This window comes from Phalacrocorax carbo, chromosome 4 (assembly GCF_963921805.1).
Source record: "Phalacrocorax carbo chromosome 4, bPhaCar2.1, whole genome shotgun sequence".
Lineage (NCBI taxonomy): Eukaryota > Metazoa > Chordata > Aves > Suliformes > Phalacrocoracidae > Phalacrocorax > Phalacrocorax carbo.
The window spans coordinates 40,206,496-40,494,853 of NC_087516.1; the positions used below are offsets into that span (position 1 = coordinate 40,206,496).

Genomic DNA, 288,358 nt, shown 5'->3' on the forward strand with positions numbered 1-288,358 from the left:
CACGTGTATCATTATAGGACTTCCAAAGGTTCCTTATGGTCTGTATAATGCACTTAGTAGCAGTTGTGAAAGAATATTAAAATCAGTGAGGAAGAAAACTAATTGCTAGTTTTGGTTCTTACATATTTGAAGTAGCCAAAAGAGATTGATGTTCAATATTGTAAGTTTACAATCCATTGGATGGATGTAAGAGAAAAGGAACAGAAAATAACTCTGGATTGACTTGGCCAAGCAGAGTTGGAAAGCAGATATTGAATACAGGGTGTCAAAAGCATAGCAATTGAGTCATTGATCTGCTTGGGAAAAGTCAGAGGACAGAGACCAGAATTAGCTTTGAGTATTTGGTAGGTTTTGGAGTGTGGGCGGGGTGGGGTGTTTTGTTATTTTCTTAATGTTAGGTGGGAGGAATGAGGAATGTCCTATCCAGAGAATGCTACAATTTGATGATGAGGATGCGTCATTAAAGCTGTATTTGAATTGCCTCATGCAGAAAAAGCAAGTGAATTTACATCTTATATTTCACAGGTGAGTGTTCTTGGATTGTACTTTGGTGTAAAATATGGGTTTTTTCCTTCTCCATCTGTATTTGCTACAGAATAATTATCTCCAATTATTGAAAAAAAAGCACTTGGCATTTACCCTCATTCTGACACCTACTTTAATGCAGGTATGCCAGGAAAGGGATGGATTGTTATATATTTTGTTTTTCTTAAGTCTTCCTCTTGGTTATGCCTAGGCAACTGATTGGTGTGCAAGGTGTTTCTTATATCCTTTAAAATGTCTAGCTTTGTCCCTGTCATAGGTTTCTAACTTTCAGATTTGGGACTAAACAGCTAAAACTTAAAATGAAGGGTAACCTGTAGATGCCTGTGTCTTTTATTACATATAATTCTTATGAAAGTATTGAAAAGATCTGAAAACACACATGAGAATTTAGCTGCATGGTGATCTCAAATCAGCAAGAAGTAAGAGACATGGGACTTGTGTAAATAGTTTTTTCTTATTCTAGTGCTGTTCTCTGGGAATCTATTCAAGCCTCAAAGAAAGAACTCTTTAATAAGAATCCTTTGGCTGCAACTGCCAGTGAGCACTCACACATCCATGAATTAACTTAGTAACTAGGCCAATTTTTCCTTTCCCTCTTTTTTTTAATAGAAATATATCTATCAGATATATTTAGCTATTATGATATGATGTTGAATAAGTCCTGGAAAATCAATCCTCATCTATTACATCTGTTAGAACTAGATGCATAAGATCTATTTGATCCTCAACCAATTGTTAGTGATTTTAATTGCTGTTGTGTCCCTTGCTTGGACTGGCAAATGTGGAACTTGCTTCTGAGTCATTCCTGCATAGAGCATACAAAGACTATCATGCTGAACACACACCAGCCATCTGACTAAGAAGTCTGATATATGATTTATCTTGAATCATACCTTGCTTTTTTTTCTTGGAACAAACAAGATATATTTGCAACAGCTAGGAGCATGGCAAACCTCATTGGTTTTCTAAATATTTTGAGACAGACATTGCAGTAAGCTCTTTAAGAGTAGAAAAGTTAAAGCTTATCCTAGCTTATACAGATTTAGACTGTATTCCCAGTCCTATTTTCTGTCTTTTACTTTATATGCATGGAGAACTTAGCCTCCTTGCTTGTTTCACACACATTTTCTTTGCTAGATATGTCTGTTCTTTTGACTGCATAATCCAGATATTGCTTATGTATTAGGTGATCTGTGAGTCTGAGAATCAAAAGATGCAAAGTCATCGCAGTCTTATGGTACAAAGCCTGCCTTGGGTTACAGAGGCAGGATATTTTTAAGTTTTTTTTTCCCTCCCCTAACCTCTGGGAAAGACTAGATCCTGAACTTCACTGTCTTTGTAGGCAAGTTCTGGGGTGTTCCCTGGGTTAACTGGGATACTGTCCAGAGTGTGTAGTTCTGCCTTGCCTTAAGAAAGGGGCTTAGGTACGTTAAAGGGGAGAACAGTCTGTAGTTATTATTATAAATATTTAACAGTTAAAGTCTGTAGCAACAGCTGTCAGGTGACTTTAAAAGTCTTTGCAGAGATGTTTTCTGGTTTGTTTGCTTGGTGTTTTTTATTATTATTTAAAGGCTAACAATGTTTGTAGAATCCGAAGTGCTTCAATCTTTAAATAGAGGTTTTTTAAAATTAATATTCCTGTCACTAAAACAGCACTGTAAACAGAAAGTGGACATACTGCCAAGCGACTGTGAATGCAAGAGTTGCTTTTGGACCTGAATGGAGTTCTTTAGGTGTAGTTTATACCATGAATGTTTTTAAATGTTACGTACTTTTCCACGCTATATAAATGGAAATAAGATTATGACAAAATATAGAGCTTTAAAATAAGCATGTTTACTTGCAGATTTTGCTTTGTATGCCCCAACGTGCAAAGATTATTTTCTTTCCGTAGTGAAATTCAATAAGTGTTGAACTGGAATTGTATTTATAGTAGAAAATTCATTTCAGAAACTACTTTCCTTGAAAGAACGAGCATGTTAATTTTAACTAGTCACAGTCAGCTAAGTTTATTCCAAAAGTAAAATAGAAATTTTTGTTTATTAATGTACCATCTTCTGCCTTCCAGGCAAACTAAAATAATTTTGTTCCTTCCCAGTACATCTATTTTGGAATTGCCACTACCATTGCATTCTGAATCATAAGAAAGTCTACAAAGAGATTTACTGTAAGACCAATTCATCCACTACTTGAAAATATTGAGATATATATATGCTATTTTAAGAAAGGAAGATGAAATGGTGTTAGCGTGCAGTGGTTCATACTATGATATCTGCATATATGTTATAGCTTCATCTGTAATGAATTAAAAGATTAATGGATGTATTTGATTGGAAATATGCAACAGTTATGATTTGCTTTTTAAATACATAGCTGGACAAATTCTTTGGAGCAGGTAGGCTGATGTAGATACTAGCAAATGCTTATTCTCCTTTTTTTGTGTGTGCTAATAGCAAGATTATGTTTGGTATTTCTATCTGATCCACGCTGGCAAAGCTGTTTTTTTAAAAATGTCAATTTTGTTCAAGTATTTCTTTCCATCTTTCCATTGCCTATAGAATTGTTAGCAGCAGAATGCAGTATACACTGATAGTTTTAATTCACTCTCCAGTGGATACCTGAGAGAAAAAGGTAGGCCAACATCAGTCATATCACAGATGCTGATGTGGTGACTGCAATTAATCTGAAAATGTAAAGTTTTACTACTCTGAAGTTTAACAAAAGCATGTCTCTTTATTCTCCCTTGAATAGTGCACACCTTAGAAGCATCTTAAATTGCATGTTGCAGTGCTTCTCCCAGTTATTTTTTTTCTTTTAAACATTAAAAACTAGACACACTGTTTCCATTTAAATTGGAATTTCTTATATACCTAAATGAGAGCAGAATTAGTTTGTCAGGTGTGTGGACATCAGGAATTTTCTGTGGCCTTCCTATTGAGTGATAACACATGAAGGACTGTTGTGTATCTTAATAAAGCTGTAGACTAAGTTTCAGTTATTTGTGTGTTCTGGTAAGTTGTTTCTGCCCTGAGGGAGATCTTTTTCAAGTATAGTACCTATTTAGAAATCTAAATTCAATTATTTATTTAATCTTACTACTATAGCTATGCTTTAAGTGGTCATATGGATGGTCTGAGAATTAGAAATCTGTCAGGAGTCCAGCTGGACACATGGCCTGAGTGTCAAATGCCCAGATATCAGAATTCGATGGAATATACAGCCCTGACAGTCTGTTGTTGGAAGGTGCAACTTTTCACTGTCATTACTGGCTGTACATGATAAGGACAGCTTAAAATAGGCACTAGATTAATTGACTTTCATAAAAATGTTTTTCAAGAGTGGTATGGAGAAGGTACTGTGTGCTGGTGGGCATTCAATAGTGGTGGTGGTGATTAACAAAGGGGAGCAGGTAAAGCACCATGATCTGCTGTGTCTTCTCAGTACAGATGTTCTCATGAGTTTTGACAATACTGTTAGGCAAAACCTGTCCTTACTTCAAGCTGGATGTCTAATAATGATTTCAGCAAAAAGTAGCAGCCATGTCACTGAGTTTGGTTTTGGTTTTTTTTGTCCTGATTATTTTTTTTATTCCCCTTGCATGAATAGTTTGCTTTTATTTTTCAGCATGAGGCAGGGTACCTCACTTTCTTGTATGAAATCTCTTAACTCCTAGCTGTATGCTATAGTATCATAACATCCCTAAGGCTATTGCATATCAATGTTATTAACTTTCTCATAAACCTGAGATACAAATAGCTACCAGAGCAAGAAAGCAAAGTTATATTCTACTTTAGATATCTTTTACATATAAATATTGATTAAAAATCACAAGCAAAACCCTGACCGCCTCCAAACCCCTTCTGCTGAGAAAAGCTCCTTTTTAACATATCACAGGCTAACTTTTTGTCTTCATTGCTTGACTAGAGTTCTGGCACCTGTATCATTGGCCTGAAGGCCGTATCCTTTCCAGGATCAGTCTTCAGACTATAGCTGCTTTATGTAGCCGGTTTAGGATGAAACAGATAACTGGTTGCAAAAGAGAATATAGAAATACATAGAAATATTCTAAATGCTCTACTGCTTCTCATCTTGTTTAATACAAGGTCATTTCGTGATTTTTCTTATCCAAATCCTTGCTGAAGATGAAAATGTGCTGTGGGTTGTAAAACTCTTAACTCCCCACCCTTAAAGGTCTGATGAAAGATTGAATAATCCTCATGGAAGTTAGAACATTAGCATGAAGTCCACAGAGGCAGAAGGAAACCAGAAAAGCCTAAAAAAGAAAGATCAACAACTTCCAATTAAACTACATGTTATTTTAATTCTGTCTTGACTTAGTGAGTTCAAATCAGTGGGTTTCAAATAAAATCTCTGCTACACAGTTCACGTAGCGTATGTCTGATGCAAGTTGGTATTCGGCATAGAGGTTTATTGTCCCAGGAAACTGTTTACTAGTTTGGGGTGACCCAGCTTTGTTGATCCTTAAGGGACAGAGTTCTTACTTTGAAGACCTTTGTGCTCAATTGATTAGGTAGATTTTTAAAGAAGTAGCTCATGAATTGCTTAGTTTGAAAAGTTATTTCTGCCTGTGGTCCAGGGTGTTTTCCAGTATAACCATGAAGGATGCAGAACTTTGTAGTCTGATAGTGTTTTCTTTTTTCACTTTTCCTCTGATTATCATCTCCTGTTTTATCCCTGGGCCTTCTGAACTGTTTTTATTTTAAAATATTAGTCTGATGGATTATTTGCATGCTAGATTATCAGTTCAAAAGGTGAGTCAGTAGGAGACTGATGAACCAAGTGCTGCACTGAATACAGTAAAATACATTTTCTACATAGTAATACTTATTCCTGATTATCAGGTAGTGTGCTTAGCATCTCATTTTCTAAGATCTGTGCATCTCCTGATATATTCATCTGAGAATACTTTGTGGTCTGTGGTGTTCCACAATATCAGTATTTTGTTTTGAAGACTGTGGTACTTGCATTAGCAGTTTATATTGGACAGATTTCTACCATTCCATGGAAAATGAGGCAAAATGAGGAACTTTCTCTGCGGATGATTTCACTTGGTTTTGAGAGTCACCTGGCTCTCAAATTTGAATTCTGTATTTGAAATTGAAGGTGGTGAATATTGATATTTTGCTCTGTGGCCCAGGGAATAAAATGAAAAGGTTGGGTATTATCTGACTTCCTCCAGGTCAGTCATGACTAGCACTACTGAAATCGATGAGGTTAGAGTAGTGTAAAATCAGTGCTGAGTGTGTGTCAGGGTAAAGTTCAATGCTATTTAGAACTGAACATTATCAGTGTTATTTCTATAGCCTAGTATTTTATCTTTTACTATCACCTGGAGCATCACTGTAGGCTCTGCAAAGCCCTCTGTAAGACCTCTATGCTTTGCTAAATACTAACTAAATCATTTTGAGAAGTAATTGTCAGAAGGCCTTGTTCATAACCCCTATCCCAGTGTGCTATAACCAAAGCTATAAATAACCCGCCTCCTCTCTGTCTGCCTGATGGAATGTTTGCAGAAGTAGACTTTCCCTTTCTTTTTCTTAACTAGCATAATTTTTTTAATGTAGTGTTGATAATGAAGCCAAGACTATTAAATTTTATTTGAAATAATTGTTGTTAGTTAAATTTTAACTGTTTCAGACTTCCATAATGGTTTAAACTTGATAAAATTTCTCTTAAACTGCAGATAAGTGGTGGTGCTGCTCCAAAATCTTTTATTTTGCTTAGAAACAAATATTTCTAAGACAAGATCTGTCATCTAACAGCTATGTTGCCTGCAAGAGCGCCTCAAAAGGCCTTGCCAAGATTGTGTTTTAATACTTTATTTATTTATTTAATCTATTTATTTATTTATTTTCTTGTGATCCTAGAAATTACAAAGCAGAATTTACAGGGAGATCTTTGAGGCCTCAACTGGTAGATTAAATGCCTGCCTAGGCAATGCTTTCTGAGGAGTCTGAAGGAGTCATCAAATCATGTCTTTTGCTTTTGTGAGACTGCTGTTTGGGTTTATGGCTTCATTGGTCTAATACTGCTCTAGAATATAACTATCCTGTTTAACAGAGAAAAAAAAGCCACTTTCTCAGAACCTGTGGCTAATTTTCTGGTTGCAAAATATTTATTCCACTTGATGATCTGCTACATGGCAGTTTGAAGATTTTGAATGTTAAAAGAACTGGTTCTTTCTTGGGACTGAATTTTTGAAAATGTGTCAATAAATATGTGGCCTTTAGCAAAAAATCTAAAGTCAACCCTTCCTGACTTAATTTTTGTATAATTGCTAATATTGGAGGTTAACATGTGTACCCATTCTGAAAGAACTCAAAATTAACTCAAGCAACATTCGCAACATCAATGTCCTAGTGCTTTGATGGCGTATAATGAAGGAAGGGAGACTAATTACTTCAGTTTGTTGAGAAGGTTGTTCTTAAAGACAAGAAAAACATTAAATTTCTGACTTGTCAAACACCCCGTTTTCTATCACAGTGTTTTCATTATGAAAATATCTTTTAGATGTTCCACAAAAAGAAAATGATTCTAAGGACCTTGGGAAATATAGTCCAGTCTTTTATTTTTAATACTGTGATCAAGTAGGTGCTGTTGTTTCCAACTGAAATTTGTGAGACTGGGTTTTAAATAAAGAAGTTGCCCCTAGTGAGGCAGAGATAGAGATGCTTGTGCCCATCAGTAGAGCTCCTGGGATGTTAGAGGACATAGGCTATAATTCCACTGAATGAAAGGACAAGGGAATTTTCTGGCAATCCCTAAATGGAAGTTCCTGCCCAAAGATGTGTTAAATTGCAATGTATGCTTTGGAGATGAGAATCCTTACTGGTATATAACTCTTTCAGGCATATCTGTGTATTCACAGAGTTGCTATAGGAACATGATTTTAGATAGAGTGAAGTAGAGAATAAACTGAGAACTTAATGTACAGTACTTTCTGATGAATGAGATGTCCTTTAATGCCTCACATCTTGATGCAATCTGGACTATAGTTCATTATTATTCCACTATGTCATATAGGGTTCTTCTAAAATATACTTTTAATTGTGCTTCAGCAATAAATGCTGAGTACAATGAACTATAGGAGTGCTGAAGGAACTGCAACTCTCCAGGGGTGGGTCATTCACAACAATAAGTAGAAGGCTTAATAACAGATCTCTCCATTTCCTTTTACATATGTTAAAAACATGCCTGTAAAAATCCCTGAGCATACATACAATTTGCATAAAACTTCAAATAACAATTCTGGGAATTGACTGTACCAAATTCTATTTTAAGCATAATAGTCTTTTTAATTTAGGCTTCCCATGGAAGATGGTGCCTGACTGCAGTGTGCTTTCAAAGTTAATGAATATTTCCTTTGGTTATATTGACTGAGAAATAAATGGCAGCACTGACTGTAGTACCTGGTGTTCAAATGGTGTTCCTGGTGTTCAAATATAAGGGTTGATACTGAGAAATGCCCAACTAGTTAGTCATCAAGAGGATGATTAGGGGTGACATATTTAGATGTTTAAAATAGAGGAAAAACCAGACAAAATAGAAGTCTACATCAGTGAAAGGTGTATGGTGAGGGTAATGCAATGGTAGATGTAATGAACTGAGAATTTAATAGGCTTTAGAAAAGCACAGTGAAAACTTAGAAGTGAAATGCATCAAAATATTTCTTTTGTTACAAAGAAACATTCTCTAGGTGATACAGATTGCTACCAAAGCTTCCTATTAGTTTCCTCTAAACACCATTTTCCCTATTCTCAGTCCTATGGATGTCCAATGTGACCTGAAACTTGGTAGCTTCAAGAGAGAATCTGTGGTCCCTGCTGGCTGCTGGAACCCCACTGCATTCTCATTGCAATCTCTCTCTCTCTTTTTTTTTTTTTATTAGGGACAAGCAATGTTAGATATCAGACGAACTGTAAACTCTGTCATACCTTTTGTCTGACACCTACACTTTTAGATTTTGAGTATGTGTATGTGTTGCAGATTCATTCTGCATAAAATATCCAGAGACTCAATCTTCCCTTTTCATCCACGCAACATAAACTTTCATGCTGAGTTTCATTATTTTGAGATATAATAGAGATATAAGTCTTTTAAGTTAGAGGAAGTTTATTTAAACTGTAATTTCTCATTTTATGGTATTATGGGATTTTTTATTTTAGCTTTGTTTCTTTGATTTTTAAGAAGTCTCTTGTAGCATCAGTTCCCCTTCTCATTGTAAATAATGACATGATGAAGTAGAACAAAGACATTAAAGTGAGTTTTCATTAACTAGGAGCAAGGATTTTTATATGTATGTGAGGGTGTATGTATTACAGACGTGACAGATGGGAAAAATCTTTCTGCATAAATCTGTGGAAGTTCTGACTGAACAAGGATGTTGATCCTTATTAGATAATATTCTTGATTTGCTGAGTTTGTGGACCCACGTAGCCCCACTGAGGGCACTCCAGAGTGCTAACTTGTGGGAAAAGGATGTATTAGTGGAAACTCTTTAGTTGCATTACAGAGGGGTTTGGATATAAAGGACAAGGAAACACAAGGAAGTTGCCATTGGGGGGTTTCTAGATAGTCTGGAAAGACTACAGTGCTGGAATTGAAGAAAGGAAAACTGGTTCACAGGAAGGATGGCTTCTGGTACCAAGAGTGTGCTACCTCCTTCTGCCAGCCATGTTATATCTGACAAGCATGGCGAGCATATGTCATATTTCCAAAATCTATAAGAATATGGGAGTTTGGAGAAGAAAGGGTCACATATAATAGAAAGTGGCAAGCTTCTCTACACCCCCCCCCCCCCCCCCCCCCCCCAATAAAGAAATCAATTTTAAGAGTCTTTGACTTGTCATCCTGGGAGATGGACTGCTTGACTGGCATCAAAATCTCAGACCTAATGGCAAAGTGATTCTCAAAGGCTATGGAGGTGCTAAGAGACAATAAGTATCTCTTGGTGAAATTTTACTCAAATAATGGGAGGATCCAGAGGATTGACTTGAGGTTTATAGGGGATGTACCTAGCATATCTGTAGGAAATCTGTTGTTCCTAAGTGAGAAATTAGTAATGGGAATAGCTTAGATTTGACTCTGACTAGTAGAAAGGATGATTTTCTTAAACTGAAAAACTGAGTGAGAATTTAGGTTAAAATGAACACAAGTCAATTTCATGATTTATAAAAAGAGGATGAATGCATTTCAAAAAGTAGAGTTAAGCAAACTTGAGGAACTTACAGGAAGGCCATCTGCAGGAAAACAATAATGCAGAAGTTTTGGCTGCTAATAAATGAAATTGTGAACTGCAACTAACCTGACGTGGACAAATGGCATGAAAATAATGATAGATCAGTAAGACTGGAACAGAAACCCCAAAAGATCTTGAGGAACAAAGACAAAGAGTATTCAAAGAGTATGAAGCTACAGGAAAAACAGGAAAAGGGTAGGGCTGAAAAGGTCAAGGTACCAAATGAATTACAACTGAGGAGCAGAAAATGTTTACTAAAAAGAAAATAATATCTTATTGCATGTCTGACTGATGTGGAGAAGGCATTTAAAGCTTCAGCCTTCTCAAACAAGGTTATTTATTGGTTGCTTATTTTTAAAAAGCAACTGGCAAAAAAGTCTAGTACAGGGGAGCTCGCATTGAAAACATTCAACTCTGCAGGGCAGTAGAACAATTACTGTGCAAACAGATGCACTCTCCAAACAAATGGATAGTTTGAGAAGGATGGTTGAAGTCCCACAATAGGAAAAACACAGTATGCATTTCTGAAATGTCAGGTCTGTCTGTAGACATGACATTATATTAGGCTTCTAATAACAAAAGAGAACCTAGTGAAATATAGGATTTATTCTACTTATTAATGGAATAGTATTTAATTAAACATTTTACACCTCCTTTATAATAAAAATCCATATTCTTATTTATGATTTGAAAATATTTTTAGACGCTTTATTATGGACAGAAAGGATGCAACATCTTTTATGCAGCCTTATTTGCAGTTCTTTGAATAAATTTCTTTTGTATTCTGTGGGGAGAAAACTTGCATAAGAAGTGCAGCTTGAAGTGTAAGAGTAGAGAGTATTATTACCTGACTTGTTTTCAATATGAATTATTAACAGAGTCTGACTTACTTCTGTGTGGCAGTGCCTATTCAGCAATGTTTGAATATATGCTATTGATGGAGCACTCATAAGTTTTCAAATGGCCATCAGCTGCTTGTTTAAGAGTTTCAGATCTTGCCTATAATACTTGTTTGATACTACATAGATGTGGTGCCATGATACCTTATATTGGATATGCTATTATGACAGGAACCTGAGTTTTCCAGAATGATCAAGTGCATTTGTCTAAATATTCTTCTATAGTGTGTCTCCAGAGAAGTAAAGCTTTTTTTTTCCTAACCCACAAAAGCCAGGATCTATAAGAATAAAACTAGACTAATTATCTTCTTAAATATAGAAAACTGAAAGTGATTGTGTCAGGGAGAGCAGAAATAAAAAGGGGGCTTGTAAACACCGCCCACAGTGCCCTGGCATGTGGGGTCTTACTTAAGTTAGTTCAGTGACTTTCTGATGTACAGGAAATTCTGTGCCCTCTTCTCTGGTATGTGGGATGTTTTTTCTCTGAGACTTGGTTGTCTGCTTCACATGATGCTCAGCAGTAATCTTATTCTCCTTGCTTAAACTGCATCTTGAAGCTCTTTGGTGCCACTATCTTACCTCCTCCTTTGCCTGCTAACCTCTTCGAAGTAACTCCACCATAAGCATGCTTAGCTGCTCCTTGGGGAAAGAGCCGTCTTCCCCTGCCAGCCATTCCCATTTTTTTCCTAAGGGTCTTAACTGAGCTAGATAGTCTGTTAAAGGCACATAGCATGAATGAAGAACAAACCAATAAACCACTATCTGTTACATATAAGCATATTCTTTTAATTTCAGTGTTTTTAAAGACTATTATATGAGTCATATCAGTAAACAGAATAACAACCTTCTGCTTCAGTTCCTTAGGGACTTTACTGTAGCATAATAAAACAAGTGTCATGAAAAACCTTTTAGCTATAATGAAACCCAAATAATTGTTTAAACTTTTATGAAGTAAGCTGATCTCTAACTGAAATAATCTGAACGGGTGTTCTAGCTACATCTGGTTATGTAATAAAAGCATTAGACCAGACATACTTCCCCCTGGTATAAGAAGGGTAATACGAGTGGGGAATTTTTGTTTATAAAAGCTGTCTTTCCTAAGTTTCCTTCAAGTCTGTTGGTCTGCTATTTCTCCTTTCATTTGCTTCTCTGATTCATTGTTCTTTTCACCCTTTTCTTTGAGCTCTTCTTTTACAGAAGGAATTACAGAAGAGATTGCCTGAAGCTGTTTCACAGGAACATGTTTGACTTATTTTGGGATGTTTCTCACTCCTCATTTTATTCACTTTCTCAGCTAGTCTGGCTTGTACAGCCACTCTTTCTTTCTTGGTGGCTTTTTATCACATAGTCTGCAGTTAATTCTGTCCACTTTGGCTAGAGAGGCAGCTAAAGCAGCTATTACTTAGCCAAACTGTGAAATAAGGATTAGATCTTAATCCTTGCATGACAGTCAGGGTTAAAGCCAGTCCAGTCTTTTGATGAGAGAGGCTGAGATTTGCATTTTAAAGATCTTACTAAACTAGGAGTTTTAAATGCACTCTGCACTGACCTGGTTAATATTTAATGCTTCTTTTTTATTTTTCCTATGGACTTCATGAAATTTCCTTAGTGTAATGTTAGTGATAACTTTCTAGGTGTAGGGGATGATCCCGAAAAGGCAGTGCTTTTCATGGCCTTTTTCTCATGGTAATGCAGAAGACAATAAGTCTTCTGCATTCCAGTGCTCTTCTAAATCTAATTTCTGCAAATGCGAAATTCCCCTTTAGAGCTGCTTTCTTTTACTACCTATCCAGTATGGGCAGAAGACTGGTGGTGGAAGAGAGTAGTGCCAGTCTGGATCGCTATAGGTAAGTATGTAGCTGGAGGAAACAAGAGTTGCTCCCTGGTAGGTCTGTGTTGCTGGGGAGATAAGGTGCTTTGACAAACATCTAGGTATGTTCACCCAGCTGTATTGCACAAGGGCAAACTAAGTGATCTCTGAAGACCTGAGAATAGCTTCACTTTTATTGCAAGTTTGAATCTGGCAAGCTAAGAATATGTAGCTACACTCTGACCTAAAACCTAGATACAGCCTCTGGGTATGCCACAGAAGTTGAATCCAGAGCAAAAGAGACTGATTGTGCTGTATGTGCCAGATATAAAAGCAAATGTCGTACATCTGAAGAAATAAAATACCCCTGTCTTTCTAATACCGTCCCCAGCCAAAGTCATTTGCAATACCTAAAAACTTAAGCCACTGGATGTGTGATCTGGTAGTTTTATGTTAATGTGGCTTAGTTCAACACTAACACAAATGAAAAAATCACAGATCTGTTATGCAAATATAATCCCATGTGTTATAATATGGAGCATCCTGAAATGTGCTGTAATTCATTTTGCTTTCTGAAAATGGATAGGCACTAGCTGCATTATCAATACTTAAGGCACACCCTATTGTGTAAGATAGGATACTTTGCCATAGATTCATGCATCTGAATAATTACTGCATGCACCTTGGCTTGTACTTTTTTTTTTTTTTTACATTTAGTCAGGTGGCAGGCTGAATGAAGATTAGTTGAATGACATTAGTTATATGAATAACATTCACCTAGTTATTAATAAACCTTGAAAATATTTCTGGCTTCTGGAACCATTCAGCTATTTTCTTTGGCAGAGAATGTCTTAATGATAATTAAAATCAGAAAAAGTATGCTTCTGTTCTTACTCAGTTCCTTTAGTGCTTTCTGAAAGCTGTGTTTGTGGTTCCAAGAACTGCTTTACTGTTTCCTCTTTATTATATTTCTGGGCTTACTTATAAGTGATATTTCCATTAAAAGAACTGACATTACCTGTGTGTGCACCTGTTTGCATGATGTATGCACATTTGTGTATGTATGTGTATAATAGATATACGTAAAACCAATCCCATTCATTTGAATAAAATAATCTATTTTTCAATATTTTATTTTAAAATATCTTATTTGGCTTGCTACATCTAATCTTTACAATTCTGTTTCCCATTTTTAATATGATACTTCTATTGCTATCTTCTTTTCCAGTTACTGTGTCTTAGCTTCTGGGTAATTACAGTAACACAGTTGATTGTTTTAGGCCTAGAGGTTGATGTCCTTGATGTACTCTCTGCTGATAACCATAGTATAACAGCACGGATAAACACATAGCCATTATAGTGTTTCACTCTTATCCTTCACCCAATAGCATAGTAGGTGGCTAGGATGAATTTTATTTTGTTTTTAACAAAGCTAATAAATAAGATCTCAGTACTAGTGAATCATGGGCTTTGTTAACTGCTGGTCACTTTCAGAAGAAATCTAGAAACTGGAATGACTACCCAGTTGGAAACTGAAGACTTGAAGAGGCATCAAGATGCATACATAAATGGTGTCATAATTCGAGGTAGTGGTTCAGACTGACATCATAATTTAAGGTCTTTGTTCCGTATCTTACACGTGTTAAAGTCACTGAATATTGCAAAAATGAGTATGCCTTGAGATCCCAGGAGTTGCCATAAATTTGCCAGAAATTTGCACCTGGTAACTTCTGGATTGGTAAGTGGCAGTCATTAATGACATAGTCTTAAAACACAGCAAGACTGTTACTGTGGATTAAAAGCAACTCCTTCCTTTGGCTTCCGGAATGTGGTGATATAATGGATATAACTGAGGTTGGAATGTGAGCTGATTGCTTTTCTCAGTACTGATAAACAGCAATCAAAGTGGATCAGTAGATAGACACTTAAGTTAAAGCATCTAACTTAAATTGGAGATAAACGATAAAATGCTATTTTCAGGTATTCACCAAAACAAGATTTACTACACTAATAATCTCATAAACTGTCCAAATAACAGGTGAATTAAAATAACAATCAACATAAACACAACTAATGTTGCAAAACGGATGGAAACGGTTCATAATAGCTTTTGCTGTGCCAACTAAAATATACTAATTCAGTAATAACTTCATCATCATTGATGCAGCTAACACAATAGTCCACACTGAATTACGAGGGATAATTTTTTGCTGCAATAATAAGTAAACAAAGATGTGGCTACTTAGGGTTCAGACTGGTTGTTGGAAAGATAACAACATCTTTTTTTGTATTATGGATTTCTTTGACTTTTCCAAGAGATTTTTTTTTGGTTTTGTACTTAAGCTTACCAAAGGCATGAAGTGGAAAAGGAATTATCAAGCTGCAAAAAGCTACAATTCATACCGCAGACATAATTTGTCTTGATTCATTGCTTTATAGTCTCTTTAGGTCAGAATTTGCAGGAGCCTATAGAAAGAGTAAGATAGAAATCCTCATTAGAAAGATGATGTAAATTAATCTGCCTTCTACATTGTGGCTCACTGACATCTACCTCGAATATGATTTATTTTCAGTGTGAAGTTTAGTTTCACTGATGATATCTCTAGATCTTGATTTGTTTGATTCTTTGGCTTTTGTAATGGTCATAGGTCAAGTAGATGGTCTTTTCAAGTTTAAGAAATATGGAAAAACTTGCAGTTGCTGAAAGAGTGTTCAACACATGAGAATTCTTGTTCCAAAATGGTTGTGATTTTTAGAAATGTTGAAACCTAACCATATACATTTTGTAGAAAACTACATATTTTTGCACACTTGGCTTATGGAACGGCTTATGGAAATTTTAGGGGTAGAAGAGTGAGAGAGATGTCCAAATGTTTGAATCTTGGTAGGTTTTCTGTAATAGCACTAAGGGTTTCTGTACATCACAACATTAACACAAAAATGTTGTGTTAATGCAGATGTGGTCCAACTCTCTCCATCACTGGAGTGTGATTTTGATTCCAGCTGAAATTTTTTGACTGCAACTTGTTAGTGCAAATTATCATACATCAATATAACCATTCAATATTACGGACATATCACTTATGAGAGGCAATAGAATGACAAATATATATTCAGGTGACATATAATTCTTGCCATAATTTATGAGGAGAAAATTCCTCAGATAGTTCTACTTAGTATACAGATATAAGGAGGTATGGGTTGTGAGCCTGTAATTTCAGTGTTGTTTTTGCACTAGCTAGCCTAGCTAGTCACCTAGTCACAAATGACCGTAGCTTGAGGTGTAACAACTCCAATTAACACCACAGCAGGTGTTTAAGTCCAGATAATTTCCTTCATGCTTACAGAAGGTGTGGAAGATGAGAAGTGAGGATTTGGACAGGCAGTAATTCTTAAGTGATTAGGTGCAGTAATTTATCTTGAAAACAGAGATGCAAATAAAGTAACAAAAATGGCTGAGATTTGGTCTTGCACTGAGTTTTGTGTCATAGTGCCAATATGTTCTGAAGTCTAAGATCTCACCACGTGGCTATCATATTAAGATTATAAATATCAAAACTCTGCCCCTGATCCTCAGACATTTTTCTAATCCTTCTGCCCTTCTTACCCCTCTCTTGCACTGAACCACCCCCTCGCCCTGCCCCCCACTTAGATTTTTATTTGTAAGACCATTTCAGGGGATGTGTAAATGGCTTGCCATTTTGCTCCTTTTTCATGATAGAGGATTTGGTTTAATAGTTGAAGTAAAAGTTCATGGGGGCATGGCCCACATCTCTGATTTTCTCTTTTCACAGTGCATGGCACTGCAGGTCTGTGTTAATTCACTGAATTTCGAGGTAGTACCACAGTATTCCTAGAAAAACATTGTGGTTCACTTCCACTTTTCATGTACTCAACATTCCTGGTTGAATAGGAATTTAGCAATATTGTATACTTCTTCAAATGCTGTATAAGGACTTTCAGGAAAAAGGTCAGATAAATAATATGGTAGCTCTATCAATATTTATTATAGAAAGTTGTACATATGCTCGAGTACATATGTTACATATGTACATATGTTACATATACTGAAAGTGGCATCATCAGGTTCTGCTAATTAGTAGACAAGATGCTGCTCACATTACAGTTTCATGAAAATGAAAATTTTGAGTTTCTTTTTTTCACAGGTTATGCCATCTGGCTTCATTTTTATTCGGTGCATAATTAGCATTAACTTCTACTTATTTTCATGTACAAACTGCCTAAAATGTACAAACTGCTTAAATTAACTCCTTTATTTCCTATGTCTTCTAAATTTTTAGCTTAATTAAGAGCTCAGATAGCAGAATACTGCATATTAATCACATGGCCTCTTTTAATAACATGTTAATTTATTAGGATAAAATAACACTGTAGCACTTCAAGAAATGAAACTTCCATAATGTTTCTTTCCATAATATCTGGATTTTCAGAATTATCAGCATACCATCACCCAGTGTTCTTACTGAGTTAAATATGTGGCATCAGTGCTCAGTAATGGAAATTTAATTTTCTTCATGGTAATATTACTTTCAATCTCTCTTATTTGAGGAAGTGTCAGTTGCATAATATTAAGTTGGACCTCCTTCAGACAGAGGACTTTCTGTTACTCTGTTGTTTAGTATGTCATTTTACTTGCAAAAATATGAGATAGTGTATATGTGCTTTTGAAGTTTAATTCCAAACCCCAAAAGTGTCTCAGGTTTGTAAGAGCAATCATCTACAAAAATAATTTCTTTCTGATGTCTGTATTGTTTAGTTAGAGTTTACTACTACAGATAATACTGGAAGTGCATGATTTAATAAAAAAAAAAGTCATTGTCAAGAACAACATTAATTGCATTATTAATTTTGTAGAATGGTCACAGAAAGTCTGTCTTTCTATCCATTGTGTCTCCAACTCAGTAAGATAATGTGATTGTGTGAATTGACTGGTTCCACCAGAAACAATTGACCTGACTGTACACTTGGACATGTAGATATGCTATAAATGCCTTTATTTCAAGACTAATTTGTAGGTATTGAACTTAAGTTGTCAGGAAAGCTGAGTAATTGCATGGAGTGAACCGGTCATGAAACATAATACTACTTCTGAATGATGGGGTAAATCCTAAGAGTTTGTAAATCTTGTTTGGCAGCAGGGTTGGTATCACACTTTATGCTATATTTTATTTAGATATCTCTGAAAGCCCAACATTTGCCTTCAAACTATTTCATATACTAGCAAAAATGTATCTTTTAGCTGATGTTTGAGTAGCCTCAGCAAAAGATGGGATTTTTCCAAGCTGTATTAATAAATTTCAGGTTTTACGGATTCATTCTATGATTCTAGTCTTATTCTCTACGCTTGGAAAAGGCAATGCTTAGAGACCCTCCTAACTGTTAAAACACATATCCTATTTATCTGCCTTTTCTCATTTCTCTCTTATCCTGAAGAGATAAAAAAGCAGCCCACTTTTAGTGCTAAGAACCAGCTTTGTTAGGTTTCCTTAAAAACACTTGTAAAACAGAAGAAGTAGCTCCTGAAAATTGGCATAACAATGCCAATACTGGGAAAGGATGGGGTGAAAAAAATAAGTATATCTATTCTTACTAGTATGATGCTGATCCCAGGCAAGAGATTAAATGTTTCTTATGAGATGGTTAATCAGAAGCTGAAGGAATATAATATAATTAATGCAGGCTCCCAAATTAATTCTAAAGGGGAACAGGCACCTGTGTGCTGTAATTGAAGTGGGACCCTAAAAGGATTGATTATAAACTGTTTGTTTAACATATTTTGTTTCAGATCCCTGAAAAAAAAATCAATGGATGTAATGAAACACTCGGAAAATGCAGTGCATCATTTAGCTAAAGAGAAGAGGTTCTGAGATGGTCACATGCTGAATTATGATATGATAAACAAAAATTTGACACTAGAAAGCTATTTCATCTAGTCAATAAAACATAGTAGACCCAAGTGCTGAGAATGGAAAATGTTTTTCAGACCAATATTTGACTTGGTAGAACTTTACTGGTGCAGATAGTCTTGTGTTGGAACAACTTCCTAGTGACTGTTGTGCTAGTTCTCTGACCTTGCAGTGATGCAGCCCTCATGGATGGGTATTACACACAAGAAAGTCTGATACTTTACAGTTCTTAAAAAAGTTGAGGCTTGTCAACATTTTATTAGCATGCTGTGCATATATGCTGTAGAGCTGATATCAGTTGAAAATCTAGTTGACATGACTAATATACTGGAATCCTTTCTTTCAGGATTTTGTCAGAGCCATGACTTTACTTTCTCTTACCACATCTAGTGTGGCCTAAAATATTTGCAAAGAAAAGAAATACTTTTCTTACACAATCTTTCCCTCTTTCCCCCTTATAATGCTCTTTCATTTTCTAAATATAACACACTCTTACACATATATCCTAAAACTGAAAACTCTGAGGAATGGAAAGTTCTAGGAGTCTTTGGCATTTGGACTATTATTCCCATTTTATATACTTTTCAAGCTATTCATTGCATTTAATAACTTTCATTGCAGCTATTCATTGCAGCTAAGACCAAAGAATTAAATGTAAATTTTCAAGTAACTCATAGCATCAGTTACAATGCTTGCTGAATTCTGAATGCCTTGTGCACACATAGTTAAACAGCTTTGATATACCAAGGACCATGAGGTTGATCTAGTCTCTTTTATAGGCTATCTAGGTTTATAGGCTATCTATGCACAATTTATGTTAGATAGTTTGGTTAGTCCTCTTTCTTTCTTTTTTTTTTTCCTTTTTTCCCCCCCCTCTTTCCTTCTGTACTACATTTAGCAGGAATTCCAGAGTTTATTGTAACTGCTGAGGGAAAAATGCATATATTTTCAGAAATGCCTTTACTGGTATTTTTCCATTGTAATTCCTGTCAGAGAAAGACCTTAATATTTACCACAATAAGGATTAGCATTTCCAGACTATGGAACAAGTTTTCAGTTTATTTTGCTGATTTCGCATGCAACATCATCTTGATACATCAGAACTAATGATATCTGATGCTCCATTGACATTATTGACTTAAGGCCCTTTACTGCTTATGGGGAAGAGAGAAAAGACAGAAAATTCATTATTATTCTACAGCACATATGCTTTATGGTTTCAGTTATATGCTATTAATAACAGAAACACCTCACTGCAAGTCAAAACCTTGTTTTATGATAAACCGATGGGTTAAAAAATGAGGTGAACAAGGGTGTTTTAGACTCACTTTAAAGCATCAAGATTGGTTCTGATTTAAGACACTAATTTTGCTCTTAGAAAATCCCCTTGTCTTCAGTTAATGCTAATTTGCAGCAGCATTTTGTGAGTCTGGACCACTAACAGTTCTCATAGCAATTCAGTCCATTAAACTCTAAGTTACATCTGATTTATAAATAGATGTAAGTAGGGAAGAGAGAGACTAAGTCTTTTACTTCTCTAGCCACATTTCCAATAGGTGCACGAATGCACTTACCTAAATAGTTTTGTCTTTTTGAGTTCCATGTAATGAAAAAGCTACATTCTCATTCTGTAAAATGCTGCCAAATAGATTACAGCTATCATGTAGCTAGTCAGATTGTCCATGCTTGATGGAACTCAGACTTGGGAAAATCAAAATCCTGCAGGATGGGAGTATTACTCCATCATTATTGTCATATCACTGTAGAAGCAGCTATCAGCATTTAATTAGTGACAGTGAGGGTATTATGAGTCCTGCTACTCAAGGAAGTGATTTTTATTCTTTTCAGTCTTTGGACAGGAACACTGTATTCTCTACAGTTGCTTTAAAACAGTTTCAGTCTCCACTAGAGAGACTAGGAATTAGTAGGAGAAAAAATGACAGGAAAGGTATGTGGCAGATAAACCTGCAACTGAGACAAACATATAACACAGAAACTCTAGAGAATAAATTGAATGTCTTCAGCCCAAACTATTCAATGCTGTTTGTTGCTGGGTTTGGGTTTGTTTGTTGTTTTTTTTTTTTCTTCAGTTTGTCTGATATTAGTTACCTGGAAAGTAAACACTGAGTGAGATACAGTTAAAGAATAGGTACTGTGCTGGGCATTAAGCAGCTTATTTTGAAGAAATTTGAATTTGAGATCTGATCTCCTCTGAGAGTTTTGGGGATGTTACCATGGCTGGTAAGACATCTAGACTAGGAATGCAAGCTATAAGTTATGTAGGTGAGTTGCATGAGATGGAGAGTGCTCTGCATGTATGGCTGAAAATCTGAGAACTCAAGAGGTGAGGCTTTAAAGCATAAGCTATCCAGTGTTTGAGCCTCTACAGCACCCTTATCACTGGGCAATCCCAGCCATCTGTGTTTTTTCTTTTAATAGTTTTGTCTGCAATAAAAGCATACTGATAGCAAGAATGGTACTGTCTTTGGATGCATTGTTCTGCCAATGTTCGGTAGCCATTGAAAAGAGACTCTACGGAAATTAAAATGTTTCAGAGATATTCCTCAAATGTGATTTGTCCCTTGTTTCATCTGTTACCCATTATCCTTCTCCCCATTGCACAAGAATTATACCACCATAGAATACCACCAGAAAAAGTTTGGAAATCCTTAGAAATGTTGCCCTTGTAATGATGCCTCTCTTGTTCCTCCAGAAGGACCATTTTTGTCACCAGTTTCCCAGCTGTAGTGAGGAAGGGTCTTGAGACCTATCTTGTTCTGAGACCAATGAGGACACAATGATTTTCTGTTTATTTTAAGGGCTCTGAAGCAGTGTGTGAGAGTCGCCTAGATGGTATTTTAAAAACCTTACCTCTTACTGTCTGGATTGGTAACAATATTCTTCTCCAAAAGCTAATTCAGGAAAATTATACCAGATAAAATATGAGGTGTAAATTTCTGTTGGAAGAATTAACCTGAGATCTGACGTTTATGCTAAACTGGGGAAGGGTATAGATAAATAATATCTGTGTGATTTTACAACTGAAAAGGCAATGAAAAAATCAGATTTAGAAACAGATAAACACACAGCTAATTGATACTGTAGAATTAAATTGGTGGTTATATCAATTAAATATCCAAGCCAATGAAACATCTATAGAAAGCAATTTTCCCACTTGGTGGAAGGTTGCGTTCCTTTTCTTTGTGATCTACATATTACAGCATCTCAACAACCAGCATTTATACATTAAAGTTAATATTCATAATTTCCTTAAGGTCATACAAATATAATATGTGTTAAATGCAGTTTACTTTGGGGACTTTCCCCCTTTTTTTTTTAGCTTATTGTCTTGCACTACTACATGCCCAAGTAAATAGTTGTGTAGTTTGGTTCAGGAAGCCAGAATGAGGCCTAGTAATTCTGCCTTTAAAAGAGTTAGATGGAGGGTTATTCTGACTTCGAAGCAAGAGTTATGTGTCCATTATACATAACACTAGTGAAGAACAGGATAGCTGTCAGTCCGGATTAGAATCCAGAGACGTTTCTACAGAGCTCTTCACATTAGTGTGTGACCTCTGTCGACTTCCCTTTCTTATTTCTACTTGATGTCAGTGGGAAGGAGTGAAAGGATGTTTATTCATTTCTCACAGCAATGCTCCCAAACACAGGTCTTCAGGGTTGCATTTCTTTTTAAAGTAGCAATTGACAAAGCTTCAGCAGTTATTTCTCCGTGTATTTTCAAGCTTTTACACTGCATTTAGTGACATTTTTCCCTTCATGGTGGAAGTATAACAATAACTGTTACGATCATACTGTAAGACATTAGTGAAAGGAAATAATTAGCAGGGCAATGACAGGGCTGTGGCAGATGGTCATCCACCCTAGCAGTCCTTTCAGAAGATGATCAGTTAGGAGAAAAAGTGTTGATGGAACAAAAATTTAATTTGTAATTTTATTTTGTCACAGGTTAAGCCTCTTGGTTTTTGTGTATGATCTGCTATTCCTTTTAATGTCAACTTTAAGAAAAACAATTGTGGGAGGACATCAAGTTTCCATCCTGCCTTAGCCAAATGTCTTGGTTTTGACCCTGTTGCAATTTGTAGTACTGCTGCATTTGCTGTTGCTTTTTTCTTTTTGTCAGGTAGAAAAAAAGATGTGGTATTAAGCTATTAGTAGTAGAATTGCTCCCGAATATGGTAAATCATTATAATTTATGAATTGGAATAATTCTTATATATCATATTTGAAAGGTTCATTTTTTGTTTGATACTTAGTAAGAAAACCAAACAGAAATATTTGCCTTGCAAAACATTTCTTCCACAATTGTATTTGCTTTTTTTTTTCCCCCAACTGCCCCATTCCCTTTCCCACTTGTTGTGGGTAGATGTGTGTGAATTTCAGGCATTACCTGAATGTGGGAGGCTGTGAGACCTTTGGGCTGCTTGTTTCAGTTTTGTTTGTTTGACAGGACTCTGTCAGAACATCACTTCCTTAAAGTGTGTACACCAAACAATTTTATGAATTTAAAGATACACAAAAGCTAAACTAGGGTTGCTTTTGAAACAGAAATTCAGATCCCTTGGGTATTAAATGTTAAAGTGATGGATCTTTCTCCTCTTCACTTTCTAGTCCAACATCTTTCACTGGAATTCTCGGTTGCAGTAAGCAATGCAGTCCCTGCTGGGTTCCCTGGGCAAAGTTTGTGTGGTTTTGGTGTGTGGTGCATGCCGTTTCTTTTTTCATCTTTATTTCTTCTTTTTTTGTTTCTTTTTTTCTCCCTGGTCACCTCTAAGGTCTGTTTGGGAGTATTCTCCTTTCTCCTTTTCAGGGTCTCCCACTATACATCCCTGCAGGTTCCCTGCCTGCCTTCTGTAAGTTTTTGCCAAATGAAGGTGAGGAGTTGCTCTCCAAAACAATCTTTTTGCCCTCCAAAAGCCTGTATTTGTCCCCATTAGCATCAGCAAATGCAAGACAAATAGACAGCCCTTCCTTTGCAGCTCCGCCATATTCATAAAATGCAGCTTACAGATAATAAGTGGTACACAAATTGTGTCTTAAACAGGACAGAAGTCTCAGGAACAGTTTGTCATTTGGTCCAATACAAGGTTATTGGGAACGAACAGGTGCTTAAAAACAGCAGAACTCTGGATGTTGAGTATGTAGCAAGAGGCCTGCTTTGCTGGATTCCAATGCTCAAGAACCTAGCCAGTCTGGACAGCTAGGCAAGGATTTTGCCACTAAAATTATACTGCTATGAACATTTCACAAAATACTGCATTAGAAAGAGACTTTTCAGAGTCACCAGATTATATCTTGTTTTGACAATTGTTCAGTAAAGATAGCTGTAGGCACTGTGCTAGTCAGTCAAGTAAAATGGGACTGTGTTTTGGGTTTGTTTTTTTAAAAAAGGGAAGCAGATATTGAACTGTCCATACAAATGTGAAGCAGAAAAAATACCCTGAAGATTCTCTCATAACTCACTCACACAAAAACTTTAAATAAGGGAGAATAAAGAAGGAGGTTTGTAGGCTCGGTTTATAACTAGTCTGGTGGCAAATGCGTAACAAAAAATAATCACATAAAAGTAAAATAAAAGAATGTCATAAAAAGTAGAATTAGTGAAGTAACTAATTAAAATAAAGAAATCTACATAGAGCTTTGCAAAGTTTATAAAAATATTGAAACAGTTACAAAGTCCTTGCATATATCTGTATGTCAGATTAGCTCCAGAAGTAATTTTCATACAATAAATTCTAGCTGATGTGCTATAAGATGCTCAATTTTTCTGGTTGAGGATCCAATTCCTCAGCAACCCCACATCTTTAGGTTGTCTTTATGGAATCTTATGTGGATTTGAACATGTCATCCTTTTATTATGTGCCAGAATGATTTTAGCTTAATAATCAGTTTCAAACATTCTCTTCTTTCTGTTCCCGTCCCTTCTCTTCAACTCTTTCTGTCTGCAACTCTTAAATTATAATTTAGTTAGGAACTATTTAACTTCATTTTACTGTAGCATTGCTTATCCTCCTCTGCTCAGAATCCATTTGAAAAAATGAGGTATGACTTTTGTCTAATAAGGTAGAAAAAGTAGTCAGCTAAAAAGTATTCAACTAGTGATTTTGATGCTTTGATAGGGCCTGAGCAGAGTTTGTCCTTTTTCAGAGAAAAATTACCTTCCCCACACATAACAGTATTCAGATCTCTGAATGAAGTAATTTTGTACATTATCTATTCAATTTTTAATGCAGACCTATAACTCGTTAATGATAAATAAAACTATATGCAAAGTTAACACCCTACAATGGGTAGCTTAGTAAGTTACTTTTTAAATTTTGGATAGTCTTTTTGCTTCTTAATTATCTATGTATAAGGATAAGAGTTTTGTATGGTACACAGAGATAATATTTAAATTCATTAACATGTAAACAAGAATATTACAGAAGTAACTCAGCAGTGGTAGGGTCCCAATACTTGGCCTGTCAACAGTTATTCCTCTATAAATTCATACCCAAATATAAGAGCATGCAGTTCTTTCTGTGTAAGGCAGTTCTCTTGTGACTTCAGGTTCTAAGACGATTTCACATATGTCTTTGTGGTAAAGTTTAATATGTTTACTCTTTCAAAAAGAAGAGTGTTCTGAACTTGTGTAGCAAAGATCAGAATTACAGGTCACTCAACATACATTTTGTACTCCAGAACTGTTGCTGTTGTTTCTGGCCTGTATCCATGTTATTGAATAGATTTAATAACATAATAGGAAATATAGAAGTGGAATTTATATTTACCGTCTTGCCTGTCCTATGTTTTTTACACATTCTAAGGATGTATGACAAAATTCAAGACACAAACAAGCTGTTCCATGAGAACAGAGGATATTTAAGGAGGTATTTTGCTGAGGTTATTGCCCTGTGAGAAGGGTGCCTCAATTTACCATTCAAATGCCTCCATTCATTGGAAAAAAAAAAAAAAGTATATTATTTTAAGTTATTCTTGTACAAATATCAAAGTGAAGCTTTAAGGGAGAGGAGATGATGAAGAGGTAAAACTTTGAACATCACACTTTAGCATTTGTTAACACAATGAAGTACATCACTTTTGTGCTCAACTCTAGTAGACAAAGAAGGCTTGGATCCTATTCTATTGCATGTTAGGTTGCTGACGTTGCTGGTCCTGCTGAGTCACTCAATCTCCTTTTCCAATCTGAAGAAAAATCTTATTCCTTCTGTGCAGGTTAAGTACTTTTGTACTACTAGTGTACATGATATAGCACGAAATGATACAAGGAATACCTTGGACTTTGACTACATTTGCTGAGTGCTTCACTCACATGTTCTCACTCTCATCGCTGAAGTTGAGATTATTCTGTATACTTTAGGACTGCAAAGTGAGTGGTAGTACAGTGGGTTTCAATTCCTTTAGCATTTAAGCTAGTAGGTTGGTAGCTTACTTAAAGTCAGATTTCATTGAATTATTATTTTATTAAATGTACTAACCCTAAATATTCATAACATTCCCATGGAGAGTATAAACAAAACATATCCAAAGTTCTCTTTGCCTTAAAAGCTGGTAGGTCATTAGATTCCAGTCAAGTGTGTGATGTTTTATACAGTCTGGCAAGGAATTTTGAAGGAAGTCCATCCATATCAGGTAGTACTTTAGGTAAATCTGAGTGGCCAATTTGCTATAGGGAAATAGAAGTTAGGGGGGTCTAAGAGAGCTCATGAATATTCAAGAACCACTTCCTCCGAGCTCAAGATCAGTGCATCTCTAGGAGGAACAAGTCAGCAGAGGAGCCAGGAGACCTGCATGGATGACCAAAGAGCTTCTAGGGAAACTCAAATGGAAGAAGGAGGTTCACAGTATGTGGAAAAAAGGACTGGCCAATTGGGAGGAATAAAGGAACGTTGTCAGGGTATGCAGAGATACGACTAGGAAGGCCAAGGCCCACTTGGAACTCAGTCTGCCAAAGGATGTCAAGGATAAAAAGAAGGGCTTCTTTAAATACATCAGCAGTAAAAGGAAGACTGCGGATACAGTGGGCCTGCTGCTGAACAAGGTAGGGGCCCTGGTGACACAGGATGCAGAGAAGGCGGAGTTACTGAATGTCTTCTTTACCTTGGTCTTTACTGCTAAGGCTGACCCTCAGGCATCACAGTCCCCAGAGGAGAGAGAGAAAATCTGGAGAAAGGAAGACTTCCCCTTGTTGAGGAGGTTTGGGTTAGAGATCATTTAGGCAAACTAGATCCTCACAAATCCATGGACCCTGATGGGATGCACCCACGAATGCTGAGGGAGCTGGCAGATGTTCTTGCCAATCTGCTCTCTATCATCTTTGAAAGGTCGTGGAGGACAGGAGGAAAGCAAATTTCATTCCACTCTTCAAGAAGAGCAAGAAGGAGGACCTGGAAAACTATAGGCCAGTCAGCCTCACCTCCATCCCCGGAAAGGTGATGGAGCAGTTCATCCTGATGGTCATCTCCAGGCATGTAGAGGACAAGAAGGTTATCAGAAGTAGTCAACATGGATTCACCAAGAGGGCATCATGACTGACCAACCTGATAGCCTTCTATGATGGTGGGACTGGCTGGGTGGATGAAGGGAGAGCAGTGGATGTTGCTTACCTCAACTTCAGCAAGGCTTTTGGCACCGTCTCACGTACATCCTCATAGGTAAGCTTAGGAAGTGTGGATTAGATGAGTGGACAGTGAGGTGTATAGAGGACTGGCTGAATGGCAGAGCATAGAGGGTTGTGATCAACGGGGCATAGTCTGCTTGGAGGCCCATAACTAGTGGTGTTCCCCAGGGGTCTGTACTGGGTCCCGTCCTGTTCAATATATTAATCAATAACCTGGACGAAGGGACAGAGTGTACCCTCAGCAAGTTTGCTGATGATACCAAGCCGGGAGGGTGGCTGATACACCAGGAGGCTGTGCTGCCATCCAGCGAGACCTGGACAGGCTGGAGAGCTGGGCTGAGGGGAACCTGATTAAATTCAACAAAAGCAAGTGCAAGGTCCTGCACCTGGGGAGGAACAACCCCATGCACCAGTACAGGCTGGGGGCTGAACTACTGGAAAGTGGCTCTGTTGAGAAGGACCTGGGAGTGCTGGTAGACAGCAAGCTGACCATGAGACAGCAATGTGCCCTTGTGGCCAAGGTCACATGGTCCTGGGGTGCATTAAAAGGAGTGTGGCCAGCAGGTCAAGGGAGGTTATCCTCCCCCTCTAGTGCACCCTAGTGAGACCACTTGTGGAGTACTGTGTCCAGTTTGGGGCCCCTCGTTTTAAGAAAGACAGGGAACTCCTCAAGCAAGTCCAGTGGAGAGCTGCGAAGATGATCAGGGGACTGGAGCATCTCCCTTATGATGAAAGGCTGAGAGACCTGGTGGGTTCAGCCTGGAGAAGAGAAGACTGAGAGGGGGGATCTTATCAATGGTTATAAATATCTAAAGGGTGGGTGTCAAGAGGATGGGGCCAGACTCTTTTTGGTGGTGCCCAATGACAGGACAAGGGGCAATGGGCACAAGCTGGAACACAGGAAGTTCCACCTCAATATGAGAAAAAACATTCTTTCCTGTGAGGGTGACAGAGCAGTGGAACAGGCTGCCCAGGGAGGTTGTGGAGTCCCTTCCCTGGAGATATTCAAAACCCACCTGGTTGTGTTCCTGTGCCCCCTACTCTAGGTGCGCCTGCTCAAGCAGGGGGGTTGGACAAGATGATCTCCAGAGGTGCCTTCCAACCCCCACCATTCTGTGATTCTGTGATTGTTAAAACTAGCACACTTTTTTAAGAAGATCATATAATCTACTTTGTGCATTCTCAGGACATGTACACTGCCAAACAGGTGAAAAACCCACCACTGAAAGGACAGAATGTACCAACTGTTTGTTATCCGAAGTTACACACCTCTATTTCATTTAAATAAGGTTTGAACAGCATTTCAGTCCTGGTGTTTTCCAGCTAGGTCTGATTTCAGTATTTCTTCTTATTGCTGAAACAGTTTATGTGGACCAGAGATGTATCTGATGCCCTTCCCATATCCCAGAAGAGCTTAGATAGTCATCCTAGTAGATGTTAGTCATTCTCCATCATTATAGTTAACACAATCAATGAAATACATGTATTATCATCCATTGCAAGGATACAAATCAAGGTTTAGAAACTTCTGCTGTTTTACAGTGGGTAGCTTCTTTTTAAGTTACGTGTATGTGTGGTCAGTTTGTCTGTCTTTGTTTAAACATTGACATTTGCCATTGCACTAAACATAGCACTATTACTTCTTCATGAAGTTTGTAGTGTAAGTAAGTGACAAACAGTAGTGTTAGTCAATCTGACTGCTGATGATCACGGCATTTTTAATGTAATAACATAACAATATGTTATAAGGATATAACGACAAGATGATTTGTTTCTGAAAGTTGTCCTGTAGTCATTGATTATCTATTCAAGTGGAGCATGATAACAACTCTGACGTAGAGTACACCTTTTTTCAAGTTTAGCAGCACACTTTCCCAGCATTTTTAAAAATGCCTGCATTTTATGATCAGCTATCAGTATTTTAGAGTAGTTGAAGTAGTAAATTTTGTTTTTGAAAATAGGACAAAATCAAAGAAGGGGGAAAAGATTTAAAGTGGTCACCTCACACAACAGAGATAGAAATGAATTCCAGAAATATTAGTTGATACGCTAGAATGTGGAAGAGCAAGAAATGAAAAAGATATGATGTAAGATGAGATTTTTCGGGGGATGACATTGGTAAGATGAAAAGAGGTACTGGCAATGGTGAAGTTGAACAGGGTCCTGAAATGTTGGTACTAGCGAGATACAGCAGAAAACTTGGGTCCACTAAATGATGTTGTCCAGCTAATGAACCCGATATATAGCTGAATTTCTGGAATTTTGTTAGGCTGGAGGAAACTGGGGAGAATAACAAGGTGGAAATAGCTTTACAAAGAAGGTGGTTTGTATGGATTTGTTTTGTTTTTTTTTAACAGTGTAAAGAAAGGCATTATGCGTTTCATAACTAAAGCTAAAATGATAATTTTTGTTCAGAACAGGGATCTCCATAAAGGGACAGTGTAGATACAGTTATAATGATATAAGAAGGCTGGTATACTTGCCTCATTAAGAAAGACTGATTCTCTTTCTCTGTCTTTACAGCTTAAATGTGTACTTAAATAAATGTGTTAAGCATGGGACTGCTGTGAAAAGATGGTGGCTGCTTATGTATAATGAACAAAGAGGAAGGAAATTTATATATCTATAAATAACAATGTAGAACAGTCTTAATAGCAAAACTGTATGGACTTGTTTTTTAAATGAACTTCATAAAACCACCTAGAATGGGTGTGTGAGAATTTTGTATCATTTTATAGTTTTATAACTAATCCGTGGGCTTACTTCTGAAAGAGAAATGTATTCATCATTGTTCACGATAACCGTATTTCTTTCCTTTAAATACTGTGCAGTGAGGTTTTCTTGCTTACATATGGAAGGAAACCGTTTGTCTTATGTTCTTTTATCAGTTTGTTTATGGGAAGACTCCAGAAGAAGAGCTTTTTCTGTTTTAAAAAATAATAAAATAAAAATGCAGTTAGTGTACTCTCTGTTAGCGAAAATGAATTCTTCTGAAGTATACTAGCCCTTAATGAAATGTTTCTGTTGTCATGGAAATGAGGTTTTTTTTCAAGTAGGCTTATTTGTTCTACTTCTGCTTTTTGTAGTCCTCCCTTCATAAGTTTAGTTTTGTACTGGCAGTGTTGTGCTTCATGAACGAACAGCCATACTTCTTTTATCATCCTTTTACTTCTCTTTTATGTCCATTAGAATTTGACAGATAAAAGGCTTAGGAAGAAACAAACATTAGCAGATATGAAGATACCAGATGTGAAGATACTATATAGAAACAGCCTCAGTCTGGCAGGAAAAAGAAGGCATCATTGTAATGAAGCATGTATTAAAAAAATTAAAATTGCATTGGACCAAATAATAGCTATTGCTAGCACTTTTTTATGGTTTAGCTCCAGTCAGCACCTAAGCACCACACAGCCACTTGCTCATTCCGCCCATCCCAGTAAGAAAACTCATGGCTTGAGATAAGAACAGTTAAATAAAACAGTAACAGTAATAGTAATAACAATAATAACATAATGAAAAGGAAAATAATGAGAGAGAGGAGATAGAGAGGTGAAACCTTGGGAGGGGGGAAAAAACCAAGCAAGAGATGCAACTGCTCACCACCCGCTGACTGATGCAGCTGGTCCCTAGCTGCAATAGCTGCTTCCCCCAGCCAACTCCCCCCTGTTAATATACTGGGCATGACGTCATATGACATGGAATATCCCTTTGGCCAGTTTGGAACAGCTCTCTTGGCTGTGCCCCCTCCCCTCCCAGCTTCTTGTGCACCCAGCAGAGCATGGGAAGCTGGAAAAGTCCTTGACTAGCATAAGCACTACCCAGCAACAACTAAAACATCAGTGTGTTATCAATACTATTCCCATACTAAGTCCAAACACAGCACTATACCAGCTACAGTGAAGAAAATTAACTCTATCCCAGCTAAAACTATAACATGCTTCTCTTTTAATACACATGTAAATTGCAGAGTTAGGTTACTGATGGAGGCCATGAAAACATCCAATTCTTATTGTGTCTGTTTTCTGTCATTGACTGAGCAGGAGATTTGCTGCTAAAATAGTTTTGTGCTTAAAAACAGTTTCAGGTAGTTTACTGTTCTTTAATACTTGCTTTTTATTCTGGATCTTGGTGACAAAAATGACTCAAACTTATATGTGGTTAAATGCTATTTACTGAATAATTAGAAAATGGAAGTAATGACTTAATCCTATGCCACTTCTGATGCCGGGAACCCCTGAGGCGTGTCAGCATCAGACAGACTTGTGCATGGTGTCCATGACACACTGCACAGAATTCCCATCAATGGTGATGTTCAACATACCTCACCACCTGTCATACTTTTATAGTCTTCTTCCTTGCCATTAAATTTTTCTATTAAATACGGGCTATTTCCTCACCATAAAACCATTACTTTGTTATCTGAAGAGTATGAAATGTCTGTGAAGGACAGGTCATACATGTTAGAACATCAGACAGGACCATCTGTATGTCCTCCTGTAAGATCTGTACATGCTGCTGTAACACCTGCAAGCTAACATGACAGGACATAGTGTATGGTCATTCAGCAGCCACTTAGGCTAACATATGGGTACTAGCTAGGGAGGCTTAGCTGGGTCAGAATATACTTTAGGATCACTAATTCCTCATTATGTCTTCAGACATGGTTCCTACTGTAACAGTTTTTCTGTACATATATGTTAAAATGAGCTGAAGCTTTGTAAGCATGTGACATCTGTAAAAATAAGCAAATAAACATTTTTGAGCTGATTCAGAGAGAGTCAGACTGTGCATAATTTGAACCTCTGCTCTGAAGGTATGTGTTACTTCTGAAAAAAGGAGGGAAAGGTTAAAATAGATCATACTTTAGAAGCAAGCTATAGAATGACTCTTCTTTCATGGGAGGCTCTTCCTACTGCATCTACCATTGGTTTTTCTCTGATATGATATTTCATCCTGCCTTCCAAAGGTCATATTATAATGAAATATGTATGTAGTGAACGACAGCTGCAGCTGAGTTCCTGAGCAGTATATCTTGCACACTTGAAATCCTAAGTTATGATAGCCTGTTTAGAGGATGAAAAACATGCAGAAAAATATCTGCTAGTCATAGCAAATCCCATGTTATCCATGCCACCTTCCACTCTTTCCCAAATTTTTATATTAGGTCCATGCTGTGATTCCAGTATAATGAATTTCAGGAGTCTTTATGCTTTCTGTGAGGATTTAATTTTTTTAGCTATCCTGTTTGTTTCTTTTTAACAGGTTTCCTTATTTTTACACACTTCCCCATTTGAACTCTAGTAAAACAATTGTTGATATTCTCTGCTCTTTATTTCTGTCTTGTCATAGCTTTTCCTGTGTGTTGCTGTATATTTGGAAATCTAGTACTACAGTGTCTCACTGATTGTTGTCCTTCCATACTGATGTGCTTAGTTTATCAATGTCTTCACTCAGGGCAAAACTATATTTACATTTGGATATGTGTATATTGCTCTTTCTCTTTAAAAATAAACAAAACACTCAAAGGTACAATATTTTGATCCCTATAATTATTACAGGTATCATAAATAATTGTTCAAGAAATGGATAAATTATCTTGTTAGTGCAGTGTAATTAAAAAAGCCACACTATAAAGTTAGTATTTTATTAAACTTGTCCTTTAAAAAAAGTTTATACAGGTGATTATTTCACACCTGAACATCTCAGATTACTTTCTTTAGGTACTGTACAATAAGTATAGAAAATATTTTTTTAATGGTTAGAATATAGTTTTTGAAGTAGATCTGTATTCTTATGATCTACAATGTTAGCAGATAGATCCAGAACTACATAAAGAATCTTTGTGTCTATAGTGCATTGCACAGTTAAGGAAAGAGTGTTCAAGTTACTGTGACCCACACCTAAATTCTTAATAGTAAAACAAAAACCCCATTTCTTTTGTGCCAGTAGGATAAGTGTCATGAACATAATACCACCAAAAAACTTCTGATTTTGTTCAGCCAGAGTTTTTCATTATAATTATGCTTTGGACCATAGTTCGAGAGACAAACCAGTAAAATTCTTTAGAATCTCTTATCAGAGTAAGTGTTGGCTTTATAATTATTACATTTATCCAAAGATTAGTGGAAAAAATATTTTGTGATACTTTTATTTGGTGAAACTTCTAGAGTGCAACTTTGTAGAGTGCAATTCCTCCCTTGTTAAAACACTAGATTTTAACAGGTGCAAAGAAGACATAGAGGTTTCTGATGTCTAAAACACAAATCAGTTTGCCTATGCTAGAGGTAAGGTGATAATTTAGGAAATGTGGTTTTGTTTGCTGTGTATTTTGATCAACAGCTTTTACTCTCCTTTTTTGTTTTTTTTTTTTTGGGTCATCTGAAAACTGATCTGCAATCCATTTATCTGATTTAGTTTTCCAGATTAGGAAGATCATCTAATCATGTTGTATTAAAAGATTGCAATTAGAGTCTTTAAAGAATCTCAGTTTGAATGCCACCCAAAATGTGCCGCTTAACTTTTTTGTTTTGTTTTGTTTGTTAATCTTTATTTCGCCCAACCTTTCCTGTTACAATGTTGCTATGTAATAAGGACATTGTATGATACTTTGATCCTTTCCAAGGCACTAAATATATAACAGAGATTAAAAAAGGGATTACAGGAGCCAGGGAGTTTGCTGAACCAGCATCATTAAACCAGTGCTCATGCAAGATATTTATAAACTGTTCTTTTGTAGCCTCTAATTGGACAGTCAATTTCAGTTATGGTTTTTAAATCTTTTTCTCTGATTTTCTAGGAATGATAAGGAGGTGGAGTGAGGGATGCAGTGCAGCCCTTAGTGTATGTTCTGTTAGGACATGATTTAAACACCTTTTGTTGCTGGGCATGCATATTGCAGAAAGGTTTCATTTGTTGAATATTTTGCAACTGAATAGAACTGCATAGGACTAAGTACGTGTACATGTGTGTCTGTGTGTTCTATATGTATACATCTACACTACATATATACATATATACTTACATAAAGCACACATGCGCATATATATATGTATAGATGCACTTCACCTCTACAACTTTTCTCTCTAACAGAGTTAGAAGTATGCAAACTGTATTTTCCTACTGTTTTGGTTGGGTTTTTTTTCTGAAGAAGTTTTGTGGTCTTTTGTTTTGTTTTGTTTTTGTCATGACAGTTACTCTGAGAGAATGCCGATGATGTCTGTTTTAGTTTCCTTACATTTGTCACATGTAGGCCGTCAGACAGTGGTGCATTGCTCATTAGGGGATATACTAAGGAGTAAAAAGCTTGCTTATAAATTGTTTTAAGCACAGTTTAACTTTCATTATTTTACAAATTGAATATTTCTAATCTCTCCAGTTTTAACAAATAAACACAGGCAACTAAACCTGACCTTAAAATAAACATTAAACACCTATGATTCCGTCAGCTTCAGAATTCTCCACAAGCCTTGAGCTTTCTGTGCCAGGGGGAGGATCCACCCAGCAGTCTTTTGTTTGTTTCTCTTTTTTTGTCTACTGCTAATCTCCCTTTTTTGGCTTGTTTTTAGTTCCTTATCCCCTTCAGACCTTGGATGAAATGGATAGAGTTGGAGAAAAGGCCAGGGGCAGCAAAACTGTAACTGGCATCTACACAAAGAAGCTACTGTAGCTGCTCCCTAACCAGACCTTGCAGAAGAGTCTGCAGTGGGGCGTCTGAACCCGTCAGCAACCAAATATTTACTGCCATTATAAGGACATCTTGTTTGTTCTATTATTTTTTCTTTATCTAACTTTTTATATTCCATAAAGCTCAGCTGAATCTTCCATAATACTCTACCTTAGCTGGCATGAAAATTCTTTGAAGCAAAATGACCTCCTCAGCACCCTGCCTGTGCCTCCCATGCATTTTATGATGTGCGGACAGTCTTAGATGCATAATTTTCATTAATGTTTCCATGCAGTTAGCGAGAACACACAATGTTCTGCTCTTCTCATGAGAAAATCATTACTATAAATTATACAGTCTTAAAATTGATTGTATTCTTTCTTTTGAAATGTATATAGTAATTTATTAATTTTTCAGTTCTAAAAAGCAACAGTTTAAAAAGTCAGAACGCTTTTCATGACTGTGTTTTCTGAGTTTCTACTAAGGTTCTACATCTATAATTCATACAGTTATATTTTGCATTCATTTTATTTCACATGACTTTTTACTCCATCGTGTGGAAAGCCAGGCATTAGTAATTCCTGATTATCATTCTTATGTCTTGTGATGCCCAAAAGTCTTAACTGCAAAGACTATTCTGTGTCAAATAATGTGCGAACAAAGACAATGTCTAAACTACAACTTGTAGTATAATAGGAAGAGAACTTTTAATTAACCGGCTTGGGTACTGCAGGTAGTCTGTTGGGTAGCTTACTCTACTGTGGTTTGTGCGCTACACGTGTGCAATAACTCCGCTATTTCTTCTGTGTTGCAATTCATGTAGAGAAACTGTAGAACCTGAAGTGGAAAGCAGAAGAAATGGATGAGTTTATAGAGATGCCTCATCACCAAGCATAAATCAACTTCATTTGCATTTTGTAGGCAGGATGTGGGTAACAAATAGTGAACCCTGAGGTAGGATTTAAAGGATAATTGTGTTTTAGTGCTGCCTTGAATTTTGTTACTTACACTTGCACACACTGCACTGTGACAGAAGTGAGTGAGCAGTTCAGTTGTAAAAATGTGATGATTTCCTTCCCTGTGAAGCAGCGTCTCATATGGGAAGCTGCTGTTTGCCAATGGGAATTGTCAAACTCTTTTTTTCTCTCTGATAAGTAGAAGCAAGATATGACTGATAGTGAGAACCATTTTGAAAAAAAAAAAAGTGCATTTTTATCTTTCCCCCTCCCCCCCCATTCCTTCCATACTGTTATATTTGTTCTTGTTAATTTAATTGTATGGTGTGTGTGTTACATTTTCTTCTGTGTCCACCTGCCTTCCTAGCTCTTAACTTAGAGGTAAATGCAGTCCTTGTCAAGACAAAGGGTTAGAACAAGTACAAACTTTTGAAATAATCAAAAGGGACTTTCAGAAATTTCTCAGACTTTGAAGACAAGAGAGAGACTTTACAGAGCCAAAGAGAAACTCAAATGCTTTAATAGACTGGTACTACTAATGGAACAGAGGCACACAGGGAGATTCACATACTGTTGTTCTTTGTGGGGAAAAGAACTTCTTTAATCACAGTATGTCAGCAACTTGCTCCAAAAGAGTGGTGGGAAGGGAAGAAAAAGCAAAGGTGTTGGCTGTGACTAAATCTTACATGTATCAGACCTCTAAATTTTGAAGATATTTGAATGAACACTTTGGTGTACAAAGACCACGGAAGTCAAGGGAATCTCAGAGCACATTAAGATATGAAATCTGTCAGCAAACTTAATTACAGCTTCAATTAATTGATTAAAAAACCAGAAGGGACTAGTATGGTCATCCAGTCCAAAGTCCTGCATAATACAGCAATTAATCAGAGAATTCCTATGACCTAATTAAACTAACATATAACTAGGAAAATATCAGATCTTGATTTAAATTTTTTTTGTGTGTTTGTGTGTTCAAGAATCTGATCTTGCAAAATTTCTCTAGTGTTTTGAAGAAAATTTTGAATATAGTTTCTGTTCTGAATATGTCCTGTTTCAAATTCCAGGAATATTGACTTAACTTGAACAGTTTTCAATTAGATCTGTTCTCTTGTAGATACATTGGTGTAATGTAGATGCTCCTTAACTTTTTTATTAAATTTACCAAAATAATCACATTGAGTTTTTAAATTGAAACTATATTTTCCTTAACCATGTCTATAGCCATTTTTTTAAGTGCCTTTGGTTTTCAGCAGCATCTTTGCATTGATGTCATCAAAACCTATGTAGAATATTTCAATAACAGTTACACCAGTAGGAAATCTTAGAATACAGTTATGGTGTGGTTGGGGTTGGAGAAGACCACTGGAGATAGTGTACTGTAAGTCCCCTGATAAAAGCAGGGTCGTCTAGAACTGTGTGTGGTGTATATGCTACCCTGTGAAACGTTATTTTTTTATCAGTACTTCCAATACACAAATGGAGAATCTAGCCATACAATTTAGGTACTTGGGATCCCCGTGAATTTTACTGTCTGGCATTCATGTTCAGCTAACTGTCCTCCATTATTCCCTCCACCGTCAGCATCTTTTTACAGTTACAACTTACCAGATGAGTAACAGTACCCTTTGGGAAGGCAGCCAACTACTTTTCTTCCCAAAGGTATAAATTCACACTTGGCCTGTTGAAAAAGGAATAATTTTCTTATTTTTAGTTATCATAATGATTCAAGTTCTTCAGAATTTTAGGGGAATAGTATTGGCAATGTTAACTCTTTTTAATCTTGAAAATTTTACTTATTCTCAAAAGTTAGTCTTTACTGATAATAATCATGGAACATATCCAGTCAGACTGAAGGTTTTAAGTTATAAATAGTACTTACAGTAGCTACAGATAATAGTCTGGAAGTATATCAAGATTGATATTCTGAATCAGAGGTCCTATTAGTTTATTATCTTCTCCACTTGATTGATAAGTGTATATGAAATATGTATTTAAGAACTGAGAGGAACAAATTCTTATCTGTTGTGTTTTAAGGCTGGATATCATATGCAGTGGTGAAAGATTTTCTCAGTGAAGAAATTTTTTAACCAGATGACAATTTTGCAAAGGGGTTAATTTTATGAATATGATAATGAGGTTAGTGGTTATTTGTATAGAAGATAATGAGGCTATATACAACGAGGTCCCCTTCACACTCTCCTCTTCAATAAAATCTCTTTCTAGAAGTGTTATATTGTAGAAGGATATAGAAAGGAATGAGAATAAATTAAGTTCATTACAGAAAGGATGTCTATTACACTTCTGTCAAAATTAACATCCAGACTTGAGCACAAATAGAATTGCAATAACCTCTCAAACCTCTTTTTAGTATTCTGTGTTTGTATATTGCTACTTCTTTTTTTCTCTGTTTAGCAAACAATGATTTATATTATTAGTCAGAATGCATCTATTTCTTTTAAGTAGTAACAGACTCACTTGTATCAGGTAAAGGCCTGTTCTGAAATGTCTTTAGGTTATGTGACTGTCCTGCTATTTCTTTGATAACTGCCTGTTTTAAACTGGTACGTTGTTCCTCCAGAAGAATGTGATTTCCTCAGAAAAATAATTTTGGGGAATTACTAGAAACATACAAAATCCCAACATTGGGGTGGGCAACAATTTTCTACCAGTGATACATTTTACATTCTGCTTCCTTCCTTCCTCTCTTAACATTCAATTTCCCCGCTAATTCTGATAATTTTTCATGCCTTTAAGCTTTTCCCCTTTCCCTGGACACATGTGTGAATGTCTGGCATGAGTTAAACTCTGGGATGGACAATGTGATGTTTGTTTATTTTCATAAGTATCCTGTGAAGCTGTAAATAAGAAATACACATCCCAGAACAGGCAATTAGACACATTCGGAAGTCTTAAAACTTCTCAATGCTTCCTCTAACCTTACTCTTTTGGGATATTCTGAAGATGAAATATCTTGTGCTGTTATTTTATAGTTATATTTCTATTTGGAATATAAAATATAAATATTAATTGTGGAGCACTCTAAATATTAAGTTTCATAATCCAAGTTTCATAAGCCTTTCACAGATTTCCATAATCTCTGTTGCCTAATTTTCATAGAATAAGTACAACCTGTGTATCTATGCTAGTGTTTTGGTGAGTTCAGGAGTGTGCTTTTGAAGTGAGTGTCCCAGTTTTCCCCACCTACTGTGTTTTGGTTTGCATCAAAGAATATTGCCTAAGAACATAAATTGGTTTTCGTATAATGAAACCAGAACATGCTTTCCACCCCAATCCCTAAAGGACAGCCTGTCTGTGGGACCTGGCTGGCATTAGTCCAAAGTAAATTTCCCCAAAACATGAAGAACAGGTATTGCTTCACTCCCCAGTTTGTTCATGCAGTCCTAGGCAAAGTGTTGCACCATAGCTGAGCTAATTTGAGCTGGCTTTTGGTTTTGCTTGCTCGGTTATTGAGGTAGTAGTATTAGCAACATAAACAACATTGTGATTTTAAACTATGTTTTAATGTGTTGATCAAGACATCATTGCACCACAACATTATCATTATTATGTATTTGAAAATCAATAGGATTGAAGGATGGAGTGGTAAACTGATTTGAAGGCCATACAAAACTGGGAGTAAAAGTCAGGTGTCCTGTCATGCTGTTTAAAGCTGTAAGTGCTCAACTACATTTCATAACATCATAATGGATACCAGGGGATCTGTTAATGTCATCAGCTTCCACTTATTCTCTTGATTAATCTCTTGATTATTTAGTCTCATTATACAGTTGGATGTTCTGTCTTGCCTTGCCATTTACAATTGGCATGGTTGTCCCGTGATCACTTGCACCAATAATCTCATCCCACATTAAGAGGGAATTTTAGACAGTTGTATGTAGTTTCTACTAAAATAGTTTCCTTCTGTGCCAGAGGCATGCCCAGAAAAAGAAGGTAGTTTCTGGGTATGGCTTTAAAGTAGCTTGTATATCACTGGTGGTAAACATGTTTCACAGTGTGCTGAAGAAAGAAAGCCTCTATGGTTGCTGCTTAGAAAACCACGTAAAGTTGGCATTTTCTGGTTTTGTTTCTTACTCTTAACGCTTGCAAAGCTTTTCTGCTGTTTGATTTTAGGATTAACATCTATTCATAATTTCATTTTGAAAGGTCCTCGGAACAGTTTTTAAAGAAACATCTAGGAGGCATATGTCTATTTCAACATTAATATTTTAATAAAATGCAACTAAATGGGAAGGAAACTGACATAAAATCTCTTTCACATTCTCTCTCGCACACGCACACACACACAACTTGTGAATGGTGCCAGTTGATAGCACCTGAAACTAATCAGAGTCATCTTAAGAATGAGCTCTGACACTTGTGTAGTTTGGAGGAGTTGAAGTTTAACAGGAGGAGCTATTAGTACCTTTACGATAATATCTACACAGAATAATAGATTATTGCAAGGGATGGGAGGAAAGCTCAAAGCCATTGTTTGGCAACGGCAACAGTTACTGTGATTTCATCTCAACCTCTGACATATGAGTGTTGGCTTTTTAGGAAGTTAAAAATCCTATTGTTAAAATTAAGGGGGAGTGGTCTGTGTATGAACCTGATATGAAAATGACCACAGTGGTGGACTAGATCAAGGATTCCCTCAGCCCAACATCTCATATGTTTGTGTCCAAAAGCAGACCGCTTTCAAAGTAGTATAAGAAAAAGATAAAACTTTTCCACAAAATATTGCTCTACCCTCCAGTAATTTGCGGCTTGGGGGTCTCCTATTCCAGAGGTGTATCTTCAGATCCATGAATCTTTGTGATTCAGAGTCTCCTTGCTTTTTTGTTGTTTTTTTTTTTTTTTTTTTTCTCCAACAAGTTCCTCGGCTTAACTGCACGTTGTCTACTATGCTTTTGTTTTCTTCTGAGCCTACTTTCTCTGCAGTCCTCTCCCTTTATTGGACAGGTTGTTTCTTATTCGCCTTTTCTTTGTCAGTCATGGTTGTACAATCTTTATTGTATCCTCTCCCAGTTATCTCATTTCAGCCTTTTTTTTTTTTTTTCTGTTTTTTTTTTTTACATTTGAAACAAAGTATGCATGATTGTTTCAAGGAAAAAGGTCATTTGGTTTCATAAGCTACCTATCGATTCCTTTGTTGCAAAACTCACTGTTAGAGGTTAGTTATCTCAAATATTTGGTGCTATCAAGAAACAAAGCTTAGAAGCAATTGCCACCCTAAGTAAAATATTTACCAGACACTTTTTTAAAATATGAAGATTTATTAGCACTTATGTAAGAAAATTCTTGGAAAAGAAAGTATAGCAGGGGAGACCTACACAGGAGATCATCTGTTTTAAAGGAAATATGACTTTTTTATTTTTTTAATCTGACTGAAGGAATAATTCCTAGAAAGATGGAAGATACTTAGATTCTATGATGTCACAGCACTTCCGTGTGTATAGGTAGTCTCAATGTGTTGATTTTGAAATGATCAATTAGATCTGAGAACTAAAACAACTGATTGCTTTTCTTCAAATATTCCGGAACACAGAGCCCTAGAAGGGTGAATTAAAAAGGAAAAAAAGGGTAGAAAATGCATGGGTTAACTAAATAAATATGCATTCAGCTATTTAATTATATATTAAAATGTAACTTCATATATAAAAATTATTATGGTATGAACCAGGTTTGAACAGATTTATACACAGTGTTTCAAAACAATCAACCAACAAAACCACAAAACAAACAAACAAAACCCCTAAAACCGAAACAAAACCAGCAAAATTAAATTAAACAAAAGAAACCAACTTTACCAACTTTTTTTGGTGACTTAGAGGGCAGCACTAGGTCAATCTATTTAGACAGCATAAAGTAAATGGATGAGATATTTATAATTTATAGGTAAATGTGAATTTTCAGCCATAGTATTTTTTATTTTTATGTAAGTTTTAGTCACTTTTTTCCCCAGAAGGCTGAGAAGTGAAAACTGTAAAGAAAAATTGGACTTGTGTTCTAATTGCACTTTTGGTGAAATATTGAATGTCCTAAAATGATGTTACATTACTCTGTAGGCTAAGGTACAAAAATGCTAATTTATTGCTAGACTGCAGCGCCCAATTTGCATTCCAAATCAGACTGCAGAGCTCCCCAAATGAGTAGGTGCCCTCACTGTGTATTTAACCTATGCTTTTCCTGAGTAAATTCATAACAGTATGTGTGTTTGTATGTGCTTCCTCACATATATACCCACATGTGGTGCTTCACCATTTTTAAAAGGTTCAGTTTTTTTAATAGGGACTTGAGGTGTACAGCTAATTTTGGATATTAGCAATCAGAAAAAGAATTGATGCAAGTACTGTTATAAATCTCTGAACTGCCCTTAAATTCCTGTTTACTGTGACACTGACAGATAATGTGTAGGGTGCGTATAATTCGCAGCGATTGATGTAATGTATTAAATTGTGCTTGTGTGTGTGTATAAACACACCATTGCATACAAAATTGTACTGTTATAAAGATGTTTTCTGGAATATTATAAAGGTAATTGTGTGTATTTGTTGTTATTTCCAGATGATACAGGTATATGAGAAGGAAGGAAATGAAAAGTCATATTATTCTTAAATGTGCTGATACAGGAGGAGGGGGGAGGGGGAGAGGGAGCGAGAGAGAGAGAGAAAGGCAAGTAATACAGCATAAAGAACCCACAGGCATCTGGGCTTTCCCACTTTAGTGGCAAATAGGGGGAATTATGGGTTGGTGGTCTGCTTCCCGTTAGGAGGACACCCCTCCATCTGTTTTCAGTACAGCCTGTTTCCAATTTAAAACACAGATTTCAATACAAACCTCAATATCTTTTCTCCATTTTATATGCAAAGTGAGGCTTATGAATCGGTGTCACTGCCATAAGGGGCTCAGACCAAATTTCCCCCCAAAATTCACAGGCTGTTCACTTGAATACCTGCTTACAGTGGTACACAATGGGCAGCTTTGAGAAGAAAAATTGATAATCTTCACGGAAGAGTAATTTGAATGAAATTACACTTGACAGCCTGTTTCCAAGCAAACAAGGAGAGTGAGGGAGCCTTAGCTAAGCTCTGAGGACTTGCCTAAGCCTCTGCTGTTGGAGCTTCCCAGGGAAAAAACATCCACACTTTTTCCTACATCTGACTGAAGCTTTTGATTAATTCTCTGTAGCTGTTTCTAGTGAAGAAAGGTAGCCATGGAAGAGAATATGGAAGAGGGACAAACACAAAAAGGTATTGTGATAAAATTGCATTCTCTTTGCAAGGTGATAATTATTTTGCTGTTTCTTATTTGCTTTAGCAGCATGCTGTAAGGTTAGTGAATATCCTTATGTGGCAGATGGGGAAAGATTTTTTTTTTTCTACCGTTTACTTCACTTGTCCCCTGCAATACCACCTAGCATAATGTAGCGATTGTCATCTGATATCTACTATTAAAAGAATCTAAATAGCTAATTTTACATCTATACTAACAATATTGCAAGCATTTAATGCAGCCTGCTTCCCAAACCAGTCTTTGTTAACCTTCATTTATTTCATGTTTTCACGCTTGTCTAGCTGGGTCAAGGGAGTCTAGTGTGAACTATGAGAGAGCTACTCACACAATATTTGGAGCCAGTTGCAGTCGGATATCTAACAATGTAACCAGTATTTACACCTTGAATGAGAGTCCAGACTGAACAAAGACAGGGGGTATATTTTGTATATATTTAGGCAGTATTGAGATTTCTGTCTGGGTTTTTTCCACTTTTGCTTTGCGGTGTGTTTAAGCAGCCTTGCTGTAGTTCTTATATTTGCATTGTAGAGGTTTGCATTTTGCTGAAATTCATTTTGCATGTTGCAGCTAAAATTGCTTTAGCAAGATGTATACAGCATGTTCAAAGCATTTCTGTTGCACTGTTTCTGGTCAAGTTGAAAACAACTAGTGAATATTTGCCACATTAAATCATGTACACTGTTCATTTTGCATTTATATTGAATTCATTTCCATTTTTGAGGAGTACTTAGGAACTCGCCAAATCATTTAATATAAATTGCCTGTAAAGGCATATTTTTCTGCAGTAATACGATATTCTGTTTTTCTGCTCCCTGATCAATCTGCTTTCTATGTGTAAATGTCATGCCTTCTCATTATAAGTGACCCATTTAGACAGAATGCAGCTTTGAATGGTTTATAGTCTTGACTTGATCTAGATGCACAGTAGGTAGTCATGAGAAGACTAAAGGAGGATATATGTGCCCCCTCTGCGTGTATACATACTTTACGTTTATAGATAAATAGATTAGTGTCTGGTTGGTGATTTCAGCAGTTTCTTCAGTTGAATTTTATTGTTTGCAAATGGCAGAAATAAAGGAAAGTACGAGACAGTTCAGTTTTGTATTTTTTTTCCTAAAGGTAAAATCAATACTTTTATTGTATGGTTCATATTATTTAATGTGTGCTTTACATTTAGAAATTTAAGACATGCTTTTTTAATGCCTGAAATGTATTTTTTTGCCTTCTTAAAACAAGTGGATTGAACTGTTTGACCAATGAATCAAAATACTTCATTGTTACGGAATGATATTGCCTGAAGAGACTGTGAAATTCAAAATCCCTGAATTCTTATTAAAGAGAAAAAAATAAGAGAAAAAAAAAAGAATAATTTTGTATATTAAAAGAATACGTTTTTATTGATAAACTCTCTCCTCATTGTTCATATGATAAGCAGCTGAATGACCAATAGCCACTCAAAATGGTGTGATTAGTAGTGTGATTACAACAGCTAACACTACTTGCCCCCCACCCCCACTTACAATGCCATGTGTTCAGCCTTTTTTCCCTTTAGTGGTACCCAGCTGTCATCAAAGACAATGACAGAAGAATGTTAAGAGCTTACAAATTATATGTATTTTGTCTTATTTTTGTGGAAGGGGATGCTGCTTAGTTGCTGTGACCATACCTGCAAACCTGTCATGTCACGCTGTCGTGTTCCCACTTCAGAGTACGACAACTTTTAACATGTAAAGTTTGAAGAAAATTTGCAATTCAGGTGGAAAATGAAAAACTATTTTAATTTTTGAATTTTTCAGGGTGTTTGAATGCAGATGTTGGAATTATAGTGAAATATAGGGATGATTATGAAATCATGGATCTCCAAGGTTTACAGTTGACAAATACTATTGACTGTTATTAGTATGACTTGATACTTCTCTTTCATAAGTCCTTCCTGGGGCTTTTTTTTTTTTTTCTTTTATTTAGCATGATCTATCTACTATGTGTTTAATTAATATCCATAGTGTAGTTCCAGGTCATCTGGACTAGGTTTTTCTAGCTGTAGTGTCCCAGTAACTTCAACTGTAATTCATATATTCTAATTTTTGTCCTCCTGTCCTCCTTGCGTGAAACTGTTTCTTTCCTTCTCCTCTGCTTTCCACAAAATCAATGGAGTATAAATTGTCACAGCTTCTCAGCTCCTGTGCTCTTCACAGCAGATGCCTTGAACCTCCCACTGAACAGCATTACGTCTTGCTAGCAGCCATGATGGAAGTGAATAGTTTCATATTGATGCATTTCATAAATACGATAAAGATAGTTCTAATAAGAGGCTTGTAGATTTGGAAGTCTTGTTATTTTATATAAATTTATGCAATAAGATATTGATAAGTGCAAACATAATTCTTACCGTAGTGGTTCCTAATAATGACCTTCTGCCTTACACAATCTCTGTACATTCTAGTCTTTATCACTTATGATTTTTTTATGGCCGTATCTTGGAAAATTATCAGTAGGGAAATATATTACGTATGTTTTCTGAAAATAAGGAATTTCTAGAAACTGTATAGTTCAGAGTAACAATTGGAAAACAGAAAAGGACATTTCCTCCCCCCCCTTTTCTTCCTATTGGCCTTAGAAAGCATCGTTTCTTCTTGGCATCAGTACCCTTAATATGGTAAATTGAGATAATGCTGTTGTTCAGCAGCTTTCATATGTAAAGTTGTAAAAATTGAAACCAAGAATAATATGTATTCATTAATTTTCTGCTTTAAAGTATTAGAAGGCTTGGTTTCCCCTACGTCCCCCCCTACCCTTTTTTTCCTTGATACCACATTTTCTTTGCTTGCAAGCCAGTACAGGTTGGGGAGGATATTTCAAAGGTGTTTGCTACAGAGCTGTCTGTAGCTGTCCAAGAGCTGAAAGTGTCTAGAAAGTCTGGCTGAAATATAAGCTATATGTGAACATTAAAAATATTCTAACAAAGTAGAAAGTCATAACATCTCAGAAATATCAACTTGTTCACAATTTCTATAATACTGACATTACGCTTCATGCCTAGAACTGTAATATACTAAGAGCCTTGATTGTAAATTTGCTGTCTGGAAAACCCTGGATAACGAAAGCCTGTAATTTATTTGACTGGTTCATTTTTCAGAAATGATCAGCTCCACTTAGAAGCAGAAGTTTCACTGATGTCTTTAGGGATGCATGCTAATTTTGAAAACCTCATGCATAAATTTGCATGTGTCAGTGGTAGGTCTCAACTGCCAGTGTTTGAAAGACAATGACGTCAAACTGTTAGCTTTGCTATGTAGAAAAAGGTATCGGTCCAATTCCTGCAGAACAGGTCTTCCTTTTGAGAAAGCACTAAGATTGCAGTGATGTTCCTAGCCCCAGCCATTCGTCCCAATAGAAAACTTTTCAGGGGGCAAGGACTGTAATGTTTTGCATTGTGTGAGACTTGGTACAGTGGAGTTTAGGATTATTTTAACCACATATCTATTTCAGGAAAAAAGAAGCATTCTGTAGCACAGCAAGGCATACCACTTTCACTATATTGAAGATAAATGTGCCTTTTTTATGGTTCATCCATAACTTCACATTGTAGTCTGAATTCCTTTATAAAATAAGCTCTTGGGAATGGATGGAACATCTGTGTTTATACAGCAGCAAACGTAAGAAAAATCTAATTTTACTTAAGCTCTCTTGGCTGTAGTATACCTAACAAACACAGGTAAGGATCCACTGGCAGGACAGCAAAAAAAATTATAATATTGTTGTGACAGGAAATGGTTGAATACTAGAAAATAAATAATGAGTTAGTATTTGGTCTCCATTAGTGACTTAAGTGCATCTCCAGTCTATTATAAAAGCTTTTTCATTTGTTCCACACCATGCCACTAAAGCAGAGCTTTAAGCAGAGCTTTAGAAGAAGTCATAAGGAGTCTAGTATGCTCTCAGTAATATGTACACACAGCCTCTGCTTCTTCAGCCATGAAGGGTTGAATTGCTTCCTCTAACTTCAGTACTTTTTGGAAAATGGCAGACTCTGAGTTAGCAGGGTACTATAGACTAGATGGAAGTGATGATTTTTATTTCATATTAAGAAATAAACTAACAGCTAAATAGTCAAAATGCTGCTGGTATCCCTTGTAAGTCTAAATCTTCTAGATCTTTCTAAATATTTTTATTTACCTCTAAAAGGGAACAGTTGTCCAGTTTCTCACTTGACTATTTTTAGGAAGTTGGTTAAAATAAAAAAGAGCAAATGTCAATGTTTTGCACTTTGATTTTGGTGAGTAACTATACTTGTAAATAAAGCCGAGGAGTTATTTTCTGTTCTTTGATGTAAATGCCCAACTAAGTGTGAGCCATGTTTGTATCTTCAGTTAGTTTAGATCCTTTTTATGTTGTTAGTACTCTGTCTAGTCTTTTAGGACCCCTGAAGGACAGTCAGTTTTGTGGGTAATTTGGAAACAGTTTTTAAATTTGGCCTTATGAGTAGGAAGTAGAAGACATTTGCTGGCTGTTATACTTCATATAAAACCTGGATTTGCAATGCCTAATTCTTAAAGAAACCATAATGGGCATAGGTCAATCTCTATTTCCTTTGGGAATATATTTTCAATTCTACTCTTAGTTCCCAGGCTTGTGTTCAGATTGGATTTTTACAAGTTTTTTCAGACTAGAATGGTCTTAACTTTCATCACATATATTGTTATCTGTTCTTAAAAGTGTGTGCCTGTATAGTAAGAATGTCAGGTAAAATACTCACTCACTTGACAATAACAAAGTCACTAAGAGTAAATAATTGCCCTTCTTAATCTGTGTTAAATATGGAGGTAAATTTTAGCATCTGGCAAAGTATCTCACCACATTTCCTGCTTAATACTCCTTAGTAGTTAATCAATAAGGTTTATTAAAGAAAAATGCAATAACACTCAATATGAATTTGAATTTAATAGTTTCAGAGTCATAAGAGTTATTCTCCTTTACGTAGTAACTACAGACTAGCTTACTTAATATTCTTACATTAGAAGCAGTGAGTTCCATAGCTGTAATTTGAATATATGTTATTATCCAATACATTAGGCTTTTATTCACAGATAATGATGTAAATAAATTTAGTCTTGCTTCCTTATTTAATCTTTAACATTGAAATGTCTCTGTTAATAGTAGAAAACTTTGTATTACAGGCTTAACATCATACTAGTCATAGGCATGAAAATCCAGCATTAATAGGACCTAATTATACTTTTAGATATATATTCTTACAGGGCAAAAAGCATTCCAACTACCCTAAGGCAGATGGAATCCTCAATTCAATGTGTGAGAATTTAAGTCTTCATGGTAATTTTGACACTTGTATGTCAATTTCATAATTAAGCTATTTTAGAAATAAGATATTTCATAAGTAGGAAATGTAAATGCTTAGAAAAGGGTGTTGAATGTATTTAAAATGTTTGATTTATACTAATTCTTGGAAAAAATTCTGTATCAAAACAGCAATATAAATTTATAAAAATAGTTTTCTACAGTTTGTGAAAGTAAAGGCTTACTTTGGAGGGAAAAGGGGTATTTTGGGTTTCTGATTCCCATGAAAAAATAAGCATTTTGTAATGAAAAACAATACTGCAGATATAGCAAAACCAAATTTGATCCAGCTTAGTGCTTAGGCTCCTTGTGGAGAAGAATTGAGGGACTGATATACCTAATATCTAAAAATTATTCATTTTATGTTGTAACTATGCATTCATTTCTGACAAGCACCTTAAACAATTTTGGCAATGCAAGTTTTAGCCTGTTTGAATTGCCTGCCACTGCACTAAGATTCAAGATGGAAGGATGGATGGAATGCTGCTGGCCTCACATAATGACAATGTTTGCTTTCTCGAGACGATAGTTTTGAACTGTTAATTCTCCCTACAGAAACAGGTGGGCATATGCTTTCCTCCTAATAGTTTTATATGGAGGACTAAATAAAAACTAAGAAAAAATATTCCACATTTTTGGGCTGTTCTGCTTCAGATTGTAGACACTGTATGATTTAATAAAAACCATAAAGCACATAAAGACCTGATGGCTGTTGAAAAACAGAATGTAAGAAAGGTGAAGGTGAATATTGAACTTTTCAAGTATTTTGTCAGTTAATATTCCACTTGACAATTCTATTTGAGAAAAATTTTCAGTCTATTCATGCAACTAAAATGCATAATTCCTGCCGATATCTTATCACATGATTGATTTCTGAGACAGGCCAGCAAGTCCCACATCGATATGTTGTCACAAATCTTTTGCTTGAGGGGGTGGGGAATTACAGAGACTTCAGTTCCAACATGTAAGGAATGAGAAACAAGTCTCGTCATTTCCTCAGCTGCAGAGAGATCAAACTCAGAATTATGAGGGTCAAAGATAAACACCAAATAGGGATTAACTGTAAGAGCTGTGAAATTATGTACACATATGCTTTAGGGCCTTATGAAAGAAGGCCAGTGACAAAACAGGTATTCTGTTAGCATGTTCATGCCAACTCTCATACTACAATACACTAGTCTCAAGAAGACTAAACTTTCTCTTTTTCTTTCTCTTTTTCCTTCACCTCCTCCAATTTAGTCTCCTTCTTACTAGTCATCACGTAGGACTTCAGCAGTGCTCCCAAAATTTATACAGCAGCCATCCAGGACAACATTGTTCCAAATAACAGTTGCTAAAATATCACCAACTACTATTAAGTGCAAGGATTACTCTTTTTTTTATATATATTTATAATACCCCTGATATTAGCACTTGGATAGTTTCTGAAGAATTTTTATTTGGTTCAAATAGCGAAAGTTTCATTTATTTTTCCAGTAGTGCTAGCAATACAACTGAACAGCAAATGAATATCACAATAAATTTAATATCAATTTGCACAAAAATCTGTCTTTTAATAGTAGTGTGAGGGGAGCAGTGCACTTACTGCAGTTGAGGTATAAAACTAGACTTCAGTAAAAGGTGCATTTGCTGCACTTTTGGTACATGAGCTTTGCAGGAAATTGTTACTGCCAGCGTGTAAATAACTCATAAATTATAGTATTTGCCATTCCAGGAAGCATTCCTCACTTCTCAGTATGTTCCATTTGTACCCCAAGAGTGTAAAAAAAAGGTAGCTCTTTGTGACTGCTGTCCTGGTTTTCCTGATTTTCAATTTTCTGTGGAATCACTTTCTTCTTAGCATCTGGAAGGCAAGGAAATGAAATTCCACATAATTTTTTAATTTCTTCTGGGAATATGTAATATAAGATGACAAGTGATGCATGCTTATTAATTAAGTCATAGCTGGTCACATCCTACTTCTCAATCTGCATCAGGATGATTTTAATATAGGTGAAATTGGACATTAAGGATGAATTTGAAGGAAGACAGTATAATAGCATAGTGAAGTGATTAAGCAGGGATTGCTTTGCGTTAAGGCACAATGGGAAAAAAGTGAGGATGATTGTGCTGATAGTGGTTGGAAAGAGGCAATATGATGAACAGAAAAAAAGGAATAAGCAGTATAACTTGAAAGACCTTCAGGGGGTTTAAGAAGTTTGAAATTGATATGGAAATAGAGGAAGACAATATTAGAGGTAAAAGAATGAAAGATGCTAATATTTAGTCTTTCAGACAAGACCTATAGAGGGCCTTGATGGAAATTTTAGGCGTTTCTTTAGAAATAAAAGGTCTGTTTTGAGATAGAGTGTTTTTAAATGGCTTCCAGATCTTTACATTTTAGTCTCTCAAGGAAAAAAAAAAAATCTCTTCTGGTCTTGATAAATTGATATATGGCTGAGGGGAAGAGGGAGAGGAAGTTTCATTTTATCTTAAAGGGACGAGAGATTCTCTTAGTTGGAAAAGGAAAGTATATCACTCATATTCATGGAAAAGTTATCACAGTTGACCCAATGGCCTAGTTTCTTTGGCGAGAAAGCTGGTACTGCATACCCTTGCCTAGCAAGGTGATGTAGCCAGTGTGGGAGGCTCCACATTGTAGTGGCACCCTCTACTACTGGTGAATCAGCTTAGCTTTCTTTATGTAATCCATCAAAGCTTGCCACCCCCTGATTTCCCACCAAATCTTCTCTTACTCTATTAAGCTATATGCAATAATAAGCAGCTGACATAATTTTGAATTACTTTAAAAGCCTTTAGAAAACAGCCATGGGAAGACCTTGGGATATCTCTTTGCAGCTCTCAAGTGAAGACACATTTCACCATAGCTAAGAGCTTGCGTATTTTTATACAGGAGTAAATCCTGAGCTTCTGGTGTCATGGTTTTGATTGGCATCTCAGGAGGTAGATGAGGAAACCTGTCCAAGCCAGGTACTCATCCCTATGCTTGGATGGCATAGAGTTCTGATCCTTGCCTCACCAGAAGAAAGCCACTACCTACATCCTGTCATGTTCTACTTCCATTGACCATGTTGTTAGCTCCCCATCTCTTTTACCCTTCTATTACACATCTCACTTCAAAGAACCCTTGACCTTCAAAAGATCTGCTCTGATATACTGCAGGTTACTAACAGTACCTTGAATGCTTTAGGAATTCTTAATACTTGCAGGCTAGAATCTGCATACAGAATTTGACACTGTGATATGTTTCTCTAGTATGACAAGGAGAATCTGGACTGTGGTGAGCAAGAGACTGTGCCAGCTTCTAAGGGTGAATCTTCTAAGTCTGCACTAGAGGTGGAAGGCCATGGAAAAATTAGCACTGTTGCTAGTTCTATTGTTCCTGTTCTATCAGTAAATAAGCCTTAGGTCTTAAGACTGTTCTTTAGCATTTTATATCAGTAAACATTTGCAGTTCCGGGTGTTTTTCTTTCTGATATCTTTTGAAACTCCCCCCCCCCGCCACCCCCCTCCACCCCCAAAAAAAAGTCTAGACTCTAGGTATTATGGTGGCATATAAAGCCCTGAAGAAACTTGAAGACAGTCTCTTTGTTAGCTTATAGAAGTACACTGCAGACCATATTTCAGGGTTTTACCTGGTCATCTCCTTGGTCTTTTGGGAAAGTTCAAGTCATACATTTTGACCCATAAAGCCCAAATGGCCTGAGAATGTCATGTGGGAATTTATGGAACACCTTGAATTTCATGGTGTTCTAGGCATGCTGGCAAAGACATCTGTACATAGCCTACTGATAGAGCCCTCTCTGAATAATTTGTATATGCTGTGGTTCGTGATAAGCCCTCGGTAATACTACCAGGAACTGCAAATTCTGAGGCGTTCCTATTGGATAAGGAGAAGTAAATACACAGTTCAAGTAATAGAAAACAGAGCATTTACCCTCCCCTACAAAGTACAGGAGAATTTACATTTACTTGTTAGAGAGGTAGAAGGACTTTTGTTCCAGAAGGAGGCATATTCTTGATCTTACTCGAGGGAGTGTTTGTGGGTTACCTAACTAACTGTGAAGTCATTCAGTGGAGGATTGCATTCCCTGTTAGCAAATGGCAATATACAAGCCAAAGTTGCCTTAACCTTTTCAGTAAATTAATCCTTGCCCTTTACCAGTTAGACACCATATTGCATCCTCATGTCATATGTACAAATTGATTTATACTCAGCAACTTCTAGCTTGTTCTGTGACCTCTATGGTGAAGATTATATTTCCAACTACATTTTTCTGCATAATTTATTTACCATGTTCATGGCACAACTTGGAGGCTGGACCTGGTCTCTGGGATGCTTACATTTGATATGCTCACTTTTCAACCAAGGAGGTGGGGAACAACTGAGCAGAAGGTGCTGTTGTCGTCTGGAGCAGGCAAATGCTTCTGTGCCCTACCTGAGTACAGTGTTAAACAGGTCAGATAGCTGCAGTAGAAGCAAGGGGGAGCAGTAGCTGCTATTGGGTGCAGTGAGCCCAGATTCAACCTCTCTGGCTGTGGATTAGTCCATTGTGAAAAATCTTAACTGAGCAGATGTCCATGAACAGATTTTTATTTTTACTGATAATGATAATGGTAAAATCAATAACAATCTGAACTCTGCATATGGCTCAAAAGCACTTATAAACTTTAAGAGGATAGTGTTTTTCATAACAGTGATCTACCGATAAAAAGCATGTACTTGAACTTATGGAGGTAGTAGGTTGGTTAATCATTGTAAATAGTAACTCAATATGCATAACTGAAGATGAAAGTAAATGTCTGAAATTGCCTTGAGAAAGGGACCATTGACTACTGGCCACTGTGTTGTTCGTAAAGGTATTCAATTGTATTATTGAACATTGTATTATTGATTTTTAAACTGAGTAGCTTTAGCGTGAAATGCTTCCCACTTAACATGGTTTGCCTTGGTTCATGACTTGTTGATAAACCACTCCTATATAGAAAAGGAACTTACATTTCTAGCTGAATGACATAAATACAGTGATTTACTTTCTCATTAAATAGTCTGAATATGTTAGATAAATTCAATGTTTTTCCTATTTGTTGGGATGCTTCAATATAGCAGTACAATTGACCTCGGAGACTTTCTCACTGAGAGGTTGACCACTACTTCTGATCAACATACACTTTTAACATTATAAATAAGCATAACCTTGCTTTCCCCTCTGCCTTTCCTCTTTGTATTAGGTTGCAGTTCCTTATAAACACCTGCAGATTCTCTTTGTAGTTCTCACGCTATTCAGAAGAAACTTATTGCCATGTTACTTAACTAGATGGCTGAACTAGATCAAAATGAAACATTATCTTGTTTTCCAAGTGTTCATAACTAGCTTGAGATCTACTCCTCTGAGCCATAAAACTTTTATTCTATTTAGTCTTGACTATATTTGCTACATCATACTTCCCTTTTGCTGGAAAATTCATAGTCCTAGTAGAGTATTAAGGACCACTTTCATTCACACTACCCACCAATGTTGTAGAAATGAGTAGGTTTTTCTTGTAAATGCACATATTTTCCTTGATTTTAGGGTAATGCTTCTGAAATTATAGACAAAATTAACTTCAAAATCTGGAAAATCAATGACCGAGGCTCTGACCATGCAAAGGCTTCATGTACATATCTGATGTCATGCACTGTGACTAATCCCATTGGTTGTATACCAGTTATTCACATAAGCAAAAAGGAAGCATATGCGCAGTCTTTATGATTAAGATCTAACAATGCCATGGAGTAATTTGCATGTAGCCATTAGGTTTTTGACAGGAAATCTGTGAGAGGATATGATGATGCAATTTAATAGACTCTGAGAGGAGACTGGAAGGAAGGTTGAATGGAGTTTATTAGCTGGAGTTTTTTTGTTTGTTTTGCATGGTATTACAGTTGATTAGCGTGCTTTGCGGTCTCCCGTGGCTGTCTGTAGTTTCCAAGAAATTATTATTCTTTTCTTCTTGGCTGTTTTAATTTTTAAGGGTTTTTGTTTGTGTTTTTCCTTCGAATTACTAGATTATGGATTCACTTTTGGACAGAGTATACTGGACCTTCTAGTGATATTGAAATACTTTGCTAGTGTGTCTTGTTCACATGCTTAAGCCAAGCCGATCATCAAATTTGCTGTGCAGATGGAATTTTCCCCAAGGCAGGCTACTAGTGACCTTCTTACCTTTTCTCTGCAACATGGTCATAGTCTGCTTTCTAAGATTATCTGGGAGTTTAACTTCATTAAATTCCTGCTGCTAGTGCAGGGACAAACACTGGTGTTATCCTTCTCGCTGTCCCCTTGTAACAAACTACAGGTAAGACCTTTGGTCTTCTAATGCAGGTCTGAAGCAGTGTATTGGTTAGTTGCCTGTATTTTGTGGGCTAGAGTGGAGCAGATGTTTGATAAATCCTTCTGAGCAGAGGGCCTATTACAGGGCTTTCTGCTATTACAGGGTTCTGGACTCTGACAACGTCTAGTGTGAACACAGAAAATGGGCATTTGTTTCTGAGATTTTTGCCATATAAACACTGCTGTTTAAAATCTTAAAAGGAAAAATGATACTATTGTCAGCTGTGTGTAGAGTTTGCAGGAGTAGCTTCTATCATACACTATAACCATTCTTCACACAAATAAAATTAACCAAAAAAGGTACTTATCACTGTGAATGTCCTGAGTTTAGTAAAACATATATGCTACAACACCACCCATGGCATGTGGCATAAAGGCCAGAAAATAAAAACTAAATTTATTTCAGCTGTTCAATGGCATAGGGAAGCTACCATTTCTCCAAGTTGTCATCTTTCAGAATTATTCTATATTTATGAGCAGTGTTCACTAGTGAAAACACTGGAGTAATTATAACCTAGAAGTGAGTAGGTTTTTTAGGTCAGCTGTGTTTCTGCTAATGGTTCAGACAGGATATTTTTCTCCCCCTCCCCATCTGGAACAGTCATTAAATATTGAAGACACAGGGGAGCCTGTTAGGGACATTTGGGGTCTTTTATCAGCTTTATGGATATGTTTGCATATGGAGGACTTCTGCTGTTAGTATTTTCTTCATGCCCATACCATCAGTATTACCTGTGCTTCCAGCAGATATCCTTCCATTATTACCTGTCATATCCCCTTCTAGAAGATGAAAATATGTACTTTATTGCGTATTTATTGAGATCCTTAACTTCTAAAATCCAGTTCAGGCACCTCTGCATTTCTTGACTGTAATTGCAATACACAGATTTCAAAATTTTAAAGGACCTGTAGCTAGCTGTTGGGTGTGCTTTGTGAATATTAAACACAACCAAAGAGCTGAAATATACTGTTCTTTCATGATAGAAAAGTACAGTTATGTCCACGCCTGGGAAGTTACCTTCTAACGCACAGTTATTCCTGCTTGTCTGTCTTCATTTAATTCTCATATTGTTTTATTTTTATTATTATCTTTTAAGGTAGTCTCTAGATTTGATGCAACTGCTGCAGTTGCTAAATCTTGTGGTATCCTCAGGGATCTCATTTTTCTCTTCTGGTTGTTCTTGCCCTCATAATTCCTGATCTTTTTTTCTGAGTGCGTACAAACTGTACCTCAAGCTGGAAAGATGGACTGTCTACTAGTAGATATCTGAAAGTACTGCCACTCGGGAATCGCTGATCTGTAATCATTACTCTAATCTCATGTCCTGACAAGGCGATAGACTTCAACATTGCTACAGAATGTGGTTGTTTTTTGAAAAGGATAATTTTACTAGGCTTTTTGTAGTCCTTCAGGGACAATGAATTACACAATGGCCCAGATGTAACAAGCAATATAAGAATAGCAGTCATTAAATTATTGCAGTCATCCTTACTGTCCTTAATCTGTTACATTTTTTCCATAACAACCTCAGTGTGATAAACTGTATAATTTAAAGCTTCTCTACAGAAATGTGATGAGGAATAATTTGATGAGGGGTAGTAGTGGGTAATAATGCTGGACAGTTTTTTCAGGTAGGCATGGTCATAAATTCTGTAATAAATTAAGCTAGTAAGTACTAAATTATAGAATACTTGCATGGTTGCATGGAATGAATGCAATGAGACAAATTTGCTCTTTGGAAGCGGGGAAGCATGTTAGAAACCTCCACAGGAATTCATTCACTATTTTCAGAATATGAAAAAACTTTCTATATTTTTCATTTTAATGATGTTATGCAAAAAGAGGGTAATTATTGGCATTTGCTTTATGCAATTTCTTTGACTGTTTTTATTCTTTGTCCATTATGACTCATTTTATGAAATTGTTTGGTTTTCCTTTTTTAAGAAAAATTGTTTGGTTTTCCTTTTTAAAGAAAAATTAAGGAAACACTAGCCTCTTTTCTAAGCGTCTTTATGGTTGTTGGGTTAGAATAGCAGTCGCTCCGTCAGTGTCACAGTGTTTATTTTAATCTCTGAATTAATTTTCTTGGTTGCTAGGCAATTCTACTCCATAGTTTTAATGGAAATGACTAATTCAGGGTGGTCTCATTTCAGAATATGCAATTGTTTGCTTTAAAACTGAAAGTATATTTCTCTGTGACATAATGCTTGACAAATACTCATGTCAGTCCACAATTTTATGACTGTAGCTAATAAAATAACCACATTTCTGTTATCCAGTACTCTATTTTTTGTACATCCCAACAAAGCCATTGTAAATGTAAGGTATTCTGTACAGGCAGAATTGGGCTTTTATTTATATGTAGAGGATAAATATCTGCTCTGACGTCTGACATTTTAGAAATTTTTACAGGCAGTTTATGGAGCTGGTTATGTAGTATGTATTTGGAGCTGGTATTAGTTAAGTCATTTTACATCCTCAGTGGCAATGGTGTAATAAGTGCTATGTATCTGAGTTACTCAGCTTGCAGATGTATTCAGCAGGTTTTGCTTATTAGCAGTGCAGGGAAGTTCAAAAATATGTACGTATATTCAAAGTAGTGATAACCATCTTGTTAAAGAAAACCTCTTAAGAGCCTGTAGTTCTGGAGCTGTTTTTCATATGGGAAAAATATAATGCCTCAAGACCGTTTCAATACTATTCTTATTCAAGGACAAATACAAAGGAAAAAGAACTTTAAATGAAGCTTCAGAGGTTCCTCAGTATCAAGGTAGTTGCAGGAGCATAGGCCTTGTTTGTTTTGTTGCTAGCAGCTATGCTTTCATTTCTTCTGAGCTATCAGCTAGTGAAATACTGTCTTTCGGTTGTTATCTCCATTCCACTCTTATGTTTCCGTGCTGGTGAACTGCACAGCTTAGAAATGAATGAAATCCACGCTGCTTCTCTGTAGAAGGAGGAAAGCATCCTGTGGGCCAGAATGCCAATGACGTATCCTAGAAGGCTCTGTGCTCCTGCCATTGGTTCAAGGTTTATCAGCTCAGTTTCTCTAGCCTGCAGCATCATTCTGCATGCTTAATTGCTCTTTATTATCCTTCTCCCTAGTTTATAGTAAACTTGTCTTCCTGATAGTGACCACCTTTTTGGAAGATAGTGCACTGATGAGCACAGCTGATTTGGTTTATCTGAATAACTTGTTGACATCAAAAAGCTAAATGATGAGTCTAATTTTGTCCAGTTCAAAGACATAGTATGTTATCAAGACAGAGGAGACTGGGAATCCTATATATTTTAATCGTTTTGTATTAAGTATACAGTCTTTGCAGTATCTATTAATACAACTAGCCTCTGGCAATATCTTCCAGTTGCTGTCGTCCAACTTTAATTACAGCTGATGATGGTGTTAGGTAAGCAATAATACTGTGTTATTTTGGAGATTTCTTGTTGGATTTGAGAGAAAACAAACTTCAAAAATCATACCATTGTAAGTATTTTCAAGACTTTTTCAAAAAGATATAGGGGAAAAAAAAGATCATTTAGCTGTACTGCTCATGGAACAATGTGCTTTTATCCAGATGTTTCTTATATATGAGCTAATAAGTTGGGTAAATAGCCAGAGTGTTTGCAATGGTAATGATAATGTACAATAACAGTAAGAAGTTGGTTCATTTGTATTCAATATATACTTGGTAGACCTTCTCACTTTTTGAAAATGAGAGGTGGAATATGCAGCCAAAATTCATAAGACACTTCATTTTAGTGAGCTCTCCCAGCTCACCTTAACCTGTTTTACCACTTAAAGAAAGCAGTATTGAGGTGATAGTTTTCTGTGAAGCTGGGTTATGAAACTCCTGCAGCAGAAGCTTAAAAATGTTAGTGTGGATGAAAGTGAACCTGTAGGGGATATGAAATAAAATTCTTAATGAACATATGCCATACCCCTGGTTCTGTGAGGTAGAACATTTGTATAAACTGGTTGTAAAAACAACTGCTTTATTGTAATAACATTACTAGGTATCAACAATTGCCTTTAAACAAATAGGGTAAAAAGAACAAAACAAAAATCCCATCAAAGGATATAATCTGAAACTGATTATCTATATAATTTATATTTTTCAATTTGACCTACAGAAATTCCTACAAAATTGTTTGTGCCCTTGAAACATCTTATTGTAACTCACTGTGTCTTGGTTTGCCATATGTGAAAAGCCATATAGCACATATATAAGCTTTCATTTCTTCCACCCATTCTATGACTTCTTTATTGCTTTAGTAGATTATATTCTACATTTCTACAATGGGAGTCTTATCTTAACTGAGACCTCTAGATACTAAAGAAAGATGAAACATCCCAGGGAATGCTTAGTGATTTGTAAATAAATAAATAAATAAATTGCAGCAATTAAAAGTTCTTTACATTAAAGGTGGAATACACGGTAATTGAAGTATCTTGTCTATCCCACTTCAGTTTCTAACCAAATATTTTATTTAAATGAGCAAAACTAAAGAAGATGCAATCATTATGCATATGGCATATGTGTTGTTAAAACAAAGAGTGACAGACCTTTGATATTTAGCAGTGACATAATCTAAGGCAGAATGCTGTGCTATACATATGGTGGATGTCTGTGCAGTGTGCCAAAGGAAGGAACAGTTCAGAAAGTTAACTGCAGCCCTTTCAAACGAACTGGTTTTCTTAGTGATAGTAGACATGTAATATGAAAAGTTCAGGACAGATATGATTCTACTAGGGATCAGTGTCTCTTTTTACTCCTTTTACACAAGTGATACCCAAGAGTGACTAATTGGCCTGTGTTTGCACACCTGTTTGTTTTTAAAAAAGTATGCATTTCCTTGAAATGAATGGCTGTTTTTCCTTAGGAAGGTGACTGCAACATTTTCAGCTAATGAAATGATGATGAACTTTGTTCTGTCTTTAGCAGCAGCAAACATGGACTTTGTATTAACAGCACTTGATGGAATATAACCCCAAATACAAAGAAAATTTAAGGCTGACATCTGGAAGGAGATTAGCAGGCCTAACTCTTAATAGAAATGTACTCAAGAGACTGTTTCTTAAATGTATCCACTTTCTCTGAATACATTTGTTGTACTGCCTGCAAAAAGAGAGACTCTGAGTATCTTCTTCAGTGGTGAACGGGATGTGGTCCCTTTGTGTCACCGTGCATCCAGTCTCTACTCAGAAGCATAAGCATCACCACCATTTAATTTATCTTAGTGGAAGGAGTATGCTGTGTTGAGCTCTGTACTGCTGTAACAACATTTATTTTTGTTACTTAAGCTATCTTGTTTAAATCTGTTTTTAGATCTTTCTCTAACGCTGCTTTCTGCTAACAAGATGTACACTTAGATTAATTGTTGAAACAGGCAGCTTTCTGCATATCCACCACTTTGTTGCAAGTTTGAAGTCCTCTTATATAGCAGCTCCTGAAATCATGTGATATGAACAAAATCTTTGTAGCTGCATTAGAAAAGTAATTTCTGGCCTTTATGATTTCAAAGAAAAAGTTATTCTTAAAATCATATATGTAACATATTCTATCAATCGGATATGGGTTACATGGAGGCTATGGTGGTGCGGCTAAGGTTTTTGCATGCATATGCCCTATCCTCATTTTCATTTGCATTCTTCCAAATAACTTGAAATGTTGTGCATGGTTTTGTGGTGGGTTTTGATTTTTTTTTTCCTCCTTTGGCTTTGGTATTTTATTTTTAGGGTGAAATCACATGAAAGGCAAAGTTAGCCTTTGCTGCTGACATGCTGAATAATAATGAAGAGCAGTTCTGCCCTCCTTGGGGTCTGACTGCAGACAACAAGTGTCAACACTAGAATGACCGAAAACAACATCAAACTGTTATAAGCTTCCCTAGATATAAAAATAAGAGGGAAGGATTTATTGCAAATGAAACAGATGAAGTGCAAGACATAAAGGTCTCTGAAGTTAGTCTGTCTAGTACGTGGGTTGAGGAAAAGTGGATGAAACTTTATCTTCAACATCCAGTCAAGAATTGTAACAGCAGGGTAAACTCACTAGGGAAGATTAATGATAATGCTAAGAAGTCAGTCCAGTGAAACACTGACCCATGTACCACATTCCTGAGGAAACATGGTTTTCACATTGTATACGTGAGTGCTGTCACAACTCCTATTATTTCCTTATGCTTTGGAGAACAAAAAAACCTGCTTCTCAAAGGTGTGCCTCAGGGGTGGTGGAGGGGGGGAAAGCTTTGTTTCTGGGGCTAAGTTATTAGTCTTAAACAGTGTCCTTGGGAATTGTCTTCCCCATCCCTTAAGTGAAGGAATTGAAAATTCTCTCCTACTGCTGTATTATGAGGACTGCAAATTTTCTTTGTTTAGTCTTTTTTTTTTTTATTTAGACCATAAGCATTTATTTCTTTGTATGATGGCCAGAAAAAAAAAAAAAAAGAAACCTCACCCCAGGCTCAGTTTTTTTATAATCTAATATCTGAATGTAGATTAGTCCTAATATATCAGTGTATATGTCACCGCTTGTAATGATTATCTGAAATTTGATCCAATCTCTTGGATAAGCTCTTTGAGTTAGTACCTTGATGAAGGATCAGGCCTGTTTAAATCCTGTACATAGCCAGAAAGTGCTAAGTTGTTGCTGTGACTCAAATGTAGATTACCAAAAGCAAGCAAAAAGGTGCCATTGCTGTGAACTTGGAATGGTTCATTGCTCATGAACAGTGGAGCCACATATAAGTTAAAGGTCATACTAGATGACTTTTAGTAATGAAGTTATATTCATCAACCAGTTATATTATGTATGTCACATCCACTATACAAAAAGGAATGCTTTACTGACATTTTTGGGGATTTTTCTATTTATTGGGACTGTTTTCCTGCAAAAGAAGCTCTAGCTCTACAAAGTCAGCTTTCTTTTTCTTTTTTTTTTTAACAACACTTATTTTTGGCCACATATTCAATGTCCTGGAGTGTAGAGATAATGTAAATATTTTGTTAAAGTGGCCAATATAGTTTTCATACTCAGAGATTGCAATGGCTTTTAAATGTCAGTATCCTGAAATGTTGTACAACTGAGCACTTGACTCTGCTTGAAATGGTGTGAAGGAGGTAAAGGGAGTGGGAGAGGAAGAACGAAAGGGGAAATTGCATCTTTCCAATTGTTTTCATTTTTTTTTCCAAGTGAGTAGTATTCAAAGGAAAGCTTTGCATTAATTTTGCACAAATTTGGTACAAACCTATGAAACTGCATTTATTAATTCAAAAATTTTGGAAAAAAGATTATTCTTCTCAAAATTTTATCTAATTTTATGGCAGTCTCTTGGGAAAGCTGAAAGCTTCATTCTTTTTTGCTTGATTTTTTTCCATACATAAGTGTAGTGCTTTCTTTATATTGTGACATGCATAGAAAACTATTTGTCCATAAGTAAACACTGCTGTTCCTGGGAGACAGATATATTGCTGAAAGAAGGAGTAAATATATGGCAGATTTGTTTAGTTGTGAAAAGTGCTTTTCTAAGCCCTGAGTAGAGGCAGGTGAGGTAGTAGTAAAAGGTGCTCAGAAGACAAATGTAATGTGTGAGCTTGCAGTCTTGGACTATAGTATGTGGTGGGTTGTACTAGCTGTGCAATAATGATTGTACTTTCTGAATATAACTCTACTGTAGTTGCCAGAAAAGCATATGCATAACATTTTGCAGAACAGTTTGGTTTTCTCAGTTTTGTGGAAGAAACTAAGTCCTATAAATGATGATGAACAGAGCTTCAAGAAAATATTTTGAGGGAAAAATGCATTTTGTAGAATATATGCCTTTGTTGTGCAGCAAGCATTAGGCCATCATATTTGAGTCATGATATAAAACAGACCAGTAAGACTTCCTGTGCTAGCAGCATGGGAAAGCACAGTTGTATGTTGGCATGCCTCGCCAAGTGAAATTAGGAGAGAGGAAAATGGAAAGTGATTGCAGCTTTCTCATGCTCCACTGTTCAGCAAAGCCAAGTAGATCTGGGGGTGAGCTAGTCTGGAAGAAATAACTGATTACCATTATTCATTGTCACTGCAGAACAAAAGAACAACAAAACAGTGAAGAGGACTTTCATCATGAGGGAATTTTGAGTAGCTATGTAGTACATTAGGTGGCTGCTGCCTGGAGCTGTATGGCATGTCTGCTTATGCTTTCAAAATTTCCAAGGACTAAGTAATAAGGATTAAATGATAATATTAGTCTTAATGTCATAAATGTATGAAACATCTTGAAAATGTGAAGTGGTTGCTTTCTGAAGGCTCAGGAACAAGAAAATCAGTGAAAGAATGCAAGCACCTTTAAAAAAACAAAACACCACCCCCACTCCCCCCAAAAAACCCCAACCCAACCAAACCAAAACAAAAAACCCCAAACTTGTTTTTAGTGGCATATGGGGACCTGATTTTCCTGTCTCTACAGTTTATGCAATTAATGGACTCTTACACAATTAATTATTTTACGTTAACAAGTCTTGTGACCCCACTGCAGCTGCTGCTTGGGTGCGAGCTGTCCCTTTCACTTGAGTCATGGACTTTCTGGCTCCTAAAGCAAGTAATAACAGGGCTTTCCAAAATATGTAGTCAAAGGCTCTGTGTCAAGGGATGTTGTAAAATGCAGTGGGTGGATACAGACTGAGTTTATAATGTTAGGTCATTATATCAGTTCAATGAAGACCTGCGCTTGCAGCAGCTGGATAGTGAAGTGTCTCTGATGTGTCAGAGACCGTCAGGGCTGTATGGTATTACATGAGCTGCTGGAGTTGCCAGTGGCTGGCAAATGAGGTAAGTAGATGGACTGCTAGTGTTTAGTGTAGAAAGGGAGCTGTTAGGACATGAGGTTCTCCACCTTTTATTCTGTGTCTAGGGGATGTGATATGATATCTACATGATATTTTACTCTTGCTATTTGCTATTGAACAAGAAGCTCAGAGAAGAAAACCAGAATCACTTTTCAGCTAGAAGATATTTCTGTAGTAGTTATGCTGGATCTGTGCAAAGCTGTGTTGGGGGTGGCATTGGCACTGAGACTTTAGCCAGAGAGGAAGCCTTGAGGACTTTTGCATTTTCCCCAGGCAACAACACAAAAGAGACAGAAAATGCTATGTCTGCTAGTTGAAGAGTTCCTGTGAACTCTTAGCCCTGTACCTCTAGTTATCTTGCAGTGCTGCATAGGATGTCCCTGTTAATTTTTATAAAAACATTGCTTGGAGTATAGTCCAGTGCTAAAGTTGTTCTTTGGTGATACTTGCCAAAAGCTGAGTGCAGCATGTGCAATCAATCATAAAATGTTCCTCTAGTACAAAAGAGTGAATTATCTCATTTTTACTGCCTCAGTCTTTGGCTTTGGGAAGTGCAGCACAGTGTCAGGAAGCATTTGCTACTGTTGTCAGTATTTTGCTGCTGTTTGTCATGGAGATAGGAGGCATTGGACTGGGATCCACTGGGTGTTTTCCCTAAGCTGCTAACTAGGAAGAGAGACCAGGCTTGGGTAGGGGAAGGGAGGGTTACCTAACAGTGAAAGCAGATAGTAGAGTCTGATTTTTCCCTTCCAGAAGTGGTTTGAGAAGTGGATAGAAAGCTGAAGTAGTACTTTCTTCCCTTCCAAAGTGCTCCTGTGGACATTGATGCCAAATGATATTTGGAAAGCTCCACTTCCATGGAGGCAAAAATCCTGAAATCATTCTCTCACAATGATTCTCAATTAAGGATGTGTTGAAGAGAAACTGAGATGCCTTTTAGTCACTGGTAGATGTAAAGCAGATGATCTTGCTGGGGGTGGAGGGGAGGGAAGGGGAAGCAAATCTCCACTGAGTGAGTGTGCATGTGTGTACCACAAATTTCATGGATCAAGAGGGAATTTTTAGGAATGCTTTAAAGGGCACATCTCTGTGTCTACACCTGTCCCGTTGCCATTTTCAAGTCTACAGGAGTGTAAAGCCTAAAAGAGATCTTAAAGTTGTTCAAAGTAAAGCTTGCTAGATTTCCCAACCCTGAGGGCAAATTAATTTATTTTCTTTTAACTTCACTCTTTGGAATAGTGGGAGGTTTTTTGGCTGTAACTTTAAAGATTGCAGCCTAGAGGGATACCATGCATAGCCAATTTCATGCTTAATAATTGGTTTTGAAAAATTAGTAAATAAAACTGTGGTTTAAATTGGAAAATATTAGCATAATAATGGAAGTCCCTGTGTCTGAGAGAAGTTGAGTGTAAGGAAGAGGGCAAAAGAGTGGAAACAGCAAATCAACACAGGTGTGTATCTGTGTTACTGGTGTCTAATATCTGTGAAGAATGAGAGATTATGGATTTGATAAAATATGTATTTTGGCAAATATTAGTAACATGGTTTTATAATATTCTGATATTTTGAACAGCAAATATAGAGATGAATTTGCTGTGTAAGGAACAAGGCAAGGTTATAAACAAAGATAATCCTCCTGGGAGATAGAAAGGAGAGCCACTATGTTACTTTTGCATGGCATATTAGCATGGGCTTAGGGAGCACTTTGAAAATATGGCAGATTTGGGATTTAATTTGGGGAAAAAAAAGAAACTAGAAGAGCCCAGAGGAAGGACTGAGTGCTGAGTAGTGTGGGATATAAAGAATGTGCATGGGAAAGGTGGCTGGGAGTGAAAGGGTTGTGTGTGGTTCACCATCTCTATAAGCTAGCTGAACCATTAGACAATACTGCAGGGATATTCTATATAACCTAGAATTGCAATTCTTACCACTTACTGACGCTGACTTGTCTAGAATAAAGTTTTTACCTTTAAGTTTGTGTGGTGTCTGTGATCTCAGGCAAGGATAAGGAGTGTTTGCATTCGCACCTGCCTCCTGACAATAAGTTAAAAAAAACTAAAACAAGAGTATGTTATATGGACACTATTTATGTCTGCAAGCCACATCAGGTTTGGAAACATCAGTTTCAAGATGTGAAGTGATACCCACTCTTAGGTGTTAATCAGAAAGATATTTGTGCTGGAGGGCAGGTAGTGGAGAAACAGTCCCAGAATTTTGGTAATATCAAATAGATGCAGTATGGGTTCTTATAGCCAGGAAACTAATACATGTATACAAAATAGTAGAAGTAAACATAAATAAACCCACAGTGATTTAAAAAATAGCCTGTTCTACAGATGCTGCAGAAGGCTGCAGCTATTTTCTGCTCTCTGCATGGTTCCTCAGATAATTCCATTTGGTAACTGGTGACACATGCCGTTAAAATTAATTGTTGACTTTCATTTAAAGTGACAAGGTAATATTGCTAAGAAACAAAAGAATGTACATAAATATATGTTAAATATGTATTTTTACATTTGGTACTATGCCATTATGTATATTTAGTTCTCGTGATAGTTGCCAGTCTCTTCAAGCAAATTATTTATATTGGAATAATCTATTTGCAGACAATGAAAAGAACAGAGGGAAACTGGGAAACAAAGTAGGGGGAAGCTTTTTTGAGCATGCCTGTGATAACATATTTGTGAAAGGGCAGAACAGCATGGAAAACCTGTAACTAACCTGCACACAGTTCATTTTTAAACATAAATCTATGATGTAACTGTCTCACAGAAATCACAGGGTTTTAAAATTATTTTCTCCTATGATGGCCACCTGTACAAATACATTCTGAAATAACCATTACAATTCTTATAGCTTGGGAGAACATTTTAGTGTTTTAATTCTGCCCAGTTCTAGCCAAGAATGGAACATACAAAACATATTTGATTCCCATTACTCTTACAGCAATATTGACTTAGGTTTGTGAAAGTAGTTAAAAATATAAATACACAAACAAAGAATGCAGGTTGTTATGGTAGAAATTTCTCCTTTAAAGCAACAAATACATTGGAGGATTAAAACATTAAAACATATTACAGCTAACTCTGTTTATAGTGTTCTGGCCTTTCAAACTGAACTAAGATTTTGTTCCAGACATCTTTGTAGTTCAGTCTCTGGGATTTAATCTCTGTAATGTGTTACACTCGCTATTGTCCCAGTGAATTTGTTGACAGACAGTAATTGGGTCACTGCATTGAAATGCCCGATGTAAGCCCTGAGTTCTCCCTGCTCGTTGGCAAGGCAACCACAGTGGTCCAGGAAACATGCGCAGAGTGGGCTCCCGGCCTGCCGCTCTCAAATGGTGTCACTGGAGGGCAGGGAGGAAAAATTGCTTGGGTGCTGAAACCAGCAGCAGATTCTTCCCTGTTTATTTAATGTGTGGATTGTCTTTCAGTGGTGGTGGTGGGGATAGAAATGCAAACTTACAAATAAAATGAAGCAATGCACAGCAATTGATGCTATACATTATGGCTTTGTTCTTAAGTCTTTGGATATTATTTTAGTTTGGGGGGATTGAATGTATTATACATCAGCTGAATCTAGTTGTTCTAATGTATGACAGAAGAAAGATAAATATTTCATAACTGCTTTAGATCTTGCTCTGATTTGCCGTTCTCTTCCCCCCTCTGCCACACCTCTCTATAGAGAAGCAACTGAAGAAGTGCTGTATTCCATGAATCTATAAATAAGCAGAATTCCACATGTTGGAATTCTTATGTATGGTACTAGGCGACACTCTTCATTGACTGTATCTTTGTTTGGAGTGGGGTTTTTTTGGAGGCTTAGTGTTGGGGAGGTGCTAGTGAAGGAGAGAGAACTGCTCTCACTTAAAGGCACAAAAAGGGGAAATAAAATCAATAGACTGTAAGCTTCACTGTCCATCATGTGTTCTTAATTTTTCTGTTTCCTTGGGTTGTTTAAAACAAGCAATTTGGAGATAGTTTCATCTAGAAGCATATCAAATGCTGATGAAGGAAAAAAAGAGAACTTTGGGTTTTTTCCAAGCTAAAAAAACTCTTCTGCTTTTTGTCAGTCTGATCTAGATTGTGACAAATTATTCAATGATGAAAGAAGAAAATTAATGTAATTTCTTGTGCAATCACTGAATTTCTCAAGATTCTTTTATTTAATTTCAAGAGATCTCATTTTAATGGACTTTTTTTTCATAGGTGAAATCATCTCCTCATTGGCTTAAAAATCTTTTGTAAACCTAGTGTTCTAAGTGATGAGAAGATAAGGAACTGAAAAAAAATTAGTCCCGATATTTTAAACTTTTTAGAGTGGATGAAGGTGTTAGAATAGAATAGGATACTATTCTGTACTATAATATGGTATATAGTAATTAGTGCTAGCAATAATATAGTAATAGCAATACTAATAATATAGCTAATATTAATAAGTAGTAATTATAGTATGATATAGTAATACTATAGTATGTTCTCAAGAAGGCATAATGTAGATGCATCCTCTGTAGACATCTTGAAAATTTAATTTATTTCAGTATATGCAGTTCATAGAGAATGGTATTTCAAAATAAAGCTGAAGTGAGTCATACAGTTCGGATTAGTGTCTCATCTTCAGTTTTTGTAGTGGTATATTCTTGCTATCCTTACAGACAGCAGCTAAAACTCCACTGAACTAAAAACCACCTGAGTAAAGTCAGCTTTATTTACAGTCCCTACAAAAGGGACTCTACATGTCTGCAAAATTAATAACCATGAAACTTAAAAGCAAGTGAAGCTATGTATGATTTGTACATAAGTGAAATAAACTTGGAAATAAACTGTACTTACACAAAAATTTCAAACAAGGAAGGAGAAAAACCTTTCTGCCCTATTGAAAAGGAGTTCTGCACTACCCCAACAGCATATTTAAGAGTGTGGGGAAAAAAGTAATGTCAAATTAGCTGGAGGCTTCAAACATATAATTGATAAAATGCTCTGTTTCCATTTTTTTAAATTACAGCTTTGTCATTATTGTCAGAATCTCTTGAACCAATTTTGTTCTGATTTAAACAGGCAGAAAATTAATGGAAATGCTTTTATATTGCATAGTGCAAATGCTTATCTCTCCATGAGCTGCGAAGCTTCACTTGCAAGTAAAGGTGGGAATTAGCAGAGTTTTCCATGGCTGTTTAAGTAACTTTTCTCAAATGGGTAGAAGGTTCCAAACTTTCACAAAGGCATTATAAAGCACTAGCACTTTCTATTCATCTGCTTGAGTTCAATAGTTATTAGCATTTTATTGGTACTGTAAGTTAAATATTTTGATTTAGCCAGAAAAATCTGAAGGTGAAAGAACTGCTATTTTATCCTGATCTTTAATATAGGTTGCTTTAAAACAGGCATCCAACATTCAAAAGACGCTAGTGATATTAAATTCATACCAGTTTCTGAAAAGTAGTCTACACACAGAGGAAACTTGAATTTGAACATCCACAAGTTCATAGTAATTACCGATATCTACAGTTGATGCTGAAGCCTAAATGTTAGCACTAAAATACTTTGCAAAAGAAGGGCTGTCAAGGGAAAACAATGGAAACTTATAATTGCATAGAGATTAAAACCTTTCCCTCAACCAAGTCAAGGCATCAGTGAAAGTCTTGCATCTGGAGGAAACTAAGCTTTGTTAATGACACTGCTCCATGGACTGTGTGTTCATTTGCCTTAGTCGAGTAGCTGACGACTGGAAGAGAAATGATTAGACTGTTATTTTGATGGGCGTTGGTAAAAACATCTATTTTTGTAAAATAAAAGCATTGCAGAGAGCTGAGGTGTATATGCTGTTCTGTAGATATGAAGTTTTTTAAAAAGAAATTAATTCGGGTAGGAATTCCAACAATCAGTTTTCTCATAGCAGCAGCCATAGAATGGGTTACAGTAGCAGCAGCCAGCTCTGTTTTGCCATTCATGCTAACATAGGGAGCCAGGCTTCCCTGTATCTTACACATAAGTCTCAGCTGTTCCAAAAAAAACTAGGAGGGCCAATGTCAAAATGCTGCACATCTGGACCTGATATAGCATGTAAGTCTTGTCACCTTCACAACTGGTATGCTTCCCGTCACCAGCAATTACTTCTGCTGAAGAGTTAAATCATGTTGCATGGTAAACACTTGACACTTCATGTTTTGGGCCTGCAGATATTTCAGAAGTAGCAGAAAAAATACAATCTGGGGACTCTGTTATATATAAACAAAAATTCAAACTACTTGGGGATCTCAGAAAGGTTTTAAAAATATTCCTAAGTATATACACTTATAAATAATGGCACATTGGAAAAATAAGAAGTAGGTAAGCTCCAATTAAAATAGTTGCAAATGGAAGGTGGGCAGGTAATTATAAAAATGAATTAATTTTAAAACTGAGGATAGATGATCTGGTGCAATGCCACATGATACTCTATATAAATTTAGACAAAAGGAGCTAAAAAGTCTTGGTCATCCCAATATTCCTTGTAGGTTATCTTTTTCTTCCCTCCATTTCTCACAAACCAGCCTTGTCTGCCTTGATTCTTGCCCTGCAGAGTTTAAATAAACCAACCATTGAATACAAGAATTAAAAAATTAGTCAGGTACTGTACTACTACTAATAAAAAAGACTTAGGGAGAAGGACAGGAGGTTTTGGTTTTCAAAAAGAAAAAGTAATTAGAGTTTCTGACGTAGTCAAATTGGCTGTTTTAACCTGTCACCTTTATTGGTAATTATTACCTTGACAATTAAATATATCTTTTTAATAAGACAGAAAAGTAAACCCAACCATATTTAAGTGTTTTTAAAAGCCAGCATACGTATATTCGCTAGTCTATTTTTGTTCCTCGTCAAAAGAGCAGAGAAAATTTTCCTTTTCATTCATTTTGTGTTTGAGTTTGGAGAAACTCCATGGCTTTTGAAAGCCTTACTTGTTTCTTGAATAAATGGGAAGTAATCTTGCGTAAATCTTTTTCATCTTTTCACTAGTATTTTTATAAAAGGATTCTCTTTCTTTCTATAAGGAAGTTTTCAGTTTCTTGTAGTTTTTTTCTTCCTTTAATACTTTCTCACTGTTTGTTTCTTTTCTGAGCAAAATAGCTAGCCATACACCCATTCAGTCTGACCCAAGTAGTCCTGTGGTTCTAACTCTTTTGTCCTTGTGGCTAAGGGCTCAGTGTTGCTTTTACAGAAATTAATGATAAAACTGCACAGACTTCACTGCTATATAGTCAGGTTTTAAATTATCTGCCTCTGCAGTACTTCAAATTTCTTCAGGTCCAGGAATAAATACATCATATTTCATTGGAATGTGTTAAAGAATGTGAAGGACAGAGTTGCAAAAAAAACAGGGACAGTGAATAAAATCAGCCACAACTCCAGTCATTCACAGGAGGGACTCAGATTTCTAGAGGCTGTAGGTAAGGAGTTTATTTTCAAGTGGATGCACAAGACAGTGGAGGACAGATGGCATAGTTTTAAATCTCACAATCTCCCCTGCTTTTATTTCCTGTTTGTAGCACTATAACTTTCAGTATGTGTTGCATATTTTCCAAAATGAACTTTTGATTGTCAGAAGACTTGGGAATTTGATTTTGTTCACCTATAGTGATGTCCTTTCCTCCTTTAGACAGCATATTTGGAGATAGCTAGTACCTATAGCAAGGACTATTAAATACTCACTGGATATCTGTTTTAACAGATGGACTGCAGTGAGCATAAATGAAGTTGGTGTCAATTCCTAATCAGCAAAGTGTGTCAGGGATAAGGCTATCTTTAAGAGGTTAAGGAAAAATAACTTTCTCCCACACCAAAAATGCCCAGGTCTCCCAAACCAAATAAGCCTGAAAATCCTACCACTTTGAATTTTGACAAGTGATTTACTACACAGAGCAATAAAACGACATACTAGTTTTTCAGAAAATGCAGAAATGCATTTTAACATTTAAATTATTTTGATTACATATTTTACCTATAGGTCAGGATGAAATGTGTGCTTTTCTTTTCTTGGCCTGGCTGTCATGTCTTTTGAATAGCATACTAGAAGTGAAAGGTAAAACAAGTCCTGTAGAATCGTAGAATCATAGAATAGTTTGAGTTAGAAGGGACCTTTAGAGGTCATCTAGTCCAACCGCCTGCAGTCAGCAGGGACATCTTCAACTAGATCAGGTTGCTCAGAGCCCAGTCCAACCTGACCCTGAATGTTTCCAAGGACGGGGCATCGACCACCTCTCTGGGCAACCTATTCCAGTGTTTCACCACCTTCATAGTAAAAAATTTTTTCCTTATACCCAGTCTAAATCTACCCTCCTTTAGTTTAAAACCATTGCCCTTGTCCTGTCACAACAGGCCTTGCTAAAGAGGTTGCCCCCATCTTTCCTATAGTCCCCATTTAAGTACTGGAAGGCTGCAATGAGGTCTCCCTGCAGCCTTCTCTTCTCCAGGATGAACAACTCAATTCTCTCAGCCTGTCCTCATAGAAGAGGTGCTCCAGCCCTCGGATCATTTTTGTGGCCCTCCTCTGGACCCGCTCCAACAGTTCCATGTCCTTTTTGTGCTGAGGGCTCCAAAGCTGGACGCAGCACTGCAGGTGGGGTCTCACCAGAGCAGAGTAGAGGAGCAGAATCACCTCTCTCAACCTACTCGTCATGCTGCTTTTGATGCAGCACAGGATACAATTGGCCTTACAGGCTGTGAGTGCACATTGCTGGGTCATGTCCAGCCTTTCGTTCACCAGTACCCCCAAGTCCTTCTCCCCAGGGCTGCTCTCATTTCCTTCATCCCCCAGCCTGTATTGCTATCAGGGGTTGCCCTGACCCATGTGCAGGACCTTGCATTTGGCCTTGTTGAATCTCATGAAGTTCTCACAGGCCCAACTCTCCAGTTTGCCTAGGTAAAGAGATGTGGGGAAGATCTTTCTCTTGCCTGAGATCTGGCAAGGCAGGACTTCTTACAGATACCTTTCCAATTATATTTTTTTTGATCTGTGGTTTTGAAAGTGCCAGATCTGACTTCCACTGCATTCTTGGAGAAAAAGCACATAGCCTAATGGCTTTAAACATCACAAAGACTATTTAAATTTTTCTGTATTTTAAGATCTTGCAGAGTTAATGGAATGCGACTAAAACATCTCTCTCCACATTTCCTATTTGCACAGCAGACAGAGTGTTATTGTAACATATCCTGCTGTTGTCTTTTATTTTAAAGTTTCTTTGCAAATTCAAAGATTTTTCTATTTATTTTTTTTTTCCTCATTTATCTTCTTTAGCAGGACAGAATAAAAGCTGAAGTCAAAAAATATGAAGGGAATGGGAGGAAAAGCCGTTGTTCTTATTGTGATAACTTTCTGCAGTAGAAATATTAGGACCTTACCATAATTTTGTCAGAGTTCATACGCAGAATAAAGTATGAATATATTTACACTACTTCAACCTGTATGCAGCCTTAAGCCACAGATATGTTATCTGTACATTTCAACATTTTCTAAGATATTCAACAATCCTCCCTAGAGGTTTGCATCAAATGTTTACATAATGAATTTCCAAAGAGGCTGATTTTAAAGCATATCTACATTTCTTTTTTTTTAAAAAGCTAGCTCTACTCCTCTCAAAAGCAAGTGTGGGGATGCAAACTATCTCATACCAACAAGAAGATCTAAAACCTTCTTATCATGCTATTTGGTTTTGTGCGGGGGGGCAGATTGTGGTGGTTTTTGGTTGTGGCTTTTTTGTTTCTGTTTGTGATTTGTGGTGGGTTTTTTTTTGGTTTCTTTTGTTGTTTTTTTTCCTTCCACCCTCACCAAAATATTTCTAGGTGCTTGTTCCCACAGAGCCTCTTACAACTCGTCTTTGGATTTGAACTGGCAGGGAGGCTTCCTGAAGTCTGTGGCAGTAGTTCCACATAGGCTGTGATGGTCAACAGTACTATATTTTTAGGTTCTCATCCTGAATCTCTTGCAGTTGTCCATATAAAAGAAGTGAAAGATTTAGGAGCCAGCTGAAAGGGAGTTAGAGTTTAGGTATGTGCTTTTTTATCTGATCCTTACTAAACCTGATGAGGTTTTGCCTAATCCTGGTGGTTTCTAAAATCTGTATGTATTAAAATATATAAGTTGCATTAGAGATATCCTGGAAGTGGAGCTACCACTAACTGGCTTAGTGGCTTTCACATCTTTGTGCAGTTCATCTACATGCAGGGTGTTGCTTTGCCTGTGTTCACTTACAGGTTTCATCTTGTGAAGTGTGATCTGAAAAGGCATCAGAGATGGAGACTGCTAAGTTAATGGTTACAGCATGTGCTTGAGGTCAATTCCCTTCTCACCCACATTTCCTATGTCCCTGAGTATATTCTAACAATCAAGCTGTAGGTCAGGTTGAAATGGCTGCCGTTCCACCTCTGCTGAAGCTGTTGGATTTTACTGAAAATAATTGGGTTAAGTAGAATAGAGAGAGGAAGGGGAAAAAAAAAGGAACACTAATGAGAGCAAGATGATGATATGTTTGCATGCATATTTTAAATAAGCTGTCACTAAATAAATTATTGAAATAAGAATTTGAAAGTTTGCTTACTGTGCTATCACACTTTCCTTTCTGACACATGTAATTCTTGCCCTTGCCCTGGACAGGGAAACTGTGCATCTTGCAAAGGATTTTTGTATGCTGCAAAAGAGATAGGATACCAACATTGCTTTGGACTTGTACCTTAGTGTGTGTAAGTCAAGACAGACAAACAAAAAAACCCCTTCAATCTTAATATAAGAATAGTAACCATTATGATAATAAAGGTGTCCTGATTTTTTTAAAATGAAATATAATAAACACAAAGTCCTCTATAAGTACAGCTGATATTTTCAGATGCCCAGCTTCTGTGGTTGTTGGCCCTTTAAAATCTTCAAAGCGTGTTTCGGTTTGGTGCACACACTTGTTTTATCTTTGCTATAACATACATGGGACACTGAACTCAAGATCTTAATGGGTATGTTTTGCATATATTATTAAAGCACTTACATTTATTAGGTTCTAGGCAAACATATTAAGAAAAACTGGACCCTCTTGCCTAAATTGCTTAAATCTTAAATGTTGTAAATAAAATTTGAAAGGTAAAGGTAAAGTATATAGCTTACACGTTCCCATGAAAATATGAGGCATTTTAGAATTTTATATATATTTTTTTCCTTTGAGATATTTGAAAGAAAAATAAAAGTAGTAGTTCATAGTAGTTAGTGGAAGACATTTTAAGATTAACGTGCTGGGGGGGAAACAAAGCTTATAGAATGAGTATGACAGAATAAATGAAACAGTGAAAAGCTTTGTTCTGATGTATTCCAAGTTTGAAGTTGTTTTATTTATATCTTATTAGTAAATGGAGTATTCATTAAAAAGACTTGAATAATTCTATGAAACGTGCTAAAGTTACAAAGTTCTGTAAAGTTTAAATTGTTTTTGTCTGTTCTGTCATTGTCTAGCTAGTTTTTTATGTAAGTGCATTCCAAATCACTTTTTGATAATTTTCAAGTGACAGGTATTAAATAGGATGGGGAGACTAGAAAAAAATGGCTTAGTTAACACCCATAATAACTCATACTGAGCTTAGAAAAGAATAAAATCAACATGGAAGAGGGGAATATCTTAAATGTGGGTTTTTTCATTATTATAATTATACTTATTAGTTTTCTGATGGAATAGATATTCACCTATTTCATTCTAGTATAGTCTTCATCACTTGGGTTCATACCACTGTTTGTGACTTTCTGTGGTCAGAATTCATCTTCTGCCTGACTGGAGTACTTCAGCTACACAGATCCAAATAAATTATTATTTGAACCAGTACTTTTAAAAATATACCCTCATTTTACTGGCAGTGTCTAGAAAACATGAAGTACTTCAATTAAACTGAAGATTCTTAGTTTGCCAGTAAACATATGTGATTAAGATGTCACAAAACATATTTTTCCAAGAGTAGAATGACTTATTTAATGTGTTGAAGGCAAATATCTTAGCCTAACCCCCAGGAACAGTATTAAATCATACTAGTGATCAGTTCTCAGTCTGCCTAACGTTTAATTGTCTAATGTGAATCATAAATGCACAGTATATGCTTGAATGGGATTATGTCCCTTGTGTGGCTGCTGGGCTGTATAGCCAGAAACTGAATTTCTAAACAAGCTGTGTAAAAGCAGTGTCTCTCATGGAGCTGCATTATTAACAATAACTGTGACTGACCTGTATTTCCAAATTTGTTATTTAACTTTTGTTGTTATCAGTATTGCATCTGTCTCTTCTGCAATTCTTCATTGGTCTATACTTCTCTCTTTGTTCTAGCGTTATCTGAGTTTGCTGATGTGAGCATGCTACAAGAAGCAGTTGGCCGCAGTGGACTTTGATAGTTGGAAATAAAGGCTTGACTCTATGAACAGTCTGGGTGTCCTCTGTTATTTCTTACTTGCATCTTTGTAATCCTCAAAAATTTTCACACTGTTTTGGTTTTGCATCATTAAATCATCTTTATAGTGTTTATAGTACAGCTCTAATATAGAATATTACATTATAAAAAATTTGTTGAAATAAAGAAGGCTTTAAAACACCTTTTACCCCTTCAAAAAAAGAGTACGAGTATATATATATTCATATAGGTGTATATGAATATATATATCTCCTTCTTTTGCTTTGCTTCTTGTTTGTGTGTATGATGCCATTATTAGAAGGTTCTCTGTAAATAGAATAGGGCTTAATATAGTCTGCTGAAAAGTTGGCTCTTTAAGCAAACAAAAAACTACTAGCAACCATCAGAACTAGCTGAAGTGGTTATATTACATATAATATATCTTATTTTAGTACACCAAAATTTACAAGAATGAGATAAATACTGATTAGATAATTCAAAATAGTATTTGACTAGTTAGGCACGCTTAGTTTTCAATTGCTTGGGCACAAGTTATACTATCATATGACTACTTTTCAGAAACTGCTAAGCAATTTGTAATTTTAACCCCTTTACTGGTAGATTTGTTCCTCCAGCTTCAGTATTGCACTGGTGTTTTGCTTACTGTCCTATTTTCTTTATTGAGCAGAACTGCAAAAGCAGAGAAGTTTCTCAGGAACTTATTCTGCTCTTATGACAGTGGGCAGGGTTTGTTGGTTTGGAGGGGTTTTCTTTGTCAATTTGAAAATAAATTTCTGAGTTTTGCTTTCTTGCCCTCAGTTATTGAAGCATAGCACTGCTTTGGCACTCAGTTCAGAGTGCTTATTCACCTCTGTTAACTGATCAGAGAAGCTAATGCAGAAAAATATATATTACCCTTCACTGCCTGTACGGTCCATCCTTGCACTCTTGGTTGAATTAATCTCTGCTGCATCAGAGCATTGAAGTCTCAAACCTGTTCCTTAACCCAGTCTATTAGTCCGGTGAGATGTGTGCCATGAGGGAGCCTTGATTTCTGCATGTCCTTACTGACTTAAAAAGCCTCCAGGCAAATAGCCTTAACCTTTGCCACATTATGAAGCTGTGGACATAGACTTAAATCTCTCTGAAGCAGGCTAATAGAGCTATTAGTAACTGATTTGTTTGAAGAGTTTAGGTAAAAATCTGTAGCTTAATGAAGTTTCTTGCTTTTTATTTTTTCAAAATTGTGCAACAAAAATGTGGTAAAAGCCTAGAGCATTTTGTTTCCATTTGTTTCTGGCTATGCAATCATTATGCAAGGACAAACCCAAGTCCATTAACTTTTAATTTTGCCTGTACAGTTAGAAACAGTAAAAACTGGTTTTCTAATCAAAAATACTTTAGCTCAAACTGGTTGTCCCTCTGAAACCTGGACCTGGAGTTCTTTCTCAGACGGATTTATTCTTTAACTGTATTGATATATTTTTTTAATGTTATTTTTTTAGTGTTTGGTGTTCAGTTCTTCTCATTGTTATATATGATCCAACTTCATTTTCTGTAAATGTGCTTGCAGTACAGAGCTGTGATACATATTGACACCTAAATTAACATCACTGAGTGGTGATTGACAGAGAGATGTCATACTGACTTCCAGCTTTTAAATTTTTTTCTAAGAAGTTTTAATTGTCTTTTTGACTACTGCATGTAATGATGACACTGCTGATTTTTACTTACAGAGGAAGAATCAAATGCAGTTGTTTAAGTTGTTTGTTGATACAATCTTCTTCATTAAGAGTACTCTATAACATACATTTGCATCATGCCTGTACAATTATTTATACTGTCACTGATTCTCTCTAGGTCCAAAACTGCTCTAGTTTTGGGATCATGGCCATCAATTTGTTTCCAGTAAAAAAAATGACTAGTTAAATTTTATTGAAGTTTCTTAAGCCACATTTAATGTGAGGATACTCCTTTGTTCTGTAATATAAACATATACTTGTGGAGGATTTAGTCTCACTTTCATCTTGTTATTTTTGTACCTGAGGTAGTTCTGTATTGAAATATCTCAAAATTTGCTATATCTAACTTATTCAGGACTCTTAAAAATATTGATAACATAAGAAAATCATGGAGCTATATGAAAAATCATGAGGTAGAATATGGAACATTGCGTTTCAGCACAGTTCTAGTTTTTGGACAATTTCTACAGTTTCACTTGTGTGTTTGATTCTATGAATATAACAGCTGAATTTATCCTGGTAGCAAAGTTGTGCTGAATCAAATTGGCCAGATGCAAAATAGTGTTTATGAGAACATTAATGTTACAGGTGCCTACACTTGTCTTTCACAATTAACTTCTGTTTATACACCCTTTTCCTCCTGGATATCCTCTAGGTAACACAGCATTGTGAAACATTTAGTGATCAGCCTATCAGCATGCCCTTTTAATCACAATTAAACAGACATTCAACATATGCATACTATTGTTAGGTATGTATTTCAGCTTCTGATGGGGAGACAGCCGGTCAGGCAACCTACTGATCAAGTACTGGTGTTCTGTGGACATTGGTTGATATCATAATCAAATTTTGTTTTCACATGAGTCGTGGGTTAGTAGATATGTGGTAGTTATTTATGGTAGACAGTGGTGTACTTATCACTTTCAAAATGCTTCATACTGAATTTGTAGGTATGCAGCTTTATGCTTATTAAAAACTTCAGAAGTAACACAAAGCTGCACAGCGTGTGCCTGCTAAATTTCTTGATAACTGAAGTGCCTGGCATGATAAATTACTGAATATATTTATCTGGGTTGACTTTTCAGGGCTTACTAGTAAAATGGAATACTTTTTACATGAAAGTGGCTTCACTCCAGGAACTTTTTGAAGGCATTCTGTATGCACAAAGTACTCCACTTAAATCCTGCCTACTTATTTTGACCTGTAAAGTCAAGTACTAGTCTGGTCTTCTCCTGCATTAGTATGTCTGGTATTCTATCTGTATTAGCATATAGTAAAGCTACTATTTTGCATATATTTCAGCTTCATATGGACAGCAGCTCATTCAAGACAAAACCAATTTACATTTATGCCTTATTCTTTAGGAGCTACCTCTTCATGTTCTCTTCATGTCAATAATCTTTACAGTGATACTTCTGAGACCCATGAAGATTACTTGTCTCTGCAAATACTACCCTTTGGTGCTATGCAACTTCAGTCTTGGTTATTTCAGTTTGTTGTGTGCTTGGACAGCTCTTTAAGTAACATTTTGTGGACAGCTGGGAGCGACTTCTTAAAAACACAGTACTCACTGGCAGTTATTTTATAAATATTATATTAGCAAAGCACAGTTGTATCCTGATTGGACGGTGTGGCAATGGTAACTGAGTTATCAGAATAAAGTGTATGGTAAAGCCCCCACCCCCAGCATGAATTTGTCTGTATGTGGAAAACATAGGTCTAAATATATTGTGAGGGGGCTAAAAGTCTACATTTAACTTCCCAGATAAGAGCTGTATATTTCAGCAACTAACTCAGCTGTGATTTCCATGTCATACTAGGACTTTAGATGTTACAGCATATATAGCTCTTATCTAAATGTGAAATCAGCAAATTGCAAAAGATCAGTAGTACTACTCTTGTAGTAGTACTCTTCTAGTAGTACTACTCTGACAGGCATTTCAGAGGTCGCTAGGGTGAAAAGCAATAGGAAGAATAATTAACTTATTCACACTTCACCCTTGAAGGAAAGTCTGTCTGTAGTATAATAGAGCAGACAATTTCTTCAAGGACAGTTCTCTTTTTTTTTTTTTTTTTAACAGCCTATCCTTGTAATGTTTCCAGCATCAGTACCTGAATAAGCTATACACTAAATTAAGGCATCACAGAAATATTTTTCACATCTGACTTTTTCTGGAACCAATCCAAATTTTAGTTTTCTGAACGGTGCCAAATCATGTTATCTATTTTTTTCGACACCATCTGATTCACCTCCTTTGTGTTCCTAACTAGCTGAGTCATTGTTTGTATGCCAAGTGCCATGATAAATACCTAGTTTGTATGAGTTACATGAAAAAGACTTGTGACATGATTTTCTCACTTCTTTTGCATATTACCTTGCACAGTATGGTGTAGCTAATAAAAAAAAATAATTCTGTGTTATATTAAGACAATGAAATATTTAGCCACAGAAAGTAAAAATCCTTTAGCGAATAAAAGAAGTATGTTACTTTATCAAAAGACACACGAATACACCAGGGTACACACAAGGATACCAAGATTTATATGTCTGTTCCAACACTGACATTTAACCTTAAATTTTTTTTAATTTTTAGACTTTTAAAACAAAGACTTAAATACACTTCTTGTTGCTATCAAGGTTAGCTTTGTATAATTTTAAGTTTGAATTTTGCGATTGGATCTATTCAGTGCTTTACTGAAGCTTAAATGTCCACTCTTGAATGAGAAACTATTCGTTTTTATGTCTTATAAGTATGTAAGTTGTTCCTAAATTACACAATAACAGGTGATATGGAATTTTACTGCTTGGTGGGGTACCAGGAGGCAACACTGTGCCTTTCTCTGGATTCTGTTTAGGGAGTACAAATGGCAAAACTTGCTCAGATTTTGCCCCTTCGGAGAGGCTAGAGGCTACCAGCTTTGTGATATCAACAAGTCAAAACTTGTTTTGTCTGAAAACTATGATTTCTTCTGTAAGTGTTTCTGCTTAACTGAATTTGAAATGATATTGCTTCTGAATGATTAACTAACCTGGACATACAAATCCAAGCTATCTGTATCTAAGCATTCACATGCAAAAATACAGAGATCTGTGTTTGTGTGACTACTTCATGTAGGCAACCCCAGTTCATTACCATAAATGCAAATTTCTGATGAAAATTTCAACCTTGGCAAATAAACCCAATATCAGAAAATGCTTCAGAAGCCTGTGATAGTTATTAATATATACTGTGTTTGACTGTGATTTTTTTTATTACTTTAGTATGTTTTAGTGCATTTTATTCATGTTTATGTGTAGTGGTTTGTTTTGTTTTGGTTTTTAGCTGAGCATCCTCATTTATTTGCCTTTGAATTTTGAATGTGTTATGATTAAGTCCATAATTGTTTTTTTCCTTTGGTCAAATGTAAAAAATTAAAAAAATTTTTTTATTTATTTACAATAAAAATAAATATAAATATTACAATAAAAATAAAAATAAAAAATAAATTTATTTACCCTGTGGTTGCAGTGCAAAAATGATTGTTAACAGGTTTGCCAGTGCCGGTTACTCGGTATATTTTTTTTTAACTTTGAAGTTTTCTTTTAATTTGTTTGAAATCTCCACCTCTTCCCTCATTGTCTTCTTACCTTTTCAGCCTAAGATTTGTAATTCTCTCTGTTTTTTTCTTTCCTTGTGACTTGGGTAACAATATTACTTAATTTCACCTTGTCTACTTTATGGTTTTGTTACTGCTGCAGTTTCTTATTTTAGATGGATGTCTATAGCTATTGGAAAACCATCACCTTCTGAGTTACAAAAAATGATCATTGTTACATAACATGCCAGGGAGCCTAAGCTGTGAGAATTTTCTAATGAAGGTTGTGTCTTCAACTCATGTACAACAGTTTCTTTCTGAAATAAAATGTGATAATTATTGAAAAAGGAACTTTTACCAGAACTTAGCAGATGAATAGCATCTATGATGTGGTAGTTTTATACCTTATTTTGAGGGTAGGTTTCAGACTAATTTCTTTTTTCTTCCGAGTAAAAAAGACTCCCTGTACTGGAGGTTTCAATATTTTATATAGTAAGTTGAAATCTTCTAAAGACGCTAATGTCAACATAAAATCCCACTCTAGCAAGCAATAGTATAAGAAGTACTAGTGCATATGTTTGTAAGTCTTATTGTCCAATGTTTCCAATGTCAACTGGAAGTGTAATTTTCAAAAATGTCAAATAATCAAAAAAGTAATAAATTACGTACAGAGAGTTTTTTACTCAACTTCTGCTGAAAATTTTCTCCAAAATAATAAGCTAGATATAAATGTTATTAGATATCAATTTGATGAATTTCAATTGTACAAGAGAGGTGTCTATAAATTGCTATGCAATGTAATATTTTAGTAAGTGTATTTTAATTTATTTTTTTAGTCCAATTTTTTTTTACATTACATTGTAAATAATCTATGGTCACTAACCTGTAATTCTAAAACTTCCCTGAGGCACCTAATTTTTACTGTTTTTTCACTGGTATTACTATTTCTTGTAAAATAAGGCACTACATTACACTTTACCTGGGATATAGTTGATTCTGACTGGCTGACTGCAGCAAAAAACCCATGGCTGATCTTCGTTTGAAGAATGTCGTACAAGATTATACTTATTTAAATATATTTGCTGTTATGAAGCTTATTTTGGTGTCTATTGAAGATATTTAGTGGCTGTGATGTTAACTGCACCGTTTCCTTCCTAGTCCCCTGATGCTATAGCGGAAGTAAAGGGTCTGCCTTTCCAGAGGTAAATGGCTGTAACAGGACATTGGCTTGTAAATAAAAAGAATAGATGTTAATGCAAAGGACAAATAAATGTATGACCAACAAGTCTGTAAATGTCCATTTCAATAACCAGCAATCCTTGTTTTAAAGTAATAAGCTGTTTTAAAAATAGATTGGAAGTCTTTACACGGGTGCTCTTCAAGTTTGATTTATTTTGTACTTAGCTTTCTCTAGCTGCTTCTGAACACAATGTATGTCCCTATCAGGTTAGTTTCTGGAGGGGGAAAAAAAAAGAAAAAAAGTCATTCTATGCTTGCATCTTTGGTTACCAGGATAATGTTCACTCCTCCTAATTGAGGTGCTTTCCTGAACTGACCAGGAAATCTTTAAAGGTTTTGAAGACAAGATCTTTAAAAAATCCATCAGCAGAGTCTTAGGAAGCATCTCAGTACGTACTTAAAAGCTATTGTTTTAGTATGATAAATCCATGTGCTACAAAGAGGTAAAGGCTGATTTATCTTGCTGTTGTGATTTAGCTCCAATGGGCAACTAAACACCATGCAGCCGCTCGCTCACTACCCCCACTCCTGTGGGATGGGGGAGAGAATTGGAAAAGCAGAAGCAAGAAAACTTGTGGGTTAAGAACAGTTTAATGATTCAAATAAAATAGTAATTATAATAATAATGATTATTATAAGAATGATAATATAATATAGAGGAAAATAACAAGAAAGAGAAATGTAGCCTGAAATAAAAATAAGAAACAAAAAAACCACCTCAAAAACACAAGCGATACAACTGCTCACCACCCACTGACTGATGCTGCTGGTCCCTGAGCCACGATCACTGCCTGCCCCTGGCCAGCTCCCCCCAGTTAATATATTGGGCGTGACATCACGTGATGTGGAATATCCCTTTGGCCAGTTTGAATCCGCTCTCTTAGCTGTGCCCCCTCCCCCCCCCGGCTTCTTGTGCACCTGGCAGAGATGGGAAGCTAAAGTAATCCTTGACTAGTACAAGAACTACCCAGCAACAACTAAAACATCTGTGTGTTATCAACATTATTTTCATACTAAATCCAAAGCACAGCACTGTGCCAGCTGCAGTGAAGAAAATTAACTCTGTCCCAGCTAAAACCATGATACTTGCTTTAAGACAAAAGGATGGTTCAAATGGCCTCCTGAAATCTTATCTAGTCCTACTTTCTGTGGTCTTATGGCTACAGCCAGAACACATAAGAGGATCCAACTTTTAAAAGTGTCTTTTCAGAAATGGAAAGCTGCACATTTCTATGTAATTGTTAGAATATTCTATTCCTTTAAGCAACAAATATTAATATAGTGTCTTGGAGGTATATATTCACTAGTTACAGCTCTTAAAGCTCTGTGCTTGTGATATTGATTGTTTAAATAGCCTTTTTGTTGAGGACTTGAGAAAGCAGATACATGGAACTAAAACTGCTATAAGTCTGCTAAAAAGATAGATCTTGGGTGGCACTGGTTGGATAAGGAAGCTTGCTGTATTAGCCTACCAAGCAAAGCATTATTGGATGATTAAGTGTTGAATACTGAAATGAAATTGTTCACTGGCAACTGGGGTTTTTTCTTGTGGTTTTTTTTCTTTTCTTGTTGGATATTGTTTGAAGAATAAATAGTATGGTACTGCTGTTAAATTTAGTACCAAAAAAATAGTCATATCCTTCCTTGGAGGCATTTTGAAAAGTCCATGGCCATTAACTTGGTCATAATTTGAAGTTTAGAAGAACAGCTGTTAGAGACTTTGTGCCCACAGTAAGTAGTATAGCCAGTGCCAGAGGGTCTTTGGCCTGAATGAAATAAGGACATTCATAAAAATAATCTTGAAGAAATAGAATATTTGCTTGCTTTGATTTTTGTGCAAATAAACCAGAATTTTGTGTTTTAAAATATGTGAATAATCCAATCAAATGGCTTCTGGGTGAGAGGATTTATTTCCATTTCTATTTTAATGATTTTAAAATAATCCATAATTGGGGTATAATTAATGTTTATTAAAATTATATGAAAGGCCCAAAATGCTTTAGAAATTAACTGCATAGCAAAAAAAATATTTATTGCTAAGTGATCTAACAAAAGGCTTTTGCCCTTTGAAAAATAATCTTGTCATTTGTCATTTAAGGAAATGAAGTTTATTTCCTTTGAACCATTTTGAATGTACATGATTTCCCACAGAAAATATAATCCGGGCTGTAGTTAAATAGGGTATGCCGTAGTATTTGTGTAGGTAAGAGAGTTAAGATTCAATGAAAAATGCTTATTCTGATATATTACCTAAAAGTGTCATATACCTAGGTGTCAAATGATGTCAGTTTTATGTATTTTTTTTTTTTAATTTGCTGATAATTCTCTTTCCTTGTAAATATTAAAATGAGATTATGGAAAGAGATAATTTCATTGAACTATGTTTTTCAGGTTATTTAATCCTTTCTATATAAACAAAGTCCCTCATAGTATACACTTACCCCATATTTGGCAACAGGAGACTAGGATGTTGAGATTTGTTGTAACACGTTTAGTGCAGTACAGCTCCTTGTTGTATGGTTCTATACTGCCTTGTAGCCGTTAGAGAAGTATTTCCCAAACTTTGTCTTTTGGGACATGTTTTTTGCCTCAGTCACAAGTTGTGGCCCATGATGGATCTCCCTGAGCTGTACAGACCCGCCTGGCAACCAAGACAACAACAGCCTGTTTTAGAAGACACAATTTTAAAACTGCCTACAAGTTTCTAAATGTGTAGCTTTTAGATATGTTCTGGAGTGAATGGCTCATATCTTCCATTGGGTCTTCCCCATAACCTCGCATTTCTAGTACTATTGCCAGTTATGGGCAATTTCTCTTTTCAAAAAATGATTTATTTCATGTTCCCTCATTGAGACATGCTGACCAGGCTTTTTTTCATAATAAGTTTTAATAGTAGACCAAAGGTGCTAAAGCTACTAAACCTCAACCACTTTCATCAAGGTTCTATGTATTGATTCTGAACATAAAATTAATTTCTAAAAATATGCTTATTCTGAATTTAGGGAATGTTTTGTTAAATAATTTCATTTACTATTCCATCAATAACCTTTTCCTTGTGATCTGTGAAAAAATAATCTAAGTCATCACCTAAAACTACTTCAATAATTCATGTTCAATATGTACAGTAGGTATCCTCCCTCATGAGACTCATTTCCTCACATTAACTTCACAGAAACTTAGGGGTAGTTTTTTTCTAATGGGTACCTATTTTTCCATTTTCTGTGCTCTTCACATTCCTAGGAGATACAGTGTTGTGCTGGTTCTGCCTGGGGTAGAGTTCATTTTCTTCACAGTAGCTGGTATGGGGCTGTGTTTTGGATTTGTGCTGAAAACAGTGTGGATAACACAGGGATGTTTTCATTACTGCTGAGCAGTGCTTACACAGAGTCAAGGTCTTTTCTGCTCTTCACCCCACCTCACCAGCAGCTGGGCTGGGGGTGCACAAGAAGCTGGGAGGTGACAGCTGACCCCAGCTGACCAAAGGGGTATCCCACACCATATGAGGTTGTGCTCAGCATATAGAGCTGGGGGAAGGGGAAGAAAGCTGGGGGAACATTTAGAGTGATGGTGTTTGTCTTCCTAAGTAACTGTTACGCGTGATGGAGCCCTGCTTTCCTGCAGATCGCTGAACACCTGCCTGCCCATGGGCAGTAGAGAATGAATTCCTTGTTTTGCTTTGCCCTTATGTGTGGCTTTTGCTTTACCTGTTAGACTGTTCTTACCTCAACCCATGAGTTTTCTCACTGTTACTCTTCCAATTCTCTCCCCTGTCCCAAGCAAGGGGCTGTGTGGTGCTTAGTTGCTGGCTGGGGATAAACCACGACAAGTATATGCACAAATCCTGTCCATTTATCTATAATAATTTATATAATTTGTAATCTAGAAGTTTTGAATACCTTCTTTTAGATGAATTATTGATGATAAAAGCCACTTTTGCTGCCTGCTTTCCATTACCTAAAATAGTGATATGCAAAGCAAACATTGAAGATGTTTGCCTTAAAGAGTTTCTGTATTTCTCTGGAAATTCTTTCATGGGACCTTGGTTGCTGTATAAGAACTCTCCAACTTTTGTATGTTTTAGTTCTGTGTTGTGAGTGTAAGCCATCTTGATAAGAAAGAATGGAATGGTATAAGCTTCACTTAATGGCTTGAGGGAGGTGTCAGTGTTTAGTCTTCCTGTGGGATATAAGCCATTTCTTCAAGGTCATTTGTATGGTGGCCTTGCCTGTTAAATGTTAATGATTTTAGTGTTTCAAGAACAGGGAAGGACTTGATGACTGTACTGAAAGGGTTTACAGAACAGTAGTGAGAGGTGGCCATCTGGGGACTAATAATATCTTCTTGTGAGCACTGAGATCCTATTTGCCATAGGGATCCTACTTCTCCCCCATCCTGTAAGAGAATTCATTGGCTTCTAAGCAAAACCATGTTTATTAATATTCTCCAAAACAGTCTCACGTGCTATGTCACTGCATCCTGGTATAGAGGTTTGACCTATTTTGTAAAGAGGTAAAATTCATGTGTATCTTCAACAAGTGGCACAACTAAATGAGTTCTAAAACTGTTTTTGTCTTAGTAGGAACTTTGTGTTTCTTTGCAGTTGTAAAGTCCCAAAGGAAGTGATGAATTTCTTCTCTTTCTGTGTTTTTTTTTTTTTTAACAGATCTCTAAATCTTTTTAGAGCATTATAGATATCTAAACTAGTAAACCTTTTGAGTGAAGACGTTAGAGTACTGCCACTGTTTAAACAGAATTATTTTTTTTTCCTAGTTAATTATTTAGTTTAGTCTGGTTATTTTAGTTTAGGATTGTACCTTCACTTAGGCTGAAAATATCAACTACATTCCTGCATGTGATGCTGGCATGCTTAGGGGTTTTTCTTCCCCTAATAAAACATGTTGTTGGAAGTGTATTTTTTTAAAGAGTGTTACATAAATATGGGTTAAAAAGGACCACATTTTTTCCCAATGGTGTATATACTTAACGTATGTTTAGTTCATCCCATGAAGAACATGACAGTTCACTTTTAGGATTTTTTTCAGCTTTTGCACTGAAAAACAGGGGTTTGAAATTTTGATAAGTATCTGTGCACAATACATGCATATTCTTTTCAGCCTTATGACAGTTGGTGAATGTGCATTAAGAGATCATCTTCCTGTCCCCCACAGGAGATCACCTCCACACAACATATGCAGCATTTATCTGCCAAAATTCAGAAGTCTTTTGAATCAAGCTTTTTAAAAAAATTCTTCCATCTGGAGCTCTTAGTGTTTTCCAGAGATTCCAGAAATTCTGCTAAAAGAAATTTCAGAATGTTTCAGAAGCTATAGTTAAGCTTAAATATTTTTAAAATAAAAGTTCTTTTGAGCATTGTGAAAGAAGCAGTCCATCATTTTAAAGATCTGTGTGTGTAGTTTTGTGTTTTAATTTACAAAATGCTCTTTATATGCATATAAAAGTCATATATTGCACATACAAGCAAGCAGAAATAAACCGTAGCTTTTTCTTTTTTTTTTTTATTTTTACTTTTTTTCCCCCTGTAGTAAAGAGGTCAGTATACAGGACTAGTGTCACAAAAATGTTATACACTCCTGGGAGACTTCTTGTGATGTTCTCAGCACATCATTCAATACTAATACTGATTGCAGGTTCATAGTATTGGCAAGTGAAAACTTTGTGCTGGTTTTAGATGTGAGAACTTGAAAAAGAGAAGCAAAGATGGACTGACAAAAATAAACGGTAATTACAAAACCTTTATTCTCCTCAAACTGTTCTCTTTGGTTTTTATACATGGGATCTAACTCCCTAGTTGCCTAGACAGGGCAGTGATATTATGAATACTAAACAATCTCTTCAGTTTTCTGGCTGGGGAAATTTTAACCTTTTTTCTGCTAGCTCTGCAGAAGTATGCTTTCAGCTGAGGTGGTCAGACAGTGAAAATGAGTATTAAAGAACTGGAAAGGGGAAAGGGATAGTGGAACTGCTTATAACTTCTATAGACTTTGGGCTATTTATTTTCAGTTTTAATAATTTGGAGAATGGCAATTGTGGACTGTGATAATGGTCAACATTCATAGACCAAATGAGTGCAACTTGCCTTAATTGAAATTATGAGGTAATTTTAGAGTTACATCATATCAGCTGACTTCATTTAGCCAAAGGCTCATTTTATAGAGTACTTGTTTCCTAACAGGTTTTGACAATCTTATTTTATGAAGTGGTTGTCTTGGTAACCCATTCATTTTGCTTACATCTATGAAAACGCAAATAAGAAAAGTGTAGTCTGGCTAGAATTGTTTCTTAAATCTTCCACCATTTACTTGCTTTTATTTTCATGTCAGATAACATACAAACTGGAACCCAAAGTAATATAAATATGTAATATGTAACACTGAATAATGCTGTCTCTCTAGCTCACAGGCAGATATATGTGCTATCCTCACTTACTTGGTATATAATTCACAGGGGTTTTAATTATAAGCTCTTCAAGGCAGTGACCTCATTTTCAAAGACATCTGTAAAGTGCCAAGCATAATAATGGTACTATCTGAATAATAACAGGAAAACTCTGCAAAATATAGTTTGTGAAATAGAAATTGAATTCCTTCTTTGCTTATTAAAAATATATATATGTATATATGTTATGCTTACCTTTATTGCATACTTTCTTAATTGTTATTTTCATCAAAATGCATTTGCATTGAATTATTAGTTTACACAATGTTTCCAACATATGTAGTATGATTGAGTATCTGTAGTATGACTGGGCATTTTTTTCCCTAAAGTACAATATTTTCGCAGGTTTAAATGCCATCGGAAAATTTGGTTACAAAAATATGTAAATAAAAGGAAGGTTATTGAAAATTATCAGAAAATGAACTGTTATGATTTACCTGAACCTGTATGAGATTAGGACATCTAATACCTGTGTTAGCAGCCTTCTTGAATTCAACCTAAAAGCAAGAGCTCTAATAGCATATAGCCACACAGGAATTTTAGAATCTGGGAAAGTAAATTTGAAAGGCATTGAGAAATTTAGTTAGTAAAGTGAAAAATGAGAAAGAGTATTCTGCCAAAATGGAACACAGTTGAGCAGCCTTAAAAAGCACACTGGTTAAGGCATGACTGATCACATCTCCAAGCGAACAGAATGAAAGTAATAGGAAAAAAGCCAAGTGCCTTCATGATAAAGTTAAAGATTTAAGGCTGAGAAAAAAATAACTCCCAAAAGAAAAGGGAAGCAACCAAGTAACAATAAAAATAATGTCAGTGTTAGTTAAACTGGAAAGGAAAAAAAATCAGGAGAGCGTAAAAGGAAAATTCATTCATTTTAGTAAAAAGGTAAGGGGACATATGAAAAGCTTTTGGAAGAGTATGAAGGGATAAAGAGAAAGTAGAACCAGTATTAAGGAAGAAAGGTAAAATGAATGATTTTTTTATTTTTGAGAAAAAAACCTGAGTGTCAAATCCTAAGGTTTTAATAACTTGATTCTTTTATTGTCTTTTTTGTTTTTGAAAACTGAAACAGAAGTGAGTCTTGATTTTTCATTTTCCCCTTTCTCTCTTTTTTTCTTCTCCACTAACTCCCACAGGGATGATAGCTCATAAAAGTTTAAAAAAAGAATGAAAAAAAAAGCCCCAGCCTAGCTTTTGCATGTGAGGGAAAAGATTTGCTTTCTTGCATTTATTGTGGAAGTGTTGGGGTTTCATTTTCCGTAGCTTGTTTCCTGAGATGTTTTTTGGGCAAGTGGCTCTAAAATTTTGTTGCATGAGTTCAGGTTCATCTTTCCTTAAGTTATGTGTGATACCTCACCTCAGCTTTATATGGTGGAATATTTTTATTTAATGGATGAATGTGAGAAATTGCCATGATTTCTCTGTTGTTATGCTAGTATGCACCTTCCAGTTCCAAACCACTGGAAACCAGTAGAAACAGAAAAGGGGAAGGTACTGAAGAAACACACCTTGCACAAAGTTAGTGTATTTGTTGTTGTTGGTTTTATAATTAATTTATAATATGCTTTCTCTTATTCTGAGTATAGCACGCAGACTTCCAGAAGACAAAGCATACATTCTCTAACTCATTGCTGAAGAACCTTTTGTAGTCACATCGTGTGGTTCGACTTGCTGCAGTGGTTTGTGGACCCCTTACTGTTCCATTACCTGCATTCTGTCCCTATGGCACTTGAAATGAAGGATGTATCCCAATGTTTTGCTGAATGCCAGAGTGTCTCAAGCCTTAATCAGCTTGCTTTTGCTTCTCCTGACCCCTGCTGTATCAGCTTTTACCTGGTCTGTGCAGCTCCAGTGAGGACCCGCTTTGTTAACTGCTTGATACAGTGGAGGATGTGCTGGGGATATTGTTAAGGATTCCCAAGGCCATAAAAATTATAAATTCTCCATGCTTTTTTTGTGGGGAATTCCTTGCTATTATCTATTCCCTGAAATAATATTTAATTTGAACAAATTAATGAAAAATGCAAGTAAAAGCATTTATTTATAGCACTTAAATCAGACAGTATGGTTTCAAATTATTATAAGGTGCTTAGGTAAAGAATTGTAATAAAGCTGCTCTTACTATATTGTAGCTGTAGTATGATAAGTTTCTTCCTCTTCTCTCTTCATCTTACTTTATTTCCTTCTTGACCAAATAGTAGCAATAATTTCAGCATTTTTTCATGGCTTTTTATTTTGTTTTTAGATTTTATTGTCAGTCTGCTCTTTCAAGTCTTCTTGGGGATCTTGACTGATTGTATCTTTTTTCCTGAAATTCCTTTGTTTCCTTCAGGAGGACACAATTGTCATTTGGCATGACAACGAGTTTGAATGGCTTTTCCCAAATTCTCCCTTTGGTGCAAACCACATACCTTTAGTGAAAACCTTATTGCCAGTAGCATTGTTGTAGTAGGGAGTTTTCAAAGTCCTCATGCTCATTTCTCTGTGCTGTATACCCACCCTGTTTTGGTATGTCCCCACAAAGCACCAGCAGTCTTTAGATTGCTGTGGGCATACAAGTCATGTGTGAATGCTGTGCAGAGCTGGCTGCGTGCCCAAAGTCTGTGGACTTGCTGAATAGGAGAAATTCCTGGTGCCTGGGCACATGGCTATACATTGCATTACATGGTAGGTAAGATCAACCTTGCCCTCCTAGTTGGCTAGTAACATAAATAGACCTGTAGTTTTGATAACTTCCTCTCTGGTATGTATTTTATGTTCTAGAAGTATTTTTGGCATGGGTCTTTGTAAGCATACACATCTGTAGGTAGTGCTGCTCAGTTAAAAAAAAAATAATTATAATAATTCCATCGCTTTCAGAAGACTAATTATTGCCCTCCAGATACGTAAAGAAATATTCATTTTGTGTGCATGATAGATTCCTAAGTGGACTGATTAAAAGCATCAACAGAAGAATTTCAGGCAGTAGAAATAAAAATGTCACAAACCACTGCTGTTAATATATTTATATTTGATGTTTATTTTTTCTTTAGTTTAGAAGTATTAAAAGACATCTCAAGAATGGGTCTTTCCCTTTACCTTACTTTCCTGCTTGCCATGTAACTCTACAAAAATCATAAGATACTGTATGAATATTTGTCCTCTTTTTTTTCTCTATTTTAAATTCACTTGGCAGTTTATATAAAATAATTTATCTCTGAGAGATATTAATCACTGAATGGGAGGGTCAAAGGTGCCTGTATATTTCTGACACCCCACTAATGTTTTGTGTGTTACATATTGCAGCCTTAAAGATGAGATGAATTTCCATCTGATTCCAATGATTTGTCATGAAGTAACTTGACAGGAACAAACCCAGGTTTAAGTTAGCTGTATATGGATGGTGCAGGAAACCTTCCGTGGCTTTTCTCATGTGTATACCTAATAGCTTAAAATTCCTATATGCTGAAATGCTATTGTAGACTGCTAATGGTTTCAGGTGGTCTTCTAGAAAAAAAAAAAAAAAAAAACAAAACTAAACTGAAACCTCTCGTAACTTACTTTTCTATAAGCTTTATGTAAGGCAAAATTAATTTCCAGTTTATTCCAACCACATGATGCATCACTGTTGGCTCTCTTAATTACATGGCTGTCATCTGTCAAGAACATGGAGTTGGAGCACAGTGTGATTTCTTCTGGATGCATCGACACTCTCCCTTAGCTGCCATACACTTCTCATGCAGGGAGGCCATCAGGGAAGCATCAGGGATAAAACAGTTGCCTTTCTGTAATATCTGTCCTTGAAAATACATACAGAATTGGCTTTCTGGTAACTCAGTTGAAAGTTCTCTCTAAATAGGTCTGTTTTTTTTATTGGATTGGGTGCATTCTCCACCATGCAGATATGTCTGAGAAATCCATGCCACCAGCCTCACAGGGTTGACATAGACAAAGGGGTACCTTGGATCCTTCCCAAAAAGTTTGGGATATCAACCAGCAGATTTGTAGGCAGTCCAAGCTAACTCAGAATGAGATGGAAACCAAATGCCAGCCCCAGGGGTACACACAGAACACAACTAGTTTCTTGAAAAATTCTGGCGGATATGATTCTTTGTATCATCTTATCAATTGGACTGAACCTCAGTGTGAATCCCAGAAATGCAACCTTTGCCTCTGAAAATTTGCCTCTCAGTGCCCTAGAGGTAAATTCATTCCCAATAAGGAAAGGAATGAGTTTGTATATTTTGGAGAGGTTCACAGCATGGAAGAGTTTACCAAAGGCTTTGATTTTTGTGTATGCAGACAAACCTAAACAAAGTTAATGTTGGTCCAGGATTTTATAAACTGGATTTTTACCAAACCCCTATCTGTATGATAAGATGATGTTCATGATCTTTCATAATCTTAAATGGGATGTTTGTCCCATCTAAATCTGCATTTAAAAGATAATTAATCTAGTCTCTAAATACTATGAGAATGTTATTTTAATTCCAGTGCAAGTATCACTCAAATTATATTACAAATCCAACATATCCTGGATTTCACAAATTGTGATGTGATTGTATTGAAAGTGAAAGCCTTTTTTAGGACTGAAGTGGGATTCTTATGACTGCAAGTTTATATAATACTATCCATGATGCAACTCTGGAACTTTATTTAAATCTTGTGTCTTTGCTTTTTAAATTCTGTGTTTGGGCAATACATGTCTCTCTCTCTGGTTTTGGAATGTGATGTGATACTTAGGTTTTTCAAGGAATGCTTTAGAGAGTCAGTTATGCAAGCATCTACAGGTGAGCAGAGTCTTTTGCACATGGGTCTGAGCAGAGATTTTTTGAATGCCCATAATCAACTCTCTTGGAAGTGGTGACTATTGACTGTTGTTGCAGAAAGTGGACAGCCCTACCCTCCCAGTAGCCAGAATCAGTGGAAATAAAAATGTCCTTCCTAACAATGATCTCAGGAAGGCTGTGCTAGTATTTTCCAGAAGGCTCTCAATATATTCTGGCAGGACATTGCAGATTCCTATGCTCTTCTAAGCTCCTGCAGCTGTAAAAATCTGCATGCAAATCAGGAGCAGAAGGGCAGAGCAACAATCCTGATACTTGAGCAGAATCCTGATAAGACTCAGATTTGAAATTTTCCCCAAAGTTCTGTTGTCGCTGTCTTGTTTCATGTAGAAATGTGTACATAATGGGAAAACAGGTATGGAGAAAATTATTACTGCAGTATGGGACTAAAATACAGCTCAATATTTACTTTAATAGAAATCTCTTGTTCTCCCTAAGGCAGAAAAGCCTTAGGGCTTTTTTCCATCATTTGAAAATTCTGGTTATGTCCCTTTGTAATTCACATTGAGAGTAAACGCTTTGTGTGCTTGAAATTACTTGAATTTAAAAAAACATATTCATTTTACTTGAAAGTGATAGATGGAGATACTACTGATACCATAATTATAAAATATATATGATGGCTAAGTTTTTAGGTGCTCTCACAAGTGAGACACTGTGAACAATCCGGAGTTGATTTGTATACCAGGATTTATTTAAGAACCAACTAGACTAGAGCTTTTCCCCTACTTGATTATCTCTCACTCTCATGCACATTGTCCCATTTGTCTCTGTCTCCCCAACACAGCTTTCAGTAGATCACCATTTCCCTGCACAGAGATTGCTGCTGGTCCAGGACATTGGGCAGAAGGTTGTACTGGATCCTGTGCTGCTTGTAGTTACCCATCTTGGGTATCATTAGCCAAGGACCCTGGGTGACCATAACATTCATCTCCATCTAGCTGGCTGGCCTCCTGGATCTTCTCTGACTTCCAGGACCTTCACCACCTTCTCTTCAGGCTCCCTTCTTTTTGTCCTCCCCTTCTTTCCACAAGCCCAAGGCCCCAGACTTTCCCATCTAAGCAGCCAACGTGCAGAAGCACAATGTGTGATCAGCATCCTGTTTGTGGTACTGTCTTATATCTCTAAAAATTGGAAGATTTGGGACATACCATTTTTATACCAGCTGTTATAAAAATTTACAATCAGACTGTACTTGTTGCAGCTGGCAAATAGCAAACTTCTGCCTGACAGTTCAAAAATTCAATTTCTGACTTTCAACCCATCTACACACATACAACCAATTATCTGCCACCTGTTAGTGTTCTCAGCTTAAGCTGGGAGGTATTTTTTTTTTCCCTGTGACAGGTGCTGATACTACTAGGATATCTGCAGTTTTACCTCCTGCAGACTGACCCCAGTCCCATGCTGTTCACTGCATCTCTGCCCTTTCCTAGAGCTGGGTGGTATGGGGTATGGGGTCAGCAGAGGGGAAGACACCTCCTGAAGTTTCTCTGAGCTTCAGCCTAAAGGTGTAATGGTGTTTCAAAAGTAGGTGATGATGTCAGACTTTTTTAATAACCACATATGAAAGATTAAAAAAATTTTTGCCCTCAATGCACTATGCAGAAATTAATTGCCATCAGTAATCTCATTGATAACTGTCTTATCTTGGAACTCTGAAGCACTTTAGGGAAGAAATGCAAACACTCACACACCTCTGGCCTGGAAAGTACAACTAACATAGTTCGCAGTATTATCAAACTATAACTTCAATTTTTTTTACTTCTTTCATCATGTTAAGCAGTAGAAGAAGAAGTGAGGAAACTTTTACGTATTTATGTATTTACGTATTTATATATTATGTGAGGAATATGAATATTTAATAAAACAGTGGTTGTGTGTAAATATTTTTCATTGACTTAGAGTAAGCAATCATCATTTGTATCAGATGCAGTCTTTATATGCTACAGACATCCTTTGTGACTTTTATAACTGCACATGCTTGTGTGTTTGACCATGTGCATTTGTAGATGCTTTGGTGCATTAGAAAGATAGCTGATGTCCAAAGAATTATACAAAAGAGCCCACTGATGTCAAGTGAGTGTATGAGATCGTTGCCAGTATTTTTGGCAGTCAGTACTTCATTAAGAATCTCCTATTTATTCATAAGTCGGTTGTGGGTTTTTTTTTTTGTTTGGTTTTTTTTTTTTTTGGTTTTTTTTTGTTTTTTTTTTTTTTGTTTTTTTTTTGTTTTTTAACCTCTGTACTATCACAGACTACTGAATTCTAAATTTCAAGAAAAGATGCTCTTACAGGAAGAGTTTATACAAGTAAGTTGTGTTAAAGAGAATTAGTATTCTGGTCATATCCCCAGTGACAGCTGAAGTGAACCCAGTCAAATGATTGCAGGCATAAAGCTGTGCTAGTTGCAGCTTGTCTATGAACTTAGTAATTAAGAAATTTTATATAAAGGGTAGTAACTACTGCTTCTGAATTTTTATATATCAAGCATAGCAGGATGATGTATTTGAATAAATGAGCATGAAAAATGAGTAAAAATATATTTTTTTTAACAATGATCCAGAGTTTATCCAAATTATGCTTAGGTTGATGTGCACTGACTGAAAGACTGATGCTTAACTTGCTTTGTCTTCTACCTCTATTGATATGAGTAAGAGAACTTAAATATTTTTTCCATGGAATTTCTATTTCATAAATTAATTACGAAATCAGTATAGTACAGAAATTATCCTGACATTTCTTTCTTTTCATTAACTGTAGGTATAAACCAGGTTATATATTTTCAGGGTTTCCATCATAGTTTGCCATTTGCAAAGGCAGCTGAAGTTAAATGAATATGATCATGAGTAATTTCTATAAGGATCATGATGGTTCACATCTGTTTGTGTGGGGCAATAAAACAACTACCATTACTAGGCAAATTCCTGAATACAAAATAAAACCCAAAATAATCCCTAAATTTGCTAATTGCAATTTTGTTCTTCCTCATTGCCACTATTTGTGGTGGTCCCTCGTGAACACAAGTATTTCTAAACTCTTTGGAAGGTTTATTTTGGTGTGAGGGATTTTCGTTTGTTTTGCTTTACTACAGATTTCGTTGCATGATAAGCCACATGTCAGACAGGCACAAGCAGGAAAGAAGCATATTCAGGGAACTAACTGGTAGTGTTAGAAGTATCTGGGATTATAATCTATATTCTCTGAAGCTTCTTTAAAGCTCTATTTCTATTAAAAAACTTGTTGCAGATGTATAATAATGCCAAATATATGAAGAACTGATGCTGTGAATGAAGCTGAAGGAACTGGCATCAAGTAGCAAAACATTCTGGTTGCATTGGACTTTATACTCTGTTTCTCAGTATTTGGAGAGAGCTTAATCCCATTGTTGCTCTGAGGTTTCTTTCCAACTTGAAAAATTTCTAGGAGAAAATGGCTTTGAGTCACGAGTGTGCAATATGGGGCTCTTTCCAATAGCTAAAATTTTCAGTTGATGGAAGCACATTTTGGCATTCACCAGGCATTCTATCAGTATAAAAAGATTCAAGCAAAATTGGCTTGATCTGATCTGTATCATGTGAGTTTAGGTAGAAATGAATGGGGCAGTAAATGGAGTTTGACGCTAACTGGATAGCTTTTGGAACAAAAGATGCCTCAGAATCCTCAGACTCAAACAGTCCAAATACTACAGCGTTCCTACAGTTGAGGAAATACATAGTGGTTTTTCTGACTGTTCAGGAGCTGTTTTCTTAAGTCCTGCTGTGCAAGGTAGTCTTGTGGTTTATTGTATTTTAGAAAGTGAAACCTGAAACCTTCAGCATCAAGGAGTGTGCCTATGATAACTTTCTTCTAGTATGCATTCCTCCTGCTAAAGAATGTTTTTTTAATACCCAGAAGTACAAATTAGTCTGTACAAACCCACAGTGTTTTCATACTGCTGTGGTTTTGATGAAGTACTAAACCTTCTAGAAAGATCAGTAGATTCTTAAGTTGTGTGTTATTACCAATTTGCAAAACCCAGCCCACGCTCTTCCTTCCTATTGAAGGATTCTGTTTCTTCCTCTTCTATTAAAACAATAGATGCTTAGGTTTTCTCCTCATTCAGCAATTTTCAACACATTTTTGCATTATTCTGCCAGCAGATTTCCCAGTAAAAATGAGAGTACAGCTGGAAAATAATTCTGCTTTGTATTGAAGCCTTTTTCTAGGTTGCAGCTGTAGAGAGAGCTTAATAAAGCAGCTCTTCCATTGGACCATTTCCTTGGACTGTGCAAGTGAAATTTTCTGCACTGTGTGACCTTCTGAAAATTCCTGTGGAAATGATTGTAGGTTCCAGGTCTTGTCTTGCATTTAATGTGTAGTTTTGAAAACAGAGTTATTGCTAAAGTTTCAGTTGTCACATCCTGGGTCTTCCAGGACACATTAGAGGCTATACCACCTTTGATATCTTCTATTATAATACGCCTACCGTAGGACAATAAAGTAATGATTATTTTTTTTTTAATTATTACTTTTTACACCAGCTCTGTATGCTTAAAAGTTCATTGTGAGGACGGCTTTCAGTTCTGACAGGCAAGATATCATTAAGATCTGGAGATTAGAATAAACTAAATTTACCAATAAGATCAGAAAACCACCTGGCTTTTATCTGTGTTACCTCACTGAATAAAATAGATTAATACTGGTATTAATGACTACAGAAATTAGAAGCTTACTATCTGGAAGTGAAGACGGATGCTTTCTTGTCTCTTTCAGTTTATACCTCTAATCTTGTCTTATGAAGCAGCTGATGCAGAAAGAGAGCTTTGACACATCAAGAATCAGGTGTCAGGAAGCTGTTTGTTTATGACACTTCATCTATGGAAAACACAAGCGCTTTCTACTCTCTGGTTCTCTTCAAAGTACTTTCAAGGCTTTTTGCACCAACCATGGGGAGGAACATTTTACCACCTCAAATACCACTCTGCAGTAATTGTATGGAAAACTTTGAGGAAAATAATTTTATGTTTTGATTTATTGTAGCAATGACTTGTGAGTAAAGAATAACAGAAAAGCAATGATCTTTCAAGCATTAGCTTAATTCATGCTCAACTTAGATGAAATCATATTCTTACAGACCATTCTTTAATATTTTAAAATCAGGGAAGGTGTATTGCTGTTCAACTGATTTATTTAACAGGCTGTGTATCTATAAGCATCCAGGAAAATATAACATTATTAATACAAAAATATTTTCCTGAAATTCAAGGAGTATATTTTTGATTAGGCTAGTTACCCAAAATATTGTGGTTTATTGTTGATTTGTCAGGTCTTGGACATCCAATTCTCCACATCAGTGATGTCTTTAGTTAGTGGATGTAGAAATGTTGGCAACTAAGAATATTTGTATACTTACAGAAATGTTTTAAACCTGAAAACTTGTTTAGTGACCCATTTACTCTTAGTAGATGGCTAGTGAGGAAATGATGTATGAAGTGGGAGAACAAGTTTTGTTGTCTCCCTAGCTTTGCTTTTATATTTCTAGGGTGTTTTTCATGCTACACAAGTTTCATATTTCAATTTGTTACTATGTAGTATGTCATATATGTCTTAAATTTCATATATATGATGAAATTATATCGCTTCTGGGGTTTTTTCAGCAGTAAGAGATAGGACAGAGATTGTTACCAAGGTTTTTAAAGTAATTTTCATATTTAACTAGAAATGAGGAATTAAATAATGTAACACATTATTTATAGTATGGTGATAGACCTATATCAAGATCCAGACTCTCAACCAAATATGTACTTCAATGTACTTGCGGACAAATTTAATACTTGGGTCTTTGTTTCTTTTGACTTTTTTTTTTCCTTGAAGACTGGTTTTCCACAAGTGTTCATGGTTTGTTCCTAGAAACTTCCCCACCTGTGAAGACTTTTCCTTTCTACTTTTAACCTCTTGAATTGGAAATGAGAAGAGAGGGTATACCTTTGTTGGCTGTTGGATGAATAGATGAGAATGATGGCTGTTAAATGAGAATGTACTGAAAAGCTAATCCAATTCAACTCCTTTTAAAGGGAGGTAATGGAATATCCATTGGCAAGGGGTTTCATAACCAACCTACCAGAAAGTTGGTATAAGTGTGTTGGATATGACTGGTTTCTCTGTGATGGTAGGAAATGGGCTAGATGGCTCTTGGAGGCCTTTTCTTTCTCATTTTATATCATGTGACAGAAATTAAAATCTCCAAATCTCAAATATGCTATACTCAGTGTAGGTTTTCCAGACTACTCTGCTGTTCCCTTCTGGGTTAAAACAGACAAACAAAAGAATAAAGGTGGGAGGGCAGGGGGCAGAATTCAGCATATATCACTCCTTCTATACTTGCCTCGTGACACCTAGTAGAATATTACAACTCAGTGTCATCAGTAAGCTAGCACTGGAAATAATGCATACCCCAAGATGGCTCGGTAGGTCACTATGTTTCTTTTAATTTCATGAAAAGAAGGAATAATTTAGCACAAAATCTGCTCTTCACAGTTTGTGAAGTGCCAGGAACCTCTTTGCTTTTATAGCTGATACAGCTGGGAAAGAAGGACGGAAAAAAACCCAACCAACCAAACAAAAAAAACCCAACAAATGAACAAACAAACAAAAAACCCCAACCAAACATCTACAGCTGTGTAAGCCATATTATGGACATCAGAACTGTTTTGACCAGTAAACTGTTAAATCCTTTGAAAAAGTAGACAAAGAAAAAAATCTTCAAATCTACAGTTTGATAAAATGGTGACGTAAAGACTATAATTAAATCAGCTACAATTAGAAATCCATACAAGTTGAAAGTTGAGCTAATTGCTCAGTTGTAAACCCTGAAATGTCTTTAGGCTATTATCTTTAAAATCAACATCTGCCCTACTGATCTGTCATGGTTACTGACAAATTTAGTGTTCTACTTCTGTAGTGGAGGACATGCATAACTAATTGCCCAAAAGCAAATAGCATGTCAACCAGACTAGGGGAAGCTTTTACTTAAGATCAATAAACCCTCTGGCGTTTTCTTGCCAAAGTTATCAAGAATAGCATAAAATCTCTCTCAACCTCTATGCTGTTATTTAGGAGCACCATATCTTTTGAGGATAGAGCAGGATATTCTGTAAAGCATCACAGTTGTCCCTAAGAACTTTCTCCTTAGTTGGGGAGTCAGTCACACAGTCCCACTTTTAGCTTCACCTCAGGGCTTTGGCATTTGACATGCAAATAAGGCAAATAAAATAAGCCAATAAACAATAAGGCAAAAGAATTTTATGAAGAATAACATTTCTAATAAACCCCTCTATTTGTAGGAGGAAAAAAATGCACTCTGAAATTATGGAGATAATAAGAATAGAATCTGAATGACAGTATAACTTGTACAAGACTTTGTGCCCTCTTTAAAATCTTGTACAGGCTGTTCCAGTTTTACATGCCAATGATATATCTTACATTCAAATGAACGCTGCAATGATCTGGCTTTACAGTCATCAAGCACACAGATATTTTGTGGAAGAAATAAGTAGAAATCTTATAAGGAGCTGTCTCAGACTCAAACCAATAACAGAGATAATACTTAGAGAAAAGAGAAATTTTGGTGGAATTTTGTTAAAGCTTGAGCATCAGACCATTGGCTGAGGACAATAAATAATGCTCAGCTAAGTAAGCTCATAATTTAGTCTTGAATATGCCAAATGCTGTCATCAAGAAAAAAACCCAATGCTTAATAGTCTTCCATGTTCAGCTAAGAGTGAGCAAAAGTTGTTGCTATCTTTAGAAGAAAGCTATTATTTTATTTAATACTGTCCTTTATAAACAGAAAAGAATAATGCCTATCCTTTTGAAATCTTCAAAACAAAATTTAAGACTCTATCACATTTATGGATGCCAAATAGGTCCTGGAAGATTACACTCTCTGCAAACTTCCAGGACAGCTGCATTTCTGAAAGATGCTGACAGGGAAGACTCTGTCTTTAGACAAGTGCAAAGCCAGAAGAAATTTCATAAATGATCTGAGAACATAACTTCCCCAGAAGCAGAGGATCCTGTTAGCATGGGTCTGTTATACTTGCCTTATGAATTTGCCTTTTCAATCCTTAAAAGTTGCTCAGTAAATTGTTCCTTAGAGATATTTATTTTTGCTCTAGCCGTTCTTAGATTTTCTTTTAGGAATGTTATAATTTATTTTTTTCAGTAAGATATGGAAAAATTACTTCTTTTTTTTTTTTTTTTTTTGTGTGCTGAGATACACATTTATTCTCTGAATAAAGGGAATTTTGTTCTTACATAAAATTTTTAATTTCTTTGACTAAGAGGATCTGTTTGAACTAAGTATCCAAACCTCTGAAAATGAGACTCCCAAACACACACTGCACATGGCTTTGAAGTCAGTGTCTGCTCATAAAACATAGCTTTTGAGAGCTATGAGCTACCTTGTTGACTCAATATATTTCTGCATTAAAAGCTTAAGTTTTTGCTGACAGCCAAAACTGTAATTTAGAAACATCATTCTCAGGAAAGTTGTTAGGCTACTATTTTTCTTTGCAGAAATAGTTTTTGACTTTTAGCATGTATAATTCTTAAGAATTCTGAAGATGTTTATCAGCGCTCTATTAGGAAATGATCATGCATAAGAAGTCGCTTTGTCTGAATGCTTTATTTAAAGCTGATAATTTAGTATTAGTCGGTTCCTTGTGTGCTGACATTCAGATTAAACAAAAATGTTTAACTTCCCTTATATTATTTTTAATTTACAGCTCCTTGAGAGGAAGAAATTCCCTAAATGAATTTATTTACAATGATTTTGTGATGGGCTATATATGTGTTATATTTTGTCATAAGTAAATTACTCCCGAACAAGTGGGGTTTTTTGTTTGTTTCCTTGTGTGGTTTTTGTTGTTGTTGTTGATTTGGGTTTTTTTTGTTTGTTTGGTTGGTTGGGTTTTTTTGTTTGGTTTTTTTTTCCCAGCATTGGAGAATGGCAGTATAATTTTAGGTTACTGCGTCTGAATTTCAGCTTTTTCTTTCTGATACTGAATTTCACTTTTTTCTTTTTCATCTTCTTCTCTAGGTTTTTAGTCCTGTTTGGTAAGATCATGAACTCCTTATTAAAAGGGGAAGGAGCAAACTTATGTAAGGACACAACTAAATCAGGGTACATATGAGAATGACTAGTAAATTCTCCTAAGTTCTATGGACATTTTTATTCAGACCTCAAATATTTTTTTTTACAAAATTTTTTCAAATGTATGTTTTATAAATGTTGGGGTTTTTTTTCCCCACTTTAGCTGGGTTCTACTTCATGCTTGTATTCTAAAGACAAATTATTGACAGCAGTTTTAACCCATGCATCACTGGGAACAAATGCCTTGGTAACTGGTCATTGTAATAGATTTTCTGGGTGACATGCATATTCTATAGTGGTCTTGCCAACGCCTGGCATTTCATATATCTTCCTTTTCAAGAGCAGGTGTTCATTTATTCCACATCATTCTGCAACCTTGGCAGACAAGATAAAATTCAGAACAAATAAAAAAAAAAAAGAGCTCATTGATGCAGCACTATAGAAAAAAAAGTCCTAATGCTTGGAGAAAGAAGTAGAAAATCCAGAAAGAGGAGGAAGGGTGTGAAGTTGCCATCTAGCTGGGTGGGAATAGGGAGGATGGTGGGTTATACCTGATCTTAATACCTCATTATACTTGCCTGGATCCTGCACTTTTCAATGGAATATGACAATACTTTGCCTACACAATTATTTACTATTTAAGTAATTTATGTACTGAATGGGTTTGTCTGGACAGAATTCTTAAGGTATTAACAAAATTCACTTTGCAGCCATTCTTCCATCCTTAGCAACACTGAATAAATAGTGACCATGTGACTGCAATAGTTTTATTCTTTGTTAAACTAAATCTTACTCTCTTCTTTTACTTTGAATGTCTTGACTTTATCAGCATTGTTTTAATTACATGTAATGTAAGCCAGCAGAAATTTGTCATTAGTGCAAAACATAACTTACATGCATGAGATTTGATAGCAAAACTGTGCTTGAGAACGGAATGTGTACTAAAAAACCCCATACCAATAAGGAAAATATTCCTAGCCTGTCCAGTTCCATGGGTATTGTACACTTGAGGGAGGTAAATATTTGACAAGTTCCACACTGTAGTAAACTTTATTTTCCATTTACTTTGATTGCCACTATCTCTGTTCCCTTGCTTATAAAATAGTAGATGTATTTTACCTTTAAAGAATTCCTTCTCCTTTGCATAGACCATCTCAAATTAATCCAACTGCAGCAAACATTTTTGTCTTATGCATTTCTTTATTTATCCCTTGGTCAGTGTAAATGACTAAAACCTGTTTATCAGGCTTCCCTCAAAAAAGTAAACAATTGTGGCTTATTAAGCCTGCTGAGAAAGAAAATAATCTTACCTTTAAAGCTACAGGTTATGCGTATAAACTCAAATTCAATTAAGTTTATACACCTAGCTGACCCACCTGTCTGTGGACCGCAGGCTTTCTGTGGTGATTTAAAATTTTCATGTCACAATGATACAAGATTTAGATGGATGTGTCCAGGGACCTATTGCAAATTGATGGTACTTTTAAAAGGAGGAAGAAATATGACGTTAAAATATGACTGCAGCTCTTGGAGATGCCTCTGATCTTGCTTCATGCATAAAAAAATCCTTAGATTTCTCATCTGTGTACACTGGAAAAAATGTGGGCCAACAACCAAGTGGGTTCTTCATGGGGATTATGGAGCTTGTGTTGCTATGTGATGACACTACTTTGCTGGCTATACCTGAACTTACTGCAGTGTTTATCTGTAGGATTTAGAATTCCAGGAATTACTGTAATACAATAATTTCCAACTATGAACTCTAGCTGCAGATGCTTTACATGGAACACCTTGAATGGTGACTTTTTTAGAAGATCTGAGAAGGGAACAGGCTTTCTACTCTCCAGGATTTGGGACTCCAGAAATTTTTTTATCAAAGTAAAAGTCAAGTTCACAAAAACATGAAAAATTAGCTATAGTTTGTGAGAAGTAAATATCTACCTTCTAAAATAGATTCACATCTCTACCCTGAATGTAACCACAACCATAAGTTCTCTGCATTTCTGTTGTACTTTTGAGCAGATGTTCCAGTCTAGAAATGACAGAAGAAAATTTCATAAAGAAAACTTAATCAAAACAGATATGTTCCTGCAAAATATTTTTTTTTTTCCATAGAAATAGCCTCTTTGGAATATATTTTTAGAGGAAAAATTACTGATCGACCTAACTCTTATTGAAGAAAAATCAGTTACTTTCAGATTATCAGCAAGCATGTAAGCTTTCCTTTAAAGGTTCGAGACAAAAATGTGTAGTTGTAGTTATCAACGTCATGCTAACACTGCCATTGCAGGGACATACTTTTTCTCCTACATTCTGGAATCTTTTTTTCTTGATCTGCTAAGCAGTAGAAAAAGATGCTAAGTTATTATATATTTTGGACTGACTTAATTTGTCTTAGCATGCTGTAGGTTAATGTTGCCTAATTAAAAAAAAATTGCTAAAGCACTCTGGTATCACAGCGAAAAACATGCACATGGACGATGCAGGGGATAGAATACTGTGAAAAAATAATTAATATTAAGTACTCAGAATATGAAAATTATATTTTGGAAAAAAAGATGACTAAAGGATCTCTATTGGGTCTTTAACCTGACTGAATTTAGTGAGAGGCCTTGGTACAAAATTTTTTTAGGGGACAACATGGAATTATGTTTGAAATATTCTAACAGAGTTTTGTACAATACATATTAAAAGTATATGCATTTCTTAGCATTAGGAATATCTTTTCTGAGTCTTACTTTCCATGATTGTTCTTGTGTTTGTCTTCTTGTTAGGACATTTTTCCTTCCTGCGTCTAAACCAAGATATACAAGCTCATGAGGCAGGGTTTAATTTAAAAAAAAAAAAAAAAAGTGGCCTGAGGAGTTTAAAAAAATTTAACTTATATTGTCTTGCTTTTGTCCCTGTTGTCCCACTACATAGCCCTCTCATGTAAGTGACGTTGATTTTCCCTGCATTCCTGGCTGCCTCTTACTTTCTTCATAGCCCATTTACCTTCTTTCCATAGTACATTGGTTCAGGATATATGTAACCCACACAAAACACTTCACAGAATCACAGAATCACAGGTTGGAAGGGACCTCAGGGATCATCTAGTCCAACCTTGACTTGTGTAGCTACGGAAGATAACCAGGGATATTAGAGCAGGTGAGCATTGCAAATCTAGTTAGGAGGGCTCTAGAGAGGAAAGAAGGGGTCCTAGCTGAAAAACATCTGGGGTTAGGAGAAGGTAAAGCGCAGAGTACATATGCTCTGACAACTGGCTGTTATCAATCAAAGAGAAGTATTACTATCTTTATTCTGCTGCAGGCAGGAGAAGCATTGACAAGTAATCCTGCTTTTGGTGATAACATTTTTTTCATAGCTAAATCATGAAGACACGTGTGTTTGCATTTTAATAGGGAAAATCATGGTGACCTATCTAGCCTGTGTTTCTCTTTTAGGATCTTTATCAAGGTAATCTTATCTGCAAGTCTGTTCCTACTGTCATATAAAGTACTAGAGTTTCAGAATAAAACTGAGTATTACTGGAGACTTAAAGCCTAATCTACTAGATCATGCAGCTCCTAGAGACTTTCAGTACTGTACATCTCCTTCTTACCTACAGTTGTCACACAAATGCCTACAGCTAAAACTCAGCGCAGTGAAAGGTAAGACTATAAATTTGAAAATGTAAACTGCAGAATGGAAATAGGTTCTAACATTTGAACTGATTTTGCGAGTTCATATTTTGTGGCCAGTGCTGCTGTAAGTTTGTTTTTCAGTTACTGAAATAAGGATGTTACATGGTTTTTGCTAGAAGATTCTTAAAACCTTTTTTTTTTTCGTACACAAGAGAGCTGGCAGCATGCTAACTTTCTGGTTGCTTTGCTTAGTATTTGAAACCCCTTAAAGGCAGAATTTATTCTGAAACTTTATTTTATATAATAATAATACTGATTCTGCAATTTCAACACTTCTACTCCAAATTGTGACTTAAGACAAGTCAGCTTTGGATTTGGTTCTAGTTGGTGTCATTGTTTTAGTGATCTTGCTTTTACATAACTTTTGCATTAAGATTTGTCTTGTCTTTCTAATGCCAGTGCATTGGTGACTGCAGAAACAGTAGTCTTCTCATGAGGACCTGTAATGTGCTGTTGATGACCTCTAACATATCCAGTCTCTGAAAATAAGAGAATCAGCTGAAGATTTTCTTTATCACTCACAAAACACATTCCTAGAGGTTTCCAGAATACAAACCAGAAATAATATCTATTCGCTTTTTTTTACGACCAGCAGAATAACACTTATGTATATGTTTCTAATGAGGCATTATAATCCTTCTCTTCTTTGCAAAAATTATGTGAGTGAAATTTTGTTTAAAAAACCCAAACAAACAAAACTGGAACATATTTAGTGGTTTTTGAGACCCATCTGGCATTGGACACCAGTCTAATGGCAACGAGAAGCCTTTCGGGCTAGGAGTCTGTATGTGTGACAGCATACCTTAACACTGCACCACAGATGAATATAATCCCAGACTCCCAGGTAATGCACTGGCTGTTTACTTTGACAAAAATTACATATGGAGCAGAACGTGAACAAATGTTTTGGTGATACTTAACTATCCTAACTTTAGGTGTGTGGGAGCAGGCATGATCTAGAAAATGAGCTGTCTTCTTTTTTTAGTGTAATTTTGGAGCCCATTGAGCCAGCACAGCTCTTCAGAAGCCTGCTGGTAAGAGTCTTTGAAACTGTAGTAAGGTTTAAAAACAAAACAAAACAAACAAAAAAAAAAAAAAAACCCACACAAAAAACCTTCCATCAGCAGAGCTGCAAATTGTTCCATGCTGAAATACCATCTGCTCTCCAAAAGAATGGATTTTTACTAGAATGCAGTATGTTTGGCTGAAGATGCACCCTGCCGTGTGTTTTTCAGTTTTCCTTTGTTGTAAGTGTCCTACTGCATTAGATACTTTCTGAAGTCTTTAACTTATTTACTAAATGTTAGTTGAGTGGATCTGAAATGTATACTTGTTGTCTGAAGGTATGCCTAAGGTTTAGAAGGATTCCTAGGTTCCTTATCATCATCATCTAGAGTATTACATTGACCTTTTCATGTCTTTTTAGAGTGGTTTTCCTCAGAAGATACTATTAGAGAAAAACAGAAGAAAGTCTTTTAAGGTCATTCAGATGAGCTCATATAAACATTATTGCCATTTGTGCTTTGTGGAAGTGAACAGTTCTCCATCATTAAGGGAGGTATACTTGCAGATTTTTTTTTTTAACCTAGCTTACTGGAACTTGTTGGCAAAAAGCATTGCCAGCCTCCATGTTTTTGTACTTTCCTAACCTGCAGAAAAGTTCATTTGGTTTGAGGGTCTGATGAAAATCATTATGTTTTGGCCCTGTATTGCTGGCCCTCCCTTGTCAGCATTTTAGGCATATGAAATATAATTTTTTTTCACAAGTAAGCAGAGTAACATGTCCTTTAATTTAGAACTAAATGTTTAGAAAGAAGCAGGAGTCTTCTATACTGACGGCAAATAAAATTTCTGTATTTTATGTTTGGCAATTTATGGAAAATAGAAATTTTTTTGTTTGCTTATCTCTCCAAGAAGAACTTCACTTTAATGGGAAATTAATTTCATAAAGCTATACAATTACATAATGCAAATTGCTTTTTACTATATATTTGTCATTATTCCATGGCTCAGAGTCCAAACACAGGCCAGCTTTCAAAAAATCCAGTTGTGGGCGAGTCTACTGATTCTAATAACAGGTTTCTGGAGGCAGCTTCGTGTGATTGTAGGTAATGTTTAGTTTATTCAGAAGGCCATTGGGCTACTTTCCTTCAGTACTTCATTGAACTGCAGGAATGTAATTCTCTGATTTCAGGAATAGGGTTCTTTCTCCTTTTGCACAGATCATCCTTCCTCTGAGTCCTTTTACAAACACTAATCAAGACAGTTATTTTTATGTTCTGAATTCACAGCCATTAAAGTGTTTATGAAGTTAATGTGTTGGAGGAGCAGCATTTGAGAGCAAAAACTACTAGTAGATGATGCCTTAAAAAAGAAGGAAAAGGTAGCATCCATTTCATCTGTATTGCCTTGGATCTTGTATTAACTGGTTTCTTCATTTACTTAAGGACTCCTTCAGTTTCTGCTTTGGGTGCTGGAATCCTATTCAAACATCTATGTAACTAGTGTGAGATTTGGATTTCACTGAGACTCTGCAATAGTCTATAAAACTGAGTCCCATAGTAGTGGCCTGAATTTTCAGATTTCTAAGTCTGATGGATAAATTTTGGTAGTGTTTCCCATGCAGAAAAGCAAAGAAAAATAAATTTCTTTTTTTTTTAATATATATTTCTGGCTAGGTAAACTTTGTCTTGGTGTATAACATTGGAATAGGGTTAAGTAAAAGCATATGAGAAATTATGTAACTGTAGAAGAAAAATGTTGCCTCTAGCTTCTATATGTGTCTGTGTGCTCAGTATGGAAGCTAGTCAGTAATGTCTGTTTAGAGTCTTTCTTTAGGGTGTTATATCTAAGCTAATCTTGTAGCATTGCTGATACTCTAAATATTTACCCTTTAATATACTCAGTAAGTACACAGCTGTCTCCCTGACCATGGGATGCATCCTGCAGCCACACTGAGATTGGCCCACCAAGAACTGTCTAGCTATTCTAAAAGCAACTCTACTCGCAGTGTTCAGTGAGTTTTGTGAGCTGTGCAAGGGAATCATTCACTGCAAACTGAATTTTTTTTTCCATCATTTCTTTGGATGAATTCTGCTAGGCCAGGAAGCAGATTAAATCCCTGGAGGCATCTGAATTCTTGTTCCCTGTGCCAGTGGCTGTAACCTAGTCTGATTACAATTAACCCATGATTAAAAAGCAATTGGCAAAAAGCTTTCTGAGATTGCATGTAACGTGCTGATGTGCTCCCTGAATTAAAATAGAATTGAATATCCAATTCCATTTTTTAGAATAATGCTGTGGAGTGACTAACAGTGACCCGAGCATAATTTTGGAAATTTCCCATGATATTTATCTGCAGCATGTGGATTAGAGTCAATTATAGTTGTTACAATAGCAGTTAGAGCACTTTTCATGGTGCTCCCTGATGATGTTTGCCTGGAACATATACAGCTCTGAAATTTTCAGGTAGGAAAGAGATCATTGGCTTTGGAGAGAAATTTCATGCATTCTTTCACTCTCAGGTGCTGTTAGATTTGGCTGTGTGTAATGAAAGACTAAAGGATTTCTCTTTAGGAAACTAGGGAAACAGCATTATAAAACCATACCAACAGTTTTGCAATTTTATCAAGTGAAGTATGTATAATTCAAATATTTTTATCATAACGTTTTGTGCATGACTGGTTCGCAGTTTACTCATGTTTCGTATGTCTTAGCAAACAGAATTTTGTAATGTTCCATGTTGTGCAATATCCTGTTCATAAAATGGAAGTTTGCAAATCACCATTGTTTCAAAAAATTAAATAGAAAACTTGTGTCCTGGTCTCTGATGACTTCTGTAACATGTGCTTGCAAACTCTTATGAAAATGTGAACACCATTAAGTTGCATTTTTCTCTTACACATAGTTAATCAGTTAATCTTCAATTTGTTGTTATGCTTTCAGTGTTGTTGGCATCTAATCAGAATAGCTGGAGTTCACTCAAAATTCAATTTACATGCTTTGAATTTTTGGTCTGCAAAGCAGCTCCTTCGAAAACCTTGATTACATCCCTATATGACGTTTAGGGGTCTCTGTTTTTCTCTTTATTACACATTCAGAGAAGAGATAGTCCACATATTTGGAAAGTGAATCAGAATAAGCTGGGATCCAGTTAATACATGTAATTACAAACAAAAAGTTCAGTACTCTTCGAGTACTGCCAGGCAGAACAGGCAATGCAAGAGGCAAAGTGGCAAAGTTTTCTTAATTGTGATACTTTGTTTAGAAGAAGTCATCAGAGAAAGCTGGCAATGGATAATTACATAATGAACCAAAGCCTGTCCTTGTCTTATATTCTCAATGTCTTAAAATACAAGGAGCATGAGTTGGGCACTCTGTATACAACTTTTCTATCCTGAAAGAGATGAAGTTTTGAAATCTCAGTCTCTTTTATAAATTGTTAATTCAGAGAAGTCACTTGGCTTTATCAAATACTACGTGTGTATTTTATTTTAATTTTGGCTTTATTTAAATCTCCTTTAATTTAAAAATTATTTTAAGAGAAAAATAGCTTAAATTCAGACATCCATTTGAAAATCCTAAAACATTTTCAAAACCAAAACCAATATTTGAAAAATCTGTGAAAATCTTCATTTCCCTTCCAATTGTTTGTTTTTAATGAATAACATCTTCTGGAATTCTTGGGGGGTTGTGGTGGTGGTGAAAGCATTGCTGAAACTACCTCTTAAGGTAGTAAAAAATTCCCTCTCGCCGGACTGTATAGCTCTGTGCAACTCCTCCACTACCTCAAAAAGTAGTCTAGTGGCAGTCAAAATAAATGGATTCTCTACCTGCAGTTTGTGTGGATGATATTAGGTCGTAAGAATGGCTGATTCTTCCATTTTCAAAATTTTACCTCTACTGCTATTGCGGGTATCCTGCTTGTGGCTGCTTATCACACCACAGGCAGCTGTTGAGTGCAACACAACTTTATTCTTGTATGTAAGTGAGGCGCTTCCCATGTAAATGTGGGTGAAGGTGTGTGCCTGGAGTAATGATGTTGCAAAGGCATACATGAGATACCAGATGGAAGGACTCAACTTTGCATTCCCAAACCTAGATGTAATTGCCATAGACATAAAAATTAATACAGTATAAAAGAAAAATTATCCAGTTGCTTAAAAAAAAACCCCCAGATTTTAGCCTAAATTAAGTTATATAAATACTTACGGATAAGTATAGACACTTATTTTTTATATTAACAGGTTTTTTCTTCTTCAAATGTGCTTGTCTTTGGTTTGATTTTTTTTCTCTCAAACCTTTCTGTCTGTTGACCTTTTCAATTTTATATTTTCTTATTTCCCAGGTGTAAAATATATCACTCTTAGCACAGTTTTACAATGAAGAGACTGTGCAAGAGATCACTAAAACTTCCTCAGACTGTGACCTTTTTTAAATACTAAAAGGCTTACTTCTGGAGATAACTGTGATAATCTAATTAAATTAGTGCACAAAGGCTGCAAAAGATTAATTCTGACAGCTTCAATTAAAAAAATAATAGTGCTTTGTAACTATTGTGACTTAAATTTTAGTGTAAAGATTTACATTTTTTCCTTTCCTCTTAACAAAAAAAAAAAAAAGGTGGGTTTTCAATGAAGTGAGTGAGACATACTGGTAAGCCGTTTTATCAAATATGAGTTAATGCTATTGAGTCATGTTTACTGGACAAGTAAGGACATTTATAAATTGAAGATAAAAAAATGAAAACAAATTTAATATTCACAAAGTAGTATTTGACCATAATTACCATGGGATTTATAACAGCAATGTTAGGTAAAAATCACTGCTGTAAAAAAGACAAATGTCTGTTATTTGTATGGTAATAACACCTATGTTTTCCTAAAGCAGCTGTTGTCCATTTTCTGTAGTGACCTTACTTTAAGTCACCAGTACATTTGATAAGATAATATATTATATTAAAAAGCTTTTGAGGTCAAAACTTTTGAGGGTATGAGAAAAATCATCTGTATATCAAAGACAGACTGGCACGCTAACTGGAAATTTTCTTTGGTTAACCATAATAAAATAATTTCAAATCTTTTAAATATGGAAAATGCAATGAAAATTTTACATATTTAAAATAGAACTCAAAAGACTTTCTTGTCACTGCCAAAGTCCTAATACTTTTATGAAATTTTCTTTTGAACTTGTTTTATTATATCTATAGTTCTTTCTAAATAGGATATGTTGTCTTCTTGATTTTTTCTTCATTTTCTTTGATTTCTTTTTCTGGAACTGCTTCAGTGAAATAATTTACAGGAAGGTGGATACTTCTGGCTGTGAAATGTGAGGTTAGAGAGCATTCCATCACAGTGGTACAACTGTGAAGAACTACAGAGCTTTCCTGTGGTAGAGCAAACCAGCAGAACAGGAGATATGTGATAAATGAGAGCTAGTCATCATGGATCGTGGCTTCTGTGCAATGCTTTATTTCAGGATTGGCCTGTCGTTTTTTTTTTATTTAATGTATAATGTTTGCTTTCCTTGGTATTTGGAATTTGGGAAAAAGTATAAAAGTTGTAATAATAAAACTTTCTAAAGCCAACAGAAACCGTACTCAACTACTGCAGGCATTTCCCACTTCAGACAAGGGCACTGGAAGAATTAGCTGGTGGAGGATGAAACTAGATCTATTCAGGCTATCAGTATACTGCAGAATTTCATGCAGTCCTGTGACTTCATATTTCGAGCAAATCACCTGTAGATATGTTTCATTCTGAATCATTTGAAATCCATAAATTAAAACTCGGTATCTTTCTAAAAAGCTATTCAACTGTAAGTCACAGCCTTAATGCAATTTTAGGTAAGGGTTAGGTTGTATAGGAGGTATATTGGCTTGCAGTTGGTCTTGCTTAGCCTCATAACTGATGATTAAAAAAATATTTGTAGGTGTCACTATTAGGATAAAAATGTTAATTGGAAGGTTTACATTTATATTTTGGCATGTTTCCCACTTTTTATTGCCTTTGCTCTTTCACAGATCTTTTTTTCTGCCTTTTCATGTGCCTGTCTTAAAAGTAGTTCCCTCACCTTAGGTTTCTGCGAGGAAAAAAAAGCCTGTGATGCATAATAATCGTATTTCACATTCTGTGCTCTTGAGAACTTTTTGCAGTTACCTATTATCTTCTCATCTTTCAGTCTGTCTTAGCTAAAAAAAATACGCCTTGCTTCTAGTTCAAAAGGTTCAACAAAACAGAGGATCAACAAAGAATTCTAATTTTGTGCTGCAATCATCCTTCCAAAGAATTAAAAATTTTTTTATTGAAGAAAGACTTAGTGGCAAAACAACCTACAAAAGGGGAAAAGGGCAAGATATCTAAATAGAAAAGGTATTAAAAGTTATAAGTGACTTTCAGCCTTCTAGCTAGATTGAGTTTTGAATAAACTACAAACTTTAATGAAAATAATTGTATCTACGTATCTTACCTACTATCTTACCTAGTTTTGTGAAACTAGGAAGAAAGCAATCTTGCATGGCAAAGCAGCAGTTGAGTATGAAACATGATTTCATGAGTATGAAACATTATTTTAGTATGAAAAATGATTTCAAAGTCTGTGTTCTTGAAATTGAATTTTCTTGTCTGCCTCATATATTAGTTGTAAATGTCTTTTAGTATTTTACTATAGAATAATAAATGCTTCTTTCTCTTTATTTAGTGAGTGAAAATGAAATCCATGCTTAATGCAGATTGATCTTTCACTAGATTCTAATCTGTCTGGTTGAGAGTTTTCCTTGATACTGTTATTAATTCCTTTGCTCTAAAAATTATCACTTCACTGAATACTTGCTGAGATTTCTGTTCCTGCTGGAGTCAGTAATAAATGCTGTTTAACTCTAGTGGGTGATGGCTCAGGTTTTAAATATGTGGTCTTTTTGAAGCTGATAGAAGTTGGCTACTACAGATGTTTCTGTTAAAAAAAAATGCAACTTGAGATCTTGGTAGAATGAAAGGTAATGACTCAGTTCTAGTAAAAATTTTAGTTTGATGTCATTAAGATTATTAGTTATAGGCCTGAGAAAGTACATAATATACTGGTCCACAGAGATTTGCATATGACCTGTAACTTTAGAGTTTTCATCAATGGGAAAAAGTTAATGTATAAATTTGCACTGACTGATACTTCTAAGTTCTTTATTCTAAGTTCATTAATAAACACTTCTGTTTCTGTTTTATTTATGTCTACAAAACTGCTTATTGATAGGTCCATATCTTTTTGTGTTTAAACGGGATTAAGGGGTTAATTACTATACAGAGAATTCTAAATAGTATGTTTTAAAGTGTTAATCATAGTCACATACATATTTTGAAAAATATTCGAGGAAGCGTTCATTAGTTACATGGAACAGTTTTTCTTATATCTGGTCACGTCATGACTGGATTATTCAGATCATCCTGAAGGCTGACAACTGTTTCCCCCATCATCATCCATTTCTTCATCTATTTTTCTTTCTCAGATGTTGCAATGACAGTGTTATTTTACATAAAGTTATCTAATGCTTCCATTAAAAGATTATGGTTTTATTTCCAGAAGGAAATATTGAGAATATTCAAATTTTCAGAGTGAAAATTTGTATAATTCTTTTTTTCTGCTACTTTACTTGAAATTATTCTACCCTTTTGAGTAGTAAATATATATGACAACCTGTGCGTGTCTGTTCCATTGAGGGGTATCTCAGTGCATTGGGGAGGGCTGAGAAATTAGGTAGCTATAACATGGGTGGGAGAAGAGGGAGGTGACACTGTGTTCCCACTGCTTACCCCCCCAGAGCAGATGAGCTTGCTTTCCCCCAGCTTTGGAGAGAGCGAGCAAGAGTATCTGCTTTGGTTGGTTCTCATGCAAACAGGTGTTCAAGGGAATAAGAGTAACCAGGATGAAGACAGTAAATGAGGCAGATGAAGAGAGAGAATTTTGAGATAAAAGTGGTGTAAACCAGGAGGACATAGGATCAGAAGTTGCATATGATGTAGAATAAAGAGCAAGGACTATGTAATGCTAAGTAAAAGAAAGATTTAATCGCTATCATATCCAACAGCCCAGGATTTTTGAGTTCTAGAATTCCACTGCTGTCAGCTAACAGCTGTACAACCTACACACCCTATCTGCTTCAGTGATGGAAAGATTTGTAAGGCAAAAGAGATCATTTAAGGCAGCTGAATATTTGGTATTTTATTCATATACTTCTTGCAACTATGTCCTACATGGCTGCTGGAAAATTTCCCAAGGTCAAAGTATTCACAGCTTACCTCTAATTGTATTTTTTTTTTCTGAGTGTTAAGTAGACAAAACTGGAAATGACAACAATAAAGTACATTTTGATTACATAAAGAGCTATAGAAATGTAAGTATTCTGAGAAATCATATTAATGTTATTTCGAGTACCAAACTGAAAAGTCACTTGGCAAGTAACCTGTTTGTTCCTTTGTTCCACCACCTGAAAAAAAAAGGACGCTACCTTCTCTCAAATAAGGATGTTTAAAACCATAAATAATGTTTAAATAAGTAAGGGTTTTTTAGAACATTCCAATTAAAAAGATGAGTGCACAGAAGATTCATGGAGGAATGGTCTCTGAGTTTGCAAGATTTGGATAATGCACTAAAAAAAGAAAAAAGGTGTGGCTTAAAGGCCAGGGTAACAGCCTATTTGTGAATGAGAAAAAATTACTGCAGAATTATGTTTCAATACATGCTTCATAGCAGTTGTCCATTTGGGATAAATAGCTTTGTTCAAGGTTGAGGAGGATGATTGAGGGGTTCATTCTATAAACTCCAGGTGAGAGGGATGAAAAGGATACTTATTTTCTAGTTTTATGATCCATGGCATTATCATTCACTTTATAATATTGCAACTAATGTTGCATAGAATTCGTGTTCTTGCAAATTGTTGCTGTTTCCAGTAGATCAAAAACATAATTATAAACATCTATAATAGTTTCAATCATCATCTATGCATTACTGATACATATAGCATGATTATAACCTATTTATTAATAACAATGGATTATTAATTTTAATGTACAAATCTTACTTACACGATATGTAAAGTACAAGTAATGGGCAAACCATTTGAATTAATTGACCAAATTCTTCTTTATTTTATCACATTTGTGCAGCTAGTTTGTTTCATTCCTGTTCCTTTAGCTTTAAGTGATTTTGAAGCTGACAAATGTCTGTGTTAAATCAACCAGCAAGTTTTTTAAGATTACTGAGATTGACTGTGTTGTGCCTGACTAATTTGTATTTCAAGCAGTGACTGCTCTTTGTCAGTAACTTTAATACTTATTAACTGTTAGATTAAGATTTGTCTCCTTAAACTGCAATAAACCTAATGTATTGAAGAGTATATAACAGCTAATCTCATCACAGTTTTCTGTACACTGTCATAGTTGTCAATGTCCCACAAAATATGAGTCTTCATTTGTATTTGTACTTTCTTTCAAAGGTGTGAATGTGTAAGTTTTTGCATGTATATACATAAAATATTTTAATTAATACTTTGTCTGGAAAAGTTGCATTAGTTTACACAGCAAAATATAAAAATACCTGTAAAAAAGAGAGAATCTTCTCAAGCATGTATAGATCCCGCTTCCAGTGTTTTCAATTAATAATCAGTTGCTCTTTCACCAGAAGCATTACCCACCTACACATGGATAAACAAAACCACCATGGGCATTTATAAATATCACATATGTAAAGTCGTTTACGTAAATGTGAAACAGTGAAGGTGTTGTGTCTAAAATTTGGTAAGAAAAGTCCAAGCCAGATTGCATCCACTTTTACAATTGTTCCTTATGTAGCACAGCCAGCTAAGGTCTGATTCGTATTAGGTTTTGCAGCTACTTCTACAATACAGCTGTCAAACAATATAAGCAGGGTTAAGGAACAATGGCAAAGATGGTGGCTATCAGGGATAAAAGGGCAATGAAATGGGAAGTGTTCCATAACGGACTTGACACATAAGGTGGTGGTGGGGAAGATATCAGCCTAAAAACATTCCTAAACTACTACTGTTTCCTCTGTTAGTGGAATTTCAATATTTAAATGCTTTCATAGAAGTTTACCCAAGAAAACAATTAATTCCAGTATAAGGTGAGGCTGTACTATTTGGAAATAATTATGGTGTGATATCACCTAGTTCTGGCTGCCTGCCTCATATTCTGCATATTTTACTGAAGTACAGTGTTAATTTGATTTGAAGTTCATGAGACAAGCCACATGTTTCTAGTCAAGCACATGCTCAGTACCTTCCTAAATGGAGCCTTGTGTAGGCACCTGAATAGTAACTGAGCCAATTTCTTTGACAAGCAGTGAGATGTGCAGCCAGGAGCTTTTGCTTAAATTAGTTCTTTGTTAGAGTTGCAATTGACAAGGTTGGGAAGGGTGACACTGATACATTAAAGGAAGCGTACAACATGCAGAATGATTATTTACCTGTCCATCAATGACAAAGAAGAAAAAAAACTAAAGTGATGAAAAGAAAGGCTAGTTTCCTGTCTGATTGGCAAATAAAATGAGGCTTTTTCCTTCAAAAAAGTAGTTCCAGTCAATCCAAGACAGCTTCCTTGTGTTGTCGAGAGTTACAGAGTAGGAAAGAGATGCAGAGCAGCTCTTTGGGATGTTCTGCAGCCTCTGCCAAAGCCTGGACCTTCACTAAGTGAAATGTAGACCTTTGATCATGACTCATGATGAGACTTTGCTGCAAAGCCACAGATTCTCTGCTGTCACAATAGCTTAGATCTGCGTTAGATCTGCATTCTGCCAAAAAGAAGTAACCAGGTGGATTGCTCCACAGTTCTTTTTTGTTAATGTACAGTGTTTAGCAATTCTCATCATTCATTAGAAAGTTATCCAAGTTCAACAAATACTTTGGCAGATTACTTTGGTGCAACAGAGGAAGGCAAGAAGCTATTTGATCACTGATAAAAGAGTACAGTCCAGTATGACAGAATATGAATTTTTGTACTCCTACCATTGATTATTGCTGAAGTATGACAAATGAAAGATGGGATGAAATTATTGGTTGTGCTTGTTAATTCAGATATACTTTTGTAGATATATTCAATAAATAAATTTTAATCTCATTCCATTCCATGACGGACATTATAATAAAAGTGTGTGTGTATATATATTTTTCTTGTTATGATTATTATTTATTATTTATTTCTTATCCATACGCAGATGTGTTTTGGATGGTGGTTTTTTTTAGATTTCAGTGCAGTTAAAAAGGATGGAAGAAAATGGAAGCATGTTTGTTATCTGTGCAATAAGTACATATATGTGACTCCTAATCTAGGAGAAAGAGAGGACCTCTTGCCTGCTGTTTAAGTTGCTGTTTAACATGCTTTGATGAGAATTAACCCATATTTATTTATGTTAGATATGTCTTTAAATTTAGTTGAAAACTGATTTTTAATATAATTTAGCTCAGATATAAAATACATCTTTAATTTGGCTTTGAAAGTTTTTTATACCAGCTGATGTTAACATAGAAATTATAGATCTCCCTGCCAGGTGGATTTGCTAAATATAGTTGTTTTAATAGCTCACTGTTATTCTATTGTAGGCTTCTTGAAATAATATTTCTTCTCTTTGACTAAGCAGCATATTTCATATTACTACCACAGTGCATTAAAACAGTGAATTATTTGGAACCCATTTAAGCAATCCATTTGAGATTTAATTACCTTGAATAACTGAACAAATGTGTTCAAGGCATATGATGAAAATGTAAATCTAAATTATATTTCTGATATATAAGGTACCATGATGGACTATCACGGTCTTGCTGAATTAAGTTTTTTTTCTCTAGTAAATGCAGTTTTTTAAACATTACAACTTGAACTGGAGTTTTGAGTGCTTAATGAAAACAAGAGACAGTTCTGGGTGAAATTGTAGGTAATTGTACACAGTGTACAAAAATTACAAATTCTGTTGCCCATGTTCAGGTTTAATTGTTATTGTTATCTGTTACTCAGAACAAGAGAGTATCAATATAAGTAAGGGAGGGAAGGATTTTGTTTTGTACTATATTTTATTAAAATGCCCTATAATCTACAGATCCCCGTACTTCAAATGAAAATAATCATGAACAGAAAGAATTTTACAATTTGTTCATGCACTAAGAATAGAGAAGTTATTCATAAATAAATTTGTAGAACAGGTCTTTGATGGTCGTAGTAGTTTTCCCATTGAAAAAAAAAAAATGTTCTACTGTGCAATTTTCTATTTTAACAAATATTAGTGCTGGTACAAGGACATTTTGCAGACTTAAAAGAAAAAACTTGCATTCCAGGAAGTCATTTGAATTGACATTGGACCACTGACCTAAGTTGGTCTTATAATTCTAAAATTTGTAACTACAATTTCTCAAAGTATTGACTTGATTTATAAAAAGGTTTTTTACAACAATGTATCTGTAAGTCTGTACTTTCCTAGTACAAGTGCAGAACAATTTTATATTGATATTGGGTCAAGCAAATAAGCAGTTGATTATTCTGTGAGCCTAGTAAGAAAAAAATACTAAATGGAACTGAGCTGAACTAAGATAGTTACCTTTTGACCACACTCCTCCTTTTGCGTTAATGACTGAAGACAAATTTCCAAATATTTTCTGGAATTCAAATTATGCTTAAGAACCAAATATTTCACCTTTACTACTTCAGTTACAACTTTTTCAGCATTTAGCTGCATAAGAAAACATCAGCTCTTAAAGACGGCAATAAAATTGTGCATCCTTTGTCACTAGAGGACTCCTCACATACACCTTCAGTTTGTGCAGTCTCTCAAGGCTCCATTTTCAGACCACTTTATTGTACTTATGTAGTTGTTATTTTCCTCTTTTTATTTTAAACACATTTTAAGTGTTTTAGAATTTTGTTGTATTGCTGGAAGTTCTGTATGTAGCCTGAAGACAAAATGTAGTAGTAAATATGATTGAAAATTGAGGATTTTTATGCTGTAATACTATCATTATTATTCTTGGCCTCTGTGTGGAGCTTATCTATGTGGGAACTTTCCATGTCCATGGTGAGATAATCCCAATATCATTCAAATAACTTAAGTTGTATTCTTTTGATGACTGGAGCCTTCTATAAATTAGAGAATAAGAGCACAGTCAGTTGGGAAAGGTGTTGCCAAGGTGAATCTTTTGTTCCTTTTTTGTTATTGGATGAGTTGGGTGAAGTTATATTTCTACAGAGGGAGAATTTTGAAGCCTGAGACCTTACAGAGTGGCTTCTGGTTTCAGATTGCTAAGGTGTTGTTCCTTCCCCGGGGTAACAAAGTTATCCTAAACAGTACACTACGGTGGTTTCTGGGATTTTTTTTAATGCAAGATAATACAAAGGCAGCTATCTAATGAAGTGATGGGTTTGTTGGAACTGCCTTGAAGATCCAGCATAACCAGACTGTATAATCTCTGCTTAAAGTTGTCACATGTGTCAGTGGGGTTCTTACTAGCAAACATATTACAGTAATTGTGAACATGCATAATCTCAGGTATTTCAATTTAGTTTGAGAAATTCTGCATCTAAATAAGCAAAAATCTTTTTACAATTTCTCTTAGCCTTAGTCCCATGTTGAGGGCAGTAACAGATGCAATTGTTAACAGCAGAATGACTGTAAAGGCCTAAAAAATAATATTTTGATTTTTGGTCTTAGGTGATTTCTGATGAGCTACACAGTCACACTAAGATAACAAGTCAAAATAGATCCAGTAATGATACAGAATTTAATGTGTAAGAGGATACCTGCATATTTGTTTTGATTTTTCTTGCAGTTAGTTGGCTTTTTTCCTGAAAACCCTTTTGAGATTTTCTGTGGCATTATTCTTACTCTTCTGCATATCATGTTGCTTGTAACAGTTTAATCAAAATACTGTGGGGTGGTTTTTTTTTTTTTTTCACTGTAATCTTAGCAGGCAGGATCTCAGAATTAATTCTGTGGTAAAAGTAATTTTTGTTGCTTTGTACGTAATTCTGTAATAGTAACAGTCTCTTAGAAAGCTAATTTAAAGAAGAAATAATCTGAATGAGACTAGGAAAGGTACTTTAGTTGTTAGTGTTTAATATAGCAAGGTGATAAAGTTTTCTTCTAAATTCCAGTAAATCTTGTATAATGGTAGAGGGTGGGAGCAGAGTGGGAATGTGTCCCATAAATGACCCTGGGACCCAGACGACAATCATGTGGGATGTGTATGCAGCACTTGCACAGGTTTTCTGGATTACAGTACAAGGATGATGTTTGCTGATTAATTCCCAAATGTTGCTTCCACTTGTTTGCACCTTTGTTAAACTACATCTCAAATGTCTTGTCTGTCTTCTGCACTTGCGACAATATCAAGGGAGCTGGATTGCTTCTGCCTGTTGCTCTACTGTGATGCCTTGGAGAACAGTTTCAGATCAGGCAGTCATGTCACAAGTTGCATAGTTCGGAGGGGTTTTTTTGCTACTAGATCTGAGTAAGTTGTGTTGGTTTTGTTTAGTACTATGTGTTTTGATGGATGTATTTATCAATTAAAATTTTACTTAACAGTAGCTTGACTTCATGAGGTTGAGGCTAGCTTAAGAAAATTCAGAACCAAATCTGAACTGATTGGCCATGAAAGCTGTGTGAAAAGTGGTACAAATTTAGATATGAAAAAATGCATGCCTAGCCAGGCATGGAAGGCACAGAAGATTTGCTTATTTTGTTTTCCATTTCAAGTTTAAGTAGTTCTCTTGCATTTTACTTGGGCTCTGCTGTCCTGTCTCCTAATATTAGATAGAAAAATCTTTAGGAAAAATAAGTTAAGAAAAAATGTCACGAAATTGTTATATGATCTTCAGAGGTGCTTGTTCACGTGGGAGATGTAGTTACCTGTGATTAGTCATCCTAGATCTTCTAGCTGAAAATGCATTGTAAAGGAGGAAAAAGGCAAAACCAGAAAATCCTTCTGTATTCTTTATGTTTTGATTTTTTTTTTAAATTTATTTTCTCCATGTTAATTTTTCCATAGAAATCTGGGGTAGAATCTTAACAGCTTATTTAAAACACAGTAGTATAACTGCATTCTGAGTCTTGTTCTGATGTCATTAGTATAAACATCACTTTCACAGACATATGTGACAAAAGATGTGTCCAGAGAAGGGCAACAAGGCTGGTGAAGGGTCTGGAGAGCAAGTCTTATGAGGAAAGGTTGAAGGAACTGGGGTTGTTGAGTGTGGAGAAGAGAATGCTGAGGGTAGACCTTATCGCTCTCTACAACTACCTGAAAAGAGGTTGTAGTAAGGTGGGTGTTGGTCTCTTCTCCTAAGTTACTAGAGATAGCACAAGAGGAAATGGCCCCAAGCTGCATAAGGGGAGGTTTAGATTGGATATTAGGAAAAATTTCTTCACTGAAAGAGTGGTCAGGCATTGGAAGAGGCTGCCCAGAGAGGTGGTGGAGTCACCATCCCTGGAGGTGTTCAAAAAACATGTAGACCTGGCACTTGGGGACATGATTTAGGAGGCCTGTGGGTGTTGGGCTGCTGGTTGGACTTGATAATCCTAGAGGTATTTTCCAACCTTAATGAATCTATGATTCTATGATGTAGGCCCTGAATGTCTTTTTATTATTATTATTAATTTTTAATTTATTTTAAATGCACTGGGCAGAAATGGATTTTATGTTTTATTTGTCAGTTATATGTCCTGATCTGCACTGAGGAGAAAGACTGCACATATCACTAACTCACAAAGAAAGAAATTATTGTGGCCGTGCAATTTGTGTGCATAATTAGCATGTAAATCAAAAGGACAATTTCTGCTTCTGTTCAAGATCTAAATCTTTTGCCTTCTTAATGTAGAGAAGAGATTGTATAAACAGGCAAGGTCAATTTATGTTTGACTGGTGCGCTTGGAAATGTTAGAAGACTTGGACCCACAAAGCAGCATAAACTAGAAGATGTGTGCACAGATTTGACTTTATAAGGAACACTTTACAAACCTTTTAAAGCAGAAGCTTATATACCTGCATCAGGAGTATTTCTGATATTGACAATAATAATTGTACTAAGAGGAGCAGACATAGTTGTCTACAAGATCTTTGCTGACTGGAAAGTATGTAGAGTAATGTTAATGTGCACTATTTTGATAGCTGAATATAGCCAGTATTTTGAGTTTTATTTTATCCCTGTAAAGTAAAATTCCTTATCTTTTCTTCTTCTATGTATTTCAAAATTACATTTTCTCTGTGGAATGATTTATAATAATATTTTAAAAAAAGAACAATACAGTTCTTCTTGTTGAAAGCTCTAAAGAAGCTGTGTTTTGGATTGCTTCCTATGGATTATGAAAAATACATGGTCCCAGCAGATCTAGATTTTTACCTGAGGGAAAATATTGGTAAACATAAGCAAAATGTCAACTGGGAATACCACATGGTTGGGACAAACAGGTCCAGAAGGTTCCTAAACCATCTGGATGACAACTTCTTGGTGCAGGTGCTAAGGGAACCAACCAGGATGTCAGATCAGGGTGCCTTCCTTGACTTGTTGCTTATTAACAGAGAGGGCCTTGTGGGTGAAGTGGAGATCAGGGACCACCTTGACCACAGTGACCATGAAACAGTCAAGTTCAAAATCTATGGTGACAGGAGGAAAGCTGCCAGTAAGACCTCAACTGTGGACATGAGGAGAGCAGACTTCAGGTTGCTCAGGGAACTGCTTAGCAAGGTTCCCTGAGGAAAAGCTTTTGAAGGTGCTGGGGTCTATCAGTGCTGGTGGCTTTTTATGTACCACAACCTAAAAGCACAGCAGCAAGCAATCTCAAAATGTAGGAAGTAAAGTAGGCGAAGCAAAAGGCTGGCTTAACAGACCAGGGATATTCTTCTAGAAATAAGGAGGAAAAAGGAAGTGTATGGCCAGTGGAAGAAAGGTCAGTTGACATGGGAGGACTATAGGGATGCTGTTTGCGACTACAGGGAGGAAATAAGTGTGGTCAAAGCTCACTTAGAGTTGAAGCTGGCCAGTACTGTGAAGGACAATAAGAAGAGCTTCTTAAAATACATTAATGGCAAAAGGCAGGCCAGAAATAACCTCAGAGCCCTGGACTAGAGAACCATGACTGTGGGAATGATAAACTCCTAATAAACCCTGAACTTGCACAGGACTTGCTGCTCCAGCTAGATCCCTGTAAGTTGATGGGGCCTAATAGGAATCATCCAAGGGTACTTAAAGAGCTAGCTGATGTCAATGACCTCTCTCAATGATTTTTCAATGCTCTTGGGAATCTGGAGAGGTTCCAGTTGACTGGAAGCTGGTAAAAGTTGTCCCTGTCTTCAAGCGGCAACAGGGATGACCCTGGTAACTACAGGCCCATCAGTCTCACTTCTGTGCCTGGATAATTATGGAGATTATTCTGGGTGTTACTGAAAAAAACCTGAAAGACAATGCAGTCATTGGTCCCAACTAGCATGGGTTCATGAGGGGAAAGCCCTGCCTAACAAATTTGATTTCCTTCTATGACAAAGTCACCAACCTAGTTGACCAAAGAAAGCCAGTCAATGTGATCTTTTTGGATTTCAGTAAAGCTTTTGATACTGTCTCTCACAGTATCCTCCTGGACAACATGTCCAGCACACAGCTGGATAAACACATAATACAGTGGGTGAGCAATTGGCTGATGGGTCAGGCTCAAAGGGTCATAGTAAATGGGGTTACATCAGGCTGGTGGCCAGTGACTAGCGGGGTTCTGCAGGGATCAATCTTGGGGCCAGTACTCTTTAATGTCTTCATAAATGACTTGGATGCAGGACTTGAAGGAATACTAAAGTTTGCTGATGACACAAAACTGGGAGGAGCTGTTGATACTCTCAAGCGCAGAGAGGCCCTGCAGAGGGACCTGGACAGACCAGAGATCTGGGCAATCACCAACCATATGAAGTTTAACAAGGGCAAGTGCCGGATTTTGCACCTGGAGCACGGCAGCCCTGGATGTACAGACATACTGGGGAATGAGAGGCTGGAGAGCAGCTCTGCAGAGAGGGACCTGGGGGTTCTGGCTGACAGTAAGTTGAACATGAGCCACCAGTGTGCCCTGGCAGCCAAGAGGGCCAACCAAGTCCTGGGGCCATCAAGTACTGCATTGCAGCAGGTTGAGGAGGGGATTGTCCCGCTCTGCACTGCGCTGGTGCAGCCTCACTTCGAGCAGTTTTGGGCACCACAGTGCATTAAGGATATAAAGCTACTAGAGAGTGTCCAGAGGAGGGCCACAAAGTTGGTGAAGGGTTTAGAGGAGAAACCGTATGAGAAGCAGCTAAAGTCACTTGGTTTATTCAGCCTGGAGAAGAGGAGACTGAGGGCAGACCTCACCGCGGTCTGCAGCTTCCTCACAAGGGGAGAAGGAGGGGCAGGCACTGATCTCTTCTCTCTGGTGACCGATGACAGGACCCAAGGGAATGGCAGGAAGATGTGCCAGGGGAGGGTTAGGTTGTATTTTAGGAAAAGGTTCTTCACCCAGAGGGCGGTGGAGCACTGGAACAGGCTCCCCAGGGAGGCAGTCATGGCACTAAGCCTGACGATATTTAAGAAGCGCTTGGACAACACCCTCAGAGACATGGTGTGAATTTTGGGGTTGTCCTTTGCAGGGACAGGAGTTGGACTTGATGATCCTTGTGGGTCCCTTCCAACTCACGACATCCTATGATTCTATGAAAAGGAGAACAGTAAATTCTGAATTATATTGCACAAGGTTGTTGTGCAGGCTTATTGTGCAGAGTGAATGGTTTGAAAAGTACTGAAACTTGTATTTGCAGATGAAAACAAACATCAAAGGAGCATACAATCTTCATCTTTCCTAGTAATTATTTTTGTGTCTGTATGTTTTAGCTGCCTTGTGAAGATGGTGTTCAGATTTCTGAATGACTGCCTGTCTCACAGACGTGTACACACATTGCACAGCTGAGTCACATTCTGTACCAGTGGTTCAATATCATTGTGCAAGTTAAAATAGCATTTCTATTGTTCTGTTATTAAACAGCTTTTTTTCACATTCTGAACAGTTGAAAGAAAAGAATTGGAACAAATGTTACCTACAGCACATTACCCTCTGTGGTGTATGAATGATGTGTGATACCCATTTTAAAATCTTAGCCCAGACTCAGTGATTTTCTTTAGTTTTGAGTTGATTTGACAACACTGAAAAATCTATTTATTAATGAAGCAAGTATTGAGAAAGGTAGTAGAGCTGAATAAATGAGCAAGGCCTTGAGAATATCTGATTATTTGAAAATAATTCTCCACTTCTCCATGGACTTCTCCAACGTGGGTCCTTCCCACAGGCTGCAGTTCTTCACGAACTGCTCCAGCCTGGGCTCCTCTCTCCACGGGGCCACAGGTCCTGCCAGGAGCTTGCTCTAGTGTGAGATTCCCACAGGGTCACAGCCTCCTTCAGGCACATCCACCCTCTCTGGTGTGGGGTCCTCCATGGGCTGCAGGTGGATGGATACCTGCTGCACTGTTAGCCTCCCTGGGCTGCAGGGGGACAGCCTGCCTCACCAGGGTCTTCTCCAGGGGCTGCAGGGGAGTCTTTGCTCCGGTGCCTGGAGCACCTCCTCCCCCTCCTTCTTCACTGACCTTGGTGTCTGCAGGGCTGTTTCTCTCACATTGTCAGCAATTACTGTTGTACAGCAACTTTTCCCCATTCTTAAGTATGTTATCCACGAGGCACTACCACCATCGCTGATGGGCTCATTCATTAAAAGCACACAATGGATGCTTGAACAGACAGAGGAAATTGCTACTTTGATTATCCAGGCTAAAGGAAATTAGAACTTACTAACTTACAGGACAAAATACAAAATTACATGTAGAGGCTACATTTACTTTGAGCAAAGTATGCATACTTTCTTTAAAGAACGGGTTTTTTTGTTCTATATTTTTTTTCTTTTAGTGTACCTCTGGTATTCCAATGACTTAGCATAGCCTAAAGCTTTTGAACATGTTAAAATATATAGACCTACATCTGTTGAATATCTTATAAGGAATTTTTAATTGGTTATTACCTGTATAAGCATTTAAATTTTATAGGCCTCACCTTGCTTTCTATCCAAATCCTTTCTGGCATAAATGGGTAACGCTTAGGAGAAAAAACTTTTGGCTACTGAGTCAATGTATATTTGCTTTCCCTCAGCCAGTGGTTCCTGCCTTTTCTGTCCTTCCAGAAAGTAATAGGCAGGGCTCTACAGGATGTAAAAGTCATTGTGGGAGTGGTAAGATCTGGGAGAGTCAGAGATGTTACATTCATAAAACTACTTGACAAACTAGGCAAGGTAGTGCCAGAAACTTGAGCACCCTTGCTGGGGAAAGGGTTTGTTGTGGAACTGGGCATCAGTTTAGACACTCTGATGGCTGGACAAAAGATTGGTCTTGTATAACTCAAGAGCAATTGCTCTCACTTAAGAAACACTGCACAGGGTAAAATATCTTGAGAGAAAATTCAGCTTCTGTAACTGTTTCTAATTCTGTGCATTTTTAGTGGATATCTTTGCTTATCCTTGTTAGGTATTTGAGTGATGCACAAAGAATTGGTGTTGCAGGCAGTGTTGTCAGCACTGTACAGATAAAAAATGGTATAAACCTATGGTGATGGAAGGAATTGAACTGGATATCCTCTTTCTGTGGTTTTTTTTTTTTTTTTTTCTGTTATTGAGGATCGCCCTAAGTAATCTGATAGGTGAGCAACAGGAATTGTGAATATAGGTATAACCTTGGATTGACATTGTAACCTTCTCTGAATAAAAACATGAAACTGTATAAGGAATTAACTGTTTAATGTTTCATTTTAATCAGCTGGCATGTCTGCATTTAATAGGTCAAATAGCAACTGAGAAAACTGAGAAGTTGAATTAACCTGTGTCCTTTCACAGATTTTTCTGACATGACAGGTAGTTAAACTTGACCTAATCTCTCTTTGGCCTGCAGTCTTCAGTTTTCAGAAGTGTTTCTCAAGACTAAAAGCTTTCATTTTGCTTTCTTGATATAATATATTAACACACATCTTTCTTTTCTTGCAGGGTGCTTCGAGTGTTGCATCAAATGCCTGGGAGGTATTCCCTATGCATCTTTGATTGCTACCATCCTGCTGTATGCTGGAGTTGCGCTGTTCTGTGGTTGTGGACATGAAGCACTTTCAGGAACTGTCAACATTCTGCAAACCTACTTTGAGATGACAAGAGCTGCAGGAGATGTTATTGATGTCTTTACCATGTAAGTTACTAGTTTCTTTTAATTGTTTCCTTTTAAAACTGCTGAAAAATTCCACAGGACGTATAAATTTGTAATGAAAACCATAGAAAGAATGATTTGGATAAGCTCAGCACATTGAGTTTTTCACAGAGCCAATATTTTTACTGTTTACAAGCAATTTGTAATACTATTTAGTATCCCAATTTAGAATTTAATTTATTACTCAACAGTACTTCATATAATGTTGATGAATCTGTTCCTACATGCTTGCTTTTGTCCTTTTTATCCTGTGATAATTTCTTTGCTGAAACGTGTAAAAAAAAGGAAAAACAAACCCAAAAAACCAACCTGAAGAGTTGTGCAGAACCCTGACACCTGAAAGTCAAAACCCTCTTGCCTCTAGTTTTCCTAGAATTCTTCTGTTTTGAAGGTTCCATGCTTTGCTACTCCTGAAAATCTATTTCTGGAAGGCCTTTGTTTTGTTGAGTATCTCCTTCCCTTTGGTAAATTAATTACATTTAACAAAGTAGTTTACTGTAACCTGAAATTAAATGATATATTTTCTAATCTTATTGTCTCTTTACAACAGGATTTTCTTATATATTTGAATTCCAAATTCTTATCTGGCTGCTGATGGTCAACTTCATCTAGAGTTGAAGAAACCTAGCCTCAAATTTGCAAGCCTTTTCTTTCATGAATGTTTTTTTGAGAAGTGAAGTGACTTGATCCTCCATCAAAACATTGATCTTTTATGACAGACAGTTCCATGATAATGGCAGCTCAGTGCTTAGCAGTGGTCAAAAAGCAAACCAAGTACCAAGAACTACTAGGAAAATCACAGAGAAACAGAGAATTTACTTATGCCATTTTATAAATCCATCTTTTATCCATATTGTTAATAGTATGTACAATATTGGTGCCCCAAAGAAGCAAAAAAGGATGACTGAAGTTATAGAACAGGGGCTATATGGTTGAAAATTGAGTATAGTAGGACTCTTCAATCTAGAAAGAGGGTGATTAAGAACTGTTGGGCTAGAGGTCTGTGAATTCTCAGTGTTATGAATAAGGTGTGCAAGGTTAGACTGTCTTTCTCTCCCAGTACAAGAAGTTTGAGGTATCAGAGGAAACTAGTAGGCACCAGGTTCAGAAGGAACAAATGATGGTTCTTCAATTGCTGTATAGCAGAGCTGTGAAGCTAGTTGCATATTATGGGTGCCAAAATCTTATATGCGTTCAAGGGAAGACTGAATAATCTTGGAACACAAATCCATTGATGGTTTCTAGTGGTATACAGACTTACTCACCTCAGGAAGTCCCAGAGGCTAGAATAGTGTTGGGGATTATCCTATCAACTTGCCTGCTCTTACATTTTTATATTCATTTTTTGAAATAGGAAAACGGACAAGGCATATATTTAATCTGACCTGGTACCGCTGTTTTCATGCTGTCTAGAAACAGAATCTTAAATCTCTTAACTTGTGTAATGCTATATTATCAACATCCTTTCCAAAGCTTCTCTGTGAACATTACCTCTATCGTTTGTGGAATTAGAAGCCAAAAGGGAGAATGTACCAACTAAGTGTGTCACTGCTATGCCATACCCAAATTTCTTCTTAGGACAGAGGAATTTAGATGTTCTTATATAATAATATATTGGGTTGATGGGAAATATGTGACTTCTGCTTTGCCTCCTTTGACTTGTCATTTAGAATAATGGGTCTGACTTGACTTGGCGGCTAAGGTTCATTGTAATCCTGAGTGAGAGATCAGTCATTTTATTAGACTCTAACTTATTTTATTAGTCCCTAGGAAGCCATTAGTGCAGAACAGCCACAAATCGATGCTTTCTCTTCATAGCAAGTTTTCCAGCTTCCCTCTGTCAATTACTTAAGTGAAAATATCAGTCAGAAGCTATAGCTCAAATGCATGTAATTCACTGGAAATTATTAAGGTAAAGGTGATTTTTTTTCTTGGCATTTAATTGTTTGGCTTAGCTAGTAACTTTTCTATTTGTTTGGCTTTTGTTTAGTTAAAGATATACTAAAGCCAATTCTTTCCTTGGCAGACCTACTAGAATTGAAATTCCAGTTTATTCAGTTGTGAAAGATGTCTCTAAAGTAATGTCTTAAAGGCAGGAGAACTAAATATTTTGGCTAAACACAGAGAAGCCATTGTTTTTAACTGGATAAACTGTGTGATTCTCAAATAAATTTTCACGTTAATTTTCTACCTGCTTAAGTAGATATTACTCTGCTTTTTAAAGTAATTTTGAAGGGAGAAGAAATGCTTGATATTTTTTCACAACTATTGATTAACAGTTGGCTGTACAAAAACCCTATGGTAATTATATTGCTTTGAAAGGCCAAAAAGCAGAAGAAAGAAAAAATATGTAAGTAGAAACAAAAAGTGCAGTGCTGACATTCTTAGAACTATACATATTGAAATGGAAATAAAACCTAGTTGTTAATTGCTTTAATTAGAAAGAAAAAGAATTAAAAATAATTAAAAGAATGAAAGATTAAAAAGAATGAAAAACGAATTTTAAAAAATCTAGCAATTATAATTTAGTAATTATACTTTTTTAAGGTTATATAAGACGTTTTGGATCTTAATGCTTCTAGTGCTGTGAAGTGTCCGAGGCTGACCTGGAGTCTGTCCTTCTGTGATAAACGTGCTAGGCAGATGCTGCAATGGGGTGAAGTGTGTTAGATTCTCTTTAATCACGCTTATGGTTTCTGTCTATATTTCTATTAGCACAGTGGATTTCAGAAGTCATTCAGAATAAAAATCAATCCCTATCTGAGAGCTGCTTATGTGGATGGTAAGAGATAAGGGCTTTTTTAACTGTGCCCACAATTCTGTTTGTTCTGAATTTAAATAACACAACTCACAAGTCACCCGGTCTCGTTTATCTTTGTCAATACAGCTACTCATTGCAATTTAAAAGAAGCAATAGACCCCTGTAGAGAAAGTAGGGCATAATAAGGGCATAAACAAGATCTGAAACACTCTTTAAGTGTCTAAAATAAAAGCCAAAGTACCTAAATCCAACAAAGCCATTCAGAAAGGTCCCTGAGGGCACCAACAGCCCTGCCTGTCCCTGTCTGGCCTTCTCTGGGGCCTCCCCCTCAACCTGCCCATGGTCCAGGACTTGTTTCAGCCCAGGCTGGGGCTCTCACTCCCTCACCACAGACTCACAGGGCCATGGGGCTGGGGCTGCCCCGGCTGCCCCCTGGCTGCCCTGCTTCCTGGCTGGGGTACTGGCATGGCCCTGGCTGCTGCATAGGGAGCCCTGGTCCCACGTGGTGCCCTGATGCTTGGGGACAGATGAATGAATTAAGAACCTGCAACAGGTCTTGATCTCCCCAGGGGGATTCAGGTAAGAGCAGCAGCCACACGGGACAGAAGAGGTGGTCTGACTGCTGGTCCTGCAGAGTGGATGCGGTCCCTGATTCCAGCTCCCCAGACTCGTACCTGAGTTCAAATAACATATACCAGCTGCAGCTTATATCTGTTTTGGAAATACTAATAAGTAGTAAATATTTATAATTTTAAAAATAAGAAGCAGGTTTTGCAGCTAGTTTTAAAATTCCTTAAATGTCAGGCAGCTAAATACATTATCTGAAATTTATTATTTTCTTTCCAAGTTAAAACATGGAATGATCATGGTCAATAATTCTGAGGTATTAGAGACATTCTGGAGAGATGCTGGGTGGGCTAGAAATAGTGCTTTTATAGCAAAGCTTTACAGTAAAGAATGCTCTTTTGCTTGCTTCTTTTGAGGAGGGAAAAACCAAAATCAAATTTGGCCTGCAATAGGATGCTAAAAGCAATAGCTCATTAAAAAATAAGTCATATTTTTCTAAATGGATTTTGTCTCAAAGTACTGGTTTACAGCCTGACTTGAATTTCTTCAGGGTGATGCATGGTAAAACAGATACTTTAAATTCTTGAAAACTAAAATACTTCAAATGTATTCAGATTCAGGAGAACAGAGACAGGCATTCCTTACGGAGAGAGTATATCTTCAAAAATCACAAAGCTGAATGAGGTGGACTCTTCACTATTTACACAGTCATTTCTAAACCTATGAATCTTTAATAAATTGGAGGGTTATAAAAAACATTTGGGATTATCAGTGAGTGTCCTTTTCATTGGGACTAACTACTAATTATATTGCTTTCCCAATCAGTTTTGTGTAACTTCATTCCCCATAGTCCCAGACTCCTTCACTATCAACGTTATCGCTGCTCTAGCTGTAACTGCCTATTTTTATTTTTTTCCTCCCAAGCGAAGAAGTGCCTGTTTGGGGATTTAATGTACAGAAATCAAAAGCTGTTGTTAAGGATGTGGATTTCTTCCATGGATGTAGAGTAGCTATTTTACTTCCTTGTGATTCAAAGGAATCCTAAGAAAACAAATAACGGTGGTTTACATTATCCTGAAAACTGCCTTTATGATACTTTAACTGTAAGAGGTGAATGGTTTATGTTGCCCACTTTGTCAGTCTAACAGCTCTATAAACTTAACTGAAACTGAGTAATCTGCTTGAGGTAGACGTGGTATTCAGTCATTCTTCTAGTAACTTAATAAACTGCAGTGAACACTATACCTGCAAAGTACTGGGTATAACTAGATTCACTTACTTAATCACTGATTTTGACAAGATTCCAAAGTCAGCAGAAATAGATGTATGCTTATCAAACATGTATTGCATGAGCTGGATTTTTATATTTTTCTGGTGTTTGGAACAAATTCCAGAAGATGTTTTTTAGGAAATCAGCAGCACAGGGTATGTTTGCTGTATCTCCTAACAGCAGCTTTCACAGTTCTTTCTCTTTAGGATGCAAGGCCATTTAGTGCCATCTGTCACATTGTTGTGATATATAGGCCACGAAACAAGGGAATCACATACTCTTAGACTGGAAAATGAATAAATCTTCCTGATAGAAACATTAACAACATTCTCCTACTACAGTCAGAGCTAATTCAGGTTGTAAATTCACTTCCTTTTAAAGGTGTGAAACCAAATAGTAAATTAAATGAAGCTACAATCTGTAAATCTGCTGTCACTATCTTCTCTGCTGGAAGTGCCACAGACACTCTACTGGAGCCACCTTCTTACAGCTACAAATTTCCTTCCTTTCAAAATGTGAATATCTGTGTTTCAGACACGGTTGTGTGCAGGGTTGATGCTTGCTGATTACACTAGCAGAAAGGTTTAGTCACTGTTTATTAAAGGCTATTATTTAGTAATATACATGTGTATGTGCGACTGTTTTCTTTTGAGGAAAAATAAAAGAGCATGTGTACAAGGTTTTATATCCCTCCTCTTAGTGTTTGAAACCAGTGTATTGAGAGGAAAATAAATGGATGTTATTCTGATCTTCTGCTGTTCTTTGGTTTTGGTGGCTTTGCAGCTATCAGAAGTTAAATACTGGCACCACTAAATATATTATTGTTATAATTAATATTATTACAGTAATGTTAGTGGAATACTGCGAAAGGAATTACAATGAGACCTGTAGAAAAGACTAGCTGATATGAAACACACTATTTATAAATATTTACGTTAGACTATGTAATGGTTCTGTTTTAGTCATCTACTTAGTATGCGGTGGTACTAATCCCTGTGTTTTCCCTATACATGTATGGGAAATAGTATGGTTTTCCCTATACATGTTTGCTCTGTTACAAAAACATGGCATTCTTTAAATTTGAACTTAAATTATGTTTTAAACACTATTTATATTATAGGAAGCAAAACATGTAAGGGTCTGTATCAGGACAAGCAATTGCTAATTTATGCAGGGCAGTGTCATAATATATCTGGAAACAGCAACTATCCTAAAGAGCTCCGGCAGATGACCTCAGTGGTTCTGTAAGGAGAAGATTCATCCAGGCATCAACTAAGCTCTCTGAGCCTATGAACAGGAAGAAGAGACAGGAAAGAAGTGGAGATGTACACTGTTTGAATACATCAAACTAGTAGGGTGACTGCCTGTGACTGAAGTCCAGGCTTGTACATTTGTTTGTTTGAGACGTATACTGCCTTTTTGGAGGTATATACTGCCTTTTGCTAAGGATTGTTTTCACGCTCCTGATTATGTAATAGTATCCAAGCAGTTATTTAAGCAATAGTTTGCTTTTTCTTTATATATCAAATTATTATATTTCCTAGGGAGTTTGATCTAAAGTTTTTAGCTTCATATCTGTAAAATTAGCATTAAAAAGTTCTTATAAAATGATGGTTTGATATAAAAATTATTTTTAATGTATGATTTTTTAGAATTATGTTTGGTTTTAGATAATAGATTTTACTGTTGCATTAGGTCAATTCGATACCTCTAAAAGTATCTGAAAAAAATTATAAATATCAGCAAAAATATTTTATTACAAAGTATTTTGCAAATGCAGTGCTTGGAAACTAACCTTAAAATCTCTGAATATTAATACATTAATACATGTGGCCTGTGGTTTCTTCTGTGACAGCAAATAATCTTCAATTAATCTTATTTCACCTAAGTATTGTAGAAATAATAGCTTGATATGTAATACTGTGTGTCTACTGTGGATGCTGCATAGGCTGGTAATCATCTTGCACTATGAAAAATGGACAACAGTGGGCTGAAAACTGCCTTATTCAAACTCTCTTTCGAAATCTATGGAGATTATGCTCTCTGGGTATTTTTGTGATGTAAGCTCTGAAGATGTAGTCCAGAGTTAAGCAGAGGAGTCATATGGCCATTTATACATCAGAAAGCAGTGTTAGCACAACAGAAACTGATTGATAGACCTAAATACTAGGTGCTAATAACTTGTTCATGCAGTATTTATTTCAGGGGCTAATTTTGGACTCAGTGTTGCCTGATACAATGGTCTGAACATCCATTGGCAGCTGGAGTGCAGTAGGAGCACTTGTGGAGCATACTTCCCATTGGCTTAATTGGAAAGGAATCCATGTTCTGCACTCTGAAAAACATGATGCAAACCATATCTCAATGAGTAGGGACAGCTGCAGGACTTGCTTTAAAAAAAATAATCCATTCCTGAGCCAAAACATTAATGGGGTTGTACCCATAATCCTTACTGCTGTAAAGAGAAAGGTTTGTTAACTGAGCTCAGTGTAAAAAGACTTCTAACGAGGTTAATGAGAGTTCCTACTTATAACACTCTTTGAGTTCTTGTACCTGGGTTCTGACTATGTGTAGAAGAATGAACTTATCTCTGCAAGGAAGGCCTAACTTTGGCCTATGTGTCTTGTTTGAGTATTATAATTTGACAGGAACCACAGAAGAGAGCACAGTGCCATTGAAGGATGCATTTTCCATTTTAAAAATGCAGTTTACTTAAGGAGAACAGTGTCTATTTCACTGGAATGGTTCAGTCACACATGAAAAGTAACACTGGACAAATGTAGCATAGTAAAGATTAGATGCAGAACATAGCATTTTAGACCTGGTATCATTCAGTAGACGCACCAAACTGACAAAACAGCACCTGAGAATATGACCTTTGCAAAATCGTACAATGCTGAAAAGTCACATTTACAAACTACTCAGCTGAATTATGTAGCCTAGTGTCCTGTATTCTGTTAAAAGAAAAACCAGCAAGTATCTATGCAAGAAAAACTTAGGATTTGGAGGTACCTGCAAAAATGTGGTCCCCATTTTATGAAACAATTGAATGAGGAAATTCATAGCGGTGTGTGTGAATGTAGCAGAATGATCTTACATAAAGAATTTTTTGGTCTTCATCTGTGCAAATACAGTCCACTACATTTAGGCAGACAGCTGTATTATTTAGTAATGTGTTAAGCAGCTCTCTTTCTTGGTTGTCTGGAATTTTAGGTTGGCTATGATCACCGTGTGCCTGTGACTTGAAGCATTTGCAATAGACCTTTCTCAGCAGGTAGTTTATTTTTGTAGGAAATATCCTTTTCTCTTTTAAGTGCCTTCATTTCCTTTTAGTCTTAGTTTATAAGCAATTAAAATTGAAAGCATATGTTCCTATGTTACACACATATTGCTAAATCTTGCTTCTTGTGCCATGCAAAACTAAGATAACTGGCCTTTCCACAGATCTGAAAAGGGTAGAATTAACTATTACCATCCCAATCTGGAGTTTTAGTGTGCAACACCATCATGTAATTCTGCCAGAAGTCTGCACATTACTGTGCAGTAATTCCAATCTTTTTTTGGCTGCCTTCGGGCAAAGAGGGCTCCAGATTTCTTCTGTAATTAACATCTTTAAAAATGTTTCTAAGAAAGTGGTTTTTCTGGAGGTGAGCAGGCAGAACAAACCTAGATTATCAGAAACTACTCTGAGAAGCAACCTCATCCATATGTCATGGTCAGAATTCTGTGTTTTGGACTCAAACATTTCATGATTATTTAAATTCTTATGTTTGATCCTTTCCTGTTTCAAGAAAGTTACAAGATTCATAGGGCAGACATGTGGCATGCACAGCTATTGCTCCTCCTCTGCTAGCTTGTGAATTCTCTACTGCTTTTCTAGGAGCTCCATGAAACCTAAGCTCAACTGTCCCATTCCTAGGAAGGAAGCAACCATCAAACTTTAAGGGGATGATGATTTTACGTTTGTATTCTGCATACCTGTGGAGAGTTATATGCCACAAATTAATCTGTTAAAATCAATGGGATCTTATGTCACATCAGCCTCTGTTGAGAGTAACATGTCAAAATCTAGCCCTTTCAGGATATGAGTGTAACTTACATATTATAGTATGATGACCTCTTTATATAATCCTAACAATTTGGCTTTGGTTTTGAGCAAATAATTTGCATGATTACATATAAAATTCCTTCCAGAAACATAGATACAGAAGTTTCTGTTTTCTTTTTATTGTGTTTTATTTCTACTTCAATAAAAATACTTTTAAGACTTTGTTGCTCTTATCCTTTGTCTGCTGTTAATACTTTCTCCTTTTATCATTTCCTGACAAACTTTAATTGAGCATTCTGCACTCCAATTTTGTTTTCTTTCCACCTGAAACTTAGAAGTTCAGGCTCTGTATTAACCTGATCTCAGAAAAATCCCTCATGGACCTGCTGGCAGATGTTTCCTTGTGAAATTTGCCTTTGCTTGTCTCCTCCCTTTGTTAATAATTCTATGCTTCATGGTACCAACTATCTTTGCTTAAATCGTTTAAGTGAATAATGACATGAACTTACACCAAGAAATTGTTTCCAGCTGGTTTGTATGAGAGCCTGAACATCTCTTTTAAAATCTTCCATGGGGCATGGCTTCTGCGTACCCTAAACAAACCTTCCTGCTTGCAAACATCCCCTTATATGTTGTCTCTCTTCAAAAAACACATTTCCAAAACTGTTTATACAAGCCTGAGATAGCTGGAGGGGGCAGGCTGCTGTCTCAGTCTCCTAACAACCTCTTAGGATCACTCCCTCAGTGGGGAATAGGATCAGCATGAAGGCCAGCATTTCTGTTTTACAGAGTAACAGAGATTATTGTGCATCCTAGATGTGAACAACTATTCAAAGTTCCTTGAGATTGAAAAAAAAAAAAAAGGAAAAAAAACCCCAAACCCCCAAAACAAGTAAAACTGTTGTACCCCAATGGTAGTGATTACATGCTTTTCTCATCTTTCTAGATTGTCTATGCCAGTTATAAAAAAGGCAATTTTTAATTAGGAATTGTACTACGATAATATAGCTAACTTTTTGCTGCTTTGATAGCCTTGGTATTTTATTTTCCTTATTGTGTTTTCTTAGCTCAGAAATAGGTAGGATTGCCTGAATATACTTGTATTCAGAAAATATAGGTGCAGTTTGCTGGCAATTACGTGCTATTCAGCACCTGCAGTATCTGAATGTCATTATCTATATTTGGAGAAGTTATGTTATAAATTCAGAAAGAGAAATGTGAGGCAGAATTATAAATGCTGGAAAACTAGTTCCACAGTAATACAGTAGTCTGGTGAGATAGGCAACCAAAACCTCTGTAACAGTAGTGTTTTACCTCTTGTTCAGGCTGAAGTGTACACATACTTTATTTGAATACAAAAGTTTTCTGAACAGCATGAGAATCACATGTCACAGGGCAAACTAATGTGGGTGTTTTGGTTGCAGTTGATGGAAAATAAATGTCTGCAATGCATTTCTATATCAACCAAATTAAAGAAGAATACCCCTAGCTACTATGTAGATTGTTCCAAAGCAATATTAAGTAATTTTCATAGAAAATATGTATATTGCTGTGCATTAGCTGAGTACCAACCTTCATCACTGAGGGTAGAAAGTGTACCATGATTAGCCTGAATAGTGTAAATTCTTCAGGGTTCCTACAATGTTATTCCTTTTATGACACATTAAAATCTAAAGCGTCAATGTTAATAGTTCTTCTTGGCATATCCATTGGAGTAGTAAATCCATTTATTATGGTGGAGCAGTACTGATTTGTTCCAGTGAAGCAACTAGTTCCTCAAGCCCAAAACATTATTACTTCTAGTCACAGTTAACAGAAGCTAATTATGACTATTGGAATACTTTTGAAACAGGATGCAATCATTATGAGCTCAGTTGATTGAAGGAGTCTCAACAACAAATTATAACTAATTTGTTATAACACACTTTTCACAAAAACCTGCTACACATAGACATAATCATTCAACAATTAATCTTAAAGCTTGATGATTTTTTTTAAATCCTTGAATTTGCCAAAGCACCATGAAAATACACAGTAGAAAATCTGCAACACTGATCTGACTCACTGAGAATATTTCACTCAATTCTGACTTGTCTCTGCTGGGATAGTCTACTCTGTACTGAGCTACAACCTGTTTGTTTAAGATGTTAGCATTGATGGCTTCCATCAATAACCTCTGTCAAGAGAAAAAATTTTCTCTAGAGCTATTTTAGTATTCATCTTGTTGGACAGAATCCATATTCAGATTAATGAATTAAGAAGTCTGCTTAATATGGAATAATTAATGACCCAGCAGCTGAAATAAGAACTAAAAATTGAAGGATCAGCTTGATTTAAATCACAAATTGAGAAGAGTGATGTTTGTGTTTTTAACATTTCTGAACATATTGTTGTGAGGAAAATCAGATCTGGCACTCATGGAGCCTCTACAAGATTAAGACAGCATGTAAAATGTTTTGGATTATTCCATTAAAAAATGGCTTTTACTATTTTCAAGATCTTTTTCACGATTAATTTATGTTTAGGTAATCATTCAGCTTATTCTACCCAGCAACCTAGGTTAATATGTGAAAACTGCATGATCAATGTGAATCTGTTAAAATCAGGTTTACCTTCATGATCTTCCTTGATTGCCTTTTAATAGAAATGTTTCATTACTTTAATATATATATCATTATAATATATATTCTATATAATACATATATAATACATCATTATATAATATTCAAAGGACTCTTACATTTAGCAAATATGCATTCAAGATTTTTTTTTGTTCTTCTCATGCATTATAGCTTTAATTTTCACCTAATGTATATCCTTCCAATCCCATCAGAAGCACAAAATTTATCATTATAATTTTGTCTCTTCTTCCTTTGCTCCTTACCCACCTCTTTCCTTCCATTCCAGCCTACACAACTGTATGTCCTACTTGTCCTACTCACCTTGCCCATTGGCTCATATTCATCACCCCTTCTGCCATTCTCTTCTGGCTCTCCTCTTTCTCTCGTGCTTTGTCTGCAGCATTTCAGACTTTGCTGAAATGCAGAGGGCAATTAATCTCCCTGAGTTCATCTACAAAGAATGAAATTTTATTTTAAAGAAAAGCAGTCTCCATTTTACAAGGCCTGTATTTTATTATCTATTATAATTTCATTGGAAAATCAAAGTTTATGTGAAATTTATTAGATGCTGCAGAATAATTTAATACCAATGCTATCTTCAAAACTACATGTGTGTATATATATATAAAATGTTACTGTTGTAATACATTTTCTTTAAATACAGCACACACTAAATGTAGTTATATTGCAATACAATTCTATCTGAGTTTTAAAGAGGTAGTAAAATGGTTGTTTCACAATTTTTGATTATATTTGTACACCTTGCATTATACAAGATCCTTTCTCCTAGGATTAAGTCTGGCTATTTCATCTCATGTAGTCTGATCAGTAGAGATTTTACTACTTCTCTCTGTAGAGAGTGTATGAGGAAGAAGATGATTTCTATATTTGGCTAGTGTATAGCTATATATATTTTTTCCTTGTAGAAGGCTTAAGTGAAAGCTATTCCTTTAGTTACACATAAGGCTGAGGAAAAAGGAGTGATCTATTAGTATGCTTTTTGATACAAACGGCTCAGTGGGAGGCTCCGCACAGATGGTTTAAAGGGCTGTTGCAAGGGCTGAAATAGTCTCTGGTCTTCCCAAAAGGTTTAATCTCTTTAGGGCAATGGTAGCTTGTAATTTCTACAGCACAGAGCACACTGGGGTCTGTGAGGAGCTGCTGCTGGCAAAATTCCCACACTTCAGCCACTGGTGAAGGTTACAATTTTATAAGGTGCATAATGCTGGAATTGGAAGAGATCTTGTGCAATAGTCACAAAGTTGCTGTCTGTTTCTCATAAGTTTATTTTCATTGGTAATCATAAGATAGGCTCAAAATATAATTTTCCCAGTAAAACAGTGTTACACTGGCCAATTACTATAAAATTAGGTAAATGGGATTCTTACAATGTAATCAGCAATTATATGCACTAAAATAAGTTTCATCTTTGCATCATCTGTCTATAGTATTAAATTTGTTATACAATTTTGAATAGTTAACGTATCTATTCCATACAGATATCAACCTACCCTAGTTTTCACTTGAATATGAAAGAAAAAGTGATGTAGAAAAAAGGTGAGAGGGCTTTGTTATTGGAATGCTAGGGAAAAACATGCCCTGCCTTGTTCCCACAACCCTTCAGTTATTGCTGCCTGAAAAATGCTACAATAGGTGCCAAAAGCATTCACTTATTATACTTCTCCCACCCCCAATCAGGTCATAAATTTAACTGCATTTTTATTAGGCTAGTGAAAGCTTAAGATACATTCAGTGAAGTTGTAGACACATTCATACACCTGAAATATCAACTATAAACTTGAGCCTGACTTTGAATCTCTTGAAAACCATCCAAACTCAAAGATATTTTAATGGGGTTTTGAGGTTTGTTACTGTATTGTACATGTAAAATGTACTGGGAGTTGTCTTTTGGGTGATGACGAAAAGTGTGATCCTAAAGAAATTTTTCTTTCCCTAACAATAACAGTATTAATCTTTATGTCTTCAGAAACGTCCAGTTTGGATAGTTGTTTGGTACATGTCAAATTTCATCTTGCAGATCCTAATGGGTGTCTAGCTTATTTTTTGTCCTACTTTGTTATGAGTTATTGTTGTCTTGACATGGGCAATATGACTGGAATTTGCTAACATCTTAAAACTGCATATTACCATTTCTAAAGAGTTGCACAACTCCTGCTGTCACATATTGATAAACTGGAAGCTTACTATGGCTAGTTTTTTAGAGAAGTCCAAGCAGGAAACGTTGAAACTTGCTGATCCAAGGCAATGGTCACTAGGAATGTTTCCAAGTTTAGACAAAACACTTAGAAAAGAGAGGTGCTGTCAAACATCTTTTCAGAAACCCTGGTCATGAGTGAATGATTAGGAGTCAGAGTCTCCTTGAGCCACCGTTGAGCTTCTAGATAGTGCTGGGCAGGACAACCACATGACAACCCCGGCAATCTTCTTTATAATAAATTGAGCTTTCTAGGGCTCTGCATGTCACACTGTCAGCCATCCTTGCATTTCTTGAGCTTTGGGTCTGTAAGATGATGTTTTTAAAGCCCTATTATAGACAAATGCCAGATGATGTGACCTTGTTACTTTCATAATAACATGTTTCTGGTTTGAAGTTAGGGATCTCTCTTGATGACTTTATTTTTCTGTGTCACTTTGTCCATTGGAGAATAAGTGGAAAAATACTAATGAGGAGAAGATAACACAGACTGGCATTGGAGCTTGAGAACTACCTGTACATGTAGAAAAGTTTATTGAAGATTGTGACAAAACACATTTCTATAATCTAAGTGCTGGATAAGATGTGTTACTCAGGAGATGTGTCAGATTCTTGTTTCCTTTTTTCTTTGCCACTTTATTTAGAGGAAAAAATAAGATGGAAATTAACTGACTTTTAAATTATTCTGACAAATTGTGCTGTCTTAACCAAACAGATCCATTTTTACATTTTATTAAAGGGCACAGTGTTTCTTATGTCAATGTTGTCTTATTCCAAAGTTCACTACTATACTCAGCTTCAGCTCTCATTATAGCACATCAGCACTTAAGCTGACTCCAGTGTAGAAACTTTGAGGCTTAGTGGGTCTGATTAACTCACCCTGAAATTTGGGAGTCAGCTTTAAATACTTATGTAGATAAATAATTTTTGCTGTTCCTATACAGGATTGACATCTTCAAGTATGTGATATATGGTGTAGCAGCTGCATTCTTTGTATATGGCATTTTGCTGATGGTGGAGGGATTCTTTACAACTGGTGCCATCAAGGATCTCTATGGGGATTTCAAAATCACCACTTGTGGCAGATGTGTCAGTGCCTGGGTAAGTGGTTAAGAAAGCTTTTGTACTTATGACAATTTCAACATGTTTTGTATATTTGCAGTCCCTTGTGATGTTTTTGTTTTGTTTTTCTTCAATATTTTCTGATACTTCAGTTTAGTGGTTAAAAATCATAGCAAAGGAGAACAGAGTGCTAGAAATGTTCTCTGTATTCATTAATCACTTAGGAACAATTAATTCCAGCAGTTGAATGGGAAAGCTTAGTTTCTCAGCACCATAATCTGTTTGGGACAGGACTAAAAGTGTGTAATGACTTCAGCTGTGCTGGGCAAGAAATATTTTTTTACTAGTATTTTCACTGTTATTTTAGAAATCTTGCCTGTTCCTCTTTGGGGCAAGCTGACACCTGTCATTGGGTGTTTTGTTTTTAAATGGCAAACAGCCCATAATTTACTCCTAAGTAATCTCTGGTTTGGAGAGACCATTTGCTTCTGAGTCCAGAAAACCTATATTAAAAAGATTCTGGTTTGTAGTGGGACTTAAATGGAGCTTCTTATACTAAAATTGGTAACTATTTAACTGGGATTATTTTAAGATGTCTGTTCAATATCAGGTAAGTAACTAAGTTTTTTGGTATTTGACATTTCTGCACCTAAGGTAAGAGGCCTGGACACTTGGTAGCTGTTGCAGTTGGATCTTTCTGCCAACACCATCAGTACCAACAAATCATATAAATTATTAAATATAGCCAGGTAGATCTGGGTGTTAAGGTGCACTTAATGTTATACTATATTTACAATAACTCATATATAAAATAATAGCCAGAGGATGGTTTCCCATTGTACCCTCCTACAAATGTCAACATTTATTAAACTGGAATACGACTATGGACAAGTATCAGTAATAGAGAATATCTTCCAGTCACACGAAAGCCTATCAAAAGCAGTATTTTGGATATCTTGACATTTAAGTTTAAGCTGAACACAGATAATCTACACATTGGAAATTGGGGAACATGGCATGTATGCCATCCCTACATAGATGTAGCATGCTCCACAGTAATGCTGCTTTTTCATCTTTTTAAATTTTGTTCCATTGTATGATTTTGACAGTTTGACTAAGAATTGTTTTAAAGCCTTTAAATAAATATAGAAATAAAGACTGGAAATATTTTAAATAAAGAATAATCATTGCTTATACCAAAAATGCTTTCATCTCCTGGAAAGAAATCTCTAATCTATATTCACTGAGAACTTAGTAAGCTGGTTCAAATTCTGTAGAGTAGCAAATATTTCAGAACATTATTTTTTCTTCACAGCTCCCATAAATGCCTGTCCTCAGCATTGCAGCAGAGCAGTTTTGATGCTTTTGCAGTATAAAATGTAATTCTGTAGTATGCGTCTAGAAGAAACGAGCAGTTAAGCATCTATTCTATGGTTAATATCACTGTTGTTATTAATGATTCATTAAATTAATTCCTTCAGCATTTTGCTTTCTTTATCAGTAATTTGTAATGTTTGTGTTTTACTTTAAGAAACCTTGGGTTGATATATATTGTGCAGCTAAAGTTAAGGCTGTACACTGTTTATGATCACAATTAAAATAGGACATCAATAATTTTCAGTTAAATACATTGTTGTTATTCTTGAAATTAGTGGAAGTTTTTTCCCTGGAAAACAAAAAAAAAAAATCTGCAGTTTGATTGCTTGTCTTATTCTGATGATTTACCAGTAAGATCGCTATACAAATGTCTGATGCTATTTTGGGTTATTATTTTGGCTATTGCTTCTGTGCTCTAGAGGTTTGAGAGTAAAACAGTCTATACAGCATTTTTGTCAATTAAAACTTAATATCCTTTTTGACTTGGTTTATTTTGATTATCTCCTATTTAAAATACTTAAGCGACAAATAACAGTTTAAAAAAAAAACACATTTGGAATTAGAAAATATTTCAGTCCAGCATTGATATGTTTATCATTTATTCTTAAATCATTAAATGATATGAAAAATTAGTTTTAAGCACAACAGAAAAATGATTGGAGAGGTAAATCAAACCTAATCAGTACCCTTGTGTGTCAAGCCCAGATTGTTCTATTGCTATGCCAATTTGCTGTAATAGATCTTGTTATGTACAGTTGCCAAAATGAGACAATGCTGTTGAAGAGGATTGACAGATACTATATGTTTCAAGAAAGCTTCCTTGTATAAAATTTTGAGATAGTAATTTTGTAAATATTAAAATCTAAGCTGTCAAAGACTAAATAGTTGGTTTCTTTTACCAATACATTAATACTAACAGAAATGCACACATAGGATATTTGTTGTTTTGAAGAATTAATATGAAAAAAATGGCTCCACAGAAAAAATCCAACTGTGACTATGATTCAAATCAAGTTCGCTACTTTCTTTCTAAATAGCAGTTTAGCATGTTAAAGTCTGAAAATGAAGTCCTTCTGCTTTACCATCATCACCAACTACTTCTCCTTAATATATTGCTTAATATAATAAATATTGGCACATTTATTATGTCTGTGACTAAACCTATTAGGAAAATGGAGGAAAAAATATCAACCAAAAATTTCAAGGAGGAAATACTTTTTATGGACAACCTATATTTCTCACTGGAAGTCTGAAAAGTAACATCTTTGCTTCTTTTTTATCAAAATATTCTTTGAAAAGGAGGTTGTTAAGAACACTGAAAGCCAACATCTAAAGAAACTTTTCATGCACCCTTCCTGACTTCCCTCTTCACTGTGACTAGCTCACTTTCTAGCTCTACATGGGCAGAAGGAATTTTTTTGCCTGAAGTAATGGAGGAAGAAGTAGCTCAACCTAACCTTTGCAGTGGTTGTATAGTTGATTAATCAGCCTGTATGAACATTCAGAGGCTTAGCATCCAAGTCATGCCAGTGCTGCTGTGGAGTGCACCCTCTCAGATCCAAGAGAGGGCCTGTGAAAGTGACGGGGGGGGTCTCACTGGCACTGTTTTCAGAATTAATTCACTGTGAAAAGTGAAATGAAAGCAGTATAACAATGCCAGTCACATTCGAAGAGGGATGGCCGTGTTTTTAGTCTTCATTTTCCAATGCCTGAACATGCTTTTAGAGAATTAAATAAACAGTTATATATAATTGTGCTGCAGCTTGATTAGTGAAGAATGGGCGACAGGCCTGAAGCCAACTGTGACACTGTTTGTATATTTGCGATTTAATACCCTTCCTATTTATATTCAACTAGCTTGATCACGCAGAGCCTCATTAACACCCTATTTTAGAATGTCTGCTTTACAGAGTCAATAATAAAATGAAGAAAGAAACACAAATGAGGCTTTTTTCCTTGAAAAGAATTTCCCTTATGAAAATTTTATGCTATGAAATGGGGAAGCAGTTCTTATTTCATCAGGAAACATTGGATAAAGATTTCATCCTGGCAGTCGTATTTCTGTCTCTTTGTATCTTACCTTTTAAAAGAAACTTGTGAAGGCTATAGAAAAAGATGATTTATATTCTAAGTTGCACCAGCTAATACAACTTCTCTATCATTAGTATCTAGGAACCTTTTATTTTAATGAGTGAAAGGGATTTTTCTGCCTTTTAAAATTATTTTTGCCACCTGAATACCCATGTGCTATTTGACCCATGCTTCTTGAGTACTTAAACTAAAACTTGAACTTTCCAGAATATTTCCAGATATTATTTTGCAAGAAAAATCATGGAAGCTTCGTGAATGTTTTGAAAAACTATCAGCAAGGGATGTGAACTTGTCACTTTATCTTGCCCTTACCAGACCAGTTATTCTGGAGGCAGTGAAACGGCATCATATTGACATTTGATTCTTTGTGTAACAAGAGGAATAGAGTTCAGTGCAGGCTCAGCTGGCTTTCCCACCCAGAACAGATGCACCATTTCTGAATGCTAGAAATGAAGCTCTCGTTTCTCAAAATCAGATACCATATCTGGATATTCTGTTGGCAAAATGCTGAGCTGACAGACAGAGAGGCCTTCCTTCTGATTGAATACAGCTGTGTCTGAGGAATGCGCAATGCTTCATGCCACTGCTTCTTCATTTATGAGAAGTAAAGAGCCTTCTTTCCAAGAGAGCATATATACTTATGGGTCTCGAATCCCTTCATCCAATCTTAAATAAGGAAAGCGTCTAACAAAACTCGTCCCCTTACATGCTAAGCAGTGAATGCTGTAAGTAGTTTCAGACAGACATGGGAAATGGGGAAGGTGAGATTTATATAATGGTCTGACCTTTCAGACTGCACAGTTAAAAACCAGAATCATGAATTATTGCCACAAATGACCCAGAAGCTGATGGAGAAGTTAATTTCAGAGGGAATATATTGTGACACAAATGTATCCCACCTAACTAGGAATGTTGCTAAGGTTGCCAAGAGAAGGGCCTACGCTCCTTCAGTAGTTAAAGGAGAAGGAGGGTTAGAGAGACTTTCTCAGATGAGCTGGATTTTTCTGCAAGTGACTGTCCTATTTTCTGCAAAGAGAATAACCCTGAAGTCTTTTAAGTTAGGTGTTTTGTATTAAGCACTTCAGTCAACTATCTAAATTTAGTAGGATGTATCCTGCTTGGCCTCTCTAATTCCCCTTTAGCTGGAGTTTAGGTGAACAACATTTGCTATCTAAACACTACTGGAGTTAGTAAATAAAATACAACATATTAACAATATTATAGGTTTCTGGAGCTATAGACCAGTGTTGAAATTTTTTAGAGGATTGGGTTTCTTGTAATCTTCTGTGTTTGTTCTTGAAACTGAAAGGAGAAGGCCTAGCAATACTTCAGAAGTCAGCTGAGTGGTTAAAAGAATCTCTCATCTTTATGTCATTACTCTTCCAGCTACATTGTTAATATACATACAGTTTATTTTAAAAAAAAAAAAAAAAGAATGAAAGTTACTACTTTTTTTCCTATTTCTTATACTTTTAGAAATCTTTTGCAGTGAGCTCAGAAGCTATTTTGTTACATATTTCTAGATGCTGACTGGGCATTTGGCCTGTCTTATTTCTGTGATCTGTCCAGGTTGTTTTGTTTTTCTTTATTTTATACTTCCAGATTTTCTCACTCATGGATATATCATTATAAAATCATTTTTTTGTCTGATCATTCCTCTTCTCACTTAACTTACCATGTGTTTTATACACAGACCTTTAGTTGACTGCAGTGTTCACTGCTTCCTTTAATAGAGGAGCGTGCCAGAGATTGTAATACGCCTTGCCAGCAGCTTCTTTTGGTCTTGTTGTTCACTGACAGAAATTTTATTACTGGTGATAAACTGGACAAAATATATTTGCTTCAGATTGTGGTTTAACTGTGTCTTTCACATTGAAGACAGATTTTTCCTTGGCATATAAGCTCAGTCAACAAGTAGTTGTTTTAATGATATTGTTTTCTAAAAATGTGCTGTCATATATTTCCAAAGTGTGCTTGACTGTGGGAGCTATTACACTTTCTATATGGGCTTTACCCTTCTATTCTGAACCATCATAAATTGTTCAGGATAATAGCTTGCTTTATTTAGGTTCAGATAATCCTCCTCAGTTTTAACTTAAATGGTTCATCAGATGATCACAGTTTTCCCTGAACCTTGTTCTCACCTGGCTGCCTTATTCTTTTTTGCTGCATCTAGACATCTTACTGGTTTTATCGTTATTTAAACCTGTGAATGTCAGTGACATTATCATAAATTCACAATCAAAGATGTGTCCTTTATTCACTCCCAATGGTTTCTAGCCTGCTTGATTTTCAGTTTGCCCACTTAAATTTACGATCTCCAAATCCACAGAAACTATCCACAGCTTTTTGTTCTTCATATCAACTGCATCTTCCTATAGATGTCTTATAAATTCATAGTTAACTTTGTCAATATTTTTTGGTATTACTTGTCCTGGAAGAAGGAGGAAAGCTTGTAAATTTATACCTTCACTGCTTTTATCCATTTATTTGTGCATGGCAATTAGCATTCAGCTAAGCTTGTTAGACTTAGCACATCAAAGTATTTTTATCAATACTTCCTTCAGCTGAAGAACTTTAACATATAAGGTCACATTTTTAGAATCCCCTGGCTGATTAAAAGCCATGTTGTTGACTTTCACTGCCTGGCAAGACAGCAAATGAGAAAGGAAGGTCCCTACCCTGTGATTCTCTCATAAGCTTCTCAAGCCCCGTTAAGAATAAATCAGGAAAGAACACAAGTTCTTATTTTTGATAGCCAAGCATTTGCTTTGAGTGACACATCTGTTTAGAGAAGTTATAAGAGTATTATTTCTGCTTTCTGGTTTAAGCTTCACTGTCTTTTTCCCAAGTATAGACTATGCAAACTCCCTGAACAAAAATTGCAGTCTTGGCAATGCAAAAAATGTAAACAATCTATATAGTGCAGCTTTTTTCCCAGCTGGGTGTTATCTTTTCCATGTATAGAATACTTGTCATCACTGAAAGCCATTGGAGTATGGATCACGTTTTTTAGAAATTGATTATCAGCAATTTAGAAGCAAAATACCTGGAAAATTTACTATTAGAACCTGGCTACATTGGCAGGGAGTGGGTCATGATGGAGTTGATTGTTTTTCCTGTTTGCGTCTTTGAATTGAATAGTTATGTGGCATGAACACAGTCTGAAGAATCCATGAAGCAGCAGTATTTAATGAAGATATATATCTACTCCATTTTTTAAAAAAGCATTTTTAAAAACAGATTATTTACCTGTAATCATATAGCTTAGCAATATTTCCAGAGTGTACATCAAAGGATTATAAACACCTCCAAAAAGAAAAACAAAAGGAGAGGAAAACTTTAAGAATGTGAAAATATAAGCATATAATTTTTTTAGAGGAAGTAATTCCTATCTGGAAGGATGTAAAATTGATGAAAACGAAAGATGTAAAATTAAACAGGAAATTCTGCTGCTCTTAAATAGCAGGTAAGATCCAATACTCTCTGTAGAACTTCAGAAGCCTGTTAAACTACAAAAATCATAGTCTTGCCTGAAGGACATATAAAATAACTAACACTAACAACTTTAAGCAGCACAATGCTACAAAACCATCAACATTCTAAAGAAGATTCAGAAATAAAAAAAAAAATCAGTATAATTGGTTTATAAGGAAGTACCAAAAAGAGAAATTATAAAATCTTCAAGGAAAACCTAGTCTTGCACCAGTGTAAAGCCATTTTCTTTGAATTGAATATGTTCTGATAGTTAGTGGTTTTGTTTACAAAGCAAAGTTTCAAAAAAAGAATCAATTTGTTAGAAAACCTTTTAATGTTTCTGATGCAGATGTGGAAATCTTCTGTCCCACTGCTATACCAGTAAATCAATTTACAGTAAATCAGAAAGCAAACCAGCTTTTTATAAGCATCTAAGTAGTTACAAAGCAACGGACATCATGCATAGAATATTTCAACCTTGAAATACACACTTAAAAGACATTTTAGAAAAATGTATGGGCAGATGAAAAGCAGAAAGTAACAGTGAAAATTGCTTTTAATTTTGTCAAAATCAGTTCTTCATCCATATCTAAAATGTCCATAGAGGAATAATGTTTAAAAAAAAAAACAACAGACAAAATGGATGCTTCAAATTGTGAAATTTCAGGGATTTAGTAATTTTCTAGTAATAGTTTTAACAATCTAAGGAATGTCACATTAACTAATATTTATAGTAATTAGTATATGAATGATTTGCAGCTAGGCAAACCTGAGAAGCCTGTCCTGCTATGAACAGAAATTTGGACCATAACTGGCTTTTTTTTTTTTTCCTTCTTGAAGCAGTTGATCTGAATGCAAGCCAAGAAGGATCAACCACATGACAGTAATAGCATAGCATGAAATGTATCCATGTTTCAACAAGAATCTTGGAGCTGTGCCTAGGAATATAATATGTCAGAGAGCGAGATAGTATGAATGTGTTTTGTAGAGGCAATAATAAATGTCCAACAAGTGATTGTTAGCAATGAAAGTGATATTTTAGATCAAGCAGAAAAGACTTTGTAAGTGTATTTTCTGTGATTTATAGTGCATTTAGTGGTAATATCAGAACATCAACCTCTTTCTTCCCACAACATTATATGTAAAATGAGATAGGTTGAAATATTTTTCCTTCATCTCTTCAGGAATGAGGCATGAATGTAAGAGATGTCAGCACAGAAACGAGAATGTTAGAGGAGGCTATTTGGTTGTGAGCTACTTAACAGTCCTTCTTAAATATGTTTAGATTTCATACTGCGTGTAAGAAGAGGCTGTATGAATAGCAAGAGGTTGGCTAGGGTGGCAAAGGATGATCTATAGCATATTAAGCATTGATATATCAATGCGTTTAAAGACATCAGTATAATTGTTTCAATTTCTCATTTGATCGGTTAAGAAAACATTATGATTTATTTAGATTTAAATAAATAAGATTGTCTAGAAACTGGAAATTGCTGCTTCTAGACAACCTAACATTTTTAATTAAGCAGTGAAGATTGCTTTAGTTTCTGAAATGTTAAAATCCTTTCTAGAGGAATTCAGCAAGTTTTCCACTTGCTCTCTCTAGTATTTGCATATGGGGAACTATATATTTAAGATGCTGTTGCAAAAAACATTGGAAAGAGATTGGAGTATTTATGTAGAGATTCTTCTCTAAAAGTGCAAAAACTGTAAAATTCTGTTGGACGAATTCTGAACTTCCCCAAAATAAAAAGAACTGAACACCTGTAATGTAAGAATACAGATTGTGAACAGGAACAAAATGTCTAATATTTACACTGATCTGTGATAGAAGTTGATTGATTAAAGGAGGTTACTGGGTCTGGACTGTAGATGTAAGGTGGTAGGTAGAACCCTGCATTATAGAAAATTGGATGTAAATAAACAGTAGGTCTGAGGTAGGAACACATGTAGTACTTTTAAATCTAAGTTCTTGTAAACGGCAGAAATAACTATGCACTTTGTCACTACAACTTCATCAAGACAAAGTTCAGCATTTGAGAAATTATGTGGCGACTGCAATGAATAATTTAAAAAGAGTATATAAATGTGTTTATGCAGAATGTGCACAGGGTAAAGAGACAGTAGCATTTACTCAGAGGAATTTCTCCTGGGAAAAATGGACAAGACTGAGGTAAAAGGCCTGAAAGCCAAAGGTAATTTATGAATTTAGATCTGGGCAAAGAGCTAAAAGCCAGGAAACTTTTTACTAGTGCTGAAATCAAATCTATAGGCAATTGAATGTGAATGTGACGTTAGAGAGACAGGGCAATTCAGGAAGAAATTTAAAAGATCTTTCTGTTCATGCTTCTGAGTTGCCATTAAATGACACACAGGGCCTTGTGCTGACATGCAGCTGGGAAACTGCCCCCAGAACCAGGACTACACAACACACTGCGGAGGTGAGGTGCCTCGCAGTACTCCAGTTAGAGATAGCCAGGCTAACCCTGAGCTCATTTTCAGGTGGTGTTCTGCAACTGGCTGGGTTTCATAGTGAAGCATAATAGACTTTTGGAAGGATGGAGGTGTGTGATCTCTGTAGATGCAGTTTTGATCTCTGCCAAAACTGTCAAAAAGAATTTCTGAGCCTGTGAAGAGGTTTGGAAGGAACCTCTTAGATCATCAAGCTGAAAGTAAACAATGAAGTTTCGTGTGTGTGTCATAGGAGTACAAATCTAAATGAGATATAAATGCAGCAAGGTATACGTCTTCTTACAGCTTTCTGCTTAAAAGTTTATGTCAGGGAGTTCGTATGAAATAAGTATATGACTAAATTGAGAGGAAGTGTAAGTGTAAGTGCTGAGTGTTTGTTTGGAACAAAGATAAAATTACATGGCAACATGAGGCTTCTGGAATTAAGTTTTATTCAGGCATTTCTGAATTTGTTGCTATGTTTCCATATAATTATTTTGTAGGAAGCAACAGTGCCCTCATACAATAAAATTACTGGAGTTTATTTTGCTTCCATTTCTATCCATCTCTCTTTAGTTTCAGTACCTTTTAGATATGATTTCACTGTCTCTGTCCCTAGGGACACTGAAGGAATCATACAATATTTCTTCAGGGGTATTAAAATATTTATACCAAAACTAAAACAAGAACAGTGTTTGAAATTCAATGAATTTCAATGGGACTAGTATCCATAAATTTTAAAAAGAGAGCAGTAACTGAAATCTTGATCTTATTAAAACAGTAGGATTTGGGTAACATTTTCAGTGGAAACAAGATTTCAACCGGCTATGACCACCATGAAAGCAGTTGTGCTGTATACATACCATTTCAAAACACACTCTGAGATCTCTGCTTCCTGACATTGATCTGTGCAATAGATTTTAGAAAAAAATCTCTCCTGAAGGTTTGATGATTTGCTTACTTTGAGGGTTTATGATTCAGGAAAGCCATTACTGGCAATGAAAATCTTATAAAATCTGGCAAGAGTGTTTTGCCAGCCATGGTGCTGGTACAAGAAATTAACTGCTACAAAGTTTAAAGATTTATTTTGTCTTTCCCAGTGTGAACTGAGAATCGATTAGTTAACTTATATCTTCATGATTTGGTAGATAAAGTTCGCTATCAGTTCCTTTTTGCTTTGGGTTTATGTGTTTGGCTTCTTACAGTGAAAACTGAACTGATCAGAGAAAGCAATTTTCACTACCAAGGTAACACATAGCATACTAAAGAACAAACTGTGGTACCTCTTTAAGATGCTGTACTGCTATTTCATAAATCTTTGGCTTGTCACGTAGCAGAATGCCATTTCAAAGGAGAAAGATCCCTTTGAATCTCAGGAGATAGAGCTCTGAATTTAATTCCTGGAGCGATCAGGCTCCTTAAGCATTTCTTGTAAGGTCTCTAAAGCAAAGAGGGAAGATTGTAATAGCAGAGAAATTTACCTAAAAAAATACTTTAGTCCTTCACCTGTGGTTTAAAAAAATTCACAATTTCATTCCATTATAACAATAATTTATAAGTTAACCCCTGCTATTGCTAGAAACTAATGACTTGTGCAAGGTTATTGCCCAGATTACATTTCTGTGGTATGCTTCACTGATATCAGTGATAGCAGCTTCCAGGGATAACTCACAGCTACCAAGTGATTCAACACAAAGTTTTGCATTTTATTTATTCTTACATGAAACAGGAAATTTCTGTTTCCTGCTGTCTTCTTGGTGTTGTGACATGAATTTGGGCATATCATTGGCCACTGAATCTTCAGCTGAAAGTGTCTGAAAGAGGAAAATTAAAGCCCTTCCTTTTCTAAAGTATATTTTGAAATGAGCGTTTGATGAAATAAGCATTTGAATAACATTTTCTGAGATACTCAACCAAACAGATTCATGTTTTTAAGAGAGAATCCCTTCCATAAGCAAGCAGGCAATTTTAGGAAGGCAGCTCTTGTGACTCCCAGCAGCCATCATCTGACATATTTCTCCTGCTCTTATTCTATGCCCACGGCAGATTTTTTTAGAGGCTAATAAGCTCCATTTTTTTCCCTCTCTGCTATACCACTGCTTTGTATTATCTCAGTACAGATTTTTAAGCAAGCTTCTTAAGCAAGCAAGGCTACAGAGAGTAGCTACAGATCAGAAAAAATCTGTATCTGTAGCTACAGAGCTACAGATCAGAAAAAAAGATATTAAATAGGAATTGTAATTCTTAGAGTAGGGCTGACCTTTTTCCTCCATTTAGTGGTAATCACAGAGTAGGAAGATTCTTGAATCTGTGGGGAGCCCATTCTTAAAAACAGTTACTACTGTTGAGCAATATAACTAATATCAAAGATCTATTTCTCCATTAAATTATTATGCATGTACTACACTGAAAGATGTACTAAATTTATTAAGTATTATTTAGGTCAGAAATTCTAGAATGAGGCTTAAAAATAAGGCCTCAGACTTACCTGTTTTTGGCAAACTCACAGAATATAAGCTAGGAGGCTGGTTTTACCTTTAAAATACTTCTAGAATATAGTAAACTGAGAATTTAAAGGTGGTTCTGAGAACACACAGAGAACCTTCTTTCTTATTTCTTGCTCTTGCTTTAGAAAAATTGAGTACAACCCTTTAGCTTGATAAATTAAGATCAGGCATAGCATTTTAGTTGGGAATTCATAGCCCTGAAGTGAATCTACATTTCCAAGTAATTTTCCAAGTAATTATTTGTCAATGAGTGCCTGGGGTTGAGCCAGATGTTGTCTCATTAACTTTAACACTGTAATATGGAGAGAAAAAAAAGAAAAAGAAAACAATAAAGGAACAGTAATGAGAAACAAATAAGAGTGTGTACAGAACAATATTTACTTGTATAGACTGTTTCCTCTGCAATAGGTGGAATAGAATTTCCATTACATAAAGCAATGGACACACCAAAAAGTCTATGTAACATTTAAAGGTGTATATTTATTACAGACTTTGCTACCACTTTCTCTATTTTATCAGTTGTTTTTTTAGTAAGTGTGTTTTTGGGAAAGGTTGGAGAGGAAGACAACCATTATCTGCATGAATACACTTTCAAAAATCTTTAAACATAAATTTGACACATCTGTTTCCCTTTTAAACTAGTTTGGTGTTGAGGGAGATGTTAAAATGATTCATAACTTACAAACTGGCAGGTAAAGCTGAAGTGTTGAGTACTAAATAAAGAAAATGATAGGAAGCAGATACCAAAAATATTAAACAGAATACGTCTATTCTTTGTTCCACTTTATCTTTTACTTTCCTGCATCCATCCTTCTAATACTTATTTTTAGTGCTCTAAATTCTCCAGCTTTTCAAACTACTGCTGAAAGACTCATCTACCTGGGGACAATATAGGAAAATTAATCTGAATTGAATTTTAAACTGGATTAATTAAACTACATTAAATCCCTATGTAAATACACTTCCTTAAAATTAAAATGGCTTTTATTTAATATTCTTTGGAAGTGAGTTAAAGTAAATCAAATTAATGTGTCTCTAATACTGCTTGAGAATGTCCATCCCATCCCTTCAAAGTAATAAAACTACCTCACCTAAAATTTAAACCTTATATTTTTTTGATTGATTTTCTTGATTAGGTCCACATAGACTAGCCATCCTTCTAATAATTTTTACTAACTTTTGCAACCCTTTTGAGTCTGACCTTATTTGATTTCCATAAATAAAATCTGTGTTTCTATTAGGCTTTAACCTTTATCACCTGATGTGAGAGATCTTACATTAGAAATCAACTAGAAAATGTTTTCCATTTTCCACTTATTTACTCTTTAAGATTTAATTTTAAGCAGAACGTGGACCAGCTTATTCAGCTTTCAAAAATAGCTCTTATTTCTTATTCTCAGAGTCAATGTTTTACTGTGGTAAGCAGCTACAAAAATGTTAGTGTGCTGAAATTTTTTTGTTTCAGTAATGTGTTTAGACACATCAGCATTTCTGAAGCCATCGAATCTTGAGGCTATTTGGATTCAACATTTAGAGGCTGTTTTACGTTCCACATTTAACCATGTAGCATCTTCATATCCTTTCCACAGCATAAAATTAAAAGGTAATCTGTTATTGATTAATGTGTCTGCTAGTTGTCTCAGGTTAGCAGCAGAGTAGTAAAGTAACATGCTTGCATATTTACAGAAGTTGGGTGTGCCAGCATAACTACCAGCCCTGAAGGCAAGTATTGTTCAATGCCTCCTACAAGCAGGTTGCTATACTCTTGAGGCTCATGGATAAAAATACCAAAACATGTAGCCTTTGGAGAATACATGTTACAAAGCATATAATTTAATGAGTAATTTAATATTAATACGGATAAGCACCCTAAGTTGTTCTGAATGATGAATGCCCTTGTACGTAGGCTCCAAATATGGCTCAATGCAGTTTCAAAATGGCAAATATTTTGACTGTTAGTTCAATGCAAAATGGATTTGCCAGTGAGCTTCTGTGGCAGCCACGGATAATGCCTCGTTTTTATTAAGACCCAGATTTTAAAAGCAAAAGCAAGCAAAGCCGATAGTGTTTCATTCTAAATTTTTGCATCATGACTGATAGTGAAAAGAACAGCCATGTTGCCTCTTGTCTTAACTGTGGAGTAGTAGTGATGGGAGAGAGTGAGAGACATACTTCACAAAGTACGCAGCGCTCTGTACTTCTGATGTGGTGCTTTGTATCAATCATAGGCCCAAGAGTGACTGGAATGTGGAGTAAGCTTGCACTTTTGGAAGCATAGATGCTTGTTCTTCAGAAACATCATGTTAGTACTCCATCACACACTTTGACCAGATCATGAACTGATTATCAGACCAAAACTGTAATTTAAATACGGCAGAAACAGACAAAACCAGTCAGAAATGCATTTGTTACTTCTTTGCGGTTCCCTTTTTCCAATGGAGTATAGGTTAAGTTCTGACTTACCACTGGTTTTGTTTTTCCCCTTTCTACTGCAGTTTATTATGCTGACATACATCTTTATGTTGGCCTGGCTTGGCGTTACAGCTTTCACTTCTCTGCCTGTTTACATGTACTTCAATCTGTGGACCATTTGCCGAAATGCCACTGTAGTGGATGGAGCTAATCTCTGCTTGGATCTTCGCCAGTATGGTATGTGAATGAAAAGCACTAAAGATAAAGGAAGATTTCACAAAAGAAAGCATCACGTTGCTTTTTTTCCTTGCTCCTGAAACAAATTGTTTCAGTGTTTCTGAAACAACTGTTAAGCATCTCTTTCTATCCTTTTACCTGCCAGCCAAGGCAGTGGATTAGAGATGCACTGCATTTCCAGGCCTGACAAAATTGAATCAACATTGTTCATTCTCCCAGAGTACGGAAAATTTGGCCTGGGGCTTCTGCTCAGTCTCTTCTGGAATTGCTGGAACTTGTCTAAAATGCTTAATTAGTCAATTATCTGGAGAATAACTCTTTAATCTTGTGGTGAGACACTGATTTGGAGATGGGAGATCCTAGATTAGCATCTGTCTCTGCAAAGCCTAGAGGTGAATTGGGATAGGGCAAGATTCAATGCTTGCAAAAATTTTGATGAAGAGTGACAATACAAATAGTAACACTCTAAGATGCTGGTGGAGAGAGCGGGGCTAAAGCCTGAACTGTAGAGGTTAGGAGAAAATGGGGATATACACGTACATGTGTTTTAGAGAGATGGGAAATTTGGACAAAAAGGGTCTCTGAAATCTTAAAAAGCCTGAGAATTCTTGTGTTGGTGGTGATAATTCAATTCCTTTTTGCCACAAGACTGATTTGAATCCAGATGTTTTGGCCTTACTGGTTTCTCATCCCACAAAGCTTTGGGTAATTATACTCTCATCTGGCAGTTTCCTGAGTCTTACTTTTGCCTTGGCCTAATATAAAACTGCAGTGTATTTCTAATTGTTATTTTGAGACATAAAAAACCTGCTGTACTCTTTGGGAATTAAGCAGTTTGGTTCATATTAAACATTTCACTTAAGCTGAAACAAAATATTTCCATTCTTGTTTTCACGGGGGGGGGGGGGGGAAATTCTTTAATTTATTGATTCCTCCCCACCCCCAGCATGACAGCTAAGTTGAAAAAGCAATTATCTGTACAGATCTCAACAAGAGTATTAATTCTTCTTTCTATTACCTTTTATTTTGCTAATATTTATGCTTAATTTTTATTATTAATTCTATTTAAAATGTGCATAGAATACTAACATATAACATTTGTATTCTGTGAATGTATTTATTTTCTGTAAATTCAGTGTAAAAACTGCTGATTACTAATAGGAAAGAACAGTACCATTTTTCATGATAACTGAATTATAGCAGTTTTCTTCAAGCTAGTCTTTTATTTAGCATCTGGACATTAGCTAAAGGAAACAATATAGCAGACACTAGTTATTCTTGCTGATCGAGAAACTATTCTTACAATAAAGTATACATTTGGATAATGCTTTTTCATAACTTGTGAAAGAAGGTCCGTACCAGATCAACATATCTGAAAACATTATATAGCACATTTCTCCATGTGAGGGTAGAGAATGTTTGCGAACAATATGGTAAGTGTATATACTGGTTGTAAATACTTTTCTGGTGGTTTAATTATTGTGCTGATCAAAATCTGGAATGAATATGCTTTTAAAAATGGCTGAAAAATTATTACCTGCATGTTTCCTAATAGGGCTTTTACTAAATAGATTATGTGTTAGTTTTGTGATGACTGAAATTATCACAAATCATAGACTGGTTTGGGTTGGAAGGGACCTTAAAGATCATCTGGTTCCAACCCTCCTGCCCCAGGCTGGACACCGTCCACTAGACCAGGTTGCTCAAAGGCCCATCCAACCTGGCCTTGAACACTTCCAGGGAGGGGGCATCCACAATTTCTCTGGGCAACCTGTCCCAGTGCCTCACTGCCTTTATGGTAAATAATTTCTTTGTGACATCTAATCTAAATCTACCCTCTTTCAGTTTAAAACTGTTACCCCTTGTTCTATTCCTATACTCCTTGAAAAAGAGTCCTTTCCCCAACTTTCCTGTAGGCCCCTTTTAAGTACTGGAAGGCCACTATAAGGTGTCTCTATAGCCTTCTCTTCTCTAGGCTAAACAACCTCAGCTCTCTCAGCCTGTCCTCATAGAGGAGATGCTCCATCCACCTTGTCATCAACAAAAATTGATTTTGTTGTTAAAAGTGTTCACAAATAAGGCAAGAATTTGTAGTTCTTAGCTTTTCTGGCTCATATGAAGTAAGCTGCCATGTATTAGGAATACTAAATGCTGTGAATATTTATTCTGCTCCAGGTATTGTAACTATTGGAGAGGAAAAGAAGGTTTGCACCACATCAGAAAGTTTCATCAAGATGTGTGACTCTAATGAGGTGAATAAATGTGATAATATTTTTGGAAAATTCATAATATGTGTTATAGCAGAAAGTAACTGATGTGTATTTTCTTATTATTCTTAATGCTCTAATTCTGGCTATGGTGATGAAATAAAACCCCAGTGGAAAATACAGTCAGCGAGAACTTCTTCTAGTCTTTTGCCATGTACCAAATTTTGTCAGTGCAATTTCTGCAGCCATTTGTTTTGTAAATACACTTGTGTTTTTTTTTAAGAATTCCATTGTCATGTATATTTTTACTGAGATGTTTTTGAAAGCTAATGCACTTGCTGAACAATGAATAAGTCTATATAAAAAATCACTCTTTGAAGATCTTATGATTACTATTGTGACAGGAGAGTAAAGATTTCAAATGGGTTTGACCAAATCTTTCAGTGTGTTAGGATAATAACTCCTACTACATTTTTCTTTGTAGTTTTTCCCTTAGGCAAAGGACATCTATTTCAGTGCAGCTGAGGTTTTTGGTTTTGTTTTTAATGATCAGGGATGAAGATAGGAGAAACAAAATTACATCTAAAACAGAGAGGCTAAAATCTTGTTCCCTTTGAAGTCAGAGGGTTCTTTGCTACACGTTTCACTGGTTTGTACTATGTTTGAATAAATCTTCTTAGACTGAAGGTACACAATCTGCCTTTATACCAAAACTATCTAAGAAAATGCAACCCTTGCTGTGCAGTCAACACTCAGGCTGCTGTGTAAACAAGATCACTGAAATTAAAAACTAATGTAATCATTTGGTTTGGGGTGAGGTGAGGAAGACAGTTAACTTGGATTATTTAAGTAACCTGGTGAACAAATTTTATTGGCAAATTTGGAAGTAAATCTATATATGAGGATGGAAATCTACAGCTAATAAGGGAAATGGGGTTTTCTTAGGCTGTCTCTGCCACTGCAGATATTTACAGATCTTGTAAGGTAGTATTGTAACTGTTAAAAAAAAAAAAGTGCTGGACTGTTTATTTTTAAATAATTGGGATTTTAATATTTTAGAATTTAAATACAATATTTTAAAATAGAATTATGCTTTATGCCTGATATGAGTATCATAACAAAACAGGCACAAGCACAATGTCATGTAGTGATGTAAATCTTTTGGGAAAAGTAGTAGTAATCATTGCTTTTGTAGAAGGGTGGTAGCAGCTAGGTAGTTATTTGCTCTACATTATTCAGACTTTTTTGTTCAGTTTCTGCTTAGTGTACTACCTTGAAAGTCCCTTTCTTTGTTCCCCTTTGCAGCTAAACATGACATTCCACTTGTTCATTGTGGCACTTGCTGGAGCTGGAGCGGCAGTCATTGCTATGGTAAGCTACCCAACCCTGTGTACTTCCTTCGTCAATGTGAATTGCTAACACATTCTGGTTGTTACTTAGTATTGGTTATTCAATTTCCATATTATCACTCAATGCTATTACTAAAATATAATTCTGTAATTCAATATTCCCTCATCTTTTTTTAAAACATGTTGATGGATTCCTTTTGAAATATAATATAATGATTACTTTTTTGAATAAAAAAGATGACATTTGAGTATATGCTAAGAATTTTTACTATTCTCGTACTGTGTTCAGACAAGAGTCTGAACTCACATTTGTCTCATGACCATAGTAGTATCCTTTTATGGTCTATGCTTTTCTGGGTATTCACAGGCTTGTCATGCTGCTATTTTAGGAGCAGACTCTTCTTGTTGGTTCTGTGCATATATGTGAATGCATCAGGTTTTTTTGTCAGGACTAATTTTTGCTTTATTTATAAGGAAGGTTACTTTGAATTTGATGACATTTTCCCAATGAGAATGTTCCAATGAAAAAAAAAGTGTATGAACTAGGGCCCTGCTCTTCTGCCTTTTGTCTGCTGAGTCTGCTTAAACATAAAGAAATTTTTGGAGTGAGGATTCTGTACCAGTGTAGGTTTGTATGATACACACTGGAATACAAGATGAAAAATGACTGTTCCTTGGTACTGATGCATTCCATAAGAAAAGTGTTATTGATGGTGATTACTGTTACCATTGCTACTAGTTATTTTTCATTGAATCCTAGGACCATAAATTTTTGTTCTCCTTAGAATTACAGAAAAAAAGGAGAAACAGAGAATATTTGATGAAGCTAGTATTCCTGTTACATTAGTGATTTTTTTTTGTTCTTCTCTGCCATTTTTCCTGTGTTACATGACACCCTGCCAACACAGTAGAGAGAGCTAAATGAAAGATAGGTACTTTCAATGTAAGTTTTGTTTCAAGACCACAAATAATAATAGTAGAATATAATTAATCTTAATAATTTAATTCATTTTCCAAATGGAGACTTTTCTGCTTCCAGCTGAAAAAAATGGTGACCAAATATCAATTATTATAATATATTTATTAGTGTTAGTAAAGTATATCCAAGAGATATAGTTCTCTAGTGCATTATTGTTTTGAAGTATATTCACAGAATCATAGAATCATTAAGGTTGGAAAAAACCTCTAGCATTATCAAGTCCAACCGTCAACCCAACACTACCATGTCTCCTAAACCGTGCCCTGAAGTGCCAGATCTACATGTCTTTCAAATACCTCCAGGGATGGTGACTCCACCACCTCTCTGGGCAGCCCATTCCAATGCCTGACCACTTTTGCAGTGAAGAAATTTTTTCTAATATCCAATCTAAACCTCCCCTGATGCAGCTTTAAGCCATTTCCTCTCTTTCTATCGCTAGTAACCTGGGAGAAGAGACCAGTAATTATCAGCAATTATCAATGGCTAATTTGTTCAGATAACAATTCTGCATTTCAAAGAAGAGTTTTGAAACAAAATAACCACCAAAAGATTTCAGTGAAAACAAACACATCTTCAGTGGAAGCAAATTAAGTAGGTACATTGAGCCACGTAGTTTAAATACATGATACTTTCAACAAAGTTTAAAAAAAACCCTTCAAAGCTCACAGTACCATATCAAAGATGCCATAGATGTGTTACACCAAGCACTAATCCACTAGGAATTCACTTTGATGGCTTACATTTATTCACACATTTTTGAAGGGTTACCCAAACCCCAACTATGCTTTTTATTGGATTTTGTGACTGCACGGAGCAGGCATGATAACACTCCAGCTGTTTCAACAGAAATAAATGTTAGGATCTAAGTGTTAGTAAATTGTTTATTGTCCAAATGCTGGTGAATGTACACTTTATGAAATGTTTGCAACTGTATATCCTATATTTCAATTTTGTAATTAAATTATTTGTTTTTAACCAACCATGGTGATGTTAGGTTCCTGGTTAAGACTAGCACATTCCACTCTGATGGTGGTAATTTTTAAAACCAGCATACCAGACCCTATTTATAGGTTGAGCGATGTGCTTCACACTTGACTGAGTAGCTCAAAGACCAGTGACAAGACTGAGGGAAAGTTCAGAATTTTGTGGTTGGACTAGCAGATATTACAGGTTCTCTTTCTTTAAGGGACATTTGCTTTCCCAAGGGAGAAGTAATTTTGGGAAGGGAAATGAATTTTGGGTCCTAAATATGTCATACAGAAGGAAGAAAGAATCTTTTTTTTCCCCAGAGCCTACACTCAAATTAGAAGAGGGTGGTAAGATATCAGCAATGGGCTAGGGTGAGGAACAAAGTGTGAAGAAGCCATTTAAGTCACTGGAGGACCAGTGCCCTTCCCTATATATGCTTTTGCAAGAATAATCACAAATAGGATTTAATGAAATTAGTCTTTGTATATATCCACAAGAGTAGCAGATCTCCATATTAGTGAAATTTAAAAAGACTTCTTAACAGAAAATGAGATTAAAATACCAGTCCTTTACAAAAGAGAAAGCTTATGAATTTACTGCACTTTTAAAAGATTTCTTGCAAACAGTTACTTTAAACTAGAATAATCTATCTGACTAAAGTAGTAAGTATTTTGTATTTGTTACCAGCCAGTAATAGTAGTGCATCATCAATGAGACTGCTGGTTAACTGAATTGGTAAAATCTGCTCTTTTAGATTACATTTTAAGTCATGACATTGATATACTCCACTATATCATTACTTCTGAATTTGTGAATATTTGCAACAGCCAGATGATTTAATATATGCATATTTCTTTAACTCTTTTAATGTCAATATTTGTCATGAAATTCACCAAAGAAATCAGCTTGTTCAGAAACACTAAGACCACCTGTCACCAGGATACTTTTCATTAATATGTACTTTAAAAAAACATTTTAGAAAAGTGTAGTCATTTTTTGCAAAAACCACAAAAAATTATTTATAAACGCTTGCAAACCCATTTGGTCACAAGTCATAATTTTCCCATATCTACTACTTTAATTTCTCGCTTGGTCTCAGATTTGTATATGAATGTTAGAAATTTTTTTTCACAATTCACTAGCTACCTCTTTAATCTCCAAAGGACAACAGTGTTTTGAGGTTCAGAAAGAAAATTGTCCTACAAGTTAGGATTGATTTATAGAAAAACTTGTGTATTTTTTACAGTATATGTCAGGGAAAACTTTACCTAGTAGAATTATCTAGTAGTACCTAGTAGAATTATTTATGTTGTAGATGCTTTTTGTGAGTCTTGAGCACAGAAAAAAATAGCCAGGATTTTGAATAATACTTAATTTGGATTATGTATGATTCTGAGCGTTACCATTCTTTCTTATGCCTGAATGGTTAATATATTGATACAGAAATAATCATTGACGTAATATATATTAGTTTTACTGTTTTCAGTGTTGTGTCAGATAAAAACAGAAGACACAAAGTTGTTTAAATGTAAACTCTGCTATCCCAAAGGCTAGCAAGCATCCTGCCTGTGCTGTTTTCCCAAAACCACTACAGCAAAACTGAATTACATGATACTGTTTGCCTTCTCAAAAGTTACCAAGTGAGGAGTACTCTTCTGCCTGAACTTCCACAGACGTTATGTCTGGTAAGATGGAGATGCAATCAATTCTCCTGAAAGAAGAACAGGGGAAATGTGTAAGTGGTCTAGTTTCTCTCCCCCAGTAGGATTGTGTTCTTCTGCAGGATACTAGATGCATGTAAAGGAGGAACAAAAGTTATTTAGACTCCCACCCTGCTAAGATAATGACATGTCCCAAAAGGAAAACAAAACCAAAACAAAACTAAATCCCTTCCTAGCCTAGATGCAATTCTACAGTTTTGAAAGACTGAAGCATACTTTCACCATATGAAGAAATCTAAACAGGAATGCTTCACAGAGTATGGAAAGACCCTGCACTCTCTTGCATATGTCTGTAATCGAAACATCCTAAGGCAGACTGTGGCAGCAGCCCTGCTTCGATTTGAGTAAGCCTTGACAGGGCCGCACTGGCTTCAGGCTCTTTGGGCCATGGAAGAGTGAAATGCAATTAGGCAGTCTCTTAGTGATGGCCTTCTTAGTGTGTTATCTAGGAACTTGGTACTAAACAAAAAAAACAAAGGTGGTGGGACTGTTAAACATATATGTCATTATATAATATGGGTATGTATTTGAGTTTATATTAATTTTATAAGCTAAAGTAGCTGCTTCCAGGAAAGTCATCCTACTTGTAGTGAATGTGAACTCCAAGAGTTTTCAACAGTTATGCCAGAGGTTTGGTTCTGTAACTTTTTAAGGAAGAGATGGGTGAAGAATGGGAGTTCAGTGAAGGTCAGACTGTGGCCAATGTACCTTCAGAATAGTTTGTCTATTTTTTTAGCAAAAGAAAAATGTCAAGTGGAACTGCAAGACAATAGATTTATATTTGTCTCTTACTGCGTCATTACCAAATACTTTGTGAGGATAAGGAATGTGCCTATATGGTCCCATTTTCATCACATATTCTTCAGTTGCAAGGTTTTCTGGCAGATGGGTTTTAAAAGGTCAGGAAGATGCAAGTACACTGCTCAAATACCCCCAGTTCTAGGATTCTCATGTCTACAATCTGTTCAAGATTCAGATTTCATTTTCTAATTGAAATCTTACACTCAAAGGACCAGCACTGGTGTTTTCAGTGGATGCAAATTGTAATTGTCTGAGATGACAGAATTATTATGATTACAAACCTCTTTCCTTTGATCTTTCTCAAGAGTTTTACTGTAGAGGAAATTTAAGGCATTTAGTTCAGTGCAATGGCAATTCAGCATTAGTGTCTCATTTGATCGAAATGCCTGATCCAGAGACTACTCATGGTGAAAGCTTTTGGAACAGCTGAGTTAGATACAGAGCGTTTCTTTTTCCTGTGTGCTAAATTATGATGAGAAAGTGTCCCAGAGTAACAGAGTACATGCTGCCATCTCCAGCACTTGCGCTATCATCACAGGTTGTGCTGCTAGTATTGTACTGTAGATATTAAGAAACTCCTTAAGATTTGTAGAAAGACTGCTATCTGTACTCTTTTTTCCTAGAGGAAAGATACTCTGAACACTTCTTCCTGTTTCGTGGCTCCTCAACTCAGACTGTGTTCTTCAGATAGGGCTTAACTGAAAGCTTCCATAAACCACCAGGACAAAAAAGACACCGAAAATGATTGGCCCTTTGAAGGGTTTCAGAATGCTTTCCTTGATTTTAATCATCCAGATTAAGAAATGTACATTAGCCTGCACTAATCGGCAACAATTGCCACTAAACATTTGTGGAAAAAGCCGACACTGGCATTTCCAAAAAAGAAAGAACATATTAAATTGGTTTCGTTCATTTAGTATGAATATAAGATACTCATTTATGTACAGCAGTCCAATACAAACAGGAGAATTTGCTTAATCTCAAGGTGGTTTTAAGATTACTTTATTCCATTTTCCACTAATTGAATCCTAGTTTAGTTTCTTGATTTCCTAGGAGGGGTGGGATTTTTTTTATTTCAGGAAACTAGCTGTGGCTTCTGAGGCTGATTATCATAAGTAGATGTTTTCATCAGAATGTATCGGAAAACCTGCTAGGGGAGGAATAAATGTCCAGAGAGCCCTAGAACAAATACTGTAACTGAACATTTTTATCTTCTGGCTGAAGAGAGAGCCAACAAAGCATGTCCTAAGGTGAGAGGGGAACAAGTTTTGAGAAGGTCAGAGGCTCCCTCCAAGCAGGTCCAGCAGACTGAAGGTAGGACATTTGAGGTCCATCTTCAAAAGGAAAACTTTCAAAGTCTGCCAATGTCTTGAAAGGCCTAGACCTGGGAAGCTGAAGTGGACAGGAGAGCAGTTCTTTGCTCTGACAGGCTGCCAAAGTAGACGGTTGATGGCCACAAGTGTGAAGACTAAGCAAACTAACTCCAAAAGGGACTGAACGCAGATACCATGTGACTGCCTCTGAAGGAAGAGTTTTGAATAAAGTATTTTTGGCAGCAGTTCCTTGGAGGTGTCAGCTTCATTCCTTGTATTGGCATCATGTTAGAATTTATCACTTCTTTGATCATTCATTGCCACTATTCACAAGACTGGACATCTACTGGTGGTTAAGCTCAGTCACTGGTAGCTCTACTGAGTGATTCCTATAATCCACTAAGCTCCCTCTCAAAGTAAATTAGGGTGTTTTACATCCCTTATTTGTAATGGAAAACATTTGCAGGTGTAGTTTTTCTATGTTGGATGCCTTTCAGATTAAATTTATTCAAAGCCACATGAAAAATTTTTGTCCATGCGACAATATTGCCAATATCCTTTAACTGGTGTTTAATCCTCAGATGCATTCAGAGACGTTCTGTCCTCCCCATGTGCTAACATAAATAAACCAAGCTCTTTGGGAGCATCTCATCAGAGCTCATCCAGTGATTTGTGTTGGCTGCAAGTGAGTCAGGTCCCATCTCCAAAACCCACCAATAAGTTGTGTAGTAATCACAGGCTTTGTGTTCTTTTCCCCTTCTTTTCAGATAATATTTTTTTCTTTTGATGGAACACTTGGAAAGCTCTTAATTCTGTTTTTAAATAAATAAATAAATAAACAAATAAATGTATTTTTACATTTGCAGAAATGTACATGGAACACGAGCATTGTTTCTGCTCCATTCAAGATGTATACAGAAGCAGTCTTTCAAAATCATACAAATCACCGTTTCTGTTTTCTATGCATTTTAAAGAATTACATAAATAAGTTGTGGTATCACTAATATAGCAGTGAAATAAAATAACTACATTAAATGGTAACAGGCATGCACCCTTTTAAGACCTCAAGTTTATTTGTAACTATATTTTGTCACATTTTGCCTAGCTGAATGTATTTTTCAATTTTTGACAGATTTTTCCCAAATTAACTGGTTTTGACAAAATGGCTAGAGTTGTAGATGAAAGGAAAAAATCATGACTAAATGGAAATCTAATGCTAACTTTAACAAGAAAGGAAAAGCAAATCTTTCTGTAATCATATTAGATATGTAATTGTAAGACTACAGATGTGTCTATGGCATATTTCTATCTTAAGCACCGCTTTAATAAATAGTGATCCAATGGGGAAAAGTCTACAAGAAATAACCAGAAGGCATTTTTCCACATAGATTTGCAGACTAGCTGACATAGTAAAGCAGGGATGATTTGTTGGTTTTTCATTTCTTTTAATGTTTTTTATAGCCATTGCTAAAAACTGCTAGACACGGTAACAGTAACAGCTGTGAGCTGAGTAATTTGAGTTCAAGCTCAAGCTTGAACTTCACGTCGTATTGCTATACTACTTTTTGACTTAACAATGCTTAGTTCCTTCTGATGAAAACCCAGTCTCTATCCTATAGTTTTTAAGTTTGAACTTGCTCTATTCTGACTAGCTCTATTGGTTTCTAACTCCGTGTTGTCTCTCTTACAGGTCCATTATCTCATGGTCTTGTCTGCCAACTGGGCCTATGTGAAAGATGCTTGCAGAATGCAAAAATATGAGGATATTAAATCAAAGGAGGAGCAAGAGCTTCATGATATTCATTCTACTCGCTCTAAAGAGCGGCTCAATGCTTACACATAAAAGAAACCTTGTCTTACTTTCTAACATGTGAATGCTTTGTTCTTTAACTAAAGGTCATCCAACCATTTTAAAAACAATTGAAAGTGCTTCTCACAAAAGATAGTTTGGGTGACTTACATATCACCCATGTACAATTCTTGGTTGTCTAGCACTTGGTTTCTTAGTTAGTTCTTACTTTGTGTGACCATTCTCTACCACAAAGCTCCTAAATAGCCTTTCCTGACTCCTTTTAAGCTAATTAGTTCTGTTAGATCAAGGTTACTAAACTATTGTCAAATACAAATATGTGTTTGATTTTTTTAATCACTTTGTATGTGTTATGCATAACACCTTTTGCATTGTTTCTTATATGTTTTTGGGAAAAAAAAGTAGCTTTTTATACTTTTTAGTTTTGAGTTCAATAACTACTTTAACTACAGGTATACTTCAAAGGGACCATTGTACATGATGTACAATATATAAAGAAAACACTCTGATGACTTTCCTTTATATTTGGAAAACGTGCCAGATGGACCCTGATCAACTTGAATGAAGGTCCTAAGAACGTTTTAAACAATCAAAGGTGCAATTTCTAAATTTGTAATAGTGGGTAAAAAAAAAAGAAAAAAAAAGAGAAAAAAGAAAAAAAGAAAAAAAAAAAGGAAAAAAAGTGCTTCTTATCTTTGTTAACATTGTATTATTATTGATGTTTTTAAAGGATATTCTCCTGTTCCAAGTTCCATGGGTGATAATTCCTGTTTGTATTGTGAGCATGCAGACCGTGGTGCTAACAATGCATGGCCACTTGCCTTTTGAAGGAATTCAATACCACGGCTACCTGTTAAAGAGTTACAGTATATAGACAATTGTTAATTAAGTGATATAGTTATCCATAGTTTTTTACAGAATGATCTCTCTTTAATTCAATGATGGTTATGCTAAATTGGAGCTGTTCATGTGATGATGTAAGAAATTACTGCTTAGCTACATTTATGAAAGTAATATATCAAAAATACAGTTGACCGTAGGAGTCAGATGTCTTTTTACCTGCTTTAAAAATTTAAATGGATTGCACCTGTCTGAACTGTAAAAGATATATTAAAGGAGACTTCCATAAATGTTATAGCTTGGCTTCTAGCTTTCCTATACATATTGGTTTACCTGTATTACGTTAAAGTAAGGTGAAAGACCGCTACAGAGCTTATTATTTGAAAGTGTAGTAATATATTTGAACCTTTATTTTAATAGGAAAATGTTATCAGAAAGATAGGTCATCTTAATTTGAAAGAATTACCTGTATCAAAAACAAAACAAAAACCCTATTTAAGAAAAGTCAGTATTATTGGACCAAATTTGGTGGAGTTTTCTTTTTTTGCCTATTTCTAATGCTACAAGAATGCTGTAAAGTGTCTCTTAAAGTGATGTAGCCTGACAAGACATTTTTGTCAGTGTTAAAAATCTTAGGTAGTTTTGTGCACTTATTGGACCATTGTGAATTCTCTCTCAGTGTAAGTGCATTTCTAATAAAACTTCTTGAGTAAAACTCTTCTTTGTACTATTACTAGTCATGCATCATCAGTAATTTTTAACAATTCTTGTAGTAAGTAGAGGGTAATACTATAGTTATTTGTGGCATGATAATGCATTAAGTAGTATTAGTTGATTGATTTTTTCTTTTTCTTATGTTTTGCTTGTTTGCTTTTTTGGTTGTGTTTTTGATTTGGGTTTTTTTGGGTTTTTTTTTGCTTTGGAGGGTTTTTTTTACTTTTTGTTTGGTTTTTTTTGGCTTTTTTTTATAACTTAGGCTGTCCTTTGGGGTCAACAGTTTTCTGATAATGTGCAGTACCGGTATTACAGTTCTGCAAAAAGTATTAGGAACCTCTTTTGGATTCTATATTGTAGTGTTTCAGTTTTGTGTCTTAAAACGTTTGTGCTGATTTTTAAAACTATGTCTTTTAAACTCATGTAATGATGTTAATGCTTTTGGCTCTTCTCTGGTATTAGAGTTTGTATTTTCACAAAGAATGCTTTGTAGCAGGCATTACGATTAATCTGTTTTGTACATAAATGTGCCAACAGCTTGATGGTGGCGTTTTTGAAATGTAGAACAAAGTGCTTGCAAAAATGTAATAAACACACTTGTGTACTTTGTGTACTTATTAATTGGTTGTGTTGCGTCGTTTTTTCTTTGCCTATACAGGACAAATCGTTATAACCAGAAATGGAAGAAGCTTTTTCTTTCAATTGTCCGTCCTATTGGAGGACTGTTCTCAATACTATGCATTTTTTGCACAACCTACCCTAAGATATTCAAGGAGATAGTGTTTTTAGCAGAAATTATGAGAACAAAGAGTAACATTTAAAGAATAATAATCTGGAGATGTTATATTAATTATAGAATATGTCTTTGCTAAATCTGTGACAAAAAATTCTTATACAATGAATAATTTAAAAAAAAGTATCCAAACTCTAAGGAGTGGTATTCTTATCCCCTTTCATGACACAGTTTCCTCTGGCTGTATCTTTCCAAATCACACACAGGTAAAAGCACAGTGTGCAGCCTTCCCATGATTAGAAATTGTGCCTCAGTTTTGGGTAGTTTGTTCCACTGAATTAACACTGGTCACTGCCCATGTGCAGATTACTTCAAATATGTCACTTACTTAAACAACAGTTAGTATCAGAAATGATATATCCTAAGAGAGTAAAATAATTTCTAAGAGCAGAATTTCAAAGTCTAGGAAGAGCAAGGTAGCATGAGCCATTCTTGCTATATTTTTAACATATTACTCAAGAGAACAACTGGGCAAGGTTCACATTACTGTGGTGTCATTGGAAAAAGCTCAACAGAAGCTGGTCTGAGGTAAGTTTGAATGCTGCTGAGGATACTGATACTTGGAGTTCATGCTTTAAAACCTTGATAGCAATACTATATTTCTTATGTGCATGTAAAGTAATTTAAATGGTTAAGAGAAATCTATAGCTGTGCCAATTAATGTGATATCACTAAGGAAAATTAATTAAAATACAGTTTCACAATGTGTTTGTTTCTCAGTTAACTAGCTGTTATATACCTCTTTGTGTGCTCTTGATGAGAACACGTGCTGTAATGGCAAACAATTTTTCATCAGCAGCACAAGCCGAGGGAGTAGAGGAGCTTCCCACAACACATCAGTCATAACTGATTCACTTCAACGTTGATGCATATTTGGTTTATTGCAGACTCTTCTCTGTTTGTTGACAGCCTAAGCTGATTTATCCTGAGGTAGGTTGCATGGATCTTGATTTCTACAGACTCTTCTGTGCTTAGCCTGAACCTGTGACAACTGGGCTTTTCAGAAACAAGAAAACTAATTGTGAATCAGTATCTCTGGTGCAGTTTTTTGCTGCACAGAGGGTGTAGTTCAATGAAAATTCCAATGTAAGAATTTTCCCACCCTAGATCCTCAGTTTTGCATTTTCTTCACAATTTACCCTGCCTCATCAATAGTGCTAATATCATGTAACAAAACATACCATGTTTGAGTTAGAAATCCTTCCCACCTGCTTTCCCCTACCCACATCACCTCATTTTTTAGCACAAGGTTGGTTTATCCCTCAGCAGGACCCTATCAGCATTTTCAGCACAACCACACAAACCATTTAATCAGTATGATTCAGGCAATAGTGAAGTGCACTGCAGACGTTGGGATGTGTGCCCACAGCAGGGGAGGAGAGAAAGGGAATTTTTAAGCCAGCCTCGTTCCTGAGGCCAGTGTACCATAGAGTTGGGTGGCATAGTTAAAAGCAGGAGGCACTGAAATGATTTGTTAATTTCATGTGTCTAAATAGTTAATGATAGTAATTTTTTTTTGTCACAGGAGCTAAAATAAAATAAGATTTCTATTATAATTGGAAATATATAAATTAATTGGTTTTAATAATATATGCAACTATTACTCTTGACCTAGTGAGGTTATTTAAATTGTAATATGTATGCACTGATCGTAAATATTTGTTGAACATGACCATGGTTGCAATTCACCTTCAGATGGTAGAGTAGATTTTAGGACACAACATTTCTGTGCTGTACTTCCTATAATAATCAATGGGAAAAGTTTATAGAGTTCTTTCCATCATTAAGATACAATGCATTTTCAATTTTTCAGTTCTGGGCTAACACAAATATTAATATAGCTGCTTTTCTGAAGAACACAGCTCAATTCAGCTAAGCCATAAAAGAGCAAACTATAATGTGTTTCACCTCAGGAGGGGAAAGGTGGTGTTTATACAAGCTCTTTCTTAAAAAAGCAACATTTTATTTCCATTGCATTGCACAGAAACCCTGCAAATAGATATTGCTAGGCAGCAAACTAATTTATGTCTCCAGGCGATATCACATTTCAGCACTGTCTCCATTTTGGGTAGATATCAGTTGAAGAGAACAAGCTTGCAGAACTTAATATATTTACCAGCTCTTTCTGTCCCACGATAATTCTTCTGACGTGTTTTCTACAAGGGAGAAACTCCAGAATTTTGAGATTTTTCAACTATAGTTTCTTCTTCTTTCAGATACCTGCAGAGGACCCCAATGCTTCAGAGGATTCCTCCTGTACGTAACAGTTATTAGCAATGACGGCTACAGGTAAGTGATTGTGCTGGTACAGTGAGAGTTAGTCACTAGTAGACAAGTGGATTATTTTCAGTTTACAGTAGTCTAAGCATCAGCCAGGAGATGTGCAGCTGTTCTGCAGGGAGAAATTTGTCCTGTGAGAATGGTTCTGCTGCTGGGGACTCTTTCCCAATGTCCAGTGAGGTCTGGCCAGATAAATGGGAACCCCAGGGAAGATAATTTTAATTGCTCTTTGAATTGGCAGTTCTGATCTGCCTCTTTTACTTTTGCATTGCTGAACTTCCTATGGCTGAAAGGGGTGCTCTGAGGGCAGGTAAGTCTCCTCTAGAAGTGGTGAGGTAATGTCAAACAGTTGTTCTTTTCACAGCAGCTGCCACAGCTGTAGCAATAACACGGCAACTACTGAAATTTTGCCACTGGATCCCAATCATACTAAAAGAAAGACTTGAAAAAATTAACAAGAGGCTTGCAAGAATATCTTATGGTTCTGCATGTTGAGTTGCTCAAGCCAGAAATGCTGCGTAGGACAGAAAAGTGATGATAAGAGCTTCATTTTCCAAAGTCTCTAAATGTTTTTTTTCTTCTCAGCTGCCCAGAAAAAATGATACTTATGCATGAATCACTTCCTTGCAGCTAATAGAGAATAGTTTAGTCTCTGAGACTAAATCCTGCAATTTTTAGAGAGGTTTGCTCACCTGTATTTCTTCTTAAGGATAAATATTAATTTAAGAATGAATCTCAGTGGGGAACAAATTTATCCTCAACAAGTTCATGTCCCAGTTAACACATGCAAATAAATTCCTGGAATATTATAATTCAGCCAGTTTAGTTTGCATGTGCAATCACACCCTCACAAGTTCTGTCTTTTGGAATAATAAACTAAATCACATGGTTAGACACACAGGCAAATTGCCAGGTTCATCAGCTGGCTGGTTTGAGCTGATTAAGCAGACTGAAACCTTTCTCAAGAAGGCAATACTGAACCCCTCACATCAATGACATCTTTTCAAACATGACATAGCATGTTAGGCAGGAATACCACATTAAGGTATTTAATTCATGTCTGTGTTCTCCTTTCATGATTTGCTTTTTCTCCTTGACATGCTGTTCCTTATGCCATAATTTTAAGTGGAACCGAAGCAACATAAAACTTGCTGCTAGTGAGAAGGGGAGATACCACCAATGCAACTGGGTGTTGTACCACATGGCTGGAAACAGGGATGAGGACAGTGAAAAAGAGCAAGTCAGGGACAAGAAAAAGTAAGATTTTTCCCTTCCCAGTAAGCCCTAGCTTCAAGCTAATAAGTAGGGCTCAGGGCCTGTACCTCAATTAAATAATTTTATAAGGTATGCCTCATAGGACTCATGGGCTCAAGGAGTAGTGAGAGCTTCTGACAAGATACGAAGGGCAAATACTGCCTGGAACGCACTGATTTTGGGCAGTCTGAATCCCTGTTTCTCCTTAAAGGAGCAGATGGCTGAGAGAAACCTGTAGCAACTCACCTTTAATTGTCACAGTAGGACCAAGTTGCTGGTGGTCTGGCCATGTGGTGTCGGTTTCCCTTCCCAGCATGAGTAACATGATGGCAGAGCAGATGTGTCACATATGCAGCTGCATGGAACAATCAGGTAGAATTTGTGTCATTTAAAGCAGCTCAGGAGATGATGCAGAAGAGGACCACTGCTGCAGACGCAATCCTGGCCCCACTGAAGCAAGGTTGTATTTCAATAACAGAAGAGAACAAAGTCAGGACTTGAGGTGTGCTGATTAAACAATCTTCCTGTGAAACCCAGGCGGTTTGTCTCTTGATGACCAGACCCATCAGACCTGTTTGATGTAAGTTCAGTGAAAACCCTAACAGAAGTGAAACCATTACAGAATTAGTATTTTTTTTTTCTGCCCAAGTGACAGAGCTCAGCATTCTAATTACAGCCATGTAAGACACTATTGTGGGTAAATTGAAAGCATGTTGATACTCATGCTTATTCGTTATTACATTTAGAGATCTTTAGGTATTAAAAAAATAAACACAGCACAAGTTGATTATCCATGTAAGGTATTATTTTGTAGCTTTCAACAACAATGAGGAAAATGGTTGAAGGGGAAGACTGTAGACAATTTCGTACTGAAATTTATAGGATAGTGACATCTGGTGGTAAAAATACTTAAAACAGAAAGATGTGGCTAATTGGTCACTTTCAGTAGGATTTTGAATAATCTCTTCCAGTACATTATTCCAATCTGTTTCTTTTCTAGTTCTCTATATTTAGAAATTATTCTGTAACAGAGCTTAAATAACTTTATTATTACCTTTTATTTGATAACTTAAAGTTAACCTTATTATTATTAAAGCTTAAAAGCTTTAATACCTTAAAACCATCCAAAAACTCTGTCTTTATATAAATATATCTGTAAATTCATCCCTGAAATCTTAGACATAATTAGTAAAATGACAGGAAGTGATAAATTAAAGATTTCAGTTGTGAAGCTGGCTTATTGACATTACTTATTATTCTAAAAGGGTTTTTTTTGTTTTTAGCAGTTATTGCTACCTACTTTAGAAATGGCATTTGTATACAATTATTGTTGCAAGATAACCCTCTGATTCCACCCTTCCCCACAGCCCAATTGTACTTATTTGTATAATATGGGGTGCTTTTTTTGTATTACAGGTAGAATTTATAAAAATGCTATTTATGACGCTCTCTTACCTTACCTGGTGGGAAAATAGGGCTGCTAGCCTTATAGAAATAATTTATCACTTTCCAGAATAAACATACATTTAATTAAACTAATGATTGGCAGCAGCAGCTTCCAGCTATATCTAAACTTTACTTGGCATTAAAGCAGCAAGCACAGTTCTAGATTCAGCTGGAGCAGAGCTGTGCTTGGTTCAGAAGCCATGGGATCATGAGATGCCCATGAGACAACTCAACTTGGTAAGGACTGCGCCACGTGCTGTTACCTCTGTAGACATGCAAGTCGCATGTTAAGCTCTCTTGATCACTAGCTAGCCAAGCAGCTGTTCAAAATCAAGTTGTGTTATCACTGCAGCCTAAAATATAAAAGGGGATAGACTGGATGACACTCATGGTCATTTTAGAAGCCTCAGGGTATTCTGGTCTTCAGCTGCTACTCCAGAAGGGGCATCAGACACAATGTCCCGCATCTGTGAAGGGTATCAAACACCCTAACACATGCAAAAGGACACTGAGTTACTAGACTTAGGTGAGTCTTGAGCTCTTGCTCTCCAGTGTTTTGGCTGGGGCTTCTCAGCACAGGAAACCCAGTAAAGGCAACCCTCTGCTGCTGTCTCTGGCTCAGCCCTCCAGTCTGGGCTCCTTGGCAAGAAGACAACACAGGCAAATCCATCTGTGGCTCTTCCGGCTCTCACAGGATCCCAGCTGGAGGAACGTGTGCATACATCACACATGTAGCCCCTGCTCTTGATATAGCATTTCCCCTTACCAGATAATTAAAATATAGGTCTGTTTTAATAAGGAAAATAGGAAGGATTACACCTTAGGGCAGATGAGAACATTAACCCTTCACATTGTGGCGTCTTCGTAAAGCAGACTTGGTGAGTGAAATTAAAAATAATAACTATATTTAATGTTAAGAAAAATATTTTTAAAATACAGTAATTCAATTCAGCTCGGTTTGTTTTTGTTTTTTTTTTAATGAGGGGAACCTTGTCAGGAATTAAGTAATTATCAAAACAAGATGTTAGCAAGAGGAGTGAAACCTTTGAAAATAAAAGAAATGAGGGAAATGTCTTGCCAAACACATAATTTTATTAGTTCTTCCTTAGGTCAATTTAAGAATGAATAGTCCCTTCCCAGGAAGAAACTTCCAGGCTTGCACAAAAATAGTATTCTAAATAAAATTGTTGAAGCATATTGTGATATTTTTAAGTATCACGAATGTGCCTTTGCCACTGCTTAATTTTAGGAGATATACTTAAATTTTCTTGGATATAGCTCTTGTCTAGATGACAATAGCTGGCATAATTACATATTGGTTTCTTGTTTAATTGAACCAATTGTTAAGCTGAACTGGAGATATTCCTCAGAAAAACTTTTCTCCCTTAAAATAACAAGCATAAAGGACTTCCTTGTTGGTCAGAAATATGCATTTATGGCTTCTGGACCCCACTGCATGAAGACTTACCAGATATCCAGAGTAATTTTAATTGAATTTAGGGTATTGTACTTTTGTCTTTAATTAAGTATTCTGTAAAATACTTTAGCTAAGCCCTTGCTTCTCTATGAGTTTTAGGGAAACTATTGCTTCGAAGAGCAATGTTCTTTGCTTTAGTAGGTTTTTTATTTGTTTGTTCTTTTAAGATTCATAAAGAGATGTATTGCACACGATTTATCAACATCCTGAAAGAAAGGTCAGTAACTGTTGTCACAGTTTTTATTCAACCTAGTGTACATGAGAAAAACCTCAATTACCTTTTGCCAGAGATTCTCTGGCAATACTCTGACTGGTATTGAAAAATAATTTCTTTTACTGTAAAGTCTTCCTTTATTTAACAGCAAAGAAAATGCAGAATTTTACATTTTGATTACTTCTAACATTACATTTTCCAGCAAGAGTTAATATGGTAATACAAACTCTTGCTGTACCAATTGTCAAGGTCTAAGAGATTAATTATTGATGAAATTACTATATGAAACTATAGATCATTAATGCAGCAGTGACATAGAATGACCCTACTAAAACTGGTATACTAATATAAAAAGTATAAAATATTGATTTTAAATGAAGCATTAATTGCCTACCTGTCAACAAATGTTTCTTGCCAAAATCAGAAAAGACAACATTCTCTCAGAGATTATTAGGAAGAAGAGGCAATGTCTTCCTTAAAGACTATTCACATTAAAATGATTATTTTGGGAATTGTGGGGATCATTACTGCTTAGGGATCATATACATACAGTAACTGTAAATATGACTGAAAAAGCATAAAGTTATATTTGTTAAAGTTTTTTGAAATAAAGAAACCAACAACTATTCAGTATATTAGTAATTTCAACCACTTTGGAATATAGTTTTACTTCAGAGGAGTGGCTTTGGAAAGTTCCCGTCGGAGACTGACAAACAATAGAATAATTTTTCAGTAGTAACAATTGAAAACAAGTTGCAGTTCTCTATATATTAGCAGGCTGAATGTATGATTTGACTGCTGTGTTCCTGAAAAAGATACAAGATCATTCTCTGACCTACGTGGGGTCACAGATGAGTACTGCCATTGAGTGGGACAACAGAGGGGGATTCAGCTCCGCAAGACTATTCCAAGGAACGGGTGCAGGCAATGAAACTGATGGATGTGCAAAGCAATTGATAGAAAATGGGCAGAAGGGTATTGCTAGTAAGGCAAAGAGGATGTGGTAAGAAAAAGAAGAGGCAAGACAAAACGAGAGATGACAGGGTAACAACAACTGAGGGCCTTAAGGGAATGGGAGTGAATCAGAGCTTGATGCTATGTAGCAGGGAGCCCTGAGAGCAAATACAGAGCACGGATGGGTCACACCCATAAAAAGGGACAGGGTGGGAAACCCACTGAAGGGAGGAGATAATCAACCTGATACGGGACTAGAGGGCAGATTTGAATGAGTGGGAAAGAATTGGAAAAAACCTGCACAAATAGATGTTGAGATATGTAAAACTATTTAGCAGTATCTGGAGATCCTGGACATGAGTCCAGAGAGAAAGTAGTTGTGGAGAATGTACAAACCGTGGGACCTTGAAATGAAAAATAAAGAGCTGTCAAGAGACACTCACATTAAAAGCCTCTTGACAGTAAAACACCTGGGAAAACCTGTAATAAGACTGAAATACAAAGCTAAAAAAAAGATGAAAGATGTCTGAGTCACTGCAAAGTGACTCAGTCATTGAGCCCGAGGAAGATCACATAAGAACAGGGAGCAGAATGAAATTAGAGTATTTCCTTTTGAATTTATTTGTAACATCAGAATTATAGCAAGCAGCGAAAAGATTTGACAGGATTTCTCTGCTGTATTTTAGAAAAGTTTTGTAGAATATTAGGGATTTATACAGCATATAATTACAGGAAATAAAACAAGCACTCCCAAAGGTAATTTCTTTCCATAAAAATGTAAATGTACTTCATACTGCTGTTTACCCAGTCTTCTGTAGTTTGCTTTTTTACTTTACTTTGGAAATGGAAAATATCTTACTATATTGAGACTGTGTCTTCAGATTTCCAAAACCTATCAATGTACCATTGAACACCACAAAGGGATTTATAGCCTGTGTGATTAGGCTGCTACTGCTTCCTGGTAACCTTTTTTTTACTTTAAATTATGAAGACAGTAATAATAATGAAAAAGACAAACCTAACAAAACCAAGGAAAGTAAGTATAAAGCAAATGTCTGCTTTTAGGTTCAGAAGGTGTTACACCTTCATATTTGTGGCAAGATCTATCCTTTATGGAAAGTGCCTGCACTGCTGCCCAGCCAGGAGGAAACGACTGAGCTGGTCCCCCAGGAAGCGCACAGCTCCTCCAGCCCTCAGCCAGGACTGACGCCGAGCTCGTGCTGGAGCTGCCTAGATCCATCTCAGGAGTCTCTCTGATATGAGGTGAAGGACAAGGCAACAGCAATATTTTTCTTCTAATATGTGCTCATTTTTTTATGTAATCATCCCAGTTGTCCTTATCAGCCCCTCTGTTTTGTCCTTTTGTTACTGTATTGGGTGATAAGAATTGCCTGCTGTGCTACTTTTCTTCAGAGTGTTTCATTCAAAGGGGGCTGTTCTCTGGCTCCTGAGAGAGGATGCTGTGCACACAACCCTTCATGTCGGCTAGTGTTATGTCCTAGTTGCCTCTTCTCTGCTGCATCTCCTTTTCTATATGGTTTTCCAGGTCTCAGGAATGCCTTTTTATCCTATGTTTGTCTAGCAAGAAGCACAAAAATCATAGAATTATTAAGGTTGGAAAAAACCTCTAGGATCATCAAGTCAAATGTGCTGGCCTGAGGATGCTATGTGATACAGATGTTAGATACACAACAGATGAAAGCTATGAAGGGCAATCTAGTGCCTTACAAGTGTTTCTGGTAAAAGGCTGTTCAGATTAGCTGGAAGGTACTAAAACAGGCAGAGGGAAGTGGTAGCCAGAAATTAGTGAAATTCAGAAATGTCACTGTTTCAGAATCTGTAAATAGAATGAATAGTTTAAATTTCAAAAATTAAAAAAAAATATGCATCGTCGGCTGCATTGTGTGAACACATCCTTCTGTATTTTTATTGCATTCCATTTCACAAATTCAGAAATGGAAATATTTTATTTGGTTATTAAATTATTTTCCTTTTCCTTGCATGAATGATGATTCAAGCCTGCAGTACCTCCTTGCAGGACTGCCATGGTGCAGTGCAGACTTGGCCATCAGAGCTGGTTGGTCCATAATGCAGGTGTTTACACAGCTTTCAGAGCATTAGGGAGCTCAGCTGGAGAGAGTGTAAAGACTCACGTTACCTCTTCCCCAAAGCGCTATTCCAAGGAAACAGTGTAATGTCTTGGGATTTTTAAAATCAGTTTGAAATGAAACTTGTCAGGTAGCTTTAGGTTAGGCAGAAATAAATCAAACCAAACGAAACCACTTTATTTCAGTTTCAAACAAAAACATTTGGAGAATGTTATTTTCCCAAATAACAGTTTTGTTTGGAGGAAACTGTTTTCATGAGGAGTCACTCCAGTAAAAAGTAACTGGTTACCTACTGTATTAATGCTTTGTAACTATAATTTTTTCTTTCTCTTAAGGCTAAAACCAGATCTTTTGCTGCCATCTGGTGTTGTCACATAGAATGATTGGAATGCTTACCCACAGCACTGAATTAGTTTTGTAACATTGTACAACTAAACAGTCTTTAAACAAGGAGAAAATACTTAGTACATGATACAGTTTTTAAGCAAGTACAGAAGATTTTGTTTGTGTGACTGAAAAAGGGTTCCACACCCTAACTCTCTGACTCATTTAATAATGATGTAAAAATGGCAATGTTGTGCTAATTGTATTGTCCTTTTACTCATGCAAATACTCATATGAGAAAAAAATTCTGGGGGTAGGTGCTATGCCAGAATGTCAGCTGGGGGTCCATTTAGGTCCCTGCTTTCCATATGCTTACATATCTGCCACTCCCAAAATCCCTCGCTTATGTACCCACATAAAAGCATGCACACAGCTGTACTATTAAAAAAAAAATTATTAAGAATGTCAGCTGTCAAAATGCTGCTTTAACAAGACAGAAGATGGCATATTTCCTCAGCCAAGAAGAGACGGGAGCCGGGATCTCTCCCTCCCCCTAGCAGGATATCGAAAGGCTGCAAATCTCTCACAGGGTGAATGAAGAATTAGTAACTGAAAAATAAAAACAAGAGGCTTCTGTATAACTCTGTAAGACAGAGAAGAGTGGCAACAGCATTTCCCTGTCTGCCAAGTGGCAATCACTTGGTGACTGGAATGTGGCTTGCTCCAGATCTCTGGTTCTGGTGGTTTGAGAAAGGCCTCTCAGAGCTCCTTTCAGATTTTCTGCAGATTTAAGCAAATAAGATATGTTTTTAGAGGTTTATCACAGAAAAAAAGGTAAGAAAAACTAGGTGTTCCCTGTTTTATATTAAAAAAACCAAACAAACAAAACAAAAAAAAAAAAAGATCACTGGTATTCGGATACATCAGAGGATTATTACAAGCCTAAGCCCCAAGCTTCTAATGTCCTCTGCCACCAGCCCTGCACCCAACGCGGATGCTTTGTTGAGATCATAGCTGTGCATCGATGAAGTACTTATATTCCATAACTAAAAATCTGAGTACAGTATCCCACAGGAAGCCAGTTTATATGTTTTGCCCTTAAGATTATATTCTGATTAAAGTGAAAGGTGACCTTAAGCACTGAACATCTGGTGTTCATTTTCATAAATTTCTAACTCGGTTTGTCAACTGGCACATTTTCAGACAATACCAAGGTACGGTTCTTGGGATGGTGTGCGCTAGGCAAAATGGATGAGGTTGTGCCAGGTTTGGCCTGTCACTTTACAAAGTCCCTTACCAGTAACCCAGCAAGTTTGTTGCCATTATTTTTCCATGCCTGCAGATGAAGTCTGTAACACCCATCCTCAGTTTCCCATGTAAAAATATTCTGATGGGTCACAATATGTCCTTCATTTTATATTGTTCACTCTGAAATTTAAATAATTAAAGAAGATAGCAGTTATGTTATAGAGCTGTAAAGATACCATATACAGGCTGGAGGAGAGACACGGTCAGGAGCTATGTGGTACGCATGTGGCCGGCCTGTACTACTTAGGCTCACATCGAGGCAATGGTCCCTTGCCTTGTTCTATTTGTTTACATAACCTTCCTTTTGCAGGCATTTATCATATCAGTAATTTGTGTTCTCAATGGTGCTTTTGAAAGGATTGACATTCTTCCATTAAGATATAGCTTGGAGCAGGAGATTTAAAATCTTCTGGAAGGCCTTATACAAGGCATAAAACACCCTCTTTCACTAAAATCAGAAAAAACCCACCCATTTTTTTTTTTCTTATTTGTCCCTAAGTTGAAATGAAAAATAGCATGTAAAGAATAGCAGAAAGTAATATACTGTTTACAAAAATATTAAGACTATTTCAGTCTACTTGGTTGTTTTGTTTAATTGGTTGGGGGTTTTTTACCTCCCTAGCAAAATTGCTTCTCTTTTGTTGACTTGGAAATAAGCAATACTATATTTACTACATATGCTGGATTTGAAATTGCACTAAAGAAAGATTAGGGAAAAAAACATTTAAAATACGGTATTTTATTAGCTGAAAATGAATGTGAAACCCTCTTCTCTCATTCTACTGCTGTTTTTTTCTTTTCTGTCCCACACCAACAAATATGTTTTGCCTATAGAGTAAGGGAAAACAGAAGAATTCAAGAAAACAAATTGATCTCTTCTGAGTATATCAATCGCAGGCAGAGTGGACAGAGTTTCTGCAGAACTGTGATACTGTTGTCATGCTAACTGAGAATAAATCCTTTAATGTGATGTCAGAAGCACCTTGTGTAAGGTCTTAGCTAAAACACTGTGTGTAGTTCAAAGACGTCGACTCTTGCAAAAATGCATGGAAATGTTTCAAAGATGACCAGGGAAATGGAAAAGAGGGCATGAAGAGACTGACACATTCAGCCAAGCAAAGCAAAACCTGTGGGGACATGGTTCTTAACAGAAGACTTGTATGATAGTGAACACTGGGGAAGGAGAAATAGTTATTTAATCTATTAGCCAACACCAGTAAAAAAATAAATAGGTAAAAGGTAACTGTCATGGTTTTCAGCTTGAAATTAAAAAAAAAAATAAAAAATTCCAGAGCTTTAATGTAAAGATATTCTGATAACAACCTTCTAATGGGAAAATAGAAGGAAAAAATTAATATCTTTTTAAACAGAACTTAATAGTGATTTTGAAATAATTCTATGGTGATTTTTATAATAGCAAATAACCAAATGCTGTGATCCCAGGGATCACTCTTTCCATACCAGTAAATGCCAGAGGAAAATGTATTTTCAGTGCCAGAAGAGAAGCAGGAGAAGAGGGCTTCACAGGGGAGCCGTCAGTTAAACAAGGTTTACACTGCAGGGACCTTACCTCCAGATCATGGTAAGAATTTATTTTATTTTAATAATTTCTTCATGTTCCCAGTTTCTTTTTGTATAAATGTGTATAAAAGTGTTTCAGTGAATTGTTTAGAGGACGTTTAGGATTAATGCTCAGAAATAAAGCACTATCTTACGATACCCTACAATATCAATCCAGCTCAGTTCTTACCTTAGTACCTATGTTTCAGGTTCAAGTTTGGATTCAGTAATCTTTGGAACAAAACCTGAATCTGGATATTCAGCTGCTCTGATACTGCAATCTCCTCTTTTCCCTTCTCATCCCCTCTCCTGGTGAATCTGTTAAACAGAATCAGCTCAGGCTCATCTAAATAAAACCTAACTTGGGGGCTATAAACTCCATAACAAGATGAATTTAAAAGGGTCTCTATGGATACGTTACATACTACAGCTATGTTACTGGAATGGTTCAGATCATACCAACAAATTTATTTTTGAACTCGTGTATGCAGAAAATTTCCACAAGGTGGGGATGAAGTGATGCTTCATATCAAGAAGTTTGCCTTGTCCAGGACACAGTTTAGAGCTTGTACTCCTTTACAAAGTTTATGGAATAGAAATTTCATCTTATAAGTCAAGGATTCAAATAAAATATTCATGAAAACACAATAGCTTTTCAGAGTGATGTACGATACAATATAGACTCGCTGTAATAACTTGAACTGTATAATCCTAAGAGTTATTAAGCACTGGTCCTGAGAGAGTTCAATTCCATATTTTTCACTTTGTTTGATTTAAAATTGATCTCATGCTTCATTTGCTTAATGTTTTATTACCCTGGACTTAAACGTCAACATTCTAGTTTTATAATTATGGAAAAATATGCTGGTTTATAAAAGTAAAAGTTCATCTTGTAATGCTGAATCCAAATAAGAATTGTTGTTGCAGCATAATATAAGAGGAAATTAAATGCAAAAAATTGTAATATACATAAACCAGATCTAAGGAAATTATGCATTAAGTATAACAGGAATAAAGGCGTTTACATCTTCATGGTCTTAATGAGTTCTTTTACTAGAACGCTTTGCCTAGTTTGGCTAGGACTCTTATTTCAGAAGAGACACAAATGATTTCAGAGCTTACCCACTACACACTCAAGTTCCAGTCATAAGCAACACCATATGTTTAAATCAGGACATATATATTTGCGTATTTTATTTGGTTTTATTTTTTTTTCCCTATAACATTACAAGTGTTCATATTTGTGATTTGTTTTTAAGCCCATAAACATCCTTTTCAATGGTCTGTTCTGAAGCTGCTTAGAAATTACATGTTCAAGATTGAATCCATAATGTGGCTCTAGTAACTAGTATTCACATTTTTCAGGCCTGTGTATCATTGCTTTATCTTACACGTTTGATTTTAAAAGTATTGCTCTTGATCTTCTGAACCACGGTCTATACTGGACAATTCTATTACTAAAAAGATGCATTAGTATACAGTTTCTGCAATTCTTACTCGTGATGGAAGTTCGTTGTAGACGGCAGAATGCTTTTATTATGAGACAAATACATTGATTGAAGCTCTTTAATTGGATACATCAGTTAATAACACTTTTATTAGCTGTTAGCAATTCCATTAACACTATTGGGTCATTAACTTTGATACCACAGACAAGTGCAATTTTGTTGTAATCAAGAAAGTAATAAAAGGATAGTTTGTGCACCATAGGACAATTTACAATAGCAATAAAGTCTAATGAATTCTATTATTCACTCTTTCCTTTTAAAGGTTGATTTTAGATTATGATATTTAACATCTGGGGAGTGAAGCAGATAAGTGAGGGGGCATTCTGTCCTAATATGCCATTTACAGTTTGCACTCAAGATATTAGAGTGAAGGTATAGAATAATAGACAGATTCCCATGGGTGATGTAGGTGTGATTCTGTGATGACAATATTTCGAGTCTCAGAGGAAACCTGTTCTTCAGCATCGTTGTGAGTCAGCAAGGTTAACTTCAGATAGATTTTACTTTGACTATTGTCACAGCATGAGATTCCACTGCTGGGTTTTTAAGTTTATATGAAGAGGAGTCCAAAAAGGTAACTGGATTTATCCAAGAAGGGCAGACAGCTTTGTTTTCCCTCTGTATGCACTTGCATTAGGCTTGGCACAGGTTCCCTTGTCACAGGAAAAGTTAGTGAGGCCCTGAAATCCCACTGTTCCCGTCATGTTTGCACCCACCCATTCCTTATCACAGTCCTTTTGGAACTTGGTGTGCTGCAGAAGGTTAGATTAACACAAAGTGGTGGGACCTGATTAGGACCTGCATTACAATGAATAGATATAGGACTGCTTTCCAGGGACTTCTCAGATTTAAGGTTGGAGAGAGGCTTTGAATTCTAGAATACAGGGAAGCCTCCTGTGGAGGGTGCAATAATTTTGGAAATATCTTAGAAATATGTATGTTTTGTAAGAAACCTCCTCAAGGGTTGGCAAAGAAACCAAGGTGGCTTGAAGCTGTGATCTGTTTGTAATCTCAAGATTATACATTTTTTTATTTAACTGAAATAAAAAATAAAACCAAAAATCTATCCACAACAGACAAATGTCAGAAATGCCAGAAATGGGCTCTACCTTCTTAGGTACGTGGTGTAGCACTGTATAGCATCATGCCTTACAATGCTCGTATTCTTGGCTACACTCTTGGCTAGATCCAACAGGAAAAGCAGGAAGAATGTGTTACCCTGCAGAAAGCTATATAAATGACCTTGTGGCCAGGACAATCCCATGTTTCCTTTTTCCCTTTCACTCCCTGTTTTCTTTTTTCCCCCTCTTTTTTCCTTCTTCTTATTTTTTTTGTTCTCTTATTCTTTTTCCTTTTTTTTGTGTGTGCAAAGTGAACTTAAGCCTTTCACTCATTAGTGAGGAGAAGGTTGGGTGAGGTATACCCAAATGCAGTTTACCTTGGGGTTTGTGTACATACTCTTTCCTGCCTCCTCGCTCCTGTTATTCATGACTGTAGTGGGACACTGAACCATGCCTTCATCTGAATCTTGCTCCTAATTCTTACCACCCCACCAACGCAGCACTCCCTTGGTCCTATTCCGGTATCCTGGGGGGGAATGCAAGCCCCTGACTGCCTGCGTTCTTTGACCAGACCTTGTAAGTAGCTTGGATGGGAAAGCCAAGAGCTTCTAATGATGTTAGCTGCCGGTCAACGGGCAGTGGCAACCTATCATCTGGCAAACCAAAACAACATATGCACAATTACTGTCAGACAAAACCTCCCTGTGCTTGTGCCTGTTCATGTATGTCAAGAAGCTGGCTGCATGCAGGTGGTTTGAAATCCCTGCATAAGGCTTTTCTGTAAATGGTGACCTTTTTCTTCCTGACCAGGCAATTCCAAACAAATTCCTTTTTGTCTGTCAGTGATATTGGGTCAGTGTCCTTAGGGAACCAAGGTGCAACAATGTTCATTTCCTGAATTTCAAAGTGCCTGAGGCAACTGGATTCCTACCTCTGCCAGGAGAGTGGCACCACCTGGCGTATGCCCTAGTGAAGACTGCCAGCAGATGTCTAATGCATCTCTAAACGTAGAGTTAGACAAATATTGCTCTATCTCAATTCTGGTTTGGATGCCAGTTTAATGAAGAAACAATACTGTAGTTGTAACTTGGAGAAAAACACGTACGACTTTTCATTTATTAACTTGTGAGCTATGAAATTTTGGCAGAAATAGAGTAAATGGAGACATTTAAGTTAACTACAAGGGCAGGGAGACTTTTTTTACTCTGAGGAAACACTGTCAAACACTAGAATAACTTGCCCAGAAAGGCTGTAGAATCTGCACCCTTGGATATATCCTGAGTAACCTGCTTCAGCTTGAGATTCTTTGAGCAGGAGCTTGGACTAGAAGATCTCCAGAGGTTCCTTCCAACATATTTGACCCTGTTTCTATGATTTGCTGCTATTTGCTAGCATTGTTGCATGTGCTACTGATCAGTTCAAGTAAGCAGCTAATGCAAATGAGATTATTCATAACAAATACAGGCAGTTATTTTTTTGCCAAAGAGTTTCAAGCCTGTACTCCGCAGTTTAAAGCATACCAGCGGGCAGTTAATACTGTTGGCAGTGGCAAGTCATTCTTAACACTGGCAATTTCTAGTCCATCAGCTGCATGCTAGTAATAGTTGAAAAACTGCAACTTGTTACCAAGAATGAGGTTCAATTCCATGTTAGAGCTAGAGCTTGAATTTCACTTAAAATAATCTTGGGGGGAAGCTCAGCTGCTGAGGGATCACCATTCTTCCCACTCATTTGTATGTAACAGGTCTATTTCGCCACCTTCATTGGCAATCATTGAAAGACTTGTGTTCTCATCATGCCTCCACTTCTTTTTCTGTTCACTGCTGTACTGCAGCCTTCCAGCAGCCTCCTTTTGCCAAAACCCTTTTTCTGCCTCAGCCTTTGCCTCATACTGTTGTTGATTCTGGATACAACTGATGATCATATCTTCAGTCTGATGTTGACTCCTCCTTCAGTGAGTGTTTTCAGCTACTGGCAAATCTGAGCTCACCAGCTCATATCCATCCTGCCAGCTCCTTCCTTGAATGTCCCATTGTACTCCCGGAAAGGGTATAATGCCATTTCCTACCCCTCAGAAAAAATGATGACTCTTCCAGTGTTCCTTCCAAGCCAAAATGCTGTGTTTTACGTACCCTATACCTCAGCCAAGACTTTGTATAATACCATCTGTGTTCAGTGAAGAGCAGTAAATAAGCATTTCATCAGATTTACCACACATAATATTCAGGAAAATCAAGCACAGCTGTACAAATTTTAGATTTAATGAAGGATGGGCAATGATCTTGTCTTCAATAAATTCCCTGCCAATCCCCCCAGAACATACACTTCAAATGTATATATGGACACATATATGTGCATATATATATAAAAAAGTGTATTTATAGTTCACTGTGACCTAGCTCAAAAGGAAAGGGTTTCAGCACTGGACTACCTTTATGAAATTGTCATGGTAATTTCATGCAGTGGTCTACCAAAAGTAATAAAAAATATATAGAAAATGACCAAAAAAAATCTTTGAAATCAAATAATACAGCAGGTTACGCTGCTGAAAATTCCTTAGTGAGCCACGGAGAAAATTATATATTTTTTTATGAAGGGATATAGCTATGCAAAGTGTGAAATTAGAAAGTTGCTATTCTACCCAAGAGCAGAAAACTGCTTTGCAAATGTGTAAATATCTAAGATCTGAGGAAATATTAAACATTTGCAAAGAAACCTCAGGTTCTATTAGACATTTTCAGTTCAGAAGCTATGAACTAGCAAAGGAGGGGAGGGGACATGGCCACTGTGTTTTTCCAAAATTAATAATTTTGAAAGAAAAGTGATAAGAAAGTGAATATCTAAGGAAAAAAACCCAAAACTGTCACTGAAAGAGTTCACCTGAAATTAAGATGCTAATGAAGAAATAGTCAGAGTCTAAAGTGTGTAAGAAGTCAGAGAAATCTGTAGAGAGATAACATAACAGTCATAGTAACATCAACATTTACTATATAGCTCTAGGTATACGTACATAGCCCGAGAAATTTATTGCAATTGATACTTGCAGAAAGGGAAATGAATGAGAATGGATACCTGGTCAAAATATTTGAGGACTGATGAAAAACTGATGAAATAATTGAAACTAGCCAACCTACATAACAACCATCCACCATATAAAGGGAAGAACAAAACAGAAGAAGAACTTTCTGAGGATTGTGCAAACGGTTTATTTTGGACCTGACTTTGTAAATGACTCTCAGGTTTAGTTTTCATCTTCCTAATGTTGCAGATTTAAACTCATATATCAGCTTTTGGAAGCTTGAAGCCTTTCAGCTGTTGCTTACTCAGTGTGGTGTAGCCACTTTCAGAGATGGCTTACATGAAAAGTAATGAATGAATAAATCTTCCACCGGCAGAAGAATGGAGCAGCTGAATGGTTGCTTGTGAGTTAGAAAGACAAGGCACCGCTGTCAGAGGCAGCCATCTTATACAGACTCTTCACCAAGGTTAGCTTTTCTGTTTATGCAAGAAAGATATCTAGGAAAGTCAGTAGAAATTTTCATGATATTAATCACTGAAAGATCAGCCCAGGGTAGCCACAAGATGTCATTGTGGGCCTACTAAGATAGCCACTGTTAGGGTTGCAAAAATATAAATAAAATAAAAGCATAAATTAGAAACCACAGCTAATTTTCTATTTCATAAATTAATCTCAATAAAAATGCAAAGAACTATTTTATCATATATTAAAAAATATTTTAGAACATTTTCCATGGTTCTTATTTGGTCACTTTGGAATATGGAAAATTTAAATGCGCAGGTTCTTTATATCAGCACTTCAACACAACCAGCCTTCTGGAAGGCATTTGCTGCCAGGGTAAAAACTATTTTAGATGAGATGAAACGTATGCTTATATGAGGTAAAACCAACAAATAAATAAAAAAAACAGAAAAAAAAAAGAAAAAGAAAATCAAAGAAATGCTATGAATGTTTAGGAGTTTTAAAACACTCTTTTCATGCAGTCTTGAATTTTAATTATTCCTTCTGGAAGGATTCCATACATAGAAAATTAAGATCTGTTTTATATTTTCTGCAGTTCTCGAAAGCAAAGATTTACATTCCTCATTAGTTCTTCATGAATATAAGGGTGTAATAAAGACAAATTTTTTGACTGGTATATGATTTTCTCCCAAAATATGAACATTAATAAATATAATGGAGATTACTTTTGGTATAATAAGACAAATTTTTCAGACCTGATTGCTTTTAATAGAGATCCCAACATCAATTTAATAATGAGCCAAAAGGTTTGCAGGGAAGCTTAGACCCTTTGAGGGATATTGAATAGGTCACAATATAATGTGGGTGTTATGATATTTAAATTTAACATTTAGACATCTCACCAGCCAGAAGATTCCCAAGAACTCCATACAGTGACTGGGATGTGAGGTATGTAGGGATTCAGGGATTCACACTAAATGATGAATCACTGAAACACACATAAAATGCTAATAAGAAAGTCTGACTTAATCCTGCACCTTGCAGAGAGTGAAATGTCCAATTCCATGACTCAGAAAGGTACCTTCGCTCTTCTGAAACTCACAGGTCCTATGAGTGTGGGTGACTATTCTCCGAAGTATTATAATGAAGTTCACTATTGAGAAGTGCAATGTAATTTAATACTGTAGGGAAAAAAAACCCACCAACAAAAACCAAAACAAAGCAACAAAACCCCAAACATGTTACAGGCTCTGCATTTAGTATATTTATTTAGAAAAGGAAGGAACCTGGACAACACATTGACCTATAGTCATCTGTGCTTAAAATCCACAACTGGGATGCATAGGGGAATGGACAAGTGTTTGGAGAGGTTGCAATATTGCTTTTCCGAGAATTTTGATTCTATGAAAAATTATGGCATTTTGGAATTTCCTACTCATAAATGACAAATACAACATTTCCTACTCAAAAATGAATGCAGTGTAAAGTTATCTTTTTGTTCTGGTATCACAGACAGTTCTGATCTAATTACTGTACGTGACCTGGATGGATTTGGTGTTTCTCCTAAGTTAGTCCATGTTCCATTAATTAATGACCTAGGCTTCCATTACATCGTAGAGATATTTGCAGTAATTGAATGATCCTCTGATTCTGTGATCTGACTCGCAGTACAACAATTAGGCCTTTTTTTTTCTGATTAAATAATTATACATTTGTTCAGTACCTCTTACTTAAGTAAGTTAAATTCACCTCTTAGACATTTTATGAACTTTAAGCAGAATTAGTTTGGCTATCTGAAAAAGAAATATTATTGTGAAAGGAAAAATGCAACCAATGTGTTTGTTACTTGCGGTAACACAATTTTCTTGGCACTGATAGGATTAAGATATGGTTATTGTTGTTCTTTCCTGAACATAAAAATGCTATCCAGAGAGCGACAAATGGTTTTAGCATTATAATAAGGAATATTTCTGCTTTCACTGTAAGTTGTTTTATGCTTTTTGGACAAATCTTTTGCAACAGCTAATGGTTCTCATGTATGACAGATTTCACTTTTCTTGTTTAATTTATAGTAGTCTGGCAATAAGACAAAAAATAATTAGAAAGAATGTGGATCAAAGCTATAGCCATAGGGCACTTAATAAAGATTTACAGTTAGAATGCAAAAAATGTATATATTTTTATGGTGATGTGTGGAACAAAAAGCAGCCATTGGATATTTTTATTAAATTTTCCCTAGACATCTTTTCGACTCTAGTGGAAACATTGATTCTTAGTCCTTTAGTCTTTTATTTTATTGCTATGCTTATGACTAAATTTATCAACAGAAAGTTTGCATTTCAGTGGGAGCACAGCTGAGGTCTTACAGCCAAATGCTTGTTAAGTTTTGGGCTAGATGATAAGGATTTGTAGACCTATGCAGGTTCAGAATGTAATAGAATAATTAAGCCATGAACAGACAGTAGTGATTTTAGGGAAATTATTTAGTAAAAATATCTGAGAAAACTGTAGGGGGAGGAATATTCAAATAACAGCCTCAAAGGGTCTATTGCTGTGGTAGGAACTCCTGATGCCAAGATGATGAGACATGGGATGGTGGCAGACACGGATGTTGTGCCAGCTGAGATGTTTAAAGCAGTGGTGTTGAGACAGTCGTTGTGACGACAGGCTGTCTCAGCACAACCCTCTCCACTAGAAAAACATGCAGTGAATGAAAAAGGCAGGTAGTGTCTTTGAACTATCTTTCAGTGTGAAGGCAATATATATAAAGCTAGTGATTGCTTAGCAATAATTCATATGAAGGAACCAGGAAAGGGAATTACCAGAAAAGGCTTTCTGAGAAACTGAGCCACTGGTAAAGCAATTAACAGAGATGGGTTTGAGCACCTTGGTTTGATAAGGTGATGCCAAGTGAAAATCTGTACACCAGATAACGTGAAGATCAATAATAGACGAAATAGAACAATAATTTTTTGTGGGAAAAATATGTCAAGTGAATACGACTGGTCATCCATCACATAGCGATATGAATATTAATTGTTGAGGAGGTTTGATAATGACCTTCTGCTACCAAAATGAGAATATTCTTTTGAATGCTGAATGAGGTAAGATTTGGTAGGCCATGAAACAAAACCTATTTTGGGTTACTCCCATTGTGGAAAAGATGAAAGCTTTTGGCTGAGATGCCTGGATTATGGTGAAGCACGAGATAAATTATTTGGGCAAGGTCTTAATGAAATAATAAATAAGGGAAGGGAAGGGGAAGCTAAAGGGTGGAAAAAACATTTGCCTAGTCGCTATGATAATACATAAAACATTGGTCCAGTGCAAGTGTTTGCTAACTTTCTGATGAAAATAAGATGCTTTCTGTTCCTTGGTGGGGATTTCTGTGAGGTACATTTGCATCCACTGCCTGGATCAGTCATCCTCCTCATACTCCCCGTTGCAGAGCTGGGGGGTTGGAAGCTCTGCCTGCTGGACTCCTGGCTCCTCATCTGTCTGCTAAGAGTATGTGAGGAACTGGGAGCCCAGGTATACCCAAGCTCAATTTTATTTGAAAACTTTGCAAATGAAGCTCAGTTATATAAAATGAAATTCCTGATTGCTAGGAAATTTACAACTTTTTTCTTGCTTCAAAACTGAACACTTTCCCCTCCGCCCTTCCCATCAAGTTCCTGCAGAATGGAAATTCTGATATTCTGCCAGGTCTAATCACAAATTGCTGCTTGAGCAAGGAAGAACAGTTTGGATATATTATGCTGCAGCGACCTTGCAAAACAATTTAAATCTGTACCCTTGAACTGTTCATAGAACTTGAGGGAATGATTTAAAAAATTGTTTCAGTTCATCCTCTTTCTGATTTGGTTTGAGTGGATGCAAAAGCATGTATAGGGTGGGGAGCATGATGGGACCTATATGTTAAATCAATGCATTATGTTTTGTTGCTAAGAATTGCTTTGTCATGGGTACTGCTGACATCTAAATTACCATGTTTTGGTTTTCTCTGTCATTTAAGTTAATTAGTATTACATTTATCTGAAACAACTTTCAACCCAGTATGTTTCCTCTTCTTTCCTTTTGTGCAGAAAGTTTTTTTTTCTTCCTGTCCTCAATGTATGAGCTAATAACTTTATTTGAAAAATATATCTATAGTGATATATCTATCGTGCATATATCACTCTATATGCATGTATATGCATATGTCTATGTATATGCATATGCATTATGTATCCAAATAGTGAATTAATTGTTGTCAGTATTTTAACATATGTGGCACTGTTCTCCGTTCTGCTTCAGCTATTTTCAGCTAGGGGTACAGAGCAGTTTGAAGACCCCAGGTTTTTCTCTATATGATTTAGAAAAAATAAAACTGAGTCAGATAAACTTTGACTCAAAAAAACTGAGTCAGAGAACAAACAAGATTTTTCAACTCAGAGCCACTTTTTAACAATTGATCAATTTGTGTCCTGGCTCCTCGCCTTGCTTTTTGGTTGTTTGTTTTTTTTTTTATTTCCCTCCTGCATTAAACTTATCAGTCTCAGCCTTTCTCAGGTTAATGTTCTTTTGTAACAGGAATGATGATTGACTCAAACCAAAATTTTCAGCCTGGTAGCTTTATGTAAGAATACACAAGCAATAGCGGCTCTTCCCTCTGGAGAGATCTTTCCAAAGGAAACCCCACTGCTTACAAATGAAACCTTGTCACTGTTTGTACTTTCTATCAAAGTCACAGCATCTTCCTGAACAGTCTCTTCTGGGTGAGAACATCCGGGATAGTCTCCTGTGATCCGTTGTGTAAACTTAACCTGCGTTGTTGATGAAACGTTCATATGTTTATGTAAAGAGCAGGGATACCCTGTGTTAAATCCCTCTATGTGGAGTGGAAGCACTGTAACAACTGTGGAAAAGATGGATATGAAATGAATAATGTAGCATTTAAGAAAGGATTTTTTCCGTAATTGATCAATTGCAGTAACAATAACAAATAGGAATAGTAATAACATAAAAATACGTTATTTATTATTTGGGATTTACATAGCATGAAAAAAGGTGAAACTGACACACACAAGGGCTATTCTTATAATTAAGTATCAAGGCAATATTTTCAGTTTTCCTTGATTCCAAGGTAGAATTTTATTTTCTTACATTTCATCTGGTGAATAGTCTGGAGTGAGCAACATGGCGGAGAAAGGGACACATCAGTGGAATATGGAAGGAAGGGAGGGCAATCAGTTATGTAAGGACAGAGAGTTTTTGTTGGAAATACAGTAGTTAAGGTTAAATAATTGCCTGTGGAAGTGGTCACTCTCCCTCCTTAACCCATTCCAGAAACACTTAGTGCTCCTTTTCGCCATTCCAGTGCTTTGCTCTTGACTACGCTGTGTCGCTCAGTTAGAAAAGCTAGCGTTGCTAATAGAAATATTATGCTAATCCCTAGTGACATTCAGTATACATGAGTGTCTGTATACTTAATGTGAAAACTTATCCTCTGCAAAATACGAATACTGATCATTGGTCCCAGTTCAAGACCTTCCTTCCCGTCCCATACTCAAAGCTGTAGATAATCCTCCATCTCTATGAATAAAATATAGGTAAAATGAAAGTCTTATATTCTGGTTTTATACCCTCACACCAGTTAGTTAGAATCTGAATTCTTTAACTTAAAAATAAAAAGTTTACTGTACTCGCATTTTGAACTTTTCTCACATCATCTTACTTGTTTTCAATACAGATTACCGTTTTCAATACATATTGTCAAGTGGGCATCATCTGATGCATGTGAAAGAAGGATTGATCGGTTTTCCCCATAAAGCATAATATATCAGCTGGTAGAAAACTATAAGGGAAGCACACAGTAATAGTCTTAACGAGTATAGAAATTTGTTAAGGTACATGTAAAGCAGACTCCTAGAAAGAATGAACTCTAGGAGGCAAGCAGGGGAGAGCGTCAATAAAATATTCTATTTAGACTTCCACTGCATGTGGATGTATGCATGGATACACCACCAAAAAAAGAAAAGAGGAAACTATCATACACAGAGTGACCTACAAGCATTTGATAAATAAAAGTGAAGGTATTTTATTCAGCATTAATAAAGTGAAGAATACATATTTCCTTCAGCATTGCAATATCTGAATTAGCCAGAGATATTGCATTATACATGGAGATTAGACCAGAACTGAATTCTGCAGAAATGGAGAAAGAAACCATAGAATTTTAAGTAGTTCTGTGATACTGCAGCCCATGTGGCTGTTGTGAAGATTTGCTGTCTCTAATGAATAATGCATAGAGTATGATTTCTTTCAAGGGAAAAGTAGGCTATCTAATGAAAACTTTGAAGGGGGTTACAATTTACCTGCCTGAAGTGAACCAAAAAGAAAAAAAAAGGGAAGATACCTTATTATCAAACAAGATAATATCAGCCCTAGCAAAAGCAAAAACCAGCTTATTTGTTCTCTTAGTTTCCAGTTATTCTACCACTTGTTTTCTGTCTGAAGATGCTGCATTCAAAATATAATATTTCCCATGTTAAAAACAAGCAGTGTGCACCTCACTAGATCAATATATGTTTTTCTTTTTATATTGAAGTAAAAAGATAAACGACAAGATGTCATAATATGTCCCTAAAAGATAACTGCAGTATGCTACCCACCAGCAATACAAGGACATGGAGTATTTACTTTGCGCATTTTTTTCCTTTGTCTTTTTTTCTCCATTAACTTTCTAATCAGGAGAGACTTTTCTTGAGTGTATCTATTGTTGCATATTACATTTGACACTTGTAATTTTGTCTGGAATGGATGGATGGCATGCGTTCCTGGCAAAATAACAAAGTGTCAGGAAAATAAAATTAAGAAGAATCAATATGTCTGTTGAGTTTAATGTGAGGAATTCTATTCTTTTGTAATGAGCTGAAGGCTCTTCAGTAACTTCATTGCATATGTGTATCATATAGCAGTAGAGGAAGGAATGCAATCTATAATATCAATAATTTGGTAAAGCTTCCTGGAGATACTGGCATGATTAGTGAACGGTCTAGCAAGCTGAAGGCCTATCTGCTTGAATCTGTCTGCGTGAATTCACAGAACTGGATGTCAGGTACTTCAATATAAAAATTATGACTTGTTTTGGTTTTGTAACTAACATGGTAAGAAGCAGTCATGCAGTGCCTTGGAATGACATCAGAAATCTACACCAAATGAGTGATGAAACAGATCTGTTAAATGCTCAAAAGCCATACCTTACATCCGCTTTTTCTTGTTGTAAGTGTACCGCTTAGTATGATCTAATTCTGCTACCAGTTAGATCAGCGTACAGTGGAAATAAATCCAATGAAATTGCTAGGGATGAGCTCATATTCAGACTTCTAATATTTGAATGAAGAGACAGAGAGAAATCCAGATTATTTCATTTAGAAACACCCTTTCATCTCCAGAGGGCTCAAAAGTAAACACTGCTTTGCAACCCGGTCTCTACACTTCGTCTCTGCACATTTTAAAAAGTTTATTTTGTACTGCAATTGATTTGAGGCTATTTGATGATTGCTCGGCTTGGCAACGCATAGAATATTCTGCCCACAGTAATGGCTTTGCTGAAGTGCCTGGAAAGGAGTCCGGTTCTTATACTTCAGCCACTTTTGTCAGCTCTACAGTCATATAATATCTGTGTTTATTATAAACATTATTGCAGAACCTGGGGTCCAGGAAGTTGCTAAGTTTCTTATTTTACAAGGAAGCATTTCCATGTGAAATTTAGTTAAACTAGCTGCGCAAAACTCCACCTTACCATCCTTCCTTAATTGCATTTACTTTAAGTAAGGAAAATAGTAGTAAATGGTCAGAATCCATTTTCCAAATTATAATTTAAAAAAGGACTATTTTTAATGCAACACAGCCATTCATTTCAAGATTAAAGAAACATTAGCTGCATATGGTTAACAGAAAAATACAGTTATTGTAACTGATTGTAAGAAAGATTCTGTGGCTATGGCATTAAAGGACTGTTCCAGCATTTATCTATGGTCTTCAGTAACAACTTCAGGCAGAATTGGTTCTTCCAGTTGTAGAGCTGTTCAAATAAGTTTAATTGGTTTTGGTTTGAAAATTACCCATTTGCTCTTTGTTAAAAAAATAACTATTCCATGACTAATTTTCTTCTTTAGTAGAAGAAGAAGTGTAGTAGGTACACTATATTGTCCTACTCTGTGGGTAGCACAAGGTATTTACAATACAGAAAACAATGATCAAAGGAAAAGTAAGGCTTAGAAAATATAATGTTTGTCTTCAGCTCTACACCTCTATGCTGGGGACAAATATGGCTTCTACAGATGAAGGGACAGGACACACTCTAACGAAGTACTCAAGCATCAGTTCCTACCTATGCTGGAAGTGGCCCATGTTGCTCCAGAACCATTCAGGGCTTTGTACTTAACTTTCAAAAATGGATAGCCTAACTCAATTTAACCTGTCTTTTATCAAGACAAGGATAAAGACAAGCATTGTCCCTCAGTATGAGCTCTTCAGGCTGTAGTTATCATTTAGAAAATGCTAAAATAATAAGTTGGTATTTACATATATGCCTGTGCAATATGGAGATACAATATTTACTGCATCTATGCATATATGCTTAAAGAGAGGATTAAAATGAAATGTATTTTTTTCTGCATTTACTAGAAAATAGCCAGAGGAAGAAAATCTTGGCTAGCATTGGGAAGACATATATATTCTTCTTTATAGCTGAATAACTTATTTGGTACTTAGAATTCTATAAAGAGAAGTTCTGCTCTATGAGATGTTAAAATGAAAAAGAAGATGTCTGAGGCCAAATCACAATACTATATAATATGTTGGCTTCATATACTTTCTCCTAACAAAATTGATTAGGCATGATTTTCATAAATAACATTTAAACTACCGGTTCCTAAAAGTAGGTCATGAGCCACTGTTCCCCGTGGAAAGCTAAGTGGTTGTCTGGCAAGTGATTAATTATCAACAGAAGACATGAGAAAATTTCATCAGTAGCTTAAAGTTAGAATTGGTTGGTTGATCATATATACCGATACAAATTTTATATTATATTACTTTAATATAGCATAATACATTTTACATAACTTAATAATTATCATACAACAAAACCATTATGATTACATAAGTGGTTTATATATGGACTACGTATGAAATAATATCATATAAGTATATTTATAAGTACTTGTACACATGTATGTGCACTAGTGTTGACACTTCCTTAAGTGATTACTTTCAACAGCATAAAAAGAAGCAGCACAATGTAACTCAGATCGATTTATTAAGAAAAGGTTTACAACATGAGACATTGTGAGGAAAAGATCTTCCTTTAAAGTCTTGCTTTCTGAAAGACTGCAAATGGTCACTAAAGGAATCCTTATGTAAAGGGATGCTAATTCTAAAGTTTTATGTGTTAAAAAGCATAATTAAATGTTGTATATATGTCCTGGCTTCAGCTGGGATAGAGTTAAATTTCTTCATAGTCGCTAGTATGGGTCTATGGTTTGGATTTTTGCTGGAAACAGCGGTGATAATGTGGAGACGTTTTAGTTGCTGCTAAGTAGCGCTTACATTGGTCAAGGACTTTTTCAGCTCCCCGTGCTCTGCTGGGTGCACGAGAAGCTGGGAGGGGGCACAGCCGGGACAGATGGCCCCAGTTCACCAAAGGAATATCCCACACCATATGACGTCATGCTCAGTATACAAAGCTGGGGGAAGAAGGAGGAAGGGGAGGACATTTAGAGTGGTGGCATTTGTCTTCCCAAGTAACTGTTACGTGTGATGGAGCCCTGCTTTCCTGGAGATGGCTGAACACCTGCCTGCCCATGGGAAGCAGTGAATGAATTCCTTGTGTTGCTTTGCTTCCGTGTGCAGCTTTTGCTTTACCTATTAAACCGTCTTTATCTCAACCCATGAGCTGCCTCACTTTTACTCTTCCAATTCTCTCCCCCGTCCCACCAGAGGGGAATAAGCAAGCAGCTGCATGGTGCTTGGTTGCTGACTGGGGCTTAAACACGACAATTCTGAAATTAATTTATAATTATCTCTGAAATCTATGATCTTCCTTGTTTTTTCCTTAATCTTATGGATATTGGACAGTGGATTATTCACAAGACTAAAGCCATGCAATAAGAATGATCTAGAAAAATGTAACTGATAAAGAGTTGCTCATTTTTACCAGATATATGTATTATTATTTGCCCTCAGCTTGTGCTTTTTCATTTGATTTTATGTTTTCTTAAAAGACAGGCTACCATACAAATGTCAAAACTGTTCACTGTCATGGTAACACACTTTTATGTAGGCATATTTTAGCTGGCCTACTGTTACATTTTTCCCTCTATGTGTTAATTAGTGCACATAATCCTGTTCATTTAAGTATATCTTAGTAATTTCTAAGACAGGTATATAAGTTGAACACCTCAGAGGTGCCGGTTCAAGCTGAATTACTAAATGTAGCAATGCAAAACGTAATACAGGCCGACAACTATGAATTTACTGTTATATCCTTTGTCAAGCCATGGTCATTGTCAAGCAAAAGGGCAGGAAAGGTGTTGTTTTGAAAGTATTCATTTGTCACCCAAGAGCCATGGGCTTTCCAGATGTGCTCAGTCTTGATCGCAATAGCCACTGAAACTGCTGGTAGATTTAATGAACTCCAAATGAATTCCGTCTAACATTAGAGAAGTAAAAACACCAGTGTTATCAGTCCTGTAACATCAGGCAACTTGGTGCTTGCCAGACTCTGGCAATAACTGCACCTTATGAAGCATAATCACAGTCTTGGTTCATGGCAAAGACTTGACGAGGTTTATGGTCTTCAAGTTATGTCTCTAACAGACTTCCTTTGATAAGGTGTTAAAGCGTGTGCCTCTAACAAGGCACTAGCACAAAACCATGTCCCATGGGACAATATAAAACTTTTACAGTTTCTGTCTCAGCTTTTAAATAGGGATCAAAAATAATGTTATAGTAAATTACATTTGTATCCCAGCTTTGATGGTCATATTTCATTCCTGTCACAGGGGGCTGGGCCACCTTATAGTCAATGAAAATTTATTTCTTAGTTCTGCAGGGCTGTGCATCCTGTACCATTGCTCTGACTCTGTTAGTCCATTCCTGTGTAGATCATTCATTTATAAATCACAGCTTCTATAGGAACTGCTTTGATGAATATTTTAACAAATACTTATTATGAGGATATATACAGTAATCAATTTCATAGAAAGGTCCCTTTCTTTATTCCCCCTTTTTAGAGGGGACCATCCACTTGTCACCCTGGAAAGTCATGAGGTACAGAAACAAGATGAATCATTGGGACAGAGGCTGTTTTACAACCATCTTTAATGTATTTAATGTCATTAAAGGCCTATTTGTCTGCAGTAGTGCTCTGTACATTCACTCACGTGATGTGTAAGCTGTTGTTATGCAATTGTTTTGTTCCAAATATCACAAATGGGAATATTACCACTGGGACTTACCGCAAGGCAGTCTGTTTGTAAATGGTGAATCATTTTATACGGTCAGTGATAACAAGCTGTAACTGATGTAAACAAATGATAATATCCTTAGTTAAATATATCAATATATTACCAGATGCTTGTACATATAAAGAATTATGAATTTTAAAAGAAATTAATAAAAACATGATAATAAAACCCCACATCTTTGATGCTTACCACCTTTTTCAGCAGTATTAATACTTGTCCAGAGGTTTTTTTGTCTTGGTTACATTACAAGTCCATTGTAATGTCATTTTATCTTTTAGTGCTAAAGGTATGGTGGGAAGTAGGTATCATACTATGTACTTTTGTGTCTAAAACATAATTTTTTAATATTTACTTTATTCTAGTTGCATCTATTCCTATAAATATAAACACAATATATTATCACTAAACACGTATTACAGAAATTTGTATATTGGAAAGAATTAATTTTGCCTACTTTCTAAACCACTCAAAATGGTAAGTCCAAAATTTGTAGTGGATAATCTGAAATTCTTGCTCTTTTAATGTAATACTCTGCACTTACAACAATTTATGTTGTTTCTTGTTTTAGAACTGCTGTGGGGTTTTCTAGCTTTGTGTGGCCTTTCCATGTCCTGTTAATTAATGCGCAATAAAAAATCTGAAAATATGTATCAGTTTAAGCCTGGTCTTGAATAAAGTAGGGCTTCCTCTGCAGCTCTAACCATAGTGCAGATTGCTGTTCTCGCAGCAGTAGCTACAGCAGCAGTTACAGATGTAAGTCTTCTGAACTGTAGCAAATATTTTTTCAATTCAAATATAGCAAAGGTTTGCAGGAGTTTATACAGTGGAAGCAACTTGTCCCTTTTGATTAGCTGAGCTGCTGTCAGCATTCATGTCACGTCCCTTTGAGTTTAAAATTCCATTTAGCAAGCATAACTGGTGTGCGGGACTTCAGAGACAGCAATATTGTTGATGTATAGATTTCTTTAAAAATATTAATGATTGCTTCTCTTCAAAAAGATATTGAAAAACAGTGCACTACAGTGCTTTAAACAATCAAATTGCAAGTATAAAATGTACATAACAGCACAATATCGGGCATATAATTCCAGATCACTAGTCTTGCTTTCAGAATTCCATAATGTATTTTACCTGTCTCTGCCTTTATTGCATTCATTTTATTCAGCTAACAGCTCAGAAACGACTGAGTCTCAAGTCTCTCAACCTGTGGGTCACAGTTTACTGCCTGTGAAATGAGGATATTGTATGGCTTTCCTTATTTAACCTTTCTCTGTGTTTCTTATTTACATTTACTCTTCTTGTTCATGTGTGTTGCACCTGACTTAACCAGACTACATTTTCTCATAGGTGTCTATGTGCTACAATAATAACAAAGGAAGCCATCTCGGCTTTCTAAGAAATTACTCTAACTCCTTATGTCATAAAACCGACATCAGACTATTTTAAAGTTGAGTAACTATGAATGAATGATGTTCAAACTTTAGCTGCAAATACAGAAAAATAAGTCACTTACATAACAGACATAGTCTGTGATGATACCCAATGCCATGTAAGATGTTTTTGTTCAAAACATTAGCCAAAACCTATGTTTTCATGGTGACTAAGGGAATTTGCAAATTTGAGTCGAAATTGTTGAACTTTTTTGGGTGAGCTCTCCCTCCCTTCCTTCCCTAAGGAAAAATATTTATTGAAATGGTATTTTATTTACACGTTTACAAAAGGCAAGATATCAGTTGTCCCTCATGATTTTTTAAAAGAAGAAACAATTCTACATTTAATAAAAAGACATTAAAAAAAACATCAAAAAGCAAAAATATTGTTTTGGATGAAAGGCAACCCTGGCCCATCCCAAACTCGGTTTGTTTTTTGATCTTGGGTTTTTTTGGAGAAGATCAGAGAAGCAATTTTCTTCATTTTGAGTCAATTTTCCACTTGATCTGTGAAATGAACAGTCAGGTTTTTGCATAGTACCCTTTTATGCCAGGTGTCAATTTGCTGGTATGGTACTAACACTGTTTAAACAAAGCTGGTTTTGTTTCATTGCTGGCAGCTGAGCCAGTGAATTGTAATGATGGGAACTGGAATCGGCTGTTCCCTGGAAAATGCAACAGGGTGACTCTGCCGAGGGCCCTAGCTAACTGTGTAAATGCGCCATATTTGCATAATGAAATTTTTTATGTGTAACATTTCAGATAAAAACCCATTATTTCTATGATGCAAGAATAAAAATTTATGGCCAGTTTAACTGTGGTCAGCAAGAAACCGTTCTTCCCTGTATAACAAACAGTAAGAAGTGTGAATACATAATTAAAGGCAGCTTACAGTTATATGACTTTTCTAGAAAAGCAGCCAGACTGGTCTAGGTGCCCGTGCCAAACCATTTTTATTTCATTTAATGAGCTTTTAGATTATGGATCAGGCCCAGCCTTACAAAGCATTGGACTTTGCTAGACATGTTTCTTAATTGTAAAATAAAGACAGAAACTCTGAGACCTCCCTCCCACTTACAGTTTACTAATTAGGTGGTGAGCAACCAAGCAGATGTGATCATGTACTAGTTGCAAAGCATTTTGTGTGCTGAATCAGGGCAATTAAAACTCTATCAAGTTATATACAAAACTACAGCAGTAATTTAGAAAAACACAAGCATGAGAGCACTTCCTCTAGATGAGTTGATGGTGGGAGTGGCTAAGCATCACACACTAAGATTTCTTCCTTTTCAAGCTTCAGATTTGGTATTACATGCAGCTACAGCCAGCTGGTAAATATTTACTTCTGGCAGTGCTTATTTGGGTTAAATGACTTCATATCTGACAACAGCTAATTGAAAACAGCTTGGGATCCCCCAACACACTCTTAACAACTTTCACTTAGATTGTAAAAGTCTGTAACACTCTGCTGTCTGTTATATAGGGCAATTGTAGAGCAAGTAAAAGAAGATTAACAGATGGCTCAGAGGTAGGTGCAGGGAAGAAGGGTCTCAGATGCTTGTACCTTATAAGGTGAGCAGAGCAATCCTCCTGGTGGATGGATTTCACCTGCACACCCAGGGCAGCTTCCAGCTTTCAAGCTGGTATGAATGATAAGAGATATGAGAGACACTTTTGCAACCCTCAGTTTTAATGTGAGGGATAGTCTGGCCTTTCCAACTTGTTATGTAAAATACACAGCCTGTCATTTCCTTACAGACTTTTTATAGTGGTCTGCGTTGGAAGATGAAAGTCATTTCATACCTTTGATTTTTCTTGTAGTCTATTTTCTTCTGCCCCTGTAACATCTTCTCTTGAAATAGGGGACCAACTCTTCACACCCAACACACAATTGCACCATGGATTTATACCTTTGCATGATTTCTTTTTTTTTTTTCTGTTCTGTTTTTTTTCCCTGTGATACCTAAGATTTTATTTTCTTGCTATTTTGATGCTGAAGAAGTGAAACAAATTTCTGTATAGCCTCTTCTCTGCTAATATAAGAAGTTATATCTATTTTATAACCCATTTGAGTTTTGACCATAATGCCAACACTAAAATGGTTTAGCATCACCATATTTTTCAAGTTATATAAAGAGTTGACTGTTGCAGCTCATACTATAGTAAATTGGTTCTGGATGATGTGGGAATATTTTATTTTTGGAATGACAGTGTTTTGATAACTCTGTTTTATTAAACTGTATGTTGCTGTTAACAAGTAATATATTGTTTGTTAGTTGTATTATTTGTGTTATTTATAAAATCTAAATAACACTGAAGCATTTCAGTGGATGCACATACACCAGAAAGCATGCTATTTGGGTGTGTTTATACAAGAAGAAGCTATTATGTCATATTATTTTATTCCCATCAGATTTCCTACTGCTGTAGAATACAACTAGCTTGGACTACTGCATTTTTTAAGAAGCAAACATTTTAAATTTAATATGTAGTGTTTTTTGTGGAATTTATTGCTACAGGAGATTTTCAAGGGAAATATTGTGACTTTTTTTAAAGATTAGAATATACTGTAAACACTTTTTGGATTTGGACTTTTTACTAAAAACAGATAGTGATATGGGTAATGTGTAACATTTCTGCAGTGCAAAAAACTTCTGCATGTGAAGAGTATCACAGGAGAATTGAAGCCATGATATTGGGCTAAGAGTCTGATACTGCTAAATGTAAGATAACAAATTAGGCTAATAAAAAGCTGTGGTATGCCAGCTTCTGTGGGAAAACTAAAGTGTACAGTACTAGTGTATGTCTCTCTCTCTCATCACTAACAGAAGTACATGCTACACTCGTGCAGCATGTTTGCCTGGCTCTGGATTTCAAACATCTTTCTCATTTAGCCACAACTGCAGCTGAAGTCACTGTCTCAGAACAGCATTATGGTATGATTAGTTTTATAAGAGCTCAGGATTGATGCATCCCTTCAGAAAGTTACAGATGTGTTAAATGATGAAAAGTAATTTAATATTTTCTGTTAGAAATCTAGATACGATCATGCTTTTCTGTCAGTGTCTCCTACCTGTGTATCTTTCCTTTCTCCCTCCTTTTCATGGTGTCAATGGTGCTTGCACCTTCTTCCCCAGAATCCAGTCAGTAGGCAGTGCGTCTGTCTAAACCAGTACTTATGACCGAGCTGCTTAATTTCACACCACATGAAATCGAAGCAAACAGAATTACTCCTTTGATCTAAGTCACAACTACAGTCCCAAAACAGATGATGGCTGTTGGTCGCATCACACACTATGTTTTTTCTGAAGCAAATTAGCTATAAGAAGCACCAGGGCTGCTTTCTTAGGTAAAGCCATTGCCACACTCTTTGGTGTTAAGACATTATATTGATGAACAATAAGATAGCTTATATTCCCTGGTGTTCTCTAGGTAAAGTTTGCATTACTTAGAGCTCATGGCAACAAAAAGTGCTTAAAAACAGGTAAGCATTGTCCTTCTGTATCAAAACGTTTTTTTCCCTTTGATTTTTGATCTTTTTTTTTCCTTTAGTTTGCTGTTATGCCTTTAACCCAGGAGACCAATATCCAGCTTGTTCACTGCATTATCCGGCTGCATCCATCAGCTTCTGCAGTCTCAGAAGGTATGACCTCTACCAGGTCATTCAGCCTCATGTTTAGCCATGGGTCTAATGAGGACAACTAGAGTGCTCAGGGTCTCAACTAGCACTATATCTGGATAAAACAGCATACTTTCTCCAAAGGAAAACCTCACTATCTTCCCGTTCCCCCTTTCCCTACATAGAATCAAGAAAGATTCAATGACCTTCCTAACCAGTATTTCTATCCTTTTTGATAGATAATTTCACTTTTAATGCAAATGCTAAGGAATAATAGTTTTTTATAAATATAGGCAGTTTTTAAAAGCAAAATTATAAAGTGTCTTTTCCTCAGAATAGCTGTACCCTATAATGATTTTTTTAAGTGGGGTAGATTTCTGTATTTTTAGTTTGGGCAAGACAGCAGAATTCATGTCTGCTTGGAATGCTTTTGTTGCCATGTGCAAAAGTTCTCTCATATCAAGGCAAGCCTTATAAAAAAAGATGGCTAGCAGATGTATTTGTTTGAAGAAACACGAAATTTACAGAGGGACTTTTAGGAATGTCTCCTAAATAAGTTCTTGTCTTACATGATAATTCCATAATAAAACCATATTTGTCAATAAGCAGTATTTGTTCCTTGTTCCCACTCCTTTTGTAAATAAGTTCTCGAGTTTGGGTGACCAAATCTATTTCACAGGATCCTCCTCCTCTGTACTCTCCAAAATAGCAAAAGGGGAAAAGCAAATCTTTTCCTCTACAGCAATATTTTGCTGGTAAAAGTTAGATCAGTTCCCCAGCCTGATGCCTAGCACAGCCAGGCAAACTTTTGTACTAACATGAGCCAGAACAGCAGCTTGTGGACAGAGGGCTGGGGCAGATAGAAAGTTATGGTTTCCTCATCTGCCCTATTCCCACTTTGTTTGTTATTTAATCCCTGCACATTTTAATTCTCAACTATTTCAAGACTGATTTGCATCTCATCCCCCATATTTTCTTACTTGTATAATAAATTTATTTTGCTAATGCCTTTTCTTGAAGATTACTTTTCATCAATTTGTACTTGTTTTATCATATACAACAAATGGAAATGGCATTAGCATGAAAGGAGTTGCTTCCCATCTATAAAAGTTGTACACTTGTTTGCTTTATTTTGATATTAAATAATATAAACCTGGAAAAAAAAAAGATAGCCTTAAAATGCCCTTGTAGAAATAGATATGCCTTTGCACATTTTGTTTTATTGTTCTTCTTGACCCTTTTGCAAGATTTAAAATTCATTCTGACAGTAACATCAGAATGAAATCAATTACTCTTCCAAAATAATACAGCTATTCTCAATCTGTGAGTTATTTCCAATATCTAAAACCATAGGTATTTCCACACTGGAGCAAATTATGTTCGCTATAGTTTGTTGATCTGCTCCTACAACTGATAGGCTTTTCAGCAGGGTGTGCAACTGAGTCCTGCAATGGCTATTTCTGAAATGTTCTTTGCCACTTCTGATAGAAAGAAGCCCAGGACCATGTTAAGGATTGTACCTTATCCCTTTCTATTACTTCAATTAATATAACTGCACGTGTTCTCTTAATCTTATTTTAATACTACTAAGCACTTAATTTTGGTGGCATCTCCTGGTGGTTAATTCTTCAGGACAGTACTATTTTCCAAAAATAAGAATGATATATTCCCTGATGTGTTTATATCTGTTGTATTCAGAAGGCCCTAAAGCATCTCTGACAGGTCAAACATTGACATTTCATTCACTTTCCTTTTCTCACTTAATATGTTATCAGCCATCAGACAGTCCAAGTCTGACAGCCCCTAATTTTTGTATCCAGATAGCTCAAATTGTATGTTTGGGTGGATCCCCAGGAATGCAGTTTCAGTTATTAGAAAAATTAACTGTTCTGCAATTCAAGGTACTGGTAGGTTGGTGTTTTGAAATAGAGCTTGTTAGGTTTGCAGGTGATGTATAGTAGACTGTATGACTCAAAGTCATTTGCACCTGCTAAAGGTATGGTAGGTGTTTGCTTTTCAGTTTTGAAAGGAAGTTCCTTGGAATTTTTGCAGAAATATGAGTTCTTTTAATGCCATGTTTTGCTACATCTTCATTACCGAAAAGCAATATAGGCTTGTCCTTATTTAAACAAATCACACTAATATGATGTGAGAACTTTTATTCCGATATTGGTAAATGGGCAAAGTCTTGAAAACGTGAAGGAGAGACCCCTCAGAGAGCAATACAGCAACTCCTGTTGCTAGGAAACCATTTTTCTTCGTTTTCCTTCAAAACGACTAAACCATTTTATGCCTGGCTTCAAAGGCAGCTGGGAAGATGGGAGTGGAAGAAAATGCATTTTAAAAGTTTCACCTTTATTCCCCACTTCTTCCCAATATGAGGACAGCAACGAGTTAATACGATTCAGTGTGATTTGGGAGAATATATGAATAAATGATCTTAGAGCAGCAGGGTCTGTGTGCGAGTGCTTTGTGTGACGCAGGGGTGGGTGTTTGGGTGAGCACATAGCAGAGCCACGGCACCTCCCTGACCCCCGTGGGGCATCCTCTCACAGCCCCTCTTGTGCCACCTCCGTGCCACCTGCTCCTTCCCCTGGGGTACTCCAGGTATTTCTAGCAACTCCTTTTCATATGCATTTTGGGGCTCTCTGGGTCTTCCTTTTCCTTTTCAGTCTGCTCTGTCTCCTCAGCCCAATTCCCCTGGAGAGGACGGCTGGGCAGCAGCCATGGTGGCTGTGGGCCCTCACTGGAGGAATGGGTGGGCAGGAGGCAGCGGGGCAGCAGCAGGGATTGCTGCGGGGTGAGGTTTGGGCCTGCCTTTTGGGCAAGTCCCCACTGCCTGCTGAAGGGGAGCGGGATTGCACCAGGTCCTGGTTTAGGCCACAGGGAGAGTGGGGGAAGATGGCTCCCCAGGGGGCAGCCATGGGGGAGCAGGAGGTGGGGAAAGGCCCCATGGCTGCTTGCTCGCTCCCTCACTCATCTGCCTTCTCTACAGAGAACTCCCAGGTCTTCACTCCTCCTTCATGTCAGGATTCTCGACCTGCTTCTACCTTTCTCCTCTCCCCCATTTCCCTCACTGTCTCCCCACATCCCATGTCTCTCCTGGTGTGCTCTGGCCTGGGTTGGACCTTGACTCACAGGTAGTGAAGGGGGGCTTCTCTGGGAGTGGATGGGGAGCTGGGTACTGTTTGGTGCCTGAACTGGAAAAAACTGAGAACCCATGTTGCTTATTAACTCTTAAAGTTATCAAGTACAGCTCCAGTGTCTGTTCTTGTCCAAGGAGGAAAAGCACTGGTATGAGCCTGCGGGGAGTAAAGGGTTTGGCAGCCTCCCCCCATCCCCCCAGTACTTCACACAGAAATGGCCGCTCTCCATGTTCTCTCCTGGCAGGAACCGATGGGCTTTGGGTGGATGGTGAAGCTTTGTGTGAGCTTTGATTTTTCTTCCTCCCATCTACCCACTCACCCAGAAAAGGTACTCTTCTTGTATATTTTGGTCCAGACAATTCCCTCAACTTAAAGACCCTCTGGTGATAACCACTAAGGAGCACACCTGACCCTGGCCATGACTGTTGTAAACAGGCTGGCAAGGCACTGCATGGTGAGTTTGGGTAGCTCAGCATGGATGAGCTGGACGCTGGTGGTGTGAGCAACTGCTCAGGCCCTGAAGGCTGGTGCCACTGCCTCCCTCACCTCCTGGTCCACCAGCTTCAGCCAAGAGTCATTTCACACGTGAGTGGGGCCTTAGTGTGGGTGGTGTCAGGACTAATGTTTTGTATTGTTCTCTGGGCTTTTATGTTTGGGCTGAGCCAGGGGAGGGAGGGTCATGTTCATGGATCATTGAGTTATTAACTAAGTTGTAATATTCAAATGTATATACTAGGTTCTGATGTTTCTTCTGGCAGTCCTTTCTCCCCTGCAGTTCCTGTCTGCCTGCTCATAAAGGATTTTGAGTTTGAGAATAGGATTTCTTTTTTCTTTTTAATTCTGACTAAACTGATCCTAACTTGCTAAAACAGAGCAAGCAAAGGATGGTGCCTATACTATTTCAGGAGAGTGTCACTCTTCTTAACATGGAAGTCATCTTCCATGGCAGCTGTCAGCCACAAATGTACAAATCCAGTTCATTTTACTTAATTTTAGTGAATAATATTAGATTCTAATATAGGTATTGAAATATCTACATCTTATATGAGCTTGATAAATATAGTAATTCTAGAGTGAATATGAACCTGATTTGACTAATTTAACCTGTTTTGGTCCAACCTAACCAGACATCTGAGAACTGAATAGTATCACTTTAAAAATTCTTTTAAGCTTCCTCCAGTTGTTTTTTGAAGCAAGGAACAATCCTGTGTGGATTTTTTTGTTGTTCTTTTAAACTTCTGAAACAATTGTGTGTATATGTTTTATACAACATGCATAAAGTCATTTGGTTTATATTGTGCTTGTATAATTCCTTCGTAGCACATTTCTTTGAAGAACAATGGAAAAGGATAAAACTTTCAAAAGTTACACAAAGGATAGAGTTGTGCTTCTAAAAGCACAGATATAAGCAAAGTCAAAAAGCTGTACCTGTTAAAGTTGTTGTCTGTTGAGAGCAAATTATACCTTGAAAAGAAAAGCTACATTTTTCCTGTCTTTCCTTTTATCTGACATTTACGTATCTGTGTCCTGTAGCTGTGTTAGTTTTCAGTGCATAATATATTTATTACAGGCACACACACATCATCTACCTAGCTATATATACACACATACATGTTTATACATTTATTGATCAACCTTCTCCTACCACAAACTCATTCTTCAGAAGTCATCTAGTTCTGTTTGCTACTCTTAGTTCAGCTTATGCAGAAAACATTAACTATGTCAATTGAAGTTTTAAGCTCTCTCAAACTTGGGGAGCATATATATTTAGACAGGTGCTTTTACAATATCTCTGTCAATACATTAGCTTCATTAAAAAAAATATATTCTAGAAACCCAACACAGATTGAGCCTATTGTGACTAACTTTTAGCAAGTCTGCGCTCGTACTAGAGAGAGAGACCTGGAGGGGAGAAAATACGTAATGGTGTTTTCTGTTCCTATCCACTGTGCACAGCTGCTCAAGAATTGCTGGCATTTCAACCTTCAACTGGATTTAAGCAGATTCACAGTTTTGGTGGAAGATGAAGTAATGATTTATTTATAATAGTAAATGTTATTTACAATAGTAAATGTTATTTACAGTAACATGATTATAAGTAATATCCAATATTTTGCTTCCACAGCTCCGGTTGCTTGGCAATTTGAAATGTTTCTATCAAAATCCAGAAAATACTCAAGTCTTTAGAGATGTAGAGAGGGAGATTATCGCAGGGTGATCTGTGGTTGTCTTAGATTATATTCTTCCTTTTCTTTGGGTAGCCTTTGACTCTCAAAGCCATATGGATCCCAAAGAGTCCTATCTCAGTATTAGCAGATACACTTGTTTTCAGGACTCAGATGCAGCTAAAAGCAGCGTTCCCATGTTGTGGGATGTACAAAAGCAAAACATCATCCCAGTCCAGCTCATATAACCTGTCAGTCTAAGAAAGCAGGGAAAGGGTGTGTGTTTTGTTTTGGGCAGTACTGAAGACTGGTGGTTAATTCAGAGTTGAGGAGTCCTTCTTGCCTGTTTTCAACAGGCTCTGGGTACAATCCTGCATAATTCTGTGTCAGATGAGAGGAGTGACTGCTTCTGTAGCCCAGGTAGATTTTGAAAAAAGCAGTGCTGTAAATTAATCATTCTGGGGGACAAACCAATTAGTAAAAGGCTTTTCTCTTAGCAACGGTATGTGTTTTATTTCCCAGGTTAATGCATTTCAGGAGTTAGTGTGCCACAGGGATCTTTTTCTGACTAATCATATGTCATTCTTGTTAATAGCAACACAGCTTAAGAGGGCACCCCAGGAGAGAATCTGACTTTAATTCTGTTACTTGCAGTTGTACTATGTACTGTTGCAGTTTATAAAACAGGTTCCTCTGCAATCCGTGTTGCTATGGATTTTTTCCTTGTATTTACTGAGAAAAGACAGGTGATTTATTTGTCTGGTGTCTCAGCAGATTCCTTCCTGCTGTGTTTAGGTTTTCTGGGGAGGTTTTATTCTGATCTCTTTCAAATTATGAGGAATTGTCTTCTTGGTTTCCAAAGTGTTTAAAAATCTTTGTGCTTGTTTATATATAGGAGTTAACTGAAGTAGGATATCTCATCACTATTTTAAAACAGACTTTGTTTAGACTGACTTACCAGGTTCTCTTCTGCCTGTGCCAAAATGAAGTAGTGCATTGAGAAGTAGCAGAACTGGGGGACATTTCTGTTCTCTTCATGTACCAGATAGGCAAAGTGATCAATTTACGATATTATTTATAACCTGACACAATTCTAAAATCACTTAGTGAAAATTTAGAAACAGCTGATAAGATAAAGTTCTACAAAATGTGAAAAATGTAGTATTTATTGGTGGATGCCTTGAGCAATTAGTTAATTACTGTTGCTTATTGATAAGACATCAGTGTAGCTCAATAAAGTGGGGGGAGAGGGAGGAGGGAAAGCACAGTAAGGAAAACCAACAAACATCAAAGACAAAGTCTAAGCAGAGTGTCTCTCATTTCCCTCAAAACCATTTCTCAAATCCTATAGCTGAAAATAGCTACATCAGAACATTTGGGGACAAATTGTTTATGTGGTTACTATTCACATGTTCTGTCAGTATTCTGTGACATTGAAGATGTAAATCCTAATGCCTGTAACATCACTGTCTCTCTCCCAATCTTCTGGCAAAATACATTTCTTATAATCATGGGAAGCTTTAGGAGAAAGATGGGACATAGAAAGAAAATACGGGGCATAAGTGGAGTTGAACTTAATTATGAAGTACTGGTAAAAGGAAAATAGTTTTTATATGGAATGTTTGCATACAGTCTTGCAAATATTCCACATAATTAAGATACATTTTTAACTGCACTGTTTCATGAATACTTCCAGAAAATGAGATATTGTTCTGCACAAATTCTTATTCTGGACTGCTGTTACTTTTGTTTGTCTTCTTACAAATGTCATTTCATTTCTCTGCTATTTGAGACTGCATGGCCAACTTCATTTTTCCTTCGGATGTGCAAAAATTTTCAAAGGATAGAGATGAAAGATTGAGGATTTATAAAGCTGTAGTCTGTCTAAACCTGTAGTCTGTCTAAACAAGACCTAGGCCTATAAACTAGCAAGTTAATTGTATTCTGTCATGTAGACAGTACACCTACTGTCCTGTCTTCTGTCTTTGGTTTCCCTGACAGAGAAAATATGGCAGGACAACTGCTTATCATGGCAGCTGTGAATCTTTTAAAACAACCAACCTTCCTGAGTATGTATACAGTGATGCTGGTGGCAGCTTTTGATTCCAAAAATGTCAAAGGTCAAATCTTGGGCAAGCTTTACAAACTAATTGGGTCAAGCTAGAGGCAGCAGGAGAATATGGACTCTAGCTTCTTTCAGATTTTTGTATTTAAGATTCCACTGAGTCTGGTACAGAATGACAATAATTACAGAAAAGTGCACCTATCAAGCTTTAAAAAGCTTAATAGTGTTTTTATATTCTCAGGTGCATTAGCTATTAAAAATGTTTCAGGTTGCCAGCAGAATGTCTTGTGTCCTTGTGTTCTGCAGATTAATTGTAACAGAAAAGGTGGTGACCTGATTCCATTTTCTGTTCTATTTTTTTTCAGATAGATTCCTTAATGATTTAAGCTGCCTCTGTTTATTTCCCAAGAAGCAGGGAATAAATGGTCTATGATGTGTTTAGTTTTTAAAATCAATTCAGTATGAAAAGGTTTTACCTTGGGATGTGTTTACATATTCTGAAGATGCTAGGTGCCTCACAAACTAACTAGACCTGGAAAAAACCTTTTCATGAAAATCTCTTCCTAGAAAATAAGGATTTTCAGCAGCAATAAACTAGTCTGTGAATTAGTGTCAGGCACCAACTTTGGGGGAAGACTTCCAAAATTAAAAAGAAACAAAACAAAGAGAGTAAAAACACATTGGTAGTTTCTAAATGAATCTTTTGATATATTTTCTGGTTTGAAATGACTTTTCAGTTCAGATTCCTTTTTTTTTTATTATTATTATTCTTTTAGAGGGTAAAAATTCAATGGATATATTCTTTAAAATCTAGAAAATTTTCAATTGCTGAGAATTGCTGCTGAAATTAAAAAATAATTCTGAGTTTTCTAGTCTTCTGTAGTATATTAATCTTCTTAGACTTCTCCTACTGATTCCTTATATTTTACTCTCTTCTTTTTCCTTCCTAGTAATTTTAATTTCAGCATGATAATAATCCTCACTTTCTGATCCAACCCAAATCTGTCAAATTCAGGAAGAAAAAAATATAGCCCTTCACTTTCCTTTCTTGTTGGTATTAAAAAAGTAGAGTTGCAACCTGATAATTTGGAATAGATAGTCTATTTAAAGCAATGCTCTACAAAGTTTTGAGTTAGTTACCATGAGAGATCTGTGGTAAAAGTGAAAGAAACACTCTGGAATTCAGTTATAAACACACATTTTGTAAATTAAATATTAAATCAGACTATCAGCAGTGTGGGGGGGCAGTTCTGTTGGAGAAATCTTTCCAGATTTTGCTTTTTGCCAGTAGAATTCAAAGTGGTACTGTAAAATACTGAAGTCCTGAAACAGTGCTTAAATCTATTTGTTTCACAGTTCACCAGATGTTAATTGAAACTCTTACTGATGTAAAAGGAAGCAATTCAAACTTTAATATTATTTCATCACATTTACTGTCTTTCCAACCTCTGGAGTTTTGAATGATATTTTGAAAAATAGGAAGGTAATGACCAAATGCTCTTGAAAAGTGCAGAGTTAGGTCAGGACTCCAATATTTGCTGAATTTCTATAATAGTAAACATCAAGTCAAGTTGTTTTAAAATGATTGCTGGAAGATGGGAAACTCACACAGCTTCTTTGATATCACATGCTAGTTAGGAAATTGAATAAAAATGTCCCTATGGTACCTTTGATCTCTTCAGAGGTTGGAAGAAGTCTAACAAAAGCCAACCACAAAACCCACCACTTCTTTCCACTTGAAAGTGTCTCTTAATCACTCCATTGGAGTGGTAATTTTACCTCAGGAATGGCAGATCTTTTTGGCAACTTGCACAATTTGCATATACACTTTTATTAACAACAAACTTGGACATTTTTGTTCTATGACTGAATATTTTATTAATGTTGACTTTTAAAGTACTTATAGCAACTGAGAACTGGTGAATTATATCCACATCTGTCTTTGTTACCCTAGAAAGCATACAATCCTGAAGTGTTTTAAAGTTCCTGAGTCCAGTAGTGCAAAGTTCTGCAGTCACAAATCTAATTGCTTTGCGTGTTAGTGATGGCTGCTATTCTTTGAAGATATTTTGTAACTCTTGTAGCTGAAAATTTGGCTTTTACTGCATAAACACAGCTGAAAACTAAACACTTGTTGGGAAGAATGTAAAAGAGGTAGTTTAAGCAGAAAGCAAAATTTTAACTGTAGAAAGCATATACCAGAACTCAGCTGCAGGCAAATATGAGAAAGATAGACATGAACAGGAGAAAGTAGGCTTTGAACTCCATAACATTCTTTTAATTTGAAAAAAGAATTTTTTTTTTTTCTGTCCTATATCTTTATCTATTTTTATATACAAAGTAACCTTTTCTGCTTCAGGAAGATTCTGTGGGATGAGAAGACCTTTCACTGGTGCAAAATCAGCATAGTGACCTCCCTGTCTGCTTTCATTTATGCTCTAGAAACTAGGCATCTATAAAAAGCACCTAGTTCTTAAGGATTCATCAAAGAATTTTTGTAAGGAGAAGTAATATCTCAACAAATTTGGGGAAGGGATATAGCATCTGAGAACTTGCCTGCTTTTCACCTATACCCACTAAGATGTATTGCCTATCCTTACAAATCTGTTTTATCTCCAGACCTCAACAGTAATGCCAGCAGTATACAAGACTGTCTTCAGAACAATGAATTTCCAGGAACTGAAAACATTTCTGTCACTGAAATGACAATGAGCATTCTAGTGCATACAATGATGCACAGAACAGTTTGACTTTTATACTTTTGAGGTCAAATGAAATTGACATGAAATAAAATCCTCACTTGGGAAAAAGGAAGATTAGTCTGCCTCAAGTCCCTCATCTCTGAAAATATTTTCAGTTTCTCCTAACACTCCATCCCCATACCACAACAGCAGTGCTCTGTCTGCTTCCAAAGCCATTCACCCTACAGCTCCTGTTGCCAGGGAAAAGACACCTACACCTTCCGGCTCTGTCCTTTTTCTGTTCCCTCCTTTCTAGTCTGCATTTATGTTTTTCTATTCTAATCTGCAGGAGGGACTATAACCTCATTTTACATATTTCCCTGTAATAGTTTCCAGTATTGGTGTGGTATTTTACCAGACTGAGATTGATACTGGAAATTCAGTTTAGAGACTGATTAGCTGCCAGATGATAGGTGAAGGAAAAAGAGTCCTCTTCCCTTCTTAACATAATGTCCAATTACATTCCAATGTCAAAAGAGAACACATTTTCTGATTATTAACTCGTCAATGAATGCTACTTGCTTGTTGGCATAGCACTGCTAAGAAAACGAAAAATATGTTTATATATAAAGTCACTTAGCAATATTTGAAATAATTGCTTTTATTATTTTGTTCGGGGAAACAAAGACCAGGTAAAAACCTGTTGCTATGCTCATGATTTCCCCAGTGCTAACAGTCATAGATAACTTCCAGTCCATGTAGACCAGTCATGCAGCATTCGATTAATTCATTTGTGATGGAAAACTTTAGCAGAGATGATTCTAATATTACACTGTAGTATTAGCCTAACTAATAACAGCTTAAATTCATAGTGATACAGACATTTGGAATAGAATTATGGAAACACTTAAGAGAGGAATGTTTTTGAAAAAAAATAGAAAGAAAAGATAATTAAATGTTTGAGTTGCAGGTGAGAAGTGTGAGATGAACTTTAGACTTTGAGCAAACTGACTATATAAATATGCATAAACACACTTATTTATGCATTAATTGTCATATATGTGTGTGCGTGTAAGCAGTTTTCAAACTCTGGATGTCACAGTAAGGCAGAAAACTTGTTTCTTTCCAAATGTATCTAATACAATTCAGACTAATGCTTTAGAGGAAAAAAAATTGTCTGGAAACCAAGCAGCATGAAAGAACAGAATGTCTCTCAAGTAATTTCCTAATGTTCCTCCAGGAAAAAAAATTTAAAAGGTACCTACAGATGGAATAATAACAAGACTGTGGGTTTTTTGGGTGATAAAGAACTATGCTGACCTCTTATCAAAATATTTCAGCAGCTTTTCTTAACATTAGGCTGCTACCTATCATATCCAAGGACTGAAGTTATGCTCCGTAGCTAGGGAGTGATGAGTAATTTGTTCAATAAATGTATTCCCCTTCACCATCTGGAAATTGTCTGAAATACAATAACCTTAAATTTATTCACTAATAAAAATTCATTGATTTCTCCAGCAAATAATTCTTGCAGTATAGATCAGTTTTGTAAACTTATTAGATTTGCCGTTTGCAAGTCTGACTACTGGTTAATTAAGCAAATGACTTGCTGTTTCTGTTCTTGTCTAAAATAGGAATCTGTGCAGAGAGGGTCAAACTTTGCATGTTTTCTGCCTTGTGGCTGTAAGAGAGTAGGTTTAAACCTTCCAAAACTGTTGCTAGATTTGTAAAGCCAGGCACATTCAAGACTTTAACACGTCCATTTTTAGACTAAGTGGAATACTTCAAAAGATCTTGCTTTCATGGCCTATTTCCTCTCTTGTATTGGTCCTGGAATAAGGAGAGAGAGAAAGAAGCTGAAAGAGTCCAGGTTTACTATTTTTCATTAAAAGCTAATGCTGCTGCAAATGACCTACCTCTTACCCTCGTTCTCGTGCCGTTATTAGATGTGAATATTCTTTGAATGATCTTGTGAGGATTTTCACTTGTACCTAAGTGAGGTTTAATATGGAGTTATAGCCTAACTGCACGTCTCCCGGGGAAGTTACCAAACTACTGGAGAACATGGTAAAGCATACTGTTAACATTAACTCCCTTCCATTTTTGGCTACACAGATGATGTTGTTGGAGACAAATGAACAAATTTAGTTAATTACCTTGAATTTCTTGCTGAATGACCTTCTTTTTTATCTGTTTTAATTGATAAATTTTCTTTTCTCTTTCATCAGTGCTGATGCAATACATATCTCTCTTCTGTATAATGTAACTGTCTATAAATACTACTTTTTAAAATTAAATGGCTTTGTTTCTCCTTTTTATATAGCCTGTTCTCCCACAGTGGTTTGTAGTAAAATGAGAGAAATAGACAGGTACTCATTAATGCAAAGTTAGTTTCTAGTGCAGAGATGATTTCACAGAATATTAGAGAGTTGAGCTATTGATATTCATGATGGCCAAGGCCTTTACTTCACAGTATGTTGCTTTTTAACTGTCTTGCAGGATTTTGGCAGAAAGCAACCTGTAAGGCCATATCCCTCTAAAAATACAGTATATTGATTTATCCACTGATGAAACAAAGCATAATGTATAGGTAAATATACTGTTTCACTAACAAGCACCAATAAACTGACATTTTTTCGTAAAACAGAGAAGGTAAACAAACCTTCAAGGTGATTAATGTTACTGTAGCTCATATAAATTATCGCAGGGCTGATGCAAGCTCAATGAAAACATTGTAAATCACATTTATTGTCCTTGAGTTAAATCTAAACATCCCATTGCTGTTTGGGACATTCATCTTATTCATCTTCCTTAAGGTCTCTATGCACTTATTTAAAATTTTAGCTGGATTTGTATCAGTTCCCTGCTTTATTACAATAATGGCAATGAGGTTGAATGTATCTTGCAGATTATTTATGTGGGGAAAAATCAGTTTAAAACCACTTTTTTTTCCTTGGGTATATGAGCAAATTCTCAAAGATTTTTAAAAGTTTCTTTGGCGATCACCATTTCAATGATAGAGCTTTAGAAACTATAGCCTGCATGCAATTGTAAGTTCCAAATCACTCAACAATGGCTTGTGGAAACAGTTACATGTATTAGAGCAGACTAATCTGAGTTTTTAAATAATCATCGCTACTTATGCAGCTGTCATAGCACAAGTACTTTAAGTTAAAATATTTAAAGTAGGTTTATGTTTTATGTTTAGTCATCAATATAAGTAATTTAATTTTAAGAAAGTGCATTGTTAATATTTTTAAGTTAAGGTGTTTACTAACTGGTGGACATTCAACTTATTTTGATAGAATATATGTATTTTCGGTTGTTCTTCTGGTGAGCTGGATGTGGAATAAGCTCCCCTTTCTGCTCTGTAAAATTTTGTAAATGTAGATTTTTTGTAACATAATATGATTCTGTATATTTTACTCATGATGTATTTTTATATTAGTAAACTTGTAGATAAATGATACAGGTATGTCCAATAAGTGATCCTGTCATCACAGTACAGTAACAAACCATAACAAACTTTTCCACTCAAGATAATAAGTAAGAGTGGATTTCAGCTGTTTCTGGAAGAGATTTTTTCAATATTAGTTTTCATTGTAGTCTTTCTGTGTCTTGAAAGGAAAGCAATATGAATGGAACTTTATTTATGCAGAATACCAAATAAAGGGAGAAGAGCATCAGACATTTTTGGAGCTAGAAGATGCATGTGTAGTGCTTATCCTGGCAAGAATGATCAGCAGTGTTTAGTTTGGCACAGCCTTGAGTCTTTGCTTTCCATGCAGATTTGAACACAGAACAGAATTCCATGACTCTATGAACTACAGCAAATATCATAAAAAGAAATTAAAGCTGACCATAAATTAATGCTGACAAAAACATATAAGTCTCTAAAATAAACCCTTAATCTTTGTGTACTCCCAACACACATTTCAGCTTATGACATCAAGAATATGTGAAGTATAGGAGAAAAGGGTATTTTTAATAGGGCTGCCCTGGAGGGTGGTTGTTTCAGCTATATGAATAGCTCAGATTGTTACCATTCCAGCTGCAGAACCTGCCCATCATATCAGTAATAATAACAAATGCCCAATGTGTATTTAGTTAAAGTAGAGCTCTGCTGAAAATGCAAAGACCAATAATTTCTGATTTGCCTTGTTATTTTTGAGTTTTGTCACCTTAATTTGTAAATTATAGGTTTGTTCTCCAGAAATAGTCTCTTTTATGAAAAGCTAAATGATTTTGTAAAGCTGATAGCATTTTTTACATTAAAACAATGCATGCCTGAAAATGACCGTGTTTTCTTGACTTTACCTGCAGGGAACACTTTATGTTGAGAAAGGGAAAGTAAAAAAGAGTGTCTTTCATTAACTAATCTAAGTTGTGACAAATCAAATACTGAGCAAAGATTATTTTGTTCTGAGACTTAAGGAAGGCTTAGGGGACCCGAGGAGAACACTGTTATTTGAGTCATTAACAACAGTCACTCATTTTAGCAGGATGAGTTTTTTGTCAGGAGCATTCTCCTGAAAGGAAAGTGAGCTAGACTAATAGCAGTGCTAGATATTTGTGTACCTTCTGGACAGTGCAATTATTAACAAGCATTTTTATTGCCCACACAACACCTGCAGAACTGTGTAGAAACTTCTGAACAGACAGTGGCTTTAAGGGCTACTTGTTTTGTAGATCTGAGTATCTGACCATGTTTCTCATGAAATATGAGCTGAAGAGACTGAGGAAAGGATGATCATATAAATCTGATTTGATTATTCAGTGGTTAGCGTAGCAGAGTGCAAAAGATTCTGGTTTGTTTCTTCCTTCTGTCTGGGGATTATTTAAATGCAGTTTAGCTTTCCTCTAGTCTCAAAGCTGTTGTGCTGTCTTGTTGCATTTATGGGGGTTTAAGTCTCTCAGTCACTGTTGCTGAACATATTCTTCATGTAACAATACAAAGACAAACCCTCTGGTCCCAGTGAATGCTTTTCTCACATCAAACTAAATCTGTTTTAAACTTGTTGCTCTTGGACTTGCAGCTCTGAGCATTGCAATGTCTGGGCAGACTAGCTGGTACAGCATCTATATAGTTGCATTAATGTAATACTGATTAATGCCCAGAAGCAAGGTTAACTACCATAACTGAAATGCTATGTAATTGCTACAACAGGGCTGCTAATTAGCCTGTGGGGACTGAGGTTCTAAAATGCTTGCTGCTTATGAGACCAGAACTAGCTTAGGTATCATTGCAAGGCACTGTTTTAGTCCCTGAAACACAACCTGAGCTTCAAACTTCAAAATCAAATAAGAAAGGGAAAAATTATTAAGCAACTAGACTTGAACAACCCCTTTTCATTTTGTATGGAATCCAAGTATCCAGTAGAAATAGGATTTTAACTAAAAATCAGTATGCTTTTTAATCTTTCAGGAATTTCACAATTAATCTTTTAGTAGAAGACTATTTATTATTTATTATTATTTTACTCCTTTTTGAAAGGTGTTACTTCTTTTCAAGACTAAAGGAAGTAAGCTTTTTACTAAAGTATCTATTTTACCAACTACAGAATTGAAGACTACATTGAGTCTTCAGGTTTGACAAGGTTGTTTTGAATACCTTATTGTGACTGTTATTGTAGTCACTGTTGAAGTGTTGAGCACTATGTAGTAAGGAAGACTTTGGCTAAACAATTTCTTTCTAATTTTTAACTAAAATAATTATTATTATTTAATATATTGAAAGCAAAAAAATCTTTATTTCATAGTTCTAATTTCCAACTCATTTAAATGTCACAAATAAAATCTCAGTTTACTCACTTAAATTTCGATGTCTTTCACTGCCCATACAGTGAAACATTTTACACATCTTCAGTTTCATGTATACAACATAGATTTTCCTACTTGCCTTTCTATCAGCCTTGCTCCTCAGACTGGCATACTTGATAAAGATTTATGTCTTCAGCAAAAAAATAAATATTCTGGTTAAAAGAAAGTATTTAGAACACTGCAGTGTGTGTAATAAAAAATAATACGAAATTATGAATTCCTATCATTTTACTTTGGAATCAGTGGTTGATATTATTTTTTCTTCTTTCTTAAGTAGACAAATACATCTGTTTCTGACTGAAAGTGCGTAAACTCTTTGTTCAGTGTGCAGGTACCATCACTTTTGGATTAAAATGAGTCTTATCCTTTGGATAGTGCAATAATCTGCATGATATAGCATGTAGCTGAACTGACATTTGAATAGTTCCAAAGGTCTATGGGTCTGCCTATAGCTTAAGGATATTTTGAAAATTTTACATGAGATAACAAAGAAGAAAGATTCTAATTCATCAGTTGGACAACTTATTACTTTGATGCTAGATTTGGTTCTTTAAACAATCATTTACCCTGACATGTGAGTAAAAATATGAGCTTATCAGGAGCTTAGAAAACCATTGTTTCTACTTCTTATAAAGTCAGTAGCAGTTCATAATTTGCTTTTCTTTTTAGTGCAACAAATGCCTTTTTTGCAAGGTCAAATTATGTCATTCTAATATCCTGCTATAGTTTATTTTCCTCTTCTTCCTTAAAAGGATTTTTTAAGAAAACAATGGGGTTTTTTCTTTTTTTGTTTTTCTTTTCTTTTTTTTTCTATTTCCACTTGAAGTTTGGTTGAGGTAACACTGCAGCATTATACTAAGCCGTGTTTTTACCAGTCACTGATGATGAAATGTTTCTACATAAATTACAAATTGATTTTAAAAACTTTGGACAGTAGTAAAACAATGCTTGGAACCTATAAGGTGAGACAGAAGCCATTATCTTGGGGGGATATGCAAATGAGGTTATATAATGATAATATGGAAATAACTAGGATTTGCAAATTAACAAAACACAGAGGAATGGATTTTCAAACAAAAAGCTGATATTGACTGTATTTTTGGAAGCAAGACTACTAATAACTTGGGAATCTGGTTATTTGTTTGGATGTAGTATGTTGTTAACAACTGTTACTCTAAATGTTCAAACCTGATCCATCGTAGCCTGGCTTTTGGTGTTGATTGTACACTTCATCCTTTGAGATTCATGTTGTGAGGGGGAACAAGGATACAAGAGGAAATAACTGTGTAAAATCTGCTCTGTGGCCTGAGAACATGACATCCAGAAAGAAAGAGAGTCCATCAGAATTGAGCGGTGGGCCTGCTGTAGCCTTTTTCAGGGAAGCAAAGACATGGGGCAAGAGGGTTGGAAAGATGCAATGAATATTCCCTCCTCTAATTGCCTTGAACTTTTGGGCCCAGTGAGGCATAAGTCCTCAATAGTTAAACCGATATTTCTATTCCTCTCTTCTCTCTTAGCTCCCAGAGTTGCTTATACTTGCTTGCCTGATTTCTCTCTGCTCTGCAGAAGAGTGAGAGATGGCAGAAAGGGCTTATAACATATCCATGCATTAGTATTACTAATGCATTTGTTTAAAAAAGTGCATGTATTTAACTTTTGTTCACACAATGTACAAGTGAGTAAATTCAGACTGGACTGCCTAGTTACATGGTTTTTGCAGAGCACAGTTAGGTGATCATTGTTACACATTCCAAAACTTTTATAGATCAGCATATGTAATGTCCAGGGAGTACTTGTATCTTCTAAATAAGTTAAATGTTATCTGTAATAAGGTTTAGAAGTTTTTATGAATAATGAGCCTGGAGGCTGCATGAAGAAAAACAATTTTTTCCAGAATAGTATAGTAGCTCTGTACAGATGTTTATTGGGGGAAAGTGAGGTGAGAGTGGATCGTGTGGGAGGCATCTGTCAGGGAAAATGAAGATTTCCCATGACAGCAAGATCAACTTAACTGTAACACAAAGGCTTTGTGTAGAAAAATACTAGATTAATACCACATATATTAATTTAAAATTTATACCGTCTAAATTAGTATTCGCCTGTTGAACCTAGATATAGTTCAAACAGCATACATCTCTCTGTGAATCCGTAATCTTGCACTGGTTATTATACAGTTTTAAATGTAGAAGGGTTTTCTTTGTTTGCTTTTGGTTGTGGATTTTTGTTTTTTCATTCCAAGACCATTAACTTTGTATAAAATTGCATTTTTTTAAATAGAAGGAAGTCAGATATTAACGATACCTGCGAGGACTGCACTAAGATTTCATCATTTATGTAGATGCTATGAGGCTGTTCCTTCTTGGGTATGTGCACATTGCAGAGCACCTGTGGCCATGTGACTTAGCTCATACTATTTCTGTACTCATGTTGATCCACTGATTCTAGCTCCTGCCTGTGTCTTCCTCTTCCTCCCTCTTCTCCCTTGCATCCCTGCACGTATGTTGGAAAAGGCCTAATTTTCACCATCATCTACCATACCAGGAGAACGAACTGGAGCTGGATCTCAGGGTTAGCATTCTTTCCCATCAGTGCCCCAGGTGCTGCCTCTGTTAGCCAGAACACTCATCTGTAAAGCAAATACTTGTCCACATAGGCTCAGCACTTCTGAATGCCTCTATAGAGCATAGCTGTAGAGTATTTAGATTATGCTAAATGTTGAAGACACCTCAGAAAAGTAATAGTACTTTACTCTTCCTCATAAGTGGGAGGCTTTTTAAAGATTTACATCAGCAATAAATGAGAACATAGGTCAGACAGAATGTAAGGTATAGGTAAAGAGGGAGCTTACAAGTAAATTATTATAATAAAATTAAAAATATTATTAAAATATTATTTATTAAAATAAACAGTAAAAAAAAGTATTATTAATAGTCATCCTGAGAGGCATCACCATGGTTTTTAGTAGAGCAGAAGCAAGAATAGGAATGGTGAACATAGGCTTTAGGGTGGAAAATAAATCTAGTTATTGGATATGGACTCTTTTTATTTGTAGTCTCTGCAGCCACTGAAAGTGTATTGATTGTCTAAGAAAAAAAAAGACCTGTCTTTGCCACATATGTAGTGGGTTGTTCAACATGTGTGTGGTCAAAGTTCTGGGTGAGAGCGTTTTCTAGCCATTGGTTCTCACCCAGGAAGAACTATATTTTCTAGGCTGTCCCCCTCTGCCATACCTCTTACTGTGTATTATCAGGGCTAGGATAGAAGAGCTTGTATGTAAGTACTTTGCCTGCCAACTGTTCTTGAAAATTCTGGACAGGAATGTTTGCAATGTCATACCACTGTGTGCCAAGAAAACTGGTGCTAATGTTTAGCTTACTTGATTCCTGGCATACAGTGGTAATAATGCAAAGACCATAGACGTATACTCCTCTTGAGGCTGAAGATGGAGCAGAGTCCAGAAGGGACTTCTTGCCTTTCAGTGTCAATGAGCTGAGAGAGGGGAAAACAGCTGCACTAGGTATTCAAGTTTATCTACAACTTCTGTTTGTCATTGGAAAGGTGACACAGGTTCTGGTTTTGGCTGTGGAGGCAGACTAGACTTTTATGAAGTGATAGTACAATTGAGAGCTCCTATGACAGGAGGAAAAAGGTATGTAATGGAGGACTGGCCCTGTGCTTGCTCTGGCATGTCTAAGGATGGTGGTGCTTGCCCTCAAGGTATTCCAGTGTTGGCTTTTATTACATTGGTCATGGATGCATGTTGGTGGAGGGAGGCAGCAGGAGGAGGGAGGAGTGAAAGGTTTTGAAACACTCACATGGATTTAAGGTTTTCTTTTCACAAATTTGCCTACCTGAGACACATCCAGGAAGCCTCTGAATGTGCTCTGGGGTGAAAAGAAGTTGAGTAAACAAATAATATGTTTTAGCTACCAGGGGGGGCTGGTTCTTACAGTGCAGTATAGGCCGTAGTTTTTCTATGCTTTGTGAGTAGCACAGCAAATGAATGTAGTGAACTAGGACTTTTTCCTTCCGTAGTATCATAATAGCTGAGAGTTAACACTCCTCATTAGTTTGCCAAGTGCTCATTGTATTGTCATTCTGTTTATTTAATATCCTGGTTAATTACAATAGCATTAAGGTGTTAAGCTACCAGAAAAAAATAAAAAATCTATGGGTGGAATGAATCTTTAAAACTCTTGAGGCAAGTATATTTTCTGAAATTAGTGCAGCAAGCCTTATATTTAGTGGCACTTGCTTAAAGCAAAATTCTGTGCTCCAGTTTTTAATATTGTTGAGAATTTAGCTTAAGGACTGGAAGCACGTCTAGAGGTTTGAATTCTTTAAGTAACAGAGGGTTCAACTTGTGGTATGTGAAGAAACTTTGCATTATGTTACTAATGCGTTTAAGCAATTTTTTTCAATGGATTTCACTGTTTATGGTAGGAAATGTTGTGCAAATCAGGGGGGAAAAAGATAAGGATTTCAAACCATTACATTGGAAAGATTCAACAGTGAGAGAGAGATCTAAGAACTCAGGCTAAAAAAATAACATTCAGGGACTGCTTTAATCTACCAAAAAAAAAAAAAAAAAGACTATGTTGAGAAGCAGTGTATGAGGAATAGCTGTCTCAAACTTTGACTGCAACTCCATCTATCTTTTGGTCCTCATTTGTGTGTTCTTTTCTCATCTCTAGTTGTCTCTCCCTACATTTCTCCATCCATCATTGATATTAGTTCATATTAATCACTGGCCAGCCAAAATTATATATTTTTTTAGATTGTAGAGTGTTTTAAATCTGAATATTTGCAGGTAGAACTAGCATTTGTCAGAGTAGTAGAATGAAGCCAAGAATTAAATTAGTGTAAGAGAAGTGTTTGATATTCAAGGAAGGCTAATTACTATGTAAGAAACATTTTCTTTGCAGCTTATCAAAACTACAGGAAAACAAATAATGTAAACATGCAAACTATTTTGAATATTTTGCTGCATCATATTCAAAACCTTCTTTGTTTTAAAATACTTCTTTCTTTCCTTTTCCTCTGATATGAAACTACTATGTCATCTGACTTAGGCATTCATAGTCATATATGCATAATTTGATGGGTGATATTGGAGAAGCAAACTTAGACTCTAGAATTTCCCTTTATTTTCATACAGTAATTCTACTGTGAATATCAATGGTTAACATATTTTGTTTCTATATTTTTTTTTCTGTAAATATCTATAAATCAACTTTATATTGGGATTTTTAACATTAATTATTTTATTTGTAAGTATTATTTTTATGTACAAGTAATACCATATCAAAGTGCTGAATGTTTATTATCAGGTTTTGATAAGCAACAGTAAACTAAAAAACCAGGCAGGTACTTGTAAACTGAGTGAAAGCATCAAACTTACTAATTTTTTATTTAGTCTCATTGGAGAAACTATCAGCTAGTTTACCTGTCGAGGGGGTTTGAAAATTATGTGGCCTTTACATATAACCATCCTGTTATAAAATTCTCCCATTGTATAAAAATAGGAGAATGCATTTCAAGGCAATTTGTTCTGAAGGTAATTGCAAGTAAACAATAAAAATCCTGATTAACAGGCATATTACTTTTAAACTCAGATAAAATATTCAGGATAAAATTGATACCACAGTTGATGCACTTAGCTTTGTTAGAAAATTACATATATGCTCCTTTGCTCTGTTGTGTGACTTGTTCTTCTGTTTCAGCTTCCTAGTGAAATGAATGGCATTCTTCTATTATTTAGTAGAAGAATTTCTGCAGTAGAAAACTGCTGTTTAAATTCAGTCTTCCAGTCCCATAACATTATTTGACAAAAATGTAGTACAAAATGGGTCATTATGTACTTTAAAATACAATGGGTAATTTGCAATAAAAAATATCTTGTGAGAAGAAAAAGTGAAAATAAGACCGATACGCAGAATATTCAAATGGCTTTCTGTTCTATTTTAGATTTGGAAGTAGGGAAAAAGGGTTAGCATGTGGTAGAGTTTTATGAAAAATATATTTCCAGTCTATGACTTTCCAATAATATGCATGGCATTTAATGTTGTAAGTGTACAGAAAATCTTGTAAGAAAGAAACTATTTTAAAATTACGAACAACATATTTATCTTTGAAGGATTCCAGAGGCATCAAAGTTGTTGATAGATAAAATTAGAGAGGTAGATGCCTGTGATAACTTTGTTAGTTGGACTTTTAAGTTTTTGATTGAACTTCTTGTAATAAACTCATTAGAAAACTGTTGGTATTTGCATATTTTGTTAGATAGCTTCCCAGGTGTTCCTTTACTATGATAGTACAAATGTACTGTATCTGATACGGCATGGGTGCTGGACAGTTTTTTGCACAGCCTCTTCTTGAAGCATTAGGCTTAATGCTCATCTACCTAAGGCAACATTTTTTCCAATTATTTTTGGTATCTGCATGTGTACACCTTGTATTTACTTTGGTTTATCTAAGGCTTGTGGATATTTGACAGCCTGATCAGAATACAATTTAAATACACAGCAGCTGGGCAGCTCAGGGGTAGTAAATATGAAATCTGCTGAAAAAAAAACCCCAACTTTTTCGGTTCCCTCCTGCCTGTATTACATTTGTTGTTCAGACTGCTACATATCCAGAAGTTTCAAAAATTACTGTAGCATATGAGTAGTTACCAACAAGCCCAGAGAACTCTATAAGGTCCTGAAAACCTGTCTGCCCAGTATTACATGGCACAAAAAGAGGACACTACTTTTGTCTTTATTTTGCTAAACTCTACATGCTGTTTAGAAGGTTTGTCAAAGATATCTGGAATTTGATAAATCAGTTTGTACGCAAATTAAAACCAGAAGAATAAAACAAACCAAAACCACGCATAGAGAACTTTTTCTAATTTATTCACAACATTGCCTGGCCCTGTCTACAGGTAACATAGCTAAAACAAAGCCACATTGTTCAACTTCTGTCACTGTCAGTTTGAGAAGCCTGTTCTTTTGCTTCATGATGCCTTAATTTGCATTCATCCAAAGACAGCTAGAAACAGGATTAGGGCAAGGCACTTCAATGCAGCCAGCACATCATGACAATTATTTTGCATAGAATTAAGAGGAGTATCTCTGATTCCTGTTACATTCTCAGGAGTGTGGTAGGAGTCTGGTTTGGGAAAGCAAGTGCAAGAATCATCTTGCTAGTACAGTATGTTCTGGCTGGGTTGCATCTGTCCCAGGTAAGCTAAACCATGTATGTTGTTCTGGTTCTGTCATGTCAGTTCCAGGGAATTTTGAGATTAGTTCCACATTAAACTTCATAGACTTTTCTCAGAGCTACCACTTGAGTTTGACTAGAAACTAAGGAAGTTATCTCTTCTTAGATTACAGTTGGTTCACTTCATTCTCACATTTCTTAGCTTTTTTTCACAACTTGGTATGTTCTTTTGTTATAGCTGGTGCTGGTAATCTGCCTTAATCCCTCTAACTCTAGGAAATTGATTTATCAGGATCTGCCTAGTTTTCTGTACTTTAGTCCTACATCACAATAGACTGTGAAAATATTATTTATTGTAAGTAAATTTAAGAAAACAAAAAATTCACCTCTGATTTCACCTCAAAAGCATCAGCTAGAAAGTATCAAATACATAGTGGGAATTTGAAATATGGGAAAAATAATATGAGTACCATTTTACAGAGGAGTTTAGAGCAACATACGAATGTTGCATGAATTTCAACTTCAAAGTTCTTGGAAATGAAAGCAGTGCCTGATATTTTGATTGTTCCCAATTACCTCTGTGAGTAGGTGCTGCAGCACTAGCAGCTAATGTGTAAAATAAATTGCCATAGAATTCAGAGCTGAAACAGTTTCTTGAAGCCTGTAGCTTTAAAATAAATGTTCTTCATCTGCACATCTCTGTGTGACACTGCAGACCTCTGCTACTAAATCTGTACTGGCAGGGTCCCTGTGTGAAAACACTATATTTCGTGAAGGAATTCTTTCTTGTGTAACACTTTACCTCTTAAACTGCATAAAATAAGTCAGTAAAAAACAACGCCACTTACAGGATTTGTGAAAACCAGATCACAGATGGTTGTTACACCAGTAAAAGCCTGGGCTGTTATTTATGCCTGTGAGCAGAGCTTTGTAGAGTAGACCAATGCCTTATTCTACCCAGAACATAATTTTTGTTTGTAAATAGATGTCTAGAAGCATAACTGATATATATATATATAAACCTGGTCACTTACCTTATTGTTTTTTTCTCTCTCAATATGGTTTAAAGATGGGATACAACAGTTGTTTTTTCTATAAATTTACTTTCTAGAAAGGTATTTACTGAATTTAGAATACCGAACTGCACTAAGGTGCTGAAATATTGTTAAGATAGGTTTATTTGGTGGGAAGTAAAAAGCAGTGTAAATAATCTCAGGAGGTAGACTTAAGAAATCCAAAAGCCTGAGGCAGTGCCTTAAGGTAAATGTCTCTGTGGGCCAGAAACAAATTAAGCTTACTGATACTTTGCTGAAAACCGTCATTTCCCTGACTCCATGAGTTGTTTGGAGTTCTCTTAAAAGTTTTATAGTTATTCAATACAATTAGGGATTCATGCAAGTTCTCTGTCATCTGAAGGATACAGTCAATGTTTATAAATTTCTATTTTCAACTATCTCCACTACCACAGCTCTTGAAAACAGCACTCGTAGTATATTGAGTAACACAGAAGAAAAAAGCCAGTCTTCAAGAAGGACTTTAGTATGTTAAAAACACAAAACAAGACTGGCTTATACCTGAAAAACACAAATTTCTCATCATGTTTCTTAGTTTTATCTGCATTCTGATGTACATCTTTTCCTTAGAGGCAATGTGCCTTCTTGCTTCATCACTATATACTAGCACGGTGGTTCATGTCACTTCCAAAATTGACTCATTCTTCTTTGATGGATATTAAATTTGATGCAGCTAAGCATGCATGTCTATTTAGATGAAGCTGTAAAAAATTAACACCCCCTTTCCTCTGAATGTAAGAGACCATTTTTTTCTAAGAATGCATGCAAGTAAGTGTTATTCACAAAGGATTGACAACCCAAACAATGTCTAATTTTTGTACTACCTAATGGTGTTTCTGTCTGCCATATTAAACTGTGCAGGCATATTTGGAGCATGTACTCAGGCTTCCAGTTTAAGCTCTCCAATGGCTTCAGTTCTGTTTTCAGCTGTGTTATTTGACTATCAAAAGTATAGGCTCTGCCTAATAAGGAGGTTTGGTGACTTTGCTCATCATCACAGCGTGAAGGTACTTACCTGTTTTTTCTGTACTCTACCCTGGTATTCTTTAGCACAAAACACATTGAACAAGTGTATTTCTTGGTTCAGAATTTAAGAGTAATTCTTCTCAAGACAATCCTGTCTTCTCTGTTGCCTGAATCAATTTTCTTCTTTGTAGATTTTTCTGTTCACATGAATAAATATTTTTTTATTTGAGTATTGTTTCAGCCTCAACAGCAAAACTGAAGACTAGCACTATCAAAATGTGAGGCTAGGGTTAAGTGGTGTGATAGAAAGTAGGAGAGAGGTTTTAACTTGCTTGGGCTGAGAGGATCTAGAAATTAAGACTAGCATTTCCTGATGCAGCACCCTAACTAGCTGAATACTCTAAATGTGCAGAAATGCTTTTTTCTGTTTCTAAGTATATAAAGGACTTAGATATATTTTTATATGGTCCCAAACTGTACTTGGGAATAGTAGTCTATTGTTCATCTCTTCCTTACATGCCTGAAAGCTGCCTAATCTCAGTATACAAGAATTCAAGAATAATTATTAAGATATTAAACTTCTGTCCTGAAAACAGGAGGTGTCCAGAATTGTGACTGTCATCCATTAATAGCACTGCAGAAGAGACAGAAACCTGCATGTGTCAGGGCTCAGAGAAGTTACACTTGGGAATTAATATCTAGCTTTTTATATGAGGTGACAGATTAATCCAGTTCTGGATTTTGTTTACACGTTTCTGAAACATCTGTTAGCAGACACAGATGGACGCAAGATTAAAGTTGTGTTGTGCTGAGTTTCTGATTTGACCTTTATATTTTGTGTTCTTGATGGGTCCTGACATTGATGTTTGGGCTTGGGATTTAAGAGGGTGTGAATATCTGTGTCTTGAATATCTGTCATAAATTCTGAAATAACTGTACAAAAGTAAATAATGTAGAAAGATACTTGTACCTCTAGATAACCTCAAGTCCCCCTGATCACTTACAACTGCACAAAGTCACCTACAATGTTTTATGCACATCTTCCTTGCTTGCAAGTGCATGTGTAAGGCACAGGCAGCGGGTCTGTATGTGTGAAGTAGTGAACTGCAGCAACCTTCAGCTTCCATGTAAGGGTGAGAGGTGAGTGGGGAGGGAATAAGGGCTCCCACCTCACACATCCAACAGGAGCAGAACTGACTGATATTACCGGTATTTGTGAGTGTGATATGTGTGTGCGTGTGTGTATGTGGAAGGTTGGCTTCTGATTTCCTGAAATAATTTTTCTTAGAGAAACAATAAATATGTAGAAAGAAATACCCCCCCCCCAAAAAAAAAAAATATCCACTATGCTTTCTACCTAGTTATATAATTAATTCTAAAATATAAGCAGCAGCATTTTGTGCAGATAAGGCACATCATTGTGGAGAAGCACAGTCACATACTTATTCTGTATAAGTGAACTTTAGAATAAAGCTTGACAGTGTAAAAGGACTGTAGTTTCATAATATGTTGATATGACCAAGTATAAATAAACAGAATTTTGAAAAAAAAGAAATCCTTTGTGTTCTACTTTACATTTTTCCAGATGTTATAGAGCTTGCTCTTATTACAAGTTAATTATGATCATGTGACTCAATTTTTGTAAATAGTGTTAAGATCAAAACCACTCAGGAGGAAGACACATGTAGATGTCTGACAAGATACTGGGTAATGTCAAGGTATGCTCCTGTTCATTGAGAACTCAGAGCCTGGAAAAATGTTAATGGAAAAAAATATGTGACATGCTACACTATGCTACATAGCACATATAGTTCTTGCTGTGCTTCACAAAGTATTTAAGTTTCAAGAAAGCCCCATTTATTATGGACATTCTCCTCAGATGAAAAGGAAAAAATTAGAATGACTTTGGACACATATGATCTCTTTGGAAACTTGAATATGTACACTGGCATACTGATTTTACTTGGGTTAATATACCCTGCTTTTCATCAGGATTTGCTTTGTGTTGCCTGTAGCTGTACAGCTTTGGGAATGGAGCTGGATTGTGTCTGGCTGACATGGACTACAGTAATGTAATTGTAGCTTCTTCGAAATATACCAAAACTTGGATTTTAATATAAAACTTAGTTTAGGAAAAGGATATTGCTTTGGCTTAATTTTGTTCTTTTTACCCTTTTTGTACAAATATAATGAAAGAATAGATACAGTGTCATCACACTGAAGATGTGTCTAAATTTTGCAATGCTTTTCAGGAAAAATCTTAATTGCCCTCAACAACCATACTGCTTCACAGAATCACAGAATGGTGGGGGTTAGAAAGGACCTCTGGAGATCATTTCATTCAACCCCACTGCTTGAGCAGGGACACCTACAGCAAGGTGACAGGACTGTGTCCAGGCGGGTTTTGAATATTTCCAGGGAAGGAGATTCCACAACCTCTCTGGGCAGCCTGTTCCACTGCTCTGGCACCCTCACAGTAAGGAAGTTTTTCCTCATATTCAGGCGGAACTTCCTGTGTTCCAATATGTGCCCATCACCCCTTGTCCTGTTGTTGGGCCCCACTAAAAAGAGTCTGGCCCCATCCTCTTGACACCTACCCTTTAGATATTTATAACCATAGATAAGATCCCCCCTCAGTCGTCTTTTCTTCAGGCTGAACAAACCCAGGTGTCTCAGCCTTTCTTCATAAGGGAGATTCTCCAGTCCCCTGATCATCTTGGTAGCTCTCCACAGGACTTGCTCAAGTAGTTCCCTGTCTTTCTTGAACTGGGGGGCTGAGAACTGAATACAGTACTCCAGATGTGGCCTCCTAGGGCAGCGTAGAGGGGGAGGAGAACCTCCCTTGACCTGCTGGCCACACTCCTTTTAATGCACCCCAGGACACCGTTGGCCTTCTTGGCTGCAAAGGCACATTGCTGTCTCATGGTCAGCTTGCTGTCCACCAGCACTCCAAGGTCCCTCTCAACAGAGATACTTCTCAGCAGGTCAGCCTCCAGCCTGTACTGGTGCATGGGGTTGTTCCTCCCCAGGTGCAGGACCTTGCACTTGCTCTTGTTGAATTTCATGAGGTTCCCCTCGGCCCAGCTCTCCAGCCTGTCCAGGTCTCGCTGGATGGCAGCACAGCCTCTGGTGTATCAGCCATCCCTCCCAGCTTGGTATCATCAGCAGACTTGCTGAGGTTATACTCTGTCCCTTCGTCCAGGTCATTGAATATATTAAACAGGACTGGAGCCAGTACAGACCCCTGGGGAACACCACTTTTGACAGGCCTCCAACCAGACTCTGCCCCATTGGTCACAACCCACTGAGCTCTGCCGTTCGGTCAGTCCTCTATCCACCTCACTGTCCTATCATCTAACCTACACTTCCTTAGCTTGCCTGCGAGGATGTTATGTGAGACAGTGCAAAAAGCCTTGCTGAAGTTGAGGTAAACAACATCCACTGCTCTCCCGTTATCCACCCAGCCAGTCCCACCATCATAGAAGGCGATCAGGTTGGTCAGTAATGATCTCCCCTTAGTGAATCCATGTTGACTATTTCTGATAACCACAGTTTCACCAGTCTTTCTTTTACTACTGATGTATTTGAAGAAGCTGCTTTGCTTGACTCCTTCCTCCTAGGAATGCACCAATCTTGAGCTTGGAGGAAGTGGTCTTTGAATACTGACCAGCTCTCTTGGACCCCTCTACATTCTAGGGCCCTAATCCAAGGGATTCTTCCAAGCAGGTCTTTGAAGAGGCCAAAGTTAGCTCTCCTGAAGTCCAGGGCTGTAATCCTACTTGTCATCCTGCTTCTACCACACAGGATCCTGAACTCCACTCCATGATCACTGCAGTCAAGGCTACCCCCAGCCCTCACATCCTCAACTAGACCTTCTTTGGTTTGTTAGTATAAAGTTCAGCAGCACATCTCACCCCGTTGGCTCCTCCACCACCTGTGTCAAAAAGTTACCCTCGATGCTCTGCAAGAACCTCCTGGATTTTGCATGTCTTGCCATGTCGCTTTTCCAGCAAATATCAGGGTGGTTGAAGTCCCCCATGAGAACCAGGGCCTATGATTGTGAGGCTACTTCCAGCTGTCTGCAAGAAGGCCTCATCAACTTTCTCTTCCTGATCAGGTGGCCTATAGCAAACACCCACAACAGTGTCACCCATATTTGCCTGCCCCTTGATTTTTACCCATAAGTTCCGACTCATTCTTCCTCCACCCCTAGGCAGAGCTCTATGCATTCCAATTTCTCCCTCACATAAAAAGCAAGTCCTCTGCTTCACCTTGTTGGCCTGTCTTGCCTAAGAAGTATGTAGCCATCCGTGACAGCACTCCAGTCATGCAAGCTAGCCCACCATGTCTCTAATTGCAATGAGATCATGGCCTTACGATTGCACACAGATCTCTAGTTCCTCCTGCTTATTTCCCATGCTGCATGTGTTGGTGTATAAGCATTTCAGAGAGGTAATGGAGCACACAGGTTTCCCTGGAGGGGTGCACGAGAACCCACTGTAGCCATGCACACTGTTGAGGTGGTTGGTCTTCTGATTGTCATCTCATGAGGCAGCTAAGGTACCTTTGTTGCTGCTCTGGTTGGCCTGGCTTATTCCCCCATTTGATGTGATGGCATTAGCATTGCTACTTTGGACCCCATGTCCCCAGTCCTTCAGTTTGAAGCCTGCCTCACCAAGTTGGCCAGCCTGCTGCCAAAGATTCCCTCGTCCCTTCTAGAGGTAGATTCCATCCCTCCCTAACAGCCTGTGGTTCCTGAGGAAAGTCCCACTGTTGTAAAAGCCAAAACCCTCACAACAGCACCAGCCATGTAGCCAAGAGTTTATTTGCATTATTCGTCTGCTCATCTGATGATGTTCTGGTTGCAGAAAAATGCCAGTTGAAGTTGAAATATTATTGCACCATTCATTTAGCTTACCTTCAAAGTGTCTGGTGTTACCCAAAAACCTCACCAGTTGAAGGTATTACCAAATATGTTTTCTCTGCTATTTGCCATTGTATTCTTTAAAGATTTAACCTTAGCCTAATTTTTCAAATTTGTCAAAACCATCAGCACTGACTCTGCATTCACTAAGCATTCACAGCATCAATGAATATTCTGAATGAATGTTTATCATTCTCATTTCTGAAAGGCAGAATAATTATGTCTTCTATTGCAGTGGGCATATTCAAACAGTAGGGCTAATTTCTTACAGGTGTTCTGGTTTCAGCTGGGATGGAGTTAATTTTCTTCCTAGTAGCTGTTATAGTGCTATGTTTTGGATTTAGCATGACAGTAATATTGATAAGATACTGATGTTTTAGTTGTTGCTGAGTAGTGCTTACACTAAACCAAGGACTTTTCAGCTTCTCATGCCATGCCAGCGAGAAGCTGGGAGGGGGCACAGCCAGGACAGCTGAGCCCAGCTGACCACAGGTATATTCCATACAATAAGGTGTCACACCCAGCATATGAAGCTGGGGGGAGTTGGCCCAGGGGTAAGGACCATTGCTCAGGAACTGGCTGGGCGGTGGTCAGCAGGTGGTGAGCAAATGCGTTGTGCATCACTTATTTTGTATATTCTTTTATCATCATTATTATTATTATCCCTTCTTTTTCTGTCCTATTAACCTGTCTTTATCTCAACCCATGAATTTTACTTTTTTTTGTCTCCCAATTCCCTCCCCCTTTCCACTGGGTGGGGGGCTGTGAGTGAACAGCTGTATTGTGTTTAGCTGCCTGCTGGGTTAAACCACAACAACAGGGAATTGTTACTACTGGTATCAAATTATCTTGGCACTGCTCTGATTCATTGGACTATTTTAAAAGCCACTGCCACAACCTACCCTCTATGAAAAATGGTCAGTGCTCAAGAAAACTCTTCACATGAACATCTAAAAAAGAACCTCTCCCAAAGCCCCTCAGAAAAAGAAACCAAAAAACTCCACAACCTGAGTAATCTGTGTGCTTTAATGGGCTGTAATAGGGCAGTAGGGGCTGTGTTGAAGAGGAGTCTCCATTCTTAATCAATTTATTTTCCTAAGGTGCCACTACTCATTGCATCTTTTTGGCTATTACATATTTATTAAGCGAATGACAGAGAAAGTATGTTATCACAAGCCTGTGGGGTAGTAAGCAAGCTCCCTGTATTTGGCTGCACTTTAGAAAATGTGACTGTGCTGTTCATAGTGGAAATCTTGCATTTGAGCAGCTGCTTATATCATCCCCTGACACAGATCTTGGCAACAGGGATCTAAGTAATACAGCTGTGAAGAAAATAGCTCTGTTCTGCCACTTTACTTTTGGAACTTCATTTGTTAACTTTGACTTTGCATGTGAGCTTCAAAAGGGCATGAGAATGAGTATTGTGTTTTATTGTGGTAGGAAGCACAAAGACCCAAAGGTTTCATTAAAGGTTCTAGACTGTAAATCCTTCAGCTGAGTCAGCATTAACTCCAGGTGTGGTTAGATCCCCAAAAATAAATCTTTCATACTCTCTCACACTGAATGCGGAAGTGTTCTTATTTAAGCAATGACTATAGAAACGCTTTGTGGTTGAGACATCACATATAATTGGGTTACTCTGTTTTCTAAAACACACTGGAATTAATCAAATGTGCTCTGCCACCCTTGGGGACAGGGATGCCTGTTCAGTAATAGCTTATTTCCATAAGGTCTTTAATCTGCGTTAACAACTAATGGGACTAAAACCCAATGAATTCACTGATTTCATTTCACAATAAACCATAGTCAGAATGAAGGATTTAAAGAAAAATGTTATCATAATATAATGTGCAAAGAGCCTCTTAGTATCTAACTTCTGTAAACTAGTTTCTGTCAATTAATTCAGTTCAGGGAGAGGAGCACGGGTCAGCTGAGATGCTAAGTCAGTTGAGAAACTGTTCCTGTGCTGATGATTGAGATGGAGTATATAGTACTGCCTCATCCAGATAGCTGCAAAATAGAGAACTTCCTGGCTCTGCTTTTCATTAGGTGGTGGCTAGGGAATGTAGACTAAGACCAAGATCACTAAATTAATATTTAGATTCAAAATAAGTAGACCAATGTGGAATAGGGAAGAAAAGATGGAAAACAAGGGTCTCATTTTAAGGACACCAAGAAAACACAGAGAAAAACAGGAAAGAAAACACAGAAAGAAGATAACAACCTGTTGGAGGATGAAAAACCAAACCAAGCCAAACCTTCTCCCATACAATTCCCACATAATTGACTTGTTCTGAAAATTGCTCAGGTGCAATATGTTAGCGTAATAAATTGTAGTATAGAACATTTCTGCTTAGGAGAATATTAATGTCATGCCAGTCTCATTTGGATGTGTCTTATTACATCAGATACCATGACAAATTCACCCATTAACTTCCCTGCTCCTTAGCAACTTCTCCACTGGCAAAGTATTTGCTGGTAGTGTGCCAAGTTCTCCAAGGACTGTCTTCAAATGAGTAATTTGGCTTCATATTGTGTTATGTAGAATTAGTGAATGAACAGAAAATTAATCTTAATCTAGATCAGGCATGAAATATTATGTTTGATCATGACTGTAAACAATAAGTACTAGGATCACATCCAAGAATTGAAAAAGAATTATGGAACAGCCGTGGCTGGATATTTTGAATGGTGAGGCAGGGAAGGACGAAGAATGGCATGGATGTAAATGACTGTTTTATTGATTTGTGTGTGTGTGTGTGTGTGTGTGTGATTATCTTGAGGTAAAATGCACTTAAACAACCTTAATTCTAAATTTGTCATGTCCTCTGTATTGACTATAGCATTAGTTGCACAGAATATGTAAAAGTTTTAATTTGCTTATGAGTGAATTTAAATAACAAACCAAGCTAATCTAATAAGAAACTTTCAATAGATTATTTAACCTCTTGGCTACTGTGCCATTTGTTGTCTTAGTACCCAACCTGTTGATTTGCAGGTTTGGAAAGTCTTGTGTTTCTCATGGTTTTTTTTTGTTGTTGTTGTTGCAGTAAATGCAATATTTTGAAGGAGCCTGCTGAAATCATTGATCTTTGCTGCCTGCTTCTCTTAAGCCTGCATTTACATTCATACTTACTTGCAGGTAATTTACAAATAAAATGGTAACACTAAGCTAAATTAATCCTCAGTATCATATAAAGTCTTTAACAGAGGTGTATTAAGTACAGATTTGTCATGCAGTATCTTTTTAAACAAGAATACAGAAGCTTATGTGTTATCTGGAGTAAGAAAAGAGAGGTTTTGGATATATATTTGTCCTTAGATTCATGTTTTAATCTATGCTTTAAGTTCTCAGAGATAAACCAACAAAGTATGAAAAAACATTCCCTGTACTGTCTATTCAAATCCTAACTTTTTAGTGTGTTAAGACATTGGATTGGTTGAGAAGGGTTTGGGGAATCAGTACCAGGCCAGAAATTAATCCTTCACAGAAGTGGTATCTTAGCTGAATATCACTTGTGAAGATATGCCCTGTCATCATTGTTACTGGTGTTTTACAAAACATAGAAGTAACCATAAAATAACAAAAGGATTATTTAAAACCACATGCCTACATGGATTCCATTTAATAGCCTGGCATTTTCTTTGCAGCTATTAACTACGGTAGTTGGTGAAAAAAGATTAATATTAGGAAAAACCTTGAAATAATTCACTTCAGGAAAAAACACTTTTTACTTTAGTAATCTGTTTACAGCAGTGAGAAGCAGAAACAAGCAATTTGGAGATGAGAGGTTGTTAATATCTCAGATTAGCTTTGCAGCTGAAAAAATGTGATGTCAAATTGTATTCTTAGTCAATTCTCATAGATAAGTGCTCCAAAATTCATTGGAATACTTCATGATTCATAATACGTAGATACCTAAAAATACCTAATAGTTAATTTGCAGTTTAAGGCATCTTGTATAGGAAGATATAAATTTTGAGAAATGGGATTGGAGGAAGTCAAAATTGTACATCTGGTACAAGTGAACCGACTGGAAATGGAATGGTGATAAAAATGATTAAGTTGTCAAGAACAGTATGAACAACTGAGAGTTTGTAAAGTGAACATGGCACTCATGAGGATGTTAAAGTACAGGCTTAATTTAAAATGATACATTTTCAAACATTGGAATAAAAGCTAATGCAATGCATGCAACTATTCTCTTTTGAAGCTTCCTTTTCTATTCACTTCTACTGCTTTGTACCCTCCCTATTGTCACTCCAGAATCACAGTAGCCAAATGGAGACACTTCTCTAGGAGGCTGAGAAAGCAGTTCAGTTGATTTCCCATACCAAAGAGCAGGATTCTGATGAGCAGCAAAGAGGATAAGAAAGTGGTACAGGGACATTTTTCAGACAGAAATGTGTATAGAAACAGTGTGGCTGAAGGGGGAGGGGGAAGAAATGCCCCCATCCAGGGGCTTTACAAACTACTTAACCCTGTAGCACTTCGAAGAGAATTTTTAAAGGTCATTGTGAACTGGTGGAGCATTAGTGACCTTCTCTGGAAACACAGAATTTTCCTGTAAAACATCTTGATCGCTCTTTATCTATTGGATTTCAAAGGAGCTCAGTCACTGGTTTTGAACTTGGAAGACATCTTATCTTGGCCAAGTCTTGGGTTTTTTTTTTGGCTTTCCAATACCTTTGTTAGTATTTCTTAACAAGTGATAAACTTTTGCTTTTAATGACCTACATCTGACTGTTCTATTAGAATAAAATGAAGAGGTAACTTGAAAATGAATACCCTTTACTACAGAAAAATACTGTGTACTACAGAGGTAGTCTCCTAAATCTGATGTATAAATTAGGCTTGAATTTTAACTGTGAGAGAGATTAGTCACTGGAGAAACAACAAAAGGAAATGAAGATTTTTCTGTCTTTTGTTAACAAGGGTAGATGACTGCCTTTTCAAAGATGCATTTCAGCCAAACAAAACTAATTTCGATCAATAATGAGATAACTGGTGGAAAGTCGATACCCTGAGTCATACAAAAAGCGAGGCTAGACTGAATGCTCCTATCAGTGCTATGAATAATTTATATAAGTATCAGGAAGCTTTTGCTTATAGCATGCATACATTTCCGCTTTCATAATCATCTTTCATTGTGCTACAGCAGAACTACTTTTGTTATACTGAGTAGTATTTCTCTTACTATGAGAAGTACTAGAACTTATCTTTTCAGTCAAAATTATTTTTCATTTGAAAAATGCTGTTGCAGTATTTGGGGATATTTTCAAGTTTAAAAAAAAAAAAGAAAAAAACTTCAGTAAGTAAAGACTGAGGGGTTTGGTACTTTTTATGAAATAAACCCAATTGGTTTTTATTTTTTTTTCTTTCTTCTTTTTTAAGGTTAAAAAGAAATTTTAATTCTATTCCTATTTTACATAGTGCTCAAATCTGAATGCTGCATTATCATATCTGCTGTATTCTTGGAATGTATGGGTTTGTTATTACTTAAATACAAACCAATATTGTAATTTGATCATAACTTGCAGTGAAATTCTAACTCTCAAATCTAAGAGAATATCTGGAATTGCAGATTTTTTTTCTTAAGGACTTTTCCTACCCATCTGACTCCAAAGAAAAACTTTAAAATACTAACTGAGCCAGTGGAGTCTGGGCATTTCCATTCTGTGAGATATTTTGAAATATTAGATTTTTTTCTGACGCCTCTCACAGGGAGTTAGAGATATCTAGAGTATTCCATCTGACTTAAGCTGTGATTTTTAGGATTTCCAACTCTCTCTGCTGAAGAGAGAAGGTTTAATGCTCTTAGTTTATAGCATGAACAAATCCTTAGTTTATATGGGCCACAAGAGATCCAGCTAAGTCTGAGAGAATTAAAATCTTCAGTCTTCCTGCTGCAGAGATGAGGGCCAAGCCCTGACTAGAGACTGAACTTCTAGGCCTACCTGGCCATTTGTATATAATCCTCATTTAAATGGATAAATATGAGAACTGTAATTAGTCCATCAGGTACACTGAGTGGAAATGAGAGTAGCTTAGTGAAAATTCTCCGAAAGTAATACTTATGAAAACATCTCAGCATTTATGTTTTTTTTCCAATTTCTCTATTTAATCAGAAAATTCTGGCCTCCTAATGCTTTCATATATGTGTTCAGAAGTTTATATGGGTGACTTATGCCCTATTTCTTATCCTTATCAATCCTAAACATTTGAAATAAAGCAGGATATTTCTGAGAGCAGAAGTATGAGTAGATACACACACACAAGCACAAATACACATGCACAAAAACAGACTCGCAAATATATATACATATATATATGTACACATACACATATAAGTAAAACTGTTGCAAATATAAGGAAAAACAAAACCACAGAGTTAGACCTAGGAGGACGTGGGAGTGTAAATTTAAGCTAGAGATAGAGACAGGTTCACAGGTTTGATCTGAATTTAATGTAGAATCAAGAATGACGTAATTTCTTTAAGTGTTCACAGAATAATTAAATTGCTTCTACTTTTTTTCCTCACATGGATAACACAATAATTTAATAACAAATATGTGTTATCCACCTCCCTTGTTTAAAGAAATCTGGAAAGTTATTTTATTGCCTCAAGACTGGGCTTCAGAAAGTGTCCACTACCTTTCATCTATATCCCTGTTTAATAAAATTCTCTCAATACACCTTTTATCCCTCAGAAATCTTCAGTTTACTGCTTAATTTTAGTGTATCACTTGCATACAGGCCTGGCATGGTTGAATTAGAGAATGGGTATAAAGTAAATGGATCTGCTGGGTTCACAGACTGTATAATTGCATCAAATAGTGCTGGATAAGGAGAAACTCTCCTTTGCCCTGATACTTGAGCTACACGTACTAATTTAATTCCTTAAAGAATATTCTGAAAAAGAAAATGCCAGAAAACTTCTACTTCTTGATAGTTCACATTGATCTATTTCTGGGTTTGTTTTTTTCAGAGGCTATTTTTTTTTGTTTGTTTTGTGAGGTTTTTTGGTTGAATTTTTTGTTGGTTGGTTTTTTTTTTACTATTAACTGTCCAGATTTAGCCACCATTTCAGCTTCAGATATTTTTCAGATATGTTCCCTAAATAATCCAATTAGAATATCCAATAACAATTCAAAGGCTCTTTTCACATGTAGTACTGAGTGTATTGCGTGTTCTGATAATAGAATCATAGAACCATAGAATCATAAAGTTTGGAAAAACCTCTTGGATCTTCAAGTCCAACTGTCAACCCAACACCACCATGCCTCCTAATTCATGCCCTGAAGTGCCATGTCTACATGTTTTTTGAACACCTCCAGGGATGGTGACTCCACCACCTCTCTGGGCAGCCTGTCCCAGTGCCTGACCATTCTTTGAGTGAAGAAATTGTAATAATCTGTGCACATGTAATAACAAGGATTGGTCAATATTCAAAGTGTTCAATGTGCAATATACTGAAAAAGAAGAACCTCACAGGTGGTTTTCAGTACACAAACAATGCCAACTCCAATTATCTTCTGCAAATCATATAACTTAACCTATATAGTATGAATTTACTAAGCTGTCATCTGTCACATGCATTTGAGTAGACAGGCATGAACTTACTTTGGGATTTCCCAAAACTGAGCAGCAAACAGGAAAAATAATTTTCATTTCCACTATTCATTGAAATGGTTTACCAGTTCTCCTTTTAGAGCTTATAGCTCATAATTTTGTAGTCATGGAAGCACTTACTTGATTCCTGCGATTATGTCTGATTTTACAGACTTCAAAATCTGCTTTTGATTAGCTATTTGACGTAATGATGATGTGATAGTACAGAAGACTGAGGAGTTAGGAGGTGAAATAAATGAGCTGGTATAGTATATAAGAAATCAGCAGAACTGTCATTTTTTATTGAATTTGATAAAGTCCATCAAAAATATAATGTGATATTAAGAGCTGCTGCTATCTGCTACTCATATTTAGACTGAATGGTTAAGATAGATGTTAAAAAATGCTAGCAGTAATCTTTAGAACTGCAGATCAGGTCACCTTAATAAGGTCTACCTTACCTGTAGAAATAGAAGACATCTGCTAAATGATATTTTTTGTAGCCATGCGTGATTTCTGTAAATTAAGCTATGTGTTTCAGCTTAGAGAAATTTCTGTCTGTGGTGTACTAGTGAAAAAAGTATAATTTTGGAACAAAGAATATCAGATAAAGTAATAGACAGGCTGACCAAGTAATAAATGTAACCTTTTCAATAATATAATTTGGTTTGAATTGAGACTGAAGAGCAATATTTCCATCAGTGAGGAACAAGTACTCTGAACACGGGTATTAAGAAGTAATCTTGGTTGAACTGAGTATACAGGGTTCTCTTCTATCAACACCCAGTCTTTTAAAAAATAATGTACTGGTTAGAACATTGATCCACAAAACTGGATATATGTCTTTTACGCCTTTGTCAATCTGACAGAGGCCAAACTGTATCTCTCTCCTAAAACTATCCTAGCTAGCAAATTACATCTAGAAGAGCAGCTAAGCAAGGTGGGTAGGTTCCACTGTTCTGCTTTCCATTCACCTTATAATAGTCATGTCATTGTGAGACTATCAAGAAAATAGAACCAATAAATTAAGGTTCTTGTGGCTTAAATATGAGAATGCCAGAGGAAATATTCTTGTGAAAACTAATGAAAATGTCTGAGGAAAAACAAATCTGAGTTTTCTGAGCAAGAGATTATAGTCTGAACTTCTTTTTCTCTATTGCTTTTAGGTTAGATGGAGGGACAAAAAAAAAAAAGAATAATTTTACGAGACCGTTTTTTTCACATATGATTTAGTGAAACTGGTCAAGAAGGTTTCAGCTGACTTTCTTTGATCTTCCAACACATAATCCAGACTAAGTCAAATTTAGACTGAAGAAACTCCTACTCTGAGGACGTACATGCAGCCTTTTTTTTTGCGTGTGTTGCAAATTCTTCCTTTTGGGATAATTTTATACATGATCACTTGATCACCCTTTTCTATCTAGTCATGTTAACAGATGGGAGAAAAGAATTTATTGAGCTTGAGGGTGTGCAGCTGAGCCAGTGGGTGAATGTCTGTTACTGATTTTTTTTAAATTTTGGTGTTGGTTTTTTTTTTTTTTTTTAAATTTATTGAATGAAAGTTATTGAATGAATTTTATCTCTAGCTTAGAGATGATTTTTATAGAAATGTATGTCTAATAGGGTACAGGAATGAATGGTCATTAGAACGAAAGTGTCAACATTTATATTTTCTTTGTTGTGCTATATCAACTGAGAGCCACTGAAACTCTATTCCTCTTTCCTCTCCACTAAGATGACATGAAACTAACATTTTCTGCAGCTAAATCAAAGACATCTCCAAAATTGCGCAGGTATTTTACACTGAGAAGAGAGAGTTTTCATTTTAATGATTGACAGAAATCCATGTTCAAAAGTCAAGCAATTTGTCAATTTTATTATCTGCAGAATGAAGATTAAAAATTGAAATTGTTAGTTGACTTAGATGTATCAGTGCAGAACAGCTGGTTTAACTAAATCCCTCAGAATTGCCAATTTTCAACAAGTAAAATAGGATTGCTTTCAAACGGTCTTGTCAGAAATTGTTATCTGATACAGAGGCTGCTCCAGAATGACTTTTGAGAGTCTTCCACACTAAAAGCATTCTTTTAAAAATACATTTAAAGGCATTAATTATGTGTGTTTGTTCAAATTTTTGATGACTCTAGCAGAAATTATTTTCCAACAGAAAATTTTGGATTTAAAATTTTAGATTTCAGGTATGTAATTAGAATTATTAGACACATGAAAAGTACTTTTAAACTTGTTTTAAGCTACGTAAGAACTAATCATTTTCAACTTTATCTATGCCACTCTCCTGTTGTTATTAGTCTTGATTCAATCTTTCTACAAGCACACCATTTAAATGCACTGTTATCAGTCTTCTTGCAATAGGAAAGGCCAGTGAACTTCCCTCAGTAGCAAAATAAAAATAAATAAATGAAATGCAGTACATGCTTACCCTAGAAGGCAGAGTTAGTCTATGTCTGTGGAATTCCAAAGAACCTTAGGCAATGTGTGAACCTTGCAATTTCATAGTGCTAGCGGCTCCTGATACAGCTAAAAATAAACAAAAAAAAAAATAATTATTCAAGGCAAAGACACTGGTTTGTTTTTCTCAGGCCCTAGTGGTTGTGGAGCAGTATCTCTGCTCTTATTCCATTTGTCTTATAGCAGTTCTTCAAACATTCAGTGTTTGAAGGTTATGACATCATAGGAGTAACTGAAATATTGTGGGACAACTCAAAGAACTTGGGGATCGCGATGGAAAGTTATAGGCTCTTTTGTAAAGACATGCAGGGTACAAAAGGTGGAGAAGTCACACTCTACATTAAGGAAAATCTTGAATGTATCAAAGTCAACTATGGTGACTGCGACTGCTCTATCAAATGCCTCTGGGTTAAAGTCAAAGGGGTCATCTCCAAGCAGGACTTCACAACAGGCATCTGCTATCAACCTCCTAACCACGATGATAATGCCCATGAAGCGATATTTGGGGCACTAAAGCAAGCTTCTGGCCAACAGAACCTGGTCCTGATGGGTGACTTCGACTACCCAGACATCTGCTGGAAGAATAATACAGCACCTTGCATGTCATCCACCAAGTTCCTGGAATGTACAGAGGACTGCTTCCTGATACAAGTGTTAGATGTGCCAACCAGGAAGGAGGCACTGCTGGACTTGCTATTCACAAACCGAGAAAGCCTGCTTTGTAATATCTCCGTTAGTGATAGCCTTGGCCGCAGTGACCACAATATTGTGGAGTTTGGGATCCTGCTGAGTGTGGTGAAGGTCAGCTCTGAGACAAGGGTTCTGGATCTTAGAAGAGCAAACTTCAGTTCACTCAGGGCTCAATTGGGAGGGATTCGATGGGAAGCTTCCACGGATGACAAAGGAGATAGTGAGTGCTGGGAGTTCTTCAAGAACTCTCTATTGGAAGCAAAAAGCCAATTTATCCCCTACAAAGGCAAGGGAAGTAAGCGGAGCAAGAGGTCCCCATGGCTCAACCATGACCTCCTGGGTCTACTCAAATCCAAAAAGGAAGTACACCACAATGGAGAAGTGGAGGATTATCCATTGAGAACTAAAAGGGCATAGCCAGGGTGTGCAGAGATGCAGTTAGAAAAGCAAAAGCCCAGTTTGAATTGAAACTGGCCAGAGACATCAAAAGCAACAAGAAAGGGTACTTCAAGTATGCCAACCACAAGCAGAAACAGAAGGAAAACACAGGCCCACTGTTAAATGGAAAAGAAGAGTCAATCACCAATGATGCAGAAAAGGCAGAGGTCCTCAACACCTTCTTCACCTCTGTCTGTACCAACACTGTTGGGTCCCAGGCTTTGGGAATGAAACTGCCAATTGATCCAAACACCAACCCACCATCAGTGAAGGAGGAGTTAGTACATGAATTATTACAGGAGCCTGACCCCTACAAATCAATGGGCCCTGACGCCATCCACCCGAGGGTGTTGAGAGAGCTGGCTGATGTCATTGCAAGGCCAGTCTCCATAATCTTTGAGAAGTTGTGGGGAACTGGGGATGTCCCAGAGGACTGGAGGAAGGTGAATGTTACCCCTATCTACAAGAATGGCTTGAGGGAGGATCCGGGTAACTATAGGCCCATCAGCCTTACTTCAATCCATGGGAAAGTTATGGAATGAATCCTCCTGGGGGCCATCACAAGACAATTGAAGCACGTGATTGGGAAAAGCCAACATGGCTTCACTAAAGGCAGATTGTGCTTGACAAACCTGGTGGCCTTCTATGACAAAGTGACTTGCCTGGTTGACATGGGGCGGGAAGCGGACATTGTCTACCTGGACTTCTCCAAGGCCTGTGATACGGTCCCCCACAGCCTCCTGCTGGAGAAATTGATGTGTTATGGCCTAGACAAGTGGTCTGTGCAGTGGGTGGGGAACTGGCTGACAGGCCACACTCAAAGGGTAGTGGTAAATAGCTCTTTTCCAAGTGGCAGCCTGTCACTAGTGGAGTCCCCCAGGGATCGATATTGCGCCCAATGTTATTCAACATCTTCATAAGTGATCTAGATAACGGCATCAAGCGTAGCCTGATGAAGTTTGCTGATGACAGCAAGTTGAGTGGGGCAGTAGACACTGCAGAAGGGAGAGCTGCTCTGCAGGGGGATCTGGATAGGCTGGAAGAGTGAGCCAAAAGCAACCTTATGAAGTTCAACAAGGACAAGTGTAAGGTCATGCACCTGGTAAAACATAATCCAGGAGTGCAGCACAGGCTGGGATCCACCTGGCTGGAGAGCAGCTCTGTGGAAAGGGACCTTGGGGTCCGGTGGGACAGGAAGCTCAACATGAGCAAACAGTGTGCTGCTGCGGCCAAGAAGGCCAACAGGATGCCGGGTTGCATCACAAAGGCCATCGCCAGCCGAGATAAAGAAGTCATCATCCCACTCTACTCAGCGCTTGTCAGGCCACACCTGGAGTACTGTGTACAGTTCTGGTCCCCGCTATACAAAAAGGATGTGGACAGGCTGGAAGGGGTCCAGAGAAGGGCCACCAAGATGACCAAAGGACTGGGAAGCTGCCATATGAGGATAGGCTGGGAGAGCAGACTTTGTTCAGTCTTGAGAAAAGGAGGCTCAGAGGGGATCTCATCATCATGTACCAGTACTGAAGGAGCAGCTACAAAGAAGATGGAGACTCCCTTTTCACAAGGAGTCCTATAGAGCGAACAAGGGGGAATGGACACAAATTGCTCTTGGGGAGATTCCTATTGGACACCAGAGGGAAATTTTTCCCAGTGAGGACAGTCACCCATTGGAATAATCTCCCCAGGGAAGTGGTTGGACATTGTCCACATTGGACATTTTCAAGATTTGGCTGGACAGGGTGCTGGGCCATCTTGTCTAGACTGTGCTCTTCCTAGAAAGGTTGGACTAGCTGATCCCTGAGATCCCTTCCAACCTGTGATTCTGTGGTTCTGTGATTATTATCACTGAATGTCTTTTGTCTAATTTGTTTAGTTTTGCTCCTCATTCCTGAAACATTTTTACCCCTTTTCTACTTTCTTATATATACTGTATGTAATATATAATTTTATGTCTTGCTATTGCTATGCTGTGATAAGAAAGAGGAAAGAATCTCACTGAATCCATTTTACAGCCATCTCTTCATTACAAACATGAGGCATTCAGACCCAGAGCAGCTGTAATCTAGCTACCTTAGATTAATTAACTGAACAAAATTCTGTTACTGATTGAGACCTCTGGGAATTCCTTGTACAGAGATGGGTGATCTATACTTTTGGAATTATTTCCAAAATAAGTGAAATAAAAGCTATATACTTTCTTAGCCATACTGATCATAACTCTGATTGCCACGTTTTTGTACACATAACCCTTACTGTGTGGATTGTGTATCAATTTTAAAGGTAATTTATTTGTGTGACCAAGCATATGTTGTGGCATCTGCAGACTAATCTATGCTATAAGCATCTTACAAATAAGGACTTTCACACCTGCTCTAAAATCTTATTCTTTTTAATATGCTAAAGGCTGTTTTTACTGCCAACTCTTCCAATTAATACTGGGTTTTATTATGGTTTCTTATAACAAATGTTAATAGATCTTAATTTTGGTGTCCTCTCTGGAAATATTGATGCTATTGCAAAGTACTATGGAGCTGTAGCAGGAGATGTAATATAATGCTCATGGGTACGAAAAATAAAACTATACCAATTTAGTATTTTTATAAAGCATATTACTTGTTTCTTTTGTTCTGAGTTGCAATTTTACTGGAATGAAAAGGTTTACTAATTTTTAATACATTATTTATCACAGGATTTAATCCATGAAGTAATCCTTGTAAATACTAAAAATATGGATGGAATTGAGATAAGAAATAGAGATCTAGAGTATTTGCTCTTCTGATATGAGTCATTGGGAGAAGGCAGAAGAAAGTACTTTGACACATGGTTTGTCTCTTTATTCAGAAGTCTTGTGCTGGAACTTTAGTTAAATGGGAAAAATCTTCACATTTTAACCAAGTATTATTATCAACATCATAATAGAAAATCATAAGAGCTTTTACAGAAAGGAAATACTGGTAATGGAATTTCATTTTACTCCTAGTAATGTGAACACTGAGTGGATTGCTACAAATCCATAAAGCGTCATAATTTACATTTAAATAAATGAAATCACCCAAACTAAAAATGTCATACATCTATTGAAAACTAGGTAGTAGAGCTAGATGGTTTTTTTTTTTAAGAAAAAATGCTGTATTTTAAAGAAAAATTTTCATTTAAGTACCTTTATATTTAAATAAAAACATTTCTAAATTATATAATATTCTACTAGAAATTGATTTCCTCCCACTGCAAGAACATTCTAGGTTACAAGAAAATGGGAAGATAATAATTTAGTTATGGGTTTTCTTTTTCTACATGTAGTACACGGTTCCTCCCAGTTCTGTTCCTTCCTCCATTGCCCCTTATACTCCTTGATATCATGGGGTCTTTGCTGCCTCTTAAATTCTTGTTTATTGAAATAAAGCTTCTCCTTTATGATGGCTTTGTTAAGGTCGTAAAGAATCATGCCCCTTGGGGGCCTGGTCAGGATATTGTGAGCCATTTTAGAGAGGTTTGGATAGGTTCACTGTGAGTAAAATAAATGAAAATAGAGTTTTTGTAGATCTCACTTCTCTATTACAGCTTTATCCATCATGAACTTTTTAGCTTTGTTTGTAAGGCTTGATGTAGAACAAAGCACACTTCTCATCACATTAGTACTGAGGTTAGTCTTATTTTTTGCCTGCCTCTCTTCCCCTGAATATATTTTATAAAAATATTATATTTTGGCAGTTTAACTTTATCACAGCTTTGTTCAGGGCCTTTTTTTTTTTTTTTTTTTTTTTAGTTTTAATGTAAAATGAAACAGATTTTGTGTGGTGAAGTGATAATATTTTTCCTATTCTAAGGTGAGATGGACTAGAAGATTCACCTCACTGTGTATTTCTTACAACAGTCAAGGTCACACACAACATTAACTTCCTATAGTTCTTCATAGGGAAAATGGGTTGTTTGCTTCAAGAGCATCTTATTTAGACACCGACATCCCAAAGAAAGAGTTCAGAGGTTGAAGTGTGTTGTTATGCTTTGAGTATCTAGTAGCAGAGTTTACCTGAGAGCCATAAAAATTACTGACTGCCACAGAAACGCAACAATCTTGATTATGCCAATAGCCAAAATGCCTCTAATTTTAATCCTGGTTCCTGAAAAGGGTATCTACCAGTGATATTTACCTCAGTGAATGTTTTATTCTCTGGATCCTGCTGGATCTTTCTTGATTAATCTTACATTTTACAGATAAGGTTAAAAAAACCACCTAGAACACTTACTGCTTTGTAATTGTTCATGCATTATTTTCCACAGTCAGAAAACTTCTATGTTTTTTTTTTCAATTTTTTATGAGATTAAGTTTAACAGTGTTATATCAGAGGATAGCATGCTTTGGTTTCATACAGAAGGGAAGGACATTAAAGTATGTGTTCTTGAAGGACTTGGAACTTCCATGAGATCAGATTCACAGAAAAGTAAATTCTAAAGAAGGACAGAAATGACAAATTTTAGCCTAGATGCTTATACACTGGTAAATTTAACTGTTAGCTCCACATCTTGCCTGCAGCTTATACATAGGAAAATACATTCGGCCCTCTGACTTAAAATTTTGCTAGAAAAGATAGAAACTACTGGATATTTTTGGAGTTTCTCTGTTATTGTTGCACAGTGGAGTTTCCCAGGTTTACTGTTTTTGCCATTGTCATGCTGGCAGATTGACCTTAACTAATGATGCTTTACAGTCAGCTAAGTCATTTGCAGCCATTCTTGGAAGGACATAATAGTATGAAAGTATATTTTTTTCTGAAAAAAAACCCATTGTTCAATGATAAGCACTCTAATGTATAAAAGGAACTAGGGTTAAATGACTACAGGAATAATTCTTTATGTCTTTATTCAAAAAGAATAAAAACTATTTCTAATACATACTGCATTTTTAAAGTAAATTATCACCTATAAACAAGAGTAAACTGAGAACTGTAACAAGAAAAATCTGTTTATAGCATAAAATGCTGCTAACATTTTCTGAAAATATACTATTTTAAATCTTTACAGCTTTTTATTCCTATTTATTACAGTGTGAAATCTTGTGCCAGGAAAGAGAATATGATTAGTATGTTTGATATTTCTGTTTTGTACAGTAAGATTCTGAAAGTGTTACACTCCAGGTATAGCAGTTAGCTGCTTCTGACATATTGCAACTTCCTGGCTCTTCACCAGAGGGAAATTGTTTCTAGTTGAAATGATCAACCATAGTGAACCTAATCTACCTTGAGAGTCAGTTATGAAAGTCAGTGATTTAAAGGCCATTCAGCTGTAAGCTGATGGTTTCTACAGTGGGATGATAGAAGCACTGATACAGAAATCACTGAATGGGAGCAGAGGAAATATGAGCATATAGAAAAACATTTCAAAACCTGATGGCTACACATGGTTTTTTTTCTCCTTTTGTTCCGCTGATGTGTGTTTGTTTTGAGCTCAACAATCATGTTTAAGGACATACAAGCAGGTACTGTACTTAAGCTAGAAGGTGTTCTGAAGAACTTGTCAAAGTTATAGGAATAAAATTTTTATTATTTTTTTAGGTGGAAGAGGTAAAATAAGGAAGCAGTTCTCTAAGGAGAGAAGAATCTATCTTCTGGGTAGCAGTAATCAGTTGGCCTACCTTTTTTAGAGGGTCTCAGTTTTATGTGTAACCTCCCATTTTTTTTCTCATTCGTTTGTAATGTGATCAAGAATGCAGAGCAGCCTAAGGATATGATAGATGCCACCTGTATGGTTCCAAATAAAAGGAAACAGAGAAAACTGTCCTTTGTTTCCAGAACAATGTGTTAAAAAAGGGTGTCTTTTCTTTGGAACTCTGCTTACCCAGTTTCACTAACATTACCTTTTGAATTTAATTGTTGCTTAGATATGCTTGATGGTAATTCAGAATATTTTGACATTCTTGGACATTCAGGATGTGAATTTTCAGTATAAACTTCTACTCTACCTAATTGAAATGCTCTTCATTAGGATTCATTAATCATGATTTCTTCCTGCAAATCTACTGAAGCCTAACTAGACAAGAGTAACTGGCATTTAAAAGTGTCTATAATTTGCTTTATTTCAGTTTTGACAGAAGTTAATGGTACTTATGTTCCTTTTGTGTGCATCAGTCTCCGAAAGCTCAATTATTCCTTAGCTCTGATGAATGTAGAGATCTTATTTATTGTTTCTGTGCCATCTCTTCCTATATCCTCCTTCCTTTCTTGATTTTAAAGGTTTAAGGACAAGTAAAGACATAATTGAAAGCATTATGGCCTTCTTTGTGTGTTCATATTGTTCACCATTTTTTTCTTAGCTTTCCTATTTGAGATATATCTTTTTGCATTATCTTTAGTTTAACCTTATATCCTTATGAGAACATCTGGTTTAATCAAATGAGAAACATTACCATTAAGACCTAAGCATTGTTCAACTCATTATTAATGTCAGTGGGTCTACATGTTGTGAAGTATAGTACAAGTCCTAATGACATACTGAAATGAGTCTCACAAGGGTAGGAAGGCAGGATTATCATATGAAAAGTAAAGGTTAGATGTCTAAGCTAAACGCTGAATCAAGATCTTTGTGAATATGGGAAATCCCCACCAAAATTGACCTTTGTGAATATGGCTGAATTGGAGGAACTTGGAATGCATTCTGACCACATCCTGACTGTGTGTTGGGTTGGGATCTACATCCTGGCCCTTGTGCCCTGTTGTCCCTCACGCCTAGCTGCATGAGCAGAGAGGAGTGGGGTAGTGGTGTTCTTAAGTAAATTCCTCAGTCTGATTATCTGGGGAAAAGAACTGAAGGTTGCACTCTCCTCTGAGTTTAGATACAACTGGGATGCTTGTCCTAGCAAAATAAAAGGGTAATTTCTAAATGGTGTCTTGAAGAGCAATATATATGGTGGGATGACTAGAGTGCTGCAATGGATGGCTATAAGCTCTTCAGAAGGGATAGGCAAGGAATGAGAGGTGGTAGGGTGGCTCTATGTGTTAGGGAGTGCTTCGATTGTGTAGAGCTTAGCAAATTTGATGATACGGTCAAGTGCTTATGGGTAAGGATGAGGGGGAAGGCCAACAAGGCAGATATGCTGCTAGGAGTCTGTTACAGACCACCCAACCAGGATGAAGAGGTAGACGAAGCGTTCTACAAGCAGCTGGAGAAAGTATCACAATCACTTGCCCTTGTTCTTGTGGGGGACTTCAATTTACCAGATGTCTGCTGGAAATACAACACAGCAGAGAAGAAACAGTCTAGGAGGTTCCTGGAGTGTGTGGAAGATAACTTCCTCACACAGCTGGTAAGTGAGACTACCAGGGGAGGTTCCTCACCTGACTTCCTGTTCACAGAGAAGGACTGGTGGGAGATGTGGTGGTCAGAGGCTGTGTTAGGCTTAGCAACCATGTTATGATTGAGTTCTCAATACTTGGTGAAGTAAGAAGGGGGGTCAACAGAACCACTACTCTGGACTTCCGGAGGGCAGACGTAGGCCTGTTCAGGGCATTGGTTGGGAGAGTCCCTTGGGAGGCAGCCCTGAAGAGCAAAGGAGTCCAGGAAGGCTGGGCTTTCTTCAAGAAGCAAGTCTTGCAGGTGCAGGAGCAGGTTGATCCCAAGTGCCGCAAGACGAACCAGTGGGGAAGACGACCAGCCGGGCTGAACAGGGAGCTTCTGCTGACACTCAGGAAAAACAGGAGAGTCTACCACTTTTGGAAGAAGGGGCAGGTAACACAAGAAGAGTACAGGGACCTCGTTAGGTCTTGCAGATAGAAAATTAGGCAAGCAAAAGCCCAGCTTGAGCTCAACCTGGCCACTGCAGTAAGGGGATAACAAAAAATGTTTTTACAAATATTAACCAGGGTGCTGGGCCATCTTGTTTAGACTCTGCTCTTCCTAGAAAGGTTGGACTAGATGATCCCTGAGGTCCCTTCCAACCTGTGATTCTGTGAGTGCACCCTCAGTAAATTTGCAGATGACACCAAGTTGGGCAGGATTGTTGATTTGCTTGAGGGTAGGAAGACTCTGCAGAGGGACCTGGGCAGGCTGGATTGATGGGCCAAGGCCAATTGTATGAGGTTTAACAAGGCCAAGTGCCGGGTCCAGCACTTTGGTCACAACAACCCCATGCAACGCTACAGGCTTGGGGAAGAGTGGCTGGAGAGCTGCCTGGTGGAGAAGGACCTGGGGGTGTTGGTTGACAGCCAGCTGAACATGAGCCAGCAGTGTGCCCAGGTGGCCAAGAAGGCCAACAGCACCCTGGCTTGTATCAGGAATAGTGTGGCCAGCAGGAGTAGGGAAGTGATCGTGCCCCTGTGCTTGGCACTGGTGAGGCTGCACCTCGAGTACTGTGTTCAGTTTTGGGCCCCTCATTACAAGAAGGTCGTTGAGTTGCTGGAGTGTGTCCAGAAAAGGGCAACGAAGCTGGTGAAGGGTCTGGAGAACAAGTCTTATGAGGAGCAGCTGAGGGAGCTGGGGTTGTTTAGTTTGGAGAAGAGGAGGCTGAGGGGAGACCTTACCGCTCTGTACAGCTACCTGAAAGGAGGTTGTAGCAAGGTGGGTGTTGGTCTCTTCTCCCCAGTTAGTAGTGATAGAATGAGTGGAAATGGCTTCAAGCTGCATCAGGGAAGGTTTAGATTGGATATTAGGAAAAATTTCTTTACTGAAAGAGTGGTCAGGCATTGGAAGAGGCTGCCCAGAGAGGTGGTGGAGTCACCATCCCTGGAGGTATTTGAAAGATGTGTAGATGCAGCACTTCAGGGCATGGTTTAGGAGGCCTGTGGGTGTTGGGTTGACGGTTGGACTTGATGATGCTAGAGGTATTTTCCAACCTTAATGATTCTATGATTCTATGGTATTTTCCATGGTCCCCCAAAGCAATCATAATGTATTCACATGTTGAAGTGGGACCATATAGATGTAACACTGTGCCTCGGAGTAACACTTATTGAGAATAGATGGCTTAGGTATACCTGGTACAAATGTGGTGGTTAGCAACAATGCAAGCCGTTTTTTAGTTCACAGTACAATATCTAACACTGGCACGATACTTTACTTCTGTTTATTGACCCTGTTCCCAACAGTGTGAAAATTACTCCAAAGCTGGAAGAAACAAAATTTAATATAAGAAGAAAAAGAAAGCTAGATATTATTTTTATAAGACAGGGAAAAAATCATACCTAATCATTCAAACATCTATCTAATGCACTAGATAACATAATAACATCTATGATAGAGTGAGTACAAAGCTGAAGGTGAAATGATCAGCAAATTGTAAAAGATTAATGTTACCTTTACTTTCCTAACATTTTAGTAGCTCTGTAGGTGAAGGCAACATAATCAAAGTAATCTATCTCCTCAGATGGAGCAATTTAATCATTAAAAGAAACGAAATCATATTGTTAGTATTTATAAAAAGGCAACTGCTGTTTGTTTATCAGAGCTTGATTTGCTACAGCCTTGGATTTGTCTGAGAATGTTTTCTGCTGAACACTCGAGCTAATCTTATCATAGCAGATGCACAGATAGAGATATTTCTTGTGGATTATAGGATAAACAAGCATGGTGTCCTGCAGTCCCTGGTGCTGAAGAAAGAAAACAAAAATTTTGGAGGCTTATTTAAAAAGGCCATCTTGAGGACCCTGTAGCCTCAGGGACCCTTAGTCTCTCCTTTGGGCTAAAAAGATTTGAAGAAACTTTGGGGAAGCTTTAGGGGATTGCCAGGGAGAAAACACTGCAGGAAGGCAACCTTAACCTCTAGCAATCAAGTTAATGGGTAGAAACCAGTAAGACTTTTTATGCTAGGTAAAAGACCTGGAGGAGTGGGGCAGTTTAAAGCCTTCTAGATACAGTCTGGGGAGAAAATCCCAGTGCAAGGATGGAGTCAGCTAGCCTGGTAGATCCATTTGATATGGGAGGTATGGGCACAGTGCACTGGATTTCTGTAGTTACTCGACAAAAAAAGGAACAGATTCACATACCATGTGTCTGGTGGTAGAGCTACACAAAGATTTTATTAACTGTGAAATAATTCATATTAATGAAAGCCAGAAAAATTTACCTATAGACTGCGCCTGGTCTTTATTCAAAGGGTGCAGTGTGAATGCATTTAAGGAGAGTTATTAAGTTAGACATTTCAATTCATATCAATTAGTATTCCTGCTCTACAAATTACAAGTAATCTATAATGACTTCTGTTTACTAAGTTAACCATGTGCATAACAGCAGTACTGCATGTTAAATCAAAGGTTTTGTGGTCCAGGCCAACAAGTACCTATGGATATGTACACCGTCTGCTTCTCTTGATGCAGATACAAAAAAAAAAAAAAAAAAAAAAAAAGAAAAATAATACAAGAAGCTCCACTGAAGACTTACTTGCTAAAACATCAGTTTCTTTTTGTCAAAGGCTAAAAAAGAGATAGTTTCAAGATCATGTGACACTGTGACATTTCAAAATCAAAGAGAAACTTGAGCTTTGCAAATTCACTGGTGTTTTAAATGTGGTAAAAGTTACAGGAACACATAGGATCTAGGGTTATGTGCACCTCTTTTAAGACTTCAGAATTATTTTGAAGAAATGTATGGACTCCATCTTCAAATAACAGATTTATCTATATTTACCTTGTTGCTTACTTTTTGCTACTGTTACAAGCTAGTTCAGAAATAAATATGTTTTATTTTTCTTGAAGAAAATGTTGCTAAAGAGAACTTGGCTTGAAGCTAGTCTGCTGGTATTCGTTGCAATTTTTTCTATTGCTAGACATATGTGTTATCAGCAAACGAGTTGACTGGAGATCTTTTAAAATATTCCTTCACATATTCTGAAATATGACTGACTGATTGTAACCTTTGATGGTGGAGTTTATAGTAGGATTTCATATCTATGTCCTGGATCATTCCTTAACTCATTAGAATGCTATTAGGAAAATGAGATATATTCTCCCCAAATCACTAATGGATTGAATTTTGAATGACTAGTCCTGTCGTTCTTCTTGAAGAAATTTTACATGTAATTTCACAACGACAGAGGTCAAAGCAAAACAAAGTTATATAAAAAAAATCTCCCCTGGTTTTAACTGGTTTAAATTTCAGAAGATCCTGAAGAGAACCTAAGGGTTCTTCCTTAGGCATTTTCAAGAGTTTGGATTGTCCCAAGGGGATTTGTGGCACAGGATCTCCCTCTTTGTCAGCAGATCTCTCCTTCTGAACAGCTGTACCCTTTATTTGATCGGAGTTTGAACTGTTAATGTTGCAGCAACCTTGCAGCAGTGCTGACAAACGAACTTATAAGTAAATCTGTAAGATATAAAGGAAAGACTAAATACCCAAACTTTAAACAAGAAAAAAATCAGTGCAGCATTGTCCAAGAGGGAAGTAAATGTTTGAAATGCAATGTGTTTACTCTGTTTATCGCTCCTTGAATTCACAAACATTAATCTCTTCTGCTTCTTTCAGAAACAAGGATCCTTTTAATAGGATATCAAATTTTGGCTCTCCTCCTGTAGTTTATCTGTAATGTTCAGGAAAATAATTTTATCACTTTACAGAACAATGCTGTATATTTCTAAGGCTCATTCACTGTATTTATTCTATTGTGTCATATAATAAATGGAAATGGGCACATTTATGATAAACTAAAACCAATAATTATTTCAACATTTAGAAAGTAGATGTGATTTCTTTTAATGAAAAGATATTTTTTAAAGTTTCTTTTAATTTCTTTAACTGTTCTGAGGCTCTTAGCAATGAATATTAATATTATTGTTAGTCTGATAAATAATGAAATAAATAATTACCGTACATGACGTGGTAATTATTAAACATAAAAAGAAATCCCTGATTTCTCCAAGAGGGATGGGTAACTTTTCCCCCCTTCCATCCTGTTGAATGACTTTGATATTGATATTTCACTGACAAGGCTTTTACTTTCTTCTGCAAGTCAAGCATCTAATATTTAACCTCGTTACTGAATAGAGGCCATCTGAAATAACTTTATTACTAAACAGAATTAATATTTTCCTTTCAGGTTACCATATCTTGATGTTAAATTTCATTTGAATGGAAAACCAATATTGTTTATTGCTATATTGTTTAATAGGCGTTCTTCAGTTTTAAATTATCCTCAATGGTTTAATAAAAGTGCTGTTTTAAATTCCTGCTAGCAGCTAACCTCTGCTAATGACAGGAAAAAATAATCAGCAATGTTATGCTTTCTTTTTGTGTGGCATAGTTCAAACAATAGATAATACTGTGTAGACACAGAAAAGGCTTTTATGGAAAAAGAAGTATGTTCTGCCAAACAAATCACAGTGGGCACTTTAAACAAATTTAACAAGTAGGTAGAATAAATATGGTGCTGTATGATACATATTTTATGAGACTGCAGACCCTTACATATTTTTTCATAAATTTTTAAACTTGTGCAATTTTCCACTCCAATAATTTAAAATGAAAAATGTTTTACCTTTAGAGAAAATTAGTTAAAGCACTGAAAACCATTGTATGAATAAAGAAATTTTAAGACAAAGAAAATAGAATTTTTTAAAAAATAAAAACCCAATTTAGACCATTTTGCTAAATCCTTCAAGTAGAAAAGTGCATAAACAATTTAGGAGTGCAAATTGTCCTGGGAGGTTTAGGACTTCTTGTAAATTACAGTAACATTTCAGAAAATGCTCCTTTCTGGTTACAAAACATATTTAGGCAGGAGCCCTGAAATTACTGTTGTAAATAAGACAAAACACACCAAGGCTTTCACCGACCAAACATAGTAGAATGCAGCTGTTCAGTGAAAGCAGGCTGAACTGACAGGCCGGTGTCCTCCAATAATGTGAAGGAGTTTTATTTACTTCTCCCTTCCAGCACTCATCCTGGAAACTGATTGGACTACATATGAAGAAATGTATTCTATTTGTTCAGAATAAATCCTGTACTAACTTAGGAAGAAGTGGACCAATGACATTCATTTACTAATGTAAGATGTTTTTATAACAATTCTATTCCTGATGACATTTAGATACTATATTTCAGATTGATTATGGCAATGAAAATCTCAAGACCCTCTTACCTGTGAAATGAGAAATGAAGGGTAAAAGTCTTTCTAATCTTAGCATGAAGAATGGGATGTTTTTTTAAATGATCCTCTATGCATCAGAACTTTGAAAGTTGTGGACTTATTTAAGGTCTAACATAATGTTGCAGACTGCACCCAGCCATGAAACCTGATTTTTCAGACATGTCCCACATAGTGTCACAGGTCCCACATCAAATCCCATTTCTGCATTGTGGTTTATAAGAAAACCTTGGAAACTACTGCTTGAACATAAGTAATAAAGTATAAAAATAATTTATATTGTTGCTGAGAGAAAGAAAATACGTGCAAAGGGTTAGCTATGAAAATTCGTCTGTGGTAGATTAATAAGGTAACAGCTAACCCAATACAGAAGTGAATGCGCAGTAGATTGTTGATATGAGTTTTCTTCTTATATTTTAAAACTAAAAATTAATATAAAAATATAATAAGTGAATAATCGAATAATAGAGTTAGTATATTAAAGAGAAAGTAAAGATTGTTTCATGATAGCGAACATCTTAAATCTGGGAGTTGACCTTTGTTTATTAGTTATGTTGTCATAGTGTTCAGGAGTTCTTGCTATTGGCTGGGGCCTTTCCTGCCTAACCGTATGGAAGCAGAACTTCAGAGACTTTGCAACCGTAAGTATTTGTTAATTGGTGATACGTGAAAATGTAGACTCTAGAGGACATAGGAGCAATCAGTATTGGTTAGCTATGTAAATAACTGTGTCAGTACAATGCAGAGTAAACACACTGAGTTTTTGTTGGTTTTACAAAACTGGATGTTTATGTAGAATTAAAGGGGGAATAACTGGTTAGTTACAGCAGTATGAGAGAAAACACAGAAATGTTTGTTAGAAAATTTAGAATCATGAAGTAATTCAGATTGGGGGGAGTGTTATGGAGTCATCTAGTCCAATAGATCATAACAGATAGGTTCTAGAAATTAAGGAAATTTTGAAATAATTTTGGTACTGAATTAAAAGATGTTGTTGTGGTTACAAAAGCTCCTGAAGAGTCTGTGCCATCAGAATGAAGACACAACATTTATGTTCAGTGTAAAAAAAATACGCAAGTTGGTGAAGGGATGTGAGGGAATAGGTATGGGGCCAAGCCAACAGACTGGAAAATGATTGTTACTGAATCAGTCTGAAAGGATAAGAGAGGATTAATTCAGTGTTTGTCAATACCAGATAATTGAGTGCTGCAGTTTTTGAGACGTGACATAAAGCCTGGCTGGGAGTATAGGCTGGGTAGCTGGACAGGGAGAACCATATCCTAGTGGTACTGCACAGAAAGGTCTCAGTCAAAGGTGGTTGCTGAAAGCATAGCCTGAGGCTCAGCAGAGCGACATTGTGAACAGTGACTGGGAAAAGATTAGGAAATATTGAAGGATTTGCAAGACCACTGCTTGGTCATATTCACCTTTAGCTGATGACTAGACCTCTGTGAGGCGGTCTTAAAGGCAGAGAGTAAGACTTCAGTTCAGAACAAACATAAGGATCCTTGGGTTTCTGCTATAAAGGTGGTGGTTAATTTATGGAGACGGAGATGCTGTGCTAATACAGGATCTAATTATAAATTAGCGAGATTACAGTTTGCCTCTTGTTTGTTATGTTGTTCTGAGAAATGGTCATATAAACTCTATTTTTACAAGGCATTGAGGTCCTAGGTGTTTTCACATAAAGACTTTGTCCTGGTTTCAGCTGGGATAGAGTTAAATTTCTTCATAGTCGCTAGTATGGGTCTATGGTTTGGATTTTTGCTGGAAATAGCAGTGATAATGTGGAGATGTTTTAGTTGTTGCTAAGTAGCTCTTACACTGGTCAAGGACTTTTTCAGCTCCCCGTGCTCTGCCGGGTGCACAAGAATCTGGGAGGGGGCACAGCTGGGACAGCTGACCCAAACTGACCAGAGGGATATTCCATACCATATGACGTCATGCTCAGTATACAAAGCTGGGGGAAGGAGGAGGAAGGGGAGGACATTTAGAGTGGTGGCATTTGTCTTCCCAAGTAACTGTTACGCGTGATGGAGCCCTGCTTTCCTGGAGACGGCGAAACACCTGCCTGCCCATGGGAAGGAGTGAATGAATTCCTTGTTTTGCTTTGCTTCTGTGCGCAGCTTTTGCTTTACCTATTAAACTGTGTTTATCTCAACCAATGAGTTGCCTCACTTTTACTCTTCCAATTCTCTCCCCCATCCCACCAGGGGGGAGTGAGCGAGCAGCTGCGTGGGGCTTGGTTGCTGACTGGGGCTAAACCACGACAGACTTCCATGATTTCTATGCCATACTTTTTTTTTTTCCCCATGTGAAATAAAGAGATTTTTTTAGCTCCTAAATAATACCAGACTTATTTCATCAAAAAAAGCAAACATACAGTAAGACACAGCAATAAATTTCCAAGGCACATAGAACTTACTCTTTATTAAAGTCAGAAAACTTAATCTTCGGAGTTCTATTTTAAATTTCTATTACTAATTTTCTACTACTGAACAACTGGAGCATACTCACTAAATGTTATTTAAATAAGAAGCAAACAAAAATAGTTTTTGGAAAATCCTTTAACAGAGCTAAATAAAATAGTGTCATCCTTGGTAATATTTCCAAGTAGTATATGAGTTCTTATCTGAAGAATTTGTTATTGATAAAAATCATTGCTAAAGGAGAAAAAGAGGCCTATACCCTAAATCTTGTTCTATGTAATTGTTTATTTCTTAATTCTTTTTATATTTTTAATAACTATATTTTGAAACGCCATTTCAAATAATTTCTGAATGTTCCTTCTATATTCTAATGATAAGATTCTATTTCTAAACAAAATCTGAAATTTCTTCTGTAGCAATCAGGTGGACAAACTTGTCCTGAGATCTGAGTCAACCTGCATTCCTTCCAGGTCTCACATTAGCTCAAATAATGATTGACTGCACATCTTGATATATTATAGTTGCCTAAAAATATATTTAGTTGTTATATTTAGTTAGTAAAAGTTACTTTCATTCTTATAGTTAAATTCTCCCACTTCAACTATGACCTTTCTCCTTGATATATATTAAGTTTTTCAGCTCAATGTGAATATGACCAAAACATTTCTAATCTTTCTCCCCAGCATTTTATTCATTTAAATTCTTCCTCCGTTAGTATGAGCAGCACCATAATCCTGCCTGTAACTCAGACCTGTAGCTTGGAAGCTATCCACAACTCAAACCTCTTAACACAACTGTAGAGGAAGAAAACAAAAGAAAAAAAGTAGAAAAATACCTGTATGGGAAAGGAGGGCATGAAGAAGGTCTGGAATTTGCTCCTCTTTCTTGACTTCTTTCCTTGCTTACCTCTCTTACCTAGTGCTGCCCATTTTACTCTTCCATTTTCTTTTGCCAATCTCACGTTAGCAGCATGCAAAAGTAGGGTTGTTAGTTTTGTTTTTTTTTAAAAATCATCATAATTTTTCTTTTCCATATCTCTTGAGAGAATCATAAGCTGTCAGATGTCTTAAGAGCTTTTAAGAGACAGAACTATAACAATTAGAGATGTGCCACTAAAAAGTCCTGTCTTCTCACCCCTGCCTCTGAAGAGACAAGTCTGTAAATTTTAATATTTGTTGCTTCTCATTGCCAGTTTTCAAGTTAGTACATGAAAAAAAAAACTAATGAAGCAATTTGTCTTTCCTTATCTGTCAATTTACACCGTCAAGTCTTATTTAAAAGAAAGAACGTTGTAATTTTCTAAAAGATTAGAATCTTGCCAGTTATTTTCTCTTCTACTTACATTCATAGTGTGCAATGAAGTATTCTGATATCAGTAATTAAATTTTTTATACATAAATTGGAAAAAAATATAATTCTGTGCTGAACACCTTTTCTCTTACATCCTTCATCAGGAGTATATATGTTGCTCCATGATGCTTTCAAACTTGCTAGAAAATCTGAAATTTGTCTTTGGTCTTAATCTACAAATATTGAACATAATACAAGTGTCTAAGGATTTTAAAGCAGGCTCTTAAATCAGGCTCGAAACTGAAAATCTTCTGCACTACTTAATGTATGATTAAAACGCACTTGGGGACCTTTCAACTCTTGGTTGATTTTTTAGTACTTTGAAAAGTACTAAAACATTTTAAAGTCTTATTTTAGGTAATCCTACATGACTCGTAATATTGACAAAGTTAAGAACTTTTTAGTAAGACAGTACTATTTTTAGATGACCCTGGAATGCAGTTGTGATGATAAAAGGAGTTGAAAGAGTACATTACAGCATTTCAGCTGAGAATACATATTTTTATGAAAAATATTGTCAGCTTTGCTGTGCCAGTGGGCTTTAAAATATGTCATTGAATGTTAGTATATGAAACATTCATGGTAATTGGAATCTGGGCTGTTCCAGAAGGTATTTTAGTAAGCTCTAATTGCCATTGTTTGCCATGGTTTATTTTAGCATTATTTATCTAAAGGACCTTCACATAAGAATAAAAACTTTTTTGTCTTATTATCACTAGAAAATTGTCTAGCTTGTTATTTTTTACATTTAGAAAGTGCACTGCCCTGTAGCTCATCTTAAATGTATTTTTTTTTAATGCAAACAGAACAAGGCAGCCTGAATCATTAATTATTAAAATTAGTAATTTGGCTAATTAACTAATAGAAGAGTCCGACAATGCAGTAATTTGCTTACGAAAAGGAAATTACATTGGCAGGAGCAAAAATGCAGTTGCTTATTAAATAATGGTACAATTTAATGAAAGATGAAACTTAAATGTGAAAATATACAAAACCACAAGCCACTTTTCTCAATATTTGGTTCTCTCGTTTGTTCACTCATGCATTTAGTTTCTTTCTTGTGTTTGCGATTTGCTTGGATTTTTGTTTGTTTCATTTTATAGCCTTTTTACACTAAAGTAATTTGTCTGAACTGTGGATTCAGGGTGAGCAGAGATTTCACAAATGAAATTACTTTTCTATGTATAGTATTTGTGTTATTGTTGTCCACAGCTGGTAATCTACATACATACATTAACATCTACCACACTGTGTCTTATGCAGCTACCTACTCGGGTCTCCAACCCATCCACTTGGACTCTACTGAAGTGTGGTAAATCCAGTATATTTTAAAAGATTGAGATAGGTGTGAAAGATTTGTTCAACAATATTAACCGAAGCAGAAGGACAAATGAGAAGCAGACATTAATTTCTCTTAATATACGCTATTGTGCTAAATTAATCTTGTGAACATTACTCACAAGAGCTTTCATTTTCTGACCGTTATAAATTATTTTATTTCTTACAAATCCTCTGTATATTTCCAGGTCATAATTTAAACTTCTGAGGTTCATATGCTCTGACTGTTTGACCAGTGGGACATATGACCAGCTGATAAAGCTGGTTCATAATGCTTCCTTCATAAGATTTGCCAGTGCATGATTACGCCAAGCGGAAGCTGTAGTTTTCCTTGTTCCATTTTCTTTTGGCAGGAAGAAGTGGAATTTGGATTTTTCTTTCACATTTTCCATGAGGGTATCAAAATGTTGTTCAAGTTGTTATTATCTTTCTAAATTACTATAGAAAGGAATAGAGCATGAGGTTTTTTAAGTAAAAACAAAATTAAATTACTTTTATTGAGCTATATTCCTATCTATTTACTTATTCTCCATTATTTTGTCCGCTAACAGCTTGAACCTGTAGATGTATTTGCAGGTGAATGATGGATCAGTAAGCATCTTTTTGCAATGGAGTTAGCATATTTCGCACAGGAAGTTTGTGTATTAGGGTTGTAAACATGTAAAAGATGAAAAAAATTAAAAAATAAGAAAGCACTGATGTCTCACCTCAAGCTTTTAGAGAAGAGGGAGTAGGTAATATTAAGTCTGCTAGTCTTTTCCTTCTGTACAGTTGAAGTGACCCACCCTCAATTCTGTGGTGCCGGTTTTGTTCTGTGATTGATGTACAAATACACAATAGTTATCAAACCCAAATCTATTAGTTGGAAATTAAATAAAATTCACAACTTAAGCTGCTTCCAAGAATTATTGCCGTACTACAACATAGAAAATAAATATTTTCAGGTACTTTTTCTATCCTGGTTCTAAATACTATCACATTTTGTGATACCTGTATTTCTTCACCTATTTAAGGCAGTGTTGTGCTTTCTGTGATACCAAAGTTGGGGCTATTAGATCTCAGTAATTTCTGTTTTTTCGAAGAAATATTTTAAAAGCTGTAGAGATCAATATAACATCTGGCAACTGTTGTGCATTTGAAAGCACAAACAGAATGTATTTAGTGACCTGCCTGTGAAAGCAGGAAAACACCATCTGCAATGTGCAAAAATATTTGATCTTTGATCCATAGCAACAAGTTGCATCAAACACATGGATTCTTTACAGCCCTCAGAGGGATGAAAGACGAAGTATCTGAGGAGGGTTTTTTTAAGCTTGGGAATTTGCTGAATTGAGATATGGAGTGATCTTTGTAACTTTCAACAAATACTGTCTTGTTTTGCCATTTTGTTTGTTTATATAAAAACCAGATGTAATTGGATGGATAGCAATCTTTTATTTTTACAATGTTTTGTTATACCAGGGTTTTATTACTATTATTATTTCATTATATCGGAAAAATACAATTTCTGATAAGCAGATGCAATGAATGATCACTCTTTTCTTTGCAGCAGAATGATCATTCTGTTTGTACAGCACATATTAACACAAATATAAAAGGAAAGATACATTTTAACTCATGTACCTTGCTGAAAAGTCCCAGTGGTTACACATTTTCCACTGATGAAGTGTAAGTTCTACAGTCTATAATGGGGAATAACTTACCCACATAACTGAAATCATGACAGCTAAATTTCAGAAGGCATCAATGTCCAATTTATGGAAGAAAAAATGATATTGCAAACACATCTTACAAGGTCTTAGATGGGAGTTGTTTGGATTTGCTCCAGTGCCTTCTCTTTTGGAAACACAGTACTAAAAGATGGACGGTAGAGGCTGACAACTGATAAATAATTGTTAGGATATACTGTAACTTTTTTGCTACTTGTAGTAAAGGAATAACCAATATCATTAAACTTAGAAGGTCTCCATGAAACTCTGATTCCACATTTCAAAAAGTCCACGCTAAAAGCAATGCAGAAGGATACCATCAGAATCTGCTGGATCCCATTAAAATACTTTACTTGGATCCACTTCAATTCTAGCAAAGCCCAAATAAACCAGACAAAATCTGTGCACATATTTTGGAAAAACACCATTATTTCAGTTTTCAGTCACAAATTACTTACTGATAGGTATACATATAAGTCTAACAGATGGGCCTATCTGTATAATAGACCATGAACTAGAAAAAAAATGTGCTTACTCAGAGGACTGGATGAGGAAAACTGAATTCTGGAATTTTTTTTATATTGTCTGTAATTAAGTTATATGAATATACACTCATAGCTCTGACACTAATACTTGTGAAATTAGAAAGTGGGCAGCCCTAAGAGTTCAAAAGACTGAATAAACTAGTCATGAGATAAGGAAAGTTGATGCACACAATGACAGCTGGTCAATATAACGTTGGGGTGGGTTTTATGTAGCTGGAAAGACAAAGAAAGCTAAAAAGCAGCCTGAAGCAGAATGCAAGAAAAAAGAAGAGCTTGAAAGAGAAGTATAAGATATTATGTATTTTCTTAGTTTTGATACTGTGCAATAAATTATATCATATTTGTTGCTACAAAGTGAAATGAAGGCTGATGCATTTTTCCACTCTCATTATATTTCTACATTAGGATAACAAATTCATGCTTTGATACCAGTCTCATTCTATTAACAGTGTATATTTCTCCACAATATCTGATCTAACAGGAAATTCACTTTAGCACCCTCTCAACATCTCCAAAGGCATCTTGTTTACAATGATTGCTCAGTAATATTTCTTTGAAAAGTGTGCATAGATGAAGCAAGTAATATTTGCATCTGGTTAGAATCTCTGAGTGAATTTTCACACAGTGTGACTGCATGTAAGTGCTTATAAAATCCACGAACCAATCTTGTGCCCAGTCTATTGCCTGACATTTTTTTTCTTATCTCTAAATAGGCTGCATCACATACAGACACACTGATTTATGTTATCTGATGTCATACATTTCCTTGCTTCCAGTTTTAGACTTTTAAATGAACCTTAGCATCACATACATCCTTTACTGAGCAGGAGAAAGGGTTCCTTTTTGACACTTGAAACTCCATTCTGTCTTCAGTGCAGACTTCAAACAGTATTCCCATTTTAAATAACCTCAGTCATTATTACTGGAAGCACAGAGGGCACACCTGAAATATTACACACTATATATGGTGTAACATATATATACACAAACACACTATGTTTTGTGGTTTGGATTACATATGCCAGGTGGTTTTTTTGGTTTTTTTTTTTTTGTTGTTTTTGTTTTTTTTTTTATATTAAGCAAAATCAATGAGATAAGAATTTAGTTGCAAATATACATACACAAATTTTATATACACATACATTAATTGTTGTTCTTCTTTGCAATTCAGTAGCATGGAATTCACATGCCATTTTTCTGCCTAGCCACAGAATCATTGCATTTTTATTAACTGAGTTTGGTATCTATAGTCACTGGTGTCTCTAAAGCAGTATTGCTCTTCAGTAAGGGTCTCATCACACGCCATGAAAGACACTATTTTGTGGTTATTTTGAAGGAGAGGGAATTAGATCTACCAGTGGAAATGCTCATGTCTGGATATTAAAAATACAAGTGCTCTCATTTTGTTGTGCAAGTACCAATGATAACTTTCCTTTCTGATCTTACACTTTTCGATAATACCCTGTTCCTATGAACTGCCTGTATTATTTTAAGACTGCTAAACATACAAATTTTTAGAAATACTTTTTTAAAATAATACTTTGGATTTCTATTTCTCGTTTTTCTATGAGTAATTAAATCCTTCATTGTTGAAATTAAATAATTGCCTATGATATATTATGTTTCTTCTAATACATTAGGTTTTCTTACTTTTTCCACTAGAAATCCAGCGGGTGTACTGTCTCTCTCCTAACAAGCAACAGTCTTGCTCAAGAAGCAGATCAAAAAGGGAATAAAACTGTTTTTGCTGAGGACCTAATGACAACCACTTGGTATTACTTGTTGGTGAGGGTCTTTGTAGAGTTGTGTCTCACTGAGGTGCCACATGCTAATGGGGACATTTACTAAAATGTCTCATGAAATGTTATGCTATTTCATGAAGAAGCCCTTTTTCACTCTTTTTCATCAATCTCTAAAATATTTCCCAGGATACCTGCATTTACACACTGATGTGCTAAGTAGTGCTTTTCGAAGCTGTCTCTCTAATCAGAAAAGAAACTCAGTCCATCAGGGAAAGACTCTATTTGTATTACCCTGAAGGAAATCTCTTGCAAAGTGTAATTCTCTTTCTTCTTTTCTGGTGACCTGACTCGTGGTGTTGTGAGTATTCTTGGTGTATTTTGTGTCACACTGCAGTTAGTCATTGTTAAACTCCAGCTGGCAACACAGTTACTCACTCACTCCCCTCACAGTGGGATGGGGGAGAGAATCAGAAGAGTAAAAGTGAGAAAACTCGTAGGTTAAGGGAAAGGCAGTTTAACAGGTAAAGCAAAAGCCACGCACGCAAACAAAGCAAAACAAGGCATTCATTCACTGCTTCCCATGGGCAGGCAGGTGTTCAGCCATCTCCAGGAAAGCAGGGCTCCATCACATGTAATGGTTACTTGGGAAGACAAACACTATCACTCCAAATGCCTCCCACTTCATTCTTCTTCCCCCAGTGTTATATGCTAAGCATGATGTCATGCGGCATGAAATATCCCTCTGGTCAGCTGGGGTCAGCTGTCCCAGCTGTGTCCCCTCCCCCATCCCACCCCCAGCCCACTCGCTGGTGGGGTGGATGAGGAGAAGAAAAGGCCTTGACTCTGTGTAAGTCTGCTCAGCAGTAACGAAAACATCCCTGTGTTATCAACACTGCTTTCATCTCAAATCCAAAACACAGCCCCATACTAGCTCTATCCCAGCCAAAACCAGCACACAGTTTTATATATGAAAGTCTGAGAATCTGAATGTGTTAAGAAGTGTATTTTATAGTGATTTAATGTGATATTTTTAATAGGATAGGGAGCTGGTAAAAGCTTTCTGTGTGTCTACCTCTCAGTGACCTCTCTGAAGCTTGTCTGTCACAGTCAGATCTTTACTGAAACAGCTGTTGAAATCTTTTGAGTTTGACTTTACAAAAAGATCACCTCCATGATTTAAAACCAAAACAAACCTCAAAGCCCCCCTCCTAATAAAAAGGTAGTTGCTCCAGTGTACCGGTTTTGACTCGGATAGAGTTAACTGTCTTCATAGTAGGTGGTATGGTGCTATATTTTGGGTTTGTGACCAAAACAGTGTTGATAACACAACAATGTTTTAGCTGTCTCTGAGCAGTGCTTACACAGCGAGCGGGCTGGGAGGGGGCACAAGAAGCTGGGAGGGGACACAGCTGGGACAGCTGACCCCAGCTGACCAGAGGGATATTCCATACCAGATGACATTGTGCTCAGGAATACAACTGTGGGGAAGAATGAGGAATGGGGGACATTTGGAGTGATGGCGTTTGTCTTCCCAAGTAACCTTTACACATGAGGGCGCCCTGCTTCCCTGGAGATGGCTGAACACCTGCCTGCCCATGGGAAGCAGTGAATGAATGCCTTGTTCTGCTTTGCTTCTGTGCGCAGCTTTTGCTTTACCTGTTAAACTGTCTTAACTCAACCCACGAGTTTTTCACACTTTAATCCTTTTATTCTCTCCCCATCCGACTGCAGGGGCGTGAGTGAGCAGCTGGGTGGGGCTTGACTGCCTACTGTGGCAAACCCGAAGACATCCAGGTTGCACGCTTTCCCCAACGGCCTTTAGCTGGCTCTGCTGCTAGAACTCCCTCCAGTGGATTCAAGTTGGTACTGCAACACAAAGCTGCCATCCTTGTTCTCCACCACCTTGGTTTGTTTGTTTGCAAGGACAGTTTTCGATTGTTTGGTATGTGATATCAAGAAGTGTCAGTCACAGGTTGTGCAAGCGACTGTCCTCTGTGATTGCCCTCACCTGGTGACAATGAGCTGCTGGATTAGCACTTGCTTGCTTACTCCAGGAAACAGAGATGTAAGCAGCAAAATAAGTAACAGCTCATCCTTTTTCATGTTACTTAATTTTCTTAATTTTATGTAATTTTCACATACTTAATTTTCCCTCTTGGTTTCAGTATCTCTGCTTTAGCCTCAGAAAGGGGAACGATGTTGCCATATATGAAGTTACCAGGATTGTACCCCAAATCATTTAACCTATCTGTGACATTACATACATGTATGTAATTCAAGTCTTAAAATACATCAGTAATAGTGGTATAATTAAAATAATCACTTGTTTTACCTGTAAGAGAAATGATAGTCTAACTATGGATTTATTTGAAAAGCAAACTGTGAAAAATTAATAAACTTTGCTATGAGTCTTCAATTATATTCCATGCTGCTTTTAATACAGCTAAGGGTTTGTTTTATTACTACGGGGAGTATATATTTCATGGTTGTTCTGAGAGGAAGATGCCTTTGGAAAACTATAAACTGCTGGTCACTGAATATATTTCTGATCCATATCTTTATTTTAATTTTTTATTTTTTTCAGGGTCAGCCTGTGTGCCCTGAAATTCCTTTTTTAAACTCTGGTTCTCATAGCTAGCTTAGTCTAGAGGCAAAATAATTGAGATTTCTGGGACTCAGTGCAAAGAAAGATGCAGTGTTTACAAAGAGTTGGGAAATTAAAAAAACCCAACAACTCTCAATCTTTCACAGGAGACTCCTAAAACAAAACCACGAGCTATCTAGGACTGCCTGATATGCAAACAGAAGAGTTTTTAACTTTTTTCCCAAGTTGTTTTCTTTATGTCTCCAGGAAGATGCTGCAACTGTCAATCTTGTACCCGCAACCTTTTCCTGGCAGTAAATATTCTCTGTCTTGCAAAGAAGAGAGCAGAACTCACCTCACCCAGTTCTTTCAACACATTTAAAAAGAATCTTCTTTACAACAGTGTGTTATAAATTATTTTCTAAAAGAAAATATTATTTTTCTAAATATAAATAAATGTATCTTATTTCCAAGGGAAGCTGAGTCATAACCACATCTCTTGCCTATTCCCAGAAGAGGCTTTTGTGTAGCCTGAGGAGGACAGAATTTCAGCCAGGCTGCTACAACAGCTCAGCTCCAATGGAGCGATGCTGGAACAAAAGTGAAACAGACAGATGTTCCTCTTATTTAAATTGCTTGCGTTGCTAGTTCTGGTGTATGTGGCATTGGATCTACTGTGCTTGTACAGGATTATAGCCATGTCTGTGGGATTTCCAGACATTGGCAATTCATCAGATCATTGCTTATATGAAATTACCATTTGCCACCTATGTAGTCTTTAAATGATAATTCTAAAAGAGAAGAGATAACTTAGGATGGAAATTTTTATTTTTATATATAATTACATAAAAATGTGTTTTTACTAGATAAATATATAGTGTATATTTTTATATTTTAAATTTATTTTATAAATATATTATATATTAATTATATTATATAGTATAAATATTTTAATATAAAAATTTATATATACAATAATATAAATATATGAAATATTTAAACAATACATTTATATTAATACATTCATATATTAAATAATATTCAACATTAAAATATGTATGTAATATAATACGTAAGTATATATATTTATCTATAAACTTTTTATTTATATATATAACTTTTTTTATTATGGAGTTTGAACTCGTTAAGAGCCAAGTAAAGATTTGTCTGTTTAGATCTTGAAGCAATGCAAAAAGTTTGACTTGGGACTTTTTGCAGGCTGTTCCAGTCCTCCTAACGGCTGTGCCTTTCTGCCATAAATATATTTATATATAATTTAGTCAGGATAAGCAAGATGTCCTTACCAAACAGTGGACATGAGTACTCAGACACTTTGTAGATGGAGTATAAGGACAGTTTGGTGCACTAAACTGACAGCATTTCGCAGTGTAGGTAAGTGGGTGATTCTTTTATTTCACTAGGTTAAAGAACTACAGAAGGTAAAGACCACAGACAGGTATTTATAATTTTAAGAACGCTAACATCTCATGAGAGTTCCTTTTCCTCACACTATTAGAAAGACTCCTATCTGGTTGCCTTTATTAATGAGCCTTACTCTATTTTCTGATTTTCACTTTCCGTATTTCTGTCTTTTTCCTCTTGTAAACTGCAAGAATGTATTATAATAAATGAATTATATTGCATTTTCTTCTCACAGATGCAATATCTGAGTGCAAAACAGCTGGCTATGGTTGGGGTGGATTAATTGAATGTACAGAGAAATTAAAATAACGGTGTTAACAGTAGCTGCTTTAAAATTTACATATTTTAATTTCTCTGGATTGGCTATAACTTTCAGCCCACTGAAGCTGACTGTTCATAGAGTTTTTGGCTCTGAAATGCAGGTGAAAGCAGAAACATTTTTCTGAGGTGGAATCTGAGTTAGGGAATCCTGGATATTTCTTGTGGTACCACCCAAATTAAAGGCAACTCTACTTTCGACTTGTCTACTCCAGGGAAAATGCTGTCTTAAAATAAATGAGCTCCTTGGCTTTTGGCTTGGTTTTGTTATTTTTCTGAGTTGTCTCCCAACTGTGAATGCAAAGGCTGCAGAAATAACAACCAACTGGAGAGGATGTTAATGAGAACCAAAATGGAAATGAAAGTAAAAATGTATTCCTATTTACTAAATATCAGCATGTAGAAACAAATGCTGGGCTTCCTTATTTGAAAATGAGAATTAACTTTATGTGATAGATCCAGGTTAAGTTACTGTAACCTTGCAGCTGGCAGCCCAAAGACTGTCAACAGAAGTTTAGCCAGTTTTTCCTTCATCTTGGATTACTTTGTCCACTTAGAGTCACTCCAGTGGTGTCCTTTTCATTTTTTACTGAAGGGTTTCAACGTCCTTCTGAAGGTCTAATCTAACTTTCAGCGAAAGCAACTTGAGCAAAAAAAAGCCTGGTCTATAAATAAGTTTTAAAAAGGGTGTCAACTAAATTTTAGCTGACATAGGCATATGTCTAACGCATTTACTCCGGTGGCCACAAGTTAATTGTTAAAATTTTATAAGCTCATTCATTTACTTATACAGCAGTATATATTGTTGCTGTGTTTGCCAGAAAACAAAGTGAAACTTGCTGTGCATAAAGTAATCTCATAGCCTGGCAGCATTTCTACTCAGTAAACTTACTGAAATACGTACAGGCCCTATGTCCTAGTGACATAGGGGCTAGAACTGCTCACTTGCCCTAGTCCCTTAGCTTAAAACCAAAGCAAAAAAACCAGTGTGTTCTCGTTCTTTTCTTCTGTTAAAAAATTTGGGTTAAGTCATCTGTGAAGGACCTATCGTATCTCCTTTAACTGATGCCACTGGTAACATCGAGAGGAGGAGAGTCTTTACACTGTGTTCGGACATGAGTTGGCAAGACTCCCAGTGGTTCCTCTGTATGCTGGAACAGGAATTTTTATACAAGCGTATTAAACGAATACCTTACTCAAAAATACATTCTGCAATATAGTGATGCTATTAGAGAACATCATGTTATATGGATGAAACTCCTTCATTGGTTGAGCTCTCACTGTTTCTAGGGTTACCATTTTAATACTTACCTGTCTTGTCAATCTGGAAGAAGAACTCAAGAGCAAAGGCAATGAGAAATAAGGATTCACAAAATGCAAATATAGTCTATACTTTTCATACTATATATTTTCCATTTCTCTCACACATTCTATATTTAATATCTCTCTAAACTGATTTTTGATACACATTATTGTCCTTCACATGTGTTTTTCTGTTATGTTTGAATGTATAAATTTATTTTCATAGCAGATAGAAATGTGTAAGAAATAAAAAATTACAACTGTCTTGGATGTACAAGCCACTTGACACAGACACTGAGTTTTTTCTGGTGTTTGAATAGAATTTCCTGGAATTACATTGCCTCTTGTTGTGTCACCAAGTACCACTGAGAAGAGTCTGGCTCCATCTTCTTTACTCCGTTTCACCAGATGTTTATACACATTGATAGGATACCCCCGATCCTCCTTTTCTGGGGGATAGTCTCCCACCCATTTGTTGCACTCAGATTTCTCTTTTGTGCAGGGAGGGTTGCACATCTCATATGTAAGTCGAGGATTTATTATTAGTCTAGCTGAAATCTTAACAGTCTAGTCAAAACATTATTATTGGTCCAGTTGCAGGGGTACTAGGGCTTAGAGCTTTAAGGAAATACAGTTAAAATTAATATAAACAAACTTCTGAGTACCCATCTCTTTCTCTTATGTTTGCCTTCCTTCCACTGCCCCCCAAGTCCTGAGATTGATGGCTTCGGGCTGGCAGTGGGCAATGGTGTGGCAAGTCAGCAGTGTCTCAAGTTCTCTGCCAGAGGTATGATGTTGATGGTTTCTTCATCCACACATGAGAACCCCTTGAAGTTGTTTTTACCTGTTGCTAACACACTCTACACCTTAATCTTTCTTTGTTGGTTCACAGCTCCATGGTGCATCCACATTTGCTGGATATGGTATGTGTTACATACTGTTCTTTGTTCTCTTTGTTATCCCCAACACTGTTTTTACTCATCTCCCAGGGCCGGATTTCTTTGATAACCAGTAATTGACCGCTGGTGAGTAGCACTGCTGAGTTTATAGCCCTTGTGCGTCTGGTAGCCTCCTATGTCTGTACATTCAAGGCTCCTGCTATAATCATGTATCTGTACTCACCTACATTGTGCTTTATGCTACAATCAGGGGCCATTCATTCTACTCATAATAACTAGTTGCTATTACTAACCATCTCCTACAAACCCCATATATAACAGTAGGAGTTATGCCACACACCTCTATGAAGCTAAACAGAAGCTACAACAAATTTGGCAATAGTCACCAGCATATTAGCTGCTGCTACAAGCCAAATCACAACTCCAGGCAGGCCAAGGCAAGACCAAAGTCTGAGATATCCTGATGCATGTGTTGTTAGTTCAACAGCAAGCCTGTGACCAGGTACAAGCAATATTTACTGGCGTACAAGGACACAAAAGCTTTCAGAAAATCAATTCTGCAACATATATAGCCGTAAGAGAGGAAAATATAAAGCTTTTTTTTTTACTTTCTATGATCTTGTCTTAGAGTTGCATTAATAAACCCAGCTCTTATTTAATAACAAAACTTGTAATAAAGTGGAAAAAAGCCTCTCACATCAGTAAGTGTCACCACTTATTGCTTGACTTTTGACCTTAGCAGAAATCTGATTGAAATGTTGTGGATATCTCAGTGATTGCTTCATTTGTGTTGCAATCTTCCTCTTTTTTAAGCACGCTCCATTTATAAAATCAGACCCTTATTTAAACTTACAAAATACAGAGGTGAACAGTCTTCCTGCAGCTATGCTGCATCATCCTTCATTTTCCTCTGTACTGTTTGAATTTATTAACTGATAATTCCTTGTGTCTGCCCATATTATGGTCTTACTTTTTGTTGTCCCTCCATGGTTTTGCAGATTATCTGTTTCTACACCTGCACTAAGCACTGAAAATGCAAATTAAACAATAAATAAATATACTATTTTTCTAGTTTTAATAGCTATAAAGCCTAGAAGAAGTCCTTTGCAATTTATGGTGCTACGAGTTATTTTCCCTTTGCACAGTGTCATACATATTCTAAACAAATGGGGAAGTTGGGAACTAAACAAAACTGTTTGGTTTAGATAATCAAAAGGGAAAACCCTCCTAGAGCAAGGATTTCTTTAGTCCCTTGGAACTTTTTTTCAGGGCCAGTGAAGTTTCTTTGGAACCTGAAGATGGGGGATATTATTAAATGAGAGAAGTGAGCACCAATATCAGAATGTGTCATGGCAGACAGTTTAATTGGTACAATGAAGCTAACATAAACAAACTACACCCATCGAAGTAGACTCAGTCAGAAGGAAAATCAATACATAATTCTGCCTGCAAAATTGTGCCATGGAATCAACATTCTGACAACATCAAAAGTACAAAGGAGCATCAACTTCTAAATGGGCCTGAGGACATTTCAACTTATTGATCTTTATTAAATAAATCTTGTACATAATAAAAGCAATGGTAAGCAATATCTCTTCTTACACCTTTAGAAGCCTCAGCATAAGATAGCAAATTAGCTAGTGGCAAAGGTACAAGTCAGGTGCTTCGATTCTGGCTTTGTCCAAATAAATAAGAAATTGGTTACAGGTTTTTTTAGCATCTGTTTTTTGTTCAGAGTAACCAAATGACTATCATATCTATCACCAATCATCTCTTTTTATTTTTCTCTAAAGAATTCTTCTCATGAAAGCATACCATTAAAATCCTACTCTGAAGAAAATTTATACACTTAAATGTAAGATACTATCACAAAAGGTTTGGCTATAGCAATCACTCTGGTTTGGGCTTTTTTTGACCCTTGTATTAGTTATTTAACATAACCTTTGGACTTTGGCTTTTTTCCCCCCTTTCTTTTTTTTTACATAATTTAAATTTAAATCACAGCATACCCATGGTAAGCAGCATTTTAAAAGTTCAGAGGGCTCTGACATTCTGCTTCCTGCCATGGAACCCAGTTGTTAAAATAGCTTTGGTTTCAAGTTATGGGGTTTTTTTCACTGCTTGTTTTAAAGAGGCAAATTAATTATTGAGCATAACTATAAACAGAATTAATATTCTGTACAGAGCTAACTATTTTTTCTCTCTCTTCTGTATCTCAAACCTTGTTACTTGTCTTTAGCATATCACATGTGTTTTCCTTTATTTGCACTGGTTTTGGCTGAGATAGAGCAAGTGGGCTGGGGGTGCACAAGAATCTGGGAGGGGACACAGCTGGGACAGCTGACCCCAGCTGACCAGAGGGATATTTCATGCCGCATGACATCATGCTTAGCATATAACGCTGGGGGAAGAAGAATGAAGTGGGAGGCATTTGGAGTGATGGCGTTTGTCTTCCCAAGTCACCATTACACATGATGGATCTCTGCTTCCCTGGAGATGGCTGAACACCTGCCTCCCATGGGAAGCAGTGAATGAATGCCTTGTTTTGCTTTGCTTGTGTGCACGGTTTTTGCTTTACTTATTAAAATGTCTTTATCTCAACCCATGAGTTGCCTCACTTTTACCTTTCCAGTTCTCTCCCCCATCCCACTGTGAGGGCAGTGAGCGAGCGGCTGCATGGTGCTTGATTTCTGGGTGGGGTAAAACCATGACAACCCTTTTTGGTGCCCAGCCTTATCTATGATTGACTCTGTGTAAGTGCTGCTCAGCAATTCCTAAACATCCATGAATTATCAACACCATTCCCAGCACAAATCCAAAACATATCCCCATACTAGATACTATGAGGAAAATTAACCCTATCCCAGCTAAAACCAACACATTACTTCATAGATTCTATCTCTCCTTCATTTGTGTCTGCTTAGAATGTCTCAATTTTTATTTTCTTTATATAAAAAGGCATTTTTTTTTCTAAGTTCTGATATAGGAGAAAGATTTCATTTTATCTACTTCCTCATCTTGCTGAAAAACAGGGCTCTTTTTCTTTTGTTCTATCAGGATGAAACTTAATTTCTCTTGCTTTCTGCTGTTTCTGGTGATAAATATGTGTTTAGTTGTGCAGACTTGCAGGCAATATTTTGAGTAGGATGTATTTTAGGCAAATGAAGCAATTCTCTGAAAGAGTCAATATGGATCTCTGTGAGAGCCATATCTCTACATACCTCTGCAAATGATTTATGAAAAACAAAAAACAACAAAACAAACAAACGTACCAACAAACAAAACATAGGCTGCTTTTACTCCGCCTATACCAAAGTCACCATTTGTACAAATTCCTCATCTGATATCAGAGGAACTTTCTGTGAATAACATTTTCTCCTCTAGGTCCCAGATGTGGTGTGACCTTCTGTTTATATAGCAGCAACTAATCTGCAGTGAAAGGATTGTAAAATTGTAGAGAGTGAATGGGAGAATAACAGCTGTGTGGGAATTGGTTGCCTAGGAGTAGAAAAGGCAGCATTTACTAATGGGAAATTGTAAGGCATACCTTACTTTTATATTTAATGCCCTATAAAATATGGAGAAACTCAACCAATAACTTTAAAATGCTTATGTTATAATGGCATTCATCTAGCGTTTATAGGTAACAAATAAGTATTTTACATGTAGGAAGATACATGTTTTGCATCTTTCTTAAGGCAGAAAGATTACAAGTACCAGAAAAGAGTGGAACCTCTACTGTCCTCCCGTTTGCATCCAAATACAGAAAAAAACCAAGGAGAAAATTTTGCTGAGGCAGTAGATTTCAAGCCTGAATACATACTATACTAGGCACCATTTTTTTGTGGAACATGGAAATGATCATTTCAGAAGACATTGATTAATGTATTTTAATTTGGGGATAAAAGAGCATGAAACCTTACAGCTTTAAAGGTTTGCTAAAAATTATATTTAAAAATCTGATGTATAATCAGAAACTTTGGGATTTCTTTCCCATTCTTAAAGGTTTCAGAGCAAGGAGATGGATTCTATTCTGTGAAAAGGAAATATAATGGTGCTAGAAAGCAGAGCAACAAACAAGCAGGTTGCTGCAACCCCAGGTGTGGGGCTGCTTCTGTGCATCTAAACCAGTTGGTGTGGCTGTGTTTTCTCTCTCACAGGGCTGTGGTCACGCAGAACAGCTAAACAGGCTCTACTTGAAGGAGGTCCAGATGTCAGAAGAATGGTCAGACGGGGATATTTGACTTTTGTGCTATGCAGGTGGTTCAGATAATTCTACAATGTAGGTTCACATTACACAGGATCCCTTAGAGAAGTAATATTTTCGTTTCAGGTCAAGGTTAGGGTCTAGGGAAAGCATTCCCATTTTACCTTAATCCCAAAGCATTTAATGACTGTTTTTAGACTGCTGCTCTACTGACCCCATACTACTATAAAAGCCCATATGGTTGCAACAGTTTTCTCCACCTTCACGTATGATCATTCATATTTAATATCGCAAGGAGGCATTTCTTGAGTTGTCTCATCATTTAAGTATTAAAATACTAACAAATGTACATAATTTTTATTTGGGATATTTTTGGAATATTGGTAATTACATTAGGGGAAAAATACGTGGTGACTCAAAAAAAAAAAAGGATTGCAAACTTTCATGTTCCATCTATCTACAAAATTTTTCTTAACAGAAACTTAATGTTAGAAAGACATGCTTGTGTCTGTCATTATTTTAATGCCAGTTATTGGCCTTTTCAGAAAAAAAAATCTATTTTGAATGTGGGAGATAATAGAATTACACCTCTACCTCTGTGTTGAAATGTAATTTTGAGGAGTAGATAATGGAAAAGGGAAGAAGAGGGGTCTTAACAGTCAAGAACGATCAAGATTTACTATTCTTTAACTATATGTAAATATTTACAAGAAATCTTTCTACCAAGCCAAGCAAAAACATTTTCTGTCCTGAACTCTCAAGAAGAAGAAACAAAGCCCCCTACTACCTCGTGAGGCTGAGTAGGGGTCACCTGGAATAGACACAGCCCCATCAGCTGATCTCCTGCTCAGACCATGAAGGTCCTAAATAAGAAAGTTATTTTAGGAAGAAACAGCCTAAAAGAGAGAATAGGGTGGTGAGCCTCTGGAAGAAAAATGACACACAAGAGAGTGGCAGAAGCATATGATATTGTGGCCACCAGATTGCTCTGACCTAAGTCAAAAATGTAGTTTAGTAGTGGATGAAACTACTGAGGCAGCGGTGCTGGATCCACTTCTGAGACAAGTTAGTCCCTATATCCAGATAGTGTGCTGGGAAGCCAACCAAAATACTTCAGTTTACTGAAGCCAACAGAAATTTATGAGCAAACTGAATGACACTGGTAGACTCAAAGACAACATCCAATCCTGTGTCTAGCTAAGAAGGCTTTATCAGGTCAGAAACTGACTTTTAAAGACAGGAAGAGTGCATGCAATGATTAAATCCAAAGTCTTTTGGAGGAGTTTTATGTAGTAAATTGTGCATCATTTGACATTTAATACCCTTGAAGTCTAAATGTAATACAGAACATATGTATGGATATTTTATATACTTTTCTTGGAAGCAGCATTTTTCCATAAGTAGTGCAGAGAAGAGTAATGGAAAGATGTCCTATTTCACTAGGCTGTAAAACTCATTGCTGGGTGATTCCTTGTTCAGATTAGAGACTCCCCCCTCCTTTTGTAGGAACAATGCTGTTGTATTTTGCAGAATTTGGAAAAGTACACGGTCTTTAGAATGAAATATTGTTTTAATGAAATCCTGCAAAACGTAAAACAGGAATTTCAAAAAGTGTAAGTTGTGTGCATGTAGTGACTTTTCTGAATATTTTAAGAAATGTTAAATATTTGAGGAAGGCTGTAGGGACTGTATTTGGTGGTTTTGATTGTTTGTTTGGTTTTGTATCACATTTCAAATACTTTTAAAGTGGCTTTTGTTTTTCAACAGAACTGCAAATCAAGGTCTTTAAGAGTTTCATACAGTTGAAGAACCTGAAACTTAAGGGCACTTCAAATCACAGAATCCCAGGTTGGAAGAGACCTCAGGGATCATCTGGTCCAACCTTTCTGGGAAGAGCAGAGTCTAAACAAGATGGCCCAGCACCCTGTCCAGATGAATCTTAAAGGTATCCAACGTGGCCGAGTCAACCACTTCCCTGGGGAGATTATTCCAATGGGTGACTGTCCTCACTGGGAAAAATTTCCCTCTCGTGTCCAATCGGAATCTCCCCAAGAGCAACTTGTGTCCATTCCCCCTTGTCCTCTCCATGTGACTCCACGTAAAAAGGGAGTCTCCATCTTCTTTGTAGCTGCTCCTTCAGTACTGGTACATGGTGATGAGATCCCCTCTGAGCCTCCTTTTCTCAAGACTGAACAAAGTCTGCTCTCCCAGCCTATCCTCGTATGGCAGCTTCCCAGTCCTTTGATCATCTTGGTGGCCCTTCTCTGCACCCCTCTTCCAGCCTGTCCACATCCTCTTTGTATAGCAGGGACCAGAACTGTACACAGTACTCCAGGTGTGGCCTGACAAGCGCTGAGTAGAGTGGGATGATGACTTCTTTATCTCGGCTGGCGATGGCCTTGTTGATGCAACCCAGCATCCTGTTGGCCTTCTTGGCCGCAGCAGCACACTGTTTGCTCATGTTGAGCTTCCTGTCCCACCGGACCCCAAGGTCCCTTTCCACAGAGCTGCTCTCCAGCCAGGTGGATCCCAGCCTGTGCTGCACTCCTGGATTATGTTTTACCAGGTGCATGACCTTACACTTGTCCTTGTTGAACTTCATAAGGTTGCTTTTGGCTCACTCTTCCAGCCTATCCAGATCCCCCTGCAGAGCAGCTCTCCCTTCTGCAGTGTCTACTGCCCCACTCAACTTGCTGTCATCAGCAAACTTCATCAGGCTACGCTTGATGCCGTTATCTAGATCACTTATGAAGATGTTGAATAACATTGGGTGCAATATTGATCCCTGGGGGACTCCACCAGTGACAGGTTGCCACTTGGAAAAGGAGCCATTTACCACTACCCTTTGAGTGTGGCCTGTCAGCCAGTTCCCCACCCACTGCACAGACCACTTGTCTAGGCCATAACACATCAATTTCTCCAGCAGGAGGCTGTGGGGGACCGTATCACAGGCCTTGGAGAAGTCCAGGTAGACAATGTCCGCTTCCCGCCCCATGTCAACCAGGCAAGTCACTTTGTCATAGAAGGCCACCAGGTTTGTCAAGCACAATCTGCCTTTAGTGAAGCCATGTTGGCTTTTCCCAATCACGTGCTTCAATTGTCTTGTGATGGCCCCCAGGAGGATTCGTTCCATAACTTTCCCATGGATTGAAGTAAGGCTGATGGGCCTATAGTTACCCGGATCCTCCCTCAAGCCATTCTTGTAGATAGGGGTAACATTCACCTTCCTCCAGTCCTCTGGGACATCCCCAGTTCCCCACAACTTCTCAAAGATTATGGAGACTGGCCTTGCAATGACATCAGCCAGCTCTCTCAACACCCTCGGGTGGATGGCGTCAGGGCCCATTGATTTGTAGGGGTCAAGCTCCTGTAATAATTCATGTACTAACTCCTCCTTCACTGATGGTGGGTTGGTGTTTGGATCAATTGGCAGTTTCATTCCCAAAGCCTGGGACCCAACAGTGTTGGTACAGACAGAGGTGAAGAAGGTGTTGAGGACCTCTGCCTTTTCTGCATCATTGGTGATTGACTCTTCTTTTCCATTTAACAGTGGGCCTGTGTTTTCCTTCTGTTTCTGCTTGTGGTTGGCATACTTGAAGTACCCTTTCTTGTTGCTTTTGATGTCTCTGGCCAGTTTCAATTCAAACTGGGCTTTTGCTTTTCTAACTGCATCTCTGCACACCCTGGCTATGCCCTTTTAGTTCTCAATGGATAATCCTCCACTTCTCCATTGTGGTGTACTTCCTTTTTGGATTTGAGTAGACCCAGGAGGTCATGGTTGAGCCATGGGGACCTCTTGCTCCGCTTACTTCCCTTGCCTTTGTAGGGGATAAATTGGCTTTTTGCTTCCAATAGAGAGTTCTTGAAGAACTCCCAGCACTCACTATCTCCTTTGTCATCCGTGGAAGCTTCCCATCGAATCCCTCCCAATTGAGCCCTGAGTGAACTGAAGTTTGCTCTTCTAAGATCCAGAACCCTTGTCTCAGAGCTGACCTTCACCACACTCAGCAGGATCCCAAACTCCACAATATTGTGGTCACTGCAGCCAAGGCTATCACTAACGGAGATATTACAAAGCAGGCTTTCTCGGTTTGTGAATAGCAAGTCCAGCAGTGCCTCCTTCCTGGTTGGCACATCTAACACTTGTATCAGGAAGCAGTCCTCTGTACATTCCAGGAACTTGGTGGATGACATGCAAGGTGCTGTATTATTCTTCCAGCAGATGTCTGGGTAGTCGAAGTCACCCATCAGGACCAGGTTCTGTTGGCCAGAAGCTTGCTTTAGTGCCCCAAATATCGCTTCATGGGCATTATCATCGTGGTTAGGAGGTGGGTAGCAGATATCTACTGGGAGGTCCTGCTTGGAGATGTCCTGACGCGGAAGTCACGGAAACCGCACGCGACCAATACGGTCAAGCAAATGCCAGTTTATTACAGATACAGCACGGTTAATATAGCTCTGTAATCACCTTATCACACACAAGCCTATTTTTTATTATACACAAGCCTATTGTTCAGCATGGCCTTGGGCTTTATCATAAAGATAGCCACTAGCAGCATCAGCAACTCCCGCGTCCTGGTTTTGCTAAACTGTAACGAGACACTCCCGCCGATGGTATGGGATATGGCCCCTGTTGACAGAGTAGCATCTGTGGCCAACCTTGGAATTTGCAACTTATCAGGAAGACGTAATGCCCTCCTACACGTCCCCACAGTAAGTTTGTACAATGCCACTTTGTAAGTCTTGGAAAATACAAAATCACATTTGTTAGCAATAGCTACGTACATTGGTTTTAACTTGCAACATCCTTGAGGCCTTCTTGTTCACTGGCAGATTAAGTCCACACAGTCTGAGTCTGGATTGTTCACTACGTGTCCTTGGCTTTCCAGATATCCCACAGAGATGACCCCTCTGACTTTAACCCAGAGACATTCAATAGAGCAGTCGCAGTCACCATAGTTGACTTCGATACATTCAAGGTGTTTCTTGATGCAGAGTGCAACTCCTCCACCTCTACTACCCTGCCTGTCCTTACGAAAGAGCCTAATCAAAGTTGTTAATTCTGTAATAACCTCTTAGGTATCATTAGACCCTTATAATTAAAATGCATTTCCACACTGCTATGTGGTATGTGTGGATAACGTTTGCTACACAAACTGGAAAGGAAACAATTACCAAAAGTGTACCTACTTTTGCTGGTGCGTACTATATGTCTGTAAGATGTGCAACTTTTTCTTCACTTCGCGAAGCTTTACAGGTTTTTTTTCTACTATTAGAGGAGGTTGAATATTGCACAGAGGCTGACGATGCCTTCTTCAATTGTTACCTGAATTATAGTGCACTTCCAGCTCAACTGTCATGGAGGCGATTTTCTCTTTTAAACATTATGTTTCCTAAAACTTTATTCAGATTACCTTGAGATTTGCTGCATTTTGATTTAGAGTTTGTGACTGAAGATTGCTATTAACTAAGGAGATATTAAGGTATGCAATGGTTGACTTCTCTGTCCTCCTCAGAAGCAAATACAATAATTTCTTTCTTTCTTTCTTTCTTTCTTTCTTTCTTTCTTTCTTTCTTTCTTTCTTTCTTTCTTTCTTTCTTTCTTCTTTCTTTCTTTCTTTCTTCTTTCTTTCTTTCTTTCTTTCTTTCTTTCTTTCTTTCTTTCTTTCTTTCTTTCTTTCTTCTTTCTTTCTTTCTTTCTTTCTTTCTTTCTTTCTTTCTTTCTTTCTTCTTTCTTTCTTTCTTTCTTTCTTTCTTTCTTTCTTTCTTTCTTTCTTTCTTTCTTTCTTTCTTTCTTTCTTTCTTTCTTTCTTTCTTTCTTTCTTTCTCTCTCTCTTTCTCTCTCTCTTTCTTTCTCTCTTTCTTTCTCTCTTTCTTTCTCTCTTTCCTTCTCTCTTTCTTTCTCTTTCTCTCTTTCTAGATTTGCACGCTGTATTTCGATTCTAACACCTGTGGCTGGAATTTTAGCACTATTCTGCTTCTGAATAGCTTTCACCACACCGTACTAGCTGAGTTAGTACATACTAGTGCTGCTGGTCATAGGAAGCAGTTACACACCCACACCTCTGACTGACTCGGCGTTATCTGAAAAATTAATATGTGCATAGACATAGAAGCTGTCAGAGAGATTTCTGTGAAGTATGCTAGTGTGACCTGAATGAATCAAAGTAATATGCTGTGAATCTCACCTGTTGTCAAGGTGATGTAGGGTTAAAAGCCAACTTGACAGAGTGGCTGCTGTGTCCTTTTTATTATTGATTTAGGCAGATTTAATTATTTTAAAAGGCAGTTTCAGACGGTAGGTAACTATTTTCCAAAAGAGACTTCATGGCCAAAGTAATATAGGTATAGAATGCCGCACTGAGAGGGGAAGGGTGGTGGAGAGAGAAGGTCTTTAGGAGAGACATAAATGATTACAAACATTTTTGTGTGGGTGAGCTGCCTCAGATCAGGAAAACTGGAGGGGCTCTGGAGAGTGAGGGGGAGGATAGTTAGAGAGGTATGTGAAATTAGGTCTGAGCAGGAGCATCTAGAGCATCCAGAAAAGTTTAAACATTGATCATCAGTTTGAATTATCTTTATTTAACAATACCTTAGCCTGTGGCTTTGTAATGCATATTCTATATACTCTGTGAATTTTCACACAGAATCACACTGACTCTGGGATTGCTGAGAGAGGCAGTGAATGTGTAGCATGAAACAGCAATAAGTCAGAATGTAGTCAAGGCTCAACCATTCATGATCCAAGAGGAAATTTAGAAGTCGACTCACTAAACATTATCAATCTAAAGAAAATCTGTACCCGATCCAGGACAGGATGCCTCTGGGTTTGCCTAGTCATAACATCAGAGCTTTTGCTTTCCATATAAACTCTGCCTTACCAATGCCTTTGCTGATCTTCATTTGAGGTGACAAGCATCAGTGTTACTTCAGGTCACCGTAGTTTAGATTTTGTGGATCTTTGAAACTCTGAGTCTCAACTCAGACAACAGTGTTTGACATATGTTCATCCCTAATGAAATCAAAACTGAGTTGACCTGATATGGACTGACTCTAAAGGAATCAGAAGCATAAAAGTATGATTATATCCAGATTTTGGCCACTCAGTAGAGAGATAGGTGCACAACATAAAATTTGAATAGGAAAGATGAGTCAGAGGAGCCAGTTCGAGGAACA

General features: G+C 36.5%; 1 protein-coding gene across 2 annotated transcripts; it reads left to right on the forward strand.

The window, feature by feature from the left end:
• The first annotated feature begins 42,388 nt into the window (after positions 1-42,388).
• GPM6A (glycoprotein M6A) lies at positions 42,389-171,307 on the forward strand. Of its 2 annotated transcripts, none has more exons than XM_009502798.2 (7): positions 42,389-42,954; positions 128,677-128,869; positions 143,314-143,470; positions 157,830-157,983; positions 160,159-160,235; positions 161,496-161,561; positions 169,013-171,307. In XM_009502798.2, exons 1-7 carry the CDS (start codon positions 42,918-42,920, stop codon positions 169,163-169,165), a joined length of 837 nt encoding a protein of 278 aa, XP_009501093.1. In that variant the 5' UTR covers positions 42,389-42,917; the 3' UTR covers positions 169,166-171,307. The 2 variants fall into 2 exon arrangements, with proteins under 2 accessions (XP_009501093.1, XP_064305754.1); XM_064449684.1 differs by lacking the exon at positions 42,389-42,954 and adding an exon at positions 63,452-63,540.
• Positions 171,308-288,358: the final 117,051 nt, after the last annotated feature.

Coding starts and splice junctions, on each gene's coding strand:
- GPM6A (XM_009502798.2), top strand. CDS start 42,918: ATGGAAGAGAATATGGAAGAGGGACAAACACAAAAAG. Junction 42,955..128,676: donor AGAGGGACAAACACAAAAAG/GTATTGTGATAA, acceptor CTTTTCTTGCAG/GGTGCTTCGAGTGTTGCATC. Junction 143,471..157,829: donor GCAGATGTGTCAGTGCCTGG/GTAAGTGGTTAA, acceptor TTTCTACTGCAG/TTTATTATGCTGACATACAT.